We start from the raw sequence: 214,817 nt of genomic DNA on the forward strand, positions 1-214,817 counted from the left end.
CCAACCCCAGACCCCTCCCCCTTTCCCCCCGCCTGAGGCCGAAAATACTGCCCCGGCACGAAACCCCCCTGCACAACCCCACTCCACCGCCCAGCATGCAGCAACGCCTCGGCGCCCAAACACACCAGATCCCCCCACCGACACGCCTGGAACTTGGAGATCCCGTTATGCTGGCTGCCGAAGGTGATGAGGGTGCGGACGGGCGGCGCGTTGCAGCGCTCGACGTAGGCGCGCAGGAACTGGCCGCCCTGGGAGAAGCCGATGGCGTTGACGGCGGGGGCGGTGGACAGGATCGGGTGCACGGCGAGCTGGGCGCAGACATCGGCGATCTGGGTCGTGAGATTGCCCAGGAAGGTGTTGCGGCGGTCGGTGGCGGCGTCGTCGCCCAGGTGGATGAGGTGCGTGTAGGTGCCTTCGTGGATGCGGGTGACCACCTCCGTCAGGGCGGTGAGGGAGGGGTTGGTGTAGGTGTCGCCGAGGCCGTGCCAGATGATGAGGGGGAGGGGGGTCAGGTCGTTTGGGGTGGTCCTGGGTTGAGGCGTTGGGGAGGCGAGGGCTTGGGGGAGGAGAAGGGGGAGGAGAGGGAGAAGGGTTGGCAGGAGATGCATTTTGGTGCTTCTTCCTTCTGGTCTTCAAAGATTGAGGGGAAGAGAACCAGATTGATGATGATGAGGGTGGAAGGAGGATACAGGGAAGGAAGGGAAGTTGCGGTGGTTGCAGGTCGAGGTTGAGGTTGCGACGCGCTTCGCCTGGGCTTCTGACGTAAGGCGGTGGCTGGTCCCGCGGCGCTAATTTGGTTCCTGAGGTGAGAATCTGGGGAAAGTGGAGCCCATCCCTACTGTACTGGACGTTGTATACTTACAGCATGTACAGTACTCATACAACTACTCTCTGTCAAGAGGACAAAAGGTTACTCTTGCGATCCTGTGATGGATTCCGCACACCTATACATTAAGTCTCTCTATCCAATGCACACGAATTAGTTCTTGTACTCAGTACAGCACTCCACCCTCTATACATCAAATACAACATAGGAAAATTCAACAATGAAAGTAACAGGTAGGATGGTATATTCAAGCCCCGCAATCATGAGACAAACAAAAATAAAAAAGATTGACATGAAAAAACTAATACGGGGGACGTCCGATTCCTCCGCTGATGCCCCGTCGACCAAGACCTCCACGAGCCCTTGCACCTCCTGGCCTCAATTCAGCATGAGCGGGCGAGAGGAACCCCTCCAGAAGTTTGGTCACCTCGCGGCGCGGGTCGGAACTCGAAAGAGCGTCGCCGTCAGCAGCTTGCGCCGCCAGACCGGTGCTCGATCGACTCTTGTGCTTGCTGAGGGATTTGCCATGGTGAGGCAAGGCAGGCGTGACGGCCTTCCCGTTCACAGCAGCTTGTCCACGCGGCCCGGGAGCAGTCGAGGGTCGGTCGGAAGCTAACGAACGTTGCGACTCGCTGGCGAGGTTTCCCGTAATGGTCAAAGAGGGCGGAATCGGAGGCACAGGAGGAATATCCTCGTGAGCCATATAGTACATCTGCGAGCCCGCAAAAGAAGATGATGATGCTTTCGGAGTCACCGAGTCTCCGTCCTGGCCGTCGCGCGATTGATGGCGGATTGAGATGCCATCTGCGTCGAATTCCGACAAAGAATAGCCGCTGACCATGCTCTCACTGCTCGACGAGACAACGCTGCGGTTGGAGGTATCCAGTCGACCTCTGAGGGGGCTGAGGCGCCGGAGTTTTTCCTGATCATTGATCGAAAGCACGCGTTTCAAATCATTGACATGCACCGGAGACTCCCGGCTGGAACTGTGAGCCCGCACCCGAGCAGATTCCGGAATGCTCATCCGACGAGAGTTGTGCAGACCAGCTGCAACTTGCTGGCCGGATTTGGGAGATGTGGTGGAGGGAGGGCTGCTCTCTGTCGGATTCACGTTGAAATGATTGCGAATCGCCAGCGTTCCGGCTCTTGATCCATTCATAGACATGAATTCTGCCTTCTCTCGCTCGGCAGCGGCCAGGCACAGTTCGCGAGTCCAAGCCGATAACATTTGCTCGCGAGCTGTGGAAGGAAGGAGCTGTCTCTGTGGGATGCCCTGGAGACCCGACCCTTGTCCCAGCACTGGCAAAGTCGGGGCACGCCCTGGAGACGAAGGAGGGCTGCTGGTTGCATTCTGCACAGAGAAGTTGTACGAGTCTTCGATACAACGAACGAGCTCTTCCGCCTCACCGAAGGGTGTAAGCTGGTTGACGTCCCCTGCGTAATTGGCGGCATTGTTACTGCCTTGGAGGATAGTCTCCAGACTTGCTGGGGGTAGGCGAATGTGATCAAGCCAGAGACCAAGCTTCTGCCTCTTGACGATTTCGTTCTGTATATCCCTGCCCACTTTAGTGGTTTCCAAGTCGAACTTCTCCGACACCGCCCAAAGATATCCATACACCAGACTACCAATGTTCACCTTCGCAGTGACTGACTGCAGAGATTCGACAGTGCCCACATCTTCTTGGAGCTTCAAGGCCATAGAAAGCCCGAAGCGAATGGCATTCACTCCCAAGTTATTGACAAGGCTTGCCAGCAGAAGGTGCAACAGCCGCATCTCAGCAACCTGTGCAAAAGATTCAAACGCGATGTCATAAACGACCAAATGTAGCAGCCGGAGGAAATTGTGCTGGGCCACTAGAATGGACTTCTCCCTCTGATTCACACCCATAGAAGCGGTCCGTTTGCCGCTCTTCCCGATGTCAGACATCTCTCGTCTCAGGTTGTGGGTCTTGCTGGACTTGTCGTTCACCAACAGATCTTGCTGATTGGTCTCCAACTTGAGCCAGGTCAGGAATGCGTCTGCGTACGCATAACGAACCTCGTTCTGGGACTCCTGTAACAGCCACTGCGTCCCCTCCCAGACATGAATGCCCACTTTGTTCCTCGTTTCGGCGCCAGCTGCGGCCGCAGCTTTCCGGGAATTCGCCACCAGTAAGATGTTCTTAATGGCCCGGAGAGCTGCGGTCTTAGCAAAACCAGATGCAAAGGCAACGGAGTTGCTGTCGCCCGAAACACTTGGCGCCTGAGAGCGCGCACCGGGAGAATCGGTCTGAGATGAGTTTGGTGGCTGGTCATGAGAGATTACAGGTTTGACGCGAGTCAAGATGGCTCTGATCATGTCAACAACTTGATCGCCATAATATATGTGAGTGGCGAGGTCTCCGATGCACTTCTCAAGGAGAGAGAGCTGCTCCCTCCTTTTGCCGGACGGCTCCACCACCATTTCCCCTCCGGGAGAAGACAGTAAGAACGACATATGCTGTAGAAGACCCAACAGGATATCAATAACACTTAAGCCAATCATGTTGACTGGGGATTTCAGCAGCCAGTCAATCATGAGAATGACAACAAATGGTTCGTCCAGAGTCTCGTCGCTAAGTTTCATGTCCATCAAAATCTGCATCATAGTGACTGGGATGATGAACCGGACTTGAACAGGACACCACTTGGCTATGATTTCCACCAGCGAGGTAGCCCAGTTTTCCCTGGTGTCCAGTGCGAAGCTCGTGTTGCCAGTTGGGATCTTCCGAAGAATAAACTCCAGCGCAATTTGAGTAGTGACTCGAATCTGGCCGCGGCTGCTTCCACTAACAACAATGCGCTCGAGACAGCGAAGAGCGAGAAGCCGCACATCCAGCTCGGCCTTCTTGTCTGCGTCGGCTGCGGACTGCGACGCCAACACCGGATCACCATTGGCTGTGTCAACTGTCTGCACGGTCGCGGTGCTAACGCGCCGTTTGTGAGCGAGCTCGGTGTCTGCCTTTTCCGACTGCTCAAGCAGATGTTCGAGCGAGGTGACTAGATCCTCATCTCCTTTGCACAAATTCTGAAGTACGATCGGCAATGTAATCCTCAGCGAGTCGCCGCCATCGGCCGCCAGGCCCGTCTCGGAGCCGACCACGCCCTTAATCGCGCGCAATCCCGCGTTCCTCCACCGTAAGGCCATGGGTAGGCTCGGGGCGAGGGCATTGGCCTGAGAGGATGGCTCGACCTCCGCAAAGCTCGCATATGTACGTACCACTTCGCGATACTGGGTTGCGAAATCGGGCTCCGCTGTCAGTGCTGCCACATCCTGATGGCTGCAGAAGGTTTCGAAGGTGGCGATAGAGTCCTCCACGATTGTGATATCACGAGAGCGGAGCACGGTTTCCAGGATTGTGAGGACGGATCGGGCGTAGATAGGGAGGTCGCGGGGGACTTTTTCGATAAGGGCCGTAAGGATCTGGAGCGTGACCTGCACATTGCTACACGAGATCAGTCTCTTCTTCAATATTGCTGCAGCAGACGTAACATCCACCAAGCACATCGTCACTCATTGTCGCTCGAACTTACCCTGTCTTGCGACGCCAAACATCGCGAGCGGCCCGTTTCTCCAGGAAAGCGCCAACCTTGGTCAGCTTGCTGCGGCGAGTGCTGGCATAGTAGAGCAGATACGACAGTTCACTGGGGTTGGGCTTGACCTCCTGCACCCCTTTCTGGTATTGCGGATAGCATTTCAGCACCAGGACCTGGTGTTTCGGCCGGCAGGACTGGCGCACGCCCTCCATTGGTGTATATTCCGGCAACGGGTGCCCGAATCGCGGTATATGAGGAATTCCAGGAAAGGAAGGGGGATGCGCAGATTCCGTCGCAGTATCGGGCGATAAACCACAGGAAAGGGAGGACTAGACAGATTAGCCAAGGTGTGCTTGTCTATGAATCGACCATCCAGGAGGTTTCGCGAAAATTGGGTTAGTAAGAGCCTTGATCGGGTAACTAACGGTCAACGTGGACCTTAGAAGGGCTGAGAGAGAAAGATCAGAAAAGAAGAGGATTACAAGCGGGGTAACGCCAACGAAATGAGTAAAAGCTAGAAGTACACAATGAACAGTGAGCAAGAGTGAGCAGCAGCCAAAACAAGGACCAGAGCTGAGTAGTTGGGCTGGCAGAAAAGCGAGGTAGAAGCGAGAGAATCCACCCCTCGGATGGACTGGGAAAGACGGTGATAAGTTCAAAGGTAGCAAAAGGTAAGTCAAGAGAGTAAATTACTAGTTGACGCGGCGGGCGGCGGGCGGCGGAGTTGATTGAATCCACTCCAGAGGTTCGGGAAAATCAGCCCCGTCCGCCGTGACTGTACGGAATAACGTACTGTACAGTACACTAATTATGCATGCATTGACTATCTCACAGCAAGATACGTCTTAGACTGAGGAGTTATCATTGCAACTGATAGATGTTTGATTGACTGACTGTTTACAATACAGCTAACACGCTTGTGCATGTCATCGCATCGACCCGAACAATTAATTGGTGATGCTGTTCTTTTCGTTTCTTTTCCCCTGCAACCCAACCCCACGCCAAACGTCATCGACTGCTTCCCAGGCACCGTTTCCCAGCCTCTGGTTCGAGCACGGGAAATAGAGACTGTGAACTAATATCACATAGTGTCATACATACATTTCCCGATATGAGTGTGTTCCCCTTCTGATCCATCTTCTCGCGCAAAGAACAGCCCAGCGACATCGGCTCGCATGGAACCGAGCACGGCATTTCCGGAGCAGATCTCGATCGTCCCAATTCTGAGACTTTCAAGTCTGGTCGCTGAAATGTGGAGTTCCTTTCCTGACTGGCCACTTTCTTCTTGACAGATAGCACCCCGAAAATCAATCAGGCTCACGAGCCAGCCAGAAAACCGCCATGGCTGTGCGACCGACCGTCTTGTACTATATGTACCTCGGTCACACATGACACCCCAGCACCCATGGTTCGCGATTCACCGTTATGTGAACATACCGAGTGAGCGAGCCCCTTATATTCTTCCCAGGTTTCTCTCAAGAGTGGTACCTATCCCACACGAATCACCAGTAATCTCCTGTTATTCCTCGATCCTCATGCAGATGATTTCAGGGTACTAGTTGTGTCCCTTCCCAAGCCCCGCCCACAGAAACCTCAACTCCCCTTACCATCCTGCTGCTCTGACTGATCCTGCTGTTGCTCTTCGCCCTGAGGTTTGTCCCCTTCCACTACCTGCTCCTGCAGTCCATTGCTCGCCAACGCCTCGACAACATCCGGCCGGATCACATCCCGTCGGAAGTTCTCCTCCTGCAGCAGCCGCAGCGCCCGTAGCGTAGCCCCCGGGTGTGTCAGGAACTGCGCATATTCCGGGGTCTTCCAGTAGGAGTAGAGGTAGGCCAGGTAGGCGGCGAACGCAGCGGCGTCGGGGTCGCGAGGGGTCGTGGTGTCTTTGGTGTCGGTCGCGTCCGTCTCGTCGGCGGACTGGCTGATCCCCAGGAGATTGGGGTAGTTGACGGCCAAATGTGAGAGGTAGTAAGGATTGGCGAGAGAGGAGACGAATTCGAGCTCGAGAGTGAAGCGTGGGTTGGTGAGGGTTGGGGGAGGCGGTTGCTGCGGGTTGGTTGGGTCGGTGGGTGGTTGTTGTGGCTGGGCCATGGTTGCGCGTTGGAGAGATTGGGATGCGGCCCGCGTGTAGTGTTTAAGAGTAGAAATGTGTCACGGAGTTCAATGGTATTGATCAGAGAGCGTAAGCTGGTCGGATGGGTGGAGGGTGGAGGGGAGAAACTGTGCAATGCAAGCTTGATTCGGAGCTGGGGGGCGGCAGACGTTGGCGGCACGAGAAGGTAAAAAAGATGCCAAGCATCCATTGCTATACGCCAGACCCACTTTCCCCCACTCCAACCTGGACGAGCTGTCAATCTGATGTAGATTCAGGCACAGTCCAATCTCCTCCAGGCGAAGTCGGGGTTTACATCAATCTGGAGCATTGCTATATGACTAGTCATTTCGGAAATCTCCGAAATGCAAAGGGTCGCTGCTGGGGATTTTATCTGATGCGAAAGATCCAGAGGCCCTGTCTGATACAGTCTGCCTTAACACGCGAGTGTTAACTACAGGTGGGCAAGTACCCAGATCAAGCCCACAGCTATATCGACAGTGCTATAGAGACATATCAATCTAAGTCATTCTGCGTTGCTCTGCACTCCGATCCACACATGCCACACATGCCATGTTCCAACTATTCATGAGCTCTTCGCCCCAGACCGTTGAAGCTCCACTAGATCCGAGTCACTATCATTACCTTCAAACCTAGTTCATGACTGATACACGAATAAAGCTAAGGCCCTGCTGGAACAATGCTCAGACTGCACTGCTATTGATAGCAGACTGCACCAAGTCCCCGCCCGAGTCTTCGTGTTTATCTTCCCAACAGCCGTGATAAGAAGCTGGTCACCCACAGCCACTTTGACTCCCTTGACCGTCCTTGACAGTCCTAGCAGACCGAGGGAAGGTTGGACGATCTTACACTGCCATGAGTGGCTAACCAGGATGGCTGAAGGGCTTGACTGGGCCCTCGAGCAAGGTGCCTGACAGAGGCCGTCAGGCTCTGGATTCATTGAGAGCTGTCTTCGACGGCCACCAAGTCGTGGTCTTCGTGTGCTTCTTCAATGTGTGCACGCGAGGGCTATTGACGTAGATCAACTCACTACTGTACTCCACTCATATGACATGTCTACTAATGTCTACTAAGCCTCTGTGGCAGGCAAGTGACCATACCACAAGATGACAAACGGGTGTCCATCATTGATGCGACAGTCGACATCCCTGCTGTGCGAGGAAGTCACGATGAGTTGAAATGAAGTGAGTCTATCAATGCAGCAGCCAACTCACCCATAAAAATAGTGATCAACCGCATTGACTTATTAGTCGGTACGTGATGAGTTGCTATCAGAATCCGGCATCCCTGGTTGCTAAGCCCGGAAAGACAAGCATCAGAGTCCTCTTACATCATCGCTTCTGTCCGCACCCGGTAAGCAGATTGTACGGATGAAAAGAACATCAGCGGCCTCACCACTCAGCCAAAAAAATGGTAATGTCTCATCATCTCATGACGCTGAGCATGATCTGTAAGCTTCTCTTCTAAAGTGCACATCCCGGACTTTACATGGTGCTTCCAAGTTCCTCCAGCCTGATTTCACGCCTAGACCGAAAATACCCAGCGACCTCAGTCCTCCTGCATTCCTGCAGTCGAGGCAGCGACCAAGCAGCCCATGCATCTAGATGACACCTGAGCGCAAAGAGCTTGCTTGACAACCTCCTGACAACATAGCCCAGTTAACTTAAGCAAACACCATGTCGTTTTCCAACTCGACCGGCCGCTTATCTTTAGCCCTTCCTGCTCGTTCATTCCACTCACCAACTCGAGGTCCACCTTGGTGTACACCTTTTTATGATCCGTAGGACCTCAGCAGGAATACAAATCTGAAACGGTTTGCCCAACAAGATGCATCAAACAGCCGTTGCTTCCGTGTAGCACGAGTAGGCAACCGACCGTTCCGGTGCCCTTATCTTATTCCAGCCTTATCCAAATTGGGGCAAGTGAGAAAAAGCAAAAAATGACATCAGGAAAAATCCCCCAAGAAGACAACAGGAAAAAGCAAAGAAGAAGGCATGCAAGTAAGCAAAGACATACGTTAGCAGCCACTAAGAATAGTGGAGCTGAAAGGAAACCCGGGGGATCTGGGCGAGGTGAGTGAGACCCATGACGATATGCTCCCCCCCCCCCGGTTTAGTTACTCAGTACCGGTAGTTATGTGACGATGTCATGTCCCTGGAACTTGACAAGGGGGAAACGTCACCGGCACTGACAGTGAAGCATACCATCGGATGCAGACACATACTCACACAAAGTCTTTTTGATCTGGTCACAGTTGATCAGGGTGTCTCCCTCTCTGGAATCAAGGCTAAGACAAAGGGGGAATGAAAGCCACCGTGTGGGTGGCTGCAGTCCCTTCCCTTCCTTCTTGATGTGCAGTGCACGCAGTATAAGGTATCTTACCTGCCAAGGACTCAAGTGGAAGGACAGGAACATTCCGTGGCATGTGTGTATTGTGGGTGTGCGTGTGTGCCTGAACGCCCGGGGAGTTTTCTGCGCGGGAACACGCGTGTGATGAGCCGACCGACCCTGTTCCCGTCCGCGCGGTTCGTGCAGGGGGACGATCTGCTGGGTGACTTGGCAGACTTCAGAAAAAACCCACCTTTGGGGAAAGGGAAATTACCAACTATGTATGTAAGGTTGAGATGGGATGGAGAGGGATTTCGCCAAGGTGAGTCATTGAAGGGTCGACCCTGAAGAAGAGGTGCATTGGATGATTGCCTATGATGCGAAGAGGCGGAGATGGAAGCGAGGGTACGATGATAGAATATGGAATATACTTCCTACTCGGTCAGTATTGTAGGCATTATTGATTAGGAAAGTGGTGGGCAATAGCCAGCCAGGGGTAAGATCATCATCACCGTGTCTATCGCTCTGTCGATCCGGATTGATCGAGGGCAGACAGGCTGAAGGAAGGGCATAAAGAAGGGCCACATTCCGGAGGGAAGCGTTGACGCAATGGCCAATGCTATAGTATTCATAAGCAGGAGTAAGTTAGTTAATCGTAGTAGTAGTAACTAGCTGTGAAGAGCGAAGCTCCCACTAGTTGTTGGCTTGCAGGATCCGATGTGGCTCAAATTGATCTGGGGTCACTAATCAACCCGTGGAGAGCGAGAACGTTCTCCTTCAGTAAGTAGTTAGTTAGTGGTTAGCCCCTGAAGGGTGGGAAGGAGAGAGAGACATGATCAAGATCAATCCATAATGATAAGACAGTGAGACACATACACTGCATACATACTACATAGTTAGATAGTCATATTCAATATCTGAAAATCTTGCTTGTGTTCTATCCTCTCCCCTCCTCTCACTTGTTCTTATACTGAATGTACTCAGTACTGCACAGTAACCAAGCTAATTTACTATTGACATACTGGGTACTCCGTACACTACTACTAATTCTCGCCCCCCCTTTTTGCATGTCAAATTAAAATCCCCCAATAACCGAAGCCAAAAGCTTCTCGCCTTCACTCCACTTTTTTTTTTCTTTTCTTCCCCTCCTCCTCCGCCCCCTTTCAGTCGATGAACCGTGGTTTAATGCATCGGACCAAACTATAGTTAGCCGTGACTCTGGATATTCCCCAGGGGCAGCAGCACCAGTAGCAAGTAACCAGACAGCACCATCATCCGAGTTGCTCACTCGAGTCACTCTAACTGTCTACCTATCCTGCTTCCCTTTCCCTTCCCTTCCTTCCCTTCCGTCCGCTTCCTTCTCCTCGTCTTTCCTTTCTTCTCTCCTTCTTCTCCCCAACTCTCTTTTTTTCTCTCCCTCTCTTCTCTTCTCTTCTCTTCTTCCTCATCTTTCTCTACCTTCTCTCCCTTTCTCACTTTACTCCCCCCTATATCCTCCTCTTCATCCCACCTGTTGTGACTCCTATTCCAACCCCTCCAGGCTCCTCTAAAGCCCCCCCTCCCCCCACCTTTTTCGGGAATTAAATAATTCCACAGCTGGAACAATTTGACCACTTAAACACATCTTCAACCACCAGCCACCTCTCATCAGGCAGAAAGCAGCCACTGGCGAGAATCAGGGCCAATCACTTCTGCATTTTAAAATAAAGAGATTAAGGATTCTCACATTCCTCTGTGCAAGGTCTCTTCTTCGACCTCGACTTTGACTTGACGGACCGCCAGACGGACGGACACCCTACGTCTTGTGCTCCTTTTTAATTCCCTCCTCCAATTATTCTCTCCTAAATCGTCGGCCGCGGCATCGCTGTTTCAGCAACGCCTAAGCTTACTCTAGTTTGGCGTTGGTCCTCGCATTCTCGGCCCTCCCCTGATCATCCACCTCCATCCACTTACCTCCTTATCTTTGGATGTCTTTTTCCTCCATTCCCCAATCAACTTCCTTGACCGTTCCTGCTCTCGACCTCGCATTGCGTGGACTTTCGCAACCATGAATGCCTCCCAGTATTCCGCAACCTATTCCTACCCACCCGGCGTGACGCTGGGCCCGTCAGGTGCGTCATCTTGCTGATTTCCGGTTTCTTCTCCTCTGCCTCGTTGTGTCTCACACCTAAGTCGTCATCTCACTGCCGTTTCACCTTCGGCGGGGCCCTTCCCCTGGGCCAGAATGTTGCTGTCTTGTCAAGAATGTGGTCTTATTTCAGACCGTGCTTCCCCCGGTCGCCCGTTCGCTTTTCTCTGATGCTAACTTTATTTCTGCCTCTTCGCAGCCCCCGTCGTCCAACACGCGCATGCGCCTTCCTTGGGCTCCAACAATCCCTTCAGAAACCGGGCGCTGTCTCCTTCTGCCAGTTCATTCTCTTCCGCCGGCCGACCTGAGCGACCGACCTCGACCAACCCTTTCGACGACCTCGATTCGCCACATTCTGCCCCTATTGGAGGAACCATGGTATCCCCGGTCGGAAGTCAAGATATGACTTCGAACACTCGCGACCTCTTTGTACGTCCTTCTCTGTTTCTTTACTGTGTCGCCGTGAAGACTAATCAGGAGTGCTTCGCTCAATAGGAAAACCTGTCTCTCAACCCTGCCACGCAACCTGCCGCGCAACCTGCCGGCTTTAGGCCCGCCCCGCCCCGTCCGGAGAAGCCTGCACCGAATGGATACTCCAGCGAACGAAGGGATCGCCCCGAGCGCCGCGCACGCGATCACCTAGATATTTTCGCTGACCCTCCGCGAAACGGGAGCGGCTCCCGGCCCAGCGGCCGCGACCGACCACGCCCCCGTCGCAACTCCGAGTCATCGATCATGGAGCGCCCGAAACACGTGGATACCGAGGAAGAAAGAAAGCGCCGGGAACGAAGACGGAGAGAGCGGGAGGCTCGCGGAAAGGAGGGTAAGGATGGCAAGCCTCGCTCGTCGTCCTCGAAGAAGAACAACTACCAACTCGACATTATCGACAAATTGGATGTGACTAGCATCTACGGAACAGGAAGTAAGTGAGAGAATTGCTCAAATGATGATGTCATCACTAATCCCGTGCAGTGTTTCATCACGATGGACCGTTTGATGCTTGCAACCCGAATCGAAACCGTAAGGGCGTGCGCACGGCACCAATGCAGGCCTTCCCTAAGGACTCGGCCAACATGGCCTTGGGAGGCTCCGGACCGAACAACCTAGACATTGACCACAATTTGTTCCACGGAAGGACCGAGGAAGGCTTCAATGATTTTGCGGCCAGTGCGAGAAGCGAACCTCGCAGAGCTGACAACCCCCCCAACTTTGACCCTACTGCTCGCATTGAACCTGTCCACGGATCGGAGAGCATGGGACTGGGAACTAGTACGTTCTTGGAGGGGGCTCCAGTCAGCCAAGCGGAGCTTCAGCGCCGGGGAACTACCTCGGAAGGCTCAGGCGGCGGTATGAACGGCGGTGGTCTTCAGCGCAAGAAGAGTTTGGCACAAAGACTACGGGGCATTAACCGTGCTCCTAGTGGCCGCTCCCCGGAAGCCACGTACAGCCCGCCTGTCCCTGCCGGGCACATCGGTACTATCAAGGCCAACGAGAAGAACCCTTTCTTCCAAGATTACGACGATGCGTGGGAGAAGAAGGGCGCTCAGATCACTTCCTCTGAGGAGGCGCGGGACCCTGTGGGTGGACGGGCGCGTTCATCGAGCAGTCCCAAGCAGAACACGGGATTGGAGCGGAGATTTACCAACGAACGGTCTTACGGTGGTTATGACGAGAACAAGAATGCTGGTGGTGGTGGCAGTGGTGGCTTCATCAATCGCATGAAGAGTCTGCGGAAGCCCCGTCCCGAGCGGCGCGTCACCAACGACTGAGCAAGGAGGTGATCTTTTCATGTAACCCGGTTTCATCTTCTACTTTGGCCGGAGTAATCATTTATCGGTGGACATCGCGCTGGCAGCACATTCATCCCCATATCCCCATATCCCCGTCAGGGCGCAGAGATTGCTTTCAACAGGAAATGACAGCATGAGAGCGTTGATGAAATGGAACCATTAAGGAAGCATGAGACCCAATAGATTGACGTAACTTGGAAGAGACGGCAATCTTCGAGAGCGACCATCCATGAGCGACGCGAGATAGCAGATGACGGCTTGGCCTTATTGAGCGAGACCGGTGTTGCGAAGAGGTTGGGGTTAAGAATGTATGTATTACATCAATCAGATGAAAGCGATTGGTCAGGATATTCGGATGTGCTGTACTGCGCTTGTCTGCCAAGCAAGTAACAAGCATGGTTTTCTTCTCCCTTCTCCCAGACTACTTGGCCCTTGTTCTCATTTCTCCCTCCCAGGGATTGTGTTTTTGTCAAGTACTTTCACGCAGTACTTTTAGCCGAATCAAAGATGCAAGCTTCGTTCACCTAGCACTACTTCCTGCCTAGTATATCCGACTCTTCCCTTGTTTACCCACTGCTGAACAGAGAAATCCTCAATCAAGTACCCTACAACATATGTAGGTGCCTTGATACTATCCTCTTACCATCACATGTCATTCTCTGCCAGGGCTCGCGGTGATGGCTACTAGCTATCATACAACTTAGCCCCTAGTTAGGGGGTTCTTCAGCACTACCCGCATAAGAAAGACTTTCCTTTCCACCCTCCAGTCACACAGGACGGACCTACGCGTAACTACAGTTAGTTACTTTAGCCCTTCCCTTTCCCCTCCGCCCCTTGACAACTGAATACCGTGCACATACATATCTACGCTTCAAATTGATGTTTCACTCGCCCTCCCCCTCTCTTCTGATAAAACATCGATGATTTAGTAATGTAATTCTGCACACTCCCAACTTCCATGTTAGATAGAAACAAGATAGTAAGTCAGATACTGATTCGATAAGCTTAACCTCTAAGAATAGTTCAGGAAACTGATTAATCTAATAGGTTGATGAGGAAGGTAAGTAAGTAAGGTCAATAAGTAAGTTAGTAGGTAAGTTAGGTATATGCTTGCTCTTTCCGGGGAATGCTCCCCATATCAGATCACATCAGATCACATCAGAGATATTTCAACAAAAGATAAGATAACAGATAGAAAACAAAGCCCCCATTTCCCCCGGCCCTATGATTCAAAAACCCGAACTCCTCCTCGCCACACGCATACTAATAAATTCATGACAGTGAAAAAGACGTTTCCCAAGAACCGAATAACATAGATAGATAGATCGATCGTTTCATCCCATTAGAAAAAGAAAAAAAAAGTGCCGTGCCGTAAGATATCCCCACGGTAAGTTTTCTTGTCCTGGACCTACCCAGCCCCGAATTGCATCGAGGGGAGGGTTAGCAGACGGAAAGACATGCGGGAATCATTCGGATGGCCCATTTAACATCGAAAAGCAAATCCTCTACCGAGGCCGAACGGACGACATTCTCGGGCGGAATGGGTCTGGGGCGGGGATGCCTGCTTTGCGACGGGATTGCGGCTTGGGGCGGGAGAGGGTGTACCTATTTGGGAAGAATTTGGGTCAGTGATTGTTTTCTTGGAGGGGTGCTTTGGACCGGGAAAGGGCAACAACGTACTTGGCGAATGCGCGGGAAAGAGCCTTCTTGCAGCTGACTTTTTGGCTGCCGATGAACGAGTCGACGGTGACGGCGATGGCGCGGTCGATGTCCTGGGCGGAACAGTACTCCGAGAGACGCATCTTGCAGAAGGATTCGGCGATACGCATGATGGCTTCGAGGTGACGGACCTGTTTGAGGGGTGATGTTAGTTTGTTGTGCTGATTTTCTTGACGAAGGGAAGCTTACGGTAATCGGATAAGCGCCCGTGACCAGAGACTCACGGCGCATGTCGGCAAAGAGACGGGCGATCTTGTCTTGATCGATCTGGTAGAGCTTCGGATGGCACCGTTCCCGGGCATACAGAATGTACTTGCGGAGCAGCTCTTGCGGGATTTCACCCTCTTTCTCCTCCTCGCGCTTGCGGGCCTCGGCGTCGCGCGCGGCAAGCTCCTCCTGGGTGGGCGAGAGGCGCTCCTTGGTCTTCTTGTTGATGCGGTAGCCCTCTTCGTCGATGGGGTGGCCGTCTGCGTTGACCAGGTTGCCGTCCTCATCGCGGAGAGGGCGGGACGGGTTGGCGCGCGAGTGCGATTCCACGACGAAGTTGGCCAGGCGCTCGTCCTCAGTGGGGTCAACCAAGTCGCGGACCACGCACAGGATGTCGAAACGAGACAGGATGGGTTCGGTGAGTTGGACGTTGTGTGAGAACGGGGCGGAGCTGTTGTAGCGGCCGCCGATCGGGTTGGCGGCGGCCACGACGGCACAGCGCGCTTGCAGCGTCGTGACGATACCGGCCTTGGAGATGGAGATCGTCTGCTGTTCCATGGCCTCATGGATCGAGGTCCGGTCCTGGTCGTTCATCTTGTCGAACTCGTCAATCAGGCAGGTACCGCGGTCCGCCAACACGAGAGCACCTCCTTCCAGCGTCCACTCGCTGGTCAAGGGGTCTCGCCGGACACTGGCCGTCAAACCGACGGCACTAGCACCCTGACCCGTGGCGAATACGGCTCGGTGTGCCGTCTTCTCGGTGTATTTCAGGAACTGGGACTTGGCGGTACCGGGGTCACCGAGCAGCAGCACGTTGATATCTCCACGGATGGACATCTTGCCTTGGGCCTGCTTGCTGACTCCACCGAAGAGGGACAACGCGATGGCGGTCTTGACGTCCAGGTGACCGTAGATACTGGGGGCAATCGAGCGAACGATCTTGTCGACAATCTCAGGATCTCTGGACAGGGCACGAATTTCCCGCTCATCCTCTTCCGTCAGGTGGAAACCAGCCAGCTGGTCGTGAGACTTGACGATGTGATTGGCCTCGATGATCGTGGCGAAGACGGGGAATCCGTTCTTGTTGTTGAGCTGCGCATCGTAGCTGTTGCGGTAGATACCGGTAACCTCGATCTCATCACCAGGCTTGGCCGAGTCGATGAGATCAGCAAGAAGAACGATCTCGCGCTGGCGGGGGAGACGACCGGCGGGAACAGAGCCAGGGGATTCCTGCAGGGTCAACTTCTGGTAGTTGCGGTACACTGTCTTCTCGGAGTGAACGGTAAAAGGTCCCTTGGCCTGACAGTTCTGACAGAATGTGATCTTGACTTCCGCACTGGCTTCCTGCTGGAAGGGACCCAGGTGTGTCCGACACTTCCCGCAAATGAACATAACATACTTCATCTGGGGGAAGACACCAGTGCGGCGAGTGACGACACCGCTGACACGCAGAAGGCAGTTGAGGTGGGACTGGCGGAGTTGGCGGAGGGTGTAAATGACGGGGAGGTCCGTGATACGGACATGAATCTCGTTGTGGATGTCGTGGTATTGCGGGTAGTGGAACAGAGTCACGTCGAGGGCAACTTGATCGAAGACCTTCAAAACCTCAGTCGGCTCGTTGGCGAGGAAGTATGCAAGAGCAGCCTTGGTGTTGAGAAGATGCACATAGCTGACCTCTAGCGATGCGGAGTTCACCTCACCAAGGGTCTTAATCTTGTTACCGTACACGGAACTACCAGTAGGGTCGGTGAATTCCGTGAGGAAGGCCTTGAACTCGCGGTAGATGGAGCGCAGGACTTGGGGCTGAAGAACCCAGTCGGTGATGTTCGGAGCCTTGACGTCGGTCAACTCCTCCAGGGAGAGCTCTTCCATGACATCGTCGCCCATCTCAACGTCCTCCCGATCCTCATCGTAGTGGTGTCTGCGCCGACGGGGCTGGCGAGTGAGATCGACTTCGGCATCTTCATCGTCCTGCAAGAAGGCAGCAGGCATGCGGCGACGGCGCTCCAGTTCCCGGTCTCTCTTGTTCAGGCGAGCTTCCAGCTGACGACGAGTGGCCATATCCAGCTCCTCGTGGTCGCCTTCATCGTCGATGTATGTTCCGCGGTATTGCTGGTCTTGTGTGCTTCTGTAATCTTTCTCAAAGGTATCACCGAACAGGTCAATGCCATCTTCATCTTCCGCCATCTCATCAAGATCGTCGATGTCGCCCAGCATGTCAGCCTCTTCATCTCCTTCATTGTCATCCTCGTCGAAAGGGAGCATAGGAGGTGACGAAGGGGGAGCTGTGGCAAGAGTTAGCATGCGCACGTTGCCGATATCAAACAATCAAAATCATCTGAGACTTACGACTCGAAGGAGGAGCGACCGATGAAGTCTCATCATCGGGTTCTCTGTCTCTCTTGCGTCGACCGAGGTTTCCTAGGCCGCGATTTGCGGCCGAATGGCTTGGGCGTAGTGGTGAACTGAAGTGCCATGATGAATATTAGTGGAAGGAGTTACGGGAGAAGAAAAATGATCGAATATGTGACCATTCACGTATCGATAGAGTAAACATACCTCATTGTGTCTGGTGTTTCTGACCGGCAGTATGTGGGGGGTGGATTGAAGGGATTACCGCACGGAGGTTGTAGTGCGGGTGCCTTTTTTTCATCCGTTGGCAGGGAAATCCATCAGGCGGTGTTGATGCGCGGCAGAAACGCGTCGGAGCGCGACCCAAACGCGTCCGAAAACCAATTAAACCCCGATCGGGAAAGAGAAGCGCCACCCAGACTGGCGTTAGTCGACAGCTCAGCACTCCGGCCTGTACCTATAATTATACCGTCTAGAACATTATGGATACTCGAAAGTGACGGGGAAATCAAGCTAGATAGAATGTCAAGCGGTATGAATGCATTGACCTTCCTTGCTATGGGGTCAATTTAAGCGGCCTGAATATTGCGGTGCTGCCGCATCACTCTACAGTAGCAGGGACTTCGCACACGGTACTGTACATATTAACTACATTGCTTCGAGGTACTGTGTTGAATTCGGAATTGTTAAGCTCATACCTTTTCTTTGAGTAAAGCCAGCATCTGGCAAGCAATATGAGCTTCAAGTTACCGGCCCGAAGTAGCCGTCATCGAGCAGCAGAGGTGAGGTCATGCAAACGGGGCAAACACTTAAATCGCCTTGCGCCGCGCGCGCTTCGAGCTTCCTCGAAGGCTGAGCAGAACCAGACCACCGTTTAATTTACCACAACCCTCTTCTTCAGTCAAATAAACTCCTCCCTCCGCTGACCTATAGAGCTACTCACCACAACTCAGACACAAGAACATGGCCGATTCAGAGGCATCCAAACCGGCTCCCAGCAATGGGCCGCCGAAAGATGCCCAGGATCCCATCAACCGTCGCGAAAGCTTCAGCTCCCAGAACTCGCAGACTGCCAGACAGTAAGGTTTTCAATTCTGTTTCGCACGGCATACACTGTCGGAATGTCTTTAAAGATATCCGAGTACTGACGAGTCTTGTCTGTCAGATTCATCGAGTCTCAAATTCGCCTCGAAGCTGATGCGCGCGAGATCCTTCCCTACGTGAGCCTGCCCTTCTACTCCCAACCAGACAACCTAACGACGATGGATCGACTGTCGCATATCACACATCGTACTGACAGGCGCAGTCCTTCGATACCTGCACCAAAGCTCTAGGTCCCCTCCGACAATCCCTCTTCGCCTGCCTCACCTGTAACCCCCCTCCTACCGCATCCTCCGACGAGAATGCATCATACACACCAGCCGCCGTATGCTATTCCTGCTCCATCGCCTGCCACGGGGAACACAACCTCGTCGAGCTATTCAGCAAGCGCAACTTTGTCTGCGACTGCGGGACAACCCGGATGCCATCGAGCTCGCCCTGCACGCTGCGCAATGACCCGCACACCGGCGCGAAAGGCGTCCACTCCGAGGAACCTCACCCGGGCAACAAATACAACCACAACTTCCAGAATAGGTTCTGCGGCTGCGACGAGGACTATGACCCCAATCAGGAGCGGGGAACGATGTTCCAGTGCTTGGGTGTGGGGACTGTCGAGACAGGCGGCTGCGGCGAGGACTGGTGGCATCCAGAGTGCCTGATCGGGCTTTCGCGCGACTGGTACAAGAACGCAAAGCAGCAGGAAAAAGAGAAGCAGAAGGAACTGAAAGCTGAAGATGCGGTAGCAGCGGAGAATGGTGACGACAACGACAACAACAACAACAACAACAACAACAACAACAACAACAACAACAACAACAACAACAACAACAACAACAACAACAACAACAACAAAAGCGACGAAGTTGATGATGACGACGACGAGGAGACGCCCCTCCCACCCGGGTTCCCCGAAGAAGCTGACTTCGACATGTTCATCTGCTACAAATGCGTTGACTCGAATCCGTGGTTGAAGCGCTACGCGGGGACAACCGGCTTCCTTCCCCCCGTCTTCAAAGAAGGTGGACTGGCCAAACCAATCGCATCCGAAGCCAAATCCGCCGAAGCGACAGACAAAGAACCGACGACTGCAGAACCAATCAACCCCGTCACCACCAGCGCGCAATCTGAGCCTACCCTCAACTCCAAGAAACGCAAAGCCGACGACGACGACGACGTTGAACCACAACCCACAGCCGAGCCCGCCGCAAAGCGCATCAAGGACGAGGAGACGTCCGAATCCACCGGCACCAATACCGACACCGTCACAGCACCAACCACCACCACCAACACCGCTTCACCATCTTCCTCTTCCCAACCCCAACCCGACCAACCTAACGCCCCCAAACACACCACCCTCCCCACTATCCCGCCCCCCCAGACCTTCTCCCTCTTCCTCACCGAAACCTTCCGCGATCATTTCTGCCGCTGCCCAGACTGCTACCCGCACACCCTCGCCGCGCACCCGCAACTCCGCGAGGAGGAGGAGGCCTACGAGCCGCCCGTGTCGGAGGACGGGGACCACCAGCACGGCGACGGCGCCCGCAGCACGGGCACGGGCAGCCTGCTCGACCGCGGCGAGGCGGCGCTCAGCAACATCGACCGCGTGCGCGCCATCGAGGGCGCCATGGTCTACAACCACCTCCGCGACCGGGTCAAGGAGTTCCTGAAGCCCTTCGCCGAGAGCGGCACCGCCGTCTCCGCCGAGGACATCAAGGCCTACTTCGAGAAGCTGCGCGGCGATGACCAGCATATCCGGGAGGCCGCCGCCGCGGGCCAGGCTTCTTCCGGTGGTGGTGATACCGGCGGTGGCGGTGGTGGGAACGATGGGGATAGTCGGAGGGAGCAGAATGGTATGTTTTCCTCTTCTCCTCGACATTTTCTCCAATTTTCAGTTGATCATTGTTGTGGTTGCTAATTATGCGGGGTTATAGGTTACTGAGTTTACTCTTGGTATCTACTTGATCTAACCGGTCAGATATGGTTGGGTTGGGGATTTATGAGGTCTAATAGTTGCAGTTGCAGTTGCAGAATGATTTGGGATACTCATTCAGGACCACATGATATGGGAAATGGCACGATTGAATGGGAACGGCGTGGTTGGGTTTCAAATAGGAGCAGATTCATTTATCTTTGACTATCTATCTATCTATCTCACGAATAGAATTCGTGTAATGGTGTTTGTAATGTGTGTTCTTTTTGCTTGGTCTAGGAAGGCATCGCCCTACGGTGAGCCCAGATACTCGAAGTCAGGTGCAGATTGTACAGTACTATGTGCTTATGTTGTATTCCATCTAAATGCGTTGCTATGTATTTCGTACCCGTTAATTACAGCGACCTGAACGCCATGCCCATATGCAGAGACTATATTTCAAGATATTCAGACGGCGATCCCGATCACTCCTTCAGGCGTTTCGCCGCTCGCCCCATCAATGTATCGTCCGGCAGGCCACTCCGCTTGGTGCCGGGCAGGCTGCCGGAGCGGATGTCATTGTCGTCCTGCGTGACCCGGCGGTGCGGGTATTTGCCCTCGAACCCCTCGAAGCAGTTGGCCGAGATGGCGCCGCCACTGCGGAAGTACGGGTGCTCCAGGGCCTCCTGGGCGGTGATCCTCTTGGTGGGGTCGTACTCGAGCAGCCGGGCCAGCAGGTCGTAGCCGTCCGCGCCGGGGGTGCCCGCACTCGCGTTGGCGGAGTACCCGTTGTTCTTGAGGCAGCTTTGGTACCAGCCCTCGAGGTTCGAGGAGCGGCTGAAATGGCCGGGGGCCCGCGACACGGCCAGGGACTGGAGCTGGGCGTACTCCGGCATTGAGACGATGCCCGGCCAGGTCTCCTTGGTCGGCAGGCCCATGATCTCCATGATCTTCATCATCTGGTTGCGCTGGAAGGGCACCGTCTTCTTGCTGTCCATCTTGGCCTCCTCGCCCTTGAAGATGGGCCGCAGCGAGAGCAGCTCCGCGAAGATGCACCCCACCGCCCACAGATCCACCGCGGGCGTGTAGTGCCGGCTTCCCATGAGGAGCTCGGGGGCACGATACCAGATCGTGACGACGACTTTGTCACCCGAGAAGAGGGAGTTGAGGGGCTTGTAGAAGAGGCGGGCGAGCCCGAGATCCCCGATGCGGATGGCGCCGCTGGATGTGACCAGGATGTTCGCGGGCTTGAGATCTCGATGCAGCACCCAGTTGGTGTGGAGATAGAGGAGGCCGTTCAGCAGCTGGAACAGGATCGATTTGACCATCGCCGCTGGGATCGCATGTCTCTGCGGTTGCGTGTGGTGGTGGATGATCTGCAGGAGATCGTGCTCCGTGTACTCGAACACCATGAAGATGCACTTGTCTTCCAGGATGATCTCGGCCAGTTGCACCACATTGGCATGGTCAAGCTCGGAGCACAGAGCCATCTCTCGGATCGCGGACTGCGAGAGACCAGTGTACTGGACTACCTCCCCTTCCTTGTCCGGCTTGAACCTGTAGTCGGTCAGCGACGAGCGAATTGATGGAAGTGAAGGCCTCCGCAATCTACTTACTTCTTGATGGCGAACTCGCCCTTCTGGCCATTCTTGCCGATCGCCTTGTAGACTCGGCCATATGTACCGCTGCTGATGAAACCCACAATGTGGTATCTATCTCGCACTCGGACTTTACTGGTGTAACCGGTCCCTGGCGGCCGTCGCGAATCTGTGCTTTCTAAGTATAGAAAATTATGTTAGCACTCACAGTGAGAGTATTCCTCGGTGACAACCCATCAGCCAATCGGAACTTAGAAGCAAGAGTCTTGGGGGACAGAGAGAAAAAAAATAGTCAACCCGAGATTGCTGACAGCAAGGTAGACAATTTCAACAAGTGAGGGTATAGCGTATAGCAGCAGCGTGTAGCCGGCAACAAGAGGGTCGGAGATCGAAGGGACAGCAATTACCACGTGGATAAAACCCGGCGACAGAATTATAGAACGGAAAGCTCTTGCCAAACATGATGGAGGCACTAGACAGTTCTTTTGTTCAAACCCGTTCAGGAAGCTCGAGAGCTATAGTATAGCTCGGGTACATTTAATGATGCCACCAAAGAAATAGTAATTTAGAACTAACACTCTTCAATCATCAACCAGTGGACATCGTGATAGTGATGGGCCCAGGTCAAGAAAGTAGAAGGGCGCTTGGAGAACTGAGTGGTGGCAAAAGGTGGAGACAGACGGGGTGCTAACGGAGTCTGGGTGGGTTGGAACTTGGAAGCAGTGGAGAAGCACAAGAAGACGAAGACGAAGAAGAATAAAATAAATAGATAGGGTAATAATGTATGAGTACGGAGTACTGAGTAGGTATGTATGTACGAGTATGAATGGATAATGAATTATGGCCGGGGATTACCATCAACAGTAGCCTGCAGACTCTTCAAGTTCTTTAGAGACAGACTTTGGCTGAGGGTGGCCGCAGTAGGCCTGGAAGTCGCACTTAGAGGACCGGATGAGGAAGGGGGGTTCGTCAGGCTCATGGAAGAAAGGGAGAGAGAAGAAGAGAAAAAGAAGAAAAGAAGAAGTGGATGTGAGAGGGGGGAATGCCCGGGAGAGAATTGGTGTGGTGTGGTTCGATTGAACTGGTTAGTACGGGGAGTAGTAGCAGTAGCTTGTTGGATGAAGGGAAGTAACTATTCGCAGTCGGCAAGGACAGTGAGGTGAATCATGCATACGGAGACACTGATCTCCACCACTATGAGAAGAGCATAAGACCTGCAGGAAAAGACTTGATGATTAGGTAGGTAGGTTAGGTATGACTTAGAAATGAGCAACAATGGTTGGTGGTGAGAAAGGGCCAGAGACGTGACCATTCAAGTGAGGCTGCATTGAGACTCTCGGAGGGAGAGGGGGAGCGTGACTGACTCAGCAGAAGATCGATCCCCTGGTTGATAAGAACAACAACAACAACAGCAGCAGCAGCAGCATCAACAACCAACAAGAACAAACAATAGTTACGTGTATACATGTGTAACCATCCACTACACATAGTTACTTGCCTGTCTAGTCAAGGCACAGAACTCAGACTCCTTACAGAGTACCTCAATGCTCACATTGCTACTCTGTAGCAAACTCCCTATCAACCCCGGCCCCTGAGTCGGTGATAAGACAAACGGACTTTCCTTCTCCCGATGCATACTGATAGCCGCAACGTCATCTAAACGCAGCTCGGCGTTCAGCAACAACCCTCCTTTTTGTGACATCGGTGATGACTGGACCGAAAAAACCTACTTGAAAGGCTCCATTGGTCGACTACTTGCTTATTGAACGAGGAATATCCTTGCAGTTTCCAATTTTCAACCATAGAATGGCTTCAGGGGAGTCGACCCGATCTAGGGTCACGCCGTACTTGGTCTATCTCGTGTTCATAACCACCCTAGGACCGCTGCAATTCGGATATCACCTGGTAGGCATCGGGAGCCATTTCATCTTTCCATCTAACTTTCTTTGCTGACTTGAAGACCCGTCAAGGCTGAATTAAACGCACCTCAAGCCGTCATCACTTGCGAGCAGAAGAGCATTCACTCCACTACAAGTGCAGCTTCACTTCCGCAATGCATCCCTATGAACCCGTCCCAGTTCGGCCTGGTATCCTCGATTTACACCCTTGGTGGCCTAGTCGGAGCTCTGCTGGCAGGGCCAGTATCCACCAAACACGGTCGTTTATCCACCCTCCGCGCTACGACTATCTTTCATATCTTAGGTCCCGTAGCTGAGACCTTCGCATCCAACATACCGTTGCTGAGTCTGGGCCGCTTCCTATCAGGAGTCGGATCCGGGGCTGCTATTGTTGTTGGTCCAATTTATGTTTCCGAAATAGCCCCTCCTGCCGCAAGGGGCTTCTTCGGCGGCTTCACGCAAGTCATGACGAACGTCGGGATTCTGCTCACACAAACGCTGGGATACTTCTTGAGTTACGGAAATGTGTGGAGGGTCGTTCTTGCCGTCGCCGGCTTCATCGGGGCTCTGCAGCTTCTGGGACTCTTTCTGGTCCCGGAGAGTCCCACCTGGCTTGCGGAGCATCAGAAGGGCAGCTTGGCTAGGAAGGTACTTCAGCGTCTACGCGGGAAGGATGCTGATATTGAAGAGGAGGTCAAAAGCTGGTCCAGTTCCTCCGTTGATGCTGCAGATGGCTCGGGAGAGGAGCAGTCGCTGCTGACACCACCATCGAGCAATATGCCACCGACGCAGCCACCAGTCACCATCCTCAGAGCCGTCACAGATTCTTACTATCGACCAGCTATTGTTGCCGTCGTTGGTGTCATGATTGCCCAGCAATTCACGGGGATCAACAGCATCATCATGTACAGCGTCTCGCTTCTACAGAGCATCCTTCCTACTACCGCAGCCCTACTGGCAGTGGCCATCTCGGGCATCAACTTGGTCATCACACTTGCCTGCACTCCTTTGCCCGACAAGATCGGGCGTAAGAAATGCCTTCTGCTTAGCATCAGCGGCATGGGGGTAAACTCCTTGCTCTTAGCTCTGGGTATATACACCAGCCAGAAAGCCTTGTCTGCAATCGCTGTGCTACTGTTTGTGGCCTGCTTTGCTGTCGGTGTCGGTCCTGTGCCTTTTATCCTTGCGTCTGAGCTGGTTGGTCCGGAGGCTGTGGGCGCCGCACAGAGCTGGGCGCTTGCGGCCAATTGGATTGCGACATTCATTGTGGCGCAATTCTTCCCTGTCTTGAACCAGGCTCTGGATCGAGGCAGGATATACTGGGTCTTTGCTGCTATGGCCTGTCTTTTCGGAGCGTTCATTTACTGGCGGGTTCCTGAAACCAAGGGCAAAACCAGCTCCGATGAGGTTTGGGGCAGGGTTGATCGACGGAGAAGAGACTAAACCGACCTATTGCAGAAACGCTATTGTTGGCTCATAGTCTTGGATGGGTTAAAGGCGGGATACAGATAGGAAAGGACTTCAATCGACTTGCCTGAAGGGCAGACAGATTTAGCCCCACGGCATCCAGCGTTTGCACTTGCTAAGCTCCAGTACCCTCATAGTCTAAATCGAGTAGTATCTCTTCGAACAGAGCTGTCAATGCGAAAGCTCGCATACAGCCACAGCTTATGTGTCACTCTTGGCATTAAGGGGTGCGCTTGACTGCAATAACGATTGGCGAAGCCTGATTACGATCAGCACTATGGCGGTCCAGCAGCATCTCGCTCAAAGGACTGCTTACATGTGCTGAGAACATGTATTTTCTTGAGGTTGAGGCTTCAGCCCCTATTTTTCGTTGGGATGTTGGTTACAGGTTGGCATAAAGTTGTGTCCAACCTGACAGACATTTACAGGGGAAGATCGCGTCTCAGGTCTGAAACACAAAAGGTTGGCTGAGCTCATATTCCTCTCTGGCCCGAATCAAGAAAAATGCAAATTGATCGCCAAGATTCAAAGGTAAGCAGCCTAAGGCCCGGAGGTTTATAATATCTCAACCGCCAGAATGCTTCCACACTGTACCTACCAGTCTATAGGGCTGGATGATTGGGACGGAGGCTTGTCTGCATTGCGACGGTGGTAAGTTACGAGACGCTGTTGTACGGAGGCCGCGGAATGGCCCGTTGGTCAGCGGGCGCCCCTCCTTTACACTATAACTATACTACCGTATTATGGTAGACTATATTTCAAAGCAAAGAGAGAATATCGTCCAATCCAAGATTGCGATTTCTCATCCCAACAACTCCCTTCCAGCCCTTCCGCCGGTTCCTACTGGAGCCTTTTTGACACTCGAAGTGGGGACACGATCGCTCAGCCCTGCTTCAGGGAATCAGGGGACTTTGACTGCTGCTTAGGCAAGCCAAGGATGGAATCCATTACGGAGTCTTCCATGGGATCCTGATTCTGATCCCCGAGGGGTTTTATTCTGGGAAGATGTCTATCCAGGCAGCAAGAAACCCATAGACATCCACAAAGTAGGACAATCGGCTGTCCCGTGGAAGCACTCGCAGGCAGACCTTTTCCCTTCCTTCAATTCCTTCTCATTCTCCTACAGTTGATGCAGCAGAAAGGATGGCAGATGCGTTCGGTAGGGGAGAACAGGAAAAGAATTCCCGCAGCATGAACCGGTACCATATTTAGGAAGATAACCTCCCATTGTAGTTGGGGATGTGATGTAGAGCGACTCATTTGGACTAGGCAGCCACAATCACTGATCACTCGACTGCGTTGAGTGGTGGAGATGAGACTAACTTCTCGGACCTGACGTCGTTCTCTCTCTACCAAGATTAGCCAGTTTAGGGGGACAAATGCTTTGCATAAGTGCGATAAATGCATCTAGCTGCATTATCATTCATGGAAGAAGAGAACGAAGAGTGAATTCTAGGGGTGAGGTTGGGGTGGGGGAGAGAAAAGCAGGGCCACAACTAACTTTACTTCTTATTTCCGCTCTCCGAAGTAGTCCTGCGTTGCCGAGGATAAGAAGAAGAATAAATAAAATGAATCAATCAATGAGACTCAATCACTAAATCGGCTAGTTGGCTAAATGTCAACTTGTCATTTCCTCGAGTACTCGGTACTTTGTACTTGTTTTCATTACTTTTTAGATTATTTTTTCTTTTTCCTCTCCTCCGTATTCCGGCAATGTCCTCCTAGTCGATCGAGGCCACCCCACTTCATATACGAGAGAGGACAGTCTGGTCTATCTAGTCCATTATCTATCTAGACTGTCCGTCTGGCTTGTTGTTCCTTTTTCTCCGTGCTTCGATGGAGGCCATACACTAAAGAAATAAAGTCTATGCGCAACCCACTCGGTCTCACCCACTCAGCCGCGCAGTCAACTTTCCCATTCACGTTCACGTCCACGTCCACGTCCACGTCCACGTCCACGTCCACGTCCCCCCATCCTTCCACACAACTCTTCCACCATTCAACAATCACTGTCTGTGTTTTCCTCGCCATGCTCCTGATCTCCCATATCTAAAGGGTGTCAATCGCAAGGTGCGTATACCTACCTCTGCCCCAAGCTCATTGCAGTGCGTTGCGACCGTGCTGGTTTGCTCGTGGGATTGCTGGGTCGCCCGGAGCCACCAGATCTTCCTAAGATCGCCCGGCACTCAACCTTGACAGGCAACCACCGCGACCAACTCTCCGTCATTGTGACTGGGGAGCTCCTCCTCCTGTTCCCTTCTCCAGATGCTGATTAGCCCCCTTCAAGGCAATTTCCCCTAATATCCCTGTTTGCTCACGAACGCGTCCCTAAATAATCCCACTCTCCGATCATTTTCCCGTCCTCAGTATCGACGCGACGTCACCTCCCCGGCTCCGTCTGGCCTGTCTTCTTCCCCTCCCCGCACTTTCCGACGGTCCATCATCATGGTGCGCTTACCGTTGCCACAACGGCTCAGCACTCATTTGAGCTCAAAAAGCACCAATACCACTCCCGGTCAAAGCAGAAGTACCAGTCCCATGAGAATGTCTGACACGAAGCCCTTGATCCTCAAGGTCTCCGTTCTTCGGGTGAGTCCGCACTTCCCAGATTCGCGGAGCCGCTCGGAAGTCCCGCCCGCATTCCTCGACATTACTGACTGCTGGGTTGTACTAGGGGAGGAATCTAGCAGCTAAGGACAGAGGAGGAACCAGCGACCCGGTATGGCATAAAACCTATTCCAGCTATTGAACCAGCTGATCGCTTGCTAACGAGCCACCTTGTTGTTCAGTACATGATAGTCACACTTGGAGAGGCCCGACAGTCAACACCCACGATACCAAAGACCCTGAACCCAGAATGGAACGTCACGTTTGAGATGCCCGTGGTCGGCGTACCACTATTGGAGTGCATCTGTTGGGATCATGATCGGTTCGGCAAAGACTATATGGGCGAATTCGACATTGCCCTCGAGGAGATATTCAGCCGCGGCGAGGTCCATCAACAGGTACATTTTCCCGGAACGCGACTGACCTGGACGTGCGAGTTGACATGATGCCTGCAGCCAACCTGGTACACTCTTCGCTCGAAACGAAAGTCTTCGAAGAAGAAGGACAGTATCATCTCTGGGGAAATCCTGCTGCAGTTCTCTCTCATCGATCCGGCAAACCCCAATGCCCCTGCGGAAGAAGTCTATCAAAAATTCAGAACCCTGGTATGTGCTGGGGACGACGAAGATGAGTTCCCGCAGGTACCTTCGTTTTCACCAGAGGATGTCGACAGAGATGAAGAAACGTCGGATGAGACGGACGACCCCACCAAACCAGAGATCGTGGAAAAGCGAAGAAGGAGGCTGCGCCTTAAACGTCTGAAACGGAAATCTTTGGCAGCAAGAGCCTACCAGTTTTCCGGTATAGGAAATGGAGTGCAAGGTATCGTGTTCATGGAGATTGTAAAGGTGACGGACCTCCCGCCCGAACGGAATGGTATGGTTCTCCTCTGCCCATCCTCAAACTCGTCATGGTTGAGCTAATTCTTGATCAAGTGACGCGCACCTCCTTCGACATGGACCCGTTTGTTGTCACCTCACTCGGAAGAAAGACGCTTCGAACACCGGTTGTTCGTCACAATCTTAATCCAGTATACAACGAGAAAATGGTGTTCCAGGTCATGAAGCATGAAACTTCTTATACGATCGGCTTCACCGTCATGGACAGGGACAAGTTCTCTGGCAATGACTTTGTCGCGTCGGCCGGATTTCCATTGCAGACCTTGATCAAATCCGCTCCCAACGCCGATCCTGAGACTGGCTTGTACGATTTATCAAATCAGACTCCTGATCTGACGAGCTCTGAATCGGACATTGCTGCGAGACCAGCTCCGAAGATCTCGGTCAGCCCCTCTCCCTCGACCAGCAGCCTGTCTAGATCACCTAAACTAGGCATGTCACCAAGGGGCTCTTCTACGTCCCTGTCAGGCCAGTCACAGCAGGGAGAATCGACTCTTCTTCCACCTCGGAGTGTCCCGGAAGACACCGAGACTCCCAGCCTCTCAAGCTCTCCTACGCTAGCTAACTTTACCGTCTCCCCGCTTGAGGCTGATAGCGAAGGGCTTCGAGTTTATCGCATCCCACTCAGTTTGAAGAATAAGGACAGATGGGAAGACAAGCATTCGCCTGAACTCATTGTCAAGGCCAAATATATGCCGTATCGTGCCCTGCGCCAGCAATTCTGGAGACTCATGCTCAAACAATACGATGCAGACGATAGCGGTCGTATTGACAAGGTTGAACTGACTACCATGCTTGACACTCTTGGTTCCACCTTGAAGGAGTCCACAATTGACAGTTTTTTCGAGCGTTTCAGTCTGGAAAATCAACCCAGCGAAACAATGGATCTGACCTTTGATCAAGCCGTGATCTGCCTAGAAGATACCCTTCAGGCACTCCAAAAAGACCCGAGACTGGCAGGCAGAAAGGTTTCACCCACATCATCATCGATCAGCCAGGATAGTGAGGAACAGTCGAGCGGTGATGATGAGCTCATTGCAGGGCTTAACGCTGGCCTGCCAGCCAACCATGACCCTCAGACTACACATATTCCTACCATACCCACCGAAGAGCAGCCGGGCTTGGTTGAGGAAGACCTTCAACCTGACGATTTGGGAGATGAACGCGGTGTGGAGCACGTCATTGAGCTTCGAGAATGCCCCCTCTGCCATCAACCGCGGCTCTCTTCTCGTTCCGATGCCGACATCATCACGCACATTGCCACATGCGCAAGCCGGGACTGGAGGCAGGTGGACAACCTCGTCATGGGAGGCTTCGTGACCTCCAGCCAGGCGCAGCGCAAATGGTACACCAAAGTCATCACGAAGATTGGTTATGGTGGCTACAAGCTGGGAGCCAACTCGGCCAATATCCTTGTCCAGGACCGAATTACTGGGCAAATCAATGAGGAGCGCATGAGTGTCTATGTCCGATTGGGTATCCGATTGCTGTACAAGGGTCTTAAGAGCAGAGAAATGGAAAAGAAGAGAAGTATGTCTCATTACCTGAGATAAGGTTGTTGTTCAAAAGATCTCGCTAACCATGGTTATAGTTCGCAAAATCTTGAAGTCTATGAGTATCAAGCAGGGCAAGAAGTACGATGATCCTGCGTCTGCCAGTCAGATCCGGGACTTCATCAACTTCCACCAACTTGATATGTCCGAAGTCTTGTTGCCCATCGAGAAGTTTAATAACTTTAACGAGTTCTTCTACCGTGCACTGAAACCCGGTGCCCGGCCCTGCTCAGCGCCGGACGAGCCCAGAGTTGTTGTGTCACCTGCTGATTGTCGAGCGGTTGTATTCGACCGTATGGATGAAGCGACTAATATCTGGGTTAAAGGTCGAGAATTCTCTATCGAACGCCTCCTCGGCGATGCTTACCCCGAAGATGTGAAGCGCTACAAGAATGGAGCACTGGGTGTTTTCCGTCTTGCTCCCCAAGATTATCATCGCTTCCATATCCCCGTGGACGGAGTTATGGGTACCCCCAAGACTATTGAGGGTGAGTACTACACGGTCAATCCCATGGCGATCCGCTCTGCTCTCGACGTGTATGGCGAGAACGTGAGAGTTCTCGTGCCAATTGATTCCGCGGCTCATGGCCGTGTCATGGTGGTCTGTGTTGGAGCCATGATGGTTGGAAGCACAGTCATTACACGAAAGGCTGGGGAGCAGGTTTCACGGGCCGAAGAGCTCGGTTACTTTAAATTTGGAGGAAGTACCATTCTTTTGCTCTTTGAGGAGGGGTCGATTAATTTCGACAGTGACTTGGTGGACAACTCGAAGGGGCCCTTGGAAACTTTGGTAAGACAACCACTTACTGCTCCTTACGCATGATTCTTAAGCTAACACGGCCTTTCCTCAAAAATAGATCCGGGTCGGCATGTCTGTGGGTCATCGTCCCGATATTCCTCAGTTCGAACCGGACATGCCCAAGAAATCCGAGGATATCTCTCTTGAGGAGATGCAGTCTGCGAAGCGTCGGATTGAAGGCAGTCTGGCCCCGCCTACTGAAGATGTCCCTGCTCTCCCGTAGACTATGTTCTGCATTGTAATCTTGTTACATATGCTCTGTATTCTTGCAGCCTTTTTTGCCAAGCGGGGTATATTGCTTTATTTTTTTTTTCTTATTCTTTCGGGCGTTGACAGGTACGCTTAGAGGCCCGGAGCCTGCATAGCGATTGAGAAACTCATTTTGTAAAAAAGATTATAAGTATGAGGTGTGATGGGCATGGCTGAGTGTTGAAAAGTGGGTGGACTGTACATAGTCTTGATACAAGAATATAGGTAATTATGCCAGATGTGAATGAATTCGTTTATATATACCAAAATCCTGGCATTTGGTGCTTCTCACCAAGTCATAGTAGCAATCGAGTTGGCGGGACAAGCTGGAAGTTGTCATCCTGAAAAGGACTAGCGCCTTCTCCCCACGCGCCACGACCAAAACAACCGCGTGCCTGCGGCGACCGACCGACCGACCAAGGCCAAACCCCCCCCCCCAATCGTCATCCCCACGCCAGCATCAGAGTTCCGTCTGCGCAAGGAGCGGGATTCCATCGCGATAGCTCTGCCGGACGCCGAGGGAGAGCTGACTACTCGTCCGAGAAATTGCCTACGAGCGCGACCTGCCCCGGGACAATCTGTGCGGGTGGTGGTTCGCGCGCAACCCGCATCGACAACACACGTCTCTCGGACAACAAACCTTCTCAACCCGACCCCCTCTCATTCAATCCACCTACGCCATCAACAATACAGATTCCACTGATTGGCCTTGTCGATTTGCGACCGTGCGATATACCAGCCGGGCCTTACACCCAAAGACGACCGACGAGCCAGCCGGAGGAAAGGAAAACGCAGCATCCGACGACCCAAACCCGCCCGCCCTCGACAACTTCGATTCCAGACTTCGCTTTCGTCGGTGATTGACATCGGCGCTATCTTGTTGAAAGAATACAAATAGCTTGGTGACCGGCCCTCAATTGATCGACTCGAATCGCATCTGCTGTCGGAGTGAGGAGAATCCGTTACGACATCGCGGAATAATCATCTTTTTTTCCTCATTCTCATTCGACATTCAACGTACGCAAAACTTTTCCGACTTGGACGTGGCCTGCGCTCCCACTGGATGCGCTACAATTTCCGACGAGGTTGCGTTATCTTAGATGTGAAAAGATCCGATTGAGCGACCGGACGTGCGAAAACTCCGACCAGGAACGAAGGCCAATTGACTCGACATCGAACATCCTCACCCCCTTTTGTCGGTCCCTGACATGACCATCACTGTTCTGGCGACGCCCACCACCACCACCACTACAGCTAAGACGAAGCGTCGTGGACCGTTACTGGCTATCGATATGGCTACGTCCCAGGCGCAGGCGCGTCCTGCCGCGCCTGGAAGAGGCGGGGGCAGACGATCGAGTCGGCGGCTGAGTAAACAGGATAAAGGCGAGGAGAATGCGAGTGCGACTGCGAATGGTACAGGTGCTGGGGAGAAGAAGAGGAAGTTAGGTGAGTGGCTTTGCTTGTTTGGATGGATTGAGATTTTCCTCGGTTTGAGGATGTGGGTGGCTTTGAAAGACAGCGATTCTTGTCGGGTTTTCTGGATGGTTTGGTCGGGACGTGCTAATTTTCATTTTTTCCCGTGCGTAGTGCCTGTTGATGAGGAAGAAGACGATGGTTTCCAATTTACGCGCATCGCGACAAAGAAGCCCAGACCGTCGACAGAAAAAAATCAACCCACGATTCTGTCGGCAAATTCGCATCTGAATACAGCGCCGCAGCCATCTCCGAGAAGGGGTCGACCACCGAAGAAGAAGGTGGTGGAGGAGAAGGTGGAGCCTGCTGCGGTTGCGACAGAGACTACTACGGATACCACGAAAACGAGACGAAAAACGAAGCCGAGCGAGGGAACGAGCAAGAGGACAACCCGGGGAGCCGCAAAGGCGAAGGAGAGCCAGCCTGAGCCTGAACCCGAGCCTCAACCGGAACCGGAGCAAGAACCGGAGTCGCAACCTCCAGCCCAGGCACAGCCTGAGCCACAGCCAGAACGTGCGAAACGCTCGACGCGAAAACGAGATCAGGGGGAAACGGTTCCCTTGGAGAAGAAGCGGAGGAAAGGCCGACCTAGTAATTCTAGGAAGGAGGAACAGCAGAAACAACAACAGCAGCAGCCGACGCCGCAGCCGGAATTAGAGCCTCAACAACAACGACAACAACCACCACGACGAGCGTCGCTTCGCAATGGATACGTGTCTCCAGGGCCGCCGCAGGCTGGCACGGCCACGATTTCATTGCCGTTGGCCGACACGCCGGTCATACAAAGAAATCGGGAGATGCGAGGGAAGAAGTCCGTGAAGGGGAACAATCGGCGGAGTAGTCTGGGGATGCGAGGTCGGCGAGCGAGTTCGCTGATCGACTCGGGGGCGTCCAACGGTGGGTTTTATTGATCCGCAGGTGATTCCATGGCACGAGTGGCTGACGGGGATAATTCAGCGTTACCACATAAGAAGGTTAACACGGCGGATTTCTATAAGCATATTGCCGCAGACTTAACGGAGCCGCGTCGAATGCGGCAGCTTTTGATCTGGTGTGGTACGCGAGCCATAGGCGATAAGCCTTCTGGGTCGCGCTCAGAGGATGAGAGCGCTCGGCTAGCGGGTAAGTGCACCTTTCCTGGGATTGCGATGCACATGCTAAGACAACCTAGCACGTGTTATACAGGAGGAGCTCCTCAAAGACTTTGAGTCGAACTCCACACTCTCTAATTGGTTCGAACGGGAAGAGCTGGATCCTCCCGCGGTGGTGGTCAAGAAGGAGAACCCGAAGAACATCCAGAATGCGGACAAGATCAAGGAATTGGAGGACTTAATACAGAAGTACGTCTCGCTTTAGGGGCTCTGTGTTGGCCAGACTGCTCACGTTTGACAACAGGCTACAGAAAGAGCGGCATGCTCTCAATGCTCTGTTACGGCCGCCGGATATTCCCCGTATCAAAAAACAACCGCTCGAGACAGATCCCAGCCAACCTTCACAACTATCATTATCCAGGCCTGACCAGCCGATCGATTTATCGGTACTAGACCCGTCTCAGCGGAGGATATATGCCCAGATCGACCCGGAGACGGTCAAGCAACAAGAACAACCACCTCAACCACAACCACCACAGCCGACAGACGGCGAGCCCATGGACACCGACCCGCCATCAGCAGCAGCAGCAAGATCAACAACCTCCGCAACAGATACTTTCCTCTCTCCAATGTCCCCAACCACCATTTCCACCCGCCTCTCCCGCGTAACCAGCACCCTCGCCCCGACGCTGGACTCTCTCGCCGCCGGCATCCACAACCTCGAACTGTACCGCTCGACCTCGGACGCCGTCTCCTCGCAGGTCCTGCGCATCTGCGCCGAGCGCCTCGAAGCCCGCGACGCCCGCAACAGCATCCGCCGCCTGGCCAGCACCGACTCGGCGACCGACCACAAGGACCTCAGTCTCCGGCCCCGGCCCAAGGAAGACCTAGGTGTGATACTGGGGGCGTTGAGCCGGGTAGAGCGACGAGCGTGATATGTATGGTTTGCGTACGATACGAGCGAATGGATTGCAAATATTCTGCCAGCATTTTTAAGAGGGGTTTCACTTTCTCGCTCGGTTTTTTCCTTTCTCGCTTCTGGTAAATCTGAATTCTAATACCAATACCTTTACTTGCTACTGCTGTTGCTGCTGCTGCTGCTGGTGGGGGCTGGACCCGGTGTAAGCCCTTTTTTCCCTTGTTGTTTGTCTTTGATTTCTCGGGTTCGTTTGGCGGGTTTGATTTTGTTTTCGTGGGTGTCATGATGGAACGGGATGGGATGGAATGGGTTGAGCTGGGTTGATTCGATTTGAAGCACTAGCACTAGCACTAGCAATGGAGCTTGGAGAGTGAAGTGATTGATTTCTGGGGTTTCTTTGATACTTGGCGAGTGGGTGGGTGGGCAGTAGATTAACTCGAATGAGCCATACCTAGGTAGGTACTCGGCTCTATTTCCCACAGATCGCTCTATTCTAGCACAATCAATGCAGTAACAGGATCCACAGCTGTCAGCAAACATGACCAAGCAAGAGCTAACACAACCATATCCTGCGGAAGTAAACACTGCATGTAAGAAGAATTCGCTGGTGCTGAAAGTGCCCTGCCCCGCTAGCAAAACAAAGATATATCCCCACCCCGCAAACCTCGGCCCCCAGTAGCAAGTAAGTTGGCGTCAGACCCGGGTACCATACCCTTGCAGTAGCTAGCTATCCTTTACATTACACCGTGGTAACTGAATGAATGCATCATCGTGCAGAAGCTACGCTACGCTACGCCAGAAACCCCGCGGTTGGGGTGGGTTGTTTCTGCTCGCTTTTGTTGCGGGGTACAGTACGGGATGGAGGTAGATGTACTGGACAGTGTGCGATTTCGGGGACGTGATGCGGACGGACGGGGACGGGTGTGGGTGTGACGCTTGGTTTCGTTCTACTGTGCTTGGATACCATACCTTAGGGGGACACGGGGGGTGTTCAGGTTGTTGTTTGGGTTGGGGGGCTGGGGTGATGGTGTTTGTATTGTTGTTGTTGTTGTTATTGTTGTTGCTGCTGCTGCTATTGTTCTTGTTGACACTCTACTGCGTGAGATTCGATCGGGGTATTTTGGAGGGACGAGAGAGAGGGAAATCGAAGATGTTCTACTGGATTCGAGGCAAAAGCGTTGGGATTCAAGGTTTCATGTGATGTCTGTTGTGGTGACGGGGAGCTAGCTATCTATGAGATGAGATTGGGGAGGTTTGGATAATGTCTTGCGTTGCAGAGGTGAACGGCGCTGGTCTGGAGCACTTCTAGCGAGGCGGTTCTAAGACATGGGCAGAGAAGGTTTGCAACCTGTTCAGATGATCACACTCGCTGATAGCTACGAAGCTCTAGAGGGGCCGATTCTGGCCGCTGCAGAATCTGGAAAGAGGGTTCAAGACAGTCGATATGCTTTTGACTCACGAGAATTGACTACACTGAATGTCATGCGAGTGGGGAGTGGTGGAGGAGTCAATGGTGGCGAATGGAGTCAATTGACTTGCTGCCATCGATAATAAGCTTACCTCCCTTATCATACTGTGATTGTACAGGGGTTTGGCTGGCCTCTGCTTGGTGAAGGTCTTGTCACACCGAGCTAGATGGTCTCTGTCTCAGTATAAAGACTCACCTAGAACCTATTCTGGACTCTATATCGACCCACAGGCTGGAAGCTAATCCCTGCGCGCAAAATGCCCATATCCCTGTCCCAGGCGCAATCATGATGAATTATATTCTCTTCAACAGTAAACTCGCCATGTCTCAGAGCGCCTCCAGAAGATGGCCAACGTCACCCCAATTACCTTGACGACGGAATGGTGCGGATTTCGCCACTATCCCTCGCACTGACAATCAGACACAAGCTACCTCCCTGCCTTCCCCACAGTGGCAGCAGCCAGCGCGCAGACCTTCATGACAGGAGACTTACATCCGCCGGCACGGCTGCATTGCCTCCCCGGTGTGACGCATTTCGCTCTCATTCCGGTTTGCAGAATTAAAGATTGGTCCTTGCGCTCATGCAGGTGACACCGCCATCCTCGGCAGCACTGCGCAGCGTCGGACGGGAGGGAAGTCGAACCCGCTCTGGGTTGAACAAGCCCGGTCGCATGAAGCTTGGGACTCTGTCGGGCATGTTGGAATGAATAGGCGATGGCTGCAACATGGATGTAAGTAAGCTCCTAGAGTCGATCTGTCAGTGTAGCTTTAGATAGGCACGCAGCGGACTTACCAGCCACCGTCCGAGCACAGAGGAGATGAGACCAGGTTCGGCTGTGCGCGGTGTGACCTGGCGCCACGCAATCTACCAGATGCGAATACCCACTGACATCATGGATAGGGGCGTCATACAAGCCCAGGGTGCTCGGAAGCAGCTCGACGCAGGTACGGGACAGCAAAGAATGGTGGAAGCGATCAAGCTGGTTCTTCTGAGGGAGCGTGCTCTGCAAATTCTCCCGATAGTGCGGAGCACTAAACAACGAAGATGGGGCAGGGGGTTGTGTGTCGACATCGCTGGGAGTGTTCTATATTTATTTTCGCAGTACGAATGGAATGTCAAGTCCGCACTGGAGCTGGGAGTGGGGCAATGTTCAATCATCCAGTCTAGCTCTGCGCATCCCGACAAGCCAGCTGTTAATCCTCAAGTGCCATTCCAGTTGTCTCAATCGGGTTCCGACCGGGGATCGGCGAAATTATCGCCACGCCGACCGGTAAGCAAGCCTCAAGCAAGGAGTCGAGCCAGAGGCGTCTTTTTAGTTCCAACGTCGAAGCTTGTCTGCAGCCGGCGGATCGGTGTACGTAGGCAAGTGCGAATGTCCCTGAATGCAAGTGATATGAAGAACAGAAGGATGGAAACAGACATGAAGATTCTTGCGACATCTGTATCGGGAACTTTTGTCCTCAACTTGAAGCAAAACCACCAGAGGCACTCGAAAATCGGGGAGTGATGCGGTATGGCCGAATCCGGTGAGCCGCTAAAAGTAGGTATTGTAGATCCCCTGAGTGCACCGTGCATTTGCACTTGTGGATTGCAAAAACCAATACAGAGATGTGATTAGCCCCAGGATCCAGGACCCATTCTGATTGATGATCAGGGGGGAAGAGGGAGGGGGAGGGGGCAAGGATACTCCATGACAGCAAGGGAGATCCAACCATCCAAGGCATTTTCGGAGCCAGGTAGCTAAGTAGCTGGCTGCATGTCGAATATCTTGCAGATCGTCCACTGCTTGAACGCGCGTTTTACCCCACACTCCTTCTTTCACTAGTTAGAGGTGCATGACAATTCCCCTATACCACTTAATTCTGCGATGCAATGAGCTCGAAGAAAGCTTACCCATGGAATCTAACCACAAACAGTATGTGTATACTATGTGTATACTATGTGGGTAGTTCTAGTAGATTTTAGTGGAGGATCCAGGTCCGTGTTAATGTTTGAGAACAATTCGTGGAAGATGACAATTGGAAATAGAAGAATTGCATGGCGGAGAGAGAAGAGGAAGTGACTGAGATTGAGATCGAGATTGAGATTGAGATTGAGATTGAGATTGATTGAAATTGAAGTCTACAGGGACTTCCCAGTCCCGTTCAGGAAGCCGCCCACCGCTGAGTCCTTCAAAATTCCCTCCATTTCCTCCAACCTCTACTTCAACTTCAACTTCACTTCAACATTCCTCCTCTCCATACATCACTCCATCAGTCCCAATATCAATTATCCCCTGTTCTCTCTGTCCCACTCGGTCGCCGCATCGAGTCTCGCCATGTGATAAATTCGAAAGAGGTCTGCAGAAGCTTCGTCATCTGCCATGGATTCTCTCTCCTCCCCCTCTCCTTACTAGAGCCGCTGCCGAGATCCTGCACTACGATGTGATGTGATACTCGACTGAGATGATGGTTGAATGCGGCCCCTAATGCAAGCTCATCCATCCATCCATCATCTGTCAACGATTAAAAATTCATCCGGCTGACGTGGAGGATGGTCGGGAATGGCTCAATGCACTCCTCCCTCATTAAGAACCACGGGCTACTTGTCCAGACCGACCATGGGTCCGATGATGTCCCTGAATGACTGTTGACGGTCCGGTTCGGGCACTAGAAGAAGTAGACGAACGTCGTTGATCTTTAGTTGCGGATGGGGGGATCCTCTTTCCGGACCCAGCAACGGGCCCACATCCCCGGGAGTTTCCAGTTTTGCCTCTCGACCTGTTCAGGAGTGGCAGATAATACAAATAGATGTGAAACCAGAACCCACCGCGCGCATCCATCAACATACCTCTCGATCGGCTCAGCCCCGTCAATCAACTTCTATACTTTCCACAAGAGGTTCCAGAAGGCTGCACCGTGGATCCAGGCGCTTCTGTCGGTGGGGGCCCGAAGAATCGACCACAAACTAGTGGACAGTCTGCCTAGTCTCCACGCGACTCAGATGAAATAGTAGAAGCTAAATACCGATGCAGATTCTCGACTGCACGACTATCTGTGAAAGCAGCCGAAATCCAACGTAGGCCGAGAAAAACACTGTCGTCATCGTTAGAACAGGAGTCTCAGAACTTGTGAGACAATAGCCCATTTAATGAGCTGTCTTGGACTCTTGCAGTCAATTCCCCTCGACGCCGTACATCTGAAGCCGTCCTAGCCAATGTGACTCCTTTATGAGCCACAGTGGTACCGTATCGTGGAGCCCGTGGAACCAGTTCCGTCAATGAATGTGGTCGTGTCCCAGATAGTAGCAAGACCGGCGCGGCCCTGCTCATAGATGCCTGAGCGCAGCTGTAGTCCACGGGGTTGGGTGTCACCCTTTTTGATTTCCTGTGATCGTCTATACCTCTTGACATGCCCGTCGCTTCTTCGATCCGGTTGGTTCCATGCTATCGGACTTTAGGGTTATGGGGCTGCACCTGGCCTGGAGCTGGGACTCTCCCTAGTGCAGCTCAAGAGACTTTCCTTGAATCTGTCTCCTGTTTTTGCTCGACTTATTTTGAATCATGTTTGCCTGGCCCGGAAGACGCTGATCCATTGGTCCGGGACTGTCATGACCTGCAGCGATAATCGATGCAATGATTCATCAGCGTGGCGATGATGCTCCGCAGCTGAAGCTACTGTTGATACAAAACTTTTCCTTCCCCTTTCTCTGACATCTTTTGTCCAGACGTCAAACCCCCAGATTGCGAGAGAGTATCCTGAGTCATTCTACTTCCCACGGCCTTAAAGTCCTTAAATCCTGCTACACAGGGCCAAGGACAGATCGCGCACATCCATTTCTTCATATGATACTCAGTGTGGTTTGAGTTCCGTGATTGGTCCTCCCTTCCTTTATCTGGAGCTCACATATCCCAAGATTCGGCTGCTTTCGTCCATCAGAAGATCGGACGTCTCTGGCACTTGCCTTCCCCACCACCTTGATTATAATACCCTCGAGCTTCATCGTAGCCACGGCTAGTACAGTGCAAGCTCTTATCTATCTCTTCACCCCTCCCCCTTTTTTCCTTCGCCTGCCTCCTCTTTCACCCTGCAACAAGTTCGAATTTTCTCTGGAGGAGTCCTTCAGGCCAGCACAACGAATTGGGATATGCGTCCGTGACGTGCCTTCATTCCTTACGGCGGGCCCTTCATCCCTTCCAAGCACCCTACCGTCGCGACCGCTATCTGCTTTTTGAGGTGGCTTGGATCGCGAAGCCTTGCAACCACCATATCGTCCTGTCTTTGCCCGCCTCATTCCTTCAGCTTGGCATAATCCTCCGAGGTGAGTTTCAGCTCGTAGTTAAGCCCAATTGGTGATGTAACGCGCAGATCTGACATGATTGCTAGGCTACTGAATATAGCTACGGTTTGCTAGCCACGGGGCTGTGCCTTCGAGGGGCTACAAGATCAGATATCGCCTTCAGAACTAGAAATAGTGCATCTCTCAAACAAGGTCCGTGTGCAGAGTACGGGGCACAGAAACCAATAAGTGGAATATTTCGGAAGTACTAAAAAAACCCCAGCAGGGTAACACAGAAAAGTACCAGAAATTCCGCTTGTTCGAGAGGCACTCTGTCCAGTCACGTAAAGCACACGGGAATGGCTGGTGGTTACTTTGATCTCCCTATTTCCTCTTCAAGGCCCCGAAGCCTTACTGATCTGTCCGGAAGGACAGGCAGATCCTCTCAAGGGCCGCGTATATCCTCTCTCTCGATCCCCAATGAGAGGCTTCAAGAGAGTGCAGCGGACCCTAGCGGCGCCCAGGGTAGATTCCGGAATGCTAGAAATCCCAAAACCGCGAATCGCGTCAAATTTACTGTCAGCGAAGCTGGTCTTGGCGACAGTTCTTTCGGATCGACGTCAGAGACCCGGCTTGATGGAAGGGGTTCATCATTGCCCCAAAGACCGTTACCCACAGCTCGCATTCCAGTCGCCGACAAGGTCACTGCCAGCCCCCAATCAGTGCCCTTGATTGATATCAGCCCTGGCTCACCAGTCGGTGTCACGGGCCTAACTATTCACTCAAGGGCTACCTCGCCGGAGATTTATGGTGATGATGAAGTCAGAAATGAGAAGGGGAGAGCTATCCACTCTGCGCAAGAGAGGGCCCAGCGATTGGCCACCTTACTCAGTCGCTCTCCTAATTCTCCTAGGCCAAGCCGTCGGAGCAGTCTGCCGTCATCCATAGACTCGACTCCCTCCGAGGTGGTGCTGCCCGCTGAGCTTGGAGATGAAATTCCCATGATCAGCCTGACCGAGAAAAATTTCGACGACTATTCAGACGACGATGAAGTTGGCCCCCTAAACGGTCGACACTCCACGCGTTCTTCTGAAGCTCACAAACTAGTGCAACAAATGACTCTAAAGGATTTCAACTTTCTGACCCGGCTTCAAGCCCCGTCTCCAGGGTTTCGCTCTGGACAGGTTACTCCCCTCGAAGACAGGGATTCCGAAAACTATGTCGAACGGCCTTCTCAGTATCGGAGTGGGATTCTCTCATCTCTGCTGAAGCTTCACGAGCAATCGGATGGTCACTATTCTATCGGACGTCATGGACGTTCTCGCCGAAGTAGTGCCGGGGAAATCAGTGGTAGAGGGCTGTCTCCTGATCCAAGTTGGAAGTCCCAACGCCCGAGGAAATGGTACGAGAAATCGCCGAGCCAGTCTAGTCTGTCTCTAGCGGGTTCTACCGCCAAGAACTCATCTAGCTCCCCTATCGCGATGCTCAAGCGCTCACGGAGCAGTGGTGCGATACCAGGTGCGCCTAAGCGAATGGGCAAGCCACAGCTTGAGGATGAGATCCGGATTACAGTGCACATCGCTGAGCTTCTCTCGCGGCAACGGTATTGCATTCGCCTCTGTCGGGCTTTGATGAAGTATGGGGCACCAACGCATAGGTTAGAGGAGTATATGAGGATGACGGCACGGGTGTTGGAAATCGACGGCCAGTTTCTCTATTTCCCGGGATGCATGATCATCTCCTTTGACGACGCTGCCACCCATACGACGGAGGTGAAAGTGGTGCGGGCGCCTCAAGGTGTTGACTTGGGCAAGTTGTCCGATGTACACCTTATTTACAAGGAGGTGATACACGACGTGATCGGGGTGGAGGAAGCTATTCAACGGCTGGACGAGATTATGAAGATGAAGAACAAATACCCTGTCTGGCTTCTGATTCTGTTGCATGGCTGTGCTAGCGCCTGCGTTGGCCCCTTTGCATTCAGTGCTCGACCCATCGACATGCCGATCGCGTTTCTGCTTGGATGCCTCTTGGGGACCCTGCAACTTGTGCTATCTCCACGATCAAACCTCTATCAAAACGTCTTCGAGATATCAGCGGCTGTTCTGACTTCCTTTCTGGCACGGGCTTTTGGCAGCATTCGCCATGGAGATGGGCGACTGTTCTGTTTCTCGGCTCTGGCCCAGTCATCAATTGCGTTGATTTTACCAGGCTATATGGTACTGTGTGCCAGTTTGGAACTACAGTCCCGCAGCATTGTGGCCGGCTCCGTCCGCATGGTGTATGCCATCATATACTCTTTATTTCTTGGGTTCGGTATCACAATCGGCACTGCGGTGTACGGTCTTCTCGACGCCGATGCCTCCTCCGAATACACCTGCCCCCCGAGTCCCATTACCAACGAGTACGTGGGGCACTTTCCCTTCGTTATCCTTTTCACATTCTGTCTCGCTGTGATCAACCAAGCGAAGTGGCGACAGATGCCGATGATGCTGGCCATCGCATTTACGGGGTTCGTGACCACCTACTTTGGGACCAAGCGTTTCTCCACCAGCACCCAAGTGTCTAATGCTCTGGGAGCGTTTGTGGTCGGTGTGATGGGGAATCTCTACAGTCGACTGCGACATGGCTTTGCAGCAGCCGCGATGCTGCCTGCGATTTTTGTGTTGGTACCGTCGGGCCTCGCAGCCAGCGGTTCTCTGATCTCGGGTATTGCCGCAGCGGAACAGATCACGACGGTGCCGTCTCCGTACTCCCCAGTGTCCAACGGAACACAGGGCTTCGTTGATGCGGCCCAGAACATGACCAAGCCCGAGTATGACACCCAGTCCCACGGAATCGTTCTGGACATCGGGTATGGCATGATCCAGGTGGCAGTAGGCTTCACCGTCGGTCTATTTTTGGCTGCTTTGGTCGTTTACCCATTGGGTAAGAAGCGAAGCGGACTCTTCAGTTTCTAAAGAGCTTGCAAAGTTCGTGACATCCATCCTATTTATACCGCGCTCTTTCGCACCTATATACGTGGAGCGTACGCTTTGTTTTTCTTCTGTGTTCCTGTCTAGCATTGCCGTCACGAAGCGAGTCTGTCGAGTTGTTTCAGCGTGAACTGTTTGGAGTGATATCTTGCTTGATCCTATCTATATAGTGTTGGCTCCGACCACCCTCTCTTTTCTCCATGCCCTGTGATTTCCTATCCTGCTGTTTCTGAGATTCTTGCACATGTCGATAAACTCACTCTTTGGTTTTCCTTTCTTTTCTTGTTACAGTCTGTGTCTGTGATTCACTCTGGGTAGTACTTAGCAATGATGAGATTATACATGAGCGGCAGTCTCTAGTCTTGATTTTTACTACGGTAATACCTCGTCTCAATCGCGCTTGACGTTTACCTTGATCCCCAAACCGGCCTAGATCTTATCAGTATTCGTACCTAGTCTAATTATAGATGTAAGATCTTCCCTCCTGTCGGGACACTGAAGCCACGAGCTGCATACCGTTGGGATGCCCTCTTCTGACTCTCTAGAAGTAGACCAGCGGCTTCTCATCCCACCAACATAACATGCAAGTATCCCTGCGTCCAGCGGGAGAAGATCGCTCCTGCCATCTCGAGGGGGGGGGGGGGGGGGGGGGGGGGGGTGGCGCAACGCTCTCCTTCCTTCACCTCTCCCTCCCTACCTCCCGTGGACTACTCAAGTAAGAAGAAAGGAAGGAAGGTCACTAGGTAGGTACCTAGTCTACCCCGTACTCTGTGATTCCAGTAATCACCATCGCCAACCACTACCGTGTACAGTATAGAGATAGTGCGCACGAACATCGAACCTCATCCCGCCCCGATGCCTGGATCTATGCCCAGGAACACGCAACGCAAAGCAGGGATTTGCGGTACGAACCAAGTAAGTAAGCAGTAAAGGTCATGTCACCCATACGAACAAAGCAAGTATGACCGACTCGATCAATGCCCCCCTCCCACCACGTTGCCAACAAAAGAAAGAAAGGGATAGGGCCCAAGGAGGAGGAGGAGGAGGAGGAGGAAGTACCGAATACTGCTCGACCAAACCAAGTATTATGGCAGAGTATCCATGATCATTCGTCAGCCGTTATCCCGAAACACCCAAGTAAGCTGGCTGCCAGGCTGGCTCGGCTATAGGCTCGGCGATAGGCTAGAAAGGTCAGTTTGAATCAGACCCTGAAACCGGGCGGCCGGTCTTCGTACTCATGACACTTCCGGCAGGAGCATGAACATGAACTAGCACGGTACGGTGTGTGGATTCGCTTCTTAGATCAAGGTCTTTCATTGGCTGATTGTTTTCAGCAGGTTACGTGGTCTCTAGCTCGGAATTGAGTTTGCATGCATGGTTCTAGCATATCTATATCGAAGGGGGTCGCTGGGTTGAAATCCTCCCCATTAAGCTGGCTAGTCTGGTGTTGATTCTAGTTCGTAACAGGGTTGATAGGTAGTGATTGGGAGGGGACATGGTTTCGGCATTCATACCAAGGCGATATCGTTCAAGCCGGTAGCATACGACTTGAAAGTGTAAAAGATGCATACGCGCTTGAGAATGTGACTGCTTCTCGTCCTATTGTAACTAACACTCTAACTTACTATTTGATTTTCTAGGCCAGAAAGGCTAAATAACCAGATGTAGCCGGGCTTCGACTCCCCGAGGTTCAGTTCCCAGAAGAGAACCTGGGGTCTAGACCGGGGTTTGGGGTATTCCACGCTCAAGGAAAAAGACGTGATAGAAAGGCAACGCATTGCTAATGTGTCAATCAGCCCGCTTGAGGAGCTTCATCAATTTGTTCAGGTTGTAGAAAGTGGAGAAAAGGAATGGTCGAGAAAAAAAAAAGGATAACATAAGTCACATTTTTCATATGTGGGGTTGCGAGGTGAGGTGTTGAGCCAGCCAAACCGACTAACCAACCATCTCGCAGAGCCCGGTCGTGTGTCCAAGCACAGAGAGAAAGGAACATAGACAGAAGATCGCTCAGGACCAAGTCTGCCTTGCATTGACATCACAAAATTAAGCATCTTGTCTGCGGAACCAGGAAATAATAGAATCAACATGCTTCAAAAACACCCCAGAAGTAAGAAATAAAGAAATCATCCAAGCTTGGCACATCCCGTAGCGCGTTTCAAGTCACATTATGTACGGCGTTCACATTACATGATGGTGGGGGTCTTACGCTTCTCAGCGCTGGACAGCACAAGCATAGGAGTCTTGCGCCGTTCCTGACCCTGAGCTACCGTCTTCTGGCCAGCGACGACAGCAGCAACCGATGGGGAGCCCGTTCGAGGAGAGCCCTGATCCGCTCGAACGTCCGCGAACTTTCCTCCAAAGAACCCACCATCCTCACTGATGGGGGTCGTGTTGTAGGGGCTATCCTGCGATCTGCGCTCCCGAGAAGACCTTTCCTTCCTCTCGGAACCAATTGCACCGTTGGCAGCTGCGCGGAGGCTACCCAAGCTGGGCTTGCTGGAAAGACTACCACTACGCACAGTGGCATCATCTCCATCGGAGAACGTGAACTCCTTCTCACTGGCGGGAGTGTTCGTACCGCCACTGCTATGGCAGCCGAAGCTGCGGGTGTCACCGCGGCGCTCAATGCCGGCGCGCACCAAGTTGTGGACGGCCCGACGTCGCTGACGCGTGGCAAAGTTCTTGCTGCCTTCGAACTTGGAAGTGGGCTTCGCAACCAGCTCTTCCAGAGAAGGAGGGCCGCGAGGTTGACGAGTGGGATGTTCACCTGCACGAGCTTGACCAGGGCCAAAAGTTCCCGTCGCAGGAGTCTGAGGCAAGGCAGCAGTCTTAGGACCAGGCGCCACCATCTGGCTGTTGGCTTTGATGGTGTCAATGGGCAGCTTCAGGGCAGGGCTGAAAGAAGAGCTCTTCTTGTGTCCCCGACGAAAAGCGTTGATTGAAGGCGGGGGCAGAGGAGCAACATCCAGAGGCGGCGACGGGCTCGACCGCGGAGGAGACACGGGCTCACCGATGCTGACAGGGGACTGGTGAGACTCGGGAGGAGAAACCTCTGCTCTGAAAGTGGGCACTTGCACGGATGGGAACGAAGGCTCCTCCTCGTGGTAGGGAGTAGTAGAGCTTTCCTGCTGGAAAGTGTTGTCGTAGATGAAGTTTTGCTGGCCGGTAAGAGGATTGTAGACCGAGAAGAGACCGGGCTGACCTGGCACCGGCTGCACGATCGGCTGCACACCCTGCTGAAGCTGTTGCTGGTAGAAGCCCATGCTGGGGACCGAAAGCGCAGGGTATTCCTGTTGCTGCTGAGCCATGGGTCCACCCAAGGTCATGCCCTGGAACTGCTGGGCTGCTGCAGTCACACTAATCAATTGCTGTTGCAGGCGCTGTTGCTGGGCCGCAAGAAAAAGGTTGGTCGACATCAACTCCGCGTAGAGGTTATCGTCCATTGGCATATCGCCAGCGATGTCTATAGCCGGAGGTGCGAGCACCTGCTCCGGCAAAGTATACATAGGACGACCCGTGTTCATGTCCACATTCTGGTTTGTGGCTAGTGAGTGGCGTGGGAAACCGGTTCCCATAGCGGTTTGAGGGACACGCTCCGTAGTGCGATTCGAAGGATTGCCATACCGATCGCCTTCGTAACCCAGGTGCTGCTGGCGTTGGACTGCAGACGGCACGGTCGCGGACTTCGGTGCGGTCCTCAGCCCCGCCAAAAGATGAGAACGGCTAGTACGTGGCGTGGGGATGGGTGCAGAAGGCTGAGATTCGTCAATAGTCGCGATGTGCGGCGGGGGGACGCTTAGTCGCTTGATATGGGAACCCTTCCGCCGAGAGCCGAAGCTGGCCCCAGGAACCCCGAGGGAACCGCTATTATTGAAAGAAGAGTTGTAGCTCATTTGAGCAAGACCGCCAGCGTCCATACTCGTGATTGTAGATGGTGAAAGTGTACAATAATATATGTGCAAAAGACGAAGAAAAGGGAGTGCTGGTGAATCAGCAACGCAGAGTAGCCTTAGCGTATTAAAGGATTAAGAGGTTTCGGCAATGACGAGGCGCACAGATAAACCGAGACTGGATGATCGAAGGGCAACGAATGGTAAGAATGCTCCACAGTTTCAGGATCAAAGACCGATGCGAGCTTTCGTAACAGTCAGTCGAATGCTGTGAGCGACTGCCTTAACGCTAGCTTACCTGCAAGATACAGGAAGATATGCAAGTCGTCGCGCCTTGGTGGAATGGCACCAGACGGCAAAGAGCGATTAGGAATCAGGTGTACAAGAAGATAAAAACCAGGCGTCAGCGTCGAATGATCAATGCTGGTGGCTTAATAGGGTGACCAAGAGAGAGGCGAAGGTAGACGCGACCGGAGCAAGAGTAGTCGGCTCAAGCAACGGTGGAGGTGAAGGATATGTCTGCGATTAGAAGACCGACGATGATGGTGAACAGACGGGAGATGCTCTGCAACTCCCTAGGAGGCGTGAAAAAATAAAGCTCGACACAACGATGTAATGAAGAGAAAGCTCAAGCCTGAACTGTCCGTCCGAATCCTTCGCAACACAAACACAGCGATGCGATGGTGACGAGATGGGAAGTAAGGGATGCAAGCAAAGACTTTTTGGGTTCTTGTCAAGGGGAGATCGATAGATGGATGATTAAGGGCGGGCTTCTTCTCAGTTTCTCCAAATTTATCTTTAACCTTTTATTTTAATCCCTTTCTTCACTGACACTTTTTTCTTTTTTGTGTTTTCTGGGGTTGATAAGGATTCCGCGCACTTGGGACGGTGGAAAGAGAGAAGGAAAAGTGAGAGGATGAAGTGAGGGAAACGAGTCTCAAACGCCGGGTGTGATTGATTCGTTTCTTCGGCTCTCGGCGCGTGTTTTGGCCGCCCTGTTTTTTTTTTTTTGCTTTTTTTTCTGTTTCGTTTTCCGTGGCTTTCCTGGCGCGCCTAATCGGGAAGCAAAATGGTTCTGGTGCCTCAGGCAGACAGACGGTGCAAGATACCTCTCCCGCTCAAGTCGGATGGAAGGCGAACACAAAGCAAGGTCAGGCAGAACACGCAAATTAAAAGTCTAGCAGATGGAAGAAAAGAAATTAGGTGAGGTATAAGAGATAGGCGGGAATTAGGCCTTTGGAAAAGAGGCCAAGGGTGAAAAGGGATCTGGTTGAAGTAGAGCGACAAGGCTGACGGGGAGGGGGCGAAGGAGGCTTGGAGTGACGGAAGGTACGCGAGTAAGAGAGAAGAGAAGGGAGAACGAAAGATGTAAAGGTAGAGGGAGAGGGAGAGAAAGCAAAAGATAGAGTAGAGGTAGAGAGAGAGAGAGAGAGAGAGAGAGAGAGAGGTAGGTAGGTAGAGAGAGGGTGAGGAAAGAAGGGAGAATAGAGGAATGAATAAATGAATGAGGAGAACACCAAGTAATAATAGATAGAGAAGGGAAGGGGAACCAGCGGGGGGGAAGGGAGGAGGAGGAGGAGGAGAGATGGGGCGAGTGAGTGAGGGAAGGAGAGTGTGTCAATGAGAGAGGAGAGAGAGGAAGTGAAAGCTGCCAGTGCCATTCTCCAATTCCAGCTTCCAGACGCTGGGCTGAGACGCCCACTTCGCCGCCCTGGTCCAGTCTGCCTTGCTGACTGGCTCGCTTGACCGCCACGCTTATCTTATCTGGGACTAGCGTTGTGGCCATTGTTTGGCAGTTGCGGGCCTGGGGCACCTGATTGGAGCCAACACCCAACCGGGGTCTGGTGCCTGAGGATTTCGAAGGTCACTTAAGGTCTCCAAGGATTCCTGAGGACAACAATTGTTTGGTCTTAATGAAATCCCACCCGTCAATCACCCGCGTTCCTTTGTCTGATGCTTTCAACTTGAACCTTTTAGTTTTGTCAAGTGTCAACTGTGTCATCTGGGTCATCTGGGATCCATCTCTTCATATTGCACCCCACACATCTACAGATGCAATAAAGCTCCTGCCACCTCTAGGCTCTTACTGAAGCCACCTAACCAGAACCATATGTTCGTCCCACTGACCAGTGCGCTTGAACTCCCAAATCCACCCGACGCTCGACCAATTCGTCGTCACGCTTTCCCTTCCCTCATTGGTCCAGACCTTTTTAGATCTACTAATGTCTCCACAGCCGCCTCCTGAAGACCGATAGTTTGCCAATGAAGCCTGAAAGATATGGACCCGGCAGTCTCACCCATATCGTCCACTGACCCAAGATTCTGGATAATTATTATATATACAGGGATTGAGCTAATTGCAAGCATCCTCGAATAACACCTACACATCCATTAGCCGTCCGGTTGTAAAACTAGGCCCTCCACCGATGGTCAAAATACTTACCTGGCATCATGCTGATTAGACTCCATGAAGGACAGAATTGTCAATAGTTTCATTTTCTGTCTTTGTTCTGGATGATTGATAGTTGCGAGATCCAGCTGCAAGATCCCGTTCGAGTTGTGCCTTCTCCTCGTCCGTGGCATCCGTGAGGCGGATGGCAACCTCTTCACCAAAATTCTTCGCGATTTCTTCGGAGGTCAGACGGGCTGTCTCCGGGAAAAAGAAATATATGACTCGAGATTCTGTCAGTACCGGTGCACTAGGCCATTTCCCAATCTTGAAAGCTCAGTACTACGTACCTGGAATGAAGAAGGCGGACCAGCAGATAATGACCAGGTAGTACTTCCACCCAATGTTGTTAAAGCCCATTGGAGCGGTTTCGAGGAGTATCAATGTAGCTGCACCCTTCAGTTAGCCGCGTTGCAAAGAACCGCCATAGAGTTTCTACTTGCCAGCAAATTGTCCAAATAATGAAAAGCCCATGCCAATCGGCCGAATCTCGGTGGGGAATATTTCAGACACATAGAGGTACATCGTGGTATCACAGAATGTTCTGTCGCAAAGTCAGTACCCCATCGTGGGCTGGTCGAAGGCCTGCTTACCCCTGGAAAGCCAAATAGAGATAGATGAAAAAAATGCCAAAGCCATTTCCAACCCGATTCTTGGTCCCTGCATACTGTGCTGTCATGGCAGCTAGGCAGGATGTCGTGATAATAATCCCGACAAAGCCAACAATATACATTTTCCGCCCTGAGTTTACTCTGTCATGAAGCCAAGCTCCTAACGGGTTATAGATTATTCCTAGGCCTCAGGTGTCAGCGCCAGCTGGATCATGGATAGACCATCTTACCAGCTGTGGTAAGCCATACTGCACTAAGAAGCAAGGGCATGCTGCCTGTCATCCCCAGGTTAGTGTATAGAATGACGGCGTAGTTATTCTGTCATTCAAATGAGCGGCTGGTCAAACGGTATCCGTGAACCAGTGACTTACTATGATCAAAGGCCCACCAAATTCTGCTCCCCATTGTGTCAGGAAACCAATAATCATGCGTTTCCGATATGACCTTTTCTTGAAGACTGCTTTCCATACATTACCATAGGCAGACAATCGTTCTTTCTCCAGATGAATCTGTTGAGTAGTCTGGTAGTATTCTTCCTTGGCAACGAGATTGTCGAGATCATCAGGGGATTTGCGGACCCGCTCCAAGACTGATTGAGCCTCGTTTTGTTTACCCTTACTGATCAACCAGCGAGGAGAGCGCGGAACCCACGGCGACCCAAGAAGCAGGATCAAAGGTGGGAGGCATTGAAGGCAAAGCGGGAACCTCCAACTGAACGTATCCGTTTGACCTTGCGCAAAGTAACACGCATAGCCAACCCACCCAGCAAGCATGTACCCGAAGACTAGGAATATAGCATGGTGACCGACCAGCCAGCCTCGGTGAAAAGCGCTCGAAATTTCGGACAGGTACATGGGACAGACAGTCACCAGGATTCCGATTCCCAGGCCGCAGGTAAAACGCCCTGCCTGGAACATGCTGGAGACACATCAGCTCCCCGATTTCAAGAATGTTTGGAACACTCCAGCTCGCACCTTAAAGAGTTGGCACCGCCTTGGAGCGCACCGCCAAACATGGCCAGGAAAGCGCCCAGCTAGATGTTGCGCTTACGCCCAAAGAAGTCGCATGACCACATAATGAGGAGGCATCCAACTGCACCCCCAGCGCTGTATACACCGTTGGCAGTCGATATGGCTGATGTCGTGGTCGACGCGTATCCAGGCTGGCCCTCTTGTGGAAGGTGGAAATAGGTATACCACCCTGGCTGGCCGATGGTACTCGAGATGATTGAGGAGCAATAACCGTAGGTCTGAAAGAATTGAGTGGAATTAGCGTATATCTGGGTGAAAGCAGGGTAGAAGTCGACGTCTTACCATTGACCCCACAGCAACGAAGGCCGTGACCAGCCTGTTGTAGGTACTCGTCTGCGATCCGAAAGTGCCCATGCTGATGGATCGTCTAGCACTGAACGCGAGAGCGTTTGCGATCAAACCTGAATCAAAGTCTGGCGACGAGTCTGGTAACTCGGTTCCGTCAGCCACAGTGCTTCAACACAGTGCTTCAAGAAAGGGTGCGACCGAGGAATGCTTAATTAGTGAATTATGCAATCCGCTCTGCACGACAGCTAAGGATCGCACACGGACATCCACCCGTTGGCTGAAGGGGCACATTTGCTATCTTCGCTTGATGTAACGAGCAGTATACTACTCCTTGCTTAATGCAGGTCTCAGTCTAGGCAATAATGACAGCTCAATGTGTCTCGTTTGCGCCCTTGCTCGAAAAGCTGATTCCCGGCTAATTCGGTTCTTGTCCAAAGGTGAATGACCAGAAGAAAAGAAAGTTGACAGTGACGGAAGAATGGCTGTTGCCTCGTGCTGATCCCCCGCATTTTTACTCCCCGATCTCAAAGTTTGTGTTTGTTGCATGTTTGTCCCCTCCAACTGAAAGATTGCCAACTTCCAACTTTTTACACGAGTTTGCGTCTCACAAGCCACGTTCTTATCGGCGCGATTCTACCTTGAATCGAATTGTCATGTCGAGGACTTCTCTTCTGACTGGCATTTTGAAGGAGACCAAAACATCAGTTCAAGTACGTGCTGCAACACTATGGTGACATTGAAGGAAACTGACATTGCAAGGTCGCACTATATTGACCATACATACTCAACATTTCTCACACTGCAACTTTACAAGTCAATCCCGTGCACATCCTGTCGTTTCGAAAAGTACAAACAGGGACTTGCGATCTTTATGCTATCTTGCATAAGAACAACAGGCTCTACGCAGGGTGTCTCTTCTGTAGCCATGACGGACAGACAATCACTTTTCGATACACCATTTGACCTGCTTCCGAATCCAAAGCAGGTCTGGGTGGGGGAACCGGACAGCAAAGAAGAGGGTCTGGGGAAGCTTTCCATTCTGACACCGGAAGTAGTGGCCAAGGCGGCAGCAACCGAGATCAAGACAGGGCGGAGGGTGACCATGGCATGGGAAATGACCAAGCTGGATTACCCCAATCTAAACCGTCAACCATGTTATCATCGGATTGTTCCATTGCTGGGTGGCGTGGCTTTTGATGATGTCTATACGATGAACCCACGTGAGACAAAAATAAAAACCCCTTTCTCTTCCATGATATTGATATTTCGCAGAACAAAGCAGTCAATGGGATGGGTTGCGACACTTTTCGCAGCCAGTCCCAGGTCAACCCGAGCGCATCTTTTACGGCGGGACAACAGTGGAAGAGATCAATGATCGGACAAATGATCGAATTGGTATACAGCACTGGGCACGGGAGGGCTTAGCCGGTAGGTATCGCGGCCATGAGTCAACCTAACATATAACTTGATTCGCTCCGGATGTACTAAGTCTCCCCTGACAGGTCGCGGGGTACTTATCGACTACGCGACGTGGGCCGAGAAGCGTGGTATACAATATAGCACGTTCTCGACCCATCAGATCAGACTATCCGATATCCTACAGGTTGCAAAAGAATCCAACGTCGCATTCCAGAAAGGTGACATTCTCTTCATCCGCATAGGAGTCACCAAGGAATGGGACACCGTCATGACACACACGCAGAAGCAGCGATACTCCGAGAATCCGAAGCCCCAACACGCAGGGATGGAGGCTACTATCGACGTGCTTCGTTGGCTCTGGGATACGGGTTTTGCAGCCATTGCGAGCGATGCTATCAGCTGGGAGGTGAGAGGACATACCAGATCCCCACCAGGGCTTCACGTGGTTATTTTTCTGACATCTGACAGGTTTATCCACCTCAATCTCCTGATCTGTTTCTCCATGAGTACGTCCTTGCAGGATGGGGCATGCCCATTGGTGGGTCTCAAGTTCCCATGTACATACTCTAGTATCGATACTGATTCACTACAGGCGAGCTTTTCGACTTGGAGGCGTTGGCACGTACATGCGAGGATCTTCAGCGTTGGACGTTCTTCGTCACATCTGTGCCTCTGAATATGCCCGGTGGAGTGTCGTCCCCACCGAACGCGATGGCCATATTCTGAGGCTACAGTCCTGGCACTCAAAAAGAGCGACTGAGATTCCGAATCTATATTGACGGGCGCGTGCGGGTTTACTGTAAGTAGTTAATGAGTGACGATAAGACACCCTCGTTTGTAACCCGCTCCGAAGCGCCGGGCTGCAGTAACTGCATGCCCAGGGTGTACATTGTACTACCCTTAAATGTGTTTCTAGGAACATCATCAAGATCAGGCATGTCTTGACCGCCAAAATCACTATCATTGTAATCTACTGCTTGTGCCCTGCAATGAGAGGAACTCCTCGGAGCGGTTGCGAAGTGGTTTTAGAAGCAGAAACTTTTTATATCCTCATACCTTCTCTCTTGCAGTGAGAGGCTTGATTACTGGTAGGAGCCTGTTAATCTCACTAAAGAGCTTCCTCGAGGCTTTGAGTTGGAACCTCTATTGGCCATTTCGGTATGTCTACCTAGTTGTCCTTCCACCTTCGCAAGGTTGCGCCTAGCCGGGTGGCGGCAGGGAGTAGGTATATGTTTGTATAGAAAATGACGTGAAAACAGGTGGCTAAGAGTGTACTGTATATATGATAAAGGTGCTTGCTTAGTAAGATGCTTGGAGAGGCCTCGCTGCGTTATTCTAAGGTTGCTCAGAGAGATATCGGGAAATCTTTACTCAAAGTGCTTGCTCGACTCGATCATTCGAGTTGAAAGTCCAGCTGGGTCCACCAAGGGCGCTTTGTGGGGGCGAGTCACCCGCCGGTTAGGCCTTCGTCACCTACCACAAGTCCACTGATATTAATACCAGCCCGTTTGACTCCAATCGGTTTCTGCAACCTGTACCCAAGATCTTAGTCCATAGCTTAGCTTAACGCAGGAGGCAACTTAGCTTATGAGAATTAGGAGTTGCTGAATACATTCCGAAGCCTCGACCCAACCCACGACATCAAGCTTTCCACCTCCTGCATGAAGCAGCCGTGTTGGAAAGCAATTCTCCCCAATTTCGACTACGTACTACAGTCATAGGCTTATTCGTGAACACTGGACTGTAAACAGACCATTCATGAGATTTATGGATTGCCACCCTCTCCCCAAAGACTCGGCCCTCAGCTCCTCCTCTTTTTTCGGTCCACCACATTTAGTGGGATAAAGAAAAAGGGGGGAAACAACACCCGAACAGCGATTGGAGCTGTATATCAACCTAAGAACAGAACTCAACCCCACTGGAACTCGTACTAGTACGACAGGGATAGACCCGGGCTTGCCGAAAAGGCCGCGACAGCAACACGAACTATTGATCGGATCTCTTCGCTTCAGAATTCCGAGATGGAAATCGTGTGACTGCCGCACGCGAGAGAACGAGGCATTGTACGATTGAAAGATATCCACCCGATCGTGGTTCGCGGGCGATGCAAAGCTGAAGCTAATCAGGGATCTCGTGCTCCTCGCCTAACTACTGACTAGGTGGCACTGTTGTGGAGATGCATTGCAGGGGGTTAGTGTGGCGAACCACCTGCTTGTGGTATTAATAACTCAGTAACTAGTCTGAGTGTTGTCCATTCGCTGTGATCATCGGTATGAATTACGGGATCTGTCGGATTGGTCTTTGGAGAAGGGCCTCACGCTGATAAGTGGGTATGGGATACGGTGTGATGTGCCTGGAGAGGGCTGGCTGCTGCAGACTGTATCCGGGACTTCCGGAGAGTAGGCCCTAAGAGCAGTAGAGTCGAGTGAATGGCCAATGGCGTCCTGCTCGTTCAAATAGTCCCTTTCGTCGACAACAACCATAAGGGTGTCACGGACTCAACGAGGAATTTTCTAGTCCCATGTTGTCTGAGATGGTCCAAGGAACCGGGCCAGGCTTACTTCGGTTCAGCCAACGACATGCGGTGGGTGGGCGCCCCGCTCGTTCAATAGCCACTTTTAGCCCGAGCCCTAGACTAGAGCTGTCGGCAAATCAATCGACGGTAAATGTCAATTGAACTCTGACTGTTCAGGGTGTGCTTAGACTTTTGCACTTGCTTTTGCTGGCGGCATGGTCGGATAACCCTACAGGATACTGACCTTGAACAGAACGATGTGTGCAATTTTGAAGGTGAAATCATACCAGATACACATTCACTAGGTTCGAGAGCCTCCGATCCAGCAGAGATCAGCAATCCCAATTCCCAGACCCAAGGGTTTTTGTCCCTGAACCAAACCTGAAGCTAGTCTCAAAGAAGCTTAACCCGACCCGGTTCTTCAGGTTTCTTCAGCTCGGGATATCCGAGCAAGCCGATTCCAACGTCATAACCAGCCCTGATTCCCTCGCGATACGTCGGATACTGTTACCTGATATTTCCCCTTTCTGACCTTGGAAGCGGATCCTACCAGCAATGGTGCCTGCCAAGAGGTCGAGACCTGGGCAGTACAGGGATTTCCCACGTGGTGGTCTGCAGGGCAATCGACCACGGGAAATGCTTGCACAATGCAGACCCCTACTGCACCATCTTTTTGGAAGGTCTCCGTCAAGTATAAAAGCAGTCCCGATCCCATCTCCGGGGAGAACCAAGCTTCGCGTACACTCGTTTAGACGCTCGCTCCGGCCAAACAGGGCCCATTACTGTCACTCTTTCTGATTTTCTTTTTCACTGTCGTTCTTTACATACAGTCATTCTTTCAATAGAATAGTATGCGTTTCGCTCCTCTTGCAGCGACCGTCGCGTCCCTGGGCGTGGCCAGTGCTGCGGCTATCAAGCCCAAGGACACTGCTCTGCGGGCTCGCGATACCTGCTCGGATGTCGAGTTCACCGGCGAGGTCTTGCACCTCTCCTTGAACATTATCGAATACCCTGTTGTGGTTGATGTTCAGCTCGAGGAGGATGCTATCATCACCGTTGACAACACCATTCTCATCGAGGCTACGAATGCGCCCACTCACCTGCACACTACGGTGATGGCCACTTCTACTTCTACTGTCACCAAGACGATTTCCACGGCTACCATTACTGCTGCTGCTGGCGAGGCTACTGCTGGTTCTGGCTCTGGCTCTTCCAGCTCTGGCTCTTCTAACTCTGGCTCTTCTGGCTCTGGCTCTTCTAACTCTGGCTCTTCTGGCTCGTCCGGATCTTCCAGCTCGGGCTCCTCTGGAGTTATTGCTGGCTCTGGATCCTCCAACTCCGGCTCCGGCTCTTCTGGCTCTTCTTCCGGCTCTGGATCGTCTGGAGTTGTTGCTGGCTCTGGCTCCTCTGGCTCATCTGGCTCCTCTGGCTCCTCTGGCTCCTCTGGCTCCGGCTCCGGTGCTGGCTCCTCCAACAATGGATCTCCGGCTGTCGTGACCAAGATCAACCCTAAGACCACCAACACCCGCCTCATGTAAGTCCACTCACTCCTCTACATCGGCACTGCTAACTCCCTCCAGTCATCCTCAAGTAACCGGCTCCAAGAGCCTTGCCCCTGTCGCCGGCGGTTCTGCCGTTGGCTCGGGAGTCAACACCGCGCTCTACACAGCCTCGACCTCCAACACTCTGGTTGGCACCAAGACGACGACCATCCGCGGCGTCTCCACCACCGCGACCCGGACCTACACCACGACGCTGGCCTCGATCACAGCCACCCAAGCTGCGGGCGAGTTCACCGACTGGAGGAAGTTCAAGGCCAACGGCGTGAACCTGGGCGGCTGGCTGGAGCAGGAACAGGTCTTCGATCAGGTGTGGTGGGACTCGTACGCTCCCAACGCGACCGACGAATGGACCTTCTGCAAGACCCTGGGCTCGCAGTGCGGGCCTGTCCTCGAGGAGCGCTATGCCACCTACATCACCACCGACGACATTGACCGCGTCGCCGCAGTCGGTACGTTTTTTCCCCTTTGCTTTCATCTCCGACTCCCGCTCCTACACCTCAACCAATACTAACCCACTGACAAAAGGCGTCAACACCCTCCGCATCCCGACCACCTACGCGGCCTGGGTTCAGGTCCCCGGCTCGCAGCTCTACCACGGCAACCAGCAGACCTACCTCCGGCACATCGCGACCTACGCGATCGAGAAATACCACATGCGGGTGATCATCGGCCTGCACTCGCTCCCCGGGGGCGTGAACAGCCTGGACATCGGCGAAGCCGCGGGGCACGACGGGTGGTTCTTCAACACGACGAACCTGCAGTACAGCTACAGCGCGGTCAGCGCAGTGGTGGACTTCATCGCCAGCACGGGCACGAACGCATGGGCGTTCACGCTGGCCCCGCTCAACGAGGCCTCGGACAACCCGGCGGGCTTCGCCAGCCCGGAGACGCTCACGGACGCCGGCACCGCGTGGATCGTGCAGTACACGAAGGGGGTGCTGGAGCGGATCGCGGCCAGCGCCGTGCCGGCCGTCCCCGTCATGCTCCAGGACTGCTTCCTGGGCGAGGAGCACTGGTCCGGCCACTTCGACGCGGCCGCCAACCTGGTCTTCGACACCCACGTCTACTACTTCGCCGCCTCCGGCGTGTACTCGCAGTGGGCGCAGGGCGCCATCTGCGGCCAGGCCAGCGTGCTGGGCGGCGACGGCAAGTTCCCCGTCTTCGTGGGCGAGTGGGCCCTCCAGACCCTCTACAGCAACACCTACGCCAACCGCCGCACCCTCTTCGAGACCCAGCGCTACGCCTGGTCCTACTATGTCCAGGGCGGCAGCTTCTGGAACATCAAGCACAAGTCCACCGCCAAGGTCGACGGGCAGGGCACCCAGCAGGACTACTGGAGTTACGAGCTGTTGTTGGATGAGGGGGTCATCGGGCCTATCAAGAGCAATGCCACTTATTGCTAGATGGTTGGATTGGGGAGGATCGGGGGTAGTTGTTTAGGGGAAGGATATATTAATATGCTAGATTAATGACCAATAGAATTATGACTTGGCTAGAAATGTGTACAGAGAGTAGAGTGTAGAGAGAAACCAATTCACACCAGACGAAACTGAATTCATACTGCGAATCAACTTATACAGCACGATAACCACAGTTATACACTAAAGGGCCCACTTAGCTGGTCAAGTGTAGAGAACTAATCTCGACACCAGAAACTTTTTAATCATACTACAAATCAACATCAACCTTACAACATGACGACTACAATTGAGAAACCGAAAGTCTCTGACAAGAGAAGGAGAGATAGAACCAGCTGATGGCTGAAAATTGCTAAACATAGGTTTTATACAAAATGAAGTAGAAACTGGTAAGTCACAGACTTTTCCCACCCCCCCAAAACTCTCAAGAGCGTTGCATCATACACCATAAATCCTGTTATCAGTCGTCGCAGCATTGAAGAATAAACCATTACGATTGCGGACCAGCCCACAACAGCACCACTGCACAGCTGCACTTCTCCGCCGAAAACACTCAACCGAAATAGTTGCAGACGATCTGCTCCATTCCAAGTTAGTTCCTCCGTAATGATGCGGGCTATTGAGCAGTAGGGATATCTATCTCTCGGCAAGAGGCTAGGTACGGAGATGCCCGGCAGGGGGTTCACCTGTTTGTTTTTCTGTTGTTTCCACCAACCATTAGCACAGACCTCCTTTGCCACTGTGTGGATATAGAGTAGAAGAGAGGATCTTACATCAAGAGGGAAGTTGCTGTAGCACGTAATCTTGGAACAAGAGCTGGATTTCACGCAGCCAGTTCCCACCCCGGCAACCTTGATCTCAAACCATAGGACTTTGATGACCCAGTCCTTGGTATCAATCTTGCCTGTGCAGCAGTACTTGTAGGTCTGACCGAGCTGACGCTCTTCGAGGTCCCGTTCCTCGAAACCCTCGACGTCTGGGTTCGGGGTCGGGGAGGTCAGCCCCATGCTGGCGAGGGCGAGCACGCCGAAGATGGTCTTGAGCTGCATGTTGTGCAACAGTCGAGCGATGGAAGATGGTTTGTCAGATGTAAGTTAGTGTGATGTAGTTAGTTATCTTGGACTCATTCTTCAAGCTGTGATGAGCGAGGAAATGTCTGAGAGATCCACACCCTTCTTATACACAACCCACCAACCCAAGAGCAAATCCCCTCACCCTCTACCCATCCTCCTCCATCTCCTCTCAAAATCAATACGAACCGACTTCCAGCCCAAGCCCATGGGACCCAAACCCCAGGCCAGCAAAAAAGTCCAGCAAGTCATCTGCTCAACCCGGCACCCATGGCCCAAATCCTCTTTCTTCCCTTACTAGCCCCCATCGATCCCAGGAACCACCCCCAGCTGCAGATCGACACGAATCCCATCGTGGGTGGAATCGGTGCCAGAATCGTGGTAGAGGGAACCTATATAAATACGAGCCTCCCCGTCGATCCATCGGTTCCTCCACCCGAGAGATCGGGCTGGTCACCGTCATTCAAGATCTGAACCACGGTTTCCATTACGAAGAGTGCTCCTTGGACCTGGCCATACTGCGTACTGCAGGTGGGTTTGTTTGTTTGCCCGCTCTAGATAAAAATCACGGGTTACCGGACTAAGGGTTTGGAGGCGTGAGCGGAGGAAGAGGAAGTTTAAATGGGCGGCGGATATCGCTCCCGCCGAATGATTCTCCTGGGTTCGTTTCGTATGTTTGACTGAGAGCTGGAGAGGGGTTAGATGGTGATGCTTAGACCCTTTTTGCCTCTGCCTGCGTGGCTTTTTGTGGGATGTTGGAGCTTTGCTACGCCGGGTTTGTTCTGCGGGAGTGGCGGATGCGTGCGAAGTTCCGACAGCGGTATCACCTACCTACCTACCTAAAGTACTTGCGAGTCCTGACGAAGTCAATTCGAGAAAGAAATAGCTCATTTTATCAGACTGGACTTACTACTCCCGATGCCGTGCTTGGTCCAAGCACAATTACAGGCTCGAGGGGCTGAGCATCATGCCTCACACCAACCGCGAGGGTTCACCTTGGCCTTGGAGCCGAGCGAGCCAACCCCACTCCCAAGGTTGAGGCCGTAATCCTCCAACCTCAACGACGGCAGATGAATCCATCAACGGGGAAAGATCTGAGTCCCAGTGATCGGTTCGAGATTCGATCCCCCCCTCTAATCCGGGAGCAGTCTATTCCCTCCTCAATCTCTCGAGCTGAACCGTTGCTTTCACTGGTCACTAGAATGAGGCCTAATCGTTAGAGCGACCTAACCCCAGGGGTAGTGGCATCTGGACCCTTGTGGGGTAGCTGGTTCATGGCTGGAATTGACTTCTTCGTGGTTATGAATATGGGCTTAGGGTTCTATTTGCTAGTGGCGGCGGGGTAAGTGCTATGCCATGCATGGCACGGAATTCTAGGGGAGGGTGGGTGGGAGATCACCGTGCAGGAAAGAAGCCTGAGGTGGCTTTAGGTTTCCACGCGCAGAAGTTGTGGGGTACTCTGTGCGAGCACGGCTGGGCCTTGATTGGATATTCTATGCTGCAGGGTCCAGGGTGGGTAGCTGGAGGGATTGTATGAGTGAAGCAAAACGAAGGGATGGATGTGTAGATAAAATGCTATGCGTGTCTCTGGCACGCTGTAGTACTCATCACAGTGGCATTCTTGCTACCTGACACCAGGTCTATCGCACAAATCATACCAAACATGTCAACTCCTGCTACCCTATTACCGCACTGAACACCCCCAATGTAAAAGCACGATGGAGGCCGACGTGTCGCTGGCCCCACATCTCCCTCAGGTATCGCTCCGCGCAGCGGTTGAACTCCCGTCCGCGGGCATCGATCAGGGCCGGTTTCACGCTCCAGCTGCGCACGCGTCGCTTGCAGTCACAGTCCTGACAGCCGAGGTCGGGGACGTTCTTCCAGGCCTTCCAGTAGTTGTCCAGCGGGTCGGAGAAATGGCACTTCCTGGCTGCGCCGCAGTCCGCGCCCTTCACCTCCAGTTCGCAGCATTCGTTCTGAGGGTCCAGGAACAATTTCGCCAGGGACCGTGGGGGCTGCTTCAGGATGAACCACGAGATGACGCTGTATTCGTTCCGTGCGTCCCGGTGCCAGTCCTTCGGGCCGTGGCGCAGGAGCATGCGTTCCATCAGCTCCCGCAACATCCGCAGCGCCGCGTGGAAGTCGATCTCGGTCTGTTCGTCGAGCCAGCCGCGGAATTCCAGCCGGCGTCTGCCCACGTCCGCTTCCACATAGCCCCATTTTAACACGGTATACACATGGTTGGTGTATTCTTCGAACGTCACCATCTTTCGTCTCTGCGGCGGAAGCTCGTCGTACTCGTCCAGCATCTTTCCCAGAACAAACAGCCGCCCGCTGACCACTGGCGCCAGGGGCTTCTTCGGCGGCATGAGCCTCTCCGTATCCCGAGCGATATCGGCCATCTGAAACAGAACGTGTAAGCCCCGTTCCAGCCGTTGCGCCAGCCGTAGTTCTGCCTCGAAATTCATCTCTGTGTTGTCTTCCTCGCAGAAAGGGCCCCATACGGCGGGCACAAGATGTCGCGATAAGTCTCGGGCGATGTTATGCCGATGGAGAAACCGGACCAGAGTGTGAATCGTCAACGGGGTCTGCTCCCCGGTCCACGGGCTCATGGTGAGGATGGGATCGAAGGTGTCAATGCCGTGGCATCGCATGAACCAGGTGCAGATATGCGGCTCAAGGATCTTGATGGTCTCATACGTGGCCTTGTTCAGCCGGCAGAGACTGAGTATCGTGGTCACCTCGCCGCTGATGATGATGTGAAAGAGGACATCGGCTACAAAGCCGAAGGGAAGAGGTGCTCCCCGCCGCAGAGATGGGGATAGCATCTGTTTGACGAGGCGAATCAGCGTGGGGGATCTCCCTCGCACCTGCGGAGTGGGTGCTTGGCTGCGTATGGTCTTTCGGCGGAAGATCATCCCGACTTACCGTAGCAACTGCTTGCTGCTAACCTGGACCATCCAAGCCTTTCCGAATCTAGGCGAGAGGGAGTGGCATTGGGTTTTTTATAAAAGGACTACTCAGGGCCGTCGTGGGGGGGGGGGGGAAAGAGGCTGTTTGCCCAGGCTGTAAGGGGGGTTAATTGCCGTTTAGCGGAAAACAAAGCGTCGACGGTGTGACGCGTTGGCAGATTATCAGTCGTGTGCTTGGCTGCAGCGATGCATCCGGAAAAGGCTGAGTAGACAGGGTGCAGGATGCAATCGCCGAACGACCGTAAGCTGACTGGTCAGCTTGGAAACTTATATAATACGTGGTCCCATGTCCGGTGCGGTCATCGCAGGAGCGATAGTGAGGGCCAGAAGTAAAGATCGACCACGTTTCACGCGAAATGCGAACAAGGAGAAGGGGCTGCCAGCACGGTCTATCGGTCTTCATGTTAAGACACACGTAGCACAATAATCCGTTCCCAACTAGTGTCTGTTCTGATGTAATAGCATGACACGCCTGGGGAAATAATCAAGCCCGTCTGATCATGGGATCGGCGGTGTTGCTGATAGTGGCTTCAATAGCGCCAGGGGAACCGAGGGGGAAGATCCGACATCGTCACGCGAGGAAGTCTGTCACGTATCGAGAACGAGACCATCTCGAGTCTTCAAGTTGCAAGACAAGCTTGTAACGTCAGCGATACTGGTAGTTTGGAAGGATGAATGAACGAATGAATGATGAATGAATAGGTGGGTGGGTGGATTGGATGAAATGCCGTGGGAGCATCTCCATCCTCCATTCTCCACACTACGGAGTTATCGACAATTGTTTATCGGTGGAGCCGGCCGCGGCTAAACCCAATTCGCTCAACCCCCTTCTCCCCCGCCTCTCTTTGACTCTCTATCGGTCGGCCACGAAAAATTTCTGGGACGATAACAGATTGTCAGCTTCGCAACAACAACAACAACCTCCTCCCCACCTCCCTACCTCCCTACCTTCCTCTCTCCCTCGACGCCCAACGTTGGTTCTCGAGTCGAGTCACAGTCTTACTCGATTGGATTTTCTCCAACCAACAAACTTCGTCAGGGTCTGCCGACCTCCGTCTGATGCCATTCCGCATATCGATCCTAGTCGCGCTTAACGCATGATTTTCTCCAAGCCCCTCCCACTCGCCGACGAGTGGACAGATCCGGATGCCTACGTTGAGGCCTTGATTTCGTTCGCTACCAACTCTGACATCTTTAGGCACCTCTGCGGCGGAGTGCATATCCTTGACTTCCTAACACGAGAGCCGGACCTTTATACCTCCCTGCTACCGGAAAATTGGCGGGCCTTCTTCGATCAGCATGATGTCCAGGACATTCTAGACTTGCTCCTTCGCGACGATCTACAGCCCCTCTTCGACCAACATGCCGGAACGGGTAACGAACTGGATGCGGACGCAAGAGGGTGGCGAGGCGGTAGTCTGCCCCCGCTGGATTTCCTGGAGTACATTCACCAGATCCGGCGCCTGAGCCTGGGACGGGATTTTACTCCGTCTCAGCCCGGGACCCCTGTGATCCCGAGACATATTGCAGTAGGGATGAACGTCAAGAAGTACCATGAGGTCGCGCACTTCTCTAAATACGTGGATAAGCTGTGCACAACGGTAGACGAACAACGGGGCGATGCGATCACACATATCGTGGACTTCGGGTCGGGACAGAGCTACCTGGGTCGCACCCTTGCCTCTGCGCCGTACCACCGGCACATCGTGGCCATCGAGCGGAAGCATCAGTTCATCAGTGGTGCGCAGGGCATGGATGTGCATGCTCGTCTGAAAGAGAAGAAAAAGGTCAACATGTACAACAAGAAGGCTGCCAAATGCAAGGTGTGCGATGAACCTGAGTCGCCTGCAGCGGTGGAGTCGCGCCCCAATGCAGGGGAGTCCAACATTGCAGAGCAGAGGCCTCAGGAGGAGGACCCAACGACAGCCACTGCCAACGGGGAAGAAGAGGACCTGGCCATGATTAACGTCTTCCGTGACGTCAGCCTCGCGCCCGGCGAGATTGGCTTCAAGCCCCATCGGAACGCGCCCAAGGCGGCCGTGGAAGAAGAGGATGATCCCAACAAGCCGAGAGGCACGATGGACTATATCGAACATGAGATCAAGGACGGGTATCTGGAGCCGATCATCAAAGATGTGATCGAGGCTCCTCTGCCTGCTGTCGAAACAACCACGGATGACAGTGCAGTTGCGACCAATGGTACCAAGGCAGACCAGAAGCCGGTGGACGCCAAGGTCATGGTCATCTCCCTCCACTCTTGTGGCAACCTACTGCACCACGGTGTCCGCTCTCTGACCCTGAACCCGTCGGTCAAAGCCATTGCTATGATCGGCTGCTGCTACAACTTAGTTACAGAGAGGCTAGGCCCTGCCACCTACAAGCTTCCTATCCTCCGATCCATGCATCCCCGCCTGACGCAGGATGCCGTCGCGTACGATCCCCATGGATTTCCTATGTCAAAGCGCTTCGAAGATTACGAGCATGAGAGCGGAACAGGTGTCAAGCTGAACATTACAGCACGGTCCATGTCCTTGCAAGCTCCTTACAATTGGGGCCGGAAAGACAGCGAGGACTTTTTCACTCGACACTTCTATCGAAGCCTTCTCCAGCGTGTTCTTGTGGATCGCGGAGTTGTCGCAAAACCCAAGATCCCTGACGATCTCTACGGCGAATCAGATGCACCTGAGGACGCAGGGAACCCCTTGATTGTGGGCTCTCTACGCAAATCCGCTTTTGTTTCCTTCCCCGCCTATGCTACCGCTGCCTTGGCTAAGCTTTCCCGTGATGCGCACTTTGGGGAAAAGGTGAAAGCTGGAATGGGTGACCTCACTGAAGAGGATTTGAACCGCTATGTGGAAGAGTACTGGTACGCGAAAAAGAACCTCAGCGTGGTATGGAGCTTGATGGCTTTCAGTGCTGCCTTGGTCGAGGCCATCATCGTGGTGGACCGGTGGCAGTTTCTGCGAGAGCACGACTCCGTCAAGGATTGCTGGGTTGAACCTGTTTTCGACTACCACGAGAGTCCCCGCAACCTGGCCGTCATTGGAATCAAGAAGTGAAGGGCGACCTACCTCATGTGACAGGTTTTTCCACCGGATGCCTGAGGCCTCCGAACCCGAGCTGCAGGTGTCAGAAAGCAAGGAGTTGGGCAGCAGTAGCAGCAGCAACAGCCTCTCTGGTTCCGAGACATTTGCCATCCGGCAGATCGGGCGCTTTATTTCCCGCCTGAATCAGTGTTCTGGCGACCTGCGACTGGCCTGATCTAGGCCGCGATGTGCACACGCGACTCCTACGAAGTGAGACCATGCTGGGGTCCTCTCCACGTAGATATGATGTGACCACGACCAATAGACGATAGACGATGGACCGAAAAGAAAAATATTAGCATAGAGGTTTATGTGCAGATAGATGGTGCGACAAATTCACCGGCAGCTAGTGTACTGTACTATGTCGAGAGCGCTGCTGATCGGTCTAGATTTTTTTCATCAATTAACCGCTTCCTATGGTGCTTTCTCCTCGCTTGAGTAATATTAATGATGATGCCTAGTTTCCTAGGCAATCACAATTCCTATTGAGCATACACGGGACAATTGTGTGGGGCTCAGGGTAAAAGAGTAGGTAATCCACCGATCAGGGTCGAAGGAAACCTTAGGAAAGGGCAAAGGCGAGGGAATTTAAATCCAAGACAGAAGTCGAGACCCATAGTTATTTTTCCAACCCAAAGGTTTCAGGGACTAAGTTAGTTAAGTTCACTATCTTTTTTAGTGGGCGGCACCCGCGGGTTCCGAAACGGTTGTATGTCGTTTCTTTCCAGTTGCCAATTCCCCCATGACAGCAACCTGCAATCTGCCCCCCATCCCAATCAGGCACGCTATCGACATTCCTCCTCCATTCATTCTCCAACGCTATGGATCATCTGGAGGCCGAGGGTCCCGAGAGCGATGGGAAGGAGTCACTTGGCAGACGTGCAGTAAGTCAATCAGTTGATGTTGCTGCGGCTGCGGCTGCGTGCTAGTTACCAGGTCACATGCTTACTTTACTTGCCTACCTGCAGTGCGACCAATGTCGTTTGCGAAAGGTACGAGACCAACTGTCTAGCCATAACTCTATGCAGCTTCTCGCTTTCCTGATATCCTTGCGTCGGCTCACTGACTTGCTTGTCTGTGTCTGTCTTCTTATCAGATACGCTGCGACAAGCGATCCCCGTGCTCCAACTGTCGCAGTTCACAGATTATCTGCCGATCGACCGGGGCAGGCCAGAAGCCTCAAGAGCCGCGGAAGCGGGTCTTGATCTCTAGTCAGTAGTATGTGTGCGACCATCCTGGAGTATGTCTTTCGTTCCGATCTGATCTGTGTCCCACATCCAGTGAAAGGAAGATCGATCTGATCGAGGAGCGCCTGGGGAGCATTGAGGACCTGCTCCGCCAACTTCGGTCGAACACAGCGACGACCAGCAGTGTCCCGGAGCCGTACTACCACTCCACGCCCATCTCCAGCCGCATGAGTCCCTCCGTCCCCGGCCATGCGTCGAGTGGTCCGGCTCCCGTCGAGGACCCCGAGGCGACCCCTGCCTTCGAGGGCAACTCGTCTCTCGCCGCGCACTCCGCCTACGCCAGCGAGTTCCTGGAGACGGCCGTCTCGCGCAGCGCGCTACAGGTGTCGTCGCCGACCATCCAGGCGGCGCTTTCGACCTTGAAGCAGATGGTCAGCATGCAGGACCACCAGGCGCACTCGCCGGCCCGCGAGATCCGCTTCCCCAACCAGAAGAGCATCCTGGGGTCCGGGATCCGAGACCTGGCCATGCCGCCCGTGCAGGTGGTCCTGTCGCTTCTCCGGAAGTTCAAAGGTACCGGTCCATCCCTGCAACGATAGCATACACCCTCATCACTCATCTCCAGCGCTAGAGAAACCCAACATTCTGCAGGGGGTCTGTCCGTTCCTCACGTGCGAGCGACTCATCGAGAAATGTCGGGAGGTCTACTTTGCCACCGAGGAGTTCTCGGACGCGGCGTTCATCGTCGTCCACGGAGGTCTCTATTATGTGATCAGTGACTGCATCTCCTCCGTCGAGGACCCGAAGACGCGAGACGAGTACCAGCGGTATCTCCGGCTCTGTCAAACCAATATCGAAACGGCGCTGGCCAACTTGAGTATCTGTATGCCGGCCAGAGCGGAATATATCGAAGCTCTTGCGTTGGGGGTAAGGACTCTTCTAGATGGGGGCTCTTTTGACAAACTGTTGCGGACACTAATGGCTGTCTATGTAGGCCCTCTATGCGATCGAGATGTCGAAGCCGTCGTTCGCTCTGACATTGACCTCTACGGCAGCCCGACTATGTCAGACTTTGGGGTACCATCGAGCTTCACCAACCGATCCCGAAAGTGACATTTCCAGAGGACGCCAATTGTTTTGGACGGTTTATGCCCTCGACAAAGCGATATCTTTACGCCTTGGGCGGGCGTCAACAATCCAAGACTATGATATTACCATGCCGGGGCCGAACGACGTCATTGGAGCAGAGGAGCCCTGGAATAGCGTTTTCCAGATATGGATTAAATTCGCCACCATCCAAGGCCAAGTGTACGAGCTATTATACAGCCCCGCGGCATTGTCGCAGCCGGAGAACGAGAGAGCCGAGCATGCCCGTCAGCTGGCTGCTCAAGTGATGGAGACTATTGATGCACCATTTGATGTATGTGTTGTGCCACCTTCCGGCGGGCCAGAGCAGACGGCTGATCCATCACAGCACATCATGAACACTGAGAAGCTATCCCACATGGACGAGATCTACATGATTTCGGACAAGATTGCCCGAAAGTCGGTGATGACCCTAATATATCGAGCGATTCCTCCATCGCGAGACTCGCAAAGCACATTCGTCAAAGAATGCATCACGACGGCTCGGGAGGCACTCGAACTACTGAAAGAGACCATGATCGAGGTCAAGGGAATGACTGAGAATTTCAAAACGTCTTATCTCCACTGGTACGTTGGCTTCCAGCAAGGTTTTTTTGCGTAGATACTCATAGAGGTTCCTGCAGGACGGTTCTCTTCGCTCCCTTCGTGCCGTTTGTGGTGCTATTCTGCCACACAATAGCGACGTCCTCGTGGGAGGACCTGAACCGTCTGGAGGAGTTTGTGCTCTGCGTGCAGCCGAACTGTTTTCTTTCGGAGGCTATCGCTAAGCTATACCGCCTGTGCCAGGTGCTCAGTAATGTCGCGAGGCTGTACATTGAGGCCAAAGCACAGGCGCAGGCACGAGAGGATCAAAACCTTGTGTCTGTTGGGCAGGAGTTCGATACCTATCTAACTGCGCTGGGTCTTGCACCTGCATCGAATCAAGAGGGCGGGGCCGTGTGGACGTCGGCGCCTTCCACGGCGGGAGCCGGGGCTGTATCCGGGGTCATGAGGTCTGGGAATGAGGGGCCCTACACTGAAGCTCCTATGCCACCGACTAGTCAACTGGGGAATTGGTTCTCGGGCAATCAGCATATGATGGGGCTACTGGAAGAGGATCTCTCTGTTTTTGAGCCTTCGTGGACAGGATGAACAATCTTATTGGTTTGCATGACAATGTTTGTCTGGGGGCTCGGTATTGAGCGCTGGTACTCCACCAAATTCACTAACGATTTGAGCGCTCGATCGAGTCACTCCCCAGCCCGCGCGTCGCCGGAAAACTTCAGATACACTTGCCTCCGTCGATTATCATCTCCGCCCCATTGACGAAGCTCCCCTCGTCACTCGCGAGATACACGCACATGTTGGCGACGTCGTCCACCTCCGTCAGCCGTCCCAGGGGCACATTCCCGATGAACTTGTCCCGGTTCTCGGGCGTATCGTCCATGCCGGTGAACAAGGAGAACAATCCGGTCCCCGACAGCAACGGCGAGACGGTGTTGACCCGGATATTGTGCGGACCATACTCGGCCGCGAGACCTTTGGTTGCCTGTCGTCAATTGATCCGGAGTATCAGCAGTGCCTTCAAGCATCCGCCACCACCCATCGACGCCACTCTCCTCAAAAGCCACGGGGTTGTGGACACTCACATTCGAAACCGCCCCCTTGGACGCATTATACCACACCAACCCGGGCCGCGGCCTCGTCGCCCCGGTCGACGAGATATTGATCATCGATCCCCCGCCCCCTTGCTCCAGCAGCCGCTTCACAAACACCTGGCTCCCGAGAAAGATACTCTTCACGTTGACAGTGAAAACCCGCTCCCACTCCGCCTCGGTGACCTCGACCGTTGGCTGTGTTTGGCAGTCTTGTCAGCATGACCCCGTCCCCTCCCTGTTCTTCGAATACAGCAAAGGGGATACCTTATTCCGATACGTCGTCCCCGCATTATTGACCAAGACATCCACGCGTCCGAATTTCTCGACTGCCACCGCCACCGCCCGCGCCCAGTCCGCCGCGACCGTCACGTCGACCCGCTCGAAATGCAGCGCCGTCGGCACCGTGGCTGCCAGCTCCGCCCCGGCCGCGGCATTGATGTCCGCGATGATCACCCGGGCGCCTTCTTGGTGGAAGCGGCGCACGATCGCCGCGCCGAAGCCGGAACTTCCTCCTTTGCGTGGGGTGCGTTAGTTGGTTTGGGGTTGGGTGTGTGTTGGGTGTTGGGTAGGGGATGGGGGGAACGAGAACGTACCGGTTACGATGGCGACTTTGCCGTCTAGACGGGGCATTTTTTTGTGTTTGCGGTAGGGTAGTACGGTTTAGGAGCGTTGTATTGGAGCGGAGGATTGGTGGTCCTTGTCTTTATCTTTGGAGGTGGTTAATGGTTGATAAGTACAGGGTGGAGTACAGGCTGTAAACTGTATCAAGCTCAATCGTATATCCCATGTATCGCTTCCCTGGAGAGTCAAAAATGAACCTGGGGATGCGGGAGAAGTCCAGCGACGACTGTTTAAAAAACGGAGAATGAGAGTGGGAGGGGAGGTGGGTAGATGGCTGGGTTGGGTTATTGTAGCTGGAGCGGAAAATATTGTCTTGTCCCGTGCGGTTGATGATCTGTTGGACAGCTTGTCAGCTCGAGCCTATAGGTAGGTAGGTGGGTGGGTTACTTACCCCGCCTCGCCTCGCCTCGCAGGTGAGACAGCGTCACAGCACAGCACAGCACAGCACAGTGCCACCAGGATACGGGATGCGGGATGCGGGGTTCGGTCCGGGGTCCGGGGTGACGGGGAGGGTGAGTTCTGGAGGTGGAGGGGGAGGTGGAGGTGGAGGCGGGGTAAGAGAGGGGTTGGTTGGTAGTTAAGTTCTTGGGTTGGGTGGGTGGCTTTGTAGGACTGGAGAGAAATGCTCGGCATGCTCGGTGTTCTCGGTCTTTGGTTGTTGAGTGTTGATTGTGGATCTGGGGTTGAGATGGATGACGAGTTTGAAGTTCGAGGGTACAGTACTGTACAGTCCGTGAAATACGATTGATTTGTATGGTATGGTCAGAAAATGGAAGGGGGGAAGTTCAATACACCGTCGAGGTCGTTGATTAATAACTTATGTCCAATTGATAAATCAGTCGAATATATGAATACAGTAGAATCGAATATATGCAGAGAGTCCAGGGGTCAGGACCAACGCAGGAGAATAACGGGCACCAGGAAAGATACCGAAAAGGTACATTAAAGATAAAAAGCCACCCCCAAATCAACCATCCGCGAACTTGATCGCGCGCTCCTTCCGCAGCGTCGGCTCGTCTTCCTCGCGCTCGCGGGTCTTGGCCGTCGCGTCCAGACACCGGATCATGCTCTCGCAGAGCCGGTGCAGCACCCACTCGGGCTCCGTCTGGCTGGCCAGCATGGGGCTCGTCTCGCCGATCCAGTCCCAGTTCAGCACGCCGTACTCGTCCTCGCGCAGCTCGACGCTCGACGTCGGGTCCGTCGCCCGGATCAGCCGCGTGAACTCGACCCATTCCTCGTACGTGTACTGCTTCGGCTCCGCGTTCAGGGCGTCCCGCGTCGTGCGCTGGATCGCGAGCGCCAGCTTCTGCGCCAGTCGGATGTTGGAGACGGGGCCTTCGTCGGCATCTGCGGGGCCCGGTTCGGTCGCGAGCTGATCGATGGTTTCTGCCTTGGGCTTGGTGCCGCCGTCCTGAGGGCTGGTGCTCGGGGACAAGTCGCTGGCCCGCTTGGCGCCGATTTCCGGGTCCCCCCCGTCGTCCGGGGCGGGCCCGATGGGGAAGCCCTCGGCGACGCGCTTGTGCTCTTCGCGGTGCTTGAGGGCCGTGTACAGCGGCGGGATCTTGCGGACGAACTTGGCGTAGCGGCCGGATTGCGGGAGGACGGTCCAGTCGGCCGCGACGTCCGTGGCGTGCTTGAAGCCCGCGACGATGGTGTCGCTCATCTCGGAGATGAGCGTGGTCATGGTGGGCACGGCGACGAGGGACCAGACGATGAAGAAGGGTTTGGCGGCGTTGGTCGACGGGGTGATGTCGCCGTACCCGATCGTCAGGAGCGAGCAGAAGCCGAAGTAGAGCGCTTGGAAGTATGTGATGTTCTCCATCTGCCAGAAGGCCACCGCGCCAATCGTCCAGACAATCCCAAACATGATCAAGCTCAGCACGAGGTTGTACCATCGGCGGAAGAAGAGCGTTTCCCGCTGGATGGCCCGCATCGCGTCGAATCGGTCTTTCTCCTCCTTCATGACGACCTGCTTCGGGCGACCCATCAAGGCGAAGGCGTCGATCGTGGTGCGGACCGGCCGGCCGGAGCGCCGGGGTTTGTATTCGAGCTGGGAGGTCGCCCCGGGCTCGATGGACACGGAGCGGCTGACGGTTGCTCGGCGTTTGCGTTCCACGTGCTTGCGTATCACTTGTTTATACTGGATGTCGTGCGCGAACTGCAGGACACTGTTGACCACGAGACCCAGGATGATCATGCCGATGACCGCGTACGGAAAGACGAGACCCCTTGCCACCGGAGTCGTGGGGGTGATGTCGCCGTATCCCAGCGTGAGGATGGTGACGTCCGAGAAGTATAGCGCATCTGCGAAGGAGATGCCGATCACATTGCTGAAAATCGCGGCCCCGATTATGAGCCACACCACAAAAGCCGTCGTCTGCAGAATGAGCGTGCGCTGGCCGTCGGTCAATGCGAAATACTGCGGATAGTGTCCGAGAACATATCCGAGCATGTTGATCAGTAGTATCACACCGAGGATGAAGTACAGGACTGCGGCGATCACGGCACTCCAGTATGCCTGCGAGTACGTCTCATTGGGAGGTACGGGAGGAGAATAGACATGCATCGCGGCTGTGATACCGATCAAGATGGAGGTTGAGAGAAACCAGAGGATGATCGATACAGGCAACGCAATGATGTACCGCACTGTCCGGGTGAAGTTGAACAGGAGGAACAAGTTACCCACCAAGCCGCATGCCAGCGACGTCGCATTGAGAGCTATGCACCTAGTCAGGTTAGGGCTAGACGCTGTGAGTCGGAAGGTTACAGATGACTTACCATCGTGGGTCTGCCAAGGACTTCTGGATGGGTTGCCCGAACGAATCGGTCTGGCTCAGAACTGTCACCTTCCATGATGACACTAGCGCCACGATGGACATGACATTCGCCAAGGGAGCGGTTGTGGCAGCTATGAGCGGGATTGCTGTCGATGCTATCCACCAGTTTTGCGGTTCATCGTCGTCGGCCGGTCTCAGATAGAATGGGCTTCGAAGCCGCTCTCCAAGCGACCTCTTCTGCTGCGTGTGAGGGCTTGACGAGCTATCCGGCATGATTGCTTTGTCTTGGTAGTAAGCAGGCCACGGCCGCGTTCTGGCTAGGAGTGACTCCAGGAGAGTCCTATGGAATCAAAAAAGAGGTTTCATGGCGATATAATCAATGATAAATTCCAGGGATAATGAATGAGACCTCCTTCTCATGGTCATATATACAGATGCCGATCTCAAAGGCAATGGATGGGGCCAGGAAAAAGACACGTTAGGATTCTCATTGGTGGTGGAGGAGTGGAAGTGAATTCCTTGTTTTGACTTGGCAAGACGGGACAAGATGGGATGACGCCCGCGCCAGATGGAGCTCCCGTGACCCACCAACCCTGACAGCTTGCCCTAGACCTCCCCTTCTCTGGGACATGATGTCATTCCGGTTGATTCCTACCGTCGACTTGATTGATCTTGTCTCTATTCACAAATGAAATGCCGAAAATAGTTGATGCTCTGGTTCCTGTTGCGTCAGGGAAGACGCCTGGTCGGAGAAGTACAGTACTTCACATGATAGTCATCGTTGAAGACAATACTGTGGGAGACAAGATCAGGTTTTATCTCTACAGATGAAGCTGAAGAGAGATTCAAACAATATTCTTCGAGAAGCTAAGTTGAAATCTAAATTTGAAACTAACCAATTATGACAAGCAAAAGCCACAGGTAATCACAATGTAGCGCAGTCTGAATAAGTCCAGTTCCACACTCATGGCAGCTCCTCGGCATAGCCCGCGGGATTGCCCCAGCCCATCCGCAACATCTGGTTGACCATGGGCCAGTTGCGTGTGCGGATCTGGTGGTTCAGAGGCTCATCGAGGATCAGATGCTCCCGCCGGCCGGTCTGGATGATCCACTGTCCGAACCCGGCCGCTTGGAGCTGTGGCCGCGCCAGCAGAGCCATGACAACCTGTCGGTCCCAGACATGCGTGAGGAAGTTGTTGCGGTGCAGGTTGTCCAACGGGTACGAGAGCTCTGGGTACTGGTACTGGTCTTCGTTGAGCCCCAGATTCAAGGGGAACCCGGAGTTGATCAGCGCCAGGGCGAGCTCCATATGCCCCAGGCTCAAGGCCGCTTCGATCGCCGACCTGCCCGATGCCGTCACGATCACCGGGTCCAGCGCCTCCGGCAAGGCGGCGACAACGGGCGGGACCAGCACAGGCATCAGATCGCATAGGAGCAGCTGACGCGCGATCGCCTCATCGCTAAGATACGTGCCGTTGTCGTACGCTTGGCGAAGCAGGTTGATGTAATCCGGCATCCTACACAGGTAGGGCAGGGCCCCGGGCCCGGCGTTCGTGGCGTAGCGGGCCCCTTCGGAGAGAAGCAGTCGCACCATCGCGTCCCGCGCAAAGGTCCGAATCCCATAGCCCAGAGGCGGCCCGAATTCATCGTGGCTGAGCTCAGGGCACACCGCGAAGTCCAGCGCCGTGTTGCGGTTGACCCGCGCCGTGGCGAAGATGTCGGCCCCGCGCTGCAGCAGCAGTTGGGCCACGGGGACCTGGGCGTAGAAGGCGGCGATGTGCAGCAACGGTCTGGCACTGAGGTCGTAGAGGTTAGCATCGAGCCCTGCGTCTTCCAGACAGAACCGGACCGCGTCGTACCGGCCCTGGGCCACCAGGCGAGCGAGGGGCTGGCTTACCGGGTTCTCATGCCACAGATACCGACTGCTCCGCCGGTTGCCAAGCTGGTTGGCGATGATCATCGCGTCGTAGGTCAGCTGCGGAGGGACGACCGTCTCCCGACAGCGCGCAACGACCTCCTCCTGGACCAGGTCGCGGAAGGCTTTGCAGGTGCGTCGGAGTGTGAGGAGCGTGTCTGTATCCGCATACAGGATGACCTGCACGGCGATCTCGGGCGGGAGCGCTGCCAGCCCGATGTTGAGCGTCTTGAACACCCGCAGCAGCTGATTCCTGAGGCGTCGGCCGTGGTGTCGTTCGAAAAACTCGAGAATCTTCTGACGTTTTCCGGTCATCGTGGCTTGTGGTTCAGCGCTGGTCCGGTGGGGTGGTGTTGGGTTTTCATGACGGCGAGACGTAGACCCTTGGGGTCTTTTATATAGATGCGCGTCTCCGTTTCTTGTTGAAAGGGTCGCCAACATAGAGGCACTTTTCGAGAAAGTTGCCGGTACCAGAGGCTAGAGAGCAATACACCATCTCTTCATGTAGGTTGCTGCTTCGTTTTGTCTCCGTTTTGTGATATTGCCGCAAAGCAAGGTGAAAAGATCGAGGCACAAGTTTTCGACATTGGCCAGCGCATTTGTCACAGGTAGGCTTAGAAAAAGGCAACAGAGTATATGTCTCAAATTGAAGAAAATGAAATGACAGGACTGACAAGGTGCTATTGGAGATGGAGGATGACATATCGCTTAGACTATGAGGTGTTTCAGGCGGTCATCAGGTGACCGGGTGACGACAGTATTGGGAGCTTATAAAACTTCACAGAAGAACTTACTACGCCATGGCAGGTGACTTCATATTCTTACAGTAGTTGAGTGCAAAACATAGACAGGGAAAGAATATTACAATGATAAATTAGAATCTCTGAAAAGTGATACAGATAGTAAGAACTGTCTCTCTACAATAGTCTTGGCAGGTAGAAAACGCCAGCCATCAAAGAAACCCCGGCTGGCAGCTTCAAGGATTAGGGCCTGCCTTGAGTAAAGCTCGGATCTCGTCCCAGTTTCTGGCAACCAGAGCCTCCCGAAGTGGGCTTCTTAGAATCAAGTCCGGGTCCCTCCATGCCTCAAAGCCATCTTTCTGCAACTCAGGCCGGTCTAGCAGCAGCTCAGCAAGCGAGGCCCATTTCCTCCAGACGTTCCGGGGCAGGACTTTCGAGCCATAGAATTTAGGATTCGGTTCCAGTTTACCAAGAACAAACGCCAACTCAGGGTATTCGTTTCTGTCCCAATGATAACCCAGCTTGAGGCAGAATCCCTTTCGTATCATGTACGCGGCGAATTTGTGGGATGCGTGTTTACAGTACGGGGACGAGGTTTGTCCAAGTGCATCCTGCATCAATCCGAGCCCGGGCATCCACAGCACCTCCGGGATTTCTTGCACTATGACATCCAAAATGTTCACCGAGAGCTTTTGAATACAGCACGAGATATGCTTATACAGCGTGTGCCAGTCCGTAGTGCGGCCATCCTTGTACAGGCCATTTCGGATTGTCAATCTGAGAAGGTCCGGCCCGTCCGGGCGTCGGACCAGATGAATGAAGCAATCGGCTGAGGAAAACACTGCACCCTTCTCGAGCAGAAGCCGAATGATCCTCTGATGTCCCCCCACAGTGGCCGTCCAGGGCTTGTCGGTGACTCGTGAATGTATGATCCTCCCAAGGGCTGGGTAGTAGTCTGAGAGATACCGCCGTTGCTTTGGGCTCAGCATGTCTAATGCCTGGTATCCGGTCCACGTTTTCTGATTGACGTCAATCTCCGGGTGGGAGAGAAAGATCTGGATCATTTGGAGGTTTCGGGTTCGCACAGCAATATGCCAGAATGAGTTTCCAAAGAGATCGTAGTTTCTGTGGGGGTGGACGCCAGCATCCAGCACATTCTGCACGACCTGATAATGGCCGCGGATGATCGCCTGTACAAAGGGCTGTGGTATAATTTCGGGTCTGCGATTGATGGACCAATTCGAGTGATTTTCATGTGGTAACCCATTCTCGTCCACCATAGTGAATCGCTCGTAATACTTCTTGGGGGGAAGAGCCCACTTGAGGCATCGCTTCTTCAGCAGGCCTCTCAGAGTGTCGCTCAAGGCTGGAACAGCTAACCTGAAATTCATTAGCTCCCAGTAGTTCATCTGTTCAACAATCACATACAAGATGTCCATGGGCAGGTCTTCCAGTTTGAAGACCCTAGCACGTTCTGGAGCATCGCCGGAGGTATAATCGCGGTCGTTAGACATGGTCCCCGGGTTCGAGTTGCTGATCCCCTGTATCTTTAAGGTTGTGGCTTGACGGTTGTTATCGTGGTGTCATGAGGTTGACTCTCATTTGAAAAATGGTATTATGTTGGTTCTTTTATATTGACTGAGCACCGACTCATACTCATAGATAATCGTCGCGAAAAGAGGATAATGTCTCACTTTTCAAGAACTGAAGAGGTAACTTCCGCGCGCAATGTGGACTTTCTTTGTTGGGCTTTCACAACTGTGGACTTGAAAGAAAGATGTGTATCTGGTGCCTCTGGTCAGATCAGCGGTGATACATGTCCACGCTGGGTTGTGTGGAGTAGGGCACATCTGGAGTTATTCACTAATGCCTTCTGGTGCTTCTGTCGAAGTTCCATCTGGGTGCCTGGGAATTGTAGAGCCATCTGCTAAATGGTTCTTGCACATGTTTGGCTGCGATTAGCGTCTGACGATACCGCTAAATTCTAATCGAGGTTCGCCGTCAACAGTGAAATAGATTAGCATGATCCCGAAATTAGATGCCACCCTGAAAGAGCAGCTGTAAAAGAGCCGGGTGCTCTGGGTCCTCTGGAATCACGCATACTGTTGTGGCTCGTTACATATAAGTGATATGTGGTATAGTGCAGAAGAATTTTCTTCTTCCTCTGAAACTTACTATCAGTATCCCTTCATCCCAGCAGGTTAGCAGACTGATGGCACACACATTCCGTGCCCTGCTTGAGAAGAGAATACTACATAACAATGTACTGTATGTAGTCAGTCCATGGATGATGTTTGCATACAGCGAAGCGGGAACAAGCACAGACCCTCCTCCCGCTACCACTACCACTACTAATGTTACCACCGCCTTCCCCACCGCCCGACCGTATCCAGCGTCATGCCGGGGATCCTGCCACCATCGCCCATATCAACAACATCCCGAAGACAATCCAACAACCATCCCATTCTAACTACTACCCACCTACACCCTACCCTCCTGTGACACCTCCGTCCTATTTATCCCTCTATATAACATACACCATAATATTCAAATTGTCTCATCATGGATTACACAGACCCCTTCCTCCAAGTCCAAGCGTAAGTATTCCCAATCCTCTTGAACACCGATAAGTGAATCCACCCCGAAGCTAAACAAAATCAGGGACGTCCTCTCCACCCTACAAACCACGCGACCGCTCTTCTCCTCCTACCTGCGCATCCGCTCGCTCGCCAAATCCCCCAGCAACCCGGAGCTGCAACAGGCGCGCTCGGAGCTCGAAACCACGCTGACCGACCTCACCGCCGACCTGGACGATCTCATCGAGAGCGTGCGCGCCATCGAGCAAGATCCCTACCGGTTCGGTCTGGAGCTGGAAGAGGTCCAGCGTCGCCGGAGTCTCGTCACCGAGGTGGGCGCCGAGATCGAGAATATGCGCCAGGAGCTGCAGCGGGCGGTCACGACGGCAGACGCCGCGGCGGCGGCGAGCGGTGGTGGTGGTGGTGGTGGTGGTGCGGGGTCCTCGCATCTGCCGAATCCGGCGGATTTTGATGAGGAAGACGGGGGTCTGCTGTCGCCGTCCGGGGAGCGGGGCGATGATTACTATGCGGCCATGGAGCAGCAGCGGCAGATGGAGTTGATGCATGAGCAGGATGAGCAGCTGGATGGGGTGTTTCGGACGGTGGGCAATCTCCGGCAGCAGGCGGATGATATGGGGCGGGAGCTGGAGGAGCAAGCGGTGATGATTGACGAGGTGGATACCCTGGCCGATCGGGTCGGGGGCAAACTACAGAACGGGATGTCGCGATTGAAACATATCATCCGGAAGAATGAAGGTAAGGAAGTTCAACTTTTGGGTGTTCTAGCCAACCTATCTGAAAATACTGATCGTCCCGCCATTAGATACAATGTCCTCCTTCGCCATCGCGGTCTTGATATTCGTTCTAATCCTCCTCTTGATCCTGCTCCTTGTGCTTTGAAGGGGAGGAAGTTTCGTCCGGTCCGCGGATTTTAGACCTTGGTCTTCTTGCGGGGACGGGACTGTTCCTCCTCGTCGTCCTCATCCTCGGACGCGTCGATATCGCTGTAGTCGACCTCCTCGATGGATTGATCCGTGACTAGACCACCGTCAGTCAGCCAGTGTGAATGAGAAAAAATACAGTCGAGGCCACCACACTTACCATAGTACTTCATCGCATTGGGCCAGAGATCCTCAGCAACGGCGATGGCCAGCTCCTCGCCACCGGGGAAGATCTCGATGAACTCGAAGTCGTCCTCCAGATCATCGTCCTCGTCGTCTTCGTCCTCCTCATTCTCCTCCACCTCCTCACCCTTGCGCAGCTTCTCGAACTTCTCCTCCTCCTCCTTGGTCGCGGCCTTGGACTGCTCCTCGGTGACATCACTGCCGCGGTAACCGAAGAAAGCGAAGAAGCTCAGGTCCGCATCCGGGGGCACGTCGTCCTCCTCATCCTCACCCTGGGGCTCCTCGTCGGCCTCGACCTCATCGCGCTTGCGCATCAGCGCCTCGAACTCCTTCAGCTCCTTGCGGTCCGTGTCGGCGTCCTTCTTCTTCTCCGCCTCGGCCAGGTCGCAGGCGGCGTCCAGCAGGCCCTTGGTGGGGTCCTGACCCTCCTTCCAGTTGATGCGGACGGGGTCCGAGACGAGCCCGTCCCAGTGGCGCTTGTGGCCGTTGGCGGTGGTGATGACCTGCTTGCGCCAGTAGAAGTCCTTGACCAGCTTGTCGTTGGTGAAGTAGGGGTTCTCGTCGCCGGTGCGGAACTCGAAGGTCAGACGGAAGCTGCGGGGCTCGCCGACGCCCTTGTCGTCGACCTCGAAGCGCTCGACGGTCAGGTTCTTCAGCGTGGAGGCCAGGATCGTCGCGTCGGTCATGGTGATGTGCTCATCGACCTCGGCGGGGGCGTTGAGCATCACGCGCGTCCAGAAGGTGTCGCGCAGGTCGGGGGAGGAGATGACCTCATTGCGCTTGGCGAAGAGCGGGCGGAGGAGGAGGGTCGAGTGGCGGACTGCAGCATTGCCAGACAGCATTAGTATCACAGACCCCAATAGAAGAAAGGACGCAGCAGCTGCCATTCCAGCCCAATGGCCGATTGCGAATCGCTTCAAGACCCAGCAACGCCGTAGCTCCGTAGCTCTGCGACACCCAGTCTACAAAAAAAAAAAGGAAAGCAAGAAACTCACGCTGCTCCACCTCAGCCTGAATGAACTCCTGCTCCACCAGCGCAAACTTCTTCTGCGTCTCCTTGCTCACCTCGGGCCGCTGGATGCGCTCCAGCAAGGACTGGTTCTGCTCTTCGGCGGACATTTTGGTTCGCTATAAGATATTTAAAAATGTGCGTACGGGTTTGTGCGTTCGTAATCAGGACCAATACTGTTTGAATTCAGTAAATCCAATCCTCACAAGTAAAAGTTAAAGGTGAGTTAGGCAGTTGTGGTTTGGTTTGAGGAAAGAGAGAGAGAAAAAAAAAATTGAAAGTTCAAGCAGAGCAAAGCGGATTCCCACCCCCGGGTTTGAGGTGGACGGGCGGGAAGCTGACCTACCTGACTAAGGGTGCTAGCTAGTTAACTAACTAAGCTTAACTGGTTAACTTAACTAACTACCTTACCCTTATAAATAACTACTAAACTACTGCCGTATGTGCCGTATGGCTCAGCTCCAGGCAGGCTCTCACCTCACTGCTACACTAGATTGCTGTTGATACTGTACGGGAGGCTGCTTCTGCTTGCTATATGTTACTACCTAGGTAACTTACAGCATGGCTTTTCCGGGGGAAAAATATGAGAGATAGAGGAATTTTTCAAGGTCCAGACTCAGCTACTACAGTCATCATGAGGGGGAAAAGGTAAGGGTAAGTTAAGGTACAGGTACAGTAAAGTAGCATTGCAATTCCCATCCATCCTCGACAGTAAAACCTCTACCTACTCGGAACATTAACAAACGGGGACCGGCACGGGCACGGGCACAGGCACGGGGTTGGGGTTACACATGAAAAAAAAAAGTCCAACAAACCGCCTTCTGCCTTCCACTCACCTTCTGCTAGAGTCTTGGAGTTGGATCAATGCAACTCCCTAATTAGTTAAATTATCCAAGAAGTGAGTATCGCCGCGGGATAAGCTAATCCCCGAAGGTAGCTACCCCCTCATCAACCCCATCATGATTGGCGCGCACACACAGAAAAGTGGGAATCCTTAACCGCCATTCCCACTGTTTCAGGTACTTTCTGTCGGGGGCTAGACTAATTTACCTAGCTGGGATTTTTTTCTCTACATTTACATTTAGTTTCATGGGCGCGCGGTGAGTGGGGAACTTTTTCGATTTTTTTTTGCGGGTTAAGGTAACTAGGTACCTACCTTATAGAATTTTTCTATGCTGTGATTACTTTTTGTTACTACTTCGTAAATGTGTTTGATAGAGGTACTGTACAGTATAGTTTTCCTTACGGGCTGGACGGCTCTACGCTAGTCTTGTAGTCGAGATCTTTATTCAAAGATAGAATACTATTGATTGTCACTCGGATTGTCTGGATGTTGGTGGAGGGTTGGGGAGTGACGTCATTTGCTAAGAACACTTGTGCATGCATAGCATATCTTCAGGCCAAATATCAGGCAAGATGACTAGCTAGCCTTTCTGTGCTATAGAGGTAACAGCGTACAGAATTCTCCTTCACTTGCTCAATCCCGGTCTGGGGTTGTATTGTCGTGGTGATAGGAGGCGACCAAACCAAGCCCTGTCGTGAAGTTACCGATGAATATCATAGATCTATACTCCGTGGACAGCGGGACTGGCTTGTTGCGTGTCTTGCACGGCCATCTCCCTAAATAGTCGGGTCTAGTCCCATAGAAGCATGGATAATGATATCCAGAGGCATAAAAAGATACAAATCTCCAGAGCTCAACCCAGATCAATTCTGAGAATATCAAATTCATAAATCAGTAGCCGCCGATGCTCACAGCATCCGAGGGGAATAAATTAAAGAGAAGCACACACACACACACACACACACACACACACACACAAAACAGCAACACCAATTCCATATCAAAAACACAAATGATATGAAGATGCGACAGCGGAAGAAAGAAAAAGAAACTTTTGGCACGCGCGGATTGACTATGACCCTCAAAATCAATCCGACGTGTCCAGTATCATGCCTGCATAGTCGTGACGTGCGTTTCAGCCAGAATATTATGATAAGAATCAAATCAAAAATAAAATAAACTTTTTTCCGGAGGTGAATTGAGAGCGGCGACGCCCTCAAATCTTCATTCCTCTTGTTTGTGGCTTTCCCATTAAGGTATAGATCTTCTGTCTCTCTCTTTTTTGAATGTCTCTTGCCCCAAGAGACATTGATAAGGAAAACCCAGGCCAGTTCGCCGGTGATGCATGCATGCAGGAAAAGACAACAGGAAAATGCACGCCAACAGGCGGGATTGCAAAGCGGTGAGTAGAGTGTTGTAAGTGTCGGTCGTGAGCGAGGGATTTAGAACTTCGAAAGAAAGTCCGACCGGTCAAAGCCCCAGAGGTTGGGTTCAGGCAGGCCATCAATCGATGGGATGTAATGTAACCTCCCCTTATCGCAAACCAATCGCGCCATCGGTCAGGTGACGGGCCAAGCCAGACTCACCGACACCGGCGCACGTGCCCGTCGGCTCAAACTGGACGGAACTAGGCATGATCTTCCCACCACTACAGCATCCAGTCCAATCCGTTGGCCTCTTCCTCCACCGGGAAGACCTCGCGCGCATATTCCTCCATATCGCGCCACCCCTGCCATAGATGCCGGGCCTCGTCGGTCACACGAAGCGAAATCACCCCTCCGGGACCCTGCATCATTCCCGCGCCTGCGCCTTTGCCATTGGCGGGCCCCAGTCCCTTGGGGGATCCAGCGGCCGGACGGGAGAACTCGGGCTGTGGGAAGTAAGGCGCGTCGCACTGTCCGAACACCACCTCAATCGCCTCCAGCTGTTCTCTATAGCCCGGCGGAATGTTGACTTTCACTTCGACCTTGGGGACGCGCAGGTAGCGACAGGGGCGGCCGAGCGCGCGCTCGAAGGCAGCGCAAACTTGATTGGGAGAAAGAGTCTCGAATGTGAGCGCGATACTGTGGTCGTTAGTACCGTCTCCCATCACAAACAAACAACAAGTCAAACCTACCGATGTCCATTCCACTTCTTCGGCCCATCCTTGAAAATCTGCAGCAACGCGGGTCCCACATCATGTTCCGCGTCCAGCCAGGGCAGCGGAATGTCCGGGTCAAAGGGCGCATGCCACTCGAAACTTCCGTCAGGCATGAGCTCCATCTGGAAGAGGGGGTAGGGTAGACTCGTGAAATTGTTATTGTAGATTCCGGCGTAGACAAAGGTCGAAGGAAGTCCCAGTTGACGGATGTAGTTCTCGACGGTGAATTTGGGGGCCCAGAGCGGTACCGGAGGCCAGGGCCCATGTACCGAGTGATCGGGCATACTGCTGTAGATGTAGTGTTGGATGGTTCCGGCTCGTTTGGCGGCGTCGGCGAGGTCGCGGCCGATTGCGACTTCGTCGCCTGATTGTGAGGTGGTGTTGATGAATGCAAGGTTGGCGCCCTCGAATAATGCGTCCATCAGGGGAGTGTTGCCCAGCAGCGGGCCTTGGAATAGAGTGACATTCGGAAGCTCCTGCAGCTCCTCTGCGACGAAGCCCTTGAGAGAATGGATCTGAGCGCGCACATTGTGTCCGACGGCCGAGGCCACGCGTATTAAAGACGCAGCCTGGCGACCCGTCGCGTTTACCACGGCGATGGTCTTCTTTTGTTGTGTCATGAGGAAGAGGGGGGGGGGGGAGGAGAAGGAGGAGGGGAAGAAGAAAATGTGGAGGGCGGAAAGAATAAAAAAGCCTCCGACGGGCTGCGGGAGGAAAGAAAAGAGGATGCGGGGTAAAGAGGAACACGAGGGAGGAAAATCAATAGTAGAAGTAGGAGCTCAAGGTAAGTGAAGTAGTAGCAGTATTTGATCGGTGAGCAGGCCAATGCAAGTAAATGTAGTTCCCTTCAATCCGAGACAAGGTCAGGTGGTATGCCACCAGCACAGCGCACGTTGTGACTAGTGCAGCAAAGTAGCGGTGGTTCAAAGCAGGGAGAAACGAACGGCGGCACGGTGGGGTAGAGGGGAAAATGTACGTGGAGATCACTGTTCACTATTGAACAACTTCTCCAAGGCGATGTTCGAGAAGGGGAAATTATTTGTTATGTAGCTCAGTGGGCTAGTCGTCCCTGTTGTCGCGACGGATTTGTCCAGTTATGCCGCAATTGAAGAAATCGATGATGCAAGCCTTGAAGATAGCTGCTGCTGCTGCTGCAGTGATGAAAGGAAGTTGCTTTTCTGGGATGATATCCGTCGGGCAGAAAATATGAGGAAATCGCCGCGTACTAAAAAGACTCCGCTGCCAGAGAAGTAGAGCCAAAAAAAAGAAGTGTTAAAAAAGAAAATAAAAAAGAAAATAAAAATAAAGTGTTGGAGATGGCGCGGCGGGATTGTCGATAATCGATAATGCTCCAACTTCTCAAACCCTCCAAATCGGCGCAGCTGAGACTAAAGTTACTATACACCACACTGACTCGTCGAGAGCAGGGAGTTTTGGTTAGTTAATGGATAACAAAAATGCGCTGTTTTCTGGGCCGTTCAATGCACACAATACGAATGCCCCTTGACCAGGGCAAGGAAATGTGAATAATAAGAATCACCGGATACTCCAAGATGGGCCAGCAATGTGGATTTGTGGACCACCCCCCCCCGGGAGGCCTGGTCTGACGCCAGGTGAGGGAATTGATCTCACGTTGGTGGGCAGTGGGCAGTGGGCACCGATAACGCAAAGCCTCCCCTCCCCTCAAAAAGTCAAGTAATAATAACCAGGTGAGAAATAAGGGGAGAGAAAAATACTGAGAACAAATAATAATGGCCCGGCAAGGAAAAATTGAACACCAGACTTACAAGAATTTCCCGTGCTACCAAACAATTGAAGCCGAAACTGATATCCACAATAGCACTGCAAACTGCAAAGAAAAAAAAAATCTCCCAGTGTAGCCCCGTGGATCAGGCCCAGTGCTTGGTTCCGAGATTCGCACCCACAACCAAAGAAGACCCTAATCAGCCCTGCTGGCCAGAAACAGTCGATATATGCACGAGGATCGCCTCGAGAGACGCAGCAGGATCTTGCTAAATCCAGGAACAAGAGGGGGATGTTATTTCCGGGTACCACACCGGAGGCAAGGGCAGAGAACAGGTAATAGGTAGTAGGTAGGTATGAAGGTTTGATGCGGAACGATACTTTATGTATGCTAGGGAGGCTCCCAGATAAGTCGGTGACGCGATGTACTACAGTTCAACAAGAGGAAAGAGGTGGTGGGAAGGCACGCGCTGTCGGCTGTATAAGTAACTGCGGTCTGTGTGTCTTTGCGACACGATGGGGACCTGAGGAGCCAACAAGCAAGAATTGCAGCATCCACCATGTACCCTAGGAGACACAGCCGACTGGTCTGGATTGGGATCGTCTGGGGTTTACCGCGCACTACACACAAGAATGGAGTCGCAGACTAGACTAGTACACGGCTCTTCAAATGCCTCAAATCGTGCTTTACAGAGAAAAAAAAAAAAAAAAAAAAGACGACTGTTGCAGAAATGACGAAGGCAGAGCTTTCACGCCTCGTCCCGTGATGGGAGTCTGATCCGATGTGGTTTCCGAGGTGGTTTATATCGAGTAATGACAATCAGTCATAAAATGGGCCATGTCAGGCGGCTTGAAAACTCTGGATGAAATGTCCTTTTCCAGGGTAGGGGAGATTTAGTAATTCGTGCTCGCTTCTTTTCTGTATGGCTGGTCAGGGAATAAGAGCTTTGATTGATGATTCTAGTTTCTTCGAGGCTTCCTGTCTGTCGGCCATCTCCATCTATATCCCACCTTCCCTGGCCTCGTTCTAGCGTCTACGCCCATTTTAACCCCCGGGGATGGCCGTCAATGTCGGCAGATCAGGCAAGTCTACGAGATCGCCATTATCAACTTAGCCCTGACAGTAGTGGTCGTAGTTCAGGGCCTGGAAAGGCGAATTCGCCAGAAACATCCATCCACCAACTCGTTCTGGCGTGGCCATTGACTGGGTTTACTTTTACGTAACTCGGGATGCAGTTCAAGCGTAGTCGGAAGGCGAACTTCAAAAGATTCGTCCCCCATGATGGCCGAATGATGGCATCATGAGAGCAGTGGAAGGAAGAAGCCAGGGATTACGGCATTCTTTGGAGAGGTGATGTTATGGTTGATGTTGTTGTTCTACCCCCCTCCCCCGGACTGTACGCTGAAGAGGCAAGCATTTCCGAACTCAATTCTAGAGAGTACCTAGGTGAGCTGCCCCCCTGTCGCGTATGACATAAGGGTCAGGAGGTGTACCTGTCGAGCATGAAGAGAAGTTAATCCAACAAAGGTATCAATGCGACGATCAAGGCTGATGGAAAGCCATGAGGGGGAGAAATAAAAAAAAAATCAAGAATAAAATGAATTGAATTGACAAAAGAGTAAGAACAATTAAAATGTCCCCCTCAAAGGCGATCCGATCCCGGCAGTGGCAGGCCAATGAGAGAGCGAGTCTTTGGCAGAGCGGGGAAGAAAAGCAGCACAACTTAACCACGCGGATCGCCCTCGGGCCACCAGCAAGCCATCCCAATTCCATCACCGCCTACGCTAACTGGCGGTTAGCCTGAGAACTATATCGAAACTGTCAGGCAGACAGTAGCTACTCGTTCATCCTTATCACGTCTAGGGACTGTGGGAGGACTCTGAAGAAAAGATTGACAGGGCCGCAGGTAATCAGAGCACTACCTACGGCGCATCTCTGTCAAAACCGAATCGCAGCCGAGAAGCTGAGAGACATAGCGAATGCCCCGTCGGCCATCAACCTACCCACGCTCTGCTCCAGTCTCCAGACCCATATCCTTCGGCGATGGATTCCCCCCTCACGCCGGCCAATCCGTGCGCCGCACATTCTCACGCGTCCCTGCCAACTTGCCAAGACTGGGTACGGTGCTCGGATGAAGCGGATCGTCACTTATCCTTGATCACAATCACCAGAAGTTGAAGATTTTTTCTAGCTGCTAACTGGATGGGTACTATAGTCGGAGTTTTCAGAGCTAACGGACTCCGTTGGGGGGATGTGAGCAAAGGCGCCGGTTGTCCTTGTCAGTGTCGGTGTCCTCCGTATCAGCATCCCTACGTGTACCCATGATTCAGCTATCTGAAAACCGGGGGGAATTCCCCAGAATCAACCCTCCGGACAATCCGCCCCGTTAGACCGAGGTGGCGGGGTCAGCTGTAGCGGTTATTTCACCTTTTCTGGGGGAGGGAGAGAAAGAAACCACGATTGCTTATCTGATGACTCATACCAATGGAGAGTCTCTTGCACAATCCGTTGAACCCCAATAAAGCTAAAACAGCAAAATACTTACCCCGTAAGTGGTAGTAATCGCGCAATAGGAAGCGGGGTATCGTGGACTAGCCGCTGGCCTATCTTGCGAGGGCACCTTTGCGACGTTCTAGTGTAGTAAATACAGGGCTGGGCTGGGGCTGGACTGGGAGACTAAATGCTGTCATGGTGCGTTTGCTCCATCCAGTCCCCATTCTCCGGTGAGAGGGTGCGTGCATGACCCCGGTTCTTTCAAAGCCCGTGCTAATTTTTTTTTGGGTTGATGTCTCCGCGGGCAATTTCGAGGCGGCTTCTTTTGAGGCATTATCACTCCCGTGACCTGCCTAATCGGTCTACCTTAATGTCGGACTGTCCGCTCGGAACCGCGGACCGCTCCGAGGATAGCACGTTTTGTGTTTGTTACTGACTGACGGTCTGTCTGTCTAACTGACTGTCTGATTGTCTTGAGTGTGTTCGGGCGGTCGGTCCAGCCCGTTGCGAGTTGGGTCAGGATCTCGCCACCGGTCGTGACACATTTTGAGATCTAATCGATATGTTAGTTATCAGATGCGCTTAGGATGAGGTGATTTTGTTGCGGGGCTCGGTTAGGACCAGCCGTTGTCAATTGCTTGGTGTCCCTGTGGTTCGCAGGGGACGAGATGGTCATTCGAGATCTTGCATCCCCTTCTGCTGCTTTCTTGCGGTGGATTTAGGGGCTGGACAAGCTTTCTCCTCTCTCCTTGTTCCTTTCTCCTTACTCTCCTCCTTCTTTCATAGCCTTGAGTCTCAGTTGTGCTTTCGCTGTCGCCGTGTTCATCTGGAGGACCTGGCTTGTCGACAGATGTGTTTCAGCCAGTCCGTGGGTCTCTGATTTCGTGGCGGCCGTAGCAAATCAATTCTATAAGATGCGCATGGGTTGAGATGCTGGGGTCCAAGAGAAGAGCCATGCTGCTATGGACGCGACGCTCGAAAATGGTGGATGAGTGGACAGGGATAGCGGAGTGAGCTCGTATGGACTATGACGACCCCATAACAATTAAAGGGCCCATAATATCGAGAAGATGGTTCGGTTGAAGTATCAAATAACAGATGCGAGTGAATCGGAGAGCCCTAGAGCAATCATTGAGGATGGTTAGGAAGAGATCGTCTTCCGAGAAAGATTGGCAGCTACGACTCACGAAGAATAGATTGCTGGACTAGCCACTTCCATTAACGGGTCATCTGGGAACGAACAATACGTACCGCACGGCTCACTAAACCTCTCTCCGCATTGATGGTCATAAAGGCTTCTATGGGGACTTGGTAGTCGTGGTAAACCAAAAGATTCATTAAAAGTCAACCATAAACACATCGCTGGTACATATGCCATAATCTACAGTCAAAAACACATGAAACCCTATAAAACGAAAACAACCATGCTGGTTAAAGCCTAAACAACCCAGACGCCGTCTAGAAACGCCAGTCCCCAAAGCACGTCTAATTGCTGTCCAAGACAACGACTTCAGCTTCCGCCTCTCCGACGCTCTCCACGCTAAGCACATCTCCGGCATTCACTCCGGTGATGAAAGCGCCGTCGCCCTCTTCCAAAACCGCATTGTCGCGGAAGTCGAGTCTGATCTTCGCCTTGCCGCCCTTGGTCATGGGGAGGTGGATGTAGACATTGCGCTTCTTCTTCTGGGTGACCGCATCGCCAGCGCCGACCGTCCACTGGAATGTCTTCTCGGGCTCGATGATCCCGGCCCCCATCACGAAGTCCGCATGGATGGGGATGGTCTCGGGGATCTTCGGGACTGCCGCCTCCTCTTCCGCCGCGGTAGCATCGGGACCCGCCGCGAGCGGCGACAGAATATGCACGAACCCCTGACGCTTGGCCGCCTCATCGAACGTTCTCGTGTGGTAGTTCGGCTTGAGTCCATACTTCCATGGGAGAGCCCAGATTTGAAGGAAGTGCACTGGCTTGTTGGACTCGTTCTGTTCGGAATGCGCGATACCTGTTTTATCGTTCTGGTTAGCTTATCGTAGGATAATCTGTGTTAGGGAGATACATACCTGTACCGCCGGTCGTGAACTGCACATCACCCCGCTTCATCCGGTAGAATTGCTTGCCCTGCGCACCTTCGGCGCCCTTCTTGATCATGCTGTCGCGGTGGGTCAGCTCGCCGCTGAGGATGTAGCTGAAGATCTCGGCATCGCGGTGAGGGTGGGTCGGGAACCCGTTGCGGGCCGCGACGCGGTCCTCGTTGAGCACGCGCAGACTGCCGAACTGGTTGAACTTGTGGTCGTAGTAGTTGGCGAAGCTGAAGGTGTGGAAGGTCTTCAGCCAGCCGCCGTGTTCGGCGTAGCCGCGCTCGCTGGAGCGGCGGGCCACGATGGAGGCGTGAGCGAGAGGCTTGGACATTTCGATGGAAGTGTTGTTCGAGATTATTGCTCTGGTGATGAAAAAGATGAGAGGAGCGAGGATGATCAGTGAATAGAGGGGTGCTGAGATGGGATTGAATGTGATGTGCATTTTCAGAAACTATTCCCTCTGTCGCTGCGATCGATGATCGGCTTTATAGTTTTAGTGGGCTGCAGGTCCAGGCGGGGCGGAGATCCGTCTGTAAGCATGGGGTAAGACTGACTAAGGGCCCCTGGGAATCTTTCTCCTTCCCACAGCAATGCTGATGGAAGAATCACGGCCATTTGCGCATTGTGAGTGGCTGAAAGAATTGTGCTTTACCGAGTAAGAAGGTTCTAGCCTCTGAGCTGTCAATCCTTCCTCGTATTATAGAGTGGTTGATAAGTTCTGGGTAATTATGCTGACGGACATCTTTTCTGATCCACGATTTGTCAATCATCCGTAAGATCTTTGATGGAACGGCAAGTTGTATGATTGGTCGGGTAATGTTAGCCACTGTCATCATGGATGACATAATCAGCAACCGTTTCCATCTAGAATGTTGCAGTGACAATTTATAACTTTAGAATCTGGCTCTTTAACTTGTCATCATCTGGTGTGGTCTCGCTAAAGAACATTTTTCTACTAAGTGGCTCCATGTGATGTACTTGAGGTCTATCCAGGTTGTTCTTAACCACCAACGAACCTATGTATAATGACCCTATCGACGTTCCCGATGCTAAGCTTAAAGACATGAAGTCGCATCTGATCGGATCTTGAGTGGTTATTGCCTGGTAAATGTTGTTCTCATTTTACACTTTGAAGTATAAGGTCGCTGAGAGTCTGCATCGCTCCCTCTACCCTGAATGGATCATGTAATACCTAGTTCTTTGGTTTCGGCCTCAAAAATATTATGACATCTCAGTGTTACTACAGGCTGCATTTCAACACTCCAAAGATGCTCACTTCATTTGTCCCAGCTCTGAAGATTGCATGAGAAAGTGGGACATTGCATGCATTGGAGTATCCAAGATAATTATCTGAGGCCAGTCAAACGACAGGTCAACATGAGCCCATAGAGGCCTTACATGCAAACTGAATAGATGCTTATGTTCGGCTTTTTTGCCAGACTACCCCCAGCTTGTCAGTTGGATACGTACCCGGTTGAAGGCAGCTGCCTATCTCATATCATTCACTGCGAGTAGATTTGACTCAGAAATGTGTCACTTCATAACACACTTCTCTCATTACTTCTCTTGCCGCATATCTTGCCTCCTCGCACCACCTCTTCACTTTCTAGTCTTGTCGTTCGCAACCCACCAATTTCTTGAACTCTCAACGTATGCAAGGTGTGTACTCATAGCAGGAGACACAGATATTCAGTTAGTTATAAAGCACAAATGTCGACTCCACCAGATGAACGACAACCGCAGACTGCAACGAAGGACACCTTTGCAGAGACGTTAGTGAGCCATCCTTCATACTGACACATACTGACCTAGCCTCTAGGTTACTTCCACTATACCACGGACCTCAAGTCACCATCCGGCTCGGGTCTGATGGCCCGACCTACATGTTGTCCAAAGCTCTTCTGTGCAAGAAGTCTACCTACTTTTCGAAGATGTTCGAGGGCAATTGCGCCGAAGCGAGGAGCTCGTTTGTAACCCTCCAAGACGATGCCATCACCGTCAAGCTAACTCACGATCCCTTCAACGTCAAGCCAATTTTCGATTTCTTCATCGAATGGCTGTATCTTGGCAAATTAACACTGCTTGAGCAAGGCCGCAGCGACAGAATAACCTGCCTTTTGAAGCTGGACCTCTTCGTAGACAGGAGCCTTACGTGTGAGTTGACAGACCTCGTGGCTGAGAGCATCAAGCAGATTATCATGGAGGACCCAGAGTTCAAGAAGAAGCGCGAGGCCCCGGGCTTAACCAAATACTGCACTCTAAACGTCAAGTGTATTACTACCAAGCATCTCCGAATGGCAGGGCTTTTGCGTACAGGGAACGCCGTACGTCGCGTTATGGTTATCGCATTGGTAGAACCATATTTGCGAGCCCAAAGCTTGATGTCTATGCTCGCGGTAACGATTGTGCAGTACCCGAATCTCGCATTCGATCTTCTCACTGAAGTCAAAAAAATTATGCTTGCGGCTGTGCCACGTGCCGGAATGATCTGGATTACGGACCCCCTGACACAGATAGAGGCACCTCTGAAATAACTCGCCATGTGATGACACAGATGTGCTGCTTGCGACAAAAGAGATGGAATCTGCCTCTAAAAGCAGGAGTCCTGCTAGAGAATTGGTTATATGTTGGCACGGAAAGATGAAATAGCAAGGGTCCTCTATTGAAAAAAGCATAAATGACTGTGGCTGCATAGTATAGCAGATGGCAAAATAGAATGCGTCTACTTTCAGGAGGTCAGGAGGTAGTGATAGCAAGGCAGAGTGGATAACCTAAGGTCAATTACGTCCAACACGACTGTAGATGTGATCTACAACACCATGAAAGCTGAACTCGACCAAGGCGCAATGAAGCCTGGAAAAATGCATCGGACATTTGCCGTGTTTCTCGATCTAAAGTCTGAGCATACGCGCACGTTTTCCACATCCTTTAATGTTTGCAGTACTTCTTTTAGCAAGGCATGCTGACAACTGCTGACTTATTCTAGTTATCTATTACATCTGATTTGGGGATCACACACTGCATGATTATAGCAGCCATAGCTCACTCAAATGACATGATGGCGTCAACTTTTGCCCATCTTTCTCACTGCTTCTGCTCTCGTGTGGTTCGCCTATGTTTCAGAACTCAGAATCCAACTCTGTCTGCCGTCAACTGAGCTTAATTGTAAAACAGGAGGACGAATGCAGCCATCATAGTAGATCGGGAACGCAGGTCCCTCTAGACATAGCACACGCGCCATCTCACGTCGCACGCTACAAAAGCATCTGCAATAGATATCTGAGGACTACAACGCTCCCCGCGCAGCGTCAAGTACGTAAGGAAGCAATCCACAACGCTCCAACTCCAGCTCCAACTCTCCGCACCCAACGCCAGTCCCCAAGGAGCCCACAGCTATTGACAGCTTCTTCCAAGCCCACAATTCACACCACAATCCCATTGCCCCATCGAACTGGCATCCACAGTAGTCCACACCCGCCACTCCAAACATCACCATCAGTCACTCTGCAACCCAAAGCAACAAAGCACCAACCAAAGCCTCCCCTCCCAACTACACCATCACCACAGACAGAAACAAACAACCACAACACAATCCGGGACCATCAAGCCCAGTCCCCGACCCTCGCAAAAGCCCACTGCACCACAAAGTAAACACCCCCCAAAACTCCCTCTCACCAAGGTGAGTAACCACCGCAACTCTCCACCCATGACACCCTCACTCCTCACCGACAAAGACATACTAACGACGCCACGTACATCTCCCTCGAAAACCACACCACGCAAACCCCCGTTCAAAGAGACGGTGAAGCCCCAAACCCCCCTCCATCCATCACCCAAAAAACCCCCAATCCCAAACCCATCAACAATCCCACCCCAACCACCTGATACGTGAAAATCCGAGTAACCCAGACTTTTGTGGCGTAGGGCTAGAAGGGCCCGGAGCCTGCGACGTCCCACCCAACTTACCGTGCGGAAAGGTCACATGTACAGCAGAAAAAAAAAAAGATCGCTTGGTTAGCTTTGGTGCCCGCCCCCATGACAGGTCGATAATCAATATGTGAGGGAATTTTCGACTTAGTGTTATTGTTATGGATTAGTAATTTTATACTAGGTACCTACCTGGGAGTTATAAAAGCCGGGGGGTCTGCCACCGGTGGCACCGTCTCCAGGCCGTGGATTTCGGGTTCGAATTCAGATTGCCAGTTGCTTGCCGGGGCCTCCCTGGGTTGATCGGTCCCGGTCCTTGGCCAGTCCTTACTTGGGTTGGGGCATCTATCTACCTACCTAGGTACTCAACAGGCTATCATGGATCTCACTAACTACAGTGACACACTTGTTGACTACTGAACAGGGAGCACGAAACACTTTGAAGATTTTTTTTTCGATTTGATTGTCTATATCCGACTATCGTCACCAAGGGTATCGTATCGATCGGTATCATCTATGTACAGCTTTTTTTTTCTCTGGTTTTTGTTTGGGGGTCATAACTTTGTTTTTATTTTCCCCTTCGCTTGATCAAGAAGGGGGTTTATGGTGGTGGTGGTGGTGGTCAGTCCAACTGAGACAGGTTCAGGTCATATGCAAAATGGCTGAATAACCAAGTGGCGGGATGGGGCCAGCGGGAAAAACGCTCTGATCAACGCTAATCATGAATCGGAAAATATGGTGCTGGCATGATGGGTGGTGATATGAATGATGGATGATGTAAACTCGGAAGCAGGAAGCAAGAGGTAAAAGTGACGGCGGCTCAGGCTTAGTGTGCGTGGCCGGTGGTGGTGTTGGTGGTGGTGGTGGTGGCGTCCTCGACACAACTCTGGCTACCACGGAAGGACTTGCGACCACGGGCGAACCAGTCAACGAGGATGATGAAGATGATGACGCCGTAGACGGCGGACACATAGTTCATATCTGTGGGGAGGATTGGTTAGTGGGTTGATTGGTGGCTTGACGGATGGATGGGATGAGAGGTAACTTACTTCCAGTGTTCACCGGCATGGTGGCAGGGAACGAGTACATGACCAGACAGAACAGGGTCCAGGCCAAGGTGATGTAGTTGGCGGCCAACCCCCACTTGCCCAACCAGAAGGGGCCGTGCTTGATGTTGTCGCGACCGCGGTACAGCATGCAGATCACAGGCACCGAGTACGAGATGTACAGCAGCGCGATACAGGCGGTGACCATACTGTTGAACGCGGTGGAGGAGCCGAGGTAGAGCAGACCCAACAGGGCGACAATCAGCGAGCTCGCAAAGTGCGACCACATGGGCACGTCCAGCTTCACGTTGACGGTCGACAGCCACTGGTGGCAGGGCACACCACGATCGCGCGCGAACGCCCACGCCAGCCGCGACTGCCAGGTGTGGCAGGCAATGAGGCATCCCATACCCGTGACGATCAGGAGGGTCTCCAGCACAATGGCGCCCGCCTTGTTGCTCAACGCCTGGTAATACAACTCCAAAATGGGGACGCCCGTGGACGAGTTGAGCAGCGCGTCCAGGTCCTGGATGCTGAAGAACATGGCCACGCAGTAGAACCACGAGGTCACAAAACCGATGCCCACCGTGGCCATGATGGCGATCGGGATGTTGCGTTCCGGCTGCGGCACTTCCTCCGCCAGGTGCGTCGCCGAGTCCAGGCACGCGAAGATCCAATTGGGGTTGATCAAGCCGACAATGAACGCGATCCCGTCCGACTTCCACCCGGTCGAGTTGACGAAGTGACCAAAAACGAACGAGGCGCTGGCGTGAGGTTTGGCGCACGCGGGTACGGTCACCAAAATCACGAAGAACGAGAGCAGCGAGATGTACAGCGTGGCCTTGGCGACCGCAGGGAGAAATTTACCCCAGCAGTTGAACAGGTAACAGAAGAGGTTGATGAGCTCGTACGCTACAACGGTGTGCCAAGGTTTGGAAACACTATCATCGAGGTCAGCACTACAGAGAGGGCAACCGGTTGGGGGAGACAAGCATACAATGAGGGATGGCCCAGCTCCCACATGCCCACCACACCAGATCCCAGACTGAGGGCCACACTGGCACTCGCGAAGATGGCACCCGCGTAGCCGAACCAGCCGGTCACGTAGGATGCGAAACGAGCGTACTTCTTAGGAGCCAGTTGATCGGCCCAGAAGTACTGTCCACCCGCGTTGGGCATGGCACTGGCCAACTCCGAGAGGGAGGATCCCACACAGCACGAGATGAAGGTGATCCACAACAGGCCGTAAATGATGATGACCGTGCCTCCGGAACTGATACCCGTGATCAAAGATGCAGAGATACCGAACCACGAGTTGGACATGCAGAAGGCAATTCCGACCAGGGAAAGTACCGAGAAATTGCGCTGCAAGTCCTGAGTGTAGCCCATCTCGGCCAGCTTGAGAGCGTCCGCATCTTCGGATCCGGATGCAGACTCGCTCCTAGGCATCACCTGCCCGGTGCTGGGCTTCTTCTCTAAATCGAGGTCGCTCATTGTACCAGACACTTGAAGCAATTGGGGTCAGCGTAGAATATATCAGGCACGTGATGTTGTCGCAAAGGGCAATCGCTCGAGGGGTCGGTCAATGGTTGCCGTAGCCGCAGGATGATCGCGTGGGAATGATAATTGTCCTAAAAGGAGGCTTTGATGAAGATTCAATTCTTCCAAAACCACTGGTGCATGGGGCTTGTGAATTTCCGATAGGATCTCGGCCGAGGAAATTGCTGCGGGTGGCAAAGATTCCGTTCCTTCAAAACAGTCGCAAATGGGGTGTCGATACCGGAAAGGCGAGACCGTGACAAGGGCTGATGAGTTGAATCTGTCGCAGACGGATTGATTGCTTGATAGGGCTCTGATTGACGATACGGCGATACAACAAGGGAAGTTTTACAGAATTCAATCTGCGTTTTGGGTTGCGTGGTTCTCTCAAGCTATCAACAACAAAAGCGGAATGGTGGTGGTGGAGGAGAAGTAGAGAGCCAAGCCAGCGTGGAGTATCAATGCCCAGACCGTTGCTGCATAGGAAAGGGTAGTTGCAGGAAGAGGGATCCAGACGAGGTTTAAAAGTAGGGATAACGGAGGACGGGATCAAAGGAGAAAAGGATAAGGATAAGAGGAGGGGTAAAAGTGAATAAAAAGAAGGGTCAAGATATGAAGGCCGACGAAAGCCGTCAGAATATGGGATACAGTTGAGTATTTAAGATCCTTGGGCGAATTTATTTTTTTTTCTTGTTTTTTTACTCTATTTTTCCCTCTCTACGACCCCATCTTAGGTTGGCTCTTTGCATGGGTTGTTGCGAGTCTGACGGAGGCTCCACCAGTCTCAATCGATGGGCAAAAGAAGGTACCCCATGCTCTCGTGCCCTCCTTGTCTGCCAATTTCTACGGGGGAGAGCCTATCATGGATTCAATTATCCGGTTGGGATTCTGCGGGTTCCTCTCGACTCTATCCACTTTAATTCGCTTCTGGACGTTCTCTTTTCCTCCCCTTCGTCATAGGGAGGGTCTGGATGGGTTGCACGTAGGTTTGGTCGACCACAGAAAAGTCCCTCAAGTAACACCGGGCCTGAAAGGTACAGCCAACTACGTAGCCCGAGGGTGCTCGGAAGAACTTCTGTGGCGGTGATTCTTCGATTCCGGTGGACAAGGGCTTCTTGGATTGTTGATTGCCTGGGAAGTCCCCAGGGATGGCTGAGCGTTGTCGTTGGCCGCGTGCAGATACAAAGAGTGGCGGTCCTCCCCACTTGGTCAGTTTTGGTGCCGACGACAGAATTTTAACTTGCCCACACCGGGTTTAGCCCGCTTATACCGTGCAGACGGTGCAGGTGCGTGTGAAGTTTCCGCTTTGCCCTATTTTCTTATGCTTTCTTGGACTGTCGTCATACCGCAGATGCAGCAGTCAGGATGCAATGCACGTTCGGGCCCAACAATATCAGATGCTGATTATCGCACTATCACTGTCTAATCCTGTTGGTGCATTGTTGCCAAAACCGGCCCGAGTGAGAGAGTGTGAAAAAAAAAATCTCTTAACCTCCAGCAGATATGCCGATCGCTGATAACTAACAGATGCTCTTGCCTTGGGCCTTCTATCGTATCACATGACCTTCTTATAGACATGCTACTCCATACACCACAACCCCTTCTACCAACAACGTCATCCTCCGCATCTACCGGCGGGAACAGGCAGCCCTCAGACTCAGAGTAGGCAGAGCAGCCGCACTACGACGTTTTGAGCGACTGAGACAGGAATTTACCGGTCTTTCTGATCCGAACCATCTCCAGCTTTTTTTCTGCTTCAGTGATCCTCGTTGGTCAGCCCGATGGAACTTAGCCTAGTTGGAAACCCGCACGGTGGATCTCATTTCACCATCCGCTTTTCATTCGCACACGAAAACTCGGAAAGGGTGAGATGCTACGAAAACCACTTTTTGACTAACGCTTTTTCACCGGTCCGCCTTTCGGAATCGAGGCATTGTTATCCGTCGGTCTGGTTTGGTTCTGCCTACAATAACGATTGTCCTTCGCAGTCAGGGCGGGCTGATTTGGAGTGACATCCAAAAAAGAAGCTCACTTCCTGCCGGAGGACTTCTTTGCCATGTATGGATATGGACAGCAGAAGGCGAAATCTCGAATCGATATCAACATCCGGAACCTCCCCGCGCGCCCCAAGGGCAACCTTAGTCCCGTGTCGTCGTTCCTTAGTCTCTAACCAACCTGCTTGAGACAGCAATCATTTTTGCCCGTCTCGTCCGTCTCTCGCAGAAACAGTAAAATCGACTAGACTAGTTCTCTCCAGGGTTCCGCTGTCCCTGCGTGGAAAAAATCGCTAGCCGATCATGGTTGTTCGAAGCATCGGTGCACATCCAGGTGCCATTTAGTGCTGTTTCAACATTTTCTCTCTCACCTCACCGCGGTTGCTACTGACGTATGTCCTTTTTTCTCAGGACGGTCGAAGACAATTTACCACATAACAAACAGTGTCAAAAAAACTGAAGTTGCTCCCTTCGTGGACGAGAAATCTTCTCAATGGAATTTCCGCCTCCCCCCTCCCCCCGGCCCGCGCGCCCCCTCAAACAACAAACGAAACCCATGGCTTGATCTAGCATCACCCTGGCGCGTTTTAGCATCCCGCCACAACGAAGACAAAAAGCCGGGGCCGTAGGATATCCATTCCCCTCCTGGGGTATAGCGCAGAGATAAGCCAATTAGACTCGGAGGGCTTGTCGTCTTCTGCCGGATGGAGTAAGGACGACTGCGTAGTAAGTTAGGTTGGTTAATGGGCGTTATTATGAATGGAGCCTTAGGTTGTCTGTGAGGGCACACTCCGTAAGAGTCCTTAGTTTAGCAGACGGGGGAGATTTTTACTCGTTTGGGGGAAGGTTTGCCGGTTTTGTAGGGGAATGCATTCGTGGCTTCGCTTCGGGAGAGGCCTCTCGGAAGTCACCGTCTTTTTCCCGGTCGACTTTTTTTGAAGGCATCCACAGCTACCATGGGATGGAGTCGTAAGTATGCGGTGTATGACAGCCCTCTTTCCGGCAAAACTCATTTATTCATACTCGTACGTACGTAAGTCGCTTGCAGAGAGGATTGGGGGATCCGCTGTGCGGAACCTCGGAGCTTGGGTGGTTATTCAAAACGAATCGGCTTGCTTAGGCTTTCCTTCGCATGGGGGTGGAATGTCAATCCTGTGCTAGAGTTGCTGTAGTCCGCAGGACTAGTGATAACGTTACCATCTAATTGAGCCAAAGTCTGGGGTCTGTCAATTCCAGCAGTAGCACTTTCTGGCCCTCCCGGACCCAGCACCTTCGGAGTATAGTATGTATGACATTGACATTGACATCTGATAGTCTGATAGTCTATCTGATTAACAGTCGAAACGGGGTTGGCTAGATCCCTGATCGCTCGTCCGCGCCGGGGGGAGGGGTTACAACGGGCGATCAAGCACTTCTCATTCGTTGTCGGGTTTCGACCAGGATGCTTTGTCTCCTTTGGATCGTAAGATTCTGGTGAATTATTGGTTGCATGATGGCGCTTATCGACGAAGCTTATCTTGCGATGGCGACATTGACAGGGGAGGGGGAGGGGAACCGCGTGCGGAGTAGATCGTTATCTTTTGCGGGAGGAGAGCAAGGTGCGAGTGATAAGATTGTTCCTGCACATTGCATCGTGAGTTTATTGGCTTGCTGGCGTCTTTTTGCCTTCTTTGGACTGCAGAGGCTGGGTTTTGTGACTGGATATGGATGGGTTGTCCTGGTGGGCGGATGGTAGTGCTTGGTGACTGCTCCTGGTGTAGTGCTTGTTCAATTAGCATGTTACACATTGGATTAAGGATCTTGTGGGCTTGCCACTTTTTCTACGATAAGGTATGATGCCTGTGTGATGGATCTTGAGCTTGGCTGTTGGATGGTTTACGGTGTTGTCTTCGACTGTTTATTGCTTGGAGTAGATACTGTGAGACTCATGACTGTAAGTTGCTAGTCTTGAGTCCGCTTCCGGCAGAAATATATAGTCCTCGACAGACACACCCCCACCTTACTCCTCCCGTCGTTGTTGAATACAATCTCTAACAATGCAATGGACGAGCACCTGCTTACACGAATGATTTGGACTTACCTTGACCTTCATTAAATCGATAGCGTGATTCACTCAGCACTTAAGATAAGCAAGATGTACACCGCAGCAGACAGCGGGTGGCTTGTGGGTTGCCCGAGGCGACAAGTTGCTTGTTAACAATATCATCTAAACCTCGAAACAGAATGGCTGAGATCATCAAGCAATTGTGAATCAGAATGAGGAAACACAGCCATCAACTGCAAAATACGCAGGGTCTCTTTGCTGCCTCTGACTCTGAGGTCATACTGCACCTTGATCGACACTCTGCATCACAATGTCAGGGATCCCCAAGCGCGGGTAGCCGGCAACTAGTCAGGCACTCCCGACGCGGTCCGATCTTCCCATCCTCCATTGTTCCCATGTTTCTGACGCGACGCGACGCGACTCGAAACTCCCTCGCTCATTTGTCCAGCAGCTGTTTCATGCCCGGTCTCACGGTCAACATGAATCTATCCCTGTGTCAGTCCCTCGTCTGTATCTGATGCCCGACACACACATATTAGAAGTGCCAAACATCCCTGATGATCCTGACACCAGCCTCATCGGCTTCTAGAATGACACCGAACGCGATTAGCCCGATGTAATAACGCCACATCTTTGTTGACTGCTCCAGCAACCATAGGGTCGCATGCTCAAATGCGTTGCGGCTTGACTGTACATCCCGCAATTAGAATGCTCGAGACAGGTCTCGCCCCGATCATGGAACGCCCTTGAGTGGGATAATCGCTCTGTTCTCCCTTGGCTGGAATTAAGCTTGGGCACACACAATCATGCACATAGCCGGTTTCTTGTTACAATGCAACCTGCAAAGTGTGCAGCTGACAATGCTCATCGGCATCATGATGCCTGATGATTGGGGATCTAGTAGCCTCTGAAACGTCGAATATCTCCGACCGTGCAGATGATGTGTCTTCTTGCCACTGCGACAAAAGGTAAGGACTTGCGACCATCGAGTGCCCGGGAAACCGATCCTTCAGCTGTAACAAGGGTCGGGGAATCTGAGAAAGGGTAAACTCGCCCTCAATGCCGACCGAGCATTGCCGTTTGTCTGTCTGCTGTGGAGTAGTCCGTGCCTCAGATCATGTCTTACCTCTTGGATTTTACTCGTGATGTGTGTCGACATCGCTAATGGCAAGATCTGGCTGCCTTTGCTCTACTGCACTGAGTTGGAACTTGCAACGTCTATTTGCGGCGAATCTCAGCTTTCCATAACGGAAACACCTTGGCAGTTCACGGTTCATCCAGGTCGGTCACTTCTGATTCTGGTTGGCAATTCATGGCCCGACCTTAATCTCCGCCATCCTTACAAGATCGGGATTTTCATCGTTCTTTCGTCCGTCTAATTTGCCCCCAGGCAGCCAGACGGGCAAGAGACTACTATTTAGCCAGGATGAGAGAGGCCCTGAATTCCTAGCAACGGATCGGCGTGGTATTCCAACATTCCAACCACCCTACCGCATAGGGATCGATCGACAGGGACAACAACACGTTACCGCTCGGGAAACGGAATGCTATACCCAGTTTTGAGTCTCTCTTCACTGTTGCCTCGATACCGAGTCGTATCAAGTCACTTCCTGTAGCCACCTGGGTGGCGCGAGAAGCCTCAAAGCCACCCACTGTAACGGTATGCAAGGGATATTTCCTCTCCTCAGGACAGAACCTCTAAAGTGAAACATGATGTCAATGACTTTCCAGGCCGTTGGTCCCTCTGGATCTGCCGGTGGTGTGGCGGCGACGTGCTTTGTCATTGTTTTGTTGTTGTCGCTGCCTCTTTTATACTAAGCTTTGGCTGTCCACCGTCGGAATCACTGACTGCACGACCACGGAACAACCTCAACGACACCCATACTAACAACGGTCAATTAGCCTCTGCCATTGATGGGCGCGACGTCCGATCCTTAGCTCCCGGTGACGCACTCAGTCAACACCATTCTCCTCTTACCTCAACCCACGCTTTCGTGCTTTCGACCCACCACTTACACTGAATAACCAGCGGATGATGCACCAAAAGATGAAACTCGATGTCGCTATAGTGACTTGTTTGGCAATATTCACCGATGTTGCGAACGCTTTCTGGCGTCTGCCTTGTCGCGGACGAAGTGGTGTGGCTCGGATTGATCCCATAATGGCACCAGGGATCCCATCGGATCATGTACACGCGGTTCATGGATCGGGCGGTCAGTTCTCTTGCATCATCTGTAGCTCATCAGCATGGTCGCTGAGTGTTTCCCGATAGGATTCTCGATGTCCGCCAACGAGGCAAGTCTGAAGCAGTCGAGCTGTACGTCTTGCGCAGTGACCCAAGACAAGTCAGCATACTGGGCGCCCGCGTTGTATTTCGTGCATCAGAATGGCGATGCTGAGCTTGTCAACGAAGTCGGCGGAATGCTTGCGTTAGTTGCCCAGCTTGCGATTGTTGCCGATTTGTGTTGGTGCTGACGAAAACAGCTATTACCTTCTCAATGGCGAAAATGTGACGGCGTTCCCTGAAAACTTCCGCATGATGGCAGGAGATACATACCGGCGCGACTTCCCCTGGCCGATACCGGATCCCCCGCAGTCAGAGTGGTCTGGAAATGATCTAAAACAGGAGGCTCTTCGCCAGAAAGCTGTCGGATTCAACTGTCTGAATTACCAAAAGGACCCCGAACCCTCTCTGGGTCGTCATTTCTTGCCAAACAAGACATATTTGGATGAGCACTGCACTGAGGGCGTTCGCTTTGAGTTGATGTTTCCATCCTGCTGGAATGGGAAGGATATCGACACACCGGATCACAAGTCTCACCTGGCCTATCCGTCTCTGGTGATGGACGGGGAATGCCCAAAGGGTTTCGAGCATCGTCTTGTTTCACTCTTCTATGAAAGTATCTGGGATACATACGCATTCAAAAGCAAAAAGGGCAATTTTGTGCTCGCGAATGGAGACCCCACGGGATACGGCTACCACGGTGATTTCATGTATGGCTGGGACTCACAGGTGCTCCAGCAGGCAGTGGATACATGCACAAACATGTCTGGAGAAGTGACGGACTGCCCCGTTTTTACGCTTCAGAGTGACGAGAAACAGGATGAGTGCCGCTTCTCCGTTCCGGATGCTCTGAAGAATGAAGACGTGAACTACCACAAAGGTGGTCTCCCGAACAACGTCGCCATCCAAAGCGGACCTGCCTATGCTAGCCCAGTCAGATACACCACCACCACTACCACCGGCGCTGGTGGCCACGGGAGACCAACGCCCGTCTACCTGGATGATCTGCCCACCGTCGGAATTGGTATTGATCTTGGGTTTTTGTCGGCCGGTCTGCATGTGGCCCTGCCTACACTAACTACTTCGTCCACGACCACGACGGCGAAGGCCTGGGAGCCAACTGCTCCCCCGGTTGCAGAGGGTCCTCCTGCCCGTCCGATCACCTCCTCAAAGACCAGCGCACACACGACCTTTGCTGCACCGTTCACCGCGGCTACTTCAGTGACTTCTGTTGCGCAACCGTCAATCCCAAGTGCGTCGGTCGTATCGGAATTCTCCAGTGTAACTCTCAGGCCGTCACTCTCGGCCTCGTCGTCGGCATTGTCTGCGCTTTCGACTCTGGCGACGAAGTCTTCGGTCCTGCTTGCATCTGTTCCGGCTTCGTCGTCGGCGGTGTTGGCCAAACCGGTAGTTGCGCCTCCCGCAGCCTCGACTGGTCTAACGCCAACAATTCCTCAACCTTCATTTGCTGTGTCTTCAATGTTGACCTCGTCATCTATCGACGCAACATCGTTCTCGATTCCCTCGGCTCCATCAAACCTGTTCGCGGTGTCAACTCCGGCTCTGGCCTCTCCATCTGCCGCCGTCCAGTCTTCGGTCTTGATTCCTCCGGCGTCTAATCAAGTCCCTATCGCGGTCACCATTCCGTCTACGTCTTTGGTTTCTCCCACGCCAGCGTCTTTCATTGCCACTCCGAGATCCTCAGTAATGGGCGTTCCTTTCTCATTCGCTGCCTCCGGTGGAGCCTCATCATCGGTACCTCTTTTTAACACCGCGAATACAACCGTGCCAACCACTCAGACCATCATGTCTGCAGCACTTATCGCTTCTCCGACCTCGCCGTCGACGGACAGCATCGTAACACCTTCGACATCGGCCAAATCTTCAGCAATGAGCACCCCACTGATCAAGACTGCCTCGCCGGTGCCAAGCACCCTCGCGGTAGCAGCCAAACCTCCCGTGTTGACCACTCCTTCGTCCACGAGCGCCCCATTAATCAAGACGACTACTCAACTGCCGAGCGCATCTGAAATCGCCCCCAAGCCAAGCGTGATCGCTTCTACCAACAGCTCACTCGCCAAGGCCCCCGCAACAGGTTCCAGTACCTTTGCGGTAGTCGCTAAGCCCGCGGCGACGACGACTTCGTCAGCGACCAGCGTCCCACTAATCAAGTCCATCCTTTCCAGCAGAACTCCAACAGCTCAGCCGAACGTGGCTACTCAAACCACCAGTACGGCATTGATCAAAACCACCGTCCCAGCCTCGAGCACGCTTGCCATGACCCCCAGACCTGCTGTCTCTCCGCAAACAGAACCCTCCAGCTCATTGGAAGAATCCTTTGCAACCGCCGACTGGGAGGTAATCACGACGTGGTCGCCGCCGTCTAGCACCTCATCTGCCGAACCGGCTTCGTCCACAACAATCGTCTACGTCGAACAAGCAATTATTGTCCTTGTGAATGATCAAGGCGTCCCGATCGAGACGCAGACTGGCTCTTTGGAAACGGTCTCGAAGACCACGACCACTCCCAGTGGCAGCGCTACGTCCAGCCGACCCCCTTCGAAGCGCGGTTGGTATCATAACCATCCCCACAGGCATTACCGCCACGGACACTCCCATTGATTGGAGTTGTGGGGGCGGGGCGGTTCTTGTGACTTTGTTTTCTTTTCGGATATACTTATTTGCTTCTTTCTTCAAATGTCTCTGCGATGGTCCAGGCACCGTCGGATTCACGATGTATATATTAGATACTTTAGTTTCCTATCCTCGAAGGATCGGTTGGACTAGAACTGTCGCTGTCTCTGGAAGAAACGCGCAGTTGAATTCTGTGGAATATATTGAAAGAATAAAGCTTACTGGAGGGGATTCCCGTCGCAGCTATGTTATCTGCTGCGAAGACTTTGCCAATTGTCAAAGTATTATTTTTTGCCTCAAATCGTAACAGCCAAGTCTCAACCTACAGGATAAGCCTCGAGGTGAGACAATCTCTTAAATCACGTAAAACTACGGACTCATCTGACCACTCGAACCTGCGCCGCTTCTGATCCCTCCTAAGCAGCCCCCCGTCGCTCTAGCTCTTCTTCAACGGTAAGTATAAGGTTATGCCCTCGAAGCAATCGCCATAGAGAGGCAGGTATTCTGACGAGAGCCTTTCCTAGCGATTTGCCCCGTGCAGGCCAGAGTTATTGGTCCTAATGAGTCAGCTAGATGGGGAGTATTGGGTGAGAGACCGGCATAATCAAAGTTGTTGCCAGAAAACAAACCTGTCACCCACCACCCATGCGACGCAGATATGTCCAGATCGCCTTGACGGTGGACTCAGTCAGGTGGTCGATGGCCCGTTGGCCCCGCCTGACTTCCAGAGCTTGGGGTTTGTCCCGATGCAGGCGCGCGTACCGGGGCACCGCGTCGTCGACGTCGTCGTCGTGCTGTTGCTCGATGGCAGCACTCCAACAGCTCACGAAATGCATCGCCGTCAGTCCATCCATCCTCGGATCTCTCGCTCATCAACTTGAAGAGCCCATCGCATGGCCGAGATACGCTTCCCAGCAATCGCGGACGTGATGCTCAGAGAGCCCGAATACCAGAGCGAATGAAGGAAAGTGAGAAGAGCTACTACTACTTTCTGCGGTCGGAAGAAATTCGACAGAGATAGAGAAAGATTCACGGAGAAGAGAACCATATGAGCGGGCTATGAAGTTCGAGAAAGAATGGGAAGTAGAAGATCGACGATTCCCCAGCAAGCCACATTAGAGGCGAGAGAGTAGAGCGAAGAGAACAGTACTAAGTAAGCTCTTGATAGATCGGGAAACCGCACCAAACCACAAACCTGCGGTCGTCTTTATTGATTTTAATCAGACTGCAATACCCTGACACTCAGCTCATCTATCCAGGACGTCAATTGGGATAGGAATAGATGCTACCCCCCACCCCCCACCCCCTTCGATCCTCTCGCCCAGTCCAACCAACCAACCCTTCACCGACAGACCCCCGCCGCAGCCCCCTCATTTTGCTAGACAACATGCCAAGCAAGTCAGCCGGTCTTTCACCAAACAGTTGTGCTGTACATCTCCGCAGACGCGGACTTATCGAAGACGGAAGGAGAAGAAAGACTCACCATGCAGAAATTACTCTGGCAGACTCCCATACTCCCGTCCTTGTTGCAGGTTGCGCCGTTGGGTAGCTGGATCGATGTTAGCTTCTAGGATTTGGGGGGGGGGGCTTCGTATCCCGATGGGCAATGGGATGAACAGGCCCGGGGGGTGGGGGTGTGGTCCCAGACCCCGAAGGCAAGGAAAGGGAAGGATAGGAACTGGACAATGGGGAAACGTACGATATTCACTCGCGCGGCTAGCGGCTTCTCCTTCTCCATTGCCGCGATGATCGGGGAGGCCATGGTTGCTCCGAGGAGGGTGAGGAGGGTGAGGGGGAGAAGGGTTGGTATGTACATTTTCTCGGGCTGGTTGGGTGGATCCTGTTGAATGGGACAGATGGATTTGGATTGAGGTTTGGGGGTGGAGTGATGGGTTGGGTAGGGTGATGGGGGTTTTATAGCTGCTGCTTGGGGATATTACTGGTCGATGGTTGTGGAGGGGGTTTGCTTTTTTCTTGTGTAGTTCTTCTAGACATAGACATGGACATGGGGTGGTTTCAGGTCCGGGGTTGTGTTTTCATATGTATATCATGTAGGTTAGTTTTCTTGTTTGATTTCTGCTGGGGGTAGAGTAGGGTAGGCTGGTGAGCTCGTCTCTGCTCTGGGATGGGATGCTGATTGTGGGATTTGGATCGTCGGTTGGTCTGGGGCTTACTGCGTGACCTACAGCGCTAATGCTGGATTTTGCTTTTTCCGAGTCATGGACTATTGTCTATAGACTGGGTGGGACGGGTACCTGCTGGATGGGACATGCTGGGCGGGCTGATTTGGAATTTGCAGAGATTAAGGGGGTATCAATGGGTTATGAGGAAGTTGGGTAGGGAGACTTAGATGGGATCAGAATTGCGAGACTGTACGGAGTAATCAAGTCTGAAATTGGGTGGGATCATGATTTTCCTATATGTTTGTGGTGAGTCTTGTGGATGTCAACGCAGTTCAGTAAAGTGCAGTGCAGTGCACGATCTGAGACCGATCTTGGGATTCAGACCGGGTGGTTTAGGGCTGGGGTTGGGGATGTGATTGATGGGGTGGTCTGCCTCCCACTAACGACTCCTATTATTCGTCACCTAATCTCCGTCGATATTCGACATTCGTTCAATGGACAAGAATTCTCTCAAGGCACTTTCTTCTCATGTGGTGTTAAACAGAAGTGCTGGAATGAGGTCCAGATTGTTAGTATGCGTTGCATGGCTTAATGAGCTTATCGCGGGCGATACACCTGGTCTATCTATACATTGAGCAAGGGGGGTCACTCTACTTTACATACAATCTCTACAGTTCATAGTGGAGTCTAACTGTCGATATATGATCAGATCCACAGCATGTTGGAGTTATTTACCTGCTTGCCCCGCATAATCAAGAGTGGTACTCTTATATCCTAATGTGGATTGGTCCAGCTGTCGGGATTTCAGGTTTTATTCAGGCATGCCAGGTCTGTCTGTCTAGGGCTAACTAACTATTGTGAGGTGTACGCGACCGCCCCTGGGTGTTTTGTCGAGGAGTTCAATTTGGGATTATACGAGTTGCTAGAAAGATGTGTGATCAGGTTGATATAAGTGGACGTACCAGCCAAAAGGTTGTGCGGCTAATGGAATGGAGGCAACTATAACACATCATATCTGCCCGGGAAAGTCGTCAGTAGGGTTGAGACTATACAGGCAAAGTCTCTAATCTAGGTATTGAGTCTTCTGAAAGAAACGGATATGGCTCTAGTGCCCTAAGCAACTGATATAGTAGAGCGAATAACTGCAACAAATTAAGATAGCATCTACTATTCTGCAATCCGACATGTTTGACCCCTATCTACTATCCAGTGTCCACTGCAAGTGTAGCTTATCGCGCCCTAGAACGGCCGACTGAGCATGAGTGCCAGTGACAGTTAGAACTTAGAACCAACCAGAAAAAAACCCCCCACACCGGAACGCCCGGCAAGCCAGAAAGAACCCAGCCGCGAATCTCAACCCCGACCAACACCAGCCAAAGAAAGCCATCGCCCCCAGGCTTTGTTCCCACTTGGTTCAATGATAGTAACATGACAACATGCTGACCCACGGGGCAAACAACCCGGGGTACTGTACAACCTCTATGGTACACAAGAAAATACGGAGGGGATTGACGTGTAGCAGCCAAGCCAATTCTGCCCCCCGGATTCGTCGGATAAGACCAGCAGAAATCAGGATTGCGATCCCAACCCTATCTACACATCCTACCGGACCTACCACAGCAAGAACTGCACGGGCATATCTGACTTATCTGGTCCATTCAACGGTCTTCATGAAGGGCTGCTGTCGGGATATCCCTCCATGTGGGTCTGGGTCCTCGAACCAAGGTCTAGGTTTATCGTGGCCTGCTTATCAAGCACGGCGATAACGTCTGCTCTATATAGACCCAACGGTCTTCGTCCTCGCGCCCGTGCTTTGGAGTCTGAGCAGTTGAATCATTATCCCATTTGATTTTTGCTCAGTTCTTGACTCATACTTCCGACATTGGCGACTGATTGCGAGACATCTCGGTCGGGACCATCATGGCATACTCCAACCTCCAAAAGTCGCCTCCGCTCGACTTGTCGCATCATCTCTCGGCGGTGACCAAGAGACGCGAGAACAGTCTGGTGAAGAGCCTGTACAAGTACATGATTCGACCCAATGTCGATAATATGGCGGGTGGTGAGTGAGCATTGTTCTCCATCCTCTTGCGTGATCCCAGCATCACCACGTCTTCCCCCTCACTTACCGCGCACGACATCAGGCTTGCCAAATGCGTCATACTTCCCCTACGAAACCCTCGAGGCCACGGTCGCCCACCCCCAGCGATTCGCGGTGACCACACCCACAGAAAACGGAGACGCGCGGGCCACAGACCGCATGGTCGTCCCCAAAGAAACCCCCCAGGCCAACACGCTCCACAAGATCGATGTCGCCACGGCCCTGCAGTATGGCACCGCCGAGGGTCTGCCGGCGCTGGCCACGTTCGTGCGGGAGTTCGCCCGCGAGCACCTCCACCCCAATGTCCCCTACGCGGGCGGGCCGGCGACCCTGCTCACGACGGGGGCGACCGATGGCCTGTCCAAGGCCGTGGAGGCGTTCACCACCGCGTGGGACCCGCGGCGCGACTGGATCAACCAGCGGGAGGGCGTGCTCTGCGAGGAGTTCGTCTTCATGAACGCCATCCAGACCTTCCAGCCCCGGGGCGTCAACGTCGCCACCGTCGCCATCGACGCGGAGGGGATGCTCGCGCACGGCAAGGGCGGGTTGGCGGATGTGCTGGAGAACTGGGATTTCAAGAAAGGTCGTCGCCCGCATCTGATGTACACCATCACGTAAGTCCTCGACCCCCGCCCATGCATTCTCGGTTCTCTCCTCATCAGCGTCAAACACCACGAGCTGACCCACTGCCCACCTGCGTGCCCGCAGAATCGGCCAAAATCCCACGGGCGGGACTCTGTCGGTGGCCCGCCGGAAGGAGATCTATGCGCTGTGTCAGCGGTACGACATCCTGATCATCGAAGACGACCCGTACTGGAACCTCCAGTACCCCTCCGCGGCGGCCACGGAGGCCCAGCACCGCGGCTCGCCCGCGGCGGTCCACCCAACCCCGCCCAACTACAACGCCCACGGCCGGTCCTCAGGTTACGCGTTCCTGGACTCGCTGGTTCCGTCGTATCTGTCGGTGGACACGGACGGCCGCGTCGTGCGGCTGGACACCTTCTCCAAGACGATCGCACCGGGGTGTCGGCTGGGCTGGATCACCGCGCAGCCGGCCTTCATCGAGCGGCTGACCCGCATCACCGAGACGAGTACCCAGCAGCCGTCCGGGTTCGTGCAGGCCATGGTGGCGGAGTTGATCCTGGGTCAGCAGGCTGATACTGACGGTAAGGGCGGTTCCTCAAATCGCAGGGGCAAGGGCAAGGGCAGGGGCGAGCCGCGCGCCTGGCAGATGGATGGCTGGGTGCGGTGGCTGGAAGGGCTGCGCGCGAGCTACGAGCGGCGCATGCGCGATATGTGCACGGTCCTGGAGGAGGGGAAGTACCTGGTCGACACGGACGGCGCAGAAGCAGCCGCGGAAGCAGGTGCCTGGGAGGTGCTGGATAAGGTGCAGATGTATGACTTTCGGTGGCCCACCGGCGGCATGTTCGTGTGGCTGAAGGTCAGCATCGAGACGCATCCCTTGCTGCAGAGGTACGGGGCCGAGCGCTTGAGCAAGGCGCTCTGGCTGCAGCTCATGGAGAAACCGTACCTGTGTCTGATGAGTCCCGGGGCGTTGTTCGCGCCCACCCCGGCGGCGGTCCTCCGCTCGCAGCAGTACTTCCGGCTGTGCTTCGCGGCGATGCCCGCGGACGAGGTCGCCGGCATTACTCGGCGGTTGGTGGACGGGTTCCGGGCGTTCTGGAAGAGGAAGGACCTGGATGGATTGGAGGATGAGGAGGTGATGCTGCAGAGGTTGCAGTTGGAGGGACCGGCGAATATGATGGGGTTGGGGTGTTGAGTGGTTGATGCGTTGTTTGTTGATACTACCTACGTAGTTACCCGCGATGACGAGACAAAGTACATACTCCGTGACTATGGTTTATGGAAAAGCTACCACGTCAAAGACACCCCCTCCATCGCGTGAAACAAGCTTAGAGATTCGAACTAGCAAAAAGAGACTACTAGACAACAACAAAACAAAAGCGAAAAAGAAAGCGACCCCACTGGGACTCGAACCCAGAACCTTCAGTACCGAAAACTGACGCCCTACCATTGAGCTATAAGGCCTGATTGGGAAAGAAGGTCTCATTCACGCTTTATGCCCCACGAGAAGCAAAGCCCAACAGAAACGCTTCCCCTCATCAAATCTCTCTCCCCCTCACCACCTCCGAAATCAAATCCGCAGTCCGTCGCAAGACTGACCACACCACCTTACGCATCCATCCCCAGCCTACCTATCCTCTCCACACACCCCACCGAAGATGCCACTCACGAACACCGACCTCGCCGAAGAAATCGAAGCCATCAACGCGATCTACGACCCAGACACCATCACAATCTCCCGCACGGCCACCGCACCCTCCACCCTCGACCTGGGCAGCAGCAGCAGCAGCAGCAGCAGTAGCAGCAGCGAACCCATCCCAACAACCCTCAAACTCCAAATCCCGAACCACCCGCACCTCTCCTTCCTCCTCGGCTTCCCCGCAACCTACCCAGACACCCCCCCGCTCATCCAAGGCACGGCCTCGACCGCCGCCCGCGGCGAAGGCAAACTCGCCGTCGACATCCTCGCCTCCATCCTCTCCCGAGTTTACACCGCCGGCTCGGTATGTCTATTCGATCTGATCTCCGAGGCGGAGACGGCGTTCACGGAGATCGGCGTGGGCGGGCAGACCACCAGCACCACCACCACCAGCACCACCACTGCCACCAGCACCAGCGCCAGCGCCAGTAATAACGGCGCAAGCACCAGCAACAGCAACGAAACCGGGACGCGCGCAGCGCAAGCGCACGAGAAGCCTCCCGCCACGGAATCGACCACCACGCCCGCGACGACGCAACTGCACGAGACGTTCGGGCTCCCCGCCCCGCCGGAATGGATGCTCTCGGAGGTGATCACGGAAAAGAAATCCGTGTTCGTGGGGCGGGCGGCCCGCGTGACGAGTCTGGGCCAGGCGCGAGCGGTGCTGGATTACCTGCTCGCGAGCGAGAAGAAGGTCGCGGCCGCGACGCATAACATTAGTGCGTGGAGGATCAGGGAGAGGAAGAACCCCGGTGGGGCTGGTGGGGGTGCGGGGGATGCTACGGGAGCAGGGGATGTGTCGATTGTGCAGGACTGTGATGACGATGGGGAGACGGCGGCTGGGGGCCGGCTGTTGCATCTCATGCAGTTGATGGATGTTTGGGATGTGGTCGTGGTCGTGACGAGGTGGTATGGGGGGGTGTTGTTGGGGCCGGATCGGTTTAGGATCATCAATGCGGCGGGGCGGGATGCGTTGGTTAAGGGGGGTTTTGTGCGGGAGTCGTCCGCTGGGAATGGGGAGGGGGGTAAGAAGAAGAAGGGGAAGAAATGAGTGACCTTGAAGGACCTTAGCTGTGGGCTGGGGGCTGATGTTGGGTCGTGGGGAATGGGTTCTGCTGTGCTGATTACCGGTCTTGCATAATCCAGTCTGCTTCCTGGTGAGGCTTGGACTGGTGCAGCGTTATCTGCGGCTGCTGCTGCTGCTGCTGCTGCCAACTGACTGTTGCTTGACATGGACATGATAGCATCCATGCGTCCTGGCTGGTGGGTTAGCGATAGTCGCACTATCTACCCCAGGCCATCGGGACACCTTCTTTGAACCAGGGACTTCGGTCGCTGGAAACACCGCTCTGACTGCGCCATATCCTGAATCTTACCACATACGGATGTTGTGACGGAGGAGCTTGCAACCTTCCGAGCGAGGGTTGTCAATGCACCCCGGAGGCTGTGGCTGCTGGTCCAGCTGGTAACTCATGTCGAAAGCGATGGGCTACATGTATGGAATCACTTTTGACATGTACAGTAAATACAGGTAGATAGAACTGTAATACACCTCCCGAGAACATATAGTTCCGTGATGTGACCCGCGACAATAAGCCATAGTGGCTGGCACCTGTCACATGCAGCACATTCTGCCTTCAATCTCCTGATCCAATCCAGGTACAGCCAATATCCCTCTTCCGAACGAAAACAGCCACAAACCCACTTTAAGATTCAACATTCCCGCAGACAGGCTCAGAATGTCTATATCATAGGGCAGGTCAGGAGATGAAGGTGATCGGCTCCCTTCACCCAAGTAACGACTGCGAATCTTCCGCGGTGGCTCGTTTCACGTAGGTTTTGATCATGTTCCCCACGAAGACAGTTTCAGGCTACCTGACAGCCGAAGGTAGCCGTGATCTGTGGTTTCTTGGCATGGGGTAGTGATCTGGCTTAGTTATTGAGGTTGCATTGGGAATTGGGTTGGGTATGGCAGTGGCCAGGGAGATGAGCCCTTGAAGCTGGGTAGCGAGATTATGATGCTTGGCTCGGTGGTTGCAGGTCTTGCTCAATCCAGTGGAGCGATCGTGGTCTGAGTCATTGACTGGTGTTCACGGCGGATGTGCACTCATGTGTAGTCCTCCTCATCCAAGTCAAGCCACTGGGCGTATGTACTGTAATGCATAATGCATATGGTGTACGAGGCGCAGTGCACCGTGCATTAACCGGCAAGCATCGGTTCTATGCAAATAACGCCGACACAAAAGACATCGAAGTTCCAATGCGGAGATTTCAACCGATGTTTCGCGGAGGTCTCCGGCAGGCAGCAAAGAACCAGAAAGGCAGACTCCACAAATCTCAGAGCCAGAGTGTTGCGCTGACAGGGTCTGCGGGGATCGGCTTGGAACCATGGAGCGGCGGTGGTTGGGAAAGGTTGCGCAGGTACGGACTGCACCTGTACAGACGATTCTTACCTCGGTCGGTCCCCTTGATTCCCAACCACAGAATTATTTTTATACACACTCTCAAGGCAGGAGTGAGGGAAGACGCAGGTACAGTACTTTGGGCATGACCCAAGTCGCACTCCGTCCACCCGATCAATATAGTTTACCAGTAAGACATCTGGTTTGACTTTGTTCGCCACCAAGCGCCAAGTCGGACCAGTCAGGGAATGGATAGGCAGGATTGTCCAAAACTCAGCTGCAGTCTGCAAATGAGTTCCCAAGGCCTAAATGGAGGACGATAGACTTTTTTTCTCCTGGTTGTATCGGCTCGGATGTCTGTCTTTGGGCTTGCGTGGATTGGTTGGGTGAGTCGGTCGTTTTGTCCTGATTCTGTGACTGGTACACATAGATTAAAGCAGCAGTGCAATATTGTTGGCAACCTGATGGTTATGGACCTTATGGTTAGCGATCCAGGTGGGGAATGACTGAGAGGATGACCAAACTTGTGAGAGGCAAATGTGCTATCCCATTTTATGGATTCACATGCGATGTGGTATCAGACGGAAGTGCGTTTGTAGATCTGATCCCGAACAGGGAGAAGTCCGAACTGTGCGCGCGCATACACACACATCATTGCAACTCAGAACCGGATAGTTGACCATCAGTGGCTACACGACCCACGTCGAGCGGAGATTTTGCGGTGGAAGTAAGGGTCCGAGACGCAGGGTTTGGGTTCAGTTGACCCGGTCGGGGGAGATGTGACTTGTAAGTTGCGAGGCGATGAGGAGTTGAGATGAGGAGGAAATGTCAATGTGTGGTGGTGATTGGGTGGACAGAGTGGACTTTGCGACAGATCGGGGTAGTTCTCTTCCATTGAGGAGGGTTCCAAGTTCATCGGGGTTCATGCCAATCAAATGAGCATTCAATAGGGCCTTGAAGAGAGCGATGTTCCACTCCAGGCTGGGAATTACTTGTACCTGAAATCGAGAGCGACAAAACTTACAAACTGCAGTGATGATTGGCAGTGGGCCGGCGCCAATCGATCCTTCCACGGCCAATGATCCGAAGCGCCGGGCTGATGGTGCGACAAGATCCGCCCTGAGCAGTCACCGTTTCACCTGCACTAAGTTACTCCGTACGTACCTTACTAAGGTATACTTTTCTATTCTCCTCTTCTCCACACTTTCTACTGTACATTGAACTGTACCCATTCAACTGCACCTACACAGTACACATCAATGCATGTCTTTGAATTGCATCCCTGATTGTTACCTGTCGCCTGAATCATGGCGCTTGCAATTCTGAACCATGACAATGCTATATAATCCCCCCTGTAACACCAGGGCTGGGCATTCTCTTTCCTTTCCTTCTCTCATCCCGCGCTGGAGCGTTCAGTCCTTTCACCCTTTACACTTGTTCGACAGTTTCGCAGGCTAGTCCTGTCTTTCTTTTCCTTCCCTCCTTCTTCTACTTGCATCTTTGCGGTGAACCTGCCTGCGGCAGTCTCCGACATTCCTTCCTTCGAATCAATAAAGAACAACTATTGTTTGGTGACATCTTCCGCCACAAAACCATTCTTTGACCTGTGGCTTCTTTGTTGTCCGGTCTGCATAAAGGTGATTTTCTCTATGCACATCAATGTGTTATGCTCCTGTGTTATGCACGGTCTTCTATACGGAGATCTCCTGTGCATTGCATCGGTCATTGATCTTCAACACTCATATGTACGAGATATAAAAAGCACCTTGCTAACCCAGCTACATCAGTTCTTCCATTCTTCAAACCTTCAAACATCTGTTCCCATTCGTCTGGCACGATTTGAACACCATTTTACCATCACTTATCCAACTGTCGAACAGTCTTACGCTTTACGAACCAACCACCATGTTCTCCAAGTCGACTTTCGTGGCAGTTGCCCTACTCGGCCTGTCCGCCGTTGAAGGACACATGATCATGTCCCAGCCTGTTCCTTACGGCAAAGATACTCTCAACAACTCGCCCCTGGCGGCTGACGGCAGTGACTTCCCCTGCAAGCTCCGTTCCAACACCTATCAAGTCACCGAATGGAACAAGGCAGCTGTTGGCGAGAGCATGCCCCTGACCTTCCAGGGCAGTGCCGTCCACGGTGGAGGATCCTGTCAGATTAGTCTGACCACGGATCTAGAGCCTACCAAAGACTCATCTTGGATGGTCATCAAGTCCTTTGAGGGCGGCTGCCCTGCCAATGTTGACGGAAACCTCCCCGCAAATCCCAATGGCGTGGATCCATATTCCTTCAACTACACCATTCCTGAGGGGATCACTCCTGGCAAATACACTCTGGCCTGGACCTGGTTCAATCGCATCGGCAACCGCGAGATGTACATGAACTGCGCCCCTCTTGAGGTCACTGGCGGCTCCAGCTCCAAGCGTTCCCGCGTGATGCCGAAATTGGAGGAGCGCTCATCCAGCTTCCCTCCCATGTTCGTCGCCAACGTCAACGGCTGCACTACCAAGGAGGGGGTCGATATCCGCTTCCCCCAGCCTGGTGCCGATGTGCAGTACCTTGGTGAGGCCAGCAACTTGGCGCCCGTGGGCAGCGCTGCCTGCACTGGTACTGCTACCTTTGGTGGTGCCGGTGACACGAGCTCTGGGACCAGCTCTGGTACGAGCTCCAGCTCTGGCTCCGGCTCGAGTGCTGCATCGAGCGCAGCTGCTGCCGTCTCTAGTGCGGTCGTCGCCAACGCCAATGCGAACTCTGGATCTTACAGTGCCTCAACTACCACGGCCGCTGCAAACACCGCTTACGCGGCGCCTCCAGCAGCAAGTTCTGCTTCGTCTGGATCTTCTTCCGGCTCTTCGGCGGGATCTTCGTCTGGATCTTCGTCTGGATCTTCGTCTGGAACTTCTTCCGGAGCTTCCCCTCAAGCTTCCGCTGGATCGGGTACTTCTGGATCCGGCAGCACTAGCACATCGACCTCTGGTGCCCTGTCCGGCTCTTGCAGCACGGAGGGCCAGTGGAACTGCATCAATGGCTCTTCCTTCCAGCGTTGCGCCAACGGCAAGTGGACCGCTTCCCAGGCTATGGCGAGCGGCACCCAGTGCACGCCAGGCCAGAGCGCCGACCTCTCCATCGCTACTGCCAAGTCCAAGCGCGATGTGACCGAGATGCGCGCCAGGCGCCGTGCCCACGGAGGTCACCAACACGTTTAAACGTTCCAAACACCACCTTATTTCATAACGAATTTCATGATTTCATTTAAACATTCATTTTCACCCACTATGCATACGCATGTGAAAGGCCCTTCGGAGGCTCGCTCTTTTTGTACATTCAAGACCCGAAAAAGATACAGCATATCGAGATAGGAGAATATACTGCTGGTCAGTATCAGTGACTTTGTTCCTTGTAGGTTCGTGATTTTGGGAAAGGCGGAATAACGTTGAGTACTTTTAACTGTCGCGTGCGTTGATTGGTCATTATAGCACTAAATGATGCGATGGATATTCTGTGTAATCTTTGTATTGGATAATTCCTCTTGGAGTGAGTACACAGCTTCGTAGGATTGCAGACATCCTCTATCATGCTTATCCCACGATAAGTTGGTCATAGCTGAATGGACAGTGTTAGCATAGACAGCATCCAAGCCTGTCTGCATTGACCAAGTACCGGGGACTACTCAACCGGCGGCTCCATTGTGTATGTATCCTTGCCCTGCTCAGGGTACATCATGCATGAACCGCGTCTTACGCTCAGTCAGAAACGTTGGATTGGCTGATACCATCTCTGCTCACGTGAAGCAATGATAGCATCTTGACCATATATTTTGTCTAGCAGTATCGTACTGCGCAGGACAAAGAGGAGGAGTACGAGACCATGATCGGAGTATAAGTTATGCTCTGTCTAAGATCTCGTTGGTGGAGCCGCAACCTCAAATACTCCACACTTTGTTCCCGCCTCAGGCATCAGCCCGCTCTGGCGGCCAGCTGGCGGGCTCCCAAAACAGAAATCAGGGCTAGGGCATTGCCGCACCCACGACGGGCGGTTCGGGCTAAGCGAAAATTTGCGCAGGCTCATCTTTGAGATACTCGATCTTCAACCTCGAACGACGATAACGACCACCACACCCCCGTCGACAACAATGGCGTCTCGTCCTACCGTCACCATCGCCACGGCCGAGGGCAAGCCCAGCGGGGCCACTGCTCCCCTTCCCGCCGTTTTCTCTGCGCCCATCCGTCCTGACATTGTTCAGTATGTTATTCGATCTTAGGGAATCCGAGACACGAAGAAAAAGAAGAAGTTTTCGACCGGGATGGAAGAGGCTGACGGATTGCGAATTACAGGCAGGTGCACACCGGCATTGCCAAGAACAAGAGACAGCCCTATGCCGTGAGCGAGAAGGCTGGTGAACAGACTTCCGCTGAGTCCTGGGGTACCGGTACGTTGGATCTTGAATTGAAGAGGGGAGGCAGAATTTTCAGGGACTGATCGGGATCGGATTTGCAGGTCGCGCTGTCGCTCGTATCCCCCGTGTCTCCGGTGGTGGTACTCACCGTGCTGGTCAGGCTGCCTTCGGTAACCAGTGCCGTTCCGGTCGCATGTTCGCCCCTACCAAGGTCTGGCGTAAGTGGCACCAGAAGGTCAACGTTGGCCAGAGGTATGAGATACACCGTTCTTCGCGCATGGGAGGAAGAAATTGACCAGGATTGCCTGCAGACGTTTCGCTACCGCCTCTGCCCTCGCTGCCTCCTCCGTTCCCTCCCTCCTCTTCGCCCGCGGTCACCGCGTCGCCAACGTCCCCGAGGTTCCCCTCGTCGTTGAGTCCAAGACCTTCGAGAACGCTGCCATCAGCAAGACCAAGGCCGCCGTTGCCCTCCTCCAGGCCATCGGTGCTGGCGCCGACCTCGTCAAGGTCCAGAAGTCCCGCAAGCTCCGTGCTGGTAAGGGTAAGCTGAGGAACCGCCGCTTCCGCCAGCGCCGCGGTCCCCTCGTTGTCTACAACCCCGAGGTTGATGGCAAGGAGCTCGTCCGTGCCTTCCGCAACATCCCCGGTGTCGAGACCTCCTCCGTCTTCTCCCTCAACCTCCTCCAGCTCGCCCCCGGTGGCCACCTCGGTCGCTTCGTCGTCTGGTCCTCCGCCGCCTTCGAGGCCCTTGACCAGGTCTACGGCAGCACCACCACCCCCGCCGCCCTCAAGAAGGACTACCTCCTTCCCTCCAACCTTGTCGCCAACGCCGACCTGGCCCGTCTCATCAACTCCTCTGAGATCCAGTCCGTGCTCCGCGCTCCCAAGGGTGAGGCCCGCACCAAGCGCGCTGCTGTCCAGAAGAAGAACCCTCTCCGCAACAAGCAGGTCATGCTCCGCCTCAACCCCTACGCCGCTGCCTTCTCCAAGGAGAAGCTCGGCCAGAAGCCCCTTGAGAGCGGCAAGCCCGAGCGTGTCTCCAAGCAGTTCCTCAACACCCTCTACGAGGCTTAGACGGTTCTTGGATGACGGTCCGATGAGTGTTTGCGTTTTCTAATGTGGTCTTTTTTCTAAAACTGGTAGCAAGAGCAAATGAACAGGATTTGCAATACCCCATGACGTTTTTAATGAGATGGATTTGTAGTTACTTGCGGGTTTCATGTGTAGTAGTTTAACGTAGTTTTGGCGATTGTAGTATTTGGCGTATGCTGATCGCTTCACCGGTAGTCGTCTGACATTATTCTCGCGGATGATGGACAGAGATTTCTGTCGGCCACTGCTAGTGTCACCACCTCAAAATAGCAGCACGCAACACAACCAACCCGAACACCTCAACCCGAAAGGATCGCAATCACGAATCCTGCATCCTTTTTTTTCGTTTGCATGTTCCCGTCCTGCATCCCAATAATCCCTCATCCCGTCCGTTGCCAACCATCAACCAACCTTACCCATCGACCCATATAACCCGAAGCTGCATGATGTTACATCACCTCATCATGAAACTTATCTCGGCCCGACATCCCGAACGTCCAGTCCAGCTCAACCTCAACCTCAACCTCAGCCCAGCCAGCCAGCCAGCCTCTTTCAACTCTAGTACAGTACCCCTGCTAAAATAATAAAAAAAAAACAAAAAAAACCAAAAAAAAAAAACAAAAAGTAACATTCGACCACCCAAAACAACCCACTGCATCCAACCAGTAGAACATGACCCCTTTCACCGAAAGGGTACCTTAGAAGCCAAGCCACCCCAACCCAGAACCCCTGACAATCAATCTACCCGGGGCTAATAGATTACCTGTGTGATTGAGTTTTCTGCCGGTGGTTTTGGTCTTCTTGTTCTTGTTTGCCGGTCCGGTTGTCGGTTGTCGGTTTCATGTGATGACGACCTAAACGCACGAACTACTCCCTACCTTCCGGCCAACTGATCAACTGTCCAAGTTAATCAACTTAGCTTTCTCGTGAAGCTGAGCCTAAATCCGACGCCCTGCTGTGGGTACAGTAAGTTCCGGCTCCGAGGCCAGTTCATTCCACCAGGGTTAATGTAGATGTTTACGTTTGGTTTGTGTGCAGGGTCTGTTTTGCGCATCGCCAGCCGGGTTTGTTTAGGCCTGTCGATTTACTTTGTTGGTTGTGGTGGTTGTGCGTGAGGTGTTTGGTATGGGTTCGGCTGGGTAATTTATGGGTGGTTTTTGTTGTTGTTGTTGTTATTCCCTAGCAGAATTGGAATACCCCTACGCGTAATCGAATCAAAAGCTCGGGCCATTATTGACTGGGTTCCCTTATATGTTCATCAAGTAATGTGCTATAGCCTGGTCGTGTAGTCCGGTCGGTGGGTTTTTTTTTTTTTTTTTTTTTTTTTTTTTTTTTTTTTTTTTTTTTTTTTTTTTTTTTTTGGGGGAAAGACTTCAAGCGAGACAGGCAGCCCAGAGGTGCAAGAAAAAACAAGAAAAAGCAAAGAGAAGGATCGGAGGGGAACGGGGAAACTTCGAATGTTATTCCATTTGCAGAGTGGGCAAATGCAATGAAAGGCCAAGGGAAGAGGAAGTGGAGGGTGCAGGAAGACCAACTTGGTAAGAGGTAAGTTGAGTTAAGTTAAGTGGATTGAATAACTAATACTGAGTGAGGGGAACCGATCATGGATGGAAAGAGAACGTGCATCGGGCCTGTCACATGGTGGAGGGTGGGGGTTTGGTTTGGTTTTTCTGCCACTGTCACAGTACTTTCACAGTAGGAACGAAGGATCGTCGGCTACATCTCATCAACTGCAGATGATACTGCCTTTATTGAACATTATTCATGGAAGGATTCCTTTCTTTCTTCTGTTTGGTTGTTTCCTTTTTCCGCATTCGCCTAATGACTAGTAGTGACTGTCCCTTCAACCCAACATGTACTCTCAGTTGCTGTACAGACGTACTTTTGTCCTGACTCCTGCTGTCGTGCTGGGCAGGATTCTGCGTTAGTCAGCAGGCTGTCTTTGACCGCAACATCAGCTTGGATGCACAATTTCCCTCACAAGCATTGATGATCATTGATCATTCATCGAGTCCCTTGCATAGCTCAACCCAGAAATTCACCATGGAGTCTCGGTGAAATCTATCCATGCACCTTGACCTGAAAATGTCATCCCACTGCACAATGACCACACCACACAACCCCACAAAAGCGAGCCCGATCCAAGCTCCCAAGGGCCCAATCATCGGATTACTTCACGTCACCATGTCTACCACTACACCAAATCTCTACAAACATTGTCCGACATATTTCATCGTGAATCCGTAATGAAATTAGCATATACAACTCTGAAGTGGAAGGAAGGCGGATGCACCCGGTGAGTAGACACATTGATCAGAAGTCAGTCAGAAAGAAAATGATATCTACTACAAATTGGTCCAAGTGTACGAAGAAGGAAAAAAAAAGGTTGACAGTCCGATCGTATGTCATGCACCCGCGACGATGGACCCACGAGAAAAAGAAAATAAACTCCAAGCCAAATCAAATCAACACATGGCCTTTAACTGTACAGATCCAGCTCCAGATGCTTAGAACTGGTCAATGCAACCCCAGTACTGCTCGACGTCGTACTCGCCGGGGCTCTTCCACAGGTCGTTGGCGTACGAGAAGAAGACGGAGTCGCCACCGACGGCCTCACGGATGGCCTTGATGGCAGTAGCCTGCTCGGAGGCACCGGGGACGGCCGCACCGTTGGCGTTACCCTTGCTCGGCCAGCCGGTCTCCAGGTTGATGATGCTCAAGCCAGAGCAGATCGTCTTCAGGAGAGCGAACTCGGCACTGGCAAAGGTACCGGCCTCCTCGGCGGTGGTCTGGGCGTTGAAGAAGGGGTGGATGTTGGCACCAAGGATGTCCACGGCGTCGCACAGGTAGCTGGCGCCGTACTCCTGCCAGATGTCGACGGGCTCGGTGGTGGTGATCTGGCCAGTGTAGCCGGCGGCGGCGAAGGTGCTCTTGCAGGAGGTGATGAAGCTGGCAAGCGAGCTGGCATCGGTGTATCCGGAGGAGACAGCCTCGTTACCGGCCACGATCAGGCTGACCAGTTCCCACTTGCCCCACTCGGTGATGGCGGTGACCTGGCTCTCAGCACCCGAGGTACCGGTGCTGGAGATGTAGATACCGAGGATCAGCTTGAGGCCGAGCTCCTCAGCGAGCTCGCCAATGACCTCGAGGGTGTTGCAGTCCGTGGAGTAGAGACGGATGTGGGTGAAGCCCTTGCCGGCGATGGTCTTGATGTCCGAAGTCATGGTGGCAGTGGACTTGCAGCCGTTGTCGTTGGTGTAAGGGGTGTAGGTCATACCCATCAGGCCGGTAGCGCTGACACCAGTGGCAGCGGCGCTGGAAGAGCTGGCAGCAGCGCTGGAGACAGTGCTGGCCTTGACGCTGGAGGTAGCGGGGACGGCAGTGGTGGCCGGGACGACGGTGGTGGTAGCAGCGGCAGCGGAGGGGGTGGTCACGGCAACAGCAGCAGAGCTGGTGGAGCCGCTGAAGGGGCAAGTGTAGGTGTAGTCAGTGACGGTGACGGTGACAACCTCGGCAGTGTGGGAGTAGACGCCCGGGGTGACGGTGGACACGGCGGGGTAGGTCACGACAGCGCTGGAGGGGACATAGGTGGTGGTGGGGGCGATGGTGTAGGTACCAGCGGCGGGGCAGTAGTAGGTGGTGTGTTCAATGACGCTGGTGACGGTGGTGCCCGAGGGCTTGACGGTGGCATAGGGGCAGACGATGGTGGTCGAGGTCTCGACAACGGTGGTCACACCACCGATGGTGTGAGTACCGCTAGGCAGCGTGGTGACGGCAGGAGTGACAACCTGGGTGGTTTCGCTGACGGTCACAGTGGACGCAGGGATGGTGTAGACACCAGTCGAGGCGAAGGTGGTGACATCAGGGGTGGGCAGCACCACGGCGCTGGAGGTAGGAACGGCAGCGGCGGGAGTCGAGGTGGTCTCAACGGCAGCGGGGGCCGAGGTGGTCTCAACGGCAGGAACGCCGGTAGCACCGGTAGCGCCAGTCACGCCAGTGGCCTCAACACCCTCGGGGGTGGTGGTAGAAGCCTCACCGGGGGAGCCTCCAGCGGGGACGGTAGCTGCCGACTCACCAGGAGTAGCAACGACAGTCACAGTGGTGTAGCTGGTGGAGTGGAGGGTGGTGACGACCTCGGAGACGACGGTCTCGGTGGCAGTAGAGACGGGCACGACTGGAAGAGGTTAGACGACTCACTTCACCAGAGCAAGAGGCAGAAACTCACGGGTAGGAGTTCCCCAGACGGTGACGACCTCGGTGGTGCAGCCGCAGGTCTCCTCGGAGGCGGAGGAAGCACCGGCCTGCACGGCACGACGCTGGTGGAAGGGCTCGTGGGCATGGCGACGGTGAGCGCCGTCAGCCAGAGCCGTACCGACGAGGGCGGCGGCCGCGGTAGCAAGGAAAGCACCCTTCATTTTGCGAGGTTGGCAAAGAGGGCTGAGGATGAATTGGTTGGTGAGGTGATTTTGGTGATGTTCCGAATCCGGTAATCGCAATGAGGGCCCGCTGAAAGAGTGAAGCGGTGGTCAATGAATGTGGGCAGGGAAGGAGAGAACTGGAAGCGCGTTGGCCTCTAGTATATTGTCAGGTCCGACCCTTGGAAAGGAAAACAATTCGAGACACGCTCGAGGGATGAAGGAGAGAACAGGTGAGAGGAGGAAAAGGAAGAAGAAGGGAAAGAAGAGGGGGGAAGGAGGGAAGAAGTAAGAAGATGAACGGGGCGATGGGGCGGTAGAAAAGAAAGCAAAATCGATGGTGGCGCCCCTGGAGACGGGATGGCTGGTGATTGGCACTAACCGATGCAGGTTCTGGGCCAAAACGGCCCCAATTGTGGACAAGAACTGAAATGACAGAAAGAGGAAAGAGGATAGATAGCAAGTGAGGTGAGCAACACCAATTCACCCAAATCCACCATAATTCACAAAAGGGGGGCGGTGTGTGTAACTTCTTTCAGGGCTGCCAGGCACTGCCGGACCACGATTGGTGGCGGGTTTCACGATGGACTCGGATGGGGGGGAATAAGATGTGGGGGCAAGCATAAATAGGTCCTGTACACAATTAGGGATCTAGAAGGGTTGCAAAGTTGGTTATTATGGGACTATCTCGGCCAACCTCCTGTGTATGCATGGTGCATGGCGCAGGACGGTTTGGGACTGCTATACGACTTACCTAGTAGCTGCAGTGCTTGAAGGTTGAAGCAAACAGTCTATCTATCAAAAAGGTAATTACTGGTACCTGCCCGTATACAGAGTACGTACTCCGGAGTAAGTAGTTGACTGCTCAGGTGGAACAGTAAGAAAACTCTAAACCGAACTACACCAACAACCATTTTCCATGAACAACTCCAGGAAGATCACTGATGCTATCGAAGAATAGAGTTGAGAGAACGGGAGAATCAACTTAGCTGCCCTGATAGTATCTGATTCAACCTTCAAGTCTCCTATCAGAGTGCTATAGTAGTGGTGATGGATCACATCTCAACCATGAATAATGAGTTGGGGTGTTTTTGCGGGCTGCAAGGAACAGGAAACTTTTGCTGTTGACGCTTTCCCCGATCGGGCAGATTGGCGGGGCTCTTTCCCTCAGCCCTGGAGCCAGCCATTGGATGCATCAACTGCTTAATTTCCGGCCCTCCACCCAACAGGCCAATGGATACAATGGACAGTCAGCCTAAGAGGGGCCGTGAGATTTCAGGAGGTTTTCACTTGGGCCTCCAAGACTAGATGAAACCGCTGGCCCAGAAAAGAGGCAAAGACACTATGCCAGGTGCCTGGAAATAGCAACACACAACACAGCAAAGCAACACAGCACCTTCAACACCGTCGTGATAGATATTATCCCTTCCGCTCCGCTACATTCATGGCGTTGCCCAGAGACTTGGTATACGGAAAGGATATATCATCTCGAGTTAAGTCGAAATCCTGGAGTCCAAGCCGCTCGCCCCTGAAAATTTTACTCTGAGGTATAACTTTGCTCCAACACATAGCCAATAATTGTCAATAGAGCCAACACTCACGGTGATCGATGCTCCGGCAGGTGAATCTAGCGTGCAGGGCAGCTTAAACACAATGCCGATCCCCATCACCACCTTCTGGCCCTCCCTCGGCTTCGAGGACCATGTTGATTTCGCTCGGGTGGAGTAGACTGCAGCCCATCGCAACGGTGACAGCTGGAGGTTACCCAGCAGCAGCCGAATAACCGAAGCCACGGCGGCGAAAGAGGGAGTGTGCTGTGTCAGAGTCGCCTCCTCGTGCCCCTCGTTTCTAGGATCTTAGGGGAAGGGGCTTGCTTTAGTCTACCCCAGACGATCCGGAGGATGGAATTGCATCTGATCGGTCCCTCAGCTCAGCCTCCGCCTCAGCCTCAGGGATTGCCACCTAGCACATACGCAGTATACCAGCAGTTCGAGGTACAAGAACCCTCGACATGCTCTTGAGTTTTTCACCACCTTTTTTTGCCTTTTCTCGAGGATGTCGACGATCACTGCTCATTTCCTTCTTTTGATCATCACCCGGTCAGCCCGGTCTGGACCGAGTCAGTGCTGGTCCTCCACTGCGGACCGAGGTGCCCCTGATTGAGCTTGGCCTGAGTCTGTTGCTGGCAGAGGAGCGAAGTTGAATGGATTCGCCAATACGCGAAATCAATAGTTCGGGTTGGGTGTGAGACACGGTGGCAGCCAAGTCTACGTGGGTTACCCCTGATTCAGTGGGAAGCGGGTATAAAGAATGCGAATGGGATCCTGGGGGCGTGACTGTCATGTGCACCGCCAGTGCTATTCAGAGCATTTTCGGATGGGGCGCAGCAGATTGGGGCGCAGAGTGCTCCGTAGTGCTGACGGGGATTGGATTCTGGAAGATTCTCACCGGCTGGCGGATGCGAAGGCGGATGCAGATGGGGATGCGGATGCGGATGCCTGAGGCATGAACTACATAAGTGCGCGGAATCAAGACAAGAGTGAGGTCGCAGTCGCAGTCATACTTTACTGTACCTTATATAGTAAAGCTACTCAGTATGGGTAGTTAACGTTCGGTCGCCAAGCTATAGACCTGCTGGAGTAGACATTATAATTCCCGCCCAGTGGTTGGCCAGTGACCTGATCGCCAGCAACGATCATGGCCCGACTCAACACCACCACCGCCGCCATCGCCATCACAACCACCACCTCAACACAACCACTTCCGGTCTACGGAGTCCTCAGTGGAGAGGGAAAAACTCCAAACCTTGAAAATGTATACTTCTTACCCCCAAGTCACCTAGGAAGCACAGAAAACCACCGACCCAAACCCCCGGGACCCCATCGTACGACGCCAGCCAGACCGTACCATCACCACCACATCTCACCATCCCGATCATGCCATACCCACATCGACCACGACCACAACCACAACCACAACCACAACCACAACAGCCACATGGACTGAGCATACGGTACCCATGCACACCGCATAGCGAACCCAGCCACCGCCACGAGTAGGCTCTTTCCCAGGCTCGCAGCAAACCAAACCAATCTCACCAATCCCACGCACCCCATTGGTGCAATCCACCCATGTCAACCCGACAGCCCATACATCCATGCACCCACGCATTCTCAGCCTCGTGATACCAGAGCACACCCTACCCCGGACAGACCTCACCAACCCCAACCGGTTCGTTACCGGTTCAACCTGGCCGCATCCATAAGGTGACCTCACCCGGAACAGAACCCCCGAGCAGCTCCGTCCTTCCAACCGCTCACCTCGACAACATGGCCCGAATATCGAACCACCCTCATCCTACACTCGTATCTCGAGCCTAATCGCACGGGAACCGCACCATCCGGTCGCTTTCCCCGGGATGAGACGATATCCCAAGTACACTCCAGAGTAGAGTAGGTAGAATAGTAGACCCAACCCGAGACAGCAGTATATAACCATCTCACCAGATCCCGAGTCCCCTCACCCTCAGCATCAAGCAAAGCAATCGGGATTTGAATCCAAACCAACACCCAAAGTATACTCTACAAGGAATCACCAACCACTACCTCCCATACAATACCTTCTTCAGACGATCAACCCCTCCCGAGTCCATCCCACACCCTTCCCAAAGAAGCACACAAACAACCAACTTGGACCACCCCAAAATGACCAACACAACCAGCACCTCCAAATCCCGCCTACAGAACGACTTCGGCGCCGACCTCTGGGTCAAGGATCGGCCTAAACACGTTCGTTTGCCCCAAACCCAAATCCAAACCAAACCCCCACCTCACCCTGAACGAAACACTAACAAGCAATGGGCGCGCAGCACGCAACCGCAGGCCGAGGCCTCTTCGCGGGGCTGCAGGACACGAAGCGCTACAATGTCGACTCCGGGTGGGCGAAGCGCAGCACCGCCGACTCGTCGCAGGGGCTGTTCGGGTTGTTGTGGAGTCGGTATGTATTTCCTTTCCTGTTGTTCTCGGGGTATAGTTGAGGGTTGAGGGTTGGGCTGATCGTATGACGTGGGTTAGGTTCACGGGGGGTTCGTACCGGCCTCCGACGGATTAGATGATTCGGGTCCTGAGGTTGGACTGGAAAGATAATGGGCATGCTTATGGTTGGCTTCGTTGTACTATTCTTATGTGTATGTTTGCGTGGGTGTTGGAGGTTAGGGTTGGAATTCATCGCGTGATATTATTCGTCGAGGTGCTTCTTTCTTGTCGAGGTTGGAAAGTTGAGGTGGGATCTTTCTTGGTGGAGATGTGTAGGTTTAGGTGGGTGTGATCGATCAGGTATGGGTTTGCTTGAGGGGAGGGGGTCACGATCAGGTATGCTGTGGTATATGTATGTATGGATGTAAGGTACAGTATCTGTGCGAGATATCGGATCTACGCTTGTCTATACCTCGTACTGGCAAGTAGCGGTAGCCCTATGATATCAGTAGTACTTGGTGCTTCTTCGTCAGACGATGCGGGAAGAGGACTCAGGATATGAATTTCAGCTCAACATCGAGATTTGACAGACCTACACATGAACAAACTCATACGGGGTCATTGCTTGTCTAACGCAACCCAGCACAAGCTATTCCTCAACCTGAACGAAGGCTGTTATCACCGAACCTCCTTCAGACGAGGGTCTCCCTGCTCTATGAAGAGGAGAGAAGTTACCAAAGCACCTCAAAACACGGCATCAAATCTCTCTAAAGCCTACAAATACAACCGAACAACGCATGGGTAAGCATGGGAATCGAAGACCCCGGTTTGATTGAGCGCTCCGCGAACCTCACCTCGCAAGCACGATTAGTTCCACTCATTAGTCTGCCGTTGAATCTCCCCACTTCCATCCATTACCCATCCCATGTCCATAGTCCTCAAACTTTCACAACTACCGCCCCAGCAGCAAGCAGATATCAGTCCATCCAAACCCAAACACCATGAACTGCAACCTCCTAGCGCACGATTCATGACCCACGACCTAACAACCCAGCAACCAGCCCACCCCCAAAACTCAGCCACGAACTGCGACCCCCAAATCAAGGACGATGGCACCGCTACAACCGCGTCAGTCTCTACCCCGCAATCCCAATCGCCAAACCACCGAAAGACAACTCACATGATCAGCCCCGCAATACAAGGGAACGCAGCATCCCATACCGCTCGTCGCGTTAGCAACGCACGCTCTGTCGTTCAGCTGCGGCTCATGTCAGTACATCCTCCATACAATTCCCACGAGCATTATGGATAGGCAGGGGAGGACGGGATCCGCATCACAATGGAGCTGGAATGCCTCCTTGAGAGGACTAGGCGGGGGCGGACGGCCGTGACCTCCCGAGAAAGCTCATCCGGATAGATCTCATCCAGCACCCAGAACCCATTCTCTCAAACGAACCCCGGGTATAGAAAGAGGCACAACCTCAACCCCTCCCCCATGCCCACCAGGAAGCAAAGCAAAGCAAAGCAAAGCAGCAACAAGCCAAAGAAGAAGAGGGAGAAGAAACGCACCCCAACGCACGAGAGCTCGATATTGAACATCCCGTTCTCCGCGGGACGGGCGGCCGTCAACGAGGCGAGGAGGGCGACGACAGCGAGGAAACGCATTTTGTTATGGAACTGTGATCAAGTCTGAAGGTTCGGTTCGGTTCGGAGCGATTTGGATGGGTGAGGTATGGGTTTGGAAATAGAATCTGCAAGAGAGCATACCACAGCAAGAGTTAGCAAGCAAGCACGCACTACACCAAAAACCCCCAACCTTCGGCGAGATCCAAGCAAAATCTCCGACACCACCGAACCCCCAACCAAAAGGATGGGATGTGCAAACAATTGGAAGGTGCTGACACATACCAATACTATCAATAGTCAACTGTCAAAAATCAATTCCCGCCGGAATGAAGCAGAGGAACAACAACGTGGGAAGCTCAACCCGGAAGAAGAATGTGGAAAGAGGGATGGGAAATGGAATCACGAACGGGAAAATGTGATTGCTCTCGTTAAGGTTCCAGGTAGGGATAAAACACAATGACGCGCCCCTCCGGGAGGAAAACCTAACGTCCTTATGAAGGTGTGTCTGTCTGTAGATCCCTTCCCTCCTGCTCCTGTTTGAGGTGTAGGTGGAGTGCAGTGCAGTGGTGGCCTTGGCTTTTTACTTAGGACGTGTGGGAAGTTTCCGGTCGGGTACTTTTTTTCTCTTTTTTAACCTTGTGGAGGGATTGGATTTATTTTTGGAAATGGTCTTCACATTGCACATGGAATAAATGGGGACTGTACGAAGTAGTGCTGCAGTGCTGTAGGTGTTGGAAAAGTAGCCGGTAAGTTACAATAACCTAGAAGTTAGCTAGCTACTCCGTACTCACAACAACAGCAGCAGCAGCAAACCCGTGAAACAGTAATCGGCGGGATCGGCGCGGGAATCCCTGCGGAGGGAAGGTGTGGATCGGCAGGGGAGGAGGGAGGGGGCGGGAAAGAGGGGCCACTGGCAGTGAGGTTTCCTGCCTCCAGTTTCCCTTCAAGCAGGGCAACTCGGGCGCCGCGAGTGACAGCCAACCCCCCCCTCCTCCCCCCCCGACCGACCCCAAACTTCGTGACTTTCATTCTCCATCAGAGACTCAGACTGAGATCGTCACGTCCAAAGCCCAATAGTTTCCCTGCTTTCTGCGCTTGGCGGGCACACTAGCGACGAAACGGTGCTGCAGGATCGTGGAGTGTCCGGTTGGACATCGCACGTATGAGTAGGTACAGTACTGTGCTCGGTGAGTACTGAGTAAGTTAGCAGCGTGTTTTGGTTTCAAGGGGCTGAAGCATTATCTATCCATCCCCTGACATGTACGCAATACCTACATCATATATCATATCATCATTATCCTGACATTCGGTCGAGGCTTGATCTCATCTCCATCTATCTCAACTTCACCAAAAAACCATGCTATCAGTGCCGTAGGTGGAGTACGGTCGCTTGACTCTCTCCTAGTTAGTTCACCTGTCGATCGCAATGGTTACCCAAGCGAACGGATCATCGTACTACTATTCAGGAGTCAGATGCCCCGTGTATAAAGCTCCCTACTGCAGATATACTCAGTCGGTCAGATGCTCTGTTATATCTCCCCGCTACTTCCATGTTACCATCCGCCCACAAAAGAATCAACTCGCCGATGCATGTGAAGAGTCAATTCGCCGTATATCTCGAACCCCACAAATAACTGCCGCACTCAACACACAAAAGTTCATGCTGGTACAAATGTGGAACCCGACTATGCATACATACACCAAAACTCATCCCAAATATACAAGCTCATTAGTAGTCAGATGTGTCCAAAAGTCAGTGCAAGTGCTGTGCTGCTGTGCTATGTAGAATGCCAAATCCCTCTGGTATAAAGAATGTAACCAAGAATCAAGAAACAAAAACTGGGCTAAATGGTCACGCATGTAGTGGAAGGACTGTAAAAGTCGCCAGACATCTCGTGCACGCACAATCAAAAAATGCTGAAGCGTTTCGATTTACCCTCTGTATCCCGATCAGTTTTATTTCATTCAAACGTCAAACCACCAAACTACTTACCGGTCTTCCCACTCGACTTCTTGCCCTTCCCCGCATCCGCAGCCCCTTGCCCTGGTGCAACTCCATCCGCGGCCGCTCGAATAGTCGCCAGCCGGTTCTTCGCCCGCTCATCGCCTTGCTCGGCCGCCTTAACGTACCATACATTGGCTTGCAGCGGGTCGCGTCGACAGCCAATGCCCGTCTCCGTAAAATACCCAATGGCATATTGAGCTTTCACCAGGCCTGTCGAACATAGGGTCAGCATCGGAACAAACCTCTCCAAAGCAAGTCGACTTACCGGATTCGGCAGCACGTTTGGCCCATTCGTACGCCTCCTCCTCGTCCTTCTCGAGGACAGGCTCCGCTCCAATCAGATACCAAGCACAAAGAGCCATCATGGCCAAAGGATGGCCCCCCTGTGCCGCACCCGTGTAGAAATGAATCGACAAAGCCGGGTCTCGCGGACAATCCAACTTGCCGTGCTCGTATGCATCTCCCAGGCGATAGCTGGCCTCCACATGCCCCAGGTCCGCCGACTTGGTGAACAGTTGCGCGGCGTACGACGGATCCAGAAACACGTCATCGCCGTAGCCCGTTTCATGCAGCAATCCGAGCTCATACGGACCGGAATTGTACTGCTCGTCCGCGGACTCGGCCGCACGCTTCAACCACTTAATCCCCTCGCGATACCGTTTGCCGAGACCCATGTCGCCCGCAAGACATGCCCTGGACATCCGAAGCATAGCACCCGGATGGTTCTTAGATGCTGCTTGCCGATAGAACTGTTGCGCCCGGGCAGCCTCCACCCGAGTGCCCCAGCCAAACTCAAAACACAGGGCCGCCCGATAGCATGCCTCGACGTGTCCGTGTTTGCTGGCGGCCACAAACAGCGGGAATGCTCGGTCATAATCCTCCTTGCCCTTGCTGAACAATCCTGACGCGTATCCGTCCGCAATGTAGTATTGCGCAAATGGGTAGCTCCGATCAGAAAGCCGCTGGAGGATCGACTTCGCTTCTTTCAGCAACCCACCCCGAGTGATCTCTGCAGCCTTATGTCCGTACACCGCAGAGGCATCGCCTCCAAGCCCTTCCGGTGGCATGTCCAGCGCGGCATTGACCATGAACAGGGCAAACTCATACTGGACGGCCGGATCATCCGTTTTCTTGACATTCGCCAGGTACATGTCGAACGTTTGCTTGTGGCTCAGCAGCGAAGCATTGTTGCCGATTGCTGATTGCAGCTGGGAGTTCCCGAACTGCACGGGGGCCGGACCAGGTTGCGGGTAGTGGCTGTTGAGCTGATCGACAAAAGACAGTGGCCGAACGTCGGGTGATGCAACAGACTCTCTTGAGGATGAGCGGCCCTGAAGGTATGGGGATAGGTGAGGGGACCGATGGCGTCCTTCGCCGACGCTGGACGTGAAGGAGTACGTCGACCGCGGTCGGGGCCTGGCGCTCAAATAGCCGTTCGTGCCCGAGACGTTCTCCCCGGATCCAGTGGCCGAGGACTGTGAAGGAACCTCATAGGGACGGTGGTGATAGTGCAAGGGCTCATAGACCTCGGGCGGCTCTGCGCTGCTATCCAGACTTTCCCGGGGCGACACATGCTCATTCTCTTTCGGAGCTGCTTGGTCGACGGAGGAGGAGCTGGTAGTTGCAAGGCTGTCGGGTTGTTCTCGGGAGTTGGGTTCGACCACGGACCACGAGCCACTGCTCGTGGGCGTGTGGCCGTACACTAACGGCCGCGGAGCCCGATATAGTTCTCCCTCACGTGGAGGTGCATTGTCGATATCCTTCCCGTGCGTCGGGGATTTTTCTGCAAGTGCCAAGTCGGAAAAGGCAGCGCCCGTAAGTGACAAAGCATATTCGTCGTCGTGGAAATTCTGCACCGGCTGGTCTACCTCGCCATGGATCCGCACTCTCGGAACTTGCACAGGCTGATGTGTCTCTCCATCGGTCGCTAGCGATCGAGACGGGGGCGATTGCTCGCGCGTGGAAACCATTTTCAACTGATGATGCGAGCTGGGACGTCGGGGAGTTTCGTGACGCGACGAGAGAAAGGGCGGGGATGAACGGAGATAGACCGGAGGAGGGGAAGGCAGCGGCTGAGAATACCTACTGGCCTCAGTGCTCGCCATTGGAGCAACTCCTCACTAATTGGGGTTGTACGTAATCCTCCGAGTTGAGTTCTCCAAATTGTCAATCTGGATTGCAAGATCTAAGCGTGGCAGACTGGCAGGGTCTAAGCGCTGGACATGTAGGCAGCCATGGGGCAGGTCAAGAAAGGCGAGGGTATTATTCTGGAGCGACTGATGGGATTCAAGAACAACGTCAACGAGAGATGGGATGTGCACCGGTTATCAGGCGACCAGGGACTGGGAGGATGTGGAGAAACTGGAGACGATGGGTCAATGAGAGGACGAAAATCGGGGGGTCCACCGGGTAGGATAGACAGGCTTACCTAGTCAAATCTGTTGAAGGAACCGTGGTGATGATCGGTACTTCCGAGAGTTCATTCCGCCCGAAACAAAAAACGAAAGGAGATTCGCTAAGGACCAACGAGAGTCGGTGACTTGGGGGGAGACACAAACGACAGTGACACCGCTAGAAGGGAAGAGAGAGAGGGAGAGAGAGAGAGAGAGGAGGGGAAGAAAGAGTTGTGGTGCGGTGATGAGAAAAAGAGAGGAAATGGCGAGAAGGGACGGACGGGCCACAGGAAGGAGAGGGAGAGAGAGAGAGAGACTAGACTAGTCAGTTGGCAGTCATTCTGTATTCACAGTATGTACTCATAGTAACAGAACAGTACAAAACACAGTGGTTTCTTTTTTGTCTTTTGACTCTTTTGGTGCCGGTGGCCCCTCAAAACTTACTAGTAAGCTCAGCAACTAAGCCCCTCTAAGGTTAGTCAGTAGTTCGTCAGTGGCTTTAGTGGCTCGGAATAAAAATAGCGCCGGAGAGGCGTTGGGAACATTACGAGCTGCTGCTGCTGCTGCTGCTGCACGCACTGCCAATGTATGTTTCACTCTTTCACTCCAGGCCTCCGTTCCCCCTCTCCCTATCCGGGCATTCCTCTCATTTAATATCTAGTCTCGCTGCAGTTCAATTGAGACTGAACGCTGATGATCCAAGTCGCGTCACCGGTGCCCTTTTATTGCTGTTCATCCATGCCTTCAGGCGAATGAGATGGCTGCTTAGTAGACAAACCGATGCTGATGTCGCCATGACTCTGACTTCCAAACGAGATTATAGCATCTGCCGAGCAGTTTGCGGCGTCAGAAAAACCACCACGTCAGCAACTATTAATACCTCTTAAAATGATCGATATTAGGCCCATTGGACTACAGCCTATCAAAGCATTCCTGCCAAGAGTGCCAATAACCGCTTCCTTTTCCCCACGGGGCGTCGCGAATGCAAAGGATCCTCGGATGAAGATCGCGCAGGCGCTTCCAGCCTTCCATCGAGCCCGATTCGCATCGCATTGACTGGGACAACTCTTTTAGCCTGTTCAACCGCGGGGTCATGAGATGCCACTCGGAAATGACTACTGCAGCTCAGCGCTAGGCTACGGCGGCCACACTATCGCTAACAGTCACTATTAGCGACGGGTATAGTCAGCCGGGACACAAAGCCCTGACGATCCTGTCGGCTTGACCGTGATTCAGTACCTCTGTAGCGATTCCCCCGCTTGCCGGCTGCTTCCAGATTTGATCGCGACGACAAATCCTATTGGGTTGCTCCTGAGCACCATTCCGTGAAACGACGAAGGTTGTCGAACCTGCTCTTCGGGTGGCTCCCGCCGCAGAGTGACTACATGTGTGTCATCGGCCAGGACGTATCAAAATCTAGCTGATTAGCTCATGACAACTTAGGGACCTGTTCCTGGGTAGGTTGCTGTTTACCCGGGGTGATCGGAGTAATCACGATTTCATCAGCGGCAACACATAGCTATTGAATGTTATACTTCCGCGCATCTCGCGACTCACCCAAGTTGACGACGCCGACGCGATGGACCGACTCTTCAACAACGCAATTTAAGTGTGTACTCATGCAACGCATGTAACCCTTCGACAATGGCGCATTGGGCGTGTGTATCGAGGCGGTGGTGCACAGTTCGCCCTGAAGCCATAAGAGACAGTCCCAAGGCATATTCACGCTGTCGAAGAAAGCTTCCGTTTGCGGTGCACACGAAGCGGTGTAGCAAATCCCGACGAGCAGAGTAGCAGAAGGGTACCAACGACGCAGTAAAAGCCAAGAAAAAGTCAGTCTGCTGTGGTTTCCAGACGACAATCAGCACAGGTTGTCGGGCAATAACCGTTTACTGGTGGGAGGTCGTCGATTTAAGGATGACTGTCAAGTTGACATCATAACTGAAGGGGCTAGAGGGTCGAGTCCAGATAACAGCTGATAACCACTCTAGATGCGCGTTGGTCGGTTTGCCGGGTGCTTTATCCCAGTACAGGGCCGGTCGCCGACATGCAGGCCTGTCGTCGAAGATCAGGGTCCATCAGATGCGATGCTTAGGTGACCCATCACACTTGCAGCAGACGAATTGGTTCGGCCGGGGGTCGGGGCCTAGCCTTCGAGACTGGGTTGCGAGGAAGTATAAGTTGATGGATCCACACTAGCACTGACTGTTGGCTTCGAGGTTCGTAGACAATGAACAAGACCCCTTAATTTGAGGCCTCTTATGCTCAAGCCGACTGTCAGCCCAACGAAAGAAGCCATCGATAAGATTACCACTCCACGCACAGGCCACCCACGGACAACAGGCTCGTTGCTCTCGGTCTATCGAGCCAGGCAACCACTTTGCCTCCCATCGGGCTGAGCAAACGGTGAGCGAGAGCGTATGACCTATCAGGTGTAACCAGGTACGATGAGACCATTTTGAACCAGCAAGACGTTCATCGATGGAGTCAACCGAAGAAACGGAGCCGAGAGGAAAAGACCTGAGAGTCACTGGACCCTGCGGGTAGGGTGTGGCGACGAGTCCACCCGATTCGTCTTCAAAAATAGAACGGTGCATGTGTAGGAATGGTAGGAATGGTTCGGGTATTTATGTACAGTACGTACTGTATGTACGGAGTACTAAGTATGTACATGCTGAGACAATGTGTCATCGACCGACCGTAAGATCTGCAGGTTGACCGATGTTGACACGGTTGACACTGACGTTTTAAGAAAGTCTTGAGAAGGAATCAACTGACAATCACTGGAAGAGTCAGTGCTGCTGGTTGTAATGACTGATCAAGAAATGGTCGTTTACGGAGCCACTGCACTAGTACAGAGTAATTGTAGCGCAATTGAATGAGTGATTGATGAGCTGATTATCTAACGAGGGGGCGGAGCTTCATGTGCCAGAGGTGAGTGAGTGTGAAACCCACTAAGCCCGATCAAGCCCGGTGGTCAGTCCGCCCGGCCGGAGCACAAAACCCCAATCAAGCCAGGGTCTTGCTCTCGACCTTGGTTGGATACCTCAGCTTGGACTGCATGCTTCTCCATTCTCTCTACCAGTCTCTGCCTGATTGTCTCAGAATTGAGAAGGGAAGGGATTCAGGGTGTGAGAGTGTGAGATTGATAGACTCTTATCTACCAGCATCATACTCAACTTATATCTCTTTCTGGAGATGCTCCGACCATTCTTTTGTGTGTGGGTAAGATTCGCTGGTCTGGCTGATAGTTAACTAGTCTACCTAGTACTTGTTAGCGGGGCACACACCTCAGGCCATCCATTGCCCCTAGCGACCGCCCGCAGCAGCACACTCACATGTACCGGAAGACTGTTTGTGTACAGTACGCCGTACGCAGGATTTATCTCATTTATCCCATTCATCTCATTTCATGCCATAGGCCAGTCATCGTCATCTTTCAACCATCAATTTCCTTCCGTCCTATTCTTATCCTTCTTCTTTCTCGTGGCATTTATTCATAGTCTACATTCCTCCCATCATCTGTCACCGCTGCCTGCCATTTTTCTACCCCACCAGCATTCTTTCTTTCTTGCCTTCCTTCGCTGATCGGATGGGCCCGACTCGACTGGCTTGGCAACGATAAGAAACGGGTCCCCCGTGATCTTCTGGCGCAACGTGGGAAAGAGACCCGGCGTAATTATCAATATTTGGAAACGGACGGTACCTTTGGTTGAACAATCTTGGGTTCCCGTATTTTCATTTTCTCTGCTAGCCTCTAAGTTATCTAGCCTACAGGGACTACCACCACTAGTTGCTGGTTACTCCGCACTATCGCCCGCAGCGCCGTGGTTTCACCCATCTCTCCTTTCCTTTTCCACCACTTGCTCTTCATCCATTGCGTTCGCTCGCTCATCTCGCTGGTCTGCTACAGTCGCTCGTTCCTTGGCAGCAAAAATTCCGCCTGTTGTATCCGCGCTCGCTTTCTGTGCTGGAATCTCTTCCTCTTTCTCCACATTCATTCCTGGCTTGCTTGTCCACGGAGGATTTCCTGGCATCCAACCACGGAGCTGCCAGCAGCTGTTGCGCGCATCGTCTGCATTTCCGGCGAGAAGTGTCTCCTGCCTACGAAGAGGCGAAATTCGGACCAGATTGTTGCAAGCCCGTTCCTCACAACTGTTGTTTATGCTGAGGTGAAGGTGGGTGAGGTCTTTCCTTGATGCTATCTTATCACTCTCCCCCAACTGTCCGCATTTCACATGCAAACCACGCGCCAAATCAACATTTCGAATTCTACCTTGTTCGCATACATTCAAGAAATATCCTGCGCCTTTGCGACCGATGGCGATGAATCACTAATCCGAATTGAAACTCCCAGGCATCAGGGCCATGTCCTTACCTCAGCGTCCGGGGAAGGCTTCCCCGCGACGAGAAGAAACATTTGACTCGTATCGCGAATCTTCCCGGAGGCGCCACCGTACCCGCGAGTCGACAGGCCACCATGATCCCGAAGACAGCTCCCCGTCGGGACATCGCCATCACCGGCACCATCGCTCACGCAGCTCCAGGAGACGAAGCGATGCGGATGTGGAGAGGGGCGACTGGGGGACAGACTCGAGGAATCGAAAGAGCTTCGTGAAACCGGAACGCACCCGAGTGGACCAGAACCATCCTCATTACCACTATCGCCAGAAGTCGCAGAACATGCCGACCTACCCGTCCCAGACCGGGGACGAGCCCATGATGGGTCGCGAGCAGGAAGCGGACACAAATAGCTCGCGAAGCTCGGAATCGAAAGGGAAGACAGGTGTATACGTCACTCAGGGAAATGTCAATCAGCCGATGGAAAGGGCCCCTAAAAAACGTCGCATCAAGAAGAGAAGACCATCTCGCAGAATCAAGAAGAGGGCTGCTGCAGCAGAAAAAGAACGCCAGAAGGCGCTGGAGCAGGTCCGGCCACCCAGTCCCTGGACCACGTATTGCGCCATCATCACTTTCTGGGCCCCCGATTTTATCCTGAGGTGCTTCGGCATGCCGCAGAAGGCCCAGAGAAGCGCCTGGCGGGAGAAGATTGGGTTGATCAGTATCATCTTGCTGATCGGGGCATTCGTCGGTTTCCTCACTTTCGGTTTCACGGCCACCGTTTGCGGCACTCCCCCGACTCGGCTTAGGGTCAATGAAGTCAGTAGTAGCTACATGATCTTCCACGGTCAGGCATACGACTTGTCGCACTCGACGCACCCAGCGGCCGCGGGCATTCCGGCTGGGACTAACGTGCTTTGGGACCTGTCGCATAAATACGGAGGCCAAGACGGTAGCTTCTTCTTTCAGGAGGTCAATGGGGAGTGCAAGGGCTTGATTACTCTTGCCGATGGATCCGATGTGCCGACAAACTCAGATGGCGACCTTGCGTGGTACTTCCCGTGTCATGCGTTCAACCAGGACGGTTCGTCCGAGCCGAACACGACGGAGTCTTACTACCTCGGCTGGGCCTGTCACACTTCCGGTTCGGCTCGTAAGTCGTTCTATAACTTGAAAAGCTCCGGTGACGTGTATTACACGTGGGAAGACACCAAGAATAAGAGCAGGAATCTTGCCGTCTACTCTGGCAATGTCTTGGATTTGGATCTTCTACGGTGGTTTGACACAACGCAGGTCAAATATCCGAAGAAATTTGATGAGCTTCGCGAGAACTCGGCCGTGCGCGGGGTCGATCTCACGTACTATCTGCAGACTGGCGAGGAGAAAAAGATCGGCAAGTGTTTGTCTCAGATCATCAAGGTCGGCAGCATCGACACCGACACGGTCGGCTGTATTGCTTCCAAGGTGGTGCTTTACGTATCACTGATCTTCATCCTCTCGATTGTTGTGGTGAAATTTATCTTTGCTTTGCTTTTCCAGTGGTTCCTGGCCAAGCAGTACGCCCCAGCTCGGACTAGCATGGCGGCTGACTCCAAAACGCGGAATCAGCAAATCGAGGACTGGTCGAACGATATCTACCGCCCGGGACCACGAGTCGCAGACCCGACTATGCTGGAGCGGCCCGGTAAGAGGGCCAGCTTCTTGCCTACCACGTCTCGCTTCTCCAGTCCATACACCGTGAGCAACGGGGGCAAGCAGAAATATCAATATGTGACGATGGCCAGTCAGAATTCGACAACCCGCTTGGTACCCGGTGGGAGCAACTCCGTATACAGGCAGAACTACAACGAAAGCGGAGGTAGTTTGACGGCTGATGGTTCGCGCCATGCCAACTCAGCGAGTCGATCTAGCTTGGCACTTCAGGACTCTCGGTACTCAACTGCGATGCCGGAATCGGAGTCTGCTGGATTAGGTGGCTTCGTTCATGAAGCGGTCATTCCTCAGCCCCCTCCCGAGTGGCAGCCGTATGGTTTCCCCTTGGCTCATTCTTTATGTCTGGTAACTTGTTACTCGGAAGGTGAAGAGGGTATTCGCTCCACGCTGGACTCAATTGCCATGACAGACTACCCGAACAGCCACAAAACCATTATCGTGATCTGTGATGGAATGATTAAGGGTAAAGGCGAGGAGTTTTCCACCCCAGAGATTGTTCTGCGCATGATGCGTGATCCGATCGTCCCGATGGACGAGGTCCAGCCCTTCTCTTATGTTGCCGTAGCCACCGGATCCAAGCGGCACAACATGGCCAAGGTCTACGCCGGCTTCTACGACTACGGCGTAAACTCGATCATTCCCGAGGAAAAGCAGCAGCGCGTGCCCATGATGATCGTCGTGAAATGTGGGACACCGGCGGAAGCTACCCAGTCCAAACCCGGTAACCGTGGTAAGAGAGATAGTCAGATCATTTTGATGTCTTTCTTGCAGAAGGTAATGTTCGATGAACGGATGACGGAGCTGGAGTTTGAGATGTTCAATGGGCTTTGGCTGGTGACCGGAATTCCGCCGGACTTCTACGAGGTTCTTCTATGTGTCGATGCAGACACCAAAGTGTTTCCGGACAGTCTGACGCACATGATCTCGGCGATGGTGAAAGATCCGGATGTTATGGGACTGTGTGGCGAGACGAAGATTGCCAACAAGACCGACAGTTGGGTGACGATGATTCAGGTGTTTGAGTATGCTTCTCTTCTTCTACTTACTTCTCTGTTCTTATTGTGGGCCCAAACTAACCAACCATCTAGATACTTTGTGTCTCATCACCAGGCCAAGTCATTCGAATCTGTCTTTGGTGGTGTGACCTGTCTTCCAGGATGTTTCTCGATGTATCGTATCAAAGCGCCCAAGGGCGGGCAAAACTACTGGGTTCCCATTCTCGCCAACCCTGATGTGGTCGAGCACTACTCAGAGAACGTCGTGGACACACTCCATAAGAAGAACCTGCTTCTCCTGGGTGAGGACCGCTATCTGTCGACACTCATGCTCCGAACCTTTCCCAAGCGCAAGCAGATCTTCGTGCCGCAGGCCGTGTGCAAGACCCAGGTGCCGGACAAGTTCATGGTGCTGCTCTCTCAGCGCCGGCGATGGATCAACAGTACCGTGCACAATCTGATGGAGTTGGTGTTGGTGCGCGACCTCTGCGGAACCTTCTGTTTCAGCATGCAATTCGTCATTTTCATCGAGTTGGTGGGCACGCTCGTGCTGCCCGCCGCCATCGCCTTCACCTTTTATGTTGTGATCAACTCCATTGTCCACCGGCCCGTCCAGGTGTTGCCCTTGGTTCTATTAGCTTTGATCCTGGGACTACCAGGTGTGTTGGTGGTGGTGACTGCCCACAGGATGGTGTACGTGCTGTGGATGTTGATCTACCTGCTGTCGCTGCCCGTGTGGAACTTCGTGCTGCCGACGTACTCGTATTGGAAATTTGATGATTTCAGCTGGGGTGACACGCGGCAGACGGCGGGCGGCAAAGACAAGGGCCACGAGGCGGGCGAGGGCGAGTTTGACAGCAGTCAGATTACGATGAAACGGTGGCGGGATTTCGAGAAAGGTGCGTTCAAAGGCATGGCTTGCCTAACCTAATCGCTTCTTCCACCCTTCTCATTTCTTTCTTTAATACTTGCATTGAACCTGTACTAACATTGATTCCGAATAGACCGTCGCCTCCGCATGCAAATGCAAGCCAGCTATCCTCCCTACCAACCTCAGCATAATCCATACTCTGGGTAAATTAGTCGATGCGTGTTCGAGACGATTGTTTTTTATATTGTACAGTTTTGCTTTGTGTTTTTGTGTTGGGGGCAGACGGTAACTCCCTCGGAAATAATGCGCAAGCGAAGTTCACTTCTATTTCTTGGATCTAATCTTGATGTGGCAGATGGTCATCGAGCCGAACGGGGTAGTGGACATAGCAGGGTAATGAGAGGGGAAGCGGCAGCAAGATCTTGTGGGATGAGCTTGGTTTGGGGTTGTAACTATATATCGTATTCTACCCAGTCCTGACGATTTATGAACTCGAGTTTTGGTTCCTTATTTTGTTGTTTTCTAGTATTCTTCGACTGGCTGGTTGGTGTAGCTCAGCTGACTACGAGGGTGTGCAGTTGTCGTTATCTTGAAGTGCTCACGCATACAGATACCTATTACACAAACCGAGTTGATCCTGCTTGGTTCGTTCTTGATGTCTCCAAATCAACCCGCTACTACCATCTCTCAGACCTCCAGCTACGACCATAGTTTTCTCACAAGAGGGCAAGAGGACCTACTCCGCCTAGTCATGACCTGGCAGTTACTTTCGACACTGCCCTTCACCCGGCGGTTCCTTCCCAACCTTCCCTTCCGTCCACCTTCTCCCCTTCGAAGACCAAAAACCAACCAAGTCTGCAATCATCGATGTCTGGAGAAACCATAAACCTCACCTGGCCCATCCGTTCCTTCAAAGCGCGCTGCACGGACGCGCATCATCCTGAAGTGGAGGAGGTGCTGGGCCAAATTGACGACTTAGCTGCTCGAAATGATCCTGAAAACCATGTGTTCGAGCGCGAGAGCTCCGACTGCTTCATTCTAGACATCCTGCGGTAGACATGACACGAATCGACCCGTTAAACACTGTCCATTATGCTGCTTCCGACAAGTGATCGCACTTTTGACGCCTCGATATTGGGCTAATGGGAGTCTGTGATTTCGAGGCGGGGCGGAGGAAATGTGAGTGGTTCCACAGCATCAACCTCATTTGCCCTCAGTCCTTATGAGAACATTGGCATAGGATGACGGGCTTTACTTGATTTGTTCTGCTCAAAATATGGCAACATGAAGACTGCCACACAGCCACGATACCCCCTGTTCCCACTAAGAAAAGTCACGTGGTGGCTATGTGCTGGCACGCCTGTACGGGGCTGACATCGCTGTCCTTCCCAGGATTCGACCACGATAGATAGTCAATTTTCGACAATGGCTTCCACTCAAGATATTGGAAAGCATCGTTCCTTCTTGCGCTTTGCTCGGGGGATCAGAGAAAAGTTCGGATCGACAGGCCAAAGCAAGAAACAGAAGAAGATCCCCGGACTACTACCCAGCCATACAAGGAGTTCGACCGCCCCCGCTTTCTCCGGCGTGGAGGCTGTTACAAGTAATTACAGTCAAAGTGGCAGGGAATCGCAAACCGCCCTTGCAACGACTCTTCCCGCCTCGCCACCGCCGTCGGATCTCTGGCAAGAAGCACTGCAAAAGGCTCGAGAATCGAATGACTGGAAGGAGCATCAAGAGGAATACGACGAGGCCATTCGAGAATGCCAGGCCCACAATCAAAAACTCCTCCACAAGCAGGGCGGAGGTACGACTACCGACCTGGCCGATGCCATACTTGCCCGCCTTAGCTCACTTCACAAACAACACGATGACACGAGATGGGCATATGCAAAGGCTGATGGCGAGACAATCTACTTTCGAGACGTGGTCTTTCGGATCATGCAATGGGTGAAGGTCTTCAAGGACCCAGGAAACCTGCTGGCAGACTTGGATCCCACGAAAGCTGCCTCGGTAGTTTGGGGATTGGTACAGTTCTTCGTTGAGGTATGGTATCGACAGGCTGCCCATTGATTGGCTGGCTAATCGCGTTCTGCGTGGCGACAGAGGTCGATTGCTTACGGCGAGACACGCGATCTAGCGTTAGATCAAGAGCCTATTGCAAACCTGATCAGCCGATATGCCCTTGTGGAGAAGTTCTACCTGAGGAAGCGACCAGGGACCTCAATTGAGACAGTCGAACCGATCAAGGAGAAAGTAGTTGAACTCTACAGTGCGGTTCTTCTGTATCAATTGGACGTCTACAGGTTCTGGAAGCAAGGCAAGATAACTCACGGCATACAGAGCCTGGTGCCTCATAAGCTCAAAGATCTTTCCAATGCGATACAACAAAGATCGACACAGGTCGAGTCTGCACTCCGCCTGAATGACAGAGAGCTCTTGGGCAGCATCTTCGACAATGTTCAACTCAAAGAGCCAATTGCCAACATTGGCGGTCAGTTACAGCAGATTCTGGATATCGTAACCATCCTTCAAGAAGAGAAGTATTCAAAAGTGTTGGACTGGGTGTCACCGGTACGACACCTGGATCAGCATAGAACAATTAGGCCTATGGAGGGCACTGGCCAGTGGCTCCTTGGACACCCGCAATTTATGGACTGGCGACAATCACACCATTCCGGCCTTTTCTGGTTGCGAGGGAAAATGGGAGCCGGAAAGACCAATCTCGTGTGAATAGAACTCCGCCAGTCGTTGCGCTTCAATGCTAATCAAACCATCTAGATCTTCTTTGGTCTCACATCTCCTGGACGCCAGTCCAAAAAATGGAGAACGCATCGCTTTCTTTTACGTCGACGAAGCCAACCGGGCAAGTGAAGCTAAATCTGCACAACTGATTTTGAATTCGCTGCTCAAGCAACTCTGCACTGGAGGGGCCAAGACGTTCGTCAAGGGGGTGGTAGACAGATATAATGACTTACAGACAGCAAGCTCGAGTCCAGATCGAGAAGATTGCATTTCTCTGCTTGTTGGAATAGTGAAGCAATCCCGACAGACCAATATCATCATTGACGGAATCGATGAGCTGGGAGTCGATGATGACCGAAACGAGTTACTCCAGACTTCGAAAAAGGTCGCCGACGAATCAAGTCCTACCGGGGTCAAGATATTTATTTCCAGTCGAGACCATGTCAATATTTCCACACTTATGGATGAGATTTGGCAAGTCAGGTGGGAACTTTTGATTGATCAGCAGAACCAGCAAGACATCGACAGATTCATCACCAGTCGCGTGCGGACCTTGGAAAAGAGTCTCTTTCTCTCAAGCCCAATCCCAGAGGATGTTAAGAACGAGGTCGAATCAACATTGAAGCAAAGGGCAAGTGGAATGTATGGGTGTCCTCGGCTTATCATGCTGCACGCAGACCAATTGACTAATGGTGTTAGGTTTCTGTGGGTCCATCTATCACTGGAATATTTGCGCAGGATTAAAGCAAAAGAGCCCGATACATTTGTCGCCAAGTTACAGGCTGTGCCTCCGACACCAAAGGCCTCTATTCTTAACTCTTAGCCAACATTTCGAAGGATCAGGACCCCGAAGGGCAAGAACAAATCCGACTGATACTGACACTCCTCGTATATGGTTTGCATAAAGAGTTATCCGAAGTTCCGGTTTTGCTCTCTGCTGTCAACTACAAACCTGGGAAGAAATGGTCAAATCTCACCACCCGAGATGTTCTGGATTTATGCCCTACGATTGTTGAGCTAACCTCCTCATCACCTCAGAAGTTTCGATTGATTCATTTTTCAGTTAAGGAATTCATTCAAACATTAGCAGAGTACAGTCCCGAGACCGCGCATGCTCGCATGGCCGCACATTGCGTGTCTTATCTCAATGATCATCAGCCCTCTAGCCTATGGATACGAACCCCTTCTGCCCCCACCTCCTGGTGGTTGGACAAAAACAAGAATACCTTTGACGCGTACGCCTCAAAATCATGGCTTATTCATTGTGCTCAGGCTGGAAAGCTAAGACAAGAAGCACCTCTTGCAAGATACTTGCAAGGTTTCTGGTCCGCTGAAAACGAGTTTAGGGAGTTTCCTTTTGACAGATGGGTCAAAAGCTTTACCCTGCGGGATCGCAAGTCTCTTTCGCAACTGATCGACGGCGGATACAACGCCCTAGTCGTGGATTCGAAGCCAACGCCCTTCTACCTAGCCTGTCGGTATGACTTCAGAGAGGTCATTGAAGCACTCTTGTCTCTGGGATGGGACATCAACCGACCCGTGGTGACGCAAACCGGGCTTTCCTTTGCATGTGGCGCAAGTCACTTTGAGCTCGCATCTTACCTGATCGAATGTGGCGCGAGTATTACTCAGTCGGCGCTGATATCTGCCATTGAGTCCGGGCAAGCGAGGGTTCTGCAGTTAGTACTCAGTCAGGCTGGGTCAGAGGATATATAGAATGCTATAGAGATAGTTCTGGTCGATCGAGAGCCAGCTTCCCTGTCACGCGAAAATTACCAACAAATAGGTATCTTGGCCGACCAATTCCCAGGCTTTAAATATTCTAGAAAGATCCAAAAACACATGTTCCGTCATGGGCCCAAACTTGTGAACATGCTTATAGCATCCAAAGCCACATTACGTGTCACTGAGAGGACTCTCCGACACCTTTTCCACTTCAGTGAGACCCTCCAAGATGTCGAACAATTTGTCGCGAGCGTGCTGCCGTTTGACAGCCACTTCGTGGCCTCTCAGTCATTTTGGAGTGCACTAGAACACTACTCGGTGGAGCAGGATGCTCGAGAGGTCTTTCGGTATACGCTAGCAATGAATCCGCTGGACTTGTTGACGGTAATATCAGAAAAGGCCGTTCGAGCGGCTCTGGGCAACCCTCGTCATCAGGCGCTGTTCATGGAGCTCCTCTTCAGATCAAATGCAGCCTTGAGGGTTTCCAACGACGTGGTTCTTTGGGCCACCCAGGTTTTTGTTCCAGCTGAATTCAACCTTATCGACATTTTACTTGCTTGCGATTCCACTCCTCGCCAATTCTCTCTCACGGACCTGGAGAAGATCCTTATATCAGGCTGTAGTAGCCAGCATTTGGCGTCATTAGTGTCAAGTGACCCCAACCTTAAGCTTGACCAGGATACATTTACCATGGCCGTACATGCTGCATCATTGAGCGATGCGGATGCGAAAATGCTCCTTGACCGTACACCACATATGACTTTAACCATGGAATTGATGCACGCAGTTCAGTCAGCGGCGGCCGATTGGGCAGTTTATCAGGTGGTGACCACCAACACATCTGAGCAAATCACAGACGAGATCTTGAAATCCGCCCTGGCGACCCGGCGTTCCTTTCAGTTGGTGACCAAGCGAAAGCCGTCTGCTGAGCCGAAAGTCCGGCGGGACCACGAGTGGAAACATATGTCTTTAACCGTGCGTGGACTCCTAAACAGAGCGCCCGATGACTTAATACTGTCTCCAGAGACTGTGGAGCTGGTCTGTGAGTCGCCGGACTGGGTGCTCCAACGGGTGCTGCAGCGTTGGCCCGGAGCCCCTTTGTCCGACCATGCCTTGTGGCTTGCACTGAGAGACTTAGGGCGATCACGAGTCCTCTTGAGGGAGCGTCCTTCCATCGAGCTCTCCGCCGCGCTGCTATCTTCCATCTGCGACGGTTTCGGGCCCGCAAATGTCGAGGGGATTTTCCGCGAGATTCTCACGCTTCGACCAAACGCCGTCATCCCGGAAGATGTTCTCTTCTCGCTAACGGGCCCGGACTGGGACGATGACAAGCTGGCCTCATTCCAGCTTCTTCTCACGCATGAGCCCCAGGTCCCAGTGACGGAGCGCGTACTGGAACAGGCCGTCGCCCTGGGATTCCGCTCTATCCACCTGCTCAAGTCCGTTCTCCATGCTCGACCATCACTTCAAATCAAACCATCCGTGATCTGCCAGGTTGCCTACTACAAGGATTCTGCACTTGGTCCCGAGGAGTACGGAAAGATCATGCGTGAGGCCTTAGCACGATCCAAGGGCTTTCCCTTGGGCGAGAGTGAGATGCTTGCGATCATAGCCGGGTGCTGGCCCGACAGTCTCGGGATCATTTTGTCGGAGAGACGGGACGCGGTGGTCACGGAACGAGTCATTGCGCACCTCGTAGACCACCGGACTCCAAACTGGGACTGTGGTGCCAACGTTCCGGCCTTCGATTTGTTGTTGGATCGGGCGGGCGTGTCCGAGGCTAGACGTCCGGAATGGGAACTTCGCTTTCCGGATCTAGGCGGCCAGTGCCACCACCCACAGGGTGAAGTCTCCGCTCCCGCCGGCTCCTCGAGGATTGATTCCTTGTTCAGGAACGAGTCTGATGATGAGGATGAGGATGATGATAAAAGCGAGAGCTCGGTGTAGCTTAGACAGTGGGAACCGCTACCGCCATACCGGAAGCCCGAGAACTAATTCAACGAGCTGAGTATGTTGAGAACGGTCTAGAAGATTGTCCTTACGTAGTCAAGAAGCTCAAGCGGGCAGAGAGACCCCCGAGGCTCGGACAGTACGGTATCTGATGGTCACCTGCTATGTTGTCTACTTGTCGGCCTGTGGTTGAAAAAACATCCACCACGAGCCTAGGGACAGACCATGAGAAAGAAGCGAGTCTCGAAGACAAACGGATCCAATCGAAGGATTATCGCCGGCTCCACTGGCGCAGGGCGTTGGTGTCAGGAATTCAGATCTCTTTCATTTTCAATCCCGGCTGCAACAAGACTGCTTTCTCTTTCTCTTTTTCTCTTTATGGCTCGATACCGATGCACTAGCATAACCAGTAGCCCGGCTCTTAGATATCTGCGTTATCCACTGACGGAGCTTCATTTCATTTCTTCGAAAGCCAACGCCAACAACCACCGCGATTGGCAGCAAGCGTCGCAGACGCTGATCAAAATATACTCAGGGATAGCAGCACGTGGGTTCACCCTCGCTCCCCAATAGAATAAAAGAGTCTATCACTGTTACGGTCTAGCTTATCGTTTATGCTAAGACAAGTGCCAAGGCGATAGGGCATATACCATAGGGAAGCATAATCGCGCTCCCCGTGACCAAAAATCGAAGAATGGGTAGGTAGTCAATGCAAGAGCCCTACCCATGCAACCCCTCAACAGTAGTAGGGTAGAATCCCAGTGATCATCTCTTGCCATATCCAGCTAGACTGGAATTCATCAAGAACCAGGTAGTACTGTGGCATCTTGGTAGTCCTGTGGGGTCCCCGCACGATGCGGAGGACTTGTGCCCCGTCCAACAAAATGCACTACGCCATGAATCTACTCCGACATGTTGAAATTCGTCGTAGCGAGGAGGCCCCTCTTGCCTCAAGGGCCAGAGAACTACAGTACGCTAAATAACTTAGGTGGGTACTGTCAGCCGTTCCCGAGTAACCCGGGCTACACCGTGGACGATCCGGCAATTCACCGAGCGAGGTTAGTTCACACGCAGATGGGCCCGGTTGGCTCTATTAGCAAAGAACCGCCGAAGATCCTTCCGTCTTTCCCGTCCTTGAGATTTCATCGGTGTCGATATAATCATGTGGTTGGTTCCGGAATAGAGCGCTCGATCCGTGGGATCTAGATATCTACCCACCAGATAGACATCACTACCTACTCTCAACACAATCCTCGTTATAACGAACTAGTCTGTCCATTCCCAATGTAGTGCTTGTAGCAGAGATCCATAGTATACAGATCAACTTCAAGTGGAGATACAGTCGTCGAGTCCTTCCTTGGAAATCGTGATCCTACTAGTCTTCTGATTCTGAATGGAGAGGGGACTGATGAACACTTCACGAGGAATATGGGATAGAGTAGCAGATTGTATACATAATGCTATTATTGATTATGAGTTAAACGTATCAAGGTAGATAAGCTTTTGATCCAACCTCCGACAAGCGGGGGGACAACCCCGAGTCTTCTCTCAGCGTATATACTGTACATCCGAGGGAGCTGGCTTACACCTCCGAGCACTCCCTCCCCGAGGCATTGCACTCGCAGAAGTCCCGGACAAACACATCGGCCAGGTTGCTCGGCATCCAGGTGACGCCCAGCTCGGCGGTCTTGGCGGTGGTGTTGCGGTCCCACACGAGACAGGGCGAGGAGAGAAAATTGTTGATGGTGGGTTCATCCGAGGTCTCCACCGTAAAGACGGGCAGGTTGAAGAAGCAGGTGGGCACGGTGGACGAGGCAGTCAGCACGTCAGTTTCTACGACGCCGCCGTAGGTGCCCGTGGTGTTCTGGCAGGTGTAGGAGTTCGAATACAGGGTCTCAAGGTCGATGCCGTAGGTGTCAGTCAGCTTGGTTAGGTCGTCGCTGCTGATCGGGTCGGTCATGATTTGCTTGACCAGCTCCCACCCGGCGCCGGGGTACTCAAGGGTGTAGCAGTAGTCGCCGATGACAGTGCCGCTGGTGATCGATGAACACTTGCTCGTTGAGTACGCTCCCTTCAGGATGTAGTAGTTGGCCGAAACTAGCGCTGTGCCCACCAGGTACTGACGCACGTAGCCGTTGAAGATCGACTCCATGTTAGACGCCTGCGTGCCCGTGAGCTCGAACATGTATCGCCCATTAAAAAAATTGGCGACTTCGAAGGTGTAGTCGCCCGAGCGCAGGTCTGAAGGCCAAATAGAGATGTCGCCCGTTTCAAAGAGCCTAATTGTCGTGTTGACCACGCTCTCGTACATGGTACTGTAAAGTGTTTGGACCGCTGCCTCCAGCGTGATGGTCTCCGCGTCTGTCGCGTCGGCGCTGGAGACGTCGGAGCCCGCCAGTGAGTAGATCCCACTCAGCGTCCCCATAATCGTCGATGCCGTGTCTGTTTCCGCGTCCAGCGCCGGGATGGCGCTCCCCAGAATGCCCATGACACCACCGACGTTGGTAAGAATTGTTGCCCAGTCGGGCACTGTGGCGCCCGATTTGACCGGAAAATCGTCCACGATGGCGTCGATGCTCAGCGACTCGTTCTGCGTCGCAAAGTCGAACAGGGTCCCGATTTCAGTGATATACTGGTGCGCGTTAGCCACCACGAACTCAGCCCAGTACTCTGCCGACACATTGTAGTCCGAGCAAAATCCTGTGGGGAAGGGGCATTCTCCGTCAGGATAAAGGTCACACTGAGTGGACCCCGCTCCTGTGCTCTTGAACATCTGACGAGTCCATTCGGTCGCTGCACAAGAGGGTTAGCCACACCGACTCCACGGATAGAAAGCGGAATACATACGCGACTTCAGACTATCCTCCACCAGCCAGTTGATATACGCAGCCACCCCTCGTTCCTCACTGGCTTGCAGGCTACTCTCGCTGGTGCTGGGGTCGGAGCAAGTCAGGTTCGTGGAGATGAACTCAGTTTCATCATCGTCTACCTCGGCCTTGAGTTCGATGAGGTACTCCCCAAAGGCTGTGGCGTCGGTGGGAGAGGTGACAAAGGCCTCGAGGTCGATCGCCCACTCGGTCGTACCACCCATGTTCAAACCCTGGTAGTAGGTGGTCCGTGTGCTCTTGGTGATGTTGGTCATGTATCCGACCCACTGCGTCTCGTTGTAGACGATGATGTCGGAATCGCTGCCACTGTCGAAGAGAACCTGCACGGTGGGATTGGTGGCAATGATCTCGTTGATCTCGGCGTTCGCGATATAGCCCGCGGTTTGGGTACAGCGGCCGGGCGTGGCCCCCGAGTCTGGGCCCACATAGGTGCATTCTGGACCAGTGCAGTTCGCTGTGGTCATTTCAAAGGACCGGCCGTAGCTGCTCACTCCGACCATCAACTTGTTGGAGTCCGCCCCGGCTTTGGTCACCATGGATAGGGCATAAGTAGTTTCCGTCAGGTTCACGTGGGAGCGCAGGCAGTTACCGTCCGCACAGCCATCATCGGCCGAGGTGTTTCCGTAATCCCACTGCCCGTGGAGATCATACGTCATATACACAATGAAATCGACAATATCGTTGATACTGGCAACGGGGAAGCCACGAAGGTACCAGTACGAGGCGGGCATCGCAATGGACAGGGTCTTGTCCATGCCAATGGCCGACCGGACTTCCTTCAGGAATGCCACATAATTCGTGCCATCCTCGTCGCTGCCGGCGGGGATGCCCGGGATATCAGGCTCACCAGGATACTCCCAGTCAAAGTCCACCCCGTCAATGCCATACTGAGACACAAAGTCTCCGATATTCTGTGCCAACAGAGCGCAGTTCGTGGAGGTCACGCCCTCGCGGAAGATCGTGTACGTGTCGCTGGAGGTGGAGAAATCCCACCCTCCGAAGGAGACAACTTTCTTGACATCTGTAAGATTGAGGAACTGCTCAAACTGGTCGGTTTGATTAATGCTGATGGAATAGTCGGAGTTAATGGTTCCAAAGGCGAAGATAATGTGAGTGTACTTGCTGGTGTCAATCATGCTGGCATCCATGGTAAGGCAGCTGCGCTCGACGTTGAAGGCTTCGAAATACCCAATTGCAAAGAATTCGTCGGGCGCCGTGGAATTATTGACAATGTCGAGGCCACAGTTCGAGATGCATCCATTTGTGTTGGCTTCCGCAGTACCTGGAGCGCCGGTGGTGGACTCGGTGATAGTACAGAACTCCGGGGTGGTGCCACACTCACCCCAGACATCACAACAAGCGTTGAGCGAGCATGGATTCAGCGTCACCCACTCGTCATAATCGGTGCCATTGGCCGTAGTACCAGGCACCTGGGGACCGCAGGTGGCGCCCGTCACTGGGGCGGGAAAGGGAGGATCCCCGCTACTCAGACAGATGTTCTCGCCCGCTTGGAGGTCATCACATCCCAGCCATCCCCAGGTGTGATTGTTGAATGAGTTGATCTCATCGACGGTCAGGCTGTTTGATGCAGCAATTGTGGAGCACGAGTCACCCGACTCCACCAAGTACGTGTAGCAGGTGCCATTACTGTATGGCTGGGGCGAATAGTCTGGTAAGTCTCCCGAGGAACAGCACACGTACTGACCAACTGCCAGGGTGGAGCAAAGGTCGGAAGCGGTGTTGTAGTCGTAGAATTCCGTGGAAGTGATGCCGCATTCTGTCACCAGGCTCGTACAGGAATCGCCCGAAACCACCTGTACGGTGGAGCAGGTATCGTCGCGAGCAGCGAGGGTGGCGGAATTGGGGGAGTTGGAGAGGAGCGGAGAAACCGTGGTCAGCGTCGCGGTCAAGTCAGTGTTGGAGTCAAACGAGTCAAACCCCGTGACACAGCCTGCCTCGCTCCACGTCTTCACCAGTTGCTGCACCGCAGGAAGGTCTCCATCCAGACTGACGGCCAGTCCAACCATATAGTTGGCGGTAGACCCACAGGACTGTAGAGCCATTTGGTTAAATGACCCCTCGGAGGAAAGAGAGGATCGCATTAACTCCGCTAAGGTAGCAGCGGTGGTAGAAGGGTCATATCTGCCCCCGATATAGAGGCCAATCACAGCCTGCCCGGAGTACGCAAACATGAAGTTTCTGTCCGTGTCAGATACCATGTAAGCTTCCAGATCAGTCAGGGCCTTCTGAAGCCGGTCGTCAGCCGAGTCGATGGCAGATCCCCAAGTACCCAACTCAAAGTTCACAGAAGACGTATTCGAAGTAGAATTTACCACTACTGCGGCTCTCTTCGCTACAGAGGAGGTAGAAGTATCATCTTCTTCCGTGGCACAGGCATAGATGGTTGAGTGGGTCTGGGAATCATTCAATGGGTTGTAAAGAGCGAAGTCGAGCAACATGGGCTGGCTGCAAGTAGCGACTCGACTGACGGAATGGTAGGGAATCCATTCAAAAGGATTGGAGCTCAAGGAGCAGGCCTTCGGACAAGAAGTGGCGCTTGCTGTAGCTGCTCCGGCAAGGGCGCCGGCTGCCAATAAGGCAGGCACATACATGACGATCGTGAAATATGAAAGAATGAATGAAGGAACGACTTAGATTTGAACAAAGAGCATGATGAGGTTGTAAAGAAAGTCTGGTAAAGAAAATGAAGTAAAGGTGAGAAAGAAAGAATGACTGAAGGTAGAGACAAATGAGTGACTGAAAGATGAATTGCTGTGATAGACTCCAGGATTGACAGATCAGTCCCCTTTATATACACCAAAACTCGCTTAGACGTTTCCTGGTCTGCTCTCACGATATCGAACTATTGCAATCTAGGGCATGCCTATGCTGCCAGTGAGTACTCTCGCCCGAAAATGTCTAGTCTACTGCGAACTATGTGGACACGAACAATGTAGAACTAAGCTCCCTTTGCCTTAGTATAAAACGCACTTGAAAAGCAGTGGTCCTCTGGGGCCCATTAAGCGCAGGCTCATCATGTACTGCTGGTTTTGAGGTACAGTAAGTAAGAAACAAGCATTGGTATTTTATTTTTACATTGTGGAATGCTCTTCTCTGGCATAAATAGTAGACGCAGCAAGATTAGAGCATCTATGTGGTATACATGAGACGACATTCACTTCACCCTGCATTTACAAATCTCACCATATTGACAGAAAGTGGGTTCGATACATAGAGCTCCGATGATACTCTACTAGGGTAGTATCTGCTCGATATCAAGACCGAGATCGGCATGCAAAAAGTGTCGTGGTGGAGAAAGGTGAAGGGGAAAGAGGCAATTCGGAGATTGCGGACCCATCTGATGGAAGTGAAATGGTAGACAGAATCAGGTACCGAGTGGAATAGAAAAGGCATTCAGCAAAATGAATGGTACCCTATTCCTTAGTCAATAGGTGGGTGGTAATTATACTATCACAGTAAATAAGCGAGCTGCAATACCTTAACCTTAAGGTCCGGAGCTAACCCGAGTGGGAACTTTCCTCCTAGCTAAAATGGTCTGCCGATTGATTGCCTGATCTAGTTAGAGGCGTACGTCAGCCTCAAGTTTCTATCCGGCTGTTCCGCTCTGGGATCGATCTTGCGAATCTCTGCAGGGTTCATGCACCACCATCGCAGGAATCAGGGGACTCAGGGACCCGGCAGGGTCCTTGTTGCCTCACTTGCATCAAAATACCACGAGTTGCTGATGACTATCATTCTCGAAATATCGGATGCCTGGGTTCAGCACCTCTACTTTCACACGACCGTGAGACCCGAGGTTCACAGGAGCGGCCATGCTAAGCATCGCGCAGCTTTTGGCCATAGAAGGGATTTCCGAGGTGAATCTGCTAGGGGTTAGTCTCACTAGCTCGTCAGGCCAGGATCGGTCTAAGAAGAATTCCAATTCTATTAAGTAACTTCGTGTGGGACTACTGTCATTCATCGCTGGCGTCGGCGAAAGCTTGTGGCGGAAATTCCGCGGTCGATCTGAGACATTCAGCAGGATCTCGCGATCTGTTGAGACTAATGTAGACATCAAATAGCTTATATTGCGGTATGTGAGACCTTGGCATAGCCATGCAGCGATGAGTTTGGAAGCAAGGCTCAAGAGTTAGAATATTCAGACCCTTCTTCCGGTCCCTGAATCATAACAAAGGAGGAGCCTCAGGGGTCAGAATCGACAAGATCTTGAGATTAGGTAACTGGTAACGACTCGGTAACTTTGATTGGGTGTTGGGTGGGCGTCAACGGGGCCATCCGAGATCGGCTCTGATGTCCGTTTCCGGATGTGGTTACGGTCGAAGTAGTCGGATAATTTCTTTGACCGCTGTGATAGGAACGATCCATTGAAAATCCGTCAACTTCGGATTACTTCATCAGACCACTGCAGGCTAACTCGTGACGAGGTAATGCTAAATCTATTAGGTTAAGGGACGGACAGACGACATACAAATAGACGTAAACCGGCTCAACCCTTTCTCAGGCTTTTGGGCTTGCTCTGATATCAGTCAATTGGATAGTCTCCGCAACATACTTGATCAAGTTCTGGTGACAGTATAATATAGGTCCTAGATGTGGTTCTCGAATAATGAATAGTTGACAATACTTATACCAATACTAGAATTCAATATTACGGAGTCACCGAGCCCTTCTCGGGTAAATAGCCGAGACCAAGCACTAAACGGCAAGGCTTGGTTCATGGCTAAGCTACCACAGAAGTTCAAGACCCCACTAGCCCAAGCACTGTTGGGCTACAGGACGAGAAATACCTTATAATTGACCCAAGGCCCAAACTGCCCAGTGGCCTCCACAAGGGAGGCACAATGCGTGTCTCTGTATCAGCTCAGGCTGTGGTCTTCAGCCTCGCCTTTCCCTTCCTCACCACCGCTGCCGATGATGCGAGTTACAATGCTTCCCTGCCCTTTCGACCCAACAACGTGACACTTCTTCACGATCCGTACTACTGGGTGGGCTCGTACTACAATGGGACTACCGAGTTGAAGTTGATGCCCTATACGGGCTTAGCTGGGAACGACAGCGCCCAGTGCCCGTTGCTCGCCAATACCACGACCACCGCACGATATGACACGATCCTCGCCCTTACCGAGCCAAGCATACGCAACAATGGCAGCGACCCTGTGAATGCCTTTCTCATGCTCTGGGACCCTGGCTTTGACTTTTCTACAATCACTAGCTTTGGCTGGCCCCTGGTCGATCTCCCCTTCTTACAATGGAGCTATCTTTCTTCCCAGTTCGTCGCTCTTCCTATCCCTGAGCGACTCCGTCACTCGCCCTTGCCCCTACAAATTCAATCACAGAGTACTGACCATAGGGAGAGGTAGACCGACGTATCGTGATCTATACAACGGAGAAGATTGGTTCTACTGGGAGCTAAACACAACCACTCAGAGCCCACCATACCGTCTCTCGAGCACCATCACTACATACTATAATGGCGCGGGAGCCCTCAGAGCCAACATGACCAACTGCACCAGTACAGAGATAGTTCCCTGGTTAATTGACCTGGGCCCCTGGGCCCCGGACAACAACTTCGCCTATGAGTCTGAATGGCCGGCTATGACGGTTAGTATGGAGTTCGATGGTGAGACGGCAAATTACACTATCCGAGGTTACTTTGATAGCTATCGAATCTACTCGAACGGAACATCAAGATCCGGGGGTGAAATCACCCACGGGCAGTTCACGCTGCGCTTCGCGGGCGTCCTGGATGCCTACCATTCGGACATCCTGGCCAACGACACCGTCACCCCTACCTGGCTGCGCACGGTCGGGTTCAACAACAACTCACTGAATATTGGGTACACGGGGGCTGCAGGGAGGACCATGTCCGCCGGGTCGTCGGTGGCAGCGGCTTTCGCCGCGTTGGTCCTGACGCAAGTGGTGCAGCTCTTCCTTTAATTGATCTCCTTTCTCTCGTTCCTTGCTTCCCCTTCATGGCGTTCTAGAGCTAGATTATTGCGCAGATCCGAGGAAAATCGCGTTCTCCTGCTGTACAATTCTATGATCTGATAATCTCTTAGGAGCTGAAGACCGGATGAACTATGCATGGCCTGCATCGGTTTGACAGAATAGGACTAACAAAGCTATGCTATGCACACAAAGACTGCGTAACACCCAAAGGCTTTTAGGGCACACTAGCCAGGCGCACCACACACAGGCAATAAAGAAATGCTGTGGCAGTCACAATTCTTGACTAGAGGAGAAAAATCTTTCTAGCCAAATTAGAGGAAGTGCATATAGAAGCGTTGGGGTGAAATTAACCCCTCGTTGGGGCTCTCAACTAGTGGGAAACCAGAACTTCCATATTTGGCTTCAACCATTCGTCCAGCATTCCTAAGTGCGGAGACTAGACCCGATCTGACAGGTTGCACTTCAGTCAGGAAGCTTTGTGCTCTGTACTTAGCATGCTTTCGCCTGTGGACTGTGGGCCACAATTCCCTGAGGAAGTAGAGGAGCTGAGCTCAGGGTCAGGGTCACCAGAGATCCGTGGTATTTGGCCGGAGAGTATGTGGTATGTATATATAACAAGGACTCAAGACTCAATCTGGTCCCCGGAAGCGAGCTCCTCAGTCCCTGAGTCCCTGTCCCTGAGCCCCTGTCATCTCCGATGATCGTGCATGAACCCTTTCCAAGCACTGGGTTCATTTGCAGGATTTGCGGGTCCAATGCGGAACAGCCGGAGATAAGTTAGGAGCTGACGTACCCCTCTTACCTGGGACAGGCAATCGATCTGCAACCTTATCATCTGATGGATCTAGGAGTAGATTATCCGTTCCAGTTAGCTCCGGACCTGTAAGTTAGGGCTAGCTTACCGAGTACTACTACTAGGTACCTAGTAGATAGCTTATTTAGCCCAACGAGTACTTCGTCAGGGCTATCTTGCCTACAGCAGAGACAATCGTCCACATCGATGCCGCAAACACAATCCACCTTCCCTGTGAGCGACGCAGATACTGCTTTCGCCGATAGGAGATAGCGAACTCTTGCCAGAATTCGGAAAGGACGAACTATGTGAAACTGCTGGCCAACATGACCACTCGCATTCAAGAAGCCCGTGAGCGTCCGGGTGTCGCCCTCTACAAGACCGAAGAAGAACTGGACAGTGTCCCCGTGAAGTTAATTGACTGGATCACAGCAGACGAGATTCAAGCCTCGTGAAGTAACTCAAAGGTGACAGCCCTCCAAAGAGGGCACAAGGACTAGGGAAAGTCCGGGGAGACCAACGGGTACAGTACAAGCATCACCAGAACTTGCTGCGTTCCATTGCAGGATATCGAAATGTCCTTAATGCGGTTCCCAGCTGTCGTGTCCAGATTAGCTAGCACATCCAACACGTTTTGTGATTCTCAGATTCCAGGTGTCAACTGGAGAAACATCACATTAGAATCGAATAATTCACTTGTCTGTCATTATTCACAGTTTTCCATACACTAAAAGCTTTAGCCGAGCTACGGCCCCCAGCCTCCAGCCCCACCTTTTCGTTCCTGCTTTCCCTTTGAATCGGGACTTTCTCCTAGATTAGCACTGGAAATGGACACTAGAATACTAACGCTGATATCACTGGCAGCTGGGATACCAGTTGTTACTCAACACCTAAAATCGAGTACATAACTGCTTAAGACTCCGCGACCGGCAAGTGCGTCCTTCCTCACTCTAGGACCTTCTAGTGAAGTCTCTGTGACATGATGCTCGTTCTACTACCCGGAGAGATTATTCTCCAGGTGGTATCTTTTCTCGACCCTGAAGATCTCTCGGAGTTAGTCCTCGTATCAAAGGACTACTACTCACTGTTCATCCCCGCTCTCTATGACCAAGTTGTCCTTCCTCTCAATGCTTACTGGGACGATGGATACAGACTCGTGGACGGGAGTGACAAAAATCCCGTACGCCGGTTCTCCCAGGCGATGATCGAAAACCCACTTCTCGCACCCTTGGTCCGCTCCTTGACTCTGTACCCAAGTCATTGTGAGAGATGGAGGTCTCTTACTCTACTCCCGGCCGTGCCGGAGGAGAAATTTCGCGCATTGATGCTGCCATACGGCGATGCGAAACGCAAGCATCGCCGCAAATACCGCGCCTGGAGAAGAGATCTCCGCCCTGATCGAGAACGACAAGACATGTACCATGAGCCCTGGAACTACGAAGATGCCTGGCTGGCATTGCTGTTAGTCCAGGTCCGCCATCTCGAGCAGTTGGCCATCCGCGTGCCGGAAGAACACATGCAGTTCGAATTCGAACACATCCCCCCGACGCAGGGATACACCACGCACTTTGACCGCGTGATCCACTGGGCGAGAAACCCGGCGCTCGGGATCCTCCCGCGGCTCTCGCACGTCTCCCTCCGCGACGGACCGGCATGGTGGGATGAAGGCGCCACCAACGCCGTGCCCCTGAGGCGATTGCTGCCCTACCTACGCATCCCATCTCTCCGCAGCCTCTACATCCGCAACCCCTGTGACAGCTCCCTGCCCCGTCAACTGCTCCGGGAACAGATACCAATACTGTCCTCACTCACGCACCTCGACCTGCAGGGGCCGTCAGATGCCCTCTCGAACCTCCCCCAATTTCTCGAATGGTGCCCAAACCTCGAGTCGTTCGCCGTGGAGATGGATCGAAACTGGACCCGGCGTGGCGGGGTGGATGTCTCGCAGCTCTACCGTCCGCTCCAAAGGTCGCGAGCCTCCCTTCGCCATCTCCACGTGGCCTTCGCTGGCGTGGCGCGCGAGGTAGAGCAGGACGCGGAGAGTCCCCGGCCGACCTTCTGTGGCAATCTCTCGGGATTTTCGAATCTTCACACGGTGCATATGCGATGGAGCAGCCTGCTGCCTTTCCACGGCAACCGCGCGCTGGAGCCCGCGAAACCCCTTCGAGCCCTCTTGCCGCCCTCATTACAGCACCTATACATTGAAGATTGCCTCGTGCAGGCCTCGTGGGCGCTGGCGAGTGAGCTCGAGGACTTACTCCGATTTCGCCGTGAGGAGGGCGGGCTGCCAGCCCTGCAACGCCTCTTCTGTCAATTTGTCCCCAAGGAGCGCCATCACAACCGAGAGGTGGCGGCATCATCAACGAAGCAGGAGGCTCCGGAGCCAGACCCTGCCTGGGAAGTCCGACTGCGTGGGATGCAGGAGGGATTCAGGGCGCTGGGGGTGTCTCTACGAGTGATCGGACGCGGAGCAAGCGTGTCCTTTCCTCCGGACCGAGCGCTGAGGCACAAATGGCCCATGAGCGAAAATGGCGAATACTGGGACGACGACTAACATTACTAACTTTTTATTAGGATTACGGTCAGATGGGGGGAATGAGAAGGGGTCAGTTTGTCGTGTTTTCCCGGAATCAAAAACAGAACTTTCGATTTGCTAGCACCCTGATTTCAATTCTGTACTCATCGACCGATATTACTTCGCACCAACCATGGTACATTGCTTCAGAGTACCCGGGACTGGACTCAAGCTCCATGAAAGGGGTAGAGAGAGGAGGAATATCTTCTCAGGCACTTGAAGTGTGAAAATTCTGGCTCTTTCAAGCACTAAACATGCGAATACTAACGCCGAAGGCAGTGGGGCGGGTGGGGGTGCTCACATTTCACAAGCCTCTCTGACAGGGTCTTGTCCGTTCTTGGCTACCGGGGACACTTGGAGGTCTGTGACTACTAGTAACTTATTTATCTTCGGACATTAACGGCTCCATTGCGAAATCCACTATGAGTACCCTTCCGATCTCGTATCTAGAATGTATTATCTTGTTGCCCTCGCAATCCGACCGGATCGGCCGGTCCCTTAAAATCCCTTGTCCCTTAAACCTCCGCTCCGGCCCGGAAAACATCCAAGACCCTGAGATCCGATTCGAAGGTTACGACTTCGTAGATTAATTCTCCTTATCTCGCTACCGGACCGACGCATAGGAACTATTGAAAAGCTAGTCCCTTTTCAACGGTGGTGGACCCCCACCCACAACTTAGCCCTAGGTAATGGAGTAAAGGCAACCACGAAACCGCTTCATGCTTCCAATATTTTTCACGCCAGTATCCAATATATTGGCAATTTGTCTACTCAGCCGGCTTAATCTTTTCCCGGTGAATTCTCTAGCGGAAAGGGCTGTTGAATGATGGAGAGGCCGTGCTATGAACCTGTCGCCGTAGTCCGAAATGAGACTTTCAGCCCGGTGCTAAAGTCGAGGGGAAAAGAAAAACAGCTTGTATCTATCTATTCTACATGGTAATGTGCGCATATTTGAGACATGAATGGAATGGATAATCAATCCAACCCTGCGCAAGGATGCAAAAGGGGTGAGATGAGGAACAGAAGTCAACCGTGACAGACACAGCAGACCCGATGCCCCGATCTTGACTGCGAATTGCGAAAACTCTTCTACCACCCCGGACACTTCCTTACCTATCTTCCTCTCTTCGACTGTCATTCTTATATCTACCAATCTCGCTGCCAGAACACCCACCCACTTGCCCAGGATTCGTTCTCTCTCTTTCCCAGAGTTCAGCCAGGTTTCGCTTCGCCGCCATAGCCTTTTCTCTTCCTATCACAAAAGGTCCCACGATGAGGCTTGCTTCATTCTTCTCCCTTGTCCTCCTCAGCGAGGCAGTCGGCCGTGTCTCAGGCAACAGCTGTCTGGACCGGGTCTCCGCGAACACGATGGCGGTGTTCAGCGGCGCGCCGTTCGCGCTGGCTCCCCGGTACGACAACGGGTCGGCCTGCGCCGGCTACTGCGACGGCCTGGCGGAGTGCCACGCGTGGTTGTACAGCGCGCGAGGCGGCGACTGCCAGCTCTACAAGAAGACCGCCCTTTCCACGTTCCCGTCCCAGCATTTCATGTATGGTGTCTGCGGTGGTGGTGGTGGTGGTGGTGGTGGTGGTGGTGATGGTGGTGGTGAGAGCCGTCGCCTGCCGTCGGCGACGGCTGCTTCTGTCACTGCCAGTTCAGCCGTTGTCGGGGTGGTTGGGTCGCCTACGAGCTCTGATAGCGGCATTCCCACGCCGGCGGCGTTTTTAGTGGCGAGTGGTATCAGCAATGGTCATGCTTTGAGTGTAAGGGTGATTTCTCCCTTGCTTTGCTTCTTTTCCCTCTTTTCTGGTTTGATTGTTGTTCATACGCTCGAAAGAATTAGTTTAGTCTGAGATCTTGGATACTAAACGCTTCGCGCAGAGAAAGCACCTCGATAACCACCGTCATCACCACCATGGTCATCGCCATTGAGATCTAGTTCGCTACGGGAATCTGTTGGGCTTCTTGTATTCTTTTCTCCTTGTCTCCCTTTTTCTATCTCTTTTTGTTTTATTCTCTTTTTATATTTCTTTTTTTCCCCCGGGATCTCTTCTGTACATACAAGATATGACCCGTTCAGATGTTCTATCCATCTCGTCAGCATGGTCTTACAGTGCAGGAACTTAGAAGAGGGGTGATTCAATTCCTCTTGTAGTCAGAAGATGATGATGTCGGATTAACTTCTTCCCCTTGACGGTCAGTGGATGCTGGCTGCTGGCAGTGTGAGAGGGGTTTCGTCCTATACATATCATGTGTCCATATCTTTCCCTCGGGAAAGCCAACCAGAAGAAAGAAGAGAGAAAATGACTATGGTCCGTTAAGACTATACCCTGGACTCGAGTAGAGGAGAGGAACAGTCAAGATGTAGATGGATAGATGGATGCAAGCACAGAGGCTCTCCTACTGAGTCCTAATGTGCCCCACAGCCCCCCCGCCCACCCCACCTCAGGGCTCGGCAGGGTATCCGGAGGTCCGAACTGATGATCGATCCCTCGGCCGTAAATGAATACGTATACGTATCGATATCTACCCGTCGTCTTCTGCACTCATCATCATCCGGCTCCCCCCCACAATAACACGATGCCAACTCTCCTCTCACCAGCGCACGTGTGGCCTGGCGGTACGGTATCCCGCCTACTGTCCGTCTACACCCCGATAGCGAGCTGAATAAGAATAACATGCCAGAAAAGATCCAAGGCTGGTGCCTGGTTTCAAAGGCACGGTACATGTACTGTGTACATCTGACCGTCGACCCGGCACCGACCCGCCCGGAAGTCGAGTCGATGATCGTCTCACGTGACCGGAAGCCTGGCCCCGAGGCGGATAGGACCCAACGGCGGACTCTGGTGGAGAAACGGGCGGGTGCGGATCAAAGCTTCCGTGATGTACTGTACTGTACTGTACGTATACTCCCATGACATCGCTCTCGCTCCGCTATGCATTAGAGCCATTCATGGAGCGAGCCTATGGACGAGAGACCCGAGGCGCGTCTCTCCATGTCAACAAAGCCGTACGTGTTTTCCCTGTCTTGATCTCTAAATTATAGCCCGACAATCTGTTACCCTAGCATCGACCTGGCATCCGCCGCTCCTGGAGATCATGGCGACGCGCGGAGACCTGCAATCATTTAGCGACGACACCCCAGCCAGCCGAGTGGGCCGAGCGATTCGCCTCGCCCCGGGGTATTTGCGGCGTGAGCAACAGCAGGGTCGGTCGGGTCGACCAGTACATCTGGAAACATCTGGCCGACGTGTCCAAAGACCCCATTCTCATCACCTACCATCATCTTCGCAATGCATGACGACGGCTCTTGCTGCTGCATTCCAGCAGGGGGCGAAGCCCTCAGGGCTTGATTTGAGCTTTGCCCCTTTTGTCTGTTGGAAGTGGAAGTGGAAGGCAAAACGACGCAGACGAACCGAACCATATGCCAAGTTTCGATCCTCCGCCCATCGAGGGAGCTATCGCTTCCTCTTCATACGAATCAAGATAGACTCCTCGTCTAGGATCAAGCTCCAAGCATCGAACACAGCTTGAAAGATCAGCAAGATAGCCTGGAAGCTGTACAAAGACTAGACCCAGGCCTTGTGGGATCATGTCTGGATGGCGATTCCCAGCCTCTTTGGAGAAGTCCCAGAGCTATTTAGAGAATGAAGGCCGAACAGCGATCATGTGAAGCACCTCTGTCTTTGTCAGAAGTTATGTCGATTCTCCTGGTTGGTACTATCTGCTGTACCTACTTAGCTGTTCTCTCGCAAGACAAAAGGCTAATACTATAAGGGGACTTTCGCGTCCTTAGGGGGTGTTTAAAGTCCCTAGGGTTCTGAGACCAAAAGGTTCTTGCTATAATGAGGTTCTTTACTCGGGAATACAACATTCGATGGAGACTCTGACAGTAGGGTTGGGTCATGTTGGATGGTGAAGTGGTCTATGTAGCAGGGGGGGGGACGAAAGCTATGAATTATACCTAGTAGAACTACTTATCCTTCTGTGGCAATATCTTACACTGTGATTCTTTTTGCTGCTAGCAAGATAATTGCATCCCTGCACACACAGACATACACAGTACAGTACATAAGCCCGGGAACCCACCCCAAGCACACCCTACAACCTAATCGAATACGATGCAACACAAAAGGATATGATTTATTATGGTATTATCCACATTCCCCAAATGATCTCCAAGAGAAAAACTCCATCCATCCCAAGCCTACACTTTCTTTCCCACCTAGTACAGAAGACACGAGGCCAAAGGGTTGGTTTACTCCCAAGAGTTGATCTTCATCGTGCCCTTCTCCTGCAGATTCTGGTGCATCTTGAACGCCTGGAAGAGCAGGTGGGGCTCGTGCGCCATGCCCTTCTTGAGGCACTCGAACTCGGCCCGGTCCAGGTAATCGGTGAGGATGGGCTTGTAGTCCGGGTGGGAGCACTTGTCGATGATGACGCGGGCGCGCTCGCGGGGGGAGAGGCCGCGGACGTCGGCGAGACCCTTTATCCCTCTGTTAGTACTATTCAATAAAAACGTAAGAGGGGGAAGGACGTACCTGCTCGGTGACGACAACATCCAGATCATGCTCCGTCTGGTCGATGTGGGTACAGAAGGGGACGATGCAGCTGACACCGGTGGGGTCCACCTTGCTGGGCCGGGTACTGGGGGTGTGCATGATACTGTACTTGCTGGAGCGCAGGAAGTCGGCCGAGCCGCCGAGGCCGTTCAGCATGCGCGAGCCCATCACGCAGGTGCTGTTGGCGTGGGCGTAGATGTCCACCTCGACGGGGGTGTTCATGCCGATGCAGCCCAGCCGTCTGATGATCTCAGGCGAGTTGGAGACCTGCTGCGGGCGGAGGAGGAGCTTGCCCGCGTACCGCTCCCAGTTGTCGTAGAAGCGCTTGAAGCCGTCGGGCGAGAAGCGGATGGAGGTCGCGGTGGCGAAGTCGAGGTTGCCACTGTCGAACAAGTCCAGGAACGAGTCCTGGAGCACCTCGGTCCACACCTTCAGGTTGGTGAAGTCCGCGCCGCCCTTGCTGAGGCCGCCGATGACCGCGTTGGCGATGTTGCCAATGCCCGACTGGATCGGGAGCAGGTTCTGGGGCAGGCGGCCGTGCTTGACCTCGTGCTTGAGGAACTCAATCAGGTTGCTGGCGATGGCCTGCGAGCCGGCGTCCTCGGGGGCGTTGGGCTGCGTCTGGTCCGGGTAGTCGGACTCGACGATGGCGACGACCTTCTCCGGGTCGACGGGGATGTGCGGGGTGCCAATGCGGTCCTCGGGCTGCATGATCAGGTAGGGCTTGCGGAGTGGGGGCTTGTCCGACATGACGATGTCGTGCAGACCCTCGAACGAGGGGCTGGCCGTGTTGACCTCGATGATGATCTTGTCGGCCATCTGGACGAACTCAGGGGAGGCGCCCACCGAGGCACCGGGGATGATGCCGCCGTCCTCCGTGATGGCCGAGGCCTCGATGACGGCCACGTCAAGCCGGTTCTTGGGCTTGTTGAGTGTGTACCAGCCCTATGCCTCGAGAATTAGTACGAGTTCTGCCGTAGACAACCACTCCCATGCCATGGCAACCCCAGAGCCCACAGCCACCTCAACTTCAACCAAAACGAGAAAGGACAACCTACATAAACCAAATCCGAAGGAAACATGCTCAGATGCTTATCGAAGAACTTAATATCCCCGGTGTTGATACCCCTTGCGATCTCCTTGCCGACCTGATGGGGACTCCGCCGCTCGATCATGTTCAACCGCGCCCACCGGTTCTCCGTCTCGGCGCCAGACGAGGCGCCCACGAACAGGCTGTATTTCAACTTGCCCTGGAGGTTGTTCTTCTCGACGTGGTCGGCCAGAGCCGTGGGGACTTTTCTGGGGTCCAGTTAACCTAGGGGCTCGGGTTTGAAGCAAGATCAAATTGCGCAGATCAAGGAGTCCAAAAAAAAGGGACGGGGCAACGCACTTGGGATATCCAACACCCGTGAATCCGGACCAGCCGATGTACGATCCATGGGGGAAGAGGTCAATCAAGTCCTCGGCCTTGGCCAGCTTCTTGAGGTAAGAGGGTCGCCGGACACGGCTTTTTAGGAGGGCGGAGGCTGACATGGTGGGATTGATTCAAGGAAGAGGAGGGGAGAGGAGGGAGGAGGGAGGAGAGGAGAGGAGGGAGAGAAGAAGGGAAGGGAGGAGATGGCAATTGAGGGTGGGTGAGATGGGAGGAAAGGAGGAAAGAGAAAGAGAGGAAAAAAGAAAAAGAGAGGGAAATTTGACAAGAGAAAGAGCAGGCCCCAAGAAAAAGAGGGGAGACGGAGGGATAGAAATACGGTCGAGTTGTCGCTGTCGCTGGAAAATCCACCCCCGCCTCGTTCCACTGCCCCGGTTGATTCGGGGATACGGAGTCAGTCAGACACTGGCTCCATATTCTTAGACTACCTACTAACTGAACTGTACCATCCTGACTACTCACATACACATACGTACTATCTGTAACTAAAGTCCTTCTCACCCCGCAAATGATGAACATCCCCCCAGTCCAGTGCAGTCCACCGTGGGTGATCATTACTCCGCTTCAGCTGCTGTGGAACTTATCGCCGCGCGCGGCGGTTAACGTTATCAGCTCCAGCTCCAGCTCCAGTTCCAGCCCAGCGTCAGGAAGCTCCCCATTTGGCACAATTGGCGGGATTTTCTTTCACTATTACTATAAAGACAATTCTACTATGGATAGTCAGCTGCAGGGGTAAAAGGACAAGCGAGATGAAAAAGCTGCAAGGTGGCCAGATGTAATTCGGGGCGTTGAGGTCTTGTCGCAGAAGTTACGAGGGACAATTCAGTCCATGACCGGTGATTGACGTCATCCCGGCGATTTCTCGGCCCGCCGCCTTCCAGCCCTTCACTTTGGCTTGCATCTTGAGCCTGCTTTCCAGGACTATAAAACTGGAACTATAGAGCATAGAAGACACTCCAATCGAGAAAATAGAATTGAACACAGCACAAATTCTCAAAGAACTCCAACAATGCCAATGTCAATGGAATATTCCATGCCTGAAATCAACGCACCAATAAATCCCGACGGATCTCCGACCACCCCGAACTTGGCCCAGCGACCGGACCAGTCTCGGGCTGTATCGGTTATCGCAACCTTCCCAGTCTCGGCCACACGGAGCTTTTGGGTTCCCCTGCATGGCGATCGGCAGCTTAGCCATGCTCCCTCAGTACCAGAAGTCAAATCATAGCCACCCGGTTAATAACATCTGTCAGCGCGGGTAACTTCTCTACTGGACAGTGTATACTGACTATACTAGTTCACACTAAAACAATCAAATTAGCTACTTCGTTGAGGTATTGCCTGCCGAATTACTTGCACAAACAACATTAGAGAGGTAAGGAAAAGTTCAATCCAAAAGAAAAAAAAAACCATGCCGCATCTAAAATCCATAAATCTACACCGAACTAGACAAAAAGGAAAACCAATTCCTGGGGTTGTGGGTGGCGCGGTGATTGATCCAAAGCTTCCGGCTTGGCTGTGGAAGCAGTAGCAACAGTAGCAACACGCCCGGTCAACCAAACTTGCCTTAACCGCTCTACTCGTATATACCTGAAACCCCAGTACATAAGGACTGATCAAAGAAATGCTCCCATTTGTGCAACCATAGTTAAACGGATCCGCTCATCATGGGTTCGAAAGCGAAAGACCGATGGAAAGAAATAGCAGCTTCAAAAATTTTGTTAGTTTTTCAAAGCCACGTCTCCCACCCCCAATCACCCAAATATGAATAAGAAGGCTTTCCGCACAACCATACCGTCTCCTCGAAACAGTAGACAAATTATCCAAATGGCCAATAGCGCTCGTACTCAGCCTTCTCCTCGTCAGTCTCAGCTAACTGCTCCAAGATCAAGCCTTTGACTTCGTTGAGGGCAGCTTTGCAATCATTGTATCGCTCGTGCTCGATGAAGCCCTTGTCCGGCCACAGATCGCCCATCTTCTCCTTGACTTCTGCCACAAGCTCGGTTCCTGCCACTGCACCATCGCTATCCATTTTGATCCGCTCGATCTCTGCTTCCGAAAAGTTGAACGGGAATGGGGTATCGCTGGTGACAGCAGGGAGGTCCGTCCACGTGTCTTTCAGATCCACCAGAAGCGACTGGAAGTGCGCCTCGCCGTATTCGAACATTCGGTGGGCCAGAAATATCAGCCCGTATGCTGCTGTCCTCCGGAATTCGACTACCCGGTATAAGTCGGGGTTTTTGGCATGCATGAGCTTCCGCCATGCGATGAACACGTTTTGGATGGAATACTCTTGGACAGCAGCCGACCAGTCCTCAGGCGAAAGCCCGCAGAGGTCGGGCCGTGGCGCCAGATCCAGCGTTTCAGGCTCAAGGCCATCCCAGTCGAGGAAGGCTGGGTCGGGATTATGGTTGAAGAGGGGCGAGATGTGACAAGACTGCCAGTCGATGATACCCGTAATCTCTCCGGGATTCTGCGGGTCTACGAAGACGTTGTCGTCATGCAAATCATTATGCCAGAGGCAGGGTCGTGTGATGGCTGCATCTTTGGAAATTAGAGCATCAACGATTTGTTGGTACCATGCTAAAGCAGTAAGTTTATTTTCCGTGTCGGGTCGGTATAGCTTTGGGCCGCAGAATAAAGCAACCGTTTTTGGAGGTTCTAGAGACTGGATTGCCTTCACCTCTCGTGTCCCGACTGCTTGCAGATACTGCGTTAGAGAAGCCCCTGTAAACTGATCAGCGACTATACAGCGAGTGACGTAAACCACAACGTACATGGCCCCTTGTCGACATCTAGATCTGAGCGGCCTGCGTCACACCAGTCCCGGCCTGTAGCCGGACCAATGGCAAAGCTCGAATTTCTCACAGCCTTGCCATCCTTGACGAAGTGGTTGCCTGCTGGTGGCTGCAATTCTTCCGTGTAATACAAGCTGCCGTAATGCGAGAATGAGACGTTCGGCCAGTGCTTCTGGAGACGTGTCATGGCGAGAAGCACTTGGAGCTTCTGCGGTAATTTCATAGTGCTCCAGACTTGGGAGAGCGGAACACCTTCTATTTTTTCCATAATGATAAACTCAGCGCCCACGGGGTGCGATTTGGCTTGCGAGTTCCGCGTAGACACGAGGCGCTGGGGCCTCAAGAAATTTTCTAGCCTCCCCGGATCAAACGAGTTAGCAAGACTTGGATGTTGTTGGTGTTCAGGATGAACTTACAAAGTCCATCGTGGCGACTTCACTAGCAGTAGTGGAGTGTGGAATGCCAGCATTCGGGTTGGGAATCTTGGCTATAACTTCTTGACCATTGTCCATAGTCATGAGGAACGCTTTGTTGAACATGCCGTCAGGGTACTTTTCGATGGCAATGCATCGCGCGGCTCCAACCGACTGTGCTGCGACCCTTGCGAGGCTATTCATGTCGAATCTGATCTCTCGCTCTCGAGCATTCTCTGCCTCATCAACAATGAAGCGGCCACGAGTGAATTTTAAGAAATTATTGTGAGAATTCCAATCTATACGAATGAGTGATATGCTGAGTCGCGCTCTAACGGGCTTGCATACCTATCTGAGAAGCTCCCGTGTCTATGCTTATGGGATAGTAATAGTAGAATAATAATAATACTTAAGAGATTGAGCGGCAGTGTCTTTTCGGGCTTGGTATCATACTCTGAACGTAGCCCCAGGGACGCGCGGATGGAGATCGGCGCATTGCTCACGAAATGTACATAATGCCTTGATCTTGCCAGTCATCGGCGTCGAGAAGCCAAGGTGTACGAATCGGATCAATTAAGGGAATGCTTTGTCGCTGCGCGAAATGAGAGATGACAATGCTGGTGTTGAGTACTGTAGATCCAGATGCTTGATGACCCGAGCGGTGGGTGGGACCCGTGACCCGTGGGGCGGTAGTCAGGCACGGCTGCCTAGGCGATGAGGAACTGCCGGCTGCAGCCGCGGTATTCAAAGCAAGCGAAGCTTCGCTCCAGCCAGTACCTTAAGGTAGCTTACCTAGTACCTACTACGGGTAGTACTATGCTTTCTTTCGCTTTCCATCACGGCAGAGTACTTCATTAAGCATCATTCGCCTTCATCTTCCAGTCATCAACCAATATCAATAATGCCACCACTGATGGTGCCATCCTGATGGTGACACAGGCTTGTACGCCAAAGCCGCTCCTGGACTTTGTCCGCGGTCGGCATGATCTCCTAAATCACCCTCTACTATGGACTTGGAAGCATCTCGAATCGCTGGGATGCCAATTCGACGATCTTGAGACGTCCGCTTACTCCGAGTCCGCGCCGAAGGATTCCCAGGGTACTGCCGATGCTGAAGCGCTAGCTCGTCGTCTGTTTCCCGAGGTGAAGCTCCGTTCTCTCTGCAGACTCTTGTTAGGCGAGGGGCGGGATTTCGCACGCGCTCGGTAAGAGGCACAGCCATTATAATGGTATTATCCTCCCACTAACATATCTGCGGAGCAGCCAAGGGTCCCACTTCTACTTCCAAGGCCGGCCGATCCACCGCCCATCTTATATGGCGTTCTATCGTCGTGAAGCCCCACTCGATAATAGCTCGCCGCCGCTGGTGGGCTACATACATTATACCGATCTCAATGAAGACCGCATAGACCATTGCGAGGGCCTTGCCCGAGCAAGCAGAGTGCCTGGTCGGCGTCAAAAACTTCTCGCTCTCATAGCTCCAAGGGACTGGACCGAAGACCCTTACTTCCATTTCATTCTGCTGGCTCTTGCACAGCGTCAACGCGTTCTCAGACTCAGATCCCCCGGACCAGAACTAGAAAGTCGCTTTGTTGTACGTTCACCCGCCTGCTCATCTTCTGGCTAATACCATGCTAACTAATCCTTGTTCATGCTCTCCCCAGTCTCGTCTTGTTGTGACGCACGCTTTAGATCAGGAATCAATACTCCTCTGTGAAGCTGCAATCACCACCGATATTCTTGACGCGCTCGGAAACCTGAAGTCTGCCGTAATGCCCATAACGTGGCCTACGATTCATCGGAAGATGATTCCTTACAAGCCATATGACACCTTTGCCGGCCGCCTCAGGGACCAGCTAGTGGTATCCAGTCCATCGAAACTTTTCGACCATGTGAACGATGCCACCAGCTATGAAACGAAAAGACGCCAAGGAATGGACGACGATGGGGAAGACGACTGTTCCACGGAAAATTCGGCGAATACCCGACACATGAGCTGGTGAAATGGCGCGAACAGGAGTGAAAGATTGTTCTGGAGCAAGGAGCGATCGAGTCTTCACAAATACAAGTAATCATGTCAGGGTTGAGGATGGCGGGCCTATCATCTACCGAGACTGGATACGTTTGAGTAGCTATGAGGGTACCTAGTCTGTACTCATGGCGACTTATGCTCCTAACATGATGTGATATACTCAACACACTTGACCTTCTTGCTGAAGTACTTGGCCTACAGATCAACTCGCAGTATCACCTCGCCAATGGGGGAAAGGCCCCAAAACAGAAAGCTCAGCAGCTTGTGCGCATGATCGCGTTCTGCCAACGGTTCTCTCCCATCCACGAATGTCAGTTATCCATCTTGACTTTCCTCGACGTGAAAGTACCTATCGGCTACTCAGCCACGGGAACTCTGAAAACAAAAAAGCGTCGGGAACTCGCGAGACTGCGGAATAGCTGGGGTTCGGGTCATTGCGGATCTTGGAGACATGACTTTCAAGAGCATTTTCCTGAGCACCGGTCGGGACCTTTTCTCCTGTCGCAGAGAAGAAGACAGACGCAGGCAGAAGATGAAGGAAGACGGAGAAAAAAAGAGTAGACGGGAGCGAAGCTGAAGGATACGCGCCCGACATACAATTTTGGCGGCACTCATGCGCTAATTCTCATCTGAAGTCGCAACAATGGAGTTTGTACGATATTGAACCATAAATCCTCGCAGTATAATAACAGTAACTTGTGCACTTTCAGGCCCGCACAATCCTCGGAGTCCCAACACCTCACGTGTATGCTTGGAATGCAGACGTGGGTAATCCTGTCGGGTCTGAGTATATTATAATGGAGGAAGCCTCCGGGACGAGACTGGAAGATCTATGGGATGATTACTCTCTCGAAGAGAAGATCGCAGTCATTAAGGATCTCGTGCAACTGGAGAGAAAAATGCTTCAAGTGCCACTGAATCGGTAATGCTTCCCCAATTTTCTCGTCAAGTCTGATCTAGTATCATCTTATTAATGATGACTAATAAGCTATGGGAGCTTGTACTATGCCGGCGCCAATATCAGAGGTGCCGTGCCAGCCGATACCTGTGCAGAAATACCTGCTGAGCTCAAATACACAATACGCCGTCGTTTTGTTATTGGCCCGCTCGCAGAAAGACACTATTGGTCCAAAGAACGTGCAGAGATGACCTTGGACCGAGGACCATGTTTGTTACCTTGTTATTGTTCTCCTTTCCCGTCCTAACTAATACTCTGTGGTTGAAAAAAGGGAAACAAACAACCACAGGACTATGTGCTTTCTCTAGCTTACCGAGAAGAGGCATGGATCCAACAATACGCAACTCCAAGAGCCGAAAACGACCCGCTAGCAACCTCAGCAACGCAGAACTCTCCTAGCAGTCACATTTCTCTACTGCAGAAATATCGTCAGGTTGCCCCTTATCTGCTCCCGGATGATCCTGTCGTGGTTGCACCCTACATCTGGCATACCGATCTGCACGCGGGGAACATCTTTATTTATAATGGTAAGATCTCGAGTGTAATAGACTGGCAAGGGCTCTGGGCAGCACCCTTAATCATTCAAGCACGTCACCCAAGGCTAGTCGATTACAATGGTGAAGTTATCCTGAAAGCCCCCGAAAACTTCAAGCAGCTGGATCTGGCGGAAAAGGCTCGGATCAGAGGCCTTATGAGTTGCTCAATCCTGCTTTATCTCTACGAGAAACAGATTGCCAGAGAGCTACCCCTACTTAATAAAATCCTTCGATTTGATCACGGTCGGACAAGATGCAATCCGGTTCTGTTCGTGGGCGATACATGGGAGGACGACCTTCTCCCCTTTCGGGAATCGCTGATTAGGCTTGAGAGGTAAGGAACAGCATGTTCTTCGCATAACTGTCCCCTGTTTTATTATGCGTTTCTTCTCTTCATTTTTTGGGGGGGGGGTTTCTTTTCCCTTCCGCTAAAATCATCATGCTTCCAGATGCTGGAATGAATTAGGGTTTGACTGTCCATGTCCGATCCATTTCACCGAGGATGATCTTCGGGTCCATGCAGAAGAAAGTGCCGGGTGGAATGATGTGCAAGACTTCTGGAATTCCTTCGCAGACGTCGTATCGAGAGATGGCTGCACCCCGCACCATTTATATGGGGATGCCGTTTCGCTGTTTACAGAGCTACGAGATATTGGCCTGAAAGCTATAGTAGGAAAGAAGAGGGATGCATTTGAGATCTAGACCCAATGGGTCAAGAAGCATTAGCACTACTATCCAAAAACAAGTACTCATAGTGCTATAAGCAGGCCATGGACTATCTCGGCGTTCTTAAATAGTCCGGCCATGCCAGGCTGCTTTATATGTGGATATCTTATGAAGGTCAACTAATCAAGTACTAAGGTATCCAGATATTACCCATCCCGAAGCTTTATCTAATCCCTTGCGGATTATAAGACTAGAGACTCTTAGAGTTTTACGATAAGTCCTTTTATATATATATTTTTTAACCATTAAGCTCATTGCTTTGTACAACTACCGATAGTTATTTAGTCACTTGAGATCACTAAGCTCCTATGTCTCCTAAAAGGTCCATGTATTAAGTAGTTAAAACTATACGTCTTCTTATTGAAAGGTTATCAAAGCAGACTTGTAAGAGACCGAATCCATGTGTCCTTTATAACCAGATCTGTTAATCTATTGAGTAAGATGCTGCCCACCGAGGTTTATTGTTAGAAGGTATAAAAAAGCAACTTGCGATAGCGAATTTGTGTCAGAACTGATGTGCTGCTATCTGACAGAAGAAGCCTTTGCATGAGATCAATCGCTGCAAAAAAAGCAGAGACTGCTGCTATTGGCAAGAGCCTTTTAGAACCACAGGGACTCTCCAAAGACTTGTTACTAGTTTGACTATATCGGCAATTCCTCAGCCATCCGGCCATGTGATCCAGCGCGGTTACCAGGCTGCTTTACATATTAATACCTGAGATAGTTTGTCGATGACGAACGTAATACTGATGGAATCACTTTGCGCAAAGAGGAAAGCTTGATGCCTTGGGATTTGTTGAATTATGAAGGAAGGAAGGAAGGAAGGAAGGAATTCTCCACAAATTCATGCTGTTGACATATTCCCAGTTCGATTTGAAATCATGTGACCTCGCTGGACCGAGGCGTTACAACGCACAACGCACAACGCTGATATAGGTCAACCATCAGCCAAACCATCCAAAAATCAAGAAATTTATTATATAGTGAACCAGCCCACCCCTAAGACCTCAGATTACAGAGAGGTTATAAGCCCAGAGCCTCTTGGGCCCTGGGATACGCCCTTTTATACATGTATTCTTTCTAAGAGGTTAAATCTAATACTTTCTATAACTACTAAGGTACTGAGATATCCCATATGACCAAGACAATGTGTCTCTCCTCGAAGATCTATGCATTCCTTTGTTGGTAAGATGTAAGCATTGATATAGCTTTCTATTGATATCGATCTATTTCTTTATCAATGTAAGTCGGAAAGAGGCCAAATCCATACATCCTTTACATCTTCCGTCCTTGACACTGAATGCGTTTCTCAAGATGCCTGTCGAGGCTTATCGTTACCAAGTATCCAAAAAGAAACTGCCGTATAAAGTTATATAAGAACTAGATTACTGCAAGGCTGCGAAGCGAGCGCGCCGCCGTTCAAGCCGAGGTAAACCTTTGGTAAGAGGAAGGGTTTTTCTTACACGTGAGAAACTCCTACCACGAGGATAAGAAGAGCTGCTACCAAAAGCGTCTTGTATAAAGCCACGAGGCGGTCATCAAAGCCTTGGTTTGAGATCCAGAGGGGCTTTTGCTTATTCTACAAGCCAGATGAGTTTCCGCGGCCTTGATATGACTATACATTCCAGTTTTTTTATATCTGCTTGAGGAGATCGCCGTGGCTCTATCGAAGGGAGAAGTTGTTGTTCCTATTCATCCGATTATAGACGACGACAGGAAGGGGTCACCAGGCTGCTTGACGTGTGGATACCTTGGTGAACCGATTGCCAAGAGATTAAGATATTTTTCTATGTTACCCATTCCCGCGCTTTGGTTGAATCGCTCACAGACTAGGGACTCGGCTTCATCATCAAAATTCAAAAATAACCCAATTTTATAAGCAGAGAAGCCCAGCACTACACCACCCCTACACAAATCCACTGAGCCACATGAGAGTACAAGGGTTGTAAGCATGTATAAACACTTTGCGAAATGCCAGATAGATCTAGGAGTTACCGAGTCAGTTGCATTGTACAACTCTTATAGAAGATTAAAGGTAAAAGATCCTCGACTAAGAATAGAAAAAAGGTTGAACACAAATTAAACCAAAGGATGTTTGACCCTTGTTACAGGTTCTAAACACTAATCTGACTATGCGTTCCGGCCCGGCAGCCCTAAAACTAACTTAACACTGAGACAGGTTTCACGCCGGGTCAAATCAAACTACCTCTCTACCCCTCTACTCGTATACGACTGAAATCCCAGCAGATAAAGGGCTGATCAAAGAAGGATTCCCATTCGTGCAACCATAGATAGTAAAACCGTATCCGCTCATCATGGACCTGAAAGCGAAAGACCGACAGCAAATAAGAAAAAAAAAAAAGTACAGACATCAATAATGACAAGGAACCTGGAACCTGGCGGGATTCAATCCGGTCCGAAGAATGTGAGAAAAGGAAAAATAAAGTTTACATGCCACACATTTACGCCGCCCCGGGGATGGGAGAAGAAACGAATATCTCGCGTCAACAGAAAAAGTCAACATAGGCTCTTCCCCCGCTAGTTGGTTTATCAATCATCATCATAATCCCCTCCCAACCGTAGTACACCCACCCATCGGAAGTCATTCCCCGCCCCCGCCCCCGCCCCTCCCCGGTGCAGCCTCACTACTCCTTGGGCTCGGATGCAGGCGGCGCGACGTCCGTCATCTCTGCATCTGCCTGGTCGTCCTTAGCGTCGGACGCTGGCCCCGCGGACGCTGCAGCTGCACCACTCTGGTCGCCTTCCGGTCCATTGATCCACGAACGGAACCGCTGGTTGGACTCGTCCACCTGATCCTTGCTCAGCCCGTGCGCCCAGCTAGGGTTGTTCACCAGCTTCTCCATGAACCGGTCCCGCCGTCGTTCCTTGACGGCTGCGTCTTCCTTGGCTACCTCTTCGGCGGATTCGTCCGTCGAGGTGGTGGGCCGCCACCACCAGTCGGAACTGCCGGGCTCGTACAGAATGTGGTAGCTGTTGGCGCAGATGCGGATGATCAGCCCGTCCTGGTGCACTAACGGCCGGTAGTACCGGTTGTACTCCTCCTCTTGCTCCAGCTTGGCCGGCAGGTTCCGCTTCAGGAACGGCATGCGCATCTGCGAGAACGCCACGCCTTCCGTCGGATCCCGCATGGTATACGCCGACACGTAGTACGACCAGCGCGCTTCGGGGCTAAGCTCCTCATTCTCCAGTGTGGCGTCCTCGGGAGTCAACAGCTGCACAGCAGCCTTCTTGCTGCCAGGGTGCTGCAGGGATGATTAGCACGAATACCTTCAAATAGAAACAAAAAAAAAACCACTTACGTATGTGATGCGGTACATGTCTCCATCCTTCACCAGCCGCTCGACTTGCTTGCGGTACTGGATCTCTTGGTTGTGAGTGGTCTCCTCCCGATCACGCTCCTTGAAGAAGAGGTTCATGATATCAGAGCTGCGGTCCTTCGAATCACCACTGAAGATGGCTCCCGCGAATTTCGAGATACCCGTGAACATCTTCTCCAGGTTGTACAACTGATACCCACTCCGCAAGTAGTACCGGCGGAGCGTCTCCTCCAGATGCGTGGTTTCCATGTCACCCTTGATCACCTCCTCGCACATCCGAACGATCTGTTGGTAGAGGTTGGCCTTCGGGTCGCAGTCGTAGAAGAAGTCGGTGGGGAACTTGTCAATAAGGTTGAGCTCCTGCGCCGGCTTTCCGACCAGCGCACGCCGCACATCGTCATGGGCATCCTTCTCGTGCAACTTGATGCGGAGCAGGCGCGAATACAAGATCTCGAACGTGCGGAAGAAACAGTAGATGTTCAGGTTGGCGTACAAGTGATGCACCTTCTTTTCGTAGGTCTCGTTGAGGTTATACTCCCGTTGCTGGTTGAAGTTACCCTGTCCCGGATGCTCCATCCATTTCAACTCGGCCACATCGAAGGACTCGGCGGGGTCAGGAATCGGGGTCGAGGGAACCAGAACAGCATCAGGCGTGCCATCGCGACTGTTTGGGGCACTCCCTTCCTTCTCGGCCCGATGGACCTTTTCACCGGCACGTTCTAAGACATCGCGGAGAAGACCCATCTTCTTTCCGGCACCACCCTTACGACTGCGGGGAGTGGAAGCATCATCCGCAGCCAGACTCTCATCATCGCCCTCGTCGATCGGCGGCGTACCGCTCGACAGTTCATTCATGTAGACATGGAAAGTATCCCGATCCATACCGAAGAATACTGGAATGAAGTCTTTGATGAAGGTCATCACCTTTTGAGGATCGGCTCCGAACCCAGCCGAGTTCCGGTCGATGAAGGTGAGCAGCAAGTGTGTCGCGTCGATCAAGACAGCCGGATCCGCAAACGTGTACTCAAACTGATGTCGAGGGACCTGGTACCCGCCCTTGCGCAGGTTTCGACCCTCTTCAAATTTGTTCTGGATTTCGGTCTGGATGTGTTTCGCCACAAAGAGCTTCTTGTCGGTACCCTTGCTGGCGATCGCTTGGTGATCCAAACTCCGCCAGTAGGCCTTCTGCATCTGCTCGCGCCAGATTTTGTCCCATTCGCGCTGGCTGGCTTTCCACTCCTCACATTTCTGTTTCAGGCGGAACAGGATGATGGGTAGAACATGGCACGGCCTCTCGAACATCTCTTTGATGATCTTCTCACCACGCTGGCGGTCATAGATCTTCTTGATCACACGCTGATAGATGGCTTCACTCTGACCGCCCAAACCAGGGGGCAGTTTGAAGGCAGCACGCTCCGCATCACTCATAACAAGGAACTGCTGCACAATTGGCTCGATGAGCTGGATTGTGCGCGTGCAAGCCTCGATATGATGATCGTAGTCGTGTCGATCTTCTTCAATGCGATGCAGAGCATCCTCGAACTGATTCTTACGGTGAGCCACGAAACCAGAGTCCTCAGAGGCCCACGTGGGGTGAGAGGCCCATTCGTCGTTCAGAACACTGTAGCACAATTGATCGCGGCCACTGCAAGGCTTCTGCCGTTCGCGCTTTGGCAATAATCGGTAGCTCGGCCCGAGGGAGCGACAGTGTGAGAGATTAACCACGCCCGGCTCTTGTTTCGCCTTGACGTCAACAATTTTGTCTTCAGGTTCATCAACATGCATAAAGCGCTTAAACCAAGCCATGAGCTCGGGATTGGCACCAATGTAGTTGGCAGCTCTCTTAACGAGAACGTGTCTGTCGATCAAGTCCGTAGAGTAGAGATTACAGAGCTTGAGGAACTCACTGAATGTCTGCTTATTTCCAATATACTTCTTCACCCGATCGAAGAAAGCGAACTCCTCTTGAGTTGGCGTCAACGAGAAAGAAGGTTGTATGGGCTCAGGAAGCGCAGGAACAAGGGTTGGCGACACAGCTGGCGCCTCCGCCTGGGACGGTTTATGATGGACCTTGGCTCGCTTCGTTGGGTTAGCGTGATCGCGCAGCAAATAACAGAAAGCACGGCAATATCAAAGTGAATCCAGGGGCAGTCACAGAACGTGGACTCTGGGGGCACATTTAAGAGAGGAAGGTCAGGGTAGCGGTAAGCTCAAAGTGAAGCGTAACTGAAACAGAAGCCTTCTCACCTTGTTAGCAGCACCAGGCTGCATCGCTGGAGCTCGACCAGCCTGAGACTCGGCCATGCGAGCCGCCTCAGCAGAAGGTCCAGAAATCGACGAGCCCATGGTGGAGGGAGCTCCAGGCCCACCCCGCCGTTTCTTGCCGTCCTTTGCGGTGTCCTTGACGTTAAACTGGCCCAAAGGTGGCATCTTCACATCACGGTTGGGAGTTTGTGAGGGAAGGTTAGTTGCGCTTGGATAGCTGGCTTCCCCGCGAAGGTTGCTTGTAGGAGCAGCCTCCTCTGCCTGGCGCGCAGCAGCCTGCTGTTTCGCATGAGCAGCCGACTCAGGCAGAAACTGCTTGAAGTCCTCCAGCAGATCCGGTGCCGTGTTGAACAGCTGGGTCACCTGAGCGTACACGTCCTGGATTGGCTTCGATTCACGCTGGTAGGTTTGTAGGATTTCGAGGAACTGCTTGTAGATCTCAGGAGCGCTTGCGAATCGATTCTGTTGGGGAGGCCCCGATGTTAGACGATGTACTGATGACGAACGTCGAGTGCTGTCATGCTTCTCTCTCACCTTGATTTTATTGACATAGCTGATGGCATGGTTGAACTCTACCGGACCACGCTTGTTCAAGTCGGCCTGAGCGCCTTGAAGCATCCCTGTTCCGACCCCAGCTAGATTGTTCATGGACTGGTTAATATTAGGGCCCTGGGCAGATGGTCCAGCCATGTGCAACAACGAAGGTCTTCCTAAGCCTGCGGCAGCGGCGGAGGGAGCCCCTTGGAGGTGAATGCCACGCTGGTCTGACTGATGGGCCATGGCTGCTGCCCCCGCCGCAGCCTGCTGCTCTTGTTGAGTCGGGAAGTCGAAGTGATGATCCTGGGGCTGGTTCGGTCCCCCCTGCTGTCCGAATATTCCGGGCATTATACGCGACCCAGGAGAGTACGACCCTGGCAGATTGCCCTGGGGTTGGGGCTGAGGCTGCTGGGGCTGCGGTTGAGGCTGCGGTTGTTGCCAGCCAGGACGTGATTGCTCATAGTACTCAGCCCGGCCGTGAGAGGTCATGCCTCCTGAGGGTCCGAGCTCTCCGCTAGACTCCAAGGAGTGTCTTGTACGGGGCATACTCAAGGTGTTTGTGCCTGACGGTGTTGTGACCCGAATGGCATCGGGATTGTCCTCAGTTCCACATTCGATTCGGTATCCGGGTGGCAAGAAAGTGTTGAACCCGGAGATCAAAGTAGGGTGGCCGTTGAACAGGGTTGAGACACGCTGGATGACCCCAGGGGTATCGATTCTACATCTCGTTAGGAGAATGGAAAACATGCCAAGATCAAAGTCCGGGGAGCTTACGCCTGGCTCTTGAAGTCCTTCATGATATCAAGGAAGCGGTTGTAAACGTCAGGCTGATCAACAAATCGAACCTTGACCTGGTCCAGATAGCTGAGCGCATCCTGTTGCAGGATTGTCAGCAATTACCATCTATCATCTCGCGACGGGGCGCAAGAATGAACCACTCACATTCAAGATCGGCTGCTGGCCCTGCTGCTGAGCAGCAAGGGCAGCAACATTGCCAACATTTCCGGGCATTGGAGCGCCTGCCCCGTTGAATCCCAAGATCGGCTGGCCAGGTGGCCCTGCAGGATGCTGCAGGTAAGACCTTGGTGTCCCTTCGCCATGCTGCATCTGTTGACCATATAGTGCGCCTGGACCCCCGGATCCTGGCATGGAGCCCTGAGGTCCATTTGCAGGGTTCGAGCTCAGATTGGAGAGAAGCCCATTGGGGCCATGGATAGAGTTTGGCACTTTGGATGCAACCGGCTGATGCAGAGGGATCGAGGCAGCGCTATGCTGAACTCCGTGATGTTGCTGCTCACGTTGTCGTTCCAGCTGCTGCCGCTCGATCTGCTCGCGTTCGCGCTCGCGCACTTCACGCTCTCTGTGGGCTAGTTCCTCCTGGCGCTGTCTCTCGAGCAGCTCTCGCTCCCGAGAATCCCGCTCACGGTCTCGGCTCAGGGACTGCGGCGAAGGGTGTTGCATTGCCTGACCAATACCCGGTAGCGAGTGACCAGGATTGTGAGAAGGACCCTGAGGGTGTTGTCCGTAGGCAGGAGGTTGGTGTGGGCCGGCGTGACCCTGGCTCAGCTCAGCCAAACCAGGAAGAGAATGGCCGCCGGGCTGATTCGCGGGGTGATAAGGACCTGATGACACCAAGTATATCAGCAAGATGGGCGCTAGCAAAGAACGTCAGTGAAAGCAGAAAGGAGTTCGAACCGCCTGGAGGTGGGAGAACTGGCCCCGTGGGTTGCGCGGATGGACCCTGTTGCGGCTGGGGGTTTTGACTGGAGAAGAAGTCAGGTCAGTGGGAAGGTCTTCACACAAGATATTACACCATCAGGGAATCGCCCCAGATACATACCTGAATGAGCCCATGGGACGAGGTTGTTGGTTCATCTGGTCCATCCCCGGATGCGCTGGCGGGCCACCGGGGTGCCAGTTATCGTTCCCAGAAGAGTTCATGGTCTATGCGCATGAAGAGAATTCCAGCAATATGCCTTGGCGTGGCAAAGAATAGGTCTGTGGCAGACCAGGCAGAGAGAATGGTTTGCTTGTGAGGAAAATGGTGTTGGGGACTCCAACACTGTTTTCCGTTCGGACGGGGGCTTGAGTTTCTGTTCCTCCCAACTCAATTTCACAGCGACATCACTGTGCCGATGCCTGCCAGCTGCAGATAGGGGAAATAGGGACAGGCCTGTGCAGTAATAGGATTGCAAGAAGGCAGAATGAAACAGGATAGATCGACAACGAGAAAAGCTCCACAATATGACAGTCTTAGCTCCTCAATAGTGAGCGAGATCCGTGGTGATGGTTTGCGCGCAACCGATCACGGCTGGTCTCCAGAGTGAAGGCGGAGAGGCATTTGACCACGCTAAGCCATCTTTGGCGATAGCGTCACCCTTCGGATAGAAGGATGTTCCGGAAAAGGCGGTGAAATAAGTGATTGGTCCAGGATGCATGACGCAGCAGTGCCTGGACCGGCTAGTCGGGCTTTGACTTTCCCGACGTCATTGACCTGATCAATCCGGCGTTGACACGCCCGACTTATCCGCCTCCTACAATAGCACCAACCACCAACAACTTGGAACACTGTTGACCTGCCGGCATATTCTACAACTACCTAGTACCTAGTAGCAATTATGACCCCATACTGCCAGCCAATCTGATACATGGTGACACTCAGTAGATTCTGACTATTTCTGACTACTAATTGAATTACTGCATCCCCGCTCTAGCCACAGTGGAAGCGGGTCGGTCGATTAAATCCCTGGCGCACATCGCGCATTCCGAGCACATCGCTGAGTAGAGAAACACGGTCACCCCCTCCACTTTCCGGGATATCTTGTCGTAGCGTGGTTCATTTTTCTAAAGAAGGCTGGTAGGGGACAGAAAAGGGAGAGGGAGAACATATAACAAACCCTCTGGAGGTACCACGTAGTCTTTCTCTATCAAACCATTGAACGCCTCCCAAAAGATTCATCAAGCATCACTGGGTCCACTGTAATAGGGAATATGGAAGCAACGTGGCATCCGAGTGCTCACAGACAGCAAGTGTGGAAAACAGATGGACAAAAGACTTGTAACATCATTGCGCGACCAAGCTCCAATAAAACGAAAGGGGAAGGACTTGAACTTGAACTGGCAACTTAATTTTGGATCTTTCAGATGCTGCTGCTAGGAGTTTCATTTGTCTCATATCTGTCCCATGATTGCTTTGTTTCACATACTGACACGCCCTGTCCAATTATGATTATAGCCACCTGGTCGAAATACTTACAGTGCGGAGAAGACAAAGAGCTATCGCTTCAGTCAGCAAATGGACACCACAGAGTGCAGGGGCAAATGGACTCACGTTGTTGGTAGCAGCAATAGCAATACTGTCCTCATAAGGATGCCAGCTCATATGCAGGATCTTCTTGTTGAAGTCGATCTGGTCCGCATCGGTCTCCTTCTTCATCCGACTGCCAGGGCCGGCCGGGCTACCAGCTCTAGACCCATTCTTCTTTCCATTGGCACCCTTGTTCATCGGTGTCGGCACACCGACCTTCTTAGCCTTGAAAGCAGACTTGTCGGCCTGTAGCACGATCTCCGTCTCCTTGCTCTGGTCGGTGGGGTAGATCATGAAGTTGTTGTTGTAGCTTCCGGTCATGACGTTCTCCGCGTCACCCGAGAATACAACCTCGAACTTGTCAAATATGCTATCGTTCTCGTAGGTGTCGCAGAGGCGGGGTCGCAAGTGCTCGTGGATAGGAATCGTCTTCACAGGTTGTCTCTCCATGTTGACATCCCAGATCTTGACGGTCAGGTAGTCTCTTGACACGATGTATCGACCATCGTGCGAGAATCGTACGTCTGAAATCGAGGAGATGATCTCGGAGAAGAAAGAACGGGAGGAGGCGTCTTCCTCTTGTTCGAATACTAGAAGAGACGTATGTCAAGACGCGGTTTAGCAAGAAGAGGTGGCAGGTACTTACGCTTCGAGTGTTCGTCGCACAATGCTCGCTGCCGCATGTCGGCAAGCTTGATTGTGCCCTTAGAGCTGGCGTACATAAACCAGTTGCAGCTGACTGGGTGGAATTCAGCAGCTGTGATGACTTCCGTAAGTTCCTCCATGTTGGCCGGTTTGATGTCGACGATGTTAAAGCTCTGGTCTTGGATGTTCAGGTTCCACAAATTAATTCGGAGGTCATCGCTGCTAATGAAAGTCTCTCCATCGCTGTTGACGGAGATGCTATTGATGTGATACGCATGCGCGTTGGCATAGGTCCTTCGAGGAACAGCGGCCACGACCGTATCATGATGTGTCATCCGAGGAAGCTTCAACATGGAAGGGTCCTTGAAGTTCAGTCGGGGCGCACGGGGCGCGCCGCCACCACCCACACCCGCGGGAGTCAGCTCGCTCGAGAGGTTGTTCTCCGCCACGACCTTCAGAGACTTGTCGAACACCTTCCACAGCTTTATCGTCTTATCGTTCGTCGAAAGGAGGAAATGAGATGCATTCTGCCGTCTGCACCATTTAATCTTGTTGATCTTTTCTTCGATCTCCAGGGACTTCAGGTAATCAAACTCCGGTTCGTGCGATTGAAACTCGGTGTGGAATTTGTATTCACAAGTTTTTTTCTGCGCGTATCGTTAGATCCGACCGTCGTCAAAGGAAATTGTGGAAGCCAGTACCGTTTCGTTTCTCTCAAACAACACCACCCGTCCGCCCTTGTCACCCGTCGCTAGATAGTTTCCAGTATGGTCGAACTCGACAGTCGAGATAATATCAGCTAGACACCAGGAAAAGATCAGCTATCCGGCGGAGGCCATCAGGGCGTAGTACGGAAGGTCTTCCGAGAGGCAAATGCATGGAAATGGGTCCTAAAGGCGTACCTTCCGTGATGTCCTCAACATCTCCTTTGTCACCGAAGCACCTGGTGTTGGGATTAGTACCACGAACAAAGGCGAATTATACAAATCGAAGAAGGAGGCGCCTCCACACCGGCATATCCAAGTCCTTGCCAGACAGCAAGTTTAAGGGGAAAGAGGGTCGCAGCGGGCTCGAGGGAAGCCTCTCCATGGAAGAGGATACTTGGCAAATGGCACTTACTGCGTGAACTTCCAGGTAGGAGTACCCGGATCCCTGTCTACCATTTTCTTCCGATTCTACCCTTTGTCGGGGCAGTGTCCAGCAGAGCACGAATGAAGATGTCAAGATCCACAGGTCGAGGATCTTGGGTTGAGAAAATTAAGGTGGGGTTTGCCGATATCGATATGGTGCGGAGAGACTCGAGCGGGAGAACTTTTCACGCGAAGATCTATGTGGTGGGCGACTAGAAAGAGGAATCGAGTGATGCGAGTCACGTAGGAACGACGACAAGTTACGCTAAGAAGGTGAAGTTTGCGTGAGGATGAGGTAGGTTCCAATGCTCGGGTAGGAAATGCAACGGGCGGAGAGGAAAGGAATCGAGGCCGTGATATCCGCCGAGAAGGTGAATTGGCAGAGATCGAGTGAGTCACTTGTATGCTGGAGAAGACGAAAGATTGGCAGCCAGAGCTGACAAGATCAGAAGCCAGAAGATAGAGGAAAGAAGAGGAGTTTTTTGGGTGGTCTTTTTTTTTTCGTGGGGGGCGTGGGATTTTAGTCGTGCCTCAAACTCCCTTCTCTCGGGTGCATCAAGATTGGAGTGGGCGGGATTATCTATGAGAAAGAGAAAGAAATCTCAAGGAAACGGCTGAACCCGGCCAGATAGAGTGGCCGATAAAATAGTGGAAAAGCAGAGAGAAGGTGGGAGTTGAAAATGCGGGATGGGGAGAGGGGGGAAGAGGAGGAGGAGGAGGGGAAGTGGGAAGGAAGAGGATGACGATACTGGGCAAGATGGAGGAGGAGAGGAGGAGTGGTGAAGTGCGGTGGTGGTGGTGGTGGTGGTGGTAGTAGTAGTAGTGCTGGTGCTGGTTGAGGTGAGGCGGTGGTTTGGAAACACCCGCCCGTCGGTCGGTGGTGGGTGGTGGACTGGTGGTAGTTGGTGGGGAGGGAGAGGGTAAGTGAGTGAGTGAGTGAGTGAGGAAGGAAAGGATAGGATGGATGGAGTGGCTGCCCGTAATTCTAAAAAACCCACACGCAACAACAAGACAAGTCAACCCAACTTACTCAGAGTAACTTAAGCTGGGCGCTGACATCAACCACTCGTTTTCATTTTCGACACTTTGATAAGGCACGAAGTAGATCAATGAATCTTCCACCATCCTGGGGGTTTGTGTTGAAATATGATTCAATTCTTCATGAAGAGTTATTCTGTCTTACCTTTGTTATTGCTCTTTGCCTCTACTCTCATTGTTCAACCATTTTTCCTTATTCTATTCAAGCATCCGTCCACTTCCTGGTTGTTCTTCTGCACCCGGCCGTGTTGTAGCTAGAGCTTCCAGACCACCACCACCAAGCAGCTAACTAACTACCCACCCAGTAATCACTACGATGGCCATTACTAACAATGAACGATGCAAAATAACTGACCATTCAGCTGCAAAGGATCTTTCCTCATCCATCACAATGGACCGGAGGATCCGTTCGGGCTTGAGTAAAGTGACAAGTGACGGACTTGAGCGATGCTCAGCTCCCAGACTGGGCTCCCACTACCAAATTCCCCATCGGGCGTTTTTAGCTGCCTTGAGAATCAGGGTTTCTTTCCTCCATCACCAGCCCGGCGGCCTGAGGCTCTTCACATGCTTGGATCCCGACCGACGGCGACGCCGTTGAGCCGAACACTGACTACACTACGACGTACTATAACTAACTATAGCTTTTGCGGGAGAAACCAATTCAGTGACAGTTCAGTGACAGTTTGGTGACAGTTTTGATTTTCTTTATCGGCCGATCTCTTTGTTTATTCCCGCCACACTCATTGACAGAAATAGGTTGATCCCACCCATTCTCTCCCCCGCTTGTCACGAACCATGCCCGACAACCAGAAGCGGGGCAACAGTGACGACAAACCCGCCGACCCTCACCGCAAGGAGCCCGAGCCCAAATCCTCCGCCGGGGCCAACGAAGGCGACCAGGATGGCCGTTCGCTAGCCAGTCGCATCCAAGATTCCGCGTCTGGACTCGCCAAAAACGTGTTTTCCACCTCGCGCCAGCCCTCTGCAGAGACCGCTCAATTGCTGGCCGGCAGTGGGAAAGCCTCGTCCGCCTCGTCCTCCTCACAGTCCGCCCTATCAGCAGCGCAACAATATCACGAAACCACCGGATTAAATTCTTCACGGATAGCAGATCCAGCACCGACCACACAATTCGAAGCATTCCGATCATCGTCCACCACCCACGCCGGAGGGTTCGAGCTTCCCTCGCTCACAGAAGATGAATTCCAGCGCACGTATGGGGAAGAATCCCTCAACGGCAGCAATGGAATGTACCTTGCAGCCTCTGCCCCAGCTGCAGCGGACTTAAGCACAGTCGACACGGGCAAAGGCAAGGGGAGATGGACACCGAGTCATCATGCTGCCGGCGAAGGGGGTCTGTCTCAGGACAAACAAGGCGGACAAGCGTCCGCCCTTCCGTCTGACGGCGCCGCAATCGTCTCGCTCCTCTCCGATTTGACCTTCGACCCCAACTTTCCCCCGTCCGCCAACGAGCCAGCGGAGGTAATCGAGACCGAACTCTCCGCGCCAGCCCAGCTCACCCCCACGGAGATCCAGGCTCTCGAGTCTTTTCGTCGCGTGCTTCCCACTTCTACCATCAACACACACACTACCAACCACGTAAACCCGCATAGTCTCGTTCCTGATATTAGCAGCTTCCTCGAGTCCGTCCCGTCCGCAGCCAATACAGACGCCGTGACCCTGCGCGACGCGGTCATGACGGGAATACCAGGCGCAGCGGCCTGGCTCGGGGTGGAGGAGCGATACCACGACGAGGTATGGGGCTACCTGCAACCTACTCTGGAGGCCGCCGCCCAGGAGCTACAGTCCAGGGACAGGGGTGGTTCAGATGGCCAGGAGGCGGATGGCCCTGCTGTACGACGTCTGAGGATGATCTTGAAGCATATGCAGACTGGTCCTGGTGCGATGGGGAAGTAGCACTTAGGGGGTAGATGCGGTTGCATGGTAGTGATATATCCAGATGGTCTTGCCCTGGTCCAGCATCGTCTGGTATTATAGTGTGTGCAGCTGGTAGATTTGTCCATCAAGTTGAATTTATAGCGCCGCGTCAAGCGACGAGCACCTTCTTGATTTATCGGGTATAAATATATATCTATATTCAATTATAAATATCCAAATGCACGCATACACCTCGTGAGATATACACCTAACCTGAAAGCCAATTCGAATGCACACAATCAAGCTATTCAACACCAACAATAGAAGAACCACAAAGCCACAAGATCAACCAGCCACAATTTCCTGAATCCAGTACAGTGCAGACAGTAGAGTACATCCATCGCCCACGCCACAAAAACAAAACCTCTTCCACACTTGCCTCTAAACCAGGTACCTCACCATAGTACCACAATCAAATAGCACAGACCGACAAACCCTGTTCTCTTGACCCAGCACCTTAGCAGACAGACAATCCCTTGTCCGCTGCAGCGCCCACCACCCAAATCCCCGGATATGTACTCCGTATCCAGCTCCCATACTCCACCACCATGCATGTTCAATCACACACCTGTCCCAAACCCAGCTACCCAGCTAGTACTAGCTACAACAATCACAACACACAAACATAAACACACCCAGCTACTGAAGCCCCGAACCAGAAGGACATATAGAACCCCAATGGATATCGGAGGTAGTATCTGAATATGACGCGGTAATCTACCTGCCCTACCCCCACAAGCAACAACCAGAAAAATAGTCCATGGAATTGGGCTCACAATCTTCCTCCCTATCGGTTCAAACAGGTTGATTTTAGTTCGCTACATCTCCGGGTTTCAGCACGGGCTTCGGTTTCGGGGAAAGGGTGTGATTCTACCAGCAGGTCTACATGGGACCGGTCGACCGGGATATATAGATCGGTAGCACAGTTGCGCTTCGGTCTTGTTGGGATCTGTGCAGATGAGTACTGAGGGCTGACTGATCTGATCTGCGTAGTTGTATAAACTCCGAATCTCCTCGCCTCTATTCTCATTCTTTGATACATGCCGACTACTACAGTATTTACAGATGTCCAGGACAAACCTACCTTATCTTATCCTCCTAGAGGCGAGAAGCAACACTCACCACTAAAGCCCAAGAATGCTCATCGAAAACATCACCAAATAGTTCCATACCCAATCACTAGTTAGATATTATGTACAATTAAATAAGGAACCACCACCCTACAGCCTCGAACCTCGAACCTGAGGGCCACCAGCCGACAACATCCGCTCAACTCCTCTCCGACCAAATCTTCGTCTCCAGCGTCTGCAACGACTCGACCGTCAACGGCGCCACGAGCCCGACCATCGAATTGCGCCAGAGATTATTCGGCGGCGCCGGACGCAGGCTGCTGCTACTCGACGACGTGGAGGGCGGGGTGGTCGGATACGGATTCGAATCCAGGGTGGAGGAGCTCGCGCGAGCAGCCAGAATATCACCATGGCTGCTGCTGCTATTCGTCGCCGTCGTCGCCGTCGTCATGCTCTTCGCGCTCAGAGACTCGCCCGCCGAGGAGGTCGGTCTCGACGACGAGGACACCAACCCCGGGGTTAGGCAGCTCGGATGATGCCCAAAATACGGGCTGTCGAGAGGGGCCGAAAGCTGGGTCTCGGCGCTGCGGACACTGCTCGCTGTCTTGGAGGCGGTCGTGCCGGTGGTGGCCTGGGATTCGGCGCGGGGGCGAAAATGTGGCGAGGAGGCCATCGTGTCAAAACTGGGTCGTCGTCGGGGGTCATCCACCGTCGTTGTTGATGTCGTCGTCGTCGTCGTTGTCGTCATCGTAGGCCCCTCCTCCTCGGAATTCTCTTCATACTCCTGCCCGGCGGGGATATAGCATTTCGAGATCAGGTCGTTCTGGATGCACATGATCTTGTTCAGGGCGCGGATGAGGGCGAACTTGAAGCGGACGGTCATTTCCGGGTGGAGCGAGATCCACTCGATCAACGCGTCTTCCACGTACCGGAGGCAGGCGTTCATGTGGATGTATTCGATGTTCAACGGGTGCAGCAGTTCTTTACCGGTGTGCATCCTCCTTTTAGGGGCCATGTTAACGAACTGATGCGCGCAACATCTGAGCGAAAGAGCCGGAGGACTCACCCTACCTTCTCCAGATACTCCCAATACTCCATCTGGCTCGGGTCGTTGCACAGCCGGGTCAAATACCACTTCCAAAAAATCTTGCGGCGCTCCACGTGCGGACTGTCGATGGTGAAGAGATCTTCCACGTGCGCGTGGCAGGCGGTGTTGCGGGTCCGCAACGCGCGGGCTGTGATGTCGAACTCGAGCATTTTGGAATACAGGCGATGCGTGAGGTCTGGGATCGCCGTCTTTAGGTACTTGACGCCTTTGTTGAAGACGATTATATCATCTTGTGGGCAAACCCAGGTCAGAAACTTATTCGGAACAATCAGGGAGAAATCTGCACCTTCCACCAGATTCAAAAAGGCCTTCAAATACGCAATGCGCTTCTTGAAGTCCGTGTATAGCTCCCGACGATCCACATGTCGAATATCAAACTGATCTAACTTAGGCCGATTGGGCATGGTGGCAGGATGTGTAGCGGATAGTTTCCGATACCTTTGGTGTTGGATGCTGAGATATCCAATTCACGTGCACCGAGAATACAATAAAGCGAGTGAAGGTATCAGAGGCGTCAGTGGCCAGCCACTAAGCACTGCTTTTATCGTGGGTTGAATAGTAGGGTCAAAAAAGATCACGAATCGTTGGACGTGAAAGAAAAAGCAGCGCAGGGCCTCGCGTGTGTCAGGGACAGGAGGACCAGCATTTGTACTATCTCCGAGCAGCAACAGTAGCAGCAGCAACAGCAGCAACAGCAATCTAATTACCCTTAGCAGGCGACTTTTCAGCCCTTGAGTGCCTGCCTGCCTTCTTCGGGGAATCTGGGCCCTGTCGCACGCAACCCGAGGAGCTGACTTCCCTGCCATGCTCCACAGGACCACCGCTACAGCAGGTACACACATCCAACGTAACCCCCCGAGCATGCGCTCATCTCCACGGACTTGTGCGAGGGGAGAGCGGACAGGACAGGACAGGACCGCCCACCATTATTTTTCTCCAGTCGGCACTGCCCACTTTCCTATCCCACCCGCCATCATCCTGCCCCATCAAAGACCGGCGCTGAGCACGACTCATGTCGCGGCCCAATGACCAAACGGCGAATAGATTAAGATGGAATTGAAGCGAAAGACAAGCGCCCCCCACTCTCACCGGAAAGAGGCGAAATCTTCCCCCTGTCATTAGACCCAGATTCGAGATTGCGAGTGGTCCAGCAGCTTTTCAGCTCGCGCCGGGTACCATTGCCCCGATCCCACCCCGCAATTGGGTGGACAATGTTGAATGGACGTACACAGTAGTCATGGGTGGGATTGGTGGTGGAGCATTCATGAACGGAGATGATCAGTAGGGTGAATCGTAATAAGGGGGGCGATCCCCGAACCACACGAGGAGGGGCTCGGCCGAGGGCAGGTTTTTCTAGGCCGGGATATCGCCGGAGGGGGTGATCAGAGATGGTCGTATTCAAGGATCATAGTTAATAGTGACGGGAATAGGAAAAGACAGGACGGATGGGTGGATTAATGGCGAAGACCGCTTGGTCTTGTTTTGCTGTTGAATGTTGCGGCTGGCGTTGCCCGCGTGTGTTGTGCCGTCGTCGGAAGGGGCCGGAAATCCCGGACATCGATCTCGGGGGAGAGTCCGTCAGCACAGGCACACCTGGAAAAGCAAGCGATCAGGCCACTTGAAACAGCCACCAATGACCATGAATCATGTTGGAGATTGCAAGTGGAGTCAGGCACCGATCTAGATTGGCCTTACCAGGCCTCCCTTCAAAGCTCCAGGTGTCAGTCAATTCGATCAGTTGTTAACTTGTTTCCAATGGTCGAGATGGATCAACAACAAAAAAGGAGCCAAACAATAAACAAATACGAACCAAGCTAAGATCCTTAGATAAGCGTAGCCAACAACAGCCATTTTCACCATCGCCACCATGCATGTATAAGACATCCATCCCTGTCCCATAAGCAGAAAAAAAAAACGAATCATTCGGTTCATCTATCTGGTCATGTCCGAACACGAGCCCAAAGGAATAGAGCCCAACATGCTACTATATGCATCGAGAATCATGGAATCAACTCCGCTCGTGACAGTAAAGCTAAACATGAGCAACTATCTGATCTATCCACCAGACAGTCGCTCTACGAACCCGGTTTCACGTTGTAATCCACACGAGGGGTCAAGAAGGGCCAAGGATCCCCAGCTAGGGTATGTTTCAAATGTCACTGCACTCGGTCCCAGGAACCTAGACGCACCTGCATACAATGAGCGCGGGCTATAGTTGCCTGTGAAGGCGTGACCCCCACCCACTCATCTTAATACATCATCATCCTAGCGCTCGAGTGCATCACTACTACTTATGATGTACACATATACCCCCTATCACGAGGTAATGCACTGTCAAGTTTCTCGTGGATTTTGCCCGAGAAGGCAAGCTGAGCTAGGGGTGGGATATCCATTCGACTCAGCACTTGTGCCTCCCGACATGTCAACAACATCGGATAGAAGAATAAGCACTTGCTATTGTGGTCAAATTATACCAAACGGTCCAAGAATAACCTTCAATTGATGTCCTATACTGCTTGTATTTTACAACCACCGCAGAAAGAATCAAACGTCTAAGCCCCATCAAAGGCATGCATGCATGGATCACAGCAAAGCAAAGCGAAAAAAAAATAAGACTGACTAGGGTATGTATCAACATGGCTGCAAGATCATTTTCATCCAAAAAAACAAAACAGACTCTAACGCGCAAATCACAGCTCTAGGCTGGGAGTCTGTCCCTTGACGCGACCAATCACAATGTGGGCAGCGTACTTGGGGATGACCTCGTCGTCGTGGAGCATCGCGAATTCTAAAGTAGCTATGGTCAGTCTCATTTTTCTTGACATCATTCACGAGGGAAAACACACCTTCAGTGGCATCGCGACCCATGAAGTTGAACAAAGCATTGGCGCCACCGGGGTGCTCGTCCAACCAGTTGGTCACGTCCAATACAACACCCTTAACCACGATCCACAGGTCCTCCTTCTTGTTGTGCTTGGCCACCTCCTCCATGGAGTACTCCGTCTCGGGAATACTGAACTTGGCCGGGCTGGTCGGCTTGGCAGACTCCGGAGCACCCGCGGGGGTGGCGCTAGACTTCGCGGCCTGGACGGAGTCAGCAGGAGTTCCGGCAGCCGCGGAGACTTGACCACTACCACTACCGGCTCCAGTCCATTCGACGGCGATCTTGCCCGGGGTTGACGGGTCGATGTGCAGGGAGATTTGGCCCAGACGCTGTTGTGCGGTGGACGCGCCACCGGAGAGGAGACGCTTGAAGAGGAACTGGCTGGCGCTGTCACCGGCAACACGGCCGTAGACGACGCAGCCCAAGAGCGAAGAGCCACCCAGGCGGTTAGCGCCGTGGACACCGCCGGCAAGCTCACCGCAGGCGTAGAGACCCTCGAAGGGCTTCTGCTCGCTGTTCAGGACCTCGGCGTGCTCGTTAATCTCAATACCACCCATGGTGAAGTGAAGAACGGGCTCCATAAGGGCCACGTGGAAGTCATCATCGATGCTGAAAGGCAGGTTGTGGAAGAAACGCTTGCCCCAGGGGTCCTTCTTCTTGCCATCGGCGATGGCATTATAGTCGTCGAAGGTCTTCTTGAGGGCAGCCTCGCCGCAGCCAATCTCCTTGGCGAGCTCCTTGCCGGTCATCTTCTTCATCAAGCCACGGCCGGAGTAGTGACGAGTGTGGAAGTCGAGCACATTGGAGGCCTTGCTGTTGAGCACAAGGCGGATGGGCCATTTGTTCTTCTCCTTCTCCTTCCACATCTGTCCAGAGACGTAGTCACGGTGACCCAGCTCATCCGAGAACCGCTCACCGTCCGAGTTGAGGAGAAGACCACCCTCACCACGGAGCGCCTCAGCAGCCAGGAACTTGAACTTGGCGGTGGGGTCCTTGGGGTCGACAAGACCCGTGGGGTGCACTTGGACCTTGTCCATGTCGATTCCGTTGGCGCCGATCTCCATCAACATCTTCTGGCCATCACCCGTGGCGTGGGTGCCGTTGGTGCTGGACAGCCCGAAGGTGTCCGGACGGTGCTGCTTGAGCAGGGATCCATCGCCAAAGTCGGCAGCGTAGCCACCGGTGGCCAGGACGACCACACCATCAGCAGTGTGCGTCTCGCCGTTGTACTCGTAGGTGACACCTGTCACAGCATTTCCGGACTTGTTGATGGAGGTAACGCGGGCCTTCTTGATGATCTGGACACGGTCGGGCTCCGACTCGGTGAGCTCTTCTAACCGTTGCATGAGGGCGTAGGTTATGGCCATTCCGGGGAATTTGGCATCGTGACCACGGTGTGTGCGGGGCTGGGAGTGACCACTGCGCAGAATTAGCATGATGGCTCGAAGTCACCAAGAGTGTCCGGTCACAAGCAAAACTCACCCCAGGCGGGAAACTAGCGTCAAATCGAGGTTGAAGACATCCTGCAGCCACTCGACCGCGGAAGCAGAATTGTAGGTCAGGACCTTGATGAGATCCGGACGAGCTTTATCTCTGGCCGATTTGAGGGTATCTTCGTAGAAGGTCTTGACACTGTCGGGGATTCCCAGGTCGACCTGGGTGCGGGTCAGGGCGCCATTGATACCGGAAGTAGCCTTGGTGGAGTTGCCACCGAAGAAGGCTGGTCTGGAGTTAGCCTCGAGGACAGAGATGGAATATGGCGATATCGAACTGCGATCTCAATCGTATCACTCGCCACTTCAAGGGGAAAGAAAACGCACCCTGCTTGTCCAGAACGAGGACATTTCCACCGTTGAGGTAGACGGTGTGGGCGGCACTAAGACCGGACACTGAGCGACGAGGCAATGGTCAGCAATGCGGGGAAAGCTGGAAACGGTTAAGTCGGAGTCACTCACATCCACCGCCAACTACAATAATCCTGGGGGCAGTCGTCATGATGTGGGGGAGTGTGTGAAGGGGATGGAGGATAAGATGAGTAGAGGTGAAAAAAAAAACAGAAGATAGATTGGGAGAAGGAAAGGTAAAAGTATTTGAGGAAAGACAATAATGAATGATGGGGCAGATCTTAAGAGAAACCCCCAGTGATCCGGGGGAGCGAGAGAGAGCGAGAGGGAATTCCAATGTTCAGAAGCCGATCGGGGGAGAGCTGCTTTATCGGCCGAGGCTCATCCCATACCCTGTCCATACCATACGTACTGATACCGTCTGCCTGCCCCAGCTCTAATCCTCAGGTACTGTACGGGAACAGCTAATACTGGCAGACTTAATACATCTTCACTCAGTCTGTGCTATAACTAGTACTCTACACCGTAGCCCATATCAACCAACAGGGTGACCTCAATCAGACTGCTCATCCAAAACTAGAAATCCAACGACCTTGAGGAGGATGATAACTACAACCTGCCCACTGGAATATATGTTCCATGTATGTATATTGGCAGACGAACCTCGCTCCTTCAAGCTACATATCTTCCCATCCATACCATCACATGCCGAAACGCGAGTTGGTTTTTTCCCCAGAAAAGTCAGCAGATGCTTTCTTTTCCCCAGCCCATGATGATGACACAATGGAGCTCGAGTCCCTTTCACATGCCGCCGCTGGGAAGAGCAAATGAGCGTGTAGGCTTAAGTCAGCCCGTCATTCCCCCGCGCGGACGATCACTTGGTTTTCTCATCTTGGAAGTTCAAGTTTGCAGTGCCACTGTTTAAGGTATCTTTCCCCGCCTGGGGAAATCCTACTGTGTGTGTCTCCCTCAAGCACTTGAACACTCCAGCACTTACGAGATTCCTACAACTAACTTACCGTTACCATTGAGTCCTCCTATATTACAGTGATCGAGACGAACCCAGCCGCAATACACCCAAAACATGAACCAGTAGATACCTTTGTAAGCTGGAGCTGTGTATCAATCAACCAACCCCAGAGACGAACACACCTCCCATTCTTCAGCGGACTAACACCCCTGTCCAAGTCGAATGTACCTCGGACCGAAGAATCAGATGGTGGCTTGATTGATCTACTTCAGTACAGTACTTCCCCTCCCGAGTCAATAGGTGAGCCACACCGACCCTTCCAACCTCCTCACCTTGAAGAACAATACTACAGGTACCATCTCAAGCGACATCAACCACACAAACAACCGCCACTCCCCAAAACATCCAGACCGTACAAGACACAGTACTGTACCATAATACCCCACAATCCACCCTCATGGTACATGTAACTAACACCAGGTTACCCTCGAAACCGGCAATTGATCACCTGACCCAGACAGGTCGGCTACTGCCCACCCCTGCCCACCTGCTGACACCACCACTTAATCCCACCAATCAGCTCGCCCTTACACGAATTCCGAAACTGCACCCATGACGTAGTTGCTGTCGTCTATTGAAATTCCCGAATCGAGCAGGCTCAGTTGCCGCCCGGGGCATGCACGCATCCGTCATGCTCATACCTCAACCCCTATTTGCATGCGGTGGGTTTAAGGTTATCAACAGAACGATGAAATAGAGAGAAGAGATCTTGAGGGCTTGGCTTGGTATGGAATTCTGTCTGCTGTATTGTTGCACGGTGCGAAGCTTGTTTCTGTAATTTACCTAACTGGATGGGGCTTCACCCTCGGAGCGAGATAGCCCGACCGTAGGGGGACGAGACGTCGGGGATTCGGGGTAATTGCTGCTGGTCGGTTCGTGATTCCCTGCTGTCTGTGCGAGCTGGGATGCCATATATGGGTGATTCTCGGGTTAATATCTACCTCTCGCGAGGGAGGGATACGTTGGGAGGGGGCATGTTGATGCGTCCCCGGGGGGAAGAATGTCAGGTTCATCGCTCACGGCGGTCGAGGATATCATGCACACCGCGCTAAAAAAAAGGTTTCTATATACAGTACATCAGATCGTGTGGATCTTGCTTGCTTGCTTGCTTTTACGTCGGGTCTAGTCCATCCAAGTCACGCTCTTGGTGACAAGGAATTCCTCCAGTCCTTGGGATGAGTTGAACCGGCCCCATCCGCTGTTCTTCACTCCGCCGTGGGGAAGGACGGGCTCGTCATGGACGGTCATGCTGTTGATATGGACGGCACTGCAAGCGTGGCGGTTAGCAAACTGGATTCGGGAGTCAGGCACAGAAGGAGACGTACCCTGATTGAATTTTCCGCGCCATCGCCAGACCTTTGCGCAGGTCCTCCGTGAACACCGCCGCAGACAGGCCATACCCACTGTTATTCGCCAGGCGGATGGCTTCTTCGTCGCTGTCCACCACCATACAGGCCGCCAACGAAGCGAAGGCCTCTTCTTGCCATACGGCCATGTTCTCCGTCACGTCGCCGAGAAGAATTGGGGGCATGCGCACGCCACCTCCAGCCTGGGCTGTCTTCTCATCCACCGAGCCAGAAAGCAGCTGGGCGCCATTCTCAAGGGCATTCCACACCAGCCGTTCGACCCGCTTCTTGGAAGCTATGTTGACCAACGTAGGAGGAGGCGACGAGGAGTCAAGGTTGGAGTTAAGCGCCGCCTTGAGCGCGTCGATGAAAGCCGGGGCGATGGAGGAGTGGACAAGGATGCGGTCCGTGGACATGCAGATTTGCCCCGACTACAGTGGCGTCAGAATGCCCCTCCCCCTCAGGAAATCGGATGGCAAAAAGAGAACTTACATTGAGGTAAGCACCCGCTAGGACGCCCTTCACGGCGGTCTCAATGTTGGCATCCGCGCGCACGATGGCACTGTTCTTGCCGCCCAACTCCATCAAGCAGGGCTTGAGGTTCTGCCCACAGACCGCGGCAAGCTTTCGGCCCACGGCCGTGCTGCCGGTGAAGTTGATTTTGCGCACCGCCGGGTGCTCAACCATGGCATTGACTACTGCAGGGGCATCCTGCGGCCGGCAGGAGATCAGGTTAAAGCAACCGGCTGGCACGCCTGCATCCACGAACGCACGGGCCAGCGCCCAGTAGCTGCAGGGAGTGGCTTCGGAGGATTTAAGGATCGTTGTGTTACCGGCGGCGAGCGCGCAGGCGGCCGCACGAACACCAAAGACGTACGGGGCGTTCCTTTTCGGAAAAAAGTCAGTCAATCTAATCGCACCTCCCCGAGTTGTGGAGAGAGCGTTGCCTGCCTTGCTCAACGATTGGGAGAACACGAAACATACCAAGGGACAATGCCCAGAATGACCCCCATGGGCTCCTTGTAGATCATCGCACTTTGACCCTCTTCCTCAACGACGGGCACACTGCCACAAATGGAAGTGATGCGCCCCGCAATGTCCCTGAGCATGCGAATCCCGAGTGGAACGATGAAGAACTGCGACGCACCCACATCTGCGCCCATCTCCGTCCGCATGTACTCCGCGTTCTGCTCGAGGCGACTTTCCAGAATGTCGGCCGCCTTCAGGAGAATATCCCGCCGCACGGTGGGTTTGGTCTGCGACCACGCTGGAAAGGCCGCCTCTGCTGCCTCCACGGCGCGGATGGCATCTTGCGGGGAGGCAGAGGCAGCTGCCCAGCAAGGTTCGTTGGTGTAGGGGCTGACGACTTCGAATGTAGACTCTGCTAACTCCTCCTTTCCATTGATGATCAAGGGGATTACCGGGGGACGAGTGGGAGGTGCAGTCACCGCTGATTTCGTAGCGAGGGGAGTATTCGTCATGGTGGGAAGGTAGGTGGTCTGTGGTATACTAGACTCAAAATCAAGCAAGTAGATCAAAGCATGCACTGGAATTGATATACACCCTGGCGAAAACCTGCAGGGTCCTGGCTTGGACCCCGCCACAGAGGGAGTGCGATCTCCATTTTTAAGTATGGCTGCTGGGTTGGTGAGGGAGAATAAACCAGGTCAACAAGAACGGGTCGGACGGTTAATCCCCACTTCCGGACTCAGCCTAGAGACTGTAGCAACATCGCTATGATTAGTGCAATCAACCATCACTTATTCTTGGTACTTATGGTCTCAGTGCAATTTATTCCATGTCGTGCGGATTGTGGCCTTGAATTGGACCTTCTCAAGGCTATGCTGAATATGCTCATCCTGCAAGTGATTCATTGTCCACATGCTTTGCACATGGTAACGTTATGCCGTCATGCCAGTCGATCCCAACGATGATTCTTACCTATTCCAGCTGACAGCGGATTAACCTTACTGAGACTATTGAAGATGCTAACTGCCCTAGACTCAACCTTGTCCACCAAACGACGTACCAAGTGATTCTTTGATCGATTTAAGAACTGTGTGTGGGCATCGTTCCGGTGCAATTGAACAGGAGGTCATCCCTTGACTTGCCGGCCTATTTAACCGATGGACACTGCACCGTTGATTTTAGGTAACGCACGACCTTTCTGGGCGTCACGGACAATTGATCGGCGGTGCCGACCATGGTCCAGCACCGCCAAAGGTGTAGACTATTGCTCCTAGACTCTGGTCAACAAGAAGAGCAGGACAAACACCATTGGCAAAGATCGAGGGAGCACTTTTGTCAGCGCAATCAATTGGGCGAAGCGATGAATCGGTTCTGGACTCTTTACGGCCGAAAGCACTGGATTCAATTTCGACTCCAATAATTGTCTGTGGTGGTGGAGTATCCACTCAGCGTGGTGGAGCAGCCTGGCCGGAGGGGAGACTCGGTGGGTTCTGGCTTCCTGGCATCTTGGTCAATCAAAGGGCGATCTGACTCCGATGATCATCTGTATCGGGGAAGAGAAGAGCTGAAATGCTCCATCCCAGTTCCCTCCTTGGCTGCTAGGCTGCCATTCATATGCGCATATTTGTCTGCCCACACCGGATTTGACCGGCTAGTAGTCGAATCGATCGTGCAGGTGCAGAGCGACGGTGGTGAGTGCGCGACTTGTGGAAGATTCCATCTCTTGATACTCAATTGTCAGATTCTCTCTAGCTTTGTGTCACGAGAAAAGGAGGCTGATGCCTCGGTTGCATTCTTACTTTGTACTACTCCGTAAGTACATAGTATATAGGCAATCAATCGAGAGCCGATGGTCGTCAAGCTTGACTAAATCGGTACCGTCATAACTAATTAACTAATAATCTCCATGGTCCGAACCCGCGCGGCGGAACCCCGCCCTGAGCCGATTGAGGCAAGCGTGGCGGGATGGCGCCGAATTCCCGTCGGAGTTTGAACTGACTCGTTCCAATTTCTCTCTCTCTCTCTCACTCTCTCCCGCTCCTATCCGGCCAGAACCCTTGGTTCTTGGGTTCTTTCTTTGGACAGTGGAGCTCAATTTCAAATGGCACGAGCCATCCCATCTGCAAACCGCTAGTCGTGCGTGGTTTCACCTCCTACTCTATTTGCATAATCAGCATAATCAATGGTTGCTCCTGCTCCTGCCTTTTCTAGAATAACCGATGCATCAGGACGATAATCCCTGTATATGCTCATTTGGCCGAGTCTACGAACCACCCGCAGAAAATTTCGGTCACCGCTCTGCAGAGAACCCCTCATGAGGAGTTGGTTACGTGCATACGAACTCCAACGTTGCCTTGCCACGAGCTGACGCAGATCCTCTGATCTCGGCTCGTGCTTCCTCAAGATCGGCGGGTGAAGGCCTCTGTTGCCATGTTGCAGCAGTCCCCTACTCCACCGTGGCAGTAAAAGTGGTCCTAGTCATCGGTGTCGAGCTGGGAACGAGATTGCCCAGTGCATCACACAATGTCTCAAGCTTCCAATAAATGACAAATGCGCCAGTTCGCAAGCACTAGTAGGCGAGGATCCTTCGCTCCGGAGTTCCTCTGCTGGGACCCATCGGGCAGGTTCTCATATGATCTGGCTATGCAATGTGTAGTCTACATATTAAGCGGGTTTCCACTTGTTCCTCCGTATTCCGTGAGCCTCTGTCTTCATTTATGCTAATTGCTGTTCGACCTGGGGGTGGCCCTCACTTCGATCGTCAATATCTGGGATCGCTACAACACTTTTCTGAGGTGTTGATACCACTGGCTGGGGCCTAGGATCCACCCCCGTGTACATACTCAATCAATGATGTTGTGATTGTCACATTTCACTTAAACATATACCCAGTCATTCATTTTACCCAAATCTATTCCCTTCATCCAACTATAAACCTTCACCGATACATCCACCATGGTCCTCACTGCGAGAGGGAAGGAGATGATATGCATCGTGTCGGTGCTGGTCGGTCTCTCCTTTATTGCAGTCATGCTGCGTGCATTCGCCAGACTGAAGCGACGAGTACGCTTTGGCGTTGACGACTATCTTTCCTTTGCGTCGATTATACTCCTCCTCGGCATGCTGATCGAACTGGGGCTCTGTAAGTCGAGCGACGCTGCCATCACCTCGAAAGCCCGCTAACCTCACACCCAGGGGTGACCATCGGAGGCAACGGAGCCCACCAAAACAGCCTGAACAATGACACCATGATGAATTTCTACAAGGTAAATCCCATCTGTCCCATCAACAGACACCCGATCCAGCAACTGACCGCCCCAACACATAGATCTTCCTGGCCAACCAATTCACCTACTTCCTCCTCTGCCCGGCCATCAAAATCTCGATCATCTGTTTCTACCGCCGGGTCTTCACGACCAAGCCCTTCCAATGGATCACCTTAGGGATTAACATCCTGATCACCCTGTGGGGGATCGCCATCTTCCTGGCCTGCGCGCTGCAGTGCCGGCCGCTGCGCGCCTACTGGGACCACAGCGTAGCCGGGCAATGCCTGGACGGGATGACGCTGATCATCACGAACCAGGCGTTCAACGTGCTGATGGACTTTGTGATTCTGGTGCTGCCGATCCCGATGATCTGGGGCCTGCACCGCGCCTGGCAGGACAAGCTGGCGCTGAACGGGGTGTTCGCGCTAGGCGCCTTCGTCTGCTTCGCCAGCATCTACCGGATCGTCGTTCTCTTCTGGATCGACAACGCCGACACCACCTACACCGTCTACCAGGCCACGCTGTGGACCCACGTCGAGCCCTCCATCGGGCTCATCTGCTCGTGTCTGCCCATCATCCGCGGCCTGTTCCCGCGCTTCAAGGTCCCCAGCCACCGCCGCTACCGCTCCGCCCCCTACTACATCCCCACCGACGTCAGCACCTCGCAGTTCGTCGTCTCCGCCGGCGCCAAGTCATCCCCTAGCGGTGCTGCTGCTGCGGCGGCGGCGGCGGCAGCCTCCGACTTTTACAAAATGGAAGAAGGCCTCGGCTCGCGCTCCACCTCGACCGACGAGCGCGACGGCTCAACCTCGTCCATCTTCGCGCCGAACCACTACAACCACCACCACCACCCCATGGACATCACCGTGCGCACGGATATCAAAATCAGCGAGGATAGCTCGAACGGTCGTGCATAAGAGACCTTGCAGACTTCGCTAAAACCTCAAACCCAGCAACCGCTAAAAGCTTCACCGAACCAGTCAGCACCCAGGCGCAACACCCGAGACAGAAACGGCATCACAGATCACGCAATGCGTTACCGACGCCATCTGCCCTCATGGCGTCGGTGTCGAGATGTCGAAACCATCACGAAAATCCACATATAAGGCTGAACCCGTGTTACCCGGTTCGCGTCGCCAGGGGGTCTGAAACCCCTTCCATCCAATCAGCTCCCGCGCTGCGTCGAGATGTCAACCGATCACGAAAATCCACCCCTAGGGCTGAAGCTCCTGGCTGTGTTACTTGGGACGTGTGGACGCGTCCGGGGGCCCAATCAGGTGTGCTTGCTGCTGGTGAGATGTGAATGTATCACGAAAATCCACTTTTAGGGCTGGAGACGTGTTTTTTGGGACGTGAGGGGGTTGCCCTGTGGAAGAGGATTCTGGTGGTGATGGTGATGGTGATCTGATAAGCTTTGGTGGGGTGTTTGGGTGGTGAATGGTGAGTGGGTGGAGTGAATGGAGCAGTGGGTGGTGATGTCTTCTGTTCCTGCCTCTGTACGAGCTCAATGAGGTGAGATGCTCCGGCGAGGATACGCGGTGCTTGAGGCTGGATCGTGGTATACCCTCTGGCGAGGACGGAGGAGTATGCTTCCTTTGGACAGAACCCCTCGGATCGGAGGGCGGATTTCCTCGGCTGTGTTCACATTCAAGGCGGAGGGAAAAGACACAGGACCCCCAAATGAGGTAGCAGGGATCTACGCTCCTCTTCTACCTTGATACACTCTTTACTCTCAACTCGTTAATTTCATAGAACAGAAAACTTAGAATAGACGAACGCTAATGACTGCAACGAAGATTATGACTTATTGTATTTTTTCCCTTTCCTACCATGCAGCTCTTTTCCACCTGATAGAACTCCTTGTTTCTGACCTTACGGCAGAGATTCTAATGTGTCCAGCTGACAAGAGTCCCTTTGAAGACCTGACTGCGCCCATGGATGACCGAGCACCCTCAATGCACCGCCGCCTGCTCAGCGGCAAATTCCTAGGCCCAAAATTAGCACTCCTGCCCCATGCTCTCCCACCAAGAAACAGGCCCACCTACCGGAAACGCCTCAGTGATACTCGTAGCCACGCGCTCGACATCCTCCGCCAGACTCTGCACGCCCGCATCCCACTGCCGAATATGCCTCCCGAAGGCGACCGACGACGACCCGGCCGCGGCCTCGAAGTGAATGACCCCGTCGATCTGATCGATAGTCCCCTTCAAGCGACCCTGCTCGACCATGCGCGCCGCATACGCCTCGGCCTTCTCGCCCGCGGTGAACTCGCCGCTCCCCTGCAGCCCCAGGATCACGGCCAACGCATCCGTGGTGATATTCTCGTAGAGCTTACTCGCCGCAACGAGGTTATGCTCGACGACGGCCTTGTCCAGCACGGTGGAGCCATCGGCGGTGACGGCCAGCTGGTGGGGGGCCAAGCGCAGCGCAAACGCTGCCACCTCATCGGGCACGAGCAAGCGATCGAGGAACATCTTCTCGAGGATGGCGAACTCGTCGACCGAGGTGGCGCGCTCGTCCTTGTACAGGGTGCCCAGCAGGCGGGCGCGCTGGGGCCCCGCGGGCGCCAGCACCGCGCAGCGGATGGCGGCCGCCAGCGCGTGCAGCCGGTCCGACTCGTCCACGAGGCCGGCCGCCAGACTCACGCCGAAGTACTCCTGGCTGGCGTCGAGGAACCGCCGGCGGGCGTCGAAGATGCGCGCCTGCGCCAGCTTGAAGTGCAGTTTCAGCTCCGGGTCCGCGATCTTGGTCGGCAGGTTCTTGATCCGGTTGAGGACGGCCTCCGCGCTCGTCGTGTCGTCCTCCTCCAGGTACAGCCGTACGATCCGGATCCACAGCCGCACCTTCGACAGGTCCGTCACCTGCCGCTGCGAGCTGTCGATGTGGATCCCCTGCAGCGCCCGCGCCGCCGCGATGTAGTCTTCTTCCGCCTCGTACGCGTCCGCCAGGATCTCCCGGATCGAGGCGTCTTGCTCCTCGACGGAGGTCGAGCGCGACTGCAGCAGCGTCACGGCGTGTTGGCCGACGGTGATTTTGGTCTCCGAGGGGAGCGGCCGGAGGAGGGTGACGAAGTGGTCGAGGAGGGGCCGGGCGGCTACGATGCTGAGGCTTTCGCTGAGGATTGAGTCCAGGTAGACAATGAGGTCTTGGGGCAGTTGGGCGGGTGGTGTTGTGTTGACGAGCTCGGTGAGCAGGTCGGTGTATTGTTGGAGCTTGGTGGGCGTGTTGGTCGAGGCTTCGATCTCCGATAATGCGGAGGTGAGTTTTTGGGAGGCCATGGTGGGGATGTCGAGAGGGGTTTGTCAGGGGTGAGATGGTGAGAAGGTAGGAACGATAGAATTTGTCACAGTTTAGGAGTGCTGTTCAAAAGACTGCTGGAGTGTTGGCATAAATGTCGTGGCAGATTGGATATGTTGCTCTGTCGGTGGCAGACGTCGGTGATGGAAGCTGGAGGTGGAGGATCGCTTATCGATAAGCGGCTCGGCCCTGTGAGGTTGGTTGCTCAGCTCCGATTAAGGCATAAATAACACACCACGGTCTTCACCCTTGAGGTTGACAGTTCAAGTAGCCCATTCCTCATCGAATTACACCTGGAGGGGCATGTGCGAGAAGTCAAGAGCTTGCTAAGGTGCTGTCATAGCTGGGATGGTCACCTTACCGGAATTCAATGCAGGGGTGTGTTACCTCTATCAATCAGTCTTACCTTCAATCACTATTGTCCAGGCATCTACCCAGATGTCTCATGCAGCTAGTAATCATGAAACAGGAAATGCTATTCCTCACTAAGTTTGTTCTACCGCATCTGCGAACCGAAACAAAGAATAAGTTAAGAACGCTGAACTTAAGTCTAAACAAAGAACTCAATGAAGCTTCAAAACACAGGCTGGAGTGTTTCTACCAATCCCCCCCAAGGGTTTGCCACACCGCCTTGAAACCCGCCCGCCCGTTGAACTGCAAAGCGGAGAGAAAGAAAGAGACCGAAGCATGCAACCTCCCCCCCCTCAATATCAATTAACTCTCACTCTTCCCCCTCGTCCACCTTTCTCACCACTTTCCCGGATACTGCATTGACTGTCGCTCAATCTCGAAATTAAGACGCCCTTGTCTTCGTGAACTGCCGCCCGAGTGATCCTCCCCGACATCTCGCGCCACCGCAACAACCCACTTGTCTGGCGTCATGGTTCCCCAAATCAAGCAGGATCCAGACGCTCAGACGGCGCCATACATCAAACCCGACCCCGAGAGCAAAGACACCGTCCTCGCCGACATCGACGACGAGGACCTGTACGAAGATGCCGGCGATCTCGATTTCTCGCAGGCGCAGCGGAGCGTGTGGCTCTCGCGCCTGCCCCGGTCGCTATGGGAGCATTGGTCGAACATAACCAACAACCTGGACGACGACGAGGAGGTTCAGATCGGAACGATGAGAGTGGAAGGGACGCCGAACGATATCAAACGAGTAAGCGACCATCCCGTAGAAAACCCGGTTTGAGCTTGATTTGCCCTCTCGGGATAGCTTCGGTGTCGGGAATGAATTGCGCATGAGCTAACCACCGGGCTTCTCTCGCCTTGTAGGTCAGCTTGCGCATCCCCGAGCGAGACGATAACCGCGAAATCCCCAAAGACTATATCCTGCAGCGACAGACGATAAACACGGAAATCACGTCGCACTCGACGCAAAACACCTACCTCTTTACGGAACGAGATATCCCCGGCCAGGAAAATCGCATGGTGGTCTTCGGCGAGGCCCGCTCCGCGCTGTACGAGTCGATGAAGCGCGAGATGAAGAAGAAGGAGCGCAAGAAGAAGTGGGAGCCCTACGTGCGCAAGACTGTGCCTAGTATGTATTATTCGGGGGGACGCGCCGGGTTTGATGTTGTGGTCGCTTACACGGACACTAGAACAAACGGCGCTGGTTGGCAGTATTGGAGAAGAGTTTAACTGCCTGCCGGTTGAGAACGAGGAATTCAGAATGCTGTCGGAAAAGAAGGCAATGGAGGCGCTGAAACCCAAGCGTGAGACCGTCTTCATCGATAAGATTCCGGGCAAACTGCTCCAGTCGCGGAATGCGCTGCCGAGCGACAAGGGTGCATTTGTGGTAAGTTTTGGATTTACTGGATTTCTTGTATGCGGATCTTATGCTAAATCACCGACCAGCAAGCTACCAAGCCCGCCAAGCTCAAGGCTCAGGAGAACAAAACCACGCGTATGCCGCAGAACGAGCTGCTGGATCTCATCTACCAGGCCTTCCGCGAGTACAAGTACTGGCCTTTTAAGACGCTCAAGGCCCGGCTACGACAGCCTGAGGCATATCTCAAGCAAACTCTGGAGTTGGTGGCTCATTTGGTCAAGTCGGGAGACTTCGCGATGACCTGGGAGCTCAAGCCGGAGTTCAAGGAGAGCAACTATGCGACCGCGATGGCCTATGGCAATGCCAAGGAGGAGCTTCCTCCTGGTCTCGACTATAACTTTGATGAAGCCTCGGAGGATGATCCGATGGCGTCGGGAATGGTGACTGATAATGACGATGCACAGTTTGAGAATGTTGTCTAAAGAGCACGGAATGTATCTTGCATAGGCCATGGCGTTTTCTCTCTTCTTTCACTCTCTTTTGGGTTACTGGAGTGATGTTTTCATACAGATTTGTTTTAGATACATCTAGTGAGGGTTTAGACCACTGGCTCACCCATCACATACCAGTTATCGATTTTCATTGTATCACAATACTTAAGCAAACTTCAAGTAAGGCCAGTTCCCTTGGCCCAGCGAGGATCAACATTCTTGCCATGTACATGCTGCTTCTACACGGTTGAATGACGTAATCACGTGACTCATTTGCCGCTGACGGCTTTCGTCACTTGCTCTCCCATATCAACAACACGCTCAGTAGCTTGACTTCCTTTCACGACTCAACCAACCTTTCAAAAACAGACAACACCCTAATCTCACAGATCCTTACTAACGCGACAGGTGATCTGACTTCATCACCATGACAGAAGATCAAGATCTCATGGCTAAGATCAGCCAGCTTGCTGGTAAGCCGGAGCTTTCATTCATCTTTGCGCGCGAGCGCCCTCATCCAGCTGCAACCCGCTAAACCCCTCAACACCAGGCCAGATCAACCGACACAAAAATCAACACACCGAGTCCCCTTACACCAGCGAAATTCCCGCCGGCCAATATGTATCACGGCATGTGCCATCGCGGGGACGAGGCTGGGCACCGTATCGCGGCCGACAGTACCACCCCCGCGGCGGCCGCCCTGTCGCTGCCCCCCACCGCCACCGAACGCTCATCCTCAACAACAACAACACCACCACAGCTTCGGGAACCCCCGGCTCAACGCCTTCTGCGGGAGTCAGGACGGATACTGAAGGGGAAGCCAGCAGCACCACCACCAACAACAACAACAAATGGGTGGCGAAGCGCGACCGGCACATGCAGTTGATCAACTCGGCCATTTACGACAAGGAGGCTCAGTCGCGCGCCAAGGCGATGGAGGCGAGCCGCAAGGCAAAGTCGCAGAAGAAGGCTCAGATCGAGCAGGCCAGAGTGCTACGGTATGCGCAGGGCCATGGTCGGATGTATCAACCGTCGGGGTTCGGCGCCCCGCCGCAGGTTGCTACCACTGCTACCGCCGTTGCCGCGGTTGAGCCGGGTGCGGAATACCAGGTTCTGGTCAACGAGGTGCCCTTCCGAGTTGCGCGCGGCGGAAGTAAATTAATCAGAGTGTCTGGTGCGTGTTTCTATTTCCGGATTTTTGGTTTCTTTCTCTCTGTCTGAGGATGCTCCCCCCTGTGTACGAGAGCTGGCTTACCGATGGTAGATGATCCGAATACGGCCAACAACACGCCCAAGAGAGTCACGATCGCTGGAGTGGTCTTTGTGCGCAGCAAGAATGGTAACCTGCACCGGCTGGGTGCCGTTACGTCGAAAAGGTGACTGTCTTGTGCTGAACATTATGTGCTTGCACTTACATGTATTACAGAAAGCCGATGGCGGTTAAGAAGAAGGACGCTCTGTGCCAGCGATTTACTACGACGGGTACCGACACTTTCCCCACGATAGGCTTTCGGCCGCCTATTATCCCTTTGCTCCCCTTCCCTTTCCCGTCTGCTTGCCTTGGATGAGTTCTAACCAGACTGCGTATCGGATGATTTTTAGGCAGTTGCTACAAAGGACCCTTGTGTCCCTACACGCACGACCCCCACAAAGTCGCCATTTGCAAGGATTTTCTTCAGACTGGTAAATGCAACTCAGGTATGAGTTGCGATCTCTCCCATGAGCCTTCGCCCCACCGATCCCCTGCATGTGTGCATTTTCTTCGCGGGCGCTGCGCAAACCCCGAGTGTCGCTACGCCCATGTTAGGGTGACACCTGGCGCTCCTGTGTGCAGAGACTTTGCCATCCTAGGATACTGCGAGAAAGGCGCCGAGTGCGACCAACGACACGTGCACGAGTGTCCCGACTACGCCAACACGGGCGTGTGCCATAAGAAAAACTGCCGATTGCCCCATGTCGACCGCGCAGGGCAGATCAGGAAGAATGCCGCCACCAAGACGGAGGGCGACGATGACGACGAGGAGTCGGACGCCTCCAGCGATGACGAAGAATACGACGCAATCGACTCGGATGACGTCGACTCGGACGATCTCGACGGCGATGAGCCGGAGCTCGTCGCTGCTGCCGGTGATGACATTGGTGACCTCGCGCGGCAGCAGGACTTTGTCCCCCTCTAATTGTTCACCCTTTTGCCCACTGACACCCGTAGCAGTTCTGTAATTGACACTTGGCTGTGATAGTATGGAATTGAATAGGATCGCTGGCAGAATCTGAAACAAGACGAAGTGAAAAAAAAAGTGAAATTGGGATGCAAGAAGAAACAAAAACAAGGAATGGAGACAGTGAAATCAGACTCGCTTTGGAATAGGTTTTTTGATACCTCATGGACCGTCTGTCGTGTACCAGTTGCAGGCAATGATACCCCTCCTCAGGATGTTTCGTATGTCAATTGATTGAAGATAGAAATGAGACTGTGCTTTGGACTTGAATTGGGCGAGCATTGGATATTGTACTCCTTAGATGATCGTGTCTCCAGGTGAGTACAGTGTAGCACTTGACTATGGTGAGGAACGAATGAAGGAAGGGAGAAATCCCCGCGCTGCAGGACCATCCACACTGCTCTGCTTCGAATCGTCATGTCTGATTTAGTCCGTACTGCACCTCCCCAGTACATACAGCATCATGAGCCAGGGGGACGGAGGGAGGGGAGATCAGGCAGTACCCATCAGTGAGTCACTCGACGGAGTGAATAGTCGGTGATCATCAGGTAGTTTGGGTAAGCTACCTTATCTTCCCTGACTTGACTTCCAGCTAGCTAGCTACTGGGTCAATTTCCATTAATCCAGCTAATTAACCCCTAATAAAGAATTCAAATAAGTATCTATGCAGTGTCAAACCCCATTCCCATACCCCCCTCCACATCCACATCGACATCCACATTCAAACCCACACCCCATGGATCCGCATTCGATGAACATGCAATGCAATGCAGGCTTCCTTCCCTTTCTTTCCTCCTTCCTATCTCTCCAAACGAACCAGGGGCCCATTCTCTCCTTCCAGGTCGGTGAGGAGATGCTGCAACCAACGGTGATGGACTCTTCCTGGCAATCTCGCCGCATCACTGGTCGCTTCATCTGATGCTCATTTGAATCCGGGGGTAAGGCCTTTCGTCTGGGTAGGGGGTGTTATTCCTACCTAACGTGCGCTGCTCCAGTCCGTCAGATGGTAACCGCGTGTTCTTGGGGTAAGAAGAGGGACTGTTTCATGTTTGCGAGGCGTTGATCTGCTGGTGGGCTGGTGGCCATCCGATGTTCCACGGAAGCTGGATGCAGTATCCGTGGGGAAATCGTCTCACACCGCACCTGCATAGGGAGTCAGGCTGTCTGTCTGTCACTCAATAACGATCCTACAGACCGTGAGTAAGGAGCAAGAGGCGGTCCGAACGCCCACCGCAACAAGCGCATAGCGCATAGCGCATACACTAAATCACACATGTTGTGCTGCATGACAAGGCGATCCGATCCCCCTGGTCCATGCAGCAATGCAGCAATGCAGCCAAATCCGTGCCTGATTCTTTCTGTCTGCTGCTGTTGCTGCTGCTGCTGCTACTTCTGCTGCTGCTACTTCTGTTCTGGCTTCTCCCCTATTTTCCTTCAGCTCTTTATCATCACCGCTCATTGGGGACAAAGCTGCTTTCCCCGCCAATCGTCATTCTTCCGGTCAATACCGAATAGCTTCCTTCTTTCCTTGGTTCCCGGGAAATGGAACCTGAAACTGCAGGACCTCGTTCACTAACTTCCTGGGGGGAAATATCGACTCTCTTCCGATAGGAGGAAGTGGGACTTGAGGGATGTGCTGACTCGGTCCACATCGTGCTGCTCCTAATTTCTCCATCCTCGCTGCGCTTGCCTCCGTCATCCTCTGCTGTTCCTGGTACCTACCGATTCATTCGTCGGGCTGACTGAACCTCTACCTCGCGTGGTTTTGATACCTTTGACTTAACTGTCAGACCCGCTCAGACGAACCGTGATTCGTGGTTACACGTAGATCAGGTCAGGTTGAAACACTCCGCAAGCTCTCTACCTTACTTCGTTCAAGGCTGATGCTACACAGGAGTCATAAATTATCGGCCTATGAGAAAGGAGAGTGTCAGGTCGAAACACACCTCCGTGGATGAACGGACACTTCCTGTCATTACTGTTCGTCCCTGGTGTCATCCATTGCAACCATCCCCGAAGTGCAGATGTTTCAAGGACCTCACCACCAATGCTTCGCATTTTCCTAGAACTTGGGGCTTACGATGTACATAGTAATGCCGGTCAATGGCTGCTCTGCCCTACGCCGTGACTAGTAGGTAGGTATCGGTAGCTACCGCGTTGGGCAACAATCACATCATGCAATCACATTCTTGATTTACGGCCAATCATTTCCAAAGCAACCGAGCAACAACCGGGCTACTGGCCTCTTTCCCGACTTGAATCATAGCATAGCTAGTTACCGGACGGCTCTGCTGATTGGGATAAGCGTTGCAGGCGGGTTTGATCGCCCGTTCGCTTTAATTGACTTATGAGGGTTTTCTCCCGTGCGTGGTTGGTGATCTACCACGGGGATGTGTGGTTACTTACATCGTAACCATCGGACTTGACTCAAAGTGCTCACGGAGCTTTAGAATATCCACTATGATACTGATACCCATTTGCTTCGAGAAAGGCGGTTACTTGGGATATCAAGCGCTCCAGCTCCACCGTTAAACATTCCCAATTGGGTCTCCCGCCGGCTCTTTGTACTGTACACCGCCAGATTGACATCTCTAGGAATTTCATTCCGCCGAGCAATTACCCGGAACAGTGGCTGTCACCGAGACTATTTTCTGGATATAATGCCGGGGACGGTGATCTCCTTTCCGCGATGGCGACTTTTTTGACGGCGGAAACTTTGTTCGACCGCTTCTTTTCCCGTACGCCACACACGCACGGCCTATTCCATCCAGGAACCAGGTCCCCACACTTTATTCCGTTGTATACCCACCACGCACGCACACCGTACCTGTTCGCCTCCCTCCCTCTTTTGGTCTTGATGCTTCCCCATCTGCACCTCCAAACATCTCCTGCCTACCGCTCGGAGAACACTCGCCTGGATCATGTTTCATGTTCACCGACTACCACATCCGATTGGGAGCTTTGGGGGGTTTTTCTTGTGCGTTGTCGACCTGTGATTTGTCTTTGGTGGGGAGGGGAATGGCGCACGAGGTGGGGAGAGAGGGCGAATCTGGCATCAGTCCTTTTTACTGTGTGGCATGGTTGTGATGTTGCAGAAGATGATCTCGGGGACTTTCTTTGGGTGGTAAGTGCGTGCATGTATGTATGCATTGCAGCAACGGTAACCGGGTGAGCAGGAGATTAGTTTGTGCATGGCGATAGAGGGGAGCTGTTGATCGCCCCCTCCCCGCCCCCTTCTTCTCTTCTAGGCACTGTGCATAGCTAGCCCTTCACGCGATTATCGCGAGAAGCGACGGGATACATACCGTAGGTACGGGTGGGATCAGGGTTAGGTAAGCATTCTAGAAGATCCCTCATTCGAGCTTTGTGCAGGGCTTGCAGCGAATCGGTCAAGCTCTGTGTCAGTTTAGAGCAGCAAATCATGTACTGTGCCGTAGTCTTGAGGCAGACAAGAGCCTTGCTTCGATCTTGACCTTCGTACGAAGGTTCGCGATACTGATATCTGATAGCCGACGGTTCGATAAACCCGAAGAACAAGGCATCCAATCAACCTGACCCCTCGAATTCGGATTCCCTATCCTTTCGATTCTCGGGAGTACCTTAGCAATTCTTAGTTGGTTTGGGGAACTTGCAAGCTCCAGTAGCCGGCTGCAGCTGTCCACCACCACGATATACCCTAAACAACGATAGGCAAAACAACTAACGGCCTTCCACATATCTGTCTACTAGGTACCTATCACGAGCCTCTCTTTCTCTCCGCGGGACCACTGGATGGACTTGACCTGAAACACCAACTCATCATCCCCGTACCCGCAGCCGTTGGAAACGCATGGGAACCTTGTGCCTTGCTTTTCGTTAGTGGGTGCATCCTGCGTTAGTCGGGTGGTAGTCACGCTATCTGATCGGTACGTACAGTATGTGAACTAGACAATCGCATCCCAGTAGAGGGTGGTAGGAGGTATGTCGCGCGTTGTTTGCTGGCTTCTAGTTGCTGGCACGGGCATGTTTGGCGCTTGGTTTTTGGGGGTTTGTGGTCTGTATGTGTGTATGTATCCCATGTTTGACAGGATGTAGGATGGGACTTGTTACTTGGGTTTGCAGGGAATGTTTCTATCATGGGAGGGGGAAGGTTATGGGCCCTACTGACAGCATAGTATCATGGCTCACCTCGTGGTGAAGATACAGTATAGAGGGTATGCTAGGGTAAACTAGAGCTATGATAAGGGGTGGTGTAGAAGGGTGGGAGCTGGCTAGCTACCGGTTGATATTCGCAAGTTAGATCTGGTATCTCTTGCCCTGGATCTGAGCTGCGATGCATGTGGATGTACGTCTGGATGTATGTTTGGATGTAGTGTAAGTGTAGTGTGTATGCATGTACTTACTGTATGTGTGTTGTGCTGCACTGTAGGAGGAAGGGGACCGGGTATCGCGGTACAATATCTTATAAATTGATAGTTGTGCCTGGGAACATGACTTTCTCTTTCTTCGGATTGTTGTTGGTTGGCGATAGATAATGCTGTGAGGATTGATGCTGTGCGGGGGTGGACTATGAGGCTGGATTACTATTGCTAGTCAGTGAGTTGATAGTTGGTGACTTAGTGCTTGGAAGTAGCTACTAGTTCTATTCCTATTGATAAAAGAGCAGATAGGGGACTCTATGCTATGTTCTTGCTCTTGACAATGTTGTTCCTGCTCCATTCCAAGGTACTGTACAAAATGCAGCATTCGCACCAACGCAACAACAGTACAGTACAGCACTGACAACCCAAACACCCACAAAATCAGCCTTACCACATTTACCCCAGTGCCAAACACCATCAACATAGCCTCCTCGTGTTTCAGATCCTGTCTCCCCAAGAACCTACAGCATAATCCTATCCCCGAGAACGAAACAACAAAGCACAGCATAACCCCACCATATCAAAAAGAACTACAGCGCAATCCCCATCCCTCTATCCAAGCACAAACCACACAAAAGCTGCACCTTTACCCCGACCCCCTGACTGCCCACTAACCAAGAATAATGAACAGGGATAGCATGCCAAATGCACGACATAAGTCCTACAGTCTTGCAACCGAGCCCGCATGTAGGTTTAGCTTTCCTGCCATCCTCGTGCAGCATCCATTTCAACCCAAAAAGCTACCTAGGTATGCTCTTAGACAGCAGCGATCTCGCCTCACTCGTGGCTCTTTCCCGGTGCCAGACCAAGGCCCAGATTGGTGGTCGGTGCCACTGCACTGCTTTTTTCTTTCGGAAGGGAGAGTTGGGATTCCGGTTGGCGATCCGAGCGGAGTGACGGCTTGGTTACTAAGTTACGGTATGGGTGCGGGTGTTGTGTAGGGTAAGAGTGGATGTAGGCTGTTAGGGGAGGGGAAGGGGGAAGGGGGA

At 52.9% G+C, this 214,817-nt stretch overlaps 61 protein-coding genes and 1 non-coding gene across 62 annotated transcripts; 31 read left to right on the forward strand and 31 right to left on the reverse strand.

Moving 5' to 3' along the window:
- Window positions 1-29: 29 nt before the first annotated feature.
- BO66DRAFT_383226 (palmitoyl-protein thioesterase family protein) lies at window positions 30-711 on the reverse strand (the record flags this gene model as incomplete). Its single annotated transcript, XM_025646046.1, has 1 exon — window positions 30-711. A coding segment is annotated over exon 1 (579 nt), but the record flags the coding sequence as incomplete, so codon positions are not given.
- A 228-nt stretch (window positions 712-939) lies between these two features.
- On the reverse strand, window positions 940-5,030 carry BO66DRAFT_474923 (uncharacterized protein). Its single transcript, XM_025653180.1, has 2 exons — window positions 4,379-5,030; window positions 940-4,290 (listed from the first exon to the last, which is right to left on the reverse strand). Exons 1-2 carry the CDS (start codon window positions 4,591-4,593, stop codon window positions 1,128-1,130), a joined length of 3,378 nt encoding a protein of 1,125 aa, XP_025499340.1. The 5' UTR covers window positions 4,594-5,030; the 3' UTR covers window positions 940-1,127.
- Window positions 5,031-5,983: 953 nt separating this feature from the next.
- Window positions 5,984-6,433, reverse strand: BO66DRAFT_306136 (RNA polymerase II mediator complex subunit Soh1; the record flags this gene model as incomplete). Its single annotated transcript, XM_025643244.1, has 1 exon — window positions 5,984-6,433. A coding segment is annotated over one exon (450 nt), but the record flags the coding sequence as incomplete, so codon positions are not given.
- A 3,955-nt stretch (window positions 6,434-10,388) lies between these two features.
- BO66DRAFT_207232 (Pal1 family protein) lies at window positions 10,389-12,790 on the forward strand. The gene is made up of 4 exons (XM_025642573.1): window positions 10,389-10,936; window positions 11,153-11,382; window positions 11,449-11,875; window positions 11,926-12,790. The coding sequence occupies exons 1-4, from the start codon at window positions 10,873-10,875 to the stop codon at window positions 12,720-12,722; spliced, it is 1,518 nt and encodes a 505-aa protein (XP_025499342.1). The 5' UTR covers window positions 10,389-10,872; the 3' UTR covers window positions 12,723-12,790.
- A 1,026-nt stretch (window positions 12,791-13,816) lies between these two features.
- BO66DRAFT_383239 (MCM DNA helicase complex subunit MCM2) lies at window positions 13,817-17,272 on the reverse strand. The gene is made up of 5 exons (XM_025646048.1): window positions 17,229-17,272; window positions 17,019-17,134; window positions 14,652-16,954; window positions 14,424-14,593; window positions 13,817-14,348 (listed from the first exon to the last, which is right to left on the reverse strand). The coding sequence occupies exons 1-5, from the start codon at window positions 17,231-17,233 to the stop codon at window positions 14,249-14,251; spliced, it is 2,694 nt and encodes an 897-aa protein (XP_025499343.1). The 5' UTR covers window positions 17,234-17,272; the 3' UTR covers window positions 13,817-14,248.
- A 621-nt stretch (window positions 17,273-17,893) lies between these two features.
- On the forward strand, window positions 17,894-20,273 carry BO66DRAFT_358760 (putative metaphase-anaphase transition protein (Mlo2)). Its single transcript, XM_025644950.1, has 4 exons — window positions 17,894-18,100; window positions 18,187-18,241; window positions 18,328-19,972; window positions 20,054-20,273. The coding sequence occupies exons 1-4, from the start codon at window positions 17,985-17,987 to the stop codon at window positions 20,059-20,061; spliced, it is 1,824 nt and encodes a 607-aa protein (XP_025499344.1). The 5' UTR covers window positions 17,894-17,984; the 3' UTR covers window positions 20,062-20,273.
- Window positions 20,274-20,393: 120 nt separating this feature from the next.
- On the reverse strand, window positions 20,394-22,176 carry ssn3 (cyclin-dependent serine/threonine protein kinase SSN3). Its single transcript, XM_025648199.1, has 3 exons — window positions 22,037-22,176; window positions 21,648-21,807; window positions 20,394-21,588 (listed from the first exon to the last, which is right to left on the reverse strand). The coding sequence occupies exons 1-3, from the start codon at window positions 22,089-22,091 to the stop codon at window positions 20,517-20,519; spliced, it is 1,287 nt and encodes a 428-aa protein (XP_025499345.1). The 5' UTR covers window positions 22,092-22,176; the 3' UTR covers window positions 20,394-20,516.
- Window positions 22,177-23,072: 896 nt separating this feature from the next.
- Window positions 23,073-25,123, forward strand: BO66DRAFT_358765 (putative MFS glucose transporter). The gene is made up of 2 exons (XM_025644951.1): window positions 23,073-23,534; window positions 23,600-25,123. Exons 1-2 carry the CDS (start codon window positions 23,436-23,438, stop codon window positions 24,968-24,970), a joined length of 1,470 nt encoding a protein of 489 aa, XP_025499346.1. The 5' UTR covers window positions 23,073-23,435; the 3' UTR covers window positions 24,971-25,123.
- A 2,227-nt stretch (window positions 25,124-27,350) lies between these two features.
- Window positions 27,351-31,337, forward strand: BO66DRAFT_395344 (putative phosphatidylserine decarboxylase Psd2). The gene is made up of 7 exons (XM_025648200.1): window positions 27,351-27,583; window positions 27,669-27,713; window positions 27,784-27,999; window positions 28,057-28,477; window positions 28,537-30,030; window positions 30,092-30,843; window positions 30,911-31,337. Exons 1-7 carry the CDS (start codon window positions 27,440-27,442, stop codon window positions 31,073-31,075), a joined length of 3,237 nt encoding a protein of 1,078 aa, XP_025499347.1. The 5' UTR covers window positions 27,351-27,439; the 3' UTR covers window positions 31,076-31,337.
- An 800-nt stretch (window positions 31,338-32,137) lies between these two features.
- On the forward strand, window positions 32,138-34,732 carry BO66DRAFT_207438 (Mis12-Mtw1 family protein). Its single transcript, XM_025642574.1, has 5 exons — window positions 32,138-32,547; window positions 32,689-33,471; window positions 33,532-33,696; window positions 33,746-33,914; window positions 33,970-34,732. Exons 1-5 carry the CDS (start codon window positions 32,310-32,312, stop codon window positions 34,598-34,600), a joined length of 1,986 nt encoding a protein of 661 aa, XP_025499348.1. The 5' UTR covers window positions 32,138-32,309; the 3' UTR covers window positions 34,601-34,732.
- A 5,794-nt stretch (window positions 34,733-40,526) lies between these two features.
- BO66DRAFT_461966 (threonine/serine exporter family protein) lies at window positions 40,527-43,638 on the forward strand. Its single transcript, XM_025652353.1, has one exon. It carries the CDS (start codon window positions 40,670-40,672, stop codon window positions 43,268-43,270), a length of 2,601 nt encoding a protein of 866 aa, XP_025499349.1. The 5' UTR covers window positions 40,527-40,669; the 3' UTR covers window positions 43,271-43,638.
- Window positions 43,639-45,468: 1,830 nt separating this feature from the next.
- BO66DRAFT_442931 (uncharacterized protein) lies at window positions 45,469-47,202 on the reverse strand (the record flags this gene model as incomplete). The annotated part of the gene is made up of 1 exon (XM_025651463.1): window positions 45,469-47,202. The coding sequence occupies one exon, from the start codon at window positions 47,200-47,202 to the stop codon at window positions 45,469-45,471; it is 1,734 nt and encodes a 577-aa protein (XP_025499350.1).
- A 2,431-nt stretch (window positions 47,203-49,633) lies between these two features.
- On the reverse strand, window positions 49,634-51,620 carry BO66DRAFT_415030 (putative MFS sugar transporter; the record flags this gene model as incomplete). Its single annotated transcript, XM_025649511.1, has 9 exons — window positions 49,634-49,848; window positions 49,915-50,013; window positions 50,068-50,168; window positions 50,218-50,416; window positions 50,466-50,553; window positions 50,607-51,153; window positions 51,210-51,228; window positions 51,286-51,484; window positions 51,549-51,620. The coding sequence occupies 9 exons, from the start codon at window positions 51,618-51,620 to the stop codon at window positions 49,634-49,636; spliced, it is 1,539 nt and encodes a 512-aa protein (XP_025499351.1).
- Window positions 51,621-52,479: 859 nt separating this feature from the next.
- BO66DRAFT_333612 (uncharacterized protein) lies at window positions 52,480-53,699 on the forward strand (the record flags this gene model as incomplete). The annotated part of the gene is made up of 5 exons (XM_025644172.1): window positions 52,480-52,774; window positions 52,827-52,982; window positions 53,057-53,379; window positions 53,442-53,511; window positions 53,566-53,699. 5 exons carry the CDS (start codon window positions 52,480-52,482, stop codon window positions 53,697-53,699), a joined length of 978 nt encoding a protein of 325 aa, XP_025499352.1.
- A 2,640-nt stretch (window positions 53,700-56,339) lies between these two features.
- On the forward strand, window positions 56,340-59,566 carry BO66DRAFT_423440 (glycoside hydrolase; the record flags this gene model as incomplete). Its single annotated transcript, XM_025650108.1, has 5 exons — window positions 56,340-56,798; window positions 57,190-57,499; window positions 57,576-58,414; window positions 59,404-59,464; window positions 59,535-59,566. The coding sequence occupies 5 exons, from the start codon at window positions 56,340-56,342 to the stop codon at window positions 59,564-59,566; spliced, it is 1,701 nt and encodes a 566-aa protein (XP_025499353.1).
- A 1,642-nt stretch (window positions 59,567-61,208) lies between these two features.
- Window positions 61,209-62,568, reverse strand: BO66DRAFT_358785 (uncharacterized protein). The gene has a single exon (XM_025644952.1). The coding sequence runs from the start codon at window positions 62,454-62,456 to the stop codon at window positions 61,215-61,217; it is 1,242 nt and encodes a 413-aa protein (XP_025499354.1). The 5' UTR covers window positions 62,457-62,568; the 3' UTR covers window positions 61,209-61,214.
- Window positions 62,569-63,421: 853 nt separating this feature from the next.
- Window positions 63,422-65,997, forward strand: BO66DRAFT_395352 (uncharacterized protein). The gene has a single exon (XM_025648201.1). The coding sequence runs from the start codon at window positions 63,608-63,610 to the stop codon at window positions 65,567-65,569; it is 1,962 nt and encodes a 653-aa protein (XP_025499355.1). The 5' UTR covers window positions 63,422-63,607; the 3' UTR covers window positions 65,570-65,997.
- Window positions 65,998-66,417: 420 nt separating this feature from the next.
- On the forward strand, window positions 66,418-69,060 carry BO66DRAFT_333566 (putative C6 transcription factor; the record flags this gene model as incomplete). The annotated part of the gene is made up of 8 exons (XM_025644170.1): window positions 66,418-66,480; window positions 66,565-66,588; window positions 66,693-66,814; window positions 66,878-67,356; window positions 67,415-67,710; window positions 67,778-68,203; window positions 68,258-68,496; window positions 68,553-69,060. The coding sequence occupies 8 exons, from the start codon at window positions 66,418-66,420 to the stop codon at window positions 69,058-69,060; spliced, it is 2,157 nt and encodes a 718-aa protein (XP_025499356.1).
- Window positions 69,061-69,118: 58 nt separating this feature from the next.
- On the reverse strand, window positions 69,119-70,685 carry BO66DRAFT_395355 (NAD(P)-binding protein). The gene is made up of 5 exons (XM_025648202.1): window positions 70,579-70,685; window positions 70,160-70,521; window positions 69,831-70,078; window positions 69,558-69,761; window positions 69,119-69,457 (listed from the first exon to the last, which is right to left on the reverse strand). Exons 2-5 carry the CDS (start codon window positions 70,194-70,196, stop codon window positions 69,191-69,193), a joined length of 756 nt encoding a protein of 251 aa, XP_025499357.1. The 5' UTR covers window positions 70,197-70,521; window positions 70,579-70,685; the 3' UTR covers window positions 69,119-69,190.
- Window positions 70,686-70,991: 306 nt separating this feature from the next.
- On the reverse strand, window positions 70,992-73,454 carry BO66DRAFT_431924 (potassium channel family protein). Its single transcript, XM_025650610.1, has 2 exons — window positions 72,966-73,454; window positions 70,992-72,913 (listed from the first exon to the last, which is right to left on the reverse strand). The coding sequence occupies exons 1-2, from the start codon at window positions 73,235-73,237 to the stop codon at window positions 71,155-71,157; spliced, it is 2,031 nt and encodes a 676-aa protein (XP_025499358.1). The 5' UTR covers window positions 73,238-73,454; the 3' UTR covers window positions 70,992-71,154.
- A 2,401-nt stretch (window positions 73,455-75,855) lies between these two features.
- Window positions 75,856-77,133, reverse strand: BO66DRAFT_442942 (uncharacterized protein; the record flags this gene model as incomplete). The annotated part of the gene is made up of 2 exons (XM_025651464.1): window positions 75,856-76,999; window positions 77,048-77,133. 2 exons carry the CDS (start codon window positions 77,131-77,133, stop codon window positions 75,856-75,858), a joined length of 1,230 nt encoding a protein of 409 aa, XP_025499359.1.
- A 1,048-nt stretch (window positions 77,134-78,181) lies between these two features.
- Window positions 78,182-79,095, forward strand: BO66DRAFT_442943 (SNARE domain protein; the record flags this gene model as incomplete). The annotated part of the gene is made up of 3 exons (XM_025651465.1): window positions 78,182-78,216; window positions 78,281-78,951; window positions 79,019-79,095. The coding sequence occupies 3 exons, from the start codon at window positions 78,182-78,184 to the stop codon at window positions 79,093-79,095; spliced, it is 783 nt and encodes a 260-aa protein (XP_025499360.1).
- BO66DRAFT_395358 (histone chaperone napB) lies at window positions 78,973-80,635 on the reverse strand. Its single transcript, XM_025648203.1, has 3 exons — window positions 80,315-80,635; window positions 79,297-80,139; window positions 78,973-79,233 (listed from the first exon to the last, which is right to left on the reverse strand). Exons 1-3 carry the CDS (start codon window positions 80,436-80,438, stop codon window positions 79,127-79,129), a joined length of 1,074 nt encoding a protein of 357 aa, XP_025499361.1. The 5' UTR covers window positions 80,439-80,635; the 3' UTR covers window positions 78,973-79,126.
- Window positions 80,636-82,440: 1,805 nt separating this feature from the next.
- On the reverse strand, window positions 82,441-84,295 carry BO66DRAFT_207658 (NmrA family NAD(P)-binding protein). Its single transcript, XM_025642575.1, has 2 exons — window positions 83,289-84,295; window positions 82,441-83,235 (listed from the first exon to the last, which is right to left on the reverse strand). Exons 1-2 carry the CDS (start codon window positions 83,930-83,932, stop codon window positions 82,821-82,823), a joined length of 1,059 nt encoding a protein of 352 aa, XP_025499362.1. The 5' UTR covers window positions 83,933-84,295; the 3' UTR covers window positions 82,441-82,820.
- A 4,581-nt stretch (window positions 84,296-88,876) lies between these two features.
- BO66DRAFT_358806 (pirin family protein) lies at window positions 88,877-90,060 on the reverse strand. The gene is made up of 2 exons (XM_025644953.1): window positions 89,608-90,060; window positions 88,877-89,549 (listed from the first exon to the last, which is right to left on the reverse strand). The coding sequence occupies exons 1-2, from the start codon at window positions 89,954-89,956 to the stop codon at window positions 89,035-89,037; spliced, it is 864 nt and encodes a 287-aa protein (XP_025499363.1). The 5' UTR covers window positions 89,957-90,060; the 3' UTR covers window positions 88,877-89,034.
- A 1,275-nt stretch (window positions 90,061-91,335) lies between these two features.
- On the forward strand, window positions 91,336-92,159 carry BO66DRAFT_442947 (BTB/POZ domain-containing protein; the record flags this gene model as incomplete). Its single annotated transcript, XM_025651466.1, has 2 exons — window positions 91,336-91,397; window positions 91,445-92,159. 2 exons carry the CDS (start codon window positions 91,336-91,338, stop codon window positions 92,157-92,159), a joined length of 777 nt encoding a protein of 258 aa, XP_025499364.1.
- A 2,002-nt stretch (window positions 92,160-94,161) lies between these two features.
- BO66DRAFT_207726 (putative choline transport protein Ctr) lies at window positions 94,162-96,550 on the reverse strand. Its single transcript, XM_025642576.1, has 3 exons — window positions 95,596-96,550; window positions 94,602-95,539; window positions 94,162-94,533 (listed from the first exon to the last, which is right to left on the reverse strand). The coding sequence occupies exons 1-3, from the start codon at window positions 96,090-96,092 to the stop codon at window positions 94,379-94,381; spliced, it is 1,590 nt and encodes a 529-aa protein (XP_025499365.1). The 5' UTR covers window positions 96,093-96,550; the 3' UTR covers window positions 94,162-94,378.
- Window positions 96,551-102,159: 5,609 nt separating this feature from the next.
- On the forward strand, window positions 102,160-105,158 carry BO66DRAFT_423451 (DUF1996 domain-containing protein). Its single transcript, XM_025650109.1, has 4 exons — window positions 102,160-102,388; window positions 102,448-102,604; window positions 102,660-103,590; window positions 104,818-105,158. Exons 1-4 carry the CDS (start codon window positions 102,208-102,210, stop codon window positions 105,079-105,081), a joined length of 1,533 nt encoding a protein of 510 aa, XP_025499366.1. The 5' UTR covers window positions 102,160-102,207; the 3' UTR covers window positions 105,082-105,158.
- A 567-nt stretch (window positions 105,159-105,725) lies between these two features.
- BO66DRAFT_474949 (uncharacterized protein) lies at window positions 105,726-106,954 on the reverse strand (the record flags this gene model as incomplete). Its single annotated transcript, XM_025653181.1, has 3 exons — window positions 106,793-106,954; window positions 106,577-106,642; window positions 105,726-105,887 (listed from the first exon to the last, which is right to left on the reverse strand). The coding sequence occupies exons 1-3, from the start codon at window positions 106,907-106,909 to the stop codon at window positions 105,726-105,728; spliced, it is 345 nt and encodes a 114-aa protein (XP_025499367.1). The 5' UTR covers window positions 106,910-106,954.
- Window positions 106,955-109,136: 2,182 nt separating this feature from the next.
- On the forward strand, window positions 109,137-112,652 carry BO66DRAFT_333643 (aromatic amino acid aminotransferase; the record flags this gene model as incomplete). The annotated part of the gene is made up of 6 exons (XM_025644175.1): window positions 109,137-109,278; window positions 109,361-109,931; window positions 110,026-111,037; window positions 111,382-111,487; window positions 111,529-112,029; window positions 112,081-112,652. 6 exons carry the CDS (start codon window positions 109,137-109,139, stop codon window positions 112,650-112,652), a joined length of 2,904 nt encoding a protein of 967 aa, XP_025499368.1.
- On the reverse strand, window positions 111,295-111,366 carry BO66DRAFT_t292. Its single transcript has one exon. It is a non-coding gene; the product is annotated as a tRNA-Arg (tRNA).
- Window positions 112,653-114,528: 1,876 nt separating the features above from the next.
- BO66DRAFT_395364 (uncharacterized protein) lies at window positions 114,529-114,918 on the reverse strand. The gene has a single exon (XM_025648204.1). The coding sequence runs from the start codon at window positions 114,896-114,898 to the stop codon at window positions 114,686-114,688; it is 213 nt and encodes a 70-aa protein (XP_025499369.1). The 5' UTR covers window positions 114,899-114,918; the 3' UTR covers window positions 114,529-114,685.
- A 608-nt stretch (window positions 114,919-115,526) lies between these two features.
- On the forward strand, window positions 115,527-117,398 carry BO66DRAFT_395365 (lytic polysaccharide monooxygenase AA11 family protein). The gene is made up of 2 exons (XM_025648205.1): window positions 115,527-115,640; window positions 115,791-117,398. Exon 2 carries the CDS (start codon window positions 115,909-115,911, stop codon window positions 117,214-117,216), a length of 1,308 nt encoding a protein of 435 aa, XP_025499370.1. The 5' UTR covers window positions 115,527-115,640; window positions 115,791-115,908; the 3' UTR covers window positions 117,217-117,398.
- A 702-nt stretch (window positions 117,399-118,100) lies between these two features.
- On the forward strand, window positions 118,101-119,598 carry BO66DRAFT_395367 (60S ribosomal protein uL4). Its single transcript, XM_025648206.1, has 4 exons — window positions 118,101-118,252; window positions 118,345-118,439; window positions 118,508-118,658; window positions 118,718-119,598. The coding sequence occupies exons 1-4, from the start codon at window positions 118,143-118,145 to the stop codon at window positions 119,478-119,480; spliced, it is 1,119 nt and encodes a 372-aa protein (XP_025499371.1). The 5' UTR covers window positions 118,101-118,142; the 3' UTR covers window positions 119,481-119,598.
- Window positions 119,599-121,922: 2,324 nt separating this feature from the next.
- btgE (putative cell wall glucanase (Scw11)) lies at window positions 121,923-124,154 on the reverse strand. Its single transcript, XM_025642577.1, has 2 exons — window positions 123,724-124,154; window positions 121,923-123,672 (listed from the first exon to the last, which is right to left on the reverse strand). The coding sequence occupies exons 1-2, from the start codon at window positions 123,911-123,913 to the stop codon at window positions 122,006-122,008; spliced, it is 1,857 nt and encodes a 618-aa protein (XP_025499372.1). The 5' UTR covers window positions 123,914-124,154; the 3' UTR covers window positions 121,923-122,005.
- A 3,104-nt stretch (window positions 124,155-127,258) lies between these two features.
- Window positions 127,259-128,441, forward strand: BO66DRAFT_207969 (uncharacterized protein). Its single transcript, XM_025642578.1, has 4 exons — window positions 127,259-127,365; window positions 127,420-127,701; window positions 127,782-127,909; window positions 127,987-128,441. Exons 2-4 carry the CDS (start codon window positions 127,618-127,620, stop codon window positions 128,021-128,023), a joined length of 249 nt encoding a protein of 82 aa, XP_025499373.1. The 5' UTR covers window positions 127,259-127,365; window positions 127,420-127,617; the 3' UTR covers window positions 128,024-128,441.
- Window positions 128,442-128,687: 246 nt separating this feature from the next.
- On the reverse strand, window positions 128,688-129,855 carry BO66DRAFT_474956 (uncharacterized protein). Its single transcript, XM_025653182.1, has 4 exons — window positions 129,796-129,855; window positions 129,457-129,638; window positions 129,068-129,145; window positions 128,688-129,005 (listed from the first exon to the last, which is right to left on the reverse strand). The coding sequence occupies exons 2-4, from the start codon at window positions 129,550-129,552 to the stop codon at window positions 128,988-128,990; spliced, it is 192 nt and encodes a 63-aa protein (XP_025499374.1). The 5' UTR covers window positions 129,553-129,638; window positions 129,796-129,855; the 3' UTR covers window positions 128,688-128,987.
- Window positions 129,856-131,498: 1,643 nt separating this feature from the next.
- On the reverse strand, window positions 131,499-133,623 carry chs3 (putative chitin synthase activator (Chs3); the record flags this gene model as incomplete). Its single annotated transcript, XM_025644177.1, has 2 exons — window positions 131,499-131,728; window positions 131,784-133,623. 2 exons carry the CDS (start codon window positions 133,621-133,623, stop codon window positions 131,499-131,501), a joined length of 2,070 nt encoding a protein of 689 aa, XP_025499375.1.
- Window positions 133,624-138,279: 4,656 nt separating this feature from the next.
- chsF (chitin synthase CHS3) lies at window positions 138,280-141,891 on the forward strand (the record flags this gene model as incomplete). Its single annotated transcript, XM_025644176.1, has 2 exons — window positions 138,280-140,987; window positions 141,054-141,891. 2 exons carry the CDS (start codon window positions 138,280-138,282, stop codon window positions 141,889-141,891), a joined length of 3,546 nt encoding a protein of 1,181 aa, XP_025499376.1.
- Window positions 141,892-143,256: 1,365 nt separating this feature from the next.
- Window positions 143,257-145,399, forward strand: BO66DRAFT_442961 (uncharacterized protein; the record flags this gene model as incomplete). The annotated part of the gene is made up of 4 exons (XM_025651467.1): window positions 143,257-143,877; window positions 143,938-144,560; window positions 144,613-145,218; window positions 145,276-145,399. 4 exons carry the CDS (start codon window positions 143,257-143,259, stop codon window positions 145,397-145,399), a joined length of 1,974 nt encoding a protein of 657 aa, XP_025499377.1.
- Window positions 145,400-147,069: 1,670 nt separating this feature from the next.
- On the forward strand, window positions 147,070-148,248 carry BO66DRAFT_462026 (uncharacterized protein; the record flags this gene model as incomplete). The annotated part of the gene is made up of 3 exons (XM_025652354.1): window positions 147,070-147,276; window positions 147,326-147,343; window positions 147,382-148,248. The coding sequence occupies 3 exons, from the start codon at window positions 147,070-147,072 to the stop codon at window positions 148,246-148,248; spliced, it is 1,092 nt and encodes a 363-aa protein (XP_025499378.1).
- A 1,585-nt stretch (window positions 148,249-149,833) lies between these two features.
- BO66DRAFT_383319 (uncharacterized protein) lies at window positions 149,834-151,603 on the reverse strand (the record flags this gene model as incomplete). The annotated part of the gene is made up of 3 exons (XM_025646049.1): window positions 149,834-150,322; window positions 150,380-151,044; window positions 151,099-151,603. The coding sequence occupies 3 exons, from the start codon at window positions 151,601-151,603 to the stop codon at window positions 149,834-149,836; spliced, it is 1,659 nt and encodes a 552-aa protein (XP_025499379.1).
- Window positions 151,604-151,615: 12 nt separating this feature from the next.
- Window positions 151,616-153,751, reverse strand: BO66DRAFT_333688 (glycoside hydrolase; the record flags this gene model as incomplete). The annotated part of the gene is made up of 1 exon (XM_025644178.1): window positions 151,616-153,751. A coding segment is annotated over one exon (2,136 nt), but the record flags the coding sequence as incomplete, so codon positions are not given.
- A 2,197-nt stretch (window positions 153,752-155,948) lies between these two features.
- BO66DRAFT_462032 (uncharacterized protein) lies at window positions 155,949-157,097 on the forward strand (the record flags this gene model as incomplete). Its single annotated transcript, XM_025652355.1, has 2 exons — window positions 155,949-156,497; window positions 156,553-157,097. The coding sequence occupies exons 1-2, from the start codon at window positions 156,002-156,004 to the stop codon at window positions 157,095-157,097; spliced, it is 1,041 nt and encodes a 346-aa protein (XP_025499381.1). The 5' UTR covers window positions 155,949-156,001.
- Window positions 157,098-158,109: 1,012 nt separating this feature from the next.
- On the forward strand, window positions 158,110-158,357 carry BO66DRAFT_442965 (uncharacterized protein; the record flags this gene model as incomplete). Its single annotated transcript, XM_025651468.1, has 2 exons — window positions 158,110-158,136; window positions 158,190-158,357. The coding sequence occupies 2 exons, from the start codon at window positions 158,110-158,112 to the stop codon at window positions 158,355-158,357; spliced, it is 195 nt and encodes a 64-aa protein (XP_025499382.1).
- Window positions 158,358-158,884: 527 nt separating this feature from the next.
- On the forward strand, window positions 158,885-160,456 carry BO66DRAFT_442966 (uncharacterized protein; the record flags this gene model as incomplete). The annotated part of the gene is made up of 1 exon (XM_025651469.1): window positions 158,885-160,456. The coding sequence occupies one exon, from the start codon at window positions 158,885-158,887 to the stop codon at window positions 160,454-160,456; it is 1,572 nt and encodes a 523-aa protein (XP_025499383.1).
- Window positions 160,457-161,749: 1,293 nt separating this feature from the next.
- BO66DRAFT_462037 (uncharacterized protein) lies at window positions 161,750-162,414 on the forward strand (the record flags this gene model as incomplete). Its single annotated transcript, XM_025652356.1, has 2 exons — window positions 161,750-162,238; window positions 162,319-162,414. 2 exons carry the CDS (start codon window positions 161,750-161,752, stop codon window positions 162,412-162,414), a joined length of 585 nt encoding a protein of 194 aa, XP_025499384.1.
- A 2,319-nt stretch (window positions 162,415-164,733) lies between these two features.
- On the reverse strand, window positions 164,734-166,570 carry coaT (acetyl-CoA hydrolase ACH1; the record flags this gene model as incomplete). Its single annotated transcript, XM_025648974.1, has 4 exons — window positions 164,734-164,961; window positions 165,017-165,982; window positions 166,096-166,336; window positions 166,428-166,570. The coding sequence occupies 4 exons, from the start codon at window positions 166,568-166,570 to the stop codon at window positions 164,734-164,736; spliced, it is 1,578 nt and encodes a 525-aa protein (XP_025499385.1).
- A 1,718-nt stretch (window positions 166,571-168,288) lies between these two features.
- BO66DRAFT_442970 (aminoglycoside phosphotransferase family protein) lies at window positions 168,289-169,884 on the reverse strand (the record flags this gene model as incomplete). Its single annotated transcript, XM_025651470.1, has 3 exons — window positions 168,289-169,196; window positions 169,247-169,598; window positions 169,684-169,884. 3 exons carry the CDS (start codon window positions 169,882-169,884, stop codon window positions 168,289-168,291), a joined length of 1,461 nt encoding a protein of 486 aa, XP_025499386.1.
- A 723-nt stretch (window positions 169,885-170,607) lies between these two features.
- BO66DRAFT_442971 (uncharacterized protein) lies at window positions 170,608-171,683 on the forward strand (the record flags this gene model as incomplete). Its single annotated transcript, XM_025651471.1, has 3 exons — window positions 170,608-170,885; window positions 170,944-171,274; window positions 171,345-171,683. 3 exons carry the CDS (start codon window positions 170,608-170,610, stop codon window positions 171,681-171,683), a joined length of 948 nt encoding a protein of 315 aa, XP_025499387.1.
- Window positions 171,684-172,509: 826 nt separating this feature from the next.
- BO66DRAFT_415056 (uncharacterized protein) lies at window positions 172,510-173,908 on the forward strand (the record flags this gene model as incomplete). The annotated part of the gene is made up of 4 exons (XM_025649512.1): window positions 172,510-172,634; window positions 172,701-172,879; window positions 172,979-173,540; window positions 173,656-173,908. The coding sequence occupies 4 exons, from the start codon at window positions 172,510-172,512 to the stop codon at window positions 173,906-173,908; spliced, it is 1,119 nt and encodes a 372-aa protein (XP_025499388.1).
- A 2,656-nt stretch (window positions 173,909-176,564) lies between these two features.
- On the reverse strand, window positions 176,565-182,346 carry BO66DRAFT_474966 (transcriptional regulator SIN3). Its single transcript, XM_025653183.1, has 8 exons — window positions 181,913-182,346; window positions 181,768-181,835; window positions 181,015-181,694; window positions 180,847-180,947; window positions 180,070-180,790; window positions 179,518-179,997; window positions 177,253-179,349; window positions 176,565-177,195 (listed from the first exon to the last, which is right to left on the reverse strand). The coding sequence occupies exons 1-8, from the start codon at window positions 182,011-182,013 to the stop codon at window positions 176,578-176,580; spliced, it is 4,866 nt and encodes a 1,621-aa protein (XP_025499389.1). The 5' UTR covers window positions 182,014-182,346; the 3' UTR covers window positions 176,565-176,577.
- Window positions 182,347-183,324: 978 nt separating this feature from the next.
- On the reverse strand, window positions 183,325-185,187 carry BO66DRAFT_442973 (protein phosphatase 2A regulatory subunit CDC55; the record flags this gene model as incomplete). Its single annotated transcript, XM_025651472.1, has 6 exons — window positions 183,325-183,348; window positions 183,404-183,969; window positions 184,026-184,671; window positions 184,726-184,823; window positions 184,927-184,967; window positions 185,144-185,187. The coding sequence occupies 6 exons, from the start codon at window positions 185,185-185,187 to the stop codon at window positions 183,325-183,327; spliced, it is 1,419 nt and encodes a 472-aa protein (XP_025499390.1).
- A 1,702-nt stretch (window positions 185,188-186,889) lies between these two features.
- On the forward strand, window positions 186,890-188,168 carry BO66DRAFT_209130 (uncharacterized protein). The gene has a single exon (XM_025642579.1). The coding sequence runs from the start codon at window positions 186,988-186,990 to the stop codon at window positions 188,107-188,109; it is 1,122 nt and encodes a 373-aa protein (XP_025499391.1). The 5' UTR covers window positions 186,890-186,987; the 3' UTR covers window positions 188,110-188,168.
- Window positions 188,169-189,978: 1,810 nt separating this feature from the next.
- Window positions 189,979-190,712, reverse strand: BO66DRAFT_333619 (protoglobin family protein; the record flags this gene model as incomplete). The annotated part of the gene is made up of 3 exons (XM_025644174.1): window positions 189,979-190,201; window positions 190,267-190,537; window positions 190,595-190,712. Coding segments are annotated over 3 exons (612 nt in total), but the record flags the coding sequence as incomplete, so codon positions are not given.
- Window positions 190,713-192,775: 2,063 nt separating this feature from the next.
- On the reverse strand, window positions 192,776-195,247 carry osm1 (putative fumarate reductase Osm1). The gene is made up of 5 exons (XM_025648207.1): window positions 195,148-195,247; window positions 195,013-195,081; window positions 194,675-194,912; window positions 193,155-194,611; window positions 192,776-193,096 (listed from the first exon to the last, which is right to left on the reverse strand). The coding sequence occupies exons 1-5, from the start codon at window positions 195,185-195,187 to the stop codon at window positions 192,999-193,001; spliced, it is 1,902 nt and encodes a 633-aa protein (XP_025499393.1). The 5' UTR covers window positions 195,188-195,247; the 3' UTR covers window positions 192,776-192,998.
- Window positions 195,248-196,905: 1,658 nt separating this feature from the next.
- Window positions 196,906-199,020, reverse strand: BO66DRAFT_209406 (aldehyde dehydrogenase). Its single transcript, XM_025642581.1, has 4 exons — window positions 198,397-199,020; window positions 197,905-198,298; window positions 197,392-197,843; window positions 196,906-197,333 (listed from the first exon to the last, which is right to left on the reverse strand). The coding sequence occupies exons 1-4, from the start codon at window positions 198,891-198,893 to the stop codon at window positions 197,189-197,191; spliced, it is 1,488 nt and encodes a 495-aa protein (XP_025499394.1). The 5' UTR covers window positions 198,894-199,020; the 3' UTR covers window positions 196,906-197,188.
- A 1,997-nt stretch (window positions 199,021-201,017) lies between these two features.
- BO66DRAFT_209357 (uncharacterized protein) lies at window positions 201,018-202,996 on the forward strand. Its single transcript, XM_025642580.1, has 3 exons — window positions 201,018-201,523; window positions 201,577-201,647; window positions 201,710-202,996. Exons 1-3 carry the CDS (start codon window positions 201,337-201,339, stop codon window positions 202,562-202,564), a joined length of 1,113 nt encoding a protein of 370 aa, XP_025499395.1. The 5' UTR covers window positions 201,018-201,336; the 3' UTR covers window positions 202,565-202,996.
- Window positions 202,997-203,644: 648 nt separating this feature from the next.
- Window positions 203,645-204,925, reverse strand: BO66DRAFT_333597 (putative COP9 signalosome subunit 4; the record flags this gene model as incomplete). Its single annotated transcript, XM_025644171.1, has 1 exon — window positions 203,645-204,925. The coding sequence occupies one exon, from the start codon at window positions 204,923-204,925 to the stop codon at window positions 203,645-203,647; it is 1,281 nt and encodes a 426-aa protein (XP_025499396.1).
- Window positions 204,926-205,495: 570 nt separating this feature from the next.
- Window positions 205,496-207,347, forward strand: BO66DRAFT_395395 (transcription factor IIF subunit TFG2). Its single transcript, XM_025648208.1, has 4 exons — window positions 205,496-206,106; window positions 206,223-206,487; window positions 206,549-206,745; window positions 206,805-207,347. Exons 1-4 carry the CDS (start codon window positions 205,825-205,827, stop codon window positions 207,198-207,200), a joined length of 1,140 nt encoding a protein of 379 aa, XP_025499397.1. The 5' UTR covers window positions 205,496-205,824; the 3' UTR covers window positions 207,201-207,347.
- A 289-nt stretch (window positions 207,348-207,636) lies between these two features.
- On the forward strand, window positions 207,637-209,386 carry BO66DRAFT_333617 (CCCH zinc finger protein; the record flags this gene model as incomplete). Its single annotated transcript, XM_025644173.1, has 5 exons — window positions 207,637-207,682; window positions 207,760-208,410; window positions 208,432-208,585; window positions 208,636-208,691; window positions 208,812-209,386. The coding sequence occupies 5 exons, from the start codon at window positions 207,637-207,639 to the stop codon at window positions 209,384-209,386; spliced, it is 1,482 nt and encodes a 493-aa protein (XP_025499398.1).
- A 1,054-nt stretch (window positions 209,387-210,440) lies between these two features.
- BO66DRAFT_209572 (uncharacterized protein) lies at window positions 210,441-211,173 on the forward strand. The gene is made up of 2 exons (XM_025642582.1): window positions 210,441-210,453; window positions 210,622-211,173. The coding sequence occupies exon 2, from the start codon at window positions 210,702-210,704 to the stop codon at window positions 211,002-211,004; it is 303 nt and encodes a 100-aa protein (XP_025499399.1). The 5' UTR covers window positions 210,441-210,453; window positions 210,622-210,701; the 3' UTR covers window positions 211,005-211,173.
- The last annotated feature ends 3,644 nt before the right edge of the window (window positions 211,174-214,817 follow it).

The sequence above is a fragment of the Aspergillus aculeatinus genome (genome assembly GCF_003184765.1).
Source record: "Aspergillus aculeatinus CBS 121060 unplaced genomic scaffold BO66scaffold_62, whole genome shotgun sequence".
Lineage (NCBI taxonomy): Eukaryota > Fungi > Ascomycota > Eurotiomycetes > Eurotiales > Aspergillaceae > Aspergillus > Aspergillus aculeatinus.

Coding starts and splice junctions, on each gene's coding strand:
- BO66DRAFT_474923 (XM_025653180.1), bottom strand. CDS start 4,593: ATGGAGGGCGTGCGCCAGTCCTGCCGGCCGAAACACCAGGTCCTGGTG. Junction 4,291..4,378: donor GTTTGGCGTCGCAAGACAGG/GTAAGTTCGAGC, acceptor GATCTCGTGTAG/CAATGTGCAGGTCACGCTCC.
- BO66DRAFT_207232 (XM_025642573.1), top strand. CDS start 10,873: ATGAATGCCTCCCAGTATTCCGCAACCTATTCCTACCCACCCGGCGTG. Junction 10,937..11,152: donor CGTGACGCTGGGCCCGTCAG/GTGCGTCATCTT, acceptor GCCTCTTCGCAG/CCCCCGTCGTCCAACACGCG. Junction 11,876..11,925: donor TAGCATCTACGGAACAGGAA/GTAAGTGAGAGA, acceptor AATCCCGTGCAG/TGTTTCATCACGATGGACCG.
- BO66DRAFT_383239 (XM_025646048.1), bottom strand. Junction 16,955..17,018: donor GGTCGCTCCTCCTTCGAGTC/GTAAGTCTCAGA, acceptor CTCTTGCCACAG/CTCCCCCTTCGTCACCTCCT. Junction 14,594..14,651: donor CGGGCGCTTATCCGATTACC/GTAAGCTTCCCT, acceptor CCCCTCAAACAG/GTCCGTCACCTCGAAGCCAT.
- BO66DRAFT_358760 (XM_025644950.1), top strand. CDS start 17,985: ATGGCCGATTCAGAGGCATCCAAACCGGCTCCCAGCAATGGGCCGCCG. Junction 18,101..18,186: donor AACTCGCAGACTGCCAGACA/GTAAGGTTTTCA, acceptor CTTGTCTGTCAG/ATTCATCGAGTCTCAAATTC. Junction 18,242..18,327: donor CGCGCGAGATCCTTCCCTAC/GTGAGCCTGCCC, acceptor TGACAGGCGCAG/TCCTTCGATACCTGCACCAA.
- ssn3 (XM_025648199.1), bottom strand. CDS start 22,091: ATGTTTGGCAAGAGCTTTCCGTTCTATAATTCTGTCGCCGGGTTTTAT. Junction 21,808..22,036: donor CGCCGGGTTTTATCCACGTG/GTAATTGCTGTC, acceptor TTCTATACTTAG/AAAGCACAGATTCGCGACGG. Junction 21,589..21,647: donor GGCGAGTTCGCCATCAAGAA/GTAAGTAGATTG, acceptor GACCGACTACAG/GTTCAAGCCGGACAAGGAAG.
- BO66DRAFT_358765 (XM_025644951.1), top strand. CDS start 23,436: ATGGCTTCAGGGGAGTCGACCCGATCTAGGGTCACGCCGTACTTGGTC. Junction 23,535..23,599: donor TGCAATTCGGATATCACCTG/GTAGGCATCGGG, acceptor AGACCCGTCAAG/GCTGAATTAAACGCACCTCA.
- BO66DRAFT_395344 (XM_025648200.1), top strand. CDS start 27,440: ATGGTGCGCTTACCGTTGCCACAACGGCTCAGCACTCATTTGAGCTCA. Junction 27,714..27,783: donor GAGGAGGAACCAGCGACCCG/GTATGGCATAAA, acceptor CTTGTTGTTCAG/TACATGATAGTCACACTTGG. Junction 28,478..28,536: donor CCTCCCGCCCGAACGGAATG/GTATGGTTCTCC, acceptor TTCTTGATCAAG/TGACGCGCACCTCCTTCGAC.
- BO66DRAFT_207438 (XM_025642574.1), top strand. CDS start 32,310: ATGACCATCACTGTTCTGGCGACGCCCACCACCACCACCACTACAGCT. Junction 33,472..33,531: donor CGACTCGGGGGCGTCCAACG/GTGGGTTTTATT, acceptor GGGATAATTCAG/CGTTACCACATAAGAAGGTT. Junction 33,697..33,745: donor TGAGAGCGCTCGGCTAGCGG/GTAAGTGCACCT, acceptor AAGACAACCTAG/CACGTGTTATACAGGAGGAG.
- BO66DRAFT_461966 (XM_025652353.1), top strand. CDS start 40,670: ATGGCTGGTGGTTACTTTGATCTCCCTATTTCCTCTTCAAGGCCCCGA.
- BO66DRAFT_358785 (XM_025644952.1), bottom strand. CDS start 62,456: ATGATCTTCCGCCGAAAGACCATACGCAGCCAAGCACCCACTCCGCAG.
- BO66DRAFT_395352 (XM_025648201.1), top strand. CDS start 63,608: ATGATTTTCTCCAAGCCCCTCCCACTCGCCGACGAGTGGACAGATCCG.
- BO66DRAFT_395355 (XM_025648202.1), bottom strand. CDS start 70,196: ATGCCCCGTCTAGACGGCAAAGTCGCCATCGTAACCG. Junction 70,079..70,159: donor CAAAGTCGCCATCGTAACCG/GTACGTTCTCGT, acceptor CCCCACGCAAAG/GAGGAAGTTCCGGCTTCGGC. Junction 69,458..69,557: donor CCAAGGGGGCGGTTTCGAAT/GTGAGTGTCCAC, acceptor AATTGACGACAG/GCAACCAAAGGTCTCGCGGC.
- BO66DRAFT_431924 (XM_025650610.1), bottom strand. CDS start 73,237: ATGCCGGATAGCTCGTCAAGCCCTCACACGCAGCAGAAGAGGTCGCTT. Junction 72,914..72,965: donor TCCTTGGCAGACCCACGATG/GTAAGTCATCTG, acceptor TAACCTGACTAG/GTGCATAGCTCTCAATGCGA.
- BO66DRAFT_395358 (XM_025648203.1), bottom strand. CDS start 80,438: ATGTCCGCCGAAGAGCAGAACCAGTCCTTGCTGGAGCGCATCCAGCGG. Junction 80,140..80,314: donor TCAGGCTGAGGTGGAGCAGC/GTGAGTTTCTTG, acceptor GCAATGCTGCAG/TCCGCCACTCGACCCTCCTC. Junction 79,234..79,296: donor CAATGCGATGAAGTACTATG/GTAAGTGTGGTG, acceptor ACGGTGGTCTAG/TCACGGATCAATCCATCGAG.
- BO66DRAFT_207658 (XM_025642575.1), bottom strand. CDS start 83,932: ATGACACAACAAAAGAAGACCATCGCCGTGGTAAACGCGACGGGTCGC. Junction 83,236..83,288: donor AAGAAGTGGAATGGACATCG/GTAGGTTTGACT, acceptor TAACGACCACAG/TATCGCGCTCACATTCGAGA.
- BO66DRAFT_358806 (XM_025644953.1), bottom strand. CDS start 89,956: ATGTCCAAGCCTCTCGCTCACGCCTCCATCGTGGCCCGCCGCTCCAGC. Junction 89,550..89,607: donor GTTCACGACCGGCGGTACAG/GTATGTATCTCC, acceptor ACGATAAAACAG/GTATCGCGCATTCCGAACAG.
- BO66DRAFT_207726 (XM_025642576.1), bottom strand. CDS start 96,092: ATGAGCGACCTCGATTTAGAGAAGAAGCCCAGCACCGGGCAGGTGATG. Junction 95,540..95,595: donor GAGCTGGGCCATCCCTCATT/GTATGCTTGTCT, acceptor CCTCGATGATAG/TGTTTCCAAACCTTGGCACA. Junction 94,534..94,601: donor CATGCCGGTGAACACTGGAA/GTAAGTTACCTC, acceptor TCCTCCCCACAG/ATATGAACTATGTGTCCGCC.
- BO66DRAFT_423451 (XM_025650109.1), top strand. CDS start 102,208: ATGATGCACCAAAAGATGAAACTCGATGTCGCTATAGTGACTTGTTTG. Junction 102,389..102,447: donor CGCGGTTCATGGATCGGGCG/GTCAGTTCTCTT, acceptor GTTTCCCGATAG/GATTCTCGATGTCCGCCAAC. Junction 102,605..102,659: donor GAAGTCGGCGGAATGCTTGC/GTTAGTTGCCCA, acceptor TGACGAAAACAG/CTATTACCTTCTCAATGGCG.
- BO66DRAFT_395364 (XM_025648204.1), bottom strand. CDS start 114,898: ATGGAAGAGAACTACCCCGATCTGTCGCAAAGTCCACTCTGTCCACCC.
- BO66DRAFT_395365 (XM_025648205.1), top strand. CDS start 115,909: ATGTTCTCCAAGTCGACTTTCGTGGCAGTTGCCCTACTCGGCCTGTCC.
- BO66DRAFT_395367 (XM_025648206.1), top strand. CDS start 118,143: ATGGCGTCTCGTCCTACCGTCACCATCGCCACGGCCGAGGGCAAGCCC. Junction 118,253..118,344: donor ATCCGTCCTGACATTGTTCA/GTATGTTATTCG, acceptor TGCGAATTACAG/GCAGGTGCACACCGGCATTG. Junction 118,659..118,717: donor AAGGTCAACGTTGGCCAGAG/GTATGAGATACA, acceptor GATTGCCTGCAG/ACGTTTCGCTACCGCCTCTG.
- btgE (XM_025642577.1), bottom strand. CDS start 123,913: ATGAAGGGTGCTTTCCTTGCTACCGCGGCCGCCGCCCTCGTCGGTACG. Junction 123,673..123,723: donor CGTCTGGGGAACTCCTACCC/GTGAGTTTCTGC, acceptor AACCTCTTCCAG/TCGTGCCCGTCTCTACTGCC.
- BO66DRAFT_207969 (XM_025642578.1), top strand. CDS start 127,618: ATGACCAACACAACCAGCACCTCCAAATCCCGCCTACAGAACGACTTC. Junction 127,702..127,781: donor TCAAGGATCGGCCTAAACAC/GTTCGTTTGCCC, acceptor ATGGGCGCGCAG/CACGCAACCGCAGGCCGAGG. Junction 127,910..127,986: donor TTCGGGTTGTTGTGGAGTCG/GTATGTATTTCC, acceptor GACGTGGGTTAG/GTTCACGGGGGGTTCGTACC.
- BO66DRAFT_474956 (XM_025653182.1), bottom strand. CDS start 129,552: ATGCGTTTCCTCGCTGTCGTCGCCCTCCTCGCCTCGTTGACGGCCGCC. Junction 129,146..129,456: donor TCGAGCTCTCGTGCGTTGGG/GTGCGTTTCTTC, acceptor CATGAGCCGCAG/CTGAACGACAGAGCGTGCGT.
- BO66DRAFT_474966 (XM_025653183.1), bottom strand. CDS start 182,013: ATGAACTCTTCTGGGAACGATAACTGGCACCCCGGTGGCCCGCCAGCG. Junction 181,695..181,767: donor AGTTCTCCCACCTCCAGGCG/GTTCGAACTCCT, acceptor TGGTGTCATCAG/GTCCTTATCACCCCGCGAAT. Junction 179,350..179,517: donor AGCCTGGTGCTGCTAACAAG/GTGAGAAGGCTT, acceptor AACCCAACGAAG/CGAGCCAAGGTCCATCATAA.
- BO66DRAFT_209130 (XM_025642579.1), top strand. CDS start 186,988: ATGCCCGACAACCAGAAGCGGGGCAACAGTGACGACAAACCCGCCGAC.
- osm1 (XM_025648207.1), bottom strand. CDS start 195,187: ATGACGACTGCCCCCAGGATTATTGTAGTTGGCGGTGGAT. Junction 195,082..195,147: donor TATTGTAGTTGGCGGTGGAT/GTGAGTGACTCC, acceptor CTCGTCGCTCAG/TGTCCGGTCTTAGTGCCGCC. Junction 194,612..194,674: donor ACGCTAGTTTCCCGCCTGGG/GTGAGTTTTGCT, acceptor AATTCTGCGCAG/TGGTCACTCCCAGCCCCGCA.
- BO66DRAFT_209406 (XM_025642581.1), bottom strand. CDS start 198,893: ATGACGAATACTCCCCTCGCTACGAAATCAGCGGTGACTGCACCTCCC. Junction 198,299..198,396: donor ATTCTGGGCATTGTCCCTTG/GTATGTTTCGTG, acceptor TTTTCCGAAAAG/GAACGCCCCGTACGTCTTTG. Junction 197,844..197,904: donor TAGCGGGTGCTTACCTCAAT/GTAAGTTCTCTT, acceptor ACGCCACTGTAG/TCGGGGCAAATCTGCATGTC.
- BO66DRAFT_209357 (XM_025642580.1), top strand. CDS start 201,337: ATGGTCCTCACTGCGAGAGGGAAGGAGATGATATGCATCGTGTCGGTG. Junction 201,524..201,576: donor GCTGATCGAACTGGGGCTCT/GTAAGTCGAGCG, acceptor CCTCACACCCAG/GGGTGACCATCGGAGGCAAC. Junction 201,648..201,709: donor CCATGATGAATTTCTACAAG/GTAAATCCCATC, acceptor CCCAACACATAG/ATCTTCCTGGCCAACCAATT.
- BO66DRAFT_395395 (XM_025648208.1), top strand. CDS start 205,825: ATGGTTCCCCAAATCAAGCAGGATCCAGACGCTCAGACGGCGCCATAC. Junction 206,488..206,548: donor CGTGCGCAAGACTGTGCCTA/GTATGTATTATT, acceptor CACGGACACTAG/AACAAACGGCGCTGGTTGGC. Junction 206,746..206,804: donor GCGACAAGGGTGCATTTGTG/GTAAGTTTTGGA, acceptor ATCACCGACCAG/CAAGCTACCAAGCCCGCCAA.
- BO66DRAFT_209572 (XM_025642582.1), top strand. CDS start 210,702: ATGTTGTGCTGCATGACAAGGCGATCCGATCCCCCTGGTCCATGCAGC.